General features: G+C 41.8%; 1 protein-coding gene and 1 pseudogene across 2 annotated transcripts; one reads left to right on the top strand and one right to left on the bottom strand.

Annotated features, from left to right (window-relative positions):
• Nucleotides 1-21,528: 21,528 nt before the first annotated feature.
• Nucleotides 21,529-143,968, bottom strand: ALA3 (aminophospholipid ATPase 3). 2 transcript variants are annotated; one of them, XM_086788043.1, is made up of 27 exons: nt 143,468-143,968; nt 114,379-114,444; nt 114,197-114,258; nt 104,023-104,104; nt 103,812-103,922; nt 88,854-88,931; nt 88,654-88,750; nt 88,266-88,372; nt 88,046-88,111; nt 87,787-87,908; nt 67,384-67,468; nt 67,192-67,269; nt 66,961-67,077; nt 66,700-66,849; nt 66,477-66,578; nt 64,999-65,141; nt 64,751-64,852; nt 64,548-64,611; nt 64,021-64,233; nt 24,259-24,424; nt 23,884-23,963; nt 23,323-23,784; nt 23,067-23,234; nt 22,614-22,976; nt 22,425-22,531; nt 21,988-22,292; nt 21,529-21,869 (listed from the first exon to the last, which is right to left on the bottom strand). In XM_086788043.1, the coding sequence occupies exons 1-27, from the start codon at nt 143,612-143,614 to the stop codon at nt 21,865-21,867; spliced, it is 3,648 nt and encodes a 1,215-aa protein (XP_086644169.1). In that variant the 5' UTR covers nt 143,615-143,968; the 3' UTR covers nt 21,529-21,864. The 2 variants fall into 2 exon arrangements, with proteins under 2 accessions (XP_086644169.1, XP_086644168.1); XM_086788042.1 differs by having other exon boundaries at nt 21,747-22,292.
• Nucleotides 56,314-58,712, top strand: LOC147609669 (uncharacterized; annotated as a pseudogene).
• Nucleotides 143,969-257,171: the final 113,203 nt, after the last annotated feature.

Genomic DNA, 257,171 nt, shown 5'->3' with positions numbered 1-257,171 from the left:
TTGCTGAACCACCTGAGCCATTAAGATCTCTTTTGATTGGTAGTGACACTACAAGTAAAAATTTTTGAGAAAACATCAGGGCTTATAATAGTGTGTTGGCTTTTTCATCATTGGGTGCACAAATAGATGACTCTCTCTTTCACAATAGTAATGTCTATACTTTCAAGGTGCATGGGACTGTTTATCATCGGATTGGGTCCTTGGTCCCCAATAATATGTACAATCCTAAGCCACAGTTTGCACAGTTGTATGTGTTTGATACTGAGCACGAATTACAAAATCGACTAGGTGTCATGAATGGATTGGAATCCACAACCCTAGAAGCACTTCAATCGATGATGCACACTTCTAATCCATTTGCACAAGCTTTTAAGTATGTGGGAAGAATGTTGAGTGACAATCCAAGTTTGGATTTGAAAATGACTATATGTGAGACGAAATCCACATCTAGGCAGTACTCAATCCCAACAGCTTTCGAGATTGCTGGTATCATGATTGGTCAAGGTGATGATCATAATGTTGGTCGTCGTGATATTTTATTGCATACTCGAGAAGGCACATGCAAACACATCTCTAATTTGCATAGGTGCTATATGCCTCTTTTGTACGTCATGTTATTTCCAAGAGGGGAGGATGGATGGCACTTGAGAATCCCTTATGCTGATGCACAAGTGAGTGCATTGAGAAATGGTCATTGTGTGACTCAACGACAATACTATGCTTATCGATTGCAAATTCGCCCAGATACAAATGCATGCTTGCTACGTGGTGGAAGGTTGTTGCAACAGTTTATGGTTGATGCCTATTGCAGTGTTGAAGAGTCACGATTATCTTGGCTACGCCATAATCAAAAAAGTTTGCGTTCAGAGGTTTATAGTGGTTTAGCAGACATGCTTCATGTGGAAGGAAGTGGAAGTGGTATTGCAGGAAGGACAGTGGGAAGTAGAATAGTGTTACCTTCCAGTTTTACTGGTGGGCCACGACAAATGTATCAACTTTATCAGGATGCCATGGCAATTGTTCGTTCAAAGGGCAAGCCCGATTTATTCATTACTTTCACCTGTAAATCAAAGTGGCCAGAGGTATTAGATGCTTTACTCCCGGGGCAAAGTGCATGTGACCGCCTGATTTGACTACTAGAGTATTTCACCAAAAACATTCAGATATGATAAAAAATATCGTGAAGAAGGAGCTCTTTGGTAAGGTGATTGGATATGTGAGTGTCATTGAGTTCCAAAAAAGAGGATTGCCTCATTCACACACGTTATTGATCTTGGATAGTGCCCACAAACCTAAGACTCTCCAAGACTATGACAGATTAGTATGTGCCGAATTGCTTGACAAGCAAATGTTTCCTGCTCTGCATGATGTCGTGTTGCATTGCAATATCCATGGGCCCTGTGGGCCATTCAATCCAAGTGCAATTTGTATGGATAAAGGGAAATGCACAAGGAACTATCCACGAGCTTTTGCACAAGAGACTACTGTGGATGAGAGTGGTTACCCCGTCCCGTGTATATGCGTCGAAATGATGGAAGAACTGTGGCATTGAAAAAGTGTAATGTTGATAATAGATGGGTTGTGCCATATAACCCTTATCTTTCAATCACATATAATGCTCATGTAAATGTGGAAATATGCTCAACAATAGCAGCAGTGAAATATCTTTACAAGTACATATACAAGGGGCATGACAGAGCAACAATAAGATTTAGCACTGTACAAGGTGGGGATGTTAATGCTGCTTGCGTAGTCGATGAGATTCAGAGGTATTTGGATGCACGTTATGTCTCTGCATCAGGAGACTCTTTGAGTATAATTTACACAATGAGAAGCCTGATGTGCAACGCTTGCAGGTACACTTAGATGGGGGTCATAATGTTATCTTCAGAGATGATGATAATATTGCAGATGTTTTTCAGAGGGAAAATGTAGGCAAGACTACTATGACTGAATGGTTTACTTGTAATCAACAACATCCTGAAGCAAACAATACATTGTATAGTGATTTCCCTCAACAATGGGTTTGGAACTCCAGGTTGAAGAAATGGACCAAAAGAAAGATTGGAAACACTATAGGGCGCATGTACTTTGTAGCTCCTTTGGCAGGTGAGGCATACTATGTTCGCCTACTTCTTACAATATGTAAAGGATCTAAGTCATTTGAAGATTTGCGTTCGCTCAATGGTCACATCTATCCTTCTTTCAAGGCAGCTTGCATTGCCAGAGGGATACTGGAAGATGATTCTGAATGGGTTGCATGTATGGAGGAAGCATCATCCATGCAAAATGCCTTGCAATTGAGATGTCTTTTTGGTACTATATTGCTATTTTGTGAGCCTTCCTGTCCAGGAATATTGTGGAAGAGATTTCGAGAAGAAATGATAGAAGATTTTCTATACCAGTTATCGAGAAGCAGGGGTCGGTTTATTGGTATTGAACAATTAGCTGAAACTCATGCACTACTACATTTGGAAGAAATTCTTCGTGCTCAGAGACGGACATTGGCAGATTTTAAAGGAATGCCTGAACTAAACAGAACTGATTTGGAAGTCTTGGGTGAAAATACATTGCTTTTGGAAGAGAGATCTTTTGATACTGTGGAACAATATAACCTGTCAAGTGCTATGGAGTCAACATTAACAGATAGCCAGCGTGTTGCTTTCGATGCTGTAATGCATGCAATTGCGACAGATGCAGGTGACATTTTTTTCCTGGATGGTCCGGGGGGATCGGGCAAGACCTATTTGTATAATTGCTTGCTTGCGCGAGTACGTGGACAAGGGTATGTTGCTTTGGCCACTGCATCATCAGGTATTGCTTCTCTACTCTTGGCGAATGGACGTACTACACATTCTAGATTCAAGATACCTCTGGAGCTAAACAATTCTTCAACTTGCAAAATCCCTGTACATGGACAACTTGCTGAGGTTTTGAGAGTTTGTAAGCTCATTATTTGGGATGAGGCTCCAATGATTCATCGTAATGCTTTTGAAGCATTGGATAGGAGCTTACAAGATGTATTATTCTCAGATAAGCCATTTGGTGGAAAGGTTGTATTAATGGGAGGAGATTTTAGACAAATCTTGCCTGTTATTATGAAGGGAAGACGTGAGGATATTGTTAATGCAGCATTGTGTCGTTCCTTTCTATGGAACTCTATCAAAGTTCTAAAGTTAGCTGGAAATATGCGTATTCAATCAAGCAATACTAATGGATGCAATGAGTTTAAACAGTGGGTCATGAATATTGGGAATGGAGTGGATTGTAGCAATGATAATACGATGGTGACACTACCAAGTAATATGGTCTTGCAAAGATCGAGTCTTAAAGACTTGGTACATTGGGTATACTCTGAATTGGCTATCACTACGACATATGCTTCATACTTTAGTGAGCGTGCTATTCTTGCTCCGATAAACAGTCAAGTGGATATTGTGAATAAGACAGCTTTGGATGCAATGCCTGGTGAGCCTAAGCAATATTTCAGTGCAAATTCAATTCTTGAAAATTATGAAAATTCATTCCTATATTCCACAGAATTTTTGAACACAATCGACCTTCGGGGCGGATATCCATCTCACTGCTTGGTTTTAAAGTTAGAAGCTCCTGTTATTTTGCTTCGTAACTTGGATCCAAGACGTGGACTCTGTAATGGTACACGGATGGTATGTAAGGCCTTTCACTCTAAAGTCTTGGAGACTGAAATCATCACTGGTACTAAAGTTGGTGAAAGAGTATTTCTTCCACGGATTACCTTTATATGCAGCGAGGCCCAACTACCATTCACCATGAGGAGGAGACAGTTTCCCGTGCGGCTGGCATTTGGCATGTCAATAAACAAATCACAAGGCCAAACCCTAAATGTCTTGGGGTTGTATTTGGTGACTCCAGTGTTTACTCATGGACAACTGTATGTCGCGTTATCACGAGCACGGTCTCCTCATGCTGTGAAGGTGTTACTTGAGGATAACGCTAATGTGGAGTGTTCATTTGATGATCTTCAAAGTGATACACCTACAACAAACAATATTGTTTATAAGGAGATCTTGATGACTTCAAAGTGACAAGTCAGGTTTCTTATTTAAGTTATGTAATTTGATTAATTTTGTTGTGATTTCTTTTTTTATACATATTTGTCCATGGTAAAAGTACCTATTTTTGTTGTTTATGTTTTGACAGACATGTCTAAGATTACCTTTACATTGGACATGCCTTTGTCGAGGATAGTACGTGAGTTTTTCTCTATATTTGCTTAACTTTTCTTGATTACAAAGTATGGAACATGACATTCTATCCTAATGTCTATCTGTATACAGAGCCACCGCTATGGTCAGCTCCTATTACTGCAGGCCACGTAGCAGGGATTATGATTGATGCTTATAGGGATGGGTAAGTATAAGTGTAATTGTTAGGCATTGTATGAATATTTTTTGAACCTATATATAAATAATTGTATAACCTATTTGTTATGCTTTGATTTTAGGATATTACATGACATTGATACGTTTATGGTAAGAGTTGTCGACGAAGGTATCAAGATGTTAATCATTTGAGGGGTATTCAGTACCCGATGAGTGGTTGTTTCTTACATCCATCATGACCATTGGTATTCGTTATGCGTTTTATACTAGAGCTCCTCATGTACCATCCACTCGATGTTCTATTGTACGAGGTAATTTTGATTATGTTTTTCTATTATAAGATTTTTTTGAGATTTTATTTATCAATGTGTCGTTATGTGCAGATTTGATTTATCATTGTTTCGTTTGTGCAGGTCCTTTGCATTCATCGATAGTAGAGCATGTGCGGGATGGATCACCGCTTTACAATAGAGAGCGTATTGTGATGAGGAGACAATTGAATGATCCTTCTCACAAGAGAAGAATTCAATTTGTTGATTCTGACATTACTGACTGAGAATACGTATTTTGTGGTGCATTTTGAGAATATGTAATATTGGTCCTTTTTTGCATCTTCGTATGCTACATTACTATGATATTTTTGTTTTCGCCATAAATCTACGAGACATCGATGTTATTTTGAGATATGTATATATAAAGTCACTTGAAATAATGTATTGTGTTTGCTTAAAACATGACCTAAATTGGAGAAACTGAGTTTATTTTTTCTAGAACTCTACCCGTGGGCCGCAGCAACGCGCGGGTCCAATACTAGTATCTATCTAAGCACAAGAGTTTGACAAAGTTGGATTGGCCTCCCTAGTCTATTTTACACACTTGGCTTGTTCTTACATTTTCCATCCATCTATGCATGGGGCTTTGACACACTTTGACTAGCCCTACTCTTTCCTTGCCTAGCCTAGAAGGGTGTACACATACCCAAAGTGACAATGACCCCATCAGACATCCTATTGAAACACATCCTATGTAATTCCACAAGATGTTATGGGTGATCATCATCGTCATCTCTCTCTCTCTCTCTCTCTCTTCATAGCAGACCCAGGCATGTTGCATTCTCCTAGTAGTAGAGCTCCATCCCCTCCCCCACTCACTGTACTTATTGCACACCCAGATTCAGCTTTTTAGTTTAGTACTTTTTCATTTTGTTGGGATGACAGAGGATACCCCATACAGGTACACCGATTTGTCTCATAGGCCGAGTTCGGTCTTTTGGAAGATGTTAATAAAATCTTTTCCCTACCACATAATAGCTTCACATATAGGCTAGATATAATTGGGTTGGTTTAACTCTAAAATAATAGCTTCACATATAGGCTAGATATGATTGGGTTGGTTTAACTCTAAAATAATATAAAGAGTAAGGTCATAACCATAGGCGTGCTGCTCTTAAATCCTATTTAAGTTTTGATAGATTAGTCATATTCCATAACCTAGACCGAGCAACATTGATTCATTTTAGTAGCAAACTTAAGAGATGAAGACCAGTTGTATTTGAGATATGTGCATGTGCAATTATAATTACTATGTTAATGTTCATGGTTATGTGTCTACTTCAACAACATTTCACTGTTGGTCTTCTTGTCTTGTAGATTTAATAAAGGCTGGTCAACATACAACTTCCTCCATATGGCATCAACTTATCTTCACTAATAGATTCCAAGGATGGAATCTATAATAACAGGAAGGGGGCTATGTTAAGCACCTTGGTTAACATGGTTTCGAACACCACTCAACAATGACAAACATGTATTATGCTCATGTACATGAAGTTCGACCACCCAATCCGATGGTGTTGCCCAATGCCTGTCTATGGCTGTAAGTGACATGTTTGCTAGAGGCAAGAGCTTCCCAAGGATAAAGAATGAAGAATGTATTATGAGAAGTGTATTTACATATTGTATAAGGCCAAATTATGAGCCAAGCATTGCATATTGCATTGGGCGTCTTGAGTAGACACACTTTGAGTGAGTGTGAACACTATTGCCTTGTATATATACCAAATTTCTATCATAATTGAGGACTCTCCCCATTTTACTGTATTACTTGTGTTGAAGAACCTTTTGTGATTAGCTAATTAGTAAGCTTGTGATTATCTAATTAGTGAGCATGAGAGGTGAGGGAGAGTGATTACCTCAAGACTACCCTTGCTAACGAGACAAGGAGAGGAGAAGGAGCCAAGCTTCCCCTCCAATAGAAGTAGCGACCTATGGTTCCAACTAGTGGCAAGTTCCTGAATGACAAATAAGGTAAGCCCCGAGCACATGGACGAGCCTAAACACACACATGGACGAGCCTAAACACACACATAAGAATCATTCCAATTAGATGATAGAGTGAGGAATTGGGAAGGCAAAATTATTATGTTTCCAAAAGACCATTGTTTGTGGAGGTGCAGAGTGACAAATAAACATGAGCAAGTAAGTTCCATGGATATAGTTAATTCTTTAAGAACAAGTATCATACTTATGTAATATTATGAATATTAACTTTATAAGTTTTACTTTGTAAATTTTTGCTACATACATCCACACAAGGAAGAGATACAATCATTGATGTGTTCACAAGAACAAGAAACATGGTAAAGGCTTATGCAAAATTAGGTAAACATGGGTGTTTCTATAAATAAGGATGATACAATGCTCAATGTATTTTTTAGGCCAAATATGCTTAGAAAGAGAAGTAGAAAAATAAAACTAAGCTTTATCTAAGTTTAAAACATATTTTGAGTGTTATGTATTGAATTTGGAAAATTAGTCAAAAATGACTAGCTTCACCTCGGGCTTCACCCAATGACATCAATTCTCAGACCAACCTAGTGGCGACAATCAGATTAGTTGCCAACATGAGCAGTAAGTCACAAAAAGCTTTCTAGCATCAATCTGACCAATTGTATTGTGCATCTTTCTTTGTAAGCAAGTACATTGGATAAGCCACATAAGCCAAGAGGCCTTAGAATTGGCTATGCCACTTGATATGACCCAAAAATTGGCTAAGATTCCATGGTGCATGCAATGCTATAAATCAACTCCACTTTTTTCGAATCCACAACTATCTTGACGGCAACACCACATGATTTAAGATAATTCCACTTACCTCGGCACCTTTCTAGACATAAGGGCAGACAAAAGAGGTGCTCCACTACTTTGCTAAAAACACTGAAATCATCTAAAAATACACGCACGAATGTTACTAGGTATTCATAAAATATCTCATGAACCATCCTTTGAAATGCTGCATTAGCATTCTTGAGACCAAAGTTTATCACATTAGAAGAAAATACCCCCCCATTTAATGACAAAGGCTATCTTCTCAAGATCCTCTAGAGCCATCATGACCTAATTATACCCACTAAAACCATCCAACAATGAATACATCTCATGGTTTGATACTAGCATGCAGCATAGAATCTATAAATGGGATTGGGAATGGATCCATTTTGGTTGCTACATTAAGCTTCTTATAACCCACACAAATTGATAGCTTCTTGTTCTTCTTTAGAACTATCACTATGGGTGATAGCCAAGTCAAATTATCCCACTGGGTAAATGAACCCTACTTTCAACAATTTATCTATTTCTTCTTCACCTGGTTTTGCACCTGGTTTTGCATAATTTGGGTTCATCCAATAGTGTTGTTGTTGCTTAACTAGAGTTGCATTCTCCTTAAGATTGATATGATGCTGATAAAATTGGGGATCTACCCCTTTCATATCTTTGTAGCTCCATGCAAACACATCCACATATGAGTGTAAGAACTCACGCAATTTCTTCCCGAATTCTGGTTCTAGCTTTGCACTAACTCGGACTATCTTCAAATCATTCTCATCCCGAAGATTCCTATCTTCTAGCTCATCTTCCTTGACTCTTTGGGTGTGCTACATTTCCCTTTTGTGTCCTTTCTTTGGCACAACAACCTTAATATCATATGGCAGGCTTGATTCATTCAAGAGCTAGGACAAAAGTGGTGGTGATGTATGCTTGTCACTTGTTGGGGTATACTGAGACATGATCCAGTCTACATCTACTTCAAACGTCTATTTCTTCTTCACCTGGTTTTGCATAATCTGGGTTCATAATCTAGTAGTGTTGTTGTTGCTTAACTAGAGTTGCATTCTCCTTAAGATTAATATAATGCTGATAAAATTGGGGATCTACCCCTTTCATATCTTTGTAGCTCCATGCAAACACATCCACATATGAGTGTAAGAATTCACGCAGTTTCTTCCCGAATTCTAGTTCTAGCTTTGCACTAACTCGGACTATCTTTAAATCATTCTCATCCCGAAGATTCATATCTTCTAGCTCATCTTCCTTGACTCTTTGGGTGTGCTACATTTCCCTTTTGTGTCCTTTCTTTGGCACAACAACCTTAATATCATATGGCAGGCTTGATTCATTCAAGAGCCAGGACAAAAGTGGTGGTGATGTATGCTTGTCACTTGTTGGGGTATACTGAGACATGATCCAATCTACATCTACTTCAAACGTCTATTTCTTCTTCACCTGGTTTTGCATAAACTAGGTTCATAATCTAGTAGTGTTGTTGTTGCTTAACTAGAGTTGCATTCTCCTTAAGATTAATATGATGCTGATAAAATTGGGGATCTACCCCTTTCATATCTTTGTAGCTCCATGCAAACAAATCCACATATGAGTGTAAGAACTCACGCAATTTCTTCCCGAATTTTGGTTCTAGCTTCGCACTAGCTCGAACTATCTTTAAATCATTCTCATCCCGAAGATTCATATCTTCTAGCTCATCTTCCTTGAATCTTTGGGTGTGCTACATTGCCCTTTTGTGTCCTTTCTTTGGCACAACAACCTTAATATCATCTGGTAGGCTTGATTCATCCAAGAGCTAGGACAAAAGTGCTGGTGACGTATGCTTGTCACTCATTGGGGTATATTGAGACATGATCCAGTCTACTTCAAACATCTATTTCTTCTTCACCTGGTTTTGCATAAACTGGGCTCATCCAGTAGTGTTGTTGTTGCTTAACTAGAGTTGCATTCTCCTTAAGATTAATATGATGCTAATAAAATTGGGGATTTACCCCTTTCATATCTTTGTAGCTCCATGCAAACACATCCACATATGAGTGTAAGAATTTATGCAGTTTCTTCCCAAATTTTGGTTCTAGCTTTGCACTAACTCGAACTATCTTTAAATCATTCTCATCCCAAAGATTCATATCTTCTAGCTCATCTTCCTTGTTTTCCAGAATAGGCTCAATGACCACCATATCAACAGCCACACAGGCTAGGAAGTTTTGACTCCTTATGACTATGGGATCACGTTCTGTGAAACTGCTGCTAGAGCACATAATCTGTCTTCTTCCAGTGACCCATTCCCTTGCAAAAGTAGATAGATCCAAGATACACTCAGACAAGATTGCTGGTGTCACAACCTACTCAAAAGTTTTGTTGGAAATTTCCTTAGAGGCAATATGGTTTGAATCATTTACAGAGGCCCAAACAAACCATTCTGGTAAAAGGTAATCACTACCTTGGATTCAGAGCTTTGCCACATATTCCTCAATTGTCTCAAACTATAAAAGCGGACCAAACATCTTATGGATATGTCTTTATCTCGAAGATTGCTGCCAAACCACTGCTTAAGTCGTAGTTTTTCTACCATCATTCCATAAACTGCATTAAGTTATTATTCCTCTAGTTTTTCAAGGCTAATGTGTTGCTTTGGTAAATTAACTAGAGAGTGGCTAGGTAATTCGTGTCTTAATGTGATTCTAAGGCTTATAACAAGGTATTCCATTGGCATGATTACCTCAAGACCATAAGTGAGCCGAAAGGGTGTGTTGTTAGTGGCCACTTTGTATGCTGCTGTTTCGTAAGCCCAAAGTGTGGATGGTAACTTTTGTTCCCAATCATTCCTTTTAGAAATTACTATCTTAGTCAATATAGCACACAAGATTTTGTTGGTGCTTTTAGCTTGACCGTTTGCTTGTGGGTAGTAAGGAGTTGATTTACGATGTATCACAAGAAATTCTACCATTAGGAAGTCAATAGTCTCATTAATGAAATGGGTTCCTCGGTCCCTCACTATTTCTAGCAGACATCCAAAACGAGTTATGATGTTTTGATATAAAAACTTGGTAGTTGATATAGCATCGGCGGCTTTATGTGTGGCTTTAGCTTCCACCCACTTGGCGCAATAATCCGTTGTTGCAATAATATATTTAGCTTAGGTTCCTCTAGTTGCAAGACAGATGACCATTAAAGTCAATACCCGATTTTTCAAATGACTGCATGGATATAATGGGTGTCAATACCCGATTTTTCAAATGGCTGCATGAATATAATGGGTGTCAATGGCATCCTATCTCTATCTTGCACAATAGCAAAGTGTTGGCATTCATCACAACCTTTGACAAATTGTTACCAAAGGCCTACTTGAAGAACTTTGCGAGCAATAAGCTCACCTGCAAAGTGTCCTCCAATGCTTGAGTGTGCTTGCTCTAGAATAGCTACAAATTGATTTTCATGTACACAACGTTGAAGGATTCCATCTTTTCCCATTCGATAATTAAAGCATACCTGCTATTAATTGATAGGGAGCAACTTTTTTTATCAATCATTTTTTGATTCACTTTTATCTATTTGTGGATCATGTGAAAGACCATTTACAAGGTAGTGAGATGTCTTCGCTCCATTCAGGGACAAGGTCCAATTTAAACAAAGGAGCATCTGGAAGATCATCATCTATGCCGAGCAGGGGTTCTCCATTAGGTATTCTAGACGAATGATTGGCATGTACATGCTTGGAGCCTTTTCTTATAGTGGTAGAGAAATCAAATTCCAAGAGAATAAGCAACCAACGTGTGATGCATCCTGTCATACATGGCTTGTTGACAAGGTAAAGCAAGGCTTGATGATCAAGAAAGAAGAAAAAGGTGTTTGCCATGAGGTAGTGTCTATACTTTTTTACAGCATAGATCATGGCAAGACCTTCTCTTTCTGTTGTGCTATAACTGCGCTCAGCTTCGTTAAGTTTCCAACTAGCAAAACTCACGGGAAAATCCATGTTGTGTTCCCCTAGTTGCACTAGCATGCATCCAATAGCAAATGTCAAGGCGTCAATGTGGATATGAAACACAATGTCCCATTGTGGTGCTCGTAGAATTGGAGCACTAGCTAAAAATTCCTTTAGCTTTTTGTATGCCCAATGGCATTCCTCTATCCATACAAAAATAATTAGTAATCTACATACGGACGAACATAGACTGCATACATGAAGATGAACCTTCCAGTAGTAGCCAACATATCTTATGAAACATTGTACTTCCTTGAAGTTGTTTGGTGGTGGCAATTCTAAAATGAGTTTTATTTTTCCTGCATTTGTGTGGATATTCCATTTTTTGAGACAGTGTTTCCCAAGATCACTCCATGTTTTACCCAAAATTGGCATTTCAGTGGGTTTAAGGATATGTGATATAACCGGCATATTTCAAATACTTTTCTTCGACAAGCCATATGCTCATGCCACATGGATTTGACACACAAATCATCAAGGAATACCTCTCGAAATTTTCGAAGATACTATTTGAATGTGGTGCACATCAATCTTTGGAATGTGGTTGGGGCATTTGTTAGCCCGAATGACAGAACTCAATAGCATAGATTCCTTTCTCAGTAGCAATGCTATCTTATGTTGATCTTTGGGATCAGTTTGTGTTTGGTTATATCTTGAAAATCCATCAAAGAAGTTAAGTTTCTTTTCTTGTGACCCTTTCCAACACATGTTTTGTGCATGGCAATGGGTATCCATCTTTGATAGTAGTAGCATTGACCTTTTTGAGGTCTACACAAACCCTCAATTTTTTTGTTCTTTTGTGGGACAATAACAATCGGCGGTACCCACTCCGTATGCTCAATTTCATAGATGAATCTGGCTTCAATAAGTTTTTTGATTTCTTCCTTGACCAATTGAGCATATTTGGATTCATCGTCGCGAGTAGGGATGTTGATGAACGTCTTGTGTTCTCAACAATAGGTATTGTTTATTTAACTTCTTCCATTGGAATACCTTTCATGCTAGTGTATTTCCATGCAAATATATCCTCAAACCCTCGTATAAGAGTAAGTAATTCCTTTTATTCTTGAGGGGTGAGGTCTTTGGCGATGAATATTGGTCTTGGTTCTTCACCTAGGCCAGCCAAGTTTATTTCCTTAACCTCGGTAGGGCCGTCATATGATGCATTTATTCCTTGAGCCACAGTACACTGGGATTTCTCAAAATGGACCGTGCAATCTCCTATGTCATAGGATTTGAAGTATTTAGGAACATGTTGAAGATATTCGTCTTCTTTTGTGTTTTTAAGCTCTTTCAATTTAGCACGTATTTTAGCATCACCTGCAGCTTTTGCCTTGTTTTTACGTCGCCTTGCAGATCTTGTTGCAGATCTTGAGAGATTTGTTTTGGTGGAGTTATTTGATAGGTTATCTTCTTGCGGTGCCACTAAACTGGCTGGAACAGATATCTAGCTTAGGTCAATTTCCCACTGTTTAGCAAATGAGGTATGGGTTTCAATTACATGAAGGTAACTCAGGCAATGAGAATCTGTTTCCATTGGAAATACTTGGGAAACTTTATTTCTTCTTTGGTTTATCTTACGTTGGCTTCTTTGGTATGTAGTTGGTGATCTTGCGGAATAACCACTATCTATCAATGATTACGTGGAGACATATTCACTTAATGAAACTGTTCCTAAGCCATATAATGAGGTGATTTCTATCCCATCAAGTCAACTAGATCATGTGCCTTATTTTTGAGGTAAAGTAACCATCGTAGTAAGAATATGCATTCAATTTTCTATGCGAGTGACTTGATTGTCCTTAAAGATCACGGGTAGAACGTCATTAGATTCATCTCCCTTGAATTAATGCCCAACCTTATTCATTGGTACCCTAGCAATCTCAGGCTTCGCTTTTGGTAATGTAGATGCTTGTGAACTTGAGTCATCATCAAACTCCTCATGCTCGACTACATGAGCTCGCAATCTTCCTTCCATCTAGTCTCTAAGATCCTCCCACCACAAATGGGTGCTCCCTTGCAATAAGGTTCTAATTGGGACTTGGATATGGTTGGATACAAAAGCTTTTAGGCATGTTATGTCCCTGGTTCTATAATTGTGTTCACTCGACAGGAGATTAGGGCCAGCAATGGTGTACGAAATTTGAATAGGCTCTTTCCTGTGGGAGAAATTTTATAATTTCTTGTGTTTCTATATCATCTAGAAACTCATCCCCGATTACTTGTGAAAATAGGGTGTGTTGGTCCATTGACAACTCGTCATTCTCTTTTTCCTTTTCCTTAGCTTCTGCTCGCACTGACAACATTTGGTGGTGGTTCTAATGGTTCTTGAAATAAATCTGGGAGAAGAGCTTCCTTACTAGAAGACTCTAGAGGAGTGGTAATGTTTGGATTGTGAGTCGAGGTTTGATTGGGATTGGTGAGAGTATGAAAGCAGCGTAATCTTGAACTTGCTCAAGCACTGGTTCCATCTCTTGTTGGAGTTGATGAACAACTCCTTGAGCTTGTTCAATACACTCTTTTTCCACAATGGGATTAGGATAATCAAATTTTCCTTTGAGATTATTTGGGAATGTTCTCTGATCAGGCAAGGCTTTGGCATTTTCTTGAGAAGCTAGAGATATAGCATCAGAGTCTTTTGAGCCACTTTGAATTGAGATGTCTTCTTGGCCCTTCACCTAAGGTTCTAGCTACATGCTTTCGAGCGTTCCTTGTGGTTTTGGGTTTGGTTATGGGGGTAGAGGTTTCTTTGTTTTTGTTATTGGGTTGAGCACCATATTTTGTTAATTTTCCTTCATTTCCCTTATTCTTCACTTGCAGCCTTGTTATTACATTGAGTGGAACCATGTGAATCACGCCATTGCTCACACTTAGCAAGTTCAGGCTAGTGGAGTGGGTTAGCTCACTTGTAAGTATAATAGGTGCCTTGAGTCGGCAATCTTTGAACAAATGAGATACTCCACACTCATTGCAAGTGGCTACAGGTGCTAATGGATTAGATTGTTTAATTTGGGCTTGTGGCGTAGCTCGTTTAACTATTAGCATTCCCTCATTTGGACATTCGGCAATTCTATATGCGGGCCTTGATAATGGTAACATTGAATGGGTTGTCGTCGCACAGGTGCCGTGGTCATTGTTCCTCTTGCTCTAACGGTGGGCCAAATTGATAGTAGACTGGAACAGGTTTAGAATATTCATCTTGTACCCAGTAGGGGCTCAATTTGGGCGGCTATAGGTATTCATCTTCTTCTCCTTCATATTGATTAAAGTCTTGTGCCTCTTCCACTCCAACTTGGCACATAGGGCTCACTCGCAGAATTGGTGGTTGGGGTGGTAAGACAGGTGGAATGGGTGCTTCCGAAAGACAAATCAATCGTCCTTGATGTGGTATTGGTGCTTGTTGGACTTTAAGGCCAATGGTTTTTTGCACTAACTTCTCTGGTTTGTTGTCCTTTATTATTCGATTACAAGCTTGGTACACATTGATTCTTGTAGTCCTAGCCGTAGTATCAGATTCATCCGAAAGAATATTTTTGGCCATTAAGTTTTCCAAGTTCAAAGATCAACTTTGATTGTTTGATCGCCCTTCTGCAAATAGATTTGATTGGTGTCCCAATCATGCACTAAATGCACTTGCATGTAGGGTCGACCGAGGATCATTTCATAAGAACCCGACCTCTCAAATTCATAACCATAAAGGTGTGCATAAAGCTCATATCTAAGGTTTTGATTTTTACATCTTAGAGAGTGCCAATTGGTTTAGCTGTGTTTCCATCTGCTAACTTCACAATCACTTATGTAGTATCAAGAGGTGGTTTTTCCCAAGATTCTCATCATTGTTTAGTGATGATGCTCCTGACACCAGCTCTTTGATAGTAGCAACAAGAAGTGTAGTGGTTACCATACCACTGACAGTGAGCACAATACAATTGTGTTCTAGCTCTAAAATGTGGACACTCTGTGCCTGAATGATTATTCCTGCGAACACCAAACTAATTCTCTTCTAGAATATAAGTGCTGATTTCCCATGGGTTCATGCATATTATTTGCTTTGAATCCTTTTAGCAATGCATTATTAAGCTTATCAACCATTGTTTTACTCACTAGCCTATCGGTGAATATCCTAAGGCCAGTGTCTTTTGATTTATTGGCTTTGGTTGAAATAGAATGAGTAGTGGAATTAGTTCCTTGTTCCTCGGTCTCTTTCATATTATCGTCCATTTTTATTACCAATTTACAGCAATCATCGAAAGTCGAGGGATCCTTTAAGACTAAATAGTCATGAAGTTTTTTGTTCGAATTTCGAGTTGCAATTTAGGCAAAAGTTGATCGTCGCTCAACCATTCACTTGGTGTGCAACGAGAGTTCAAGTGTTTTGTGCACAATACGTAATCTCAAATAGATTCTCCTTTGTTTTGCTGGAGATTACTGAGTTGAATTGCAGCACTCCACTTTGTGCAAATCCGAGAATGAATAGTGTTTTGAGTGTGTTAAAGTCAACCTTCTCCTCGGGTTGTAGCCCACGATACCATTGTCTTGCTCTTTTGTCTAGAGTTAGACTAAAGGCACAAATTATAGTAACATTATCAACTTCCCCGTAGGTTTCATATACTTGCTCGAACATCTCTAGCTATTGTGGATCACCATCCCCTAGAAACTTTATAAACAATTTTGCAATGTGCATGGGCTTAACTTGTATTGCTCTTAGTTCTCTTGCTATTGCAAGCTCTTGTGCAACTCCCCTTCCCATTTCTCTCACCATGCCTAAAAGGTCTGCACACGCACTGTGTCCAATGGTGTAGCTATAGGAGGAGGTGCGTATGGATAGTATCCATCATCAGGAGGGGCAACATATCCAACAGGGTTGTTGACTACTAGTCTAGCATTTGCTCATGGAATTTGTCCTGTTGTTCGTATAATTAGAACAAAGGGTGCGAGAAATGTGAGGTGCTAGTTATCGACCGCCTCTTTCCACATGAGATGGCACAGTGTTTGGGCCTCTAACGACATTTACCATGGGACGTTTCTCACAGGTGCCGATGGTATTGTGAGAGTTGGATTTCCAATTTCTCTCTGCATTTCTTCAGCTTGGATGGCTTGCATGTGGGCATTGACCTCCGCCAAGAATTTCGGGACTTTCATAAACTCTTCACGATCCTTCATTGAAAAGATTGGGCGATTCACATCTTGTTCTTCCCCATCTTGAGGTGGTGGGTCACTGGCCATTGTATGCTCAGGAGAAATGTGGTCTTCGAGTTCTTCTAGGTCTTGAACATGGTCTTCTACTTCTTTCTTGTTTACTGGGGCAAGAGGTGGGACATACGTTTCATTCTCTTGTAGTGAGATTGGGGCAATTGGTACTCCTTCCTGCTCCTGCTCTGCTGGTAGCAGCTGTGCGAGCACCCAATGGTTGTGCCTTGAAGTTCGAATTGATTCCGTAGCATAGATGCGGATGTAGGCATTTCTTCAGCTTGGATGGCTTGCATGTGGGCATTGATCCCCGCTAAGAATTCCGAGACTTTCATAAACTCTTCAAGATCCTTCATTGAAAAGATTGGGCGATTCAAGTCTTGTTCTTCCCCATCTTGAGGTGGTGGGCCATTGGCCGTTGTATGCTCAAGAGAAATGTGGTCTTAGGGTTCTTCTAGGTCTTGAACATGGCCTTCTACTTCTTCCTTGTTTACTGGGGCAAGAGGTGGGATATACGTTTCATTCTCTTGTAGTAAGATTGGGGCAATTGGTACTCCTTCCTGCCGCTGTTGGTAGTAGCTGCGAGCACCCCACGGTTGTGCCTTGAAGTTCGAATTGATTCTGTAGCATGCGGATGTAGGCTCTCTCGGTAAAGAGGAGGGGTTGGGGATTTCTATACTTTGTTGAGCTATATGTGGGGTTCTCTCGATACGAGTGTGAGCGAGCCATTCTCATTCCTATTTGTCGTACTCCTCGTTATAATATGTTTCAGTCACTCTTTTAAAGGAGGGACCGGGGTGTGAATACCCATTGGATTTGCAGTGTTTGGGTCCATATCAAACTGAACCATTCTTATACGTCTGAATGGCAGAAAGGGTGCACCAGTTTCGAGATCAAGAGATCGAGGTATTGTTACAGAATGTATTCCCAAGGTTTGGGGATATTCCATTGTAGCTTCTTCTACCCAAGGTAATCTTCGTTGTAACAAGCCTCTAGCATAGCCTACAACTATGTTCGAATATACTGAGGAGGTACGTGACCCCTCAAGTGCGGTTTCTTCCTGCCTTGGATCCATTGAGTCTTCATCACTATTGATTGTTTTTCAGGTGTCAAAGGTTTACCAATGATGAGTACTCAATTGAATGTCACCGGAACTTCCCAATCCTTGGCTTGGTTGGTAAGAAGACTCGGGGTGGTCTGAGGCACTATTGTCAAGGTATTATTGGTCACTATCCAAAATCCGTCTGTATCTCATGTGCACGAATTTCCTACTGTGGCTAGCTCAACACTAAGAACGTGATGTTATGGCTTTTTCACAACTACCGTGACGTGTAACTGTTCTCAACTTATAGTCTCGCGTGTCCAACCCTTAGGATTTGACCTAATTAAAGTGCACAATGTTTTGTTTTATTGTTGTTTTCCTTTTGTTTTGTTTTGTTTTGTTTTTTTGTTTAATCCACTCAAGAGTACAATTCAACGCATATTAATCACTCAAAAATTTATCACATAAGTGGGATCGTAAAGATGGCGCAAGGCATACAAATTTGTATAAGACAAATGTGCCAACGCTTGCATACGTACACTTGCTCGCGGATTTGTACGTGTGGTGAAGTACAATGTACTAATGCATGCCCCTATTGCCTGTGTGTTGGTGGATACACGGTGCAAGTGAGAGAATGTGTAAAAAAGGTGTGCATATATGCCTATAAGGATGTGTTTGCTTCACGTACACACATCACGGATTCATAAATTTATGTAGGTGCACACGAGGGTACAGTAAAGCCGAATATATATGCAATGACCGTGATATATCAAGAGAGAGTAGAGATGAGGATTTTTTAAATATTATATATATATATATATATAATTCTATTGAGTTTAAAATTTTTAACTTTTTTGTGAGATTTCAAAAATTTTTGATTAACTAAAATTTAGAATTAATTAATTATTTATTTAAGGCTTTAATAAATAATCACTTGTTAAATTTATTATTATTATTATTAGTTTTTCGATCAATAAACTAATAAAATTAGTTAGTTGATCAATAAACTTTGAGTTGATTAATAAATACTAATAAATAAATTAATTAAAATAAGAATTAATTAATTTTAAAATAAATAAATAAAGATATAGTTTATTAGTTATTTACTTATTATTTTTAATTAAATTATATAAATTAATCAATTCCTTAATGAATGAATTAATCAAAAATATTTAATTAATTTATATATTTTAGTAAAATAATCAATTTTTTAATATTAATCAATAATTAATATATTTTTTTATTATTGATCTTAATTAATTATATTGATTAATTAATAAAGTAATCTAAATTAATTAGTAATTATATATGTGTTGGCGTGTGTGTGTATGAAGTACTGATAAGATTGCAAAAACGGTTTCCCAAAATATCTCATGTTGTGATCTTGCCATATGGTCCAGAAAGCCCAATATCTGACCCAGTACAAAAGTAAAGAGTAATGGACCGTGGTTGTAGGGAGTCTGCCAAAAAGCCAAAAGTGTTTCCCAAAAAAAGAGTTAGGGAAACGAAGACGAAGTAACATGAAAATTTTGCGGATGAAGGCCTTGGTGCTAGAGCACGTCCAAAACAAATGAGGCACCGTTTCAGAAGGGGCCATGCATCGAAGACAAGAAGCAGATGCAATCCTTCGTTTAGCAAGAGTGACCCCCACAGATAAGGAACCTGTAAGACAACGCCATAGGAAAAGCTTTTGCTTGAGAGGCAATTTACTCCTCCATAAATTGCCAAGATTCTTTCGCCACCAAGCAAGTGATTTTGTCATATGCCAAAGAGAATTAGCATGTGAATGAATCCATGGTGATGGCTAGAGCTATCAGTATTTTAGATCTCCTTACGACAATCTGTTTATGATGATTGCCACCAAGGAGATCTTCATCAGTCATGCCTGGAAATAGTTTCTCTTTGCTTCTGATTTCCCGTTGAGGCTCTCCGTTTTGGACTCTCATGTAAATTTCATTGATAATATACTGTTCATGGATTTACCCCAAAAAAAAAAGTGTGTGTGTGAAGTAGGTGGACGCGGGGGAGTCTGACGGGCAGCAGCATGGGAAAGAGCTGTGGGCACGGCAAGGAGGTGATGTAGGCAGTGTGTGTGTGTTTTTTGGGGGTTTTACCTGACTAACCTCCTTTTTTAGATTGCATGGTGCAACGTCGCTGAGCGGGAGAGAGAGAGGAGAGGAAAAGGAGGGAGAGAAAGAGAAGGAAAGAGAGAGAGAGAGAGAGAGAGGGGAAAGAATAGAAAAAAAAGTAAGGAAGAAAAAAAAGAGAGGATAGAGAGAAAAAGAAGAGAGAGAGAAAGAGAAAAAGAAAAGAAACGAATTTATAATATAATTTTTTTAAAATTTCAAAATAAAAAGAAAAAAGGGAGGCATCCACACTTGATACACTTGGTCATTCACACCTCAATATGTCGCACACTGTATTTGTCTCTGACAAGGAGTTAGGCCAGTTAAGCAAGGTCCTACAGAATTATTTTCGTAATCAAGCTTGCAAAGTCCAAACTGAAGAGCTCAGGCGGGCAGCAAGTTCAAAACGCAGAGAGTAATTGCCTCAAGCTTTTTACCACTCGCAGGAGAAATTTTGGTTGCACATTTCTATCTGTTATGTACCTTAACTGTCAGTAACGGATCTTTCTTTACTTTCAATGAGAGAAGGTTTCGCGGTTAAAGGACACGAACTCTACTATCGTTATATATATATATATATATATATATATATATATATATATATATATATATATATATTCTTTAGAATCTCATGAGATTCTATGGCATAATCATTGGCTGTTCAGGTAGGTTTTCCATCCTCTACAGATATATACTAGTACCAAGCACGCACTTTATATTATATATATATATATATATTCTTTAGAATCTCATGAGATTCTAAGGCATAATCATTGAGGTTTTCCATCCTCTACAGATATATACTAGTACCAAGCACGCACTTTCTTTCCATACATTCGATCAAGGGAGCACACTCGAAAATCAGATTGAGGCCCAACCACAAGGTACTCGTCTCCCAGAACCCAGGTTTGTGGAACCACGTGGACACATGGAGGGTTCACAATATAGGCCCTCAAGGGGCAAGATATCTGATTGGCTTTGCGACTTCGATCGTTTGACACCCAGTAGGCCTAGTACCTCATATAAAATTTCATTTCCGTGTTGATCTGGGCCTCGTCTATTACACTCCGTACATTTTCAGTCTCATTGGCAATCTTGGACTTTATGGAATCTCTCTCTCGTACCACATGGAACTCTTGTATCACTTTTGGTCTCATAAACTCATTGGGTCTTTTGAAGACTTTCTTTCTCTCTCTCTCTCTCTCAAATGCAGGCCCTTCATAAGAAGTGCTACTCTACTTTTTATTGAAAGCACCTCAAAGAGTAGTCCTTGCAATAAGATTGGCAATAAACCCTTGATAGGGACAAACAGCTTAAGAGACCTAATACCGAAATTCATATAAAATTTTAAATCTCCAATGGCAAAAAACTTTGCCCTGACTTGATACTCTTCTTGAAAAACCAACTAAAAACAGTAGAACTTGTTTTCCCTTACAAGGTACTTGAATGAAACCAATTAGCAGAACCTCAAAGGGCAAAGAAACAGAAGATAAAGAAAAGATATCAACTGGCTACATGCGATGTATGACGTTCAGAGATACCTGAGTGCTTTCTATTGAAAAAAAAAATTATTAGGTTGGTTGATATGTATTAGTGCAATGACGAAATGTTCAGTTCTGCACATAACAGGACTCCCAAAGGACTAGTTTGACAATGGAAAAGATGCACGAGGTATGGCAGAGGTAACTCCACCTTGTCATATAAATAACTGCTTGCATTTCATTCCAGCCAGTAACAATCGTTGAGGGTAAATTTACAGATGTGCATGTAAGGCACTTGACATTACTGTCCAGTACAACTGGACTTCAATTTATCTCTACACAAAAAAAGAAAATGAATACCTTTTTTCTGAGGCCTATTTAGACCCTATCCAAAGTGCTAGCAGTACCAATATGCACATGATAACACTAGGGGGGAAAAAAACTCTTGTAGACTCGTTTAAGAAAAAATGTTGGTGATGTCGACCCCTTTTTTTGCAGAACCATGGCGCTAATAGAGAAAAACCCCTGTTGCAACTGATTATTTTGGTGGGCTAACCTGGGTTTTGACAGAGAGACAGATTACTTACACCTAGCTTCCAAGTGACACATTTACGAAGTCAAACCATAATCCAGATACAAAAATACACATTACAAAGTTGGTTAATTGTACTGACCAGCTTCACTTGTGAGACGCCTGGGTGCTCTCATGCTAGCTCTACGAGCGACATCCCAAGCTCTGTGCGGAGTTGCAACACCCTCCTGAGATGCGAAGAAAGAGTCAAAGCAAGGCGAATCAAAAGCGTACCCAGTATGTCTTGACATCTCATGGGGAAGCTGAGCCAATGCAAAACTCCGCTGCTCGTCTGCTGTAAGATGAGGAGGAGACTCAACCATTGACCACATCTCAACCGGGCCATCCCTATCCTTATCAACCTCTTGAATGATCTGATAATCATAAGGAACAAACCATCTTTGCACCCTGCTCTCAAAGAGAACCATACAGAGAAGTTTCAGTATACCATCAGCATCCAAATAAGAACCAGCATTGCATCATTTAAAACAAGTTGGACACGAGCAACTTTGCACGAGTGAAGGAAGCCCGACGACTTACCCTTGATACAAAAAGTCCGCAAACAATGATGTAATGGGTACCAACACAACCAGAAACCAGAAATACCATGTGGCCATCAAAATAAAGATGACTCGAAACACATTTCCCTGAGTGAGGATAAAGTTTGATCAGAATTGAGCATCTATACTTCGAAATCCCAAAACAAGTCCAGAAAACGAGAGACTTTACCTGTCTATCCAGTTTGTTTCTGATTCCTGAATATAAGAATACAAATATAAACCAGGAGAGAATGCTGCCAAAGATGCTGAATAGATGCCATTTTGTCACAAAATTGGAGGCCATCAGCAGCCGCACATTGACTGTAACAACAATACATGTAAATGCCATAGTGCCCACGTCCCACAGGCCAAGCATTCTACCAGAGCTATTTTTGCCTTCCATTCCAGCTCTTGCCGGAAAGTAAAAAAATATGACAGACTGATAAACAGCAGAGACAGCCCATACGAGTAGGACCCTCCATTTGAAAAAAGCATTCTCTATTCCTGCTTTATATAGTTGAGGATAGTCTCTTGCACGAGATACGTTCACATCCTGAGACCATTCATATTTTTCAAAAAATCAGTACAAAAAGAAAGAAAAGTCTCTGAAAATTATTACCCTTCAGGCACAAGCACTATATACCTTGTCAAAAATTCCTACTATGATCACAGGAAGAGCAGTAAAGACAACGTTATACAGTGACTGAAACCAATCATCATAAAACCGTTGGCCAGAAAAGCCAGTATAGAGGTTGAACCAAAACTGAGTCAATGTGAAGGCGAGGTTCTTGTAGAAGAAATAAGCAACCACCTATCAACCACAAAGATCCCAAAAAGTAAGGACAAGCAGTGTATATAGCATCGTGGAAAGGATAGCAATCTCACGAATTCAATATAACCTTTGAAATTCTTATGTATGACAATCGACCATGAATAAGAAGGAGATCCGTTAAGAATCTGAATTGTGCGATTGCAAAGTCACTAGCCATGACAGCCTGCATGCCTTCCAGTCCACTTATCCCTACACCGATGTGTGCAGCCTGGATCATGCTCACATCATTGGCCCCATCACCTATGCTTAGTGTTATCTTTTTGGCCCCATCCCTAATTAGGTTCGTAACCTGTGCCTTCTGCAATGGGGAAACTCGACAGCATACTACAGCTTTGCACATCATGGATAATTTAAGTAAGGTTCCTCTAAGTTGTGGATCAAGTGCATGCATGAGACACCTTCCGTCTATGACCAATGCAAGGTCCAATCCTGTTTGCATTCGCTCACTGTCTAAGGCTTGGTGTAGAGATTCACTGAGCTTACGTGAAACTGTCTGCTCAATCATCTGAGCTGTCTCTACAGGGTCACCCTGTTGAAAGAAACATAACAATTGTGATACCTAGAAATGTTTAACCAACCAACAAAAAGTATGTAACGACACAAAAATTTCCTAAGCAAAAGAACTCACCCTGTCCTCCACTTCTCTAATTGCCTTTGTATCTGAGTTTATTATAAACTGCTTCATACCATTATTAATAAGACTGCAAGCTGCCCAACCAAATTGGTTAATTATACAGGGCAGCAAGGAGAAAGGAGGGTCTTTTTCTTCTTCTTTCTTTTGTGTGTTTGTGTGTGTGTGTGTTTGGTTGGGGGAGGGGGGTGATCGTGGTGGTTTTGAGAATACTAAAATATCCACTACCATTACTTCACTTAAGATCCATCCTTGATCATCAACTAGCTTTCTCTGAATTCAAGCCTCCCAAGATGCTACTATGACCTAGCACTTCATCTGGTGCTCTTCAAAACTCAAGTGAAGCAATTAAACTCCAGGAAGGGTTTTTACCATAAGCAATATTGATAGCAGTCTCCATCTTGTCGCCAGTGAGGACCCAAATTTTGATTCCTGCCTTCGCAAGGGTCTCTATACATGCAGGCACACCCTCCTGCAATTTATCTTCAATTGCTGTGCAGCCAAGAAGAACCAAATCCCTTTCTATGAGCTCTGCCACCTGCAAATTTTATAAATTAAACCACATTAAAGATACAGCCTGAAAGTAGAAAACAAGCATAAAGATTATACTTAGAAAGCAGCTTTTCAGGAGAGAGACACACATGTTGGCTCCTCTGCAAATCTTGATATTGGTAAGATCCTGATATGGAATGATTTTGAGAACAAGAAATGAATAATTAAATAGAGATCTTTCCAAATGATGAACCCCATACAATTACCTCCATTACCCCTGTGCAGGAATCCCCGTTATAGATTTCAGACGTTGAAAAGCTGGATAACCTCTCTTCCTCCGACCTTCCCATATCAGCCAAACCATTCCCCCTATTCCTTGCATGTAAGTTATCAATCCTCCACGCACATCTTGCTTTCCCTCACTTTTCTCAATCTGTATTTATTAAATGTTTTACTACATACAGTTGTTGGAAAAAAATAGCCTTTGTGGGAATGAAGTACGATCTATCTTGGCCCAACAGTACTGCCACTACCAGTACAAGCGTGTGACCTCTCTAAGTCCTTTGGTACACCACACTAGGGTTTTCAGTGGTCTCCCTGACCTTTTAAAAGCTTATATTAGTCGGCTTGAGCTACTTGACTTAAACACGTGCACTTTTTTTGGGTCATCTTGACCTTCAGAGTCCAACATATGGACAGTCTCAACAAAACTCAAAAACCTAGCTCTCTTTTGCTCTAGGAACATGCCCATAGTCACATGAAAACCCGTTTTTTCTCTACGAAACATGAAACAAACGGAGTGGACGAAAAGTTTTGAAATGAAATGAAACACTCCTCACCGAAACGCCATTTTGCCCAAATTTGATTTAGAAAAGAAACCTTATTCTTCTCCTCTTCTTTCTCTTCCCCTTCACTTTCTTCTCCTCTCCATCTCATTTTTCTTCTTCGTCTTTTTTAATGAGAAAAAGATCCTTCTATTAGTTACTGAAAAAACCAGCCACAATGGGCTAAATACAACTATGAAGGGCTAGATACAAACTCACCACATGTATAGGGCGGGGATCAAATAATCAAAAGGAGAAAGATGCACTCCCCCTCCGGCTGGCCGCTCTATGAGGGGAAGGCTATCTCGTGGGGGGGGAAGGGGAGAAATAACCACATTGGTGGTCTGTCGTGCCAAGTGGGATCGCCACCTCTGTCGGTGAAAAAAGGGCCAGGCCGCCAGAGCCGCCTCAAGAAAGCTTCCTACTGCTTTCACATGCGCTTAGAGTCTCCTTGCAACTTTCCCCACTGACCACGGGTATGAATGATGTCAAGCCAAATGCTCCTGATGGACTCCGCAGGTGGAATGTGGATACCCTCGATGGCTTCGCTGCATCTAGCTCGCTATATGTGCTAGGCTGCGATGTCGTATGCCCTCGATATAGTAGTCCTTGGTGTTTCGAGTGTGTTGTAACATCAAGGTGCTAGTTCCTCTACTATTATAGAAGCCTTTTTGGAGGTGAGAGACTTGAAGGGCTAGTCCCCAACCATCTGTTGGTGTTGGACTCACACACACAAACCTGCACATTAGGGTTAGGTGCAGAGAAGCTCACACACAGAAAATGAGAGGGAGAGAGAGAGAGCCAAAAGTGTGGTAGCCACAAAATGCAAGTCAACCCTTTTATGTGTGCCACATCCATATAATATAGAAGCACAAAATATTATAGTTAGAGTGTCCTTTCACACTTGATATCCGAGGGAAAAAACCACATGGAAAAAAGTGCCCTTGGTTAAGCCCTGTTCACACATAGCACTACCATAAGTGAGCATATGCCTACAAATCCCCCCTATCGTGGAAGTGTGAACCTGTACAAGGTAGCAGATCACTCTCTGTATGAGAGTAAGCCCAAAGCTTTGCGGAAAGCTTCAAACTTTTCTCGAGGTAAAGCCTTTGTGAATAGATCTGCAACATTATCCTGTGTAGGGCAGTAAGATAAACTGATTTCCCCTGCATGTAGCCTCTCTCTGACATAGTGATAATGAATCTCAATGTGCTTGGTATGTGCATGAAATACTGGATTTCGTGCCACGGCCATAGCACTCTGGCTATCAGTGAGAATGGTGGTGGGTGTCTACTGACACTCACGAAGATCAGCCAATAGTCTCCTCAACCATACACAATCTACTGTAGCTGTGAAGATTGCCCTGTACTCAGCCTCACAAGTAGATGTGGCAACAGTGGGTTACTTTTTACTCAACCAAGATATGCATAAACTGCCAAGAAAAACACAATTCCCACTGGTGGATTGCCTGGTATCATAATCACCAGCCCAATCTGAATCACTGTATGCATAAAGCTGCAAGCTTGCCCCCCTGGGATAGAACAAACCAAGATCCAAGGTACCCTGAAGATAACGAAAAATGCGTTTGACTGCTTGCCAATGCTTTGTGCCTGGGCTGTGCATGAATTTGCTCAACAAAGACACCCCAAAACATATGTCTGGCCTCGTGTTACACAAGTAAATGAGACATCCCACTCCCTGGCTGTAAATGCCGGCCTCAAAAAGCTCTCCAATATCATGCATAGTAAACCGTACACCTGGTTCTACCGGAGTAGAAATGGGCTTACATTCATCCATGTGAAACCTTTTTAGCGAACTTTTTATGTACTTAGTTTGCTGCATAACAATGCTATCATCTGTATGCATAAACTGTACCGAGATAGTAGTGTAAAGGCCCCAAATCTGACATATCAAATTCAGCTTTCAAATCAGCTTTGAAATCTAAAATTTGTGCTTTGCTAGTACCTATAATGAGCATGTCATCTGCATACAAGCTGACTATGACAATATCGGCATCGGTTTTCTTCACATACAATGTGCTTTCACATAACCTTGGCTCGTTAGATGAGAAAGTATTTTATCATACCAAGCTCTTGGAGCTTGCTTTAACCCATACAATGCTTTGTGTAACCTGCATACTTTATGTTCCTCACCATGAACTACAAAACCAATGGACTGATCTACATATACTTCCTCCTGTAAATCCCCATTTAAGAATGCAGTTTTGATGTCCAATTGATGCACTTTCCATCCTTTATGTGCAGCCAATGCAATCACTGATCTTATTGTGGTCATTCTCGAAGTAGGAGCAAAAGTCTCTTCATAATCTATTTCCTTTTTTTGGGAGTAGCCTTTAGCCACAAGTCTTGCTTTGTATTTGTCAATAGTACCATCAGACTTTCTTTTGACTTTGTACCCCCACTTTGTTCCAATGACATGCTTGTCTTTAGGTAATTCCACAAGATCCCAAGTATTGTTCTTCATGATAGAAGAGATTTCAGCTTGCATAGCTTGCACCCAATGTTCGTTCTCATGTGCTTCTTCATAAGAAGAAGGCTCTTCTGAATCAAAGAGATTACCCATGGCTAATGGAGACTCCCCACGATGTATATTCAATGCATGGCTGGAACTAGCCCTTGTTCTACCTGTGAGTGGAGCTGCAAGTTTGCTTTCTTGCAAAGTTTTCAATAACCATCTTGGCACTAACTTGGCTGCGTCTATGGCTATTTCCTCTTCCCTGACAAGATCTTCCACTTCTTCCATAGAATGGGGCTGAATGGCTGGTTGTTCCACATGTTCTACATGAGGATTTTCTTGTGTAGGGGCTGGTTGATCTGAATCCCCCCTAATTCCAATGGGTAATAGTCCATCAAACATGTCCTGTATGCCTGTATCATTACTTTTAGCCGTACATGAGCTGTTCTGAATTTTCAGCAAATACCACATCTCTCTTGACAAAAATCCTTCGTGTAGTTGGATTATAAAGACGGTATCCTTTGCTCTCATTGCTGTAGCCCACAAAAATGCATTTCATTGCTTTGTCATCTAGCTTTGTTCGGAGTTGTTCTGGCACATGTGCATATGCCAAACACCCAAATGTACGCATATAATCCACTGTTGGCTTTCGGCTATACCAAGCCTCAAATGGTGTTATGGTTTTCAAAGCTTTTGTTGGACACCTGTTTAACACATGAGTTGCACACATTATAGCTTCCATCCAAAAATTGTGAGGCAACTTTTGTGCTTTCACCATGCATCTTGCCATCTCCATGAGAGATCTATTTTTCCTTTCAGCTACACCATTTTGCTGCGGTGTATAAGGGACAGTACATTGGTGTTTGATGCCCTTTTGAAGCATATAATCCTTGAATGCATTTGACATGTATTCTCCACCTCTGTCTGAACGGAGTGTTTGGACTTTACATCCACACATATTTTCAGCCATTGCTACATAGTGTCGAAAGCATGTAAACACCTCTGTTTTCGCTTTCAAAGGGTAAACCCAAGCAAACCTCGAGTAGTCATCAATGAATGTGACAAAGTAAAGATGCCCCCCTATGGATGGTGTCCGCATTGGACCACATACATCACTATGTATGAGCTGTAATTTACTTTCAGCTCCAACAGCTCCATCTTTGGGGAATGGTTTTCGTTGCATCTTTCCCAAAATACACCCCTCACATACATGTCTTGGTGGATACTCAAGAGGCGACATATTATCAACCATATGATGCTTTTGCAAAAGCATCAAACTCTGAAAATTTACATGCCCAAAATGAGCATGCCAAAGCTCTGCATCATGCATAGCAAGAGTGTGGGCAGCCACTGTATTTGCATCATAAGTACGCTTGTCATAGCTGTCCAGCTTATACAAGCCTTTGTATCGTGTTCCAAAAGTGACTATTTCATAACCCTTTGATGGGTCTTTTACCAAACACTTCCCATCTTCAAATTCAACCTTTAAACCTTGGTCGTTTATGGCTGAGACGGAGAACAGATTTTTCTTTATCCCTGGAACATACAATACATTTTTCATACATATATTGGCACCATTGGCTGTAACAAGTATGACATTGCCAATTCCCTTTACTGGATATGTGGTATGATCTGCACATGATACAATGCGGCCATTTGAAGCATAAACCAAGTGCTGAAATACATCTTTGCATGAAGTAATGTGGCTCGAAGCACCACTATCAAAATACCATGATACATCCTGTCTGTCAGATGCAATGCAAGACATATCAGTGTCTGAAGCACTTGGTGTGTCACTAGTGCATGTGACCAAAAAAGTGTACTCTTCTTGGATTACATTAGCTGATTGCTGTGCTTTGTCATCAGAAGAGTCTGCTGCTGCATTGAATGCTTCTTTCCTTTTCTCTTTTGCAATCCGCTTCCTACATTCACTGATGTAGTGTCCAGGCTTATGGCAGTAGTGACATTTGTCATTAGAAGAGTCTGCTGCTGCTGCATTGCCTGCTTCTTTCCTTTTCTCTTTTGCAATCCGCTTTCTACATTCACTGATGTAGTGTCTAGGCTTATGGCAGTAGTGACATTTGCCCTTCTTTTTGGGCTTGTTTAGATCCCCTTTATCAGACTTTTCACCACCAAAAGAGGGCTGTCCATGACCAGCCTTGCTAGACTCTTGTCATTCATGCTTAGAGCTCTTTGCTTTACCCTTATCCTTGGCTGTAAATGCCTTGTTTCCACCACGGTTGCTTGCTAAGTTTGCTCTTGTTTACTCTTCCTGCAAGAGTAAACCCACCAACTCTTCAAAAGTGACGGGATCACCACCTCCTCTCATTGAGAGGTTGAGAGAGGTGTGAAAGCCCAAGTAGGAAGGTGGTAAAGAATGAAGAGTGTTGGTGACCAGCTGTCTGTCTAGGATAACCTCATCAATGTTGAGCAATTGTTCCTGCAAATCTTTCACTTTGGAGAGATGATCTGCCATCCATAGAAAGAAGATCCAATTGCCTCTTCAAGTAGGCAACTCTTGCCTCGTTGCGTACCTGATACATTGCTTCCAATGTGTCCCATGCAAGCTTTGATGTCTTGCAAGAACGAATGTGCGGAATAATAGTCCTTTTCACTGAAAGGGCTATCAATGACATGGCCTGTGCATCCCTAGAGTCCCATCTCTTCTGCTCTTGTGTGGGAGCAAGTTCTACATCAGGAGCTCTTTGAGCACCTCCCCTTTGAGGCGTGGCTGGCTGTATGGTATGTGGGCGTGTGTCATCACCACACACGATGCCCCAAAGCCCTTTGGCTACCAGCAAATTACGGATCATGAAACTCCAGAGGGAGTAGTTAGATCCATCCAACTTGTCCTCCTGGGTGAGCACACCAATTACATCTGTAGCATTTTGAGCCATGTTAATAAAATATACCTGCAAGCAAACCAAGCACCAATGTGCACTACCAGGCAACCAAATATCCTGTGCAAATGTTTGCCTGCAAACTAAAGCAAGTGTAAACTTGCACCAAATTGTCCAATTACACACAATGTGTATACATACGCGACAAATCACAGCTGTAATGCCCAGTTACATGCTCCAATCCGAAAAGCCCCAATTTTTATGCGCTTTAATGTGCATTTGATTGGCCAATTTTCACAAAAGCCCCAAATTTTTGCAACTAAAAGAGGCTCAATTTGCTGATTTTGACCTCAATTTGAAAAACCTCCAAATTGCAAGCAAAGCAACATGTCCAATTTTTCAATTTGGCCTCAAATTGAGAAATCCCCCAAATTGCCTGAACCGTGTACCACCTGCAATTTTTCTTTGAATCTGACCTGCGCACAAGTGTCTACAAAATTTGTATATTTTAATGCATATTTTTACTCACATGAAAAGTACCTGCAGCAGCAGGCAAGTGCAGTACGGATGGCAGAGACTTGTATTGCAGGCGTTAATCCAGTTGCACGTGTTGGGGTAGACAAGCGCAGGTTGAGGCGGACTGCCAGCGCAGGTTGAGACGGACTGCCAATGGTGGCCTGATGCCAGCTTTGGATTTGTCGGCCGAGTCGGGCGGAGGTGGCGATGGGCGCAGTAGCGCCGTTGGGAGGGGCGGCCGTGCTGAGCGGAGGTGGCCGCTTGCGCAGTCATGCCGCTGAAGGAGCTGGGCGGAGGCAGCCGCCTGCGCACTCGCGCTGCCGAAAGAGCCGAGCGGAGCGGGAGGCAGTCGAGAGCTGGGCCGAGCGGGCGACGGTGGAGAGCTGGCCAGCGACGGACGGAATATGCGTTTTCGATGGAATCTGATACCAATTGCTGGTGTTTGACTCACACACACAAACCTGCACAGTAAGGCTAGGTGCTGGATAGAAAAGCTCACACACAGAAAATGAGGGGGGGGGAGAGCGAGCCAAAAGTGTGGTAGCCACAAAATGCAAGTCAACCCTTGCATGTGTGCCACATCCATATAATATAGAAGTACAAAATATTATAGGTAGAGTGTCCTTTCACACTTGATATCCAAGGGGAGAAACCACATGGGAAAAAGTGCCCTTTGTTAAGCCATGTTCACACATAGCACTACCATAAGTGAGCATATGCCTACACCATCCTCCTTGTAAGCCCTGACCACCTTAGCCTCTGTGGCCCAAGCAACAATGCCCCAAGTAATGATCCAGGTTGAGGCCCTGTCCATCTTGAAGATGCGAATAATCCGCAGCGAAACCTACTAAGCCTTTAGGCAATCCCAAAGACAATGTCGCTGAGACACCGGAGGATAGCTACACCTACGACACGCTACTGGCCAACCTCCAACCGCCAAGCTCCTGTGTGCCATCAACCAAAGATCGTGTGCAGCTCGGTTCTTGCAGGTATCGCATTCGCTCCGCCTTCGCCACAGCTTCAGACTCTGATGGAGGCTCCTCCCGCCCCACCTCAGAGGGACTCTTCTGCAGCCCCCTCGACCGCCCCTGAGGATACCCCCATCACGCTTTCTCTTTCGCCAGAAGAGGAAGCGAGCCTCGCCGCAGAGGTGGAACGCCTCCAGGCACATTCCACCATCTGCCGTATAGTCGGCACTCGCCCCAACAGAGGGGAGATCCGGGATCTTCTTCAGGCCCGCCTTCTTGCAGATGTGGGCAAGATCCTGGACGTACAGCTATTGGGCCGTGGACATTACCAGATCGAGTTCGAGGCCGCCCAGAGTGTTGCCAAAGTCCTTGCCATGAGTCCCCTTGACATCAGGGGTGCTTGGGCTTTCTTCAGACCTTGGCAGCATGGATTTGACCCAGCAGCGGCAGAGCAGGGAGAGCGCCTTTTTCATGTTACAGTTTGCTTCCCTGGACTCCGCCGGGAGTATCTTCCGCTCCTCCCCAGGCTCGGAGCATTGGTGGGCTCGGTACTAGAGACTGGCCCCTCAGCTGCTTCAGTGGTGGCCAGAGCAGCTGGGCTACCTTCGGTCAGAGTGTTGGTGTCTGACATCTCCTCCCTTCCTAAGGTCATTCAGCTACCTAGGATAGGGGGGGGATGGATAGATCAAAGAGTGGAGTTCTCCGGGCTCCCGAATCAGTGCTTCATTTGCAGGCAGGTCGGCCATCTGGCCAAGGCCTGCCCTCGCAGGAGACCCCGACCCTCACCATCAGCAGCAGGCTACTGATGGCCCGCCCACAGATTCGGCTCGGCAGGCAGCCTCCGGGACACCTGCTCAGGCCACAGAGGCCTCGGAGTGGCAGCCTGGACAGGGGCGCTGCCGAGGGAGACAGCCACAACAGCACGCCCAGAGACCGCTGCAGCAGCAGCCACAGTCCCAGTCTCGCTGAGGACATTGAGAGGATCTGGCATGATACTCAGTGCTTTGACCAGGATGCAGCGGGCCAGTGTGCCCAGCGACTCATCGATCTTAGCTCTTTTCTGCACGCTCCAGCTTTGACACGGCTGGGAGAGATTCGCGAGCGGAAGCATCGGCTGAGACGCAGCCTTGCTTCGCTACAGCGCCTTCAGGAGCAGCAGCCTGCATGTGAGTGGGTGGCGTCCCAGCTAAGCCACGCACGCCAGGAGGTTCGAGAGGTAGAGGAGCAGAGACATGAGTTTTACAATCGTCGTCAGGCCTCTCAGTGGACGCAGCTTGGTGATAGAGTGACTGGAGAGTTTTTTGAGATCACTGGGCCCCGTCATGCGCGAGCAGGAGTCCGCCAGCTTGGTAGACCGGATGGATTGGTAGCTACTAAGCTCGGGGAGATCAGAGCCATTGCCACTGCATTCTACAGAGACCTGCTTTCAGCGGAGCCAGCCACTGAGGATCGAGATGTTTGCAGACAGACTGTGTGGGCCCATGTGCAGAGGAGGGTCACAGACCGTATGCGTACAGTTCTAGGTGCGCCTCTGTCAGAGATTGAGCTTGCCGAGGCCTTGAGGGTCCTGCTGCGTCTTTACTTTCTGGGAGGCGACGGCCCGAGCTAGATTTCTTGGCGAGGACTTGGTCGTGATGCTTCTCGATTTTGAGAAGGCATACGATAGAGTTGATTGGGGTTTCTTAGAGGGCACTATGCTTCGCCTGGGCTTTGAGCCAGGATGGATCAGAGGGGTGGCAGCTCTGTATTCCACAGCTCGCAGCCAGGTGTTGATTGCAAGAGGACGGGGGCCGAGTTTTGAGCTGACCAGATCAGTCCGTCAGGGGTGTCCCCTCGCCCCTTTTCTTTTTCTCTTCTTTGCGGAGGCTATGAGCATGTATTTGACAGCAGAGGATGTCGGTTTGAGAGGACTTCAGCTCCCAGTCCGGGGGGAGGACCTGCTTGATGCTGAGTTTCCAGACGACAAGGGCTTATTTTTGCATGGCCAAGAGGCCAATCTTCTTCGGGTAGAGCAGTCGCTCCAGGTTTTTAGTGCAGCTTCGGGAGCATTGATCAATTGGCGCAAGACAGTGGCCTTTTGGATCAGTAGTGCTCCCACTCCGGCATGGAGCCCGGACCCCGGTTTTAGATGGATTCCTCCAAGCACAACAGTGCGGTATTTGGGATGCCAGATTGGCCTAGATTTGTCACCTGAGCAGCAGATTGCCCCGCTTCTTCTGAGCATTCGGAAGAAGCTTTTGTATTGGAGTACATCCTTGGCTGGGAGGGTGGTGGTGGCAAATCAGGTGCTATTAGCGACCATGTGGTACATTGCGTCTTGCTGGATCTTCTCGAGCTCTTGCATCAACCAGGTACAGAGGCTGATCAAGAACTTTCTGTGGTCTGGGCGGGACGGTCAGCCAGCTCGGGCAAAGGTTGCATGGGCAGTTATTACACTTCCGCTGGCTCAGGGAGGTTTGGGCATTATAGATCCAGTCGATCAGAGTAGAGCTTTATTGGGGAAGCTTATCGTTCGGGGGTTGCTTCCAGGCGCTGAGCCTTGGAAAGAGCTCCTCTTGCAGCGGCTGCAGGCTCGGGCGCCCCCAGCAGGGGGCACTTGGGCACCAGAGATTCGCTGGATCCTTATAGAGATGAGGAGGACAGGCCTCAGTAGAGGATGGGAGGACAGATTTGCTTTGAGTATCCTGAGAGCTTGGGAGCTGCTGAGACCGGGGCTCTCTCAGCGACCTCCTTCTTGTGTTGAGGAGCGGGCCAGACAGCCGCTCATCTGGAGCCCAGCGGTTCGCACAGAGCAGGGTCATATGGTGGGTTCTCGGTCTCGGCTAGCCTGGGGGCCTTTAGCGGCAGGCCCAGCTCGTAGTTTTGGAGACTGGCAGGCCTTCTGCAGTCTACCAGAGGAGATCCAGGTGGAGAGGTTGAGTCACTTCAGAGGGGGGTTGATTATGAGGGATGATATTCAGGAGGCACTCACAGAGGAGTGGTTCACACCTCTCGAGCCAGTGGCCCCACGGTGGATGGGAGCCTTTACACAGTTGGAGATCCTGATTGCTGTCAGAGCTTAAACTGAGGATGGCAGTTGCCTCTACTATGAGATTCAGGATGAGGGCAGACTCCAAAGAGTGGAGGTGGAGTAGCCTTTGGTTGCAGAGTGCACCTTTCAGAGGATTCGGGTAGTGGCCGCCGCTTCTCGGAAGTGGCATATTGACCCCGACCCTGCTGATGTGCTCCCGGATTGGCGCATATGGACATATGCAGCGTGCCCCTTGGCCCGGCTACAGTGGGACCCCGGGGAGTACGAGTGGCATGATCCTTATGCATCCCTTGAGGCCACAGAGATCACCTTTTTCCAGTATACTGTTCGGCTGGGGCGGCATATTTTGACGGCGAGGAGGACGGTCTCTCCAGCGGCAGCGGGGCATTGGCGACTACAGGGACTCTCACAAGAGTTCCTGGAGGATTTTTGGGCTCGGCTCTGGGCTAGTCGACAGGCCCGTAAGATCTCGACTTTTCAGTGGCTGGTCGCCCACAGGGGCTCAGCAGTTGGCACTTGGCTTGTTTACAGCGGTCTTCCGGCGGCCTACGTCCGATGCGGCCACCCTATGGAGACACAGAGACATTGCCTTTGGGATTGCCCTCAGGCGCATCAGATTTGGCTGCGGATGCTGCGTATTCTGGCCCCCCTCTCTCCACAGGGTATGTTTACGTGGGGTGCCGCTGCTTGGTCGACTTTGTCAGGGCCTGCTATGGGCTATGAGATGGAGCAGGGCAGTCAAGCCATCAGATTTATCAGGGGCCAGCCTCGCCTGGTTCCGGCACCAGATTTCTCGTCCGCCAGCTGGACACAGGAGAGGGATTTACGATGGGAGCTCCTCAGCAGCCTCACCATCTGGTTCACCTGGAGGGCCCGGTGCTTTACGGCCTTTGAGAGGAGATTGGAGCCACCAGCAGAGACTGTACAGGGGATTTGGCAGGAGTTGATCCACACCCTGCGAGGACAGTACGACCGCATCCGGGGAGACTCGGATGAGGCGATCTTACGGCGCCAGGCCTTTCACACCACTTGGCGCTGTGGCCCTTTCTACACCTTACACACGGGATCCCCCCGTTGGCACTACAGGCCACCTGTTTGGCTCTTCCCCCCCCCTATTGTATGATTTAGCCTCTCAGTTCTTTGTACTGATGCTTGTATTTTGCAGCACCTAGGGAGAGTCTCCCGGGCTACCATGCTGTATTCATTGCTCTGTCTCTCTTATGAGCAGGAGAGATCTTTTGTAGCCCTACGGGCGTTTTTTATATAACTAATGAAAGGATCTTTTCTCGGGAAAAAAAAAGAAAAAGTGAGCAGACCACTTGTCTCATCCGCCCCGTGGACTGGGAGAATAATATCATGCTGAGTAAACACTCTAGCCACAATGGGGGAGATGGGTCTGGGATAGGTGTCAACCACTCCTGCAGAAAAACAAAGTCGATGTCGATGCTGAGCCTGTCTCTACCCCGGATCCCTACCAGACCTCTCTCCTGAACCTTTGCGAGTACCTGCTTGTGTGCAAGCCAATGTCCAAGGGGGCTGCAAATCTGTCCTAAAAAGCAAGGATAAATCAATGGGCTCGCATCTCTATGAAGATCCATCTGGTACTCTGCGGCCAAGGGCCCCTTGGAATTGAGGTGCGGGTTGAAATCTGGGCCAAGAGGAAGTCCTTCCGGGACTCGCCACCGGGAAGAAATCCTCTCACGATCAGCTTGCCCAGCAGGGCGCGGCTCTGAATCGCAAGGTCAATGATGCCTAGCCCCCTCTACGTCACGGCTGAATGATCACTCTCCAAGCCACCTTGGCCTTGGCATGCCTCCCATCACTGCCGGCCCATAAGAAATTCCAGATCAACTGTTGCACCTCACCAATACATGCTTGGGAGAAGGCCAAACAAGAAGTAATGGACCACATGGTGGCAAGAAGAACTTGGTTTGCCACCACCAATCTACTAGCAAGGGAAAGCCTCGCGGAGCTCCAATATAGAAGCTTTTTCTGAATGCTCAGAAGAAGAGGGGCGAGCTGATGCTCCGGAGAAATATCGATGCCCACCTGACATCGAAGATAACGACCTGGAGTGCCCCTCGGGATCCACTGGAAAGACTCAACTGGCGCCAAGTTGGGGTGAGTGTAGAGCCTACCCAGAAGCCACACGACTTGCGCTAGTTGATCTACGCTCTTGATACGTGACAGAATATCTCGATTGCCTCAGCGAATCGATAGAGATTCCCAACATCTCCAGATAGGTAGGCTACTGTATCATCTACAAACTCTGAGTCCAACAGCTCCTCTTGAGTATGGAGGGGGAGATGCAGCCCCCGGAGCCCCATCTCTTGACCTAAGAGAAAACTGCTCATGGCCTTGGCAACGAATGAGAAAAGATCAGGTGCCAGAGGACAGCCTTGTCGGACCGAGCGGGAGAGGGAAAATCTGTCTCCGCGGGCTCCCTAAATGAGAACCTGATTATGAGAGGCTGAGTAGAGTCCTGAAACACCAAAGGTCCACTCCTCGGTGAACCCCATCTAGCTCATCATGCCCTGCAAAAAGCTCTAATCTACCCTATCATAAGCCTTCTCAAAGTCGAGGAGTAGCACTATGAGGTCCTGCTGCCGCATTTTGGCCAAAGCTATCGCTTCACAATAGGTGAAGATGTTGTCCACAATGCTTTGATCTTGAACAAAGCCTGTTTGAGTGTCATGGATCAAGTCAAGGAGAAAAGGCGAAAGTCTCCTATTGATGGCCTTGGCCAAAATCTTGTAGGCGGTCCCAAGAAGGGTGATGTGTCTCCACTGTCGGATCTCCAATTTGTCACCACCCTCCTTAGGAATCAAGTGTATCAAACCCTCTGAAAGCCTCTCTAGCATGGCACCCATGATCATAATCAAGTGTATCAAGCCCTCTAAAAGCCTCTGTAGCATGGCACCTGTGAAGAAAGAAAGAGATTGTAAGCCCGTCCACATCCCCGGGCATTTGCCCCTAGGAAGAGCCGTCAGTGCCTCTGCCAGCTACTCTGCAATGAATGGAGTCAATAAGAAGGATCGAAGAGCGGGGGGGACCACCTCTCGTGTGCCACCATACCCTCTCGCGCGTGTCCATCACATGTGGAGATACTTGGGCACTAGTGAGAAGGGATAGGAAAAAATCTGTGGCGATGGCTCTCACATGGGAGAATCAAAAACAATAGCTCCATCTTGGCTGCGCAACCTACAAATGCCATCTCTCCTCCTGTGGGGGCTAGCTATCTCAAAGATATACCTCGTGACTTTGTTGCCGGCATGGGTCCAAAAGGAAGTTCTGGCATGGTATCTATACTCCACCCACCCTCTTCTCCTCAATGGATCTAATCTTCGTACGGGCGGTAGAGAGCTGACTCTCTATCCAAGGGCTATCTGGAGAGCTCTCCTAGAGCCGCTAAAGAGAAGCCAAACCCCTCCTCAGAGTCCTCTCCTGCTCGCGAAATCCCTCCAGTCTGCAATGGGCTGCCTCCTGCAGAAAGCTGCTGATCTCACCCAGGCCTGCATCCAAGGTGCACATGGCATAGTCTGAAATAAAATCCAGTCCTCCTGCAGAAAGCTGCTGATCTCACCCAGGCCTGCATTCAAGGTGCACATGGCATAGTCTGAAATAAAATCCAGTCCCACCCATATCTGCTCTATCTTGCTGCAGATCTTGGGGTCCTGTATGAGGTTGTCTGGAATCTTGGAGCTCGCGTGCTTGTCTTGCCTCCAAGGGTCCTCTAAGGACAGAATAACCGGCGTGGGATCTAAAAAAGTAGTGCTCGCCAAGATACCAATCATGCTCCCCCGGCCGCAAGCCCACTCATCCACATAGAACCTGTCAAGTCTAGAGAGGTTGGGACTGGTGCTCCTCCTATCAGACCGCGAGATGCACAGGCTCCTAGGACTGCGACCAAACTCCGAAAGATGCCAAGGGTCCTCTCCCTTGAGTGCCACTATCAACTCCTCCCATGCAGAGTACTCTGCGCCTAAAACTGTGGCTATGCCTACTCCGAGTCTATTCTTTGCTACCTCAATCATGTTAAAGTCTCCACCCATGCACCAAAAGTCAGCTTGAGGAAGCACTTGCCGGATTGTGCTCCATAAGATGGCTCTGCTGCCTGCTGCGGTGATAGGGGCATAAACATTGAGGAAGCCCACACAATCCTCTCCAATCATAATGGTCACCCATTGTGCATGCCCAAAGACTCTGACTCCTAAGCGTGTCACTGCCGTAAAAGCTGCTCATCACTGACAGAAATACAGACTACTCCCTGCGTCCCTGAGGGGTCGAAGGAGAGAGACCAAAAAGTGTAACTCCTGCTTGGTAGAATCTTCCTACAGTGGGTGCGCCCATATGAAAGGTGGTGCTCCCGGAGGAAAAGAATGTCGATGGGTCCCCCAACCGTAGCTCTGCGAATCTCTCCTTTGAGGAGGCCTCGTATTTGAAAGCACTGAGGCCCCCCTAAACCCTTAATGTTCCATGAGCCTATCCGCAGATGTATCTCTGTGGGAGGCGGAACTATCGAAACTGCCCTCCACTCGAAGAGTCTTGGGCAAGGGTTCAGACGAGGAATAATCACAATCCGTCTTAGGATGAGGGCGTGTCAAGTGGGCGCGGAACCTGTCGTCAATGTGACTATGACTGAAATATGCAAGAACACAAAAAACAACACCTCCAGCTTGAAGGCCACCATCTCCCTGTCTTGGTTTCAGTGGCTTGAGCCTCCAAACTCTATCTTAGCCAATGGTCATAGATGGGTAAGTACGTCGATCCTATGAAAGTCGTGAAGATGGTGGGAAAACCCAACTGCATGTCCCTGGATGGCGGCAACCATTGACCCACTCCATCCCTAGGGTTGCACTCAAAGGAAAAGTGAAGATCATCCTGCCACTTTCTAGCGTAGAGGGTCTGGAGTGATGAAAAACCACACATATCCAAATAGGGACTACTGTCTCCTCAAAAGTATCTGTCCCTTCCGCCGGAAGACATCGGAAGAAAATATAATCCAAAGGCAGCCCCAAGATCCCGGGGGCCCACCTCGGGACTCTGGCGGGAGAGCCCTCATCGGAGAGGGTTGTAAATCAGCACAGCCAGCCTGTAGATAAGTAGGAGACTCTATTGACCAGCCCTAGAGAGCATGTATGCAACTTGACTGGCTCTCTATAGCGTCTAAGCAACTCGGCCAGCACTAGAGAAGAGAGAAAACACTGTCGGCCAGCCCTGCAGCAAGTGTTTCAGCAGTTAATCAGCCAGATAGTCCATGTTCCGTCGGCCAGCCTCACAACTCTCCTCCCTGCTGTCCACAGCCCATATACTCCCTTCAGAAGTCCCTACAGAAGAAGTGGATCATGCTATCTTGTCCTTCACTCTCACATTTCAGTTCAGCACAGCTCCATTGGGACAAGTCTCCACACACACTCGTTATACCTTTACGAGGGAGACTGACACCGTGTACATGGATGAGATATACAGACGCTTATGTGCTGAGGAGCCGGGACGGCCATTAGATGAGCTCACTCAGATATTGATAGAGACGCTTCATGCTGCAGCATCAGAGGCATATCCCCATAGTCAGCCCACACGGAGACAACCTGGGAACATGCCCCGGAACAGCTGGTATGATGAGGAGTGCAGAGAGATGAGGATCAGATTACAGAGAGAGGTGCTCATGGGTGTTACCACTCAAAGACAGTCACGGATTACCTTCTGGCGCCTAGATGAGGGCTTATCTTGCTCAGTTAGAGAGGGATTTGTATCAGTTATAGATGAGTCACGACTCAGGCGAGGCATGGAGACTATTCCATGAGCATTCATCATCACCAGCCATTACCTCCACAGAGATTTGGGGTGAGTATGCAGCATCCCTGTACACAGCACCAAGACAGCCACCCCTGCCAGACCCATCGGAGCCATGCCCAGAGACATGTGCTTTCTTTTTACTGCTCAGATGGTAAGGAAAGCTCTTGACAGGATGAGGACTGGGAGAGCATATGATCATGATGGTTTGGTAGCAGAGCACTTTATTCATGCCAGAGATATGCTTGCAGAGCTTATTGCTATGATGTTTAACCGAGCCATGTGTGAGGGCTTTCCTGAGACTTGGAATATGTCCACGATTGTGCCTATCTTCAAGTCAGGGGATCCCATGCTTCCTGGGAATTATCGTACCATCATGATTGGTCACACATTGGGTCGATTATATGCATCTATTCTTGAGCAGGAGTTGAGTAGATGGGCAGAGAGAGGGCATACGTGCATCAGGGCAGGCAGGGTTCAAGAGAGGTTTCTCCACTCTTGACCATATCTTGACACTCAGAGCTATTATTGAGGAGGGCAGATTCTATGGCAGAGGATTTATTGTTGCTTTGTGGATTTCCGCAAAGCTTTTGACACAGTACCGAGAGCCAGACTGATGCGCAGACTACAGGAGATGGGAGTGCCCACAGAGCTGATTTGGGGAATCATGGCTTTATACAAGACAGTTGTGGGGCAGGTACGTACTACTCAGGGTATATCTGAGATGGTTCACTCCACTATTGGGGTGAAACAGGGCTGCCCCCTTTCTCCCACCTTATTTGGGATGTATGTGGATGAGGTTTTGGATTATGTAGAGCGGGAGGGTGATAGAGGAGCACAGCTAACAGGGACATGGATTCCGCTGTTATTGTATGCTGATGATATTGTGCTGATCTCGGATTATACTTGCTGGAGCTGCGTAGACATAGAGAGAGAGGGGATCATGGGAGAGACTCTTCCAGCGCCTCTAGTCATTGGGGATCCCATCAGAGATGGTTTGGGGCATCTATGCTTTATATGAGCAGGTCCTCACGCGCATACGATGTCCCAAGGGGCTATCTGATGTTATTGCTAGCACCATAGGTGTGAAGCAAGGATACCCGCTCTCTCCTACACTATTTGGGTTATACATTGATGAGGTGGCTGACTTCATTGTTCACGGTGGTGGGGACAGGGTAGACATCTCAGTTACCACAGTCCACATTATGCTATATGCAGATGATATTATTTTGGTCTCTGAGTCGCAGATGGGACTACAGCATCATCTCCATGCACTCCATGACTTATGCACACAGAGGGGACTTACACTGAACCTTGGGAAAACCAAGGTCATGATTTTCCACACCTTCGGACATGGAGCCAAGGCCCAATACAGTGCACTATCTAGTGGGATCCCTCTCTTGATCCCACTCATTCCAGAGTTTACCATCTCACCTCGCCTCATCGGTGTTGCAGCCAACCATGCATACCTGGCCTTCTCCCTCACATGCCGATACACCACCCAACCACCTGCTTTGCCACATCACCGCCCGAGATACCACTTCACCAGAGAGACCTCTTCCATCTATTCTGATCACGTCTACCGCATCCTCTCCGACCTCGACCCCCACATCCTACTTGATGAGCTTACCACACAACTCGGAGCCACCCTCCATACGTCCGCTGTTGCAGTTGCCTTCCCGCACTCCATAGCCACCCCTACATAACCAACAGGGACTATCCCACAAAATAGCTGGTACAACTAGGAATGTCGTGATACCTGAGCCCCTCTATATCGGGAGTTGGCACTAGGATCCACCAATCACGAGCAGGCACGAGTGATCTTCCGACGTCTCACATGGAGGAAGAAGAGAGACTACCTAGCCAGGCTTGTGCAAGAGCTATACCAGCTATTTCTTGGGAGGGATTGTAAGGAGGCCTAGAGGATCTTCGAGAATCATCCCCTGTCGACTCCGATTACTTCACCCGGCACCTGGCACATTTATGCCACCTCTCTCTACCATGCCCCGAGCAGCCATCTCTCCCCCATCCACCCAAACCTCCTCCCCAACACTCTTCCTTCTTTCACCCGAGCATGGTGAGAGATGCTATTGACAGGATGTAGACTGGAAGAAAACAGGATCATGATGGGACTCCTCACCGAGCATTTCTCTCATGCCAGGGACACGCTAACCCCTTTACTGGTTCACATGTTTAACGAGCTCTATGTGAGGGCTTCCCTGCCAGCTGGTCATCGAATACTATTGTACCCCAAAAAGTACAGGACTATCATGATTGGTCACACCTTGGCCAAGATTTATGGTTCGATTTTAGAGCATGACCTTAGTAGATGGTCCGAGGAACATAGACTCAGAGCACTGGGACAGGCAGGCTTCAAGAGAGAGCCCTCCACACTAGATAATATCTTTATACTACGAGGGATCATTGAGGAGGGGAGAGGTCACAGGCATCAAATATACTGTTGCTTTGTGGATTTCCACAAAGCTTTTGATACCGTCCCACGGGCCAAATTGATGAGGAGACTACAGGATGTGGGGGTGCCAACAGAGATGCTTCGGGGGATCATTACACTCTGAGTCAATCACAGGCAGAGTATGAGCTCCAGCCTCTAGGAGGTGACTCACAGATCATGCATGGCACTATTGAGGTGAAGCAGGGCTGCCCCTTTGTCTCCTACTCGATTTGATCTATGAATTGACAAGATCTCGGATTACATAGACAGAGAGGGAGGACCAAGAGCACATTTAGTAGGAGTCCTGATATCGATCCTCTTGTATGCAGATGATATTGTTCTTGTTTCTGATTCACCAGAGGGGCTGCAAAAGCATTTGGATGCATTACGGGCCTTTTGCGAGGATCGGGACCTCGCTGTGAACCTTGGAAAGACCAAGGTCATGATCTTTAACACCTCCCCACAGAGGATAGACAGATCTGCAGTACAGTTTACATAAACTGGAGAGCTTGTGGAGTATGTTACCTTGTATATATACCTTGGGATCACTTCTGCTGGACCTAGTTCTCGATGCGTAAGGCGGCCGAAGCTAGATTGATGAGGGGATATGCAGCCCTTGGCTCGCTATAGAGGCAATGCTCACAGATACAGTTTCACAAGCCGAGGACGAAGCTTTGGCTATTTGATACTCTAGTTACACACCTGCACTACTATATGGTGCCCCCATCTGGGGTCCCAGCTTATACCACAGGAGGAGACAGAGGAGAGTTCCGGCCGAGTGGAAGCCGATGGAGAGGCCCCTAGTTGCTATGATCTCGTGCATGATTAGGAGTAAGCCATTAGTGCCACATGAGATTGTGCGGGTAGAGATGGGGGCTTCACCAATAGTGACTGAGGCTCTATTCCAGATAGTGACATACTGGCACACGCTATGGGAGCTTCCACTAGATAGATAACCCCAACTAGCCATGGAGTTCTCGAGACAGCTGACACTCGTGGGAGATACAGAGTGCTGGTATGCATAGGTAGGCACTTGGTTTAGCATGCACGGAATGCAGATAGAGGCACTCCCCCCGTTCCACTACAGCATAGAGGCCCTATCATTTGCTCTTAGCCGCACAGAGCCGAACAGGGTTATCAAGAAGAACATGGTCAGACTAGATACTCAGAGGACATGGAGGTCACCTAGTCGTCCACTGGGGACGAAGATGGCCTTCTACAGAGATCACCTCCTATGCTGACATTTATCAATATGCCACTGATTACTTACTTGGATCGTCATAGATGATTAATGTGTGCATTCCATGATCTCTAGAAGACTCTCCCATAGCATGACCAGGATATAGTGTTGAGAATACCAAGGGAGCAGAATCCGAAACTGTGGCTGCAACAATAATGAAATATTCCGAAGTACTGGATTCCGAGGGGATCCGAAGCAATTATGCCAGAGTTGACCGTTTTTATCCGATCGCTACATACATGCACAACAATTTTTCACTATTAAAGGTGCCCTGTGAGTTGATTGGTTTCTAGTTCAAAATGGTATCAATAGCTATAGTAGTCTTTCTCGATTGTCAGTCGTTGATTAATATGGGGAGTGAGGAAAAATGAGAAAACACCTACAATGGGCGGGCACACCCACAACAGAGGCCCTGGTGTCTGGTAAAGACAGGAGATGACTTCTAACATGTGACATGGTGCTCAAGGTGGTAAAACTGAGCCGGCGCGAGGTCGTACGATGATGGGAGATGATGGCCCAGATCCTTTTGTGGTGGCGTGGCCGTGGGCGAGGGCCATGGGATCTGGGGCGTCGAGCTCTGCATAACTCAGTGGCTCTATCGAGTGTCACATCTCTCGGCCGAGCTCCTGCACCAGCCTGTGGTTCAGGTATGGTGTGTGGATCAACCCTCGGAGTGCTGGTATGGAAGAAGTCGGTGAGATCTCTCTGTGCTAGTCCTCGAGCAAGCACAGCTCATCTGGATCTCATTAAGGACTTCCTTTTTCTGAAGAGCTCTAGAAGAAAAATTCCCAGGCATCTCCGATTCGGGAAGTCATGATCTTGGAAAGTGGTTTGAACCCATCTCGGAAGAGGCAGTGGAACCTCCCCCCAATCTCATAGTATACAGGGCATCGGCCTATGTAATGATCCTCTGTCTCGGGCTTTGTATGACAGAGCTAGCATATCTTGTCCTCTGGTGCAGCCGCCCTGGACCCATATCTAGTAGTCTCCACTCTCAGCTGGTTGGACGAGGTGGGGATCGGGCCGATCGCACATCTCACCCCAAAAGATAGGTGTGTGTCCATGTAGTGTGAGCGGATGATGAAACCATCCTCTGTCAGCAACTACTATCACTCCTCCTCGGAAGAAGCTTGACCCTATCGGTAGAAAGAAGACGTGTAGAAGTCCAAGTCTCTGGAATTATTGCACGTAAATCTATCCATGAACCTATGTAAACGGTGTTAAAAGGAGTGAATAGCCGAGTCCCTGTAGGTCGTGGTCAATGGAAACCGATTTTTTCCCATATTTTTTCATTTTTTTGTGGCTTGGGTGGCAGCCGTGAGGTGGCAGGATGTCTTTGCATGTGGCCGACTGCAGCTGTATGCGTTTACTGATGCTGGCCGACTGTGTGGACACTTTCTTGGTGCTAGCCGACTGTACACAGTACTGGCCGACTGGTTTATTACTAGTCGTGGTGGACATGCTCCTGTCGGCTGCCTTTGGAGCAAGCCAACTGCTACTTGGGGGTCATAGAAAATGACCCCACACCCCTTGCCACTTTTGTATCTTGTAATTGTGTATATAGAGCAGAGTTACACGCCTCTCTCTCTCCCTCTCTTGTGCTGTTTTTTTGCACTGTGTTTGCTCGTGTTCCCAGATTTGGTCATCATCTCCGCTGCGTATTCTGACAGTCACAACGGCCCATGAGGGATGTTTTAGGGTGATATGAGAGTTCTCTGCTCATGTACCTAGATCAGATTTTATAGTTCTGGATTTTTGTTATCTTTCTTTATTACTATTTTGCACCAAGGATGATGTACCTCATGGGTATGATGTAAGCTTTTGGTCTCATAGGTCATTTTGGCCATTTGAAGACGTTAATACAGATTGCATGACATTGAGGTACTTGAGGATATGCAGTGGGGGATATATGCTTTGTATGAGTTTGTGACAGGCAGAGTCCGAGCTCCAAGCGGACTATCCGATATGGTGACCAGCACCATAGGGGTTAAGCAGGGACGCCCGTTATCACCCACCCTCTTTGGACTGTACATTGATGTGGTCTCCGATTATGTAGACAGATTGGGAAGCCCAAGGGCATGCCTGGCAGGGGTGTTGATATCCATCTTGTTATATGCTGATGATATTGTTCTGATCTCAAACTCTCTAGAGGGATTACAGAGACATCTGGATGCATTATAGGTATTTTGTGTGGATAGAGATCTGACAGTAACCTTGGGAAAACCGCGTCAGGTCATATGTCTATTTGGGAGTTACTTTCATAGGACCGCGTTTATTCCTGAAGGAGCCAACTGTAGCTAGATTAGCTGGAGGGCATGCAACCTTGGGGCCACTTGAGAGGCAGTGTGCACACATACAGTTTTAGGAGCCGCGCACCAAATTGAGGCTATTTGATACACTTGTCACACCAACCCTCCTATACTGACCTCAGCATACATCATAGATCTCAGAGAGGGACGGATGAGGGATGCAGGCATATGGAGAGACCACTCATTATGATGATTGCCCGCATGATTCCGAGAAAATCATCGGTACCACATGGGGCTAAGCTCCGTGCCGCACCAATAGAGACCGAGACACTATTCTAGGCAGTGGGAGCTCCCTCAACAAAGGTACTCCCGATTGATATTGACCTCATCCATACAGTTGGCAGAGGATGGAGATACTCATTGCTGGTATGCTCAGATGAGATCATGGTTTGACCTACATGATTTGCGGATAGAGGCACTCCCACCCTTTTAGTACAGCCTGGATTGTCCATTTTTGGATCTCAACCGCTCAGAGCAAAACCGCGTGATTAGGACCGTTACGTAGGGTGATGGAGTTTGAGTATCAAAGATGCTTGGGATTGTTCCTACTTGAGCTCAGGAGAGACAGGGAGATCGTCTTCGAAGATAGGAGACCGAGCCATGATTTACCTAGAAAGAGGATCCTGAGACAGATTTCTTCAGCACGAGCACCACTAGCCCAGTCCACAAACCTAATGATAATACCTCCTCTGTTAGACCATTAGGACAGCAACCACGCTCCTAGGGAGTCACCACTAATAGAGCAATGGTCTTATGCCGTGCTCATAGGCCACGCCCACCAGGATCCCAACCGCAGCATCCTCACCATCGCCAGATCAGAGCCATTATTGCTCGGCATCGGATGCGCCTACCTCGCTTCTACGACCTCTCCATTCTAGACAGTCCCATGGCGGAGATGTTTGATCTGAGGAGAGTGCAGCGCTTCAACTGATCAGCATACATGGATCTACTTGATATACATTTTCCGGTATTTTCTACTCAGTATCATCTAGGAGTCTTACTTACAGTTCTTATAACTATAAGATAGTCAGTTTATTGTACTTTTCAGTTTCATTTGGTTGTTCTCTTTGATGAGACACCAACTTCAAATGTACTCTCAGTTTTGGTCTCATAGGCCATTATGGCCTCTTAAAGACGTTAATATATCATTTCATTTCATTTCATCTAGTCTTCCTTTTGTACCCCTCTGCGCCAGTCCTCTCTCCTGCCCTCTCTCCCGCCAGCCCCCCAGCCCCCCACTGTACTCCACTCACCTCCATAGCGTACCCCCCCCTCACTATATTCACACCCTATAAGGGTTTTTGTTTACCTTCCACTTCCAGTTTCATTTTCTAGGTGCCAGTAGTATCATCTTTATTTTTCATTTTCTGGTTTTTTAATCCAGACATTATATCAGATCCACCATGATGTAACTTTTTGGTCTCATAGATCATTATGGCCTTTTGAAGATGTTAATATAACATTTCATTTCATTTCATTTCTCTCCCACCTGCGCATTCTCTCCCACCTACGCATCCCCTCCCACCTCTCTCTCTCTCTCTCTCTCTCTCTCTCTCTCTCCCCCCCCCCGTCGCCTTCGCATCTCTCTCCCCGTCGCCTCTCTCTCTTTCTCTCCCCGGTTGCCTGCGCATCATCTCCCCATCGCTTCGTTTTGGTCGCCGCCTGTGCTGCTGCCGCCGCCATGTGAAGCCCCAACTTAATCCGGATTATGTTCGCTACCCTTTCCTCACCCACCCTTGCTCAAGCCTCCAAGGCAGCAACGTAAGTGTTAGGGTTCTATCTCTCCGAGGTACATCGACATGGCCAGGGGTGCAAGCAAAGAGGAGATAGTCAAAATGGAGGATAAGCTGAACATCTCCATCAAAGAAAACAAGAATACGGCGGACTCCGCCATCAACATCATCAACCGACTTTCCAAAGTCGAGAAGGAGATCGAAGCTTTACAAAAAGAGAAGGAGACTTGGGAGAAGGAGAGGGAGAAAGAGAAGGAAGCAGGGAAGAAGGAGAAAGAAGCATGGAAAGAGGGATGGAAGAAGAAACGGGACACTATGAAGGAGGAAATTGACATCCTCAAAGCAGAGGTGATGTCTCTACGGGACCGACCACCACGAGAGGAGGGGGAGATTGTGGAAGTTGACAAAGAGACCATCAAAGAGGAACTCACGAAGGCAATCACCAAGAGCCTAGAAGGTAAGATGGAGGCAACAAGGGAGGGTTGGGTAGAAGTGGTGAAAAGGAACATCAAAAAGGAAGTGAAAGAGGATGCCCAAAAAGAAGGGCTCCAAATCGTCAACACCACCATTGAGGAGAAGCGGATGCGACATGCTTGTAGACTCAATGTGAGAGTCACGGGGATTCCCGAGGTAGCCGACTCTACCCGAGGGGATGGACGGACACTATGCACACGACTTGGATACTCACATGAGGGACCCCCCAACAGTATTTCCACCTTTTCTCAATCACTCCAACATCCTTACATATTAGTCCCCATCTTTTCTCATCTTAACTCAATTTTTACTTCATCGATCCCTATCACATCACATCATTCCCACATCAATTCACATCCAATCACATCATCCACATGTCAATCCACATTATCCATACATCCATCCACATCAACCCACATCATCCATACATCCATCCACATCAAACCACATCATCCATACATTCATCCACATCAAACCACATTATTCATACCTTCATCTACATCAATCCACATTATTCATACATTCATCTACATCAATCCACATTCATTTCATAAGCATTTTTCATTTTTATCTAATCGCATCTTTTTCTATTTCATCACTTATTTCTTCATTTATCCTCATCAGATCTCATCCACTTGCATCTACCCATACATCTCATCACTTCTCATACATTAACATATATTCACTTTACATTGCATCTTATCACATCCACTTTACATCACATTTCATTTATTCACATCTCAATTCACATGCTAGCACATTCATTCACGTTCCTTATCGTTCATTCACATCCCGATTCACATCAGATCACATCCATTATGATTCATTCACATCCCGATTCATGTATTATCATATTCATTCACATCTTATATCGTTCATATCTATCCAATTTACATCACATCTCATCGCCTCTATTCTCGTTCGTATCCATCACATTCACATCCACAAATATTCTTCCCATACATTCACATGCATACATCTACATCCATTCTTTCACATACATATATCTACATCCATTCTTTCACATACATACATCTCCATCCATTCTTCGCTCATTTTTATCTATCTGATTCATTTCACATCATCATATCTATTTATAGAATACAAGAGAATTCTTATTTTTGATATAAGATTTCTTTACGCATCTATTTATGCATAAATTTTATTTTAAGGAGAATAACACTTTCAAAATAAAAATCAATCTTTTATGGATCTTCCTATGCATAAATTCATTTTAAATGAGAATAACACTTTTGAATTAAAAATCAATCTTTTATGCATCTTGCTATGCATAAAATCAAAATTGATGAAAATAACTCTTTTGAACTAAAAATAGATTTCTTTATGCATCATTCTATGCATAAAATCAAAATTGATAAAAATAACTCTTTTAAAATAAAAATAGAATTCTTTATGCATCTTTCTATACATAAAATCAAAATTGATGAGAATAACACTTTTGGATTAAAATAAATTCTTTATACATCTTTCCATGCATAAATCCAATTTAGTAAGAATTACACTTTTAGAATAAAAGAATTTCGCTTATGCATCTAATTTATGCATAAAATCCATTTATAATAAAAATCACACTTTTAATATAAAAAAAATCTTTTATGCATACAAATCATTTATGATGAAAATCACTCTTTTAATATAAAAGAATTTTTTTATGCATCCATTTATGCATAAAAATCATTAATGATAAAAATCACACTTTTAATATAAAAATTATCTTTTATGCATATGTTTATGCATACAAATCATTTATAATGAAAATCACTCTTTTAATATAAAAGAATTTCTTTTATGCATCCATTTATGAATAAAAATCATTTAGCTTCTACCAAAGTTATTTTAAAGAATCTAAAAGGACCCATTCCTCTAAGCTTGAGTCTCCATTTTTTTTTTCTTGAGGTTATAAAGCAAGACCAAGTCTTTGACCTTAAACCTCTTGGTTTTGATGTTTGAATTTTCTTCTCTTCTTTTCACCATGCATGGCCACCAATGAGTGTAACCTGGCCTCATCTAGTATGAAAATCACACTTTTAATATAAAAATTATCTTTTATGCATATGTTTATGTATACAAATTATTTATGATGAAAATTACTCTTTTAATATAAAAGAATTTTTTTTATGCATCTATTTATGTATAAAAATCATTTATGATGAAAATCACACTTTTAATATAAAAGAATTTCTTTTATGCATCCATTCATGCATAAAAATCATTTATGATGAAAATCACACTTTTAGAATCAAAATAACAATTTCAATATGCCTCCTTCTATGCATAAAATTTAATTCTAAAGAAAGTAACACTTTTTTTATATAATATTTTTAATATGCATCTTTCTATACCTAGGATGAAAAATAACACTTTAAGAATACATATACGATGGGAATTACTCTTTTTGAATTAAAAAAAAAACTTATTTTACACAACTTTAGAAAATTTCGCAGTAACCTCCTTTGTATGACTGACCATTTTTTAATTTTTAACTCTTTAAAATTAATTAAAATTTCACCAAGAGTATTTAAATCATTCTAATGTAAATATTTTCTACTTATTTAAGAGAAACATTATAAAAAACTTGATTTTATCCATTAATCATTCATCTAGGATAAAGAATGGTTGGATTTAGTAAAGAAGAGAGGGGAATGCCTTTTTTCAATGAGACATAACATCATATTCATTTTAGAGAAGACAAAAATCATAAAAACCATAAAATGAACAGAAAAAAAAGGGAGAATTTTCAACTTATGAAGGAATTTGAGAGCTTTCCTTTGGCTTGATGGTTTGAGGGATCTTCTCTTGTTTGAAACAAGAGTGGCCACCAATCTTTAGAAGAGGCAAGGTCAAAAACAAATGAATTATGAGTAAATTCACAGTTTTGGCTCTTAGGGAGTATCGGTGCAAAAAACACTATTAAGCTTCAACAAAGGGGGAGCCTTCTATTTATAAGAAAAAGTGAGCCTCTAACCAAGCAAACTGTGAGTATTTACTAATTTTTGGGGAGATTTTTTTTATTTCTGATGAATCTGATTGGCCCCTCAAAACCTTAATTTAAAATTTTCAGAAAATCTGGACCCCCGGGATAAGGCCTTTTGAATAGATTATAATTTATTTCGAATGCACCTTCTGAAAATCTTTTTGAACTTCTGTTTCGGAGAAACTTAATTAAATATGAAGAGATATTTTTCTATCCAAAAATATCCAAAATCTCAATAATCTCTCTCTAGAATATTTTCTCTCTCTAGGTCTAAACAGGTAGAAACAAGATCTTTTATATTTCTGAAGAGGGATTTGACTACAGGGAAAAATATTGGACATCCTGAGAGGCTGGGGAGGAATCTTACATGACCACTTACTAGAGTTCGGAGCCAGGCATCGTCTCGATATTTATAATGGGATGCTACAGTGACCAGGATCAAGAGGACTGACATGCTTCCCACATGGGGGTCATACAAGGACCAGAGGCACGGTGGTAGACTACATTATGGGGTCTTTGGAGGCATCACAGCTTGTCACCTCATTCTCCATCCCACCTCGCCGTATTGAGGCAAATCATACATACTTGGCATTTTCACTAGCCGGATCACCAGTATCACCAGCCCCCCACATACCGACGCCACACACTACCATCTACTTCACACATGACATGGCAGACATATACACTTCCCAGCCCCTACACAGCAGGAAATTACTCTCCAGAGAGCAGAGACACTCAGAGCCCGCAGGAGACAGAGGACACCTAGCTTTCGGACACCACGCCTCTACCAGAGAGAGATGAGAGAGATCAGAGCTCAGTTTCATAGAGAGGGTGCGGAGCGACTGGCTCGCTTCAGAGCAGGGAGCTGTGGACACCACCTTCATTGATGTATACCATTTTATACCCCCAGTATGGTACAGGATGGAGCTAGCTAGATTGCATATCATGATTGTATACTCCATGCATATAGCTTTGCATTCTCCTAGTAGTAGAGCTCCATCCTCTCCCTCACTCATTGTACTTATTGCACACCCAGATTCAACTTTTTAGTTCAGTACTTTTTCATTTTGTTGGGATGACAGAGGATACCCCACACAGGTACACTGATTTGTCTCATAGGCCGAGTTCGGTCTTTTGGAAGACGTTAATAAACTCTCTCTCTCTCTCTCTCTCTCTCTCTCTCTCTCTCTCAACCCACAAGGATTAACGACAGAAGAAACGTCATGGAGGCACATATGGAAACGCTCGAAAAGATACTGAAGGATTTGAAGAAAACCACGGACAACAACCACAACACTGTCTAGAAGAGCCTCCTCGATCGCATTGCTAAGCTGGAGACTGAGGCAGAAACATGGAAGAAAGAAAAGGAAACAATGCAGGAGGAGATTGCCCAGCTTAAAGGCGAAGTAGCTTCACTGCAAGAACGCCCAGAAGAAGGGGAAATCCTCCAGGCAGACAAAGAAGGCATGAAGGAGGAGCTCACCCAGACGATTACCAAAACCCTGGAGGGCAAGATGGAAGCAGTAAGAGAAGGATGAGTGGAAGTGGTCAAAAAAAACATTAAGAAAGAAGTACAAGAGGACACGCACATGGTCCAATCCACACTAGATGAAGAGAAGATGAGGAGAATCCGTCGCCTGAACATACGCGTGACAGGTATTCCAGAGACAGAGGGGTGCACCCCTGAGGCGGACGGCCGAAACTTATGCATAAAATTAGGCCATGCGGAGGATGCACCACTTCCATTCACCAAGATATGGAGGACAACCCCACCCAAGGACCCCACCCAAAGTAAAGCCCTAGTGCTACAGTTCACAGACGAAGTGAGCAGGCAAACCATAGTCACAAGGAACGGGGGACGGTAACGGGGGACGGGGACGGGGACGGGACGGGGGACGGCCATAAGTAGGGAACGGGGACGGGGGAGGGAACGGCACTCAAAAAAAACTTTTTTTTAAGTTTTTCTACTCTTCCCTTATTCTACTTTGGAAGTACATCAAAATGAGCACAAATTTACATAAAATGGTAAGCTTTTGAGTCGTATTAACACCGGATGGTGGCCGATTGTGGCCAGATAGCATGAGAAGATTCTGGAGAAGGTTGGCACACTGCCAACCAGGCTACATGCATATGTGGTGAGTTATTATACACCTACTGCATATGGGCTGTAAATTTTGGGTCCGTTGCGGCGCGCAGTTTCACACCAGCCTACTTGGGGGAAGGTGCGGAGGGGGGCGTGAGCCCCTCTCTGCAGGGGGTCCGGGCCGTTTACGCTAAACTCCATGTTTGTAGCCTTGTAGCCTTGTTCTTATATAGATATTAGATAGGCAAGAGAGAGGCAAGGGCAAGTGAGAGAGAGAGAGAGGCAAGGGCCAAGCCTCAAGGGCCAAGGCCCAAGGCCCCAAGGCTCAAGCCTAAAGGCCAAACCTCAAGGCAAGAGAGAGGCAAGGCCCAAGGCCCAAGCCTCAAAGGCTCAAGGCTACCCCAAACGGCTAGAAACGGCCCCGCAAAACGGCTAGAAACAGACAAAATAAACCACAGATGGCTCCCTGCCGTCCCCCCACAGGGCCGTCCCCGTTCCTATTGCCGTCCCCTTCACCGTCCCTTGTGAGCGACGCCTCCAGGGGGACGTCCGTCCGTCCCCTGCCGTCCCCGTCCCTGCGCCGTCCCGTTTCGCCGTCCCGGCGTTCCAAGCTTCCGTCCCCTCCGTCCCCTGTGACTATGAGGCAAACTATCATGAGACAGAGAGTTATTTGGAGAAACCTGCCACGGGACCCCATCTACATTGATGACCTAACTTGGATGCAAAGACAACATAGGAAATCATGCATGCCACAAATTAAAGCAGCACATGTTGAAGGGAAAAAGGCACATTACAGAGACGGCCATGTATACATAGAGGGCAAGATGGTGGCATAGCGCCATATGGCCTATGGGACACAGGAAATTATCAAGAAGCACAAGGAGATATATGCAGCAGTTTGGAACTGCAATGGGGCTCTATGGACACATCCAGGCAGACTAGAGGAGGTTATGGAGAACCGGGACATCATGTTTCTGACAGAGACACATGAGAGCCCAGAGAGAGGCCTACCACGGGTAACAGGGTACCAGTGGGAATCAGTGTATAGACAAGGGATGCGACAGGGCACTTCCTGAGTATCAGGTGGGATCGCTATACTATTCAGACGAGCACTACACCAGCGTATCAGGGTGGTGTCGAGAGACCCAAAGGCACGCTACATGTGGATTAGCCTACAGCTCTCAGAGGTGAGAACAGTTTACTTGGCAATATGCTACTTCCCGCCGAAGGGGTCGAGATTCAACACAGGTCACATGGAGGACCAGATTGGAGGAGAGGAGAGAGGGACCCTTCCTAGTGAGTCTCCATACGCCACTCTATCCGCAGATATCCTACACTATTCAACCATGGGGGAGGTTCTCCTGATGGGGGACTTCAATGCACGCACACAGAATCGACAGTGTGAATCATTCGACTTCGCAGATCCCCTCATCCTGCAGGCACTAGACGATGTAGATGCAGGGACCACGAGGATGTCAGAGGACAGTGGGCCAGACAGTACAGGTTATGGGCAACACCTACTAGACCTGGGAGCTAGACACCATCTCGTTATTTATAACGGGATGTCACAATGGCCAGAATCGGGAAGACTCACATGTTTCCCATCATCAGGAGGCAGCAGCACTGTGGACTACATATTGGGCTCGCGGGGGAGCACAGACCTGATAGACTCTTTCACTATCCCTACATGCCCCATTGGTGCGGACCATACTTATTTGGCTTTTTCTCTTAGGAGCTCTCTTGATCTGCCACCCCCGACCACTCAGGCATCTCGTACCATCTTCCACTTTACCCGGGAGCTTGCAGACGTTTATGATTCAAAAGTACATGATGGCCTCTTTGGTATGGACCCTACAGCACCCATCGATGTACTGACGGCCTAGCTTTCACACACACTGCACACAGCAGCTAGCCACAGCTTTCCACACCATCTCCAGACAGGGAAGCCACCTAGATCCAGGGACATGCCCCAGAATAGATGGTATGATAATGAGTGCAGAGAGCTTCATCGACATCTCCGAGCCCAGATAGCGAAAGGGTTACACGCCGAAGCGACGCACATATGAGGAGGCTCGATACTGGGACATCTACCACATGCTCATGAGCAAAGATGCAGCCACTGCTTGGTGACAACTCAGAGAGCCATGCCCCCCCACCCCGATTACTGATCCTCAAGGCTGGCAGAGTTATGCAAAAGGGCTTTATGATGTTCCGCACCAGCCACTCATCCCTCGCCCCACCGAGACTCCACCGACCTCATCGGTTTTCCTTACTACCGATATGGTATCTCGAGCTATACATAGATTCCAACATGGGAGAGCTGAGGATCACACCGGCTTACAGGGTGAGCATTTCATTTATGCAACTGACACACTCTCTCCTTTTATTGCTTACCTCTTTAGCAGGGCTCTGGTAGAAGGTTTCCCGGCTGAGTGGACGATGCAAACTATTGTACCGATCCACAAAGCTGGGGACATGTTGGACCCCGGTAATTACAGGACTATCATGATTGGTCATACCTTGGCCAAACTCTATGGGGCTATCCTGGAGGCAGAATTGAGCACACACGCTGAGAGGGAGGGGCTTCGTGCCCCTGGTCAGGCAGGTTTTCGGCGAGCCTTCTCTACTATTGATCACATTTTCACCCTGAGATGCCTGATTGACCAAACTCGGGCACAGAGACAGAGACTCTATTGCTGTTTTGTGGACTTCCGCAAAGCCTTCGACACAGTCCCGAGAGAGCGCCTCTTCCACCGCTTACAGACACTGGGCATACCCCCCGACATGATGTGGGGGATTTACAGATTATATGAGCAAGTGTTTGGATGAGTTAGATGCCCAAGGGGACTATCAGATATGATTGCCAACACCATTGGTGTGAAGCAGGGCTGCCCTCTCTCCCCGACACTCTTTGGCTTATACATCGACGAGGTAGCATACTACATCATACACGGAGGAGGCTCTGGGATTGACATCTCAGGTACGACTGTACACATTCTATTATATGCTGATGATATCATTCTTGTGTCGGATACTCGGACAGGGCTACAAAGGCATCTACAGGCTCTGGATACTTTCTGTGCGGAGCGAGGACTCACAGTGAACCTTGGGAAAACCACAGTTATGGTCTTTCATACATCAGCAGCAGTCAGATGCCAGACTATCCTTACACTAGCCCGGGGACAGGTAGAGGTGGTGGGCTCATATGTATACCTTGGGGTCACATTTACCAGCTCATCAGGGAGATTCTCTATGGCACAGGCAGCCAGAGACAGAGTGACACGAGGGTACGCAGCACTAGCAATTTTGGAACGCCAGTGTCACCAGGCACACTTCCAGGAGCCCCGTACTAAGGGGTGGCTATTTGATACACTAGTTACTCCAACATTGATGTATGCAGCAACAGTATGGGCACCAGGTTTGGCTACATCCTCATGGACACAGATAGAGCGCCCTCAGATTTTGATGCTCTCACGGATGATCCGCAGCAAACCTTCAGTACCACATGATATCCTTCGAGCGGAGTTTGTTGTACCACCTATGTTAGTAGAGGCCATGTTCCAGACTATATCTTTTATACACAGGATGCGGGAGCTCCCACTAAATCAGGTATCTCGGGCTGCTTTTGAGGCATCCAGACACCTTGCTGAGGAGGGACATACCTGGTCATGGTACTCCCAGGTGGTACAGTGGATATCATCACACAAGATTGATATTGACAGATTACCACCCTTACAGTATGACCTAGCTGCACCACACAAACGCCTCTCTCAGACAGAGAGGAGCAGAGTCATGAGACAAGACATTTGGCAGGGCCACATACAGGAGACTTGGCTATCTCCCAGTCAGCCACTCCCGACGAAGATGCTCTACTACAGAGACCACTTCTTGAGCACCTCCACAGATGGCTTCATCCAGTGACCACGATACTTGGAGGTCCACTCATCACATGGAGCCAGGGTAGCCATTGGGCGACTAAGGGTCTCATCACACCAAATAGAGATCATCGAGACTGGGAGAGCAGCACGCATCCCTCAAGCAGAGCGCATTTGCAGATTATGCCAGACGGGGGTAGAGACAGAGGAGCATTTTGTTTGCCAGTGTGGTGGTTTGCAGGAGATTAGGGCATGCTATCCTGAGGTTTTTAGAGGGACCACATCACTTAGACAGATCTGGGAGAGATCGGACCAGAGAGAGCTAGGCAGACTACTACTAGCACTACAGAGACACAAGGAGATCTTACTTCAGACACCCGCACATCATAGCAGAGGAAGACAGTCCCAGTTGACTGACTTCTTCCAGAGATTGGCACCAATAGCCCACCCACATACATTGGGAGTGACATCTCAGCGAGCGGAAGAGATTCAAGCTAGGCGACGACCCAGACTAGCCGGCTACCAGACACCACGGCTACACCACAGAGAGATCGCGGCCATCCGGTCTCGACACCAGCAGGAGGTCGAGGAGCAGCTGGCACATTTTCGCTCTGATCCATGACGCATGTTCTAGCATTTACGGCATCCTCAGATCGGATGTATGACATATTGTACCCAGACTATGGGACTGGATGGAGTTAGGAGAAGATAACATATCATACTTGTATCACCCCTTCAGCATATAGAGATGCATTAGTAGCCCTAGTACTCCATCCACACCCTCTCGTTTGTACACCACCATTGAGTCCCCTATGGTCGTGTTGTCATACTTGTACATTTCTTTCTCACTCCACATTTTCCCTTTTGATGACTAAAGAAATATCATTGTACTACTTGTTTGTCTCATGGGCCAATTTTGGCCTTTTGCAGACGTTAATCTCTCTCTCTCTCTCTCTCTATATTGAGGAGATCCGCCAGTGTCCGATGCGGCACATACTATGAGATGGAGGCACCTCCATAGTGTACCCCTCCGTCCCACATGATATTGTATCCCTTCACTATATTCCACTCACCTCCATAGCGTACCCCCCCCCCCCCCCTCGCTATATTCCAGTTCCAGTTTCATTTTCTAGGTACCAGTAGTATCATCTTTATTTTTCATTTTTCTGGGTTTTTTTATCCAGACATTGTATCAGATCCACCATGATGTAACTTTTGGTCTCATAGGTCATTATGGCCTTTTGAAGACGTTAATATAACATTTCATTTCGTTTTCATTTCTCTCTCATCTTTATTTTTCATTTTCTGGGGTTTTTTATCCAGACATTGTATCAGATCCACCATGATGTAACTTTTGGTCTCATAGGTCATTATGGCCTTTTGAAGACGTTAATATAACATTTCATTTCATTTCATTTCATTTCATTTCTCTCTCTCTCTCTCTCTCTCTCTCTCTCTCTCTCTCTCTCTCTCTCTCTCTCTCTCTCTCTCTCTCTCTCTCTCTCTCTCTCTCTACACTGATTGATCGGGCTATAGAGCTGGGGCGGTCCAGGCGCCCCAAGATGGGAGGCCCATCTCGACACCGGCGGAGACTACAACAGAGGATCAGGACCACACTAGCACGGCATGGGAGGCGTCCAATCAGAGTACTCACCATGGAGGACATTGAGGATATCCGCCATCGACCGATGAGAGACATCTTTGGATAGTGATGTATATGATGCTTACCTTTGTTGCTGGAGTTTTCCTTCCCACATGTTATCCATTAGGAGCTCCTAGTACCTTACTTTTCCTCATAGTTATTGTTTCAGTTTCAGTTAGTTGTTTAGTTGTTTTAGCTTTTCTTACACAGACATTGTATCAGATCCACCAATTGTTGTAACCTTTTTGGTCTCATAGGTCATTTTGGCCTTTTGAGGGCGTTAATATATCATTTCATTTCTCTCTCTCTCTCTCTCTCTCTCTCTCTCTCCATCCAATATTTTGTATACTATCTATTGGGGGCTGATGCTCCTCTCATGTTCATTGTTCCTGGTATTTCATGATGAGTTTCCATGGACAGTTTTGTATCACCCCAGTGAGATAGCTATGTTTTGTTTTTGTTTTATTTTCCATTGCGAGATATGCCATGGACATTATTGTATCACTTTGGTCTCATAGGCCCATTGGGTCTTTAATAGACGCTTAATATATCTTTGTTTCTTTCTTCTCACACACTTTTTTTCTAGTACTGATATATTACTAGTGGGAAACCTCTGTGTGAGGTGAAAACCCACGAAGGAATATGAATTGTACAATGGTAAGTTCGAAAAGGACCCATGCTAGAGTTCCTCAGAAACAATGAAAGAAAAGTGAGAAAGCCTACAAATCAACATCCTGGCTGGCATAACAACAATGCAGTTTCTGTCGCAAGGAGAGCCTAAAGAAGGAGAAGGTGTCTAACATATGCTGTCAGAACATGAATCAGTTCCAACTCGTCAAAATTGTCCACAGAGCCCAGAACCGTACCCAAGAGAAGAACGCAACATAAGGCCAGGGAACCACTGTCAACACTCCAAATTTCCGTAACTGTTTCTCAAAAAAGTGTGCGGGAAATGTAATGCGCAAGCAAGCTGAAACCCTGTCCAGGAGCAGTCTAGAATGTGGGTAGCTCCAAAAAAGTGCAACACTATCTCGATCTGTGCACCACAACAGCATCATGACGATGCACAGATACACGGTGAGTGCAAAAGCACATCCACTGGGAGAACTCCAAGCATGCATCTCCAGAGAAACAGGCGTTCTTTCAATGGCAAGAAGCTCCTCCAGATGCCTCTTAAACATTTCCTCCACCATAGTAATGGTTTTTGTAAGTGCCACATGTCATTACATACAGGCGTAATCCATGGCGGTGGCTGCAGCCTCACATATAAATTCTTAGCTGATATAATATCCAGAGACACCCCCAAGAATTTCCAGTCAGCCAGGCGGTCATGCATACAAAGCGGCGGCATTGGTGCAAAGGGCGACGACAACTCATACATCTCACGCCACAAAGATTTAAACTGCATACCCAATCCAAAACTACGTCGAGCCATAGGGAAGGACTTAATGTTTCCAGCTTAGTCCACCACATACATCATGGATCTCAATTACTCCCTTTTTTGCCAGGAAGAAAGCTTTCCTTGGCTGTGTGAAAGCCAATGGGCGGGCAAGAGCCACAGTCTAATGTATTCTTTCAACCCTCAGCGAATTCCCTTGCACCATGTCAAGGCCATTCCATGTCACATGCTGTGATACTTTCTTCCAGTCTTAAATAAGGTGCGTGATGTATGTGCACCTGGGTATCTTTCCAAGAAAACGACCAAACACCACCTTCCAGTGTGTAGTAGTCTAGTCACCAAAGCCCAAGGATCTCATTCTAACACACATGGCCGCTAGCATCCATGACCAAGGCTGCCACTGTGCTGCGAAATCTGACAACAGAGTAGCTTTCCGTGCAAGGACATGTATATGTATGTTGAGGATGTTCAGTCCACCATGCATATACATAGCTTTGCCATTGACAATAGCCTGAGTGCTTTCTTATGGTGTTTTGATTTTCAAAAGAACTCTAATATTTCCGACATCCGATCCCTTGGCCAAAATAGAAGAGGTCAAAAGAATTGAATATATGCAATGAGTATGGATTGCACTATTCTCAAGCGCACATGCAAAGGCCAAGTGGAAAGCTTCTAGTAGTACATTTTTCCTTTTATGCGCTGTAATATCCAGTCTGCCTGTGCATTAGCAATAGTGTTCCATGCCAGCGGATATCCACTATTCCATTACAAACTTAAGATCATCCAGATCATTTTTCCTTTTATGCGCTGTAATATCCAGTCTGCCTGTGCATTAGCAGTAGTGTTCCATGCCTGTTTCATTGGCAAGAGTTTGGATTTCCTAAAATTGACTTTGAGGCCTACTGCACATGTGAAGAGGTCAAGTGCTTCCATTACAAACTTACGATCATCCAGATCATTTCGAGGCAGAAAGAAGGAATCGTCTCCATATGCCTGTCCCACAAATTGACCTCATGGCAAAACCAGCCCATACAAAGTATGCGTGGCGAAAAGGTGATCCATATGTAAAAGCAATGGATGTGTGGCAATGGCATATAGTAACACATTCAAGGGGCAGCCTTGGCATACCGATTTACCTAAGCTCCATGCCTTTGTGAGTTCTCCATCCACAATGGCCGATGCTCGGCTATCTTGATAAAGCCAGTAAACAATATTCCTCAACTTGGGACTGAAGCCCACGCGAGAGCCGGTTAACCAGCATTTTTGTAACCAATTTGTATGCCACTAGCATGAGTGTGATGGGTCTCCATTCTGCAAAAGACTCACACAAGCTCTTTTTTGGAAAGAGAACTAACATTCCGTCTTTCCAAGAGGAAGGCAATTCCCAATTTTCCCATGCAAGATTTATCATATATAGCAATGGCACTTTCAATTGGTCCCAAAATTGCACGAAGAATTCCACTGTTAGTCCATCCAATGGGGGGACTTTCCATCTCCCCATGTCATGCAAAGCCTGCTGTAATTTTGCTTCATCAAAGGGCATTTCCATAGTACTCGCATCATCCAAGGACTATTGGATGTACATGAACCAACAAGGCTTCGCTAGCGGCCTGCATTTGCAACGAAGGGGGATGTGGGGCAGCAAAGAATGCTGCAAAGTGAGTTGCATATGCATCTGCAAGTTCTCGTTTTGTGGACGTCCATCTTCCTGTGTCCATTTTAACCTTCTAATGTTATCTTTTTGTCAGGCATGATGAAGCTGTCGGGAGAATTGTTTAGAGGAGAAGCCCTTACCCCACAAGCATTTCTCCCTAGCTCTCACTTTCCATTTTTCTAGTTTTCTCTTGTCATTTGTAGCCAATTGTTCTTTAGCAATACAAAGAGCTTCTTCCTCAGCAAGTTGTAATGGGCGTGCATAAGCCAGTTCTTGCAAGACCTAGCATTTGACTTTGGCTTCTATTACCATTTGCCTTCGTTCATACAAAAAGCTTTTGCCATAATCTTGAATAACAGCTTGCATACGGGTCACAAATCTATACCATGCAACATCTGGATTTCGAAACATCTCAACGGCTAGCAGAGAGATGATATCCTTCACCATTTGTTGAAAGCAGTCATGTAAGAGATGGCTATTGTTTATTTGCAACAGGCGTTTGTTATACAAGGACATATCATCTATTGGCAATCCAAAATAGAGACCCATCCATAGTGGAGCATGATTTGATAGTTACAATGCATAGTCACTCCACATTTTGCAAACAAATTCATCATACTGATTTGCATTTAACAACCTAGCATGGTAAGAAAATATGGCCAAATGCGAGAAAGTGGAACCATGCATCCCTTGTCTGATATGTGGCCATAAATCTAGTGCATGTATCTCATCAACCATGTTTGCCCAAGCAACCTTTTCGAAGGCCAACATATGCAAGTGCCCCGAGGAATTATCTCCCAACGAGGGCGCATTATTGAAATCGCCATAGATAAAGGCATTGCGCAACTATGGATAAGCTCTAATTGCAGCCCATAAGGCAGCCCGCTTGGTTAACGCTATGTGTGCATAGACTGTAGCAAACTCAAAAATTTCCCCGTGCAACAAACATTGTACATCCAACGAGCCTCCAGCTAGATCATTGAATGCAAGAGTTGGGTGTAGTTCATTGTGGACCATGATAAGCACACCAGAGTAGTCCCTTGTGCCTGCATAAAAAATGCTATACCCCGCAAAGTAACCCAATTGAGATCAGTAAATTCATATTGATTGTGCTCTTGGAAAGATATCACATCTGGCTTCATGCTAGTAACATAAGACCATAAAAGTCACCATTTTTCGGGTTTGCACAACTTTCTCTCTCACACAGACACACACACACACACACACGCACATAATGCCATTGTTGTACTGAAAAGTTCAGGTTATATCAAAACATCCATACAAAGAGATTTGGTCGTACATTCAAGAATATGAAACTATCACAAAGAAATAAGCAAACCTCATCCATTTTTTTCTCCCGATCACGCAGCGCTGATTTCGCTTGTATGAATTTTTCGTTCCAAGATTCATACATGCCAGTGTTCAGATCTCTATAAGCTAAACAAAGTGTTCGGAGCCCAGCTGCTCCAAAATATCCCAAATGATTTCGAGTGACCTCTTTGCAAGAATTCCGATTTTCCGCCAATCGCTCATAAATGACAGAATCCGCACCCTACATATGCCCAATTAATCCAGATGAGCAGTCACTTTTTTTCCTTGAATAGTTCCTTCTGTAGTCGCAATTTGGTACCAACCCAAAGGTAGCTTGGTGTTCCTGCCCAAAGGCATTACAACTTGTGACAGCTAAGCGGCCACAATACCAACAGAAGCCTACAGGGACTCGGGACCTCCCCTCCCCAAGTCACGAGCCCACACCACTAGGCTACACGCCCATTGGCAAAAGAGCAGTCACTTTACCACTGCAGGGTAATTAAACCATTTGACTTCTACAGGATACTTAAACCATTACAGGTCTAATGACCATACCTTGCAGTACAGTATTAATCTACCACCCGGAGAACGGCAAATGACAGACTGACGCTTCCTGGTACTGCAAGAAAAAATGCTGACATGTTGTTAGCCCTGTTCAAAACTTCACGAGCACTGTCAGCTAGCTTACTCCAATTTAAACTCCTTCTGGAATAATAAGATGTTGCAGAGGTATTTTAAAAAAGGCCCTTGAAATCTACCTATTAAATTCAAGAACATTCAAAATTTCATACTCCACATCCTGGATGCGTCCAATCTTTTCAATGTGTGATTCACGAACTTTGATGGATGTTGGACTGCGTCTGCCACAGTGTGAAAAACCCTACCCTCTCAGTTTAGAGTTTGATCAAACAAGCCTTATAATAACAGTACCCCTGAAATTCAGAAAATAAAAATTTGACTTTGTCCCGCCTTGACTGGAGAGGTTGAGCAAGGTTCCATACACAACCTGAAAAAAAAGAAGCCAAATTTCTTGGCAGCTGTTACCAGAGCAGCTTCATCAGGTGAAGCAGCCTGATAAGTGATCATTTCAGGCAACTCATCCCCTTCAGGAAGGACAGTATGGCAGATAGCAAGACATCTGAAAAACTCCTGTACAAAAGTCATTTAGCAAGTTTAATATAAACAATCTATGAATTGCAAAACGCTGCAAGCAACACAACCACATGAGACACGGTGCAGTAGACATACCCATTCTCTTAAACGTACAAAATTATCACTTAGGAAATAGAAGACAGATAATGCCATTCACAAAACAGAGTAGGGTTTTACTTATTTGAATAGTAAGACAAACTTTCACCATTTTATAAAAGGCACTAACACACCAGGAAAATTCATGGGATCTTTTGTGTTTAGCATGTACACTAAACCCCTTTGTTTCAGGGTTAGCTCCTAAGCGCTTCACATGCACAACAAAATAAAAACTATTGCTGGCAAGTAAACCCTGAAGTATCCACATACACAAGCACCCCTCAACAACCTGGACTTTCATACAATTACATGTACTATAGGACACTCCAAGCTTATTAGAATCCAGACATATTGTGCTTAAACAAAAAATAAAGACGACTGCTCTTGTTATTGTAGTGCATCCACTAGTATTTTCATACAGCACACCCAGTTACCAGAATGCATGTGTCATCACTACTAAAATTAGGGTTTAGAGTGTTACAGCACACTATGAGCGCTAACGATAAAGAGAAAATCAGCGGAATGTACAGGAGAGAGATTTGTTATGCACTTGTTTGTGAGTGTGTGGGGCAAGGCACAATGGAGCAAATACAACAGCCCAGAAGTAAGAATATCAGAGTAGCCAACAAAAATGGGAGAAGGAACCAGTTTTCAGCCTGTTAACAGCCCAAACAGGGTACCCAGGCTGCAGCCAAGACCTGCACTTTCTCATGTGGTAAAAGGTGTGGCTATCTTTGCTTTGGCTAGCATTCCTGGATATATCATGATGGTGGCTCTCTTCACATTAACCCTGCTCCCCCACTGGGATGTTCACTGCCCCAAAGGCCTCTCCCATTTTTCTCTTGGGTCTTTTCTTCAACTTAACTGAGGCAATGAAACTCGTCTATAGCAGAAAATCCTGATTCACTTAACGTACTGGGTGATGATCTTTTGTGTGTGCATCTAGGTATTGAATCTTCATCTCAAATCTTTTTCAAAACCTTTCTGAATTGAGTGCAAAGCCATGTGTATTATTCAACAAGTGCAAAGTGCCATAAAGTATTATGATGATGTGATTGGGGTGAGTAAGCTTCTAATTCCATAAACACTGAACTGAACTTCTGATACTGTGCTGATACACATCCTGAAGTTTTCATCTACTAGAAAGTATAGTGAGAGATTTCTCCTCTTTGCGCTCTGCTAAAGTCAGCAATGTTTTTTTCTAAAGGAGTATCAGTGTAGGCATATTGAAAACACCTTACACAATTCTGGATTCGGTTCGTGTCTCCATGCTCCCTTCATCAATCTACCATCCTCAAAATTGAAATACTTTTCATGAAGCTCGTTAGACCTCTCCACCTGCAAGAGCAATGCAAAAGTTCAAAATCTGCATATCAAAGTGTACTTTCTGTAGCTTGTATAGGTTGTGTATAGGAAAGCAAATTTCTCCTTAGAGATCTCTGAGAGAAAAATAGACCACCTCTTCAAGACTAGTACCATTCCGACGAGCAGCTGCTTTCTCGATCTCAGTAACTCCAGTGCCATACATAACCCCTCCAATTGAGCACTTGAAGAACTCCATCAGATTTCTTGTAAGAGTTCCCGTCTTATCAGAGAATATGTACTCTATCTGTATCAAATAGGGTCATTACACCAGGACAATGAGACAGCCATTATCTATTACCAAAAATGACAAAAAGCTTTAAATTTTGGAGACATTATACAAAAATATAACCTGTACCTGTCCAAGCTCCTCATTGAGATTTGAGGTGCGTGCAAGAGCAGGAGTATTTGTCTCCTTGTGATACATTCTTATATCCTTGTTGATGAATTGAGTAACCTGAATAAACTTTATCAACTGGCACCAACCCACGTAATGACAGCATCAATTCCCAAAGAAAATAGAAGCCAAAAGCCCTATCTAGCAATTGAACACCCATGTAAGCCCAAGAAACTATGCCCACAGTCTTACCTCTATAGAAACATATAGAGAAATCGGAATAATGGAAGAGAACAGTGTAACAAAAGTGAGGAATGTAAGTGCTGCAACCTGCCCATCCACATTCAAGAAATGGACTTTAGATTCCTCTACATCAGCCTCTCCTCAAGCAAAGAGCGTTCAAACACCAGTCCTGATTTGGGAATTTACAAGCAAGAAGATTACCAGAAATCGATTCCCTGGATTGAACTGCTCCTCTACATCTGAGACAAGCCCCATGTACCAGTACTTGCGATTTATAAAAACTCCACTGTCCTTTGCAGGAAGATAAACTTTAGAAACAGCATTTCGGGCTACAGAGAAGTGATACAATCTGCTACTATAATGTAAAATAAGGGGTTCGGCACAAGTGTTTTGACGGCAAGCAGGTGCAATTTTGGTATAAAGTGACCATACAACCCGTATGCCCTTTCAAGGAAGAGGGCTGAGATAACTGCTGAAATCTGCAAACAGATATCGACTATGTTGCAGGTCAACATGCCACGTGGCAGAAAATCTGCTGACCCCACATTAGAGTATCCATTCCAAGGGTTTTCATGTCTGTTCAAAGTCCTCATGCTGCCCAATGCAGCCTGCAAAACTCCACACGATCCAAATTGACTTTCTCTCGCCTTTTCTTGGGCCAAATCCTGCTGCCAATCTAAGGTGGGAACATAGTTGCAGGAAACACAGCTTGGGAATGGTGACACGCCATTTCAAGACACCAGCATTGGGAAGCAGGAGGGAAGGGCCCAGGGACAGCCATGTGTTTGAAAAAACAGAGTTGGGAGACAACAAGACTTATCACAGATGATATGTGTCCCTCGTTGGATGCCCCTTTTCTAAGGATGAGTTGATACATGCATGACATGCATTGCAGGCTCTTTCAAAAGGAAAATGCCCATGGGATGATGGTCTCTCTCCATCTTCTAAACAGTTTTGGGACCACATTGGGGATGAGATCACTGTTGCTTTACAGAACATGTGGCATACAGGTACGATGCCCCCCTTTCTCACAGAGGGTCTTATCCACCTTATATCAGACGGTGGGGATAAGACCAATATCAACAAGCAGTTGAGGCCCATTACTTTACTTGGATCTGCATATAAACTCTAAGGCATTGAGCATGAGAATACAGCCGGTCTTCAAAGGATTATTCATGACACACAGAATGGGTTCCTCCAAGGGAGGAGTATATTTGATAACATCTTCACATTTTAGGAGGTTGTAGTGTGAGCTAAATCTAGCCAACAACCCTTGCCATCCTCCAACTGGACTTTGAAAAAGCAAATGACAAAGTGGATTGCGACTTCTTGGAAGGCACAATGGCCAGCGGCGATACTTTCAAATTTCCCGGTCAGTGGGCAGGTTCATTCAGTCTACCCACCTCAGATTGCCTCTACATACAGTGAAAGAGTTACTGGACTCAGAGATAGCATATGATACCCTGATGTTTTTGGAGGGGACTTTCTCATGCAGCAAGTTACCAGGTGTACTCCAGTTAGGGGAGGTGACTGGATACATAGCTCACGCTTTATCTTTTCGGAGGCAGAGCATCACCCCCAATCCTTCCCTTTGGTTAGATCCCTTCTTGGGCTTGGGATTGCATGAGGAGGTTCTTAGTTCACATCCTCCGCAGTCAGCTAAGGAAGCTAACAGACCGCCCGTTCTCTGGAATGACTTGATCTTGGATGAGTATGGTAGACCTCTTGGGGCAACAACGCATATTTCGTGGGTTGGCTGGAAGACTCTCTTCCCCAGAGTGCTGGTTTGGAAGAGGCTCAAAAGCCTCACCAAGGATGAGAGAGAGGTGCTTACACCATAGTCACAGGGGACGTGGGGGACGGACCCCTGGGACGGGGGAACGCCGTCCCATAACGCGCGGGAACGGAACCGGACAAGGGACGGCCAGGGGACGTGTGAGCCCGCGCTGCAACAAGGGGACGGCGATTCCAGGACGGCAGGACGGCGGTTCGTGTGGGACGGAGCTGGACGGGACGGTCAGCGGACCGTTGCGCCGTGTGCCGTTGGGCGCCTAGCCGTTGAGCAGCCCTCCCCACTTGGCCCATGGCTATAAGAAGAGCCCCCATTGGCAAGGCTCAAGCAACTTGCAAGGCTCCTCGCGCAAGCTCAAGCCTCAACGCTCCTCAACTTTCAAGGCTCAAGTGGAAAGCTCATTGGCAATTTGGCTCAACACTCCTCAACTTTCAAGGCTCAAGACTCAAGTGGGCATTGGGCAACCCGGCAAGGCTCTAGCTCTCCTCAACCCTCAACTTTCAAGGCTCAAGTGGCATTGGGACCTTGGGTAAGTTGTAATTTCAAGTTCACTTGTAGTCTTGTTGCTCTCCTACACTCACCTCTTGCTCTAACCTCTCCATTGGTAGGCCTCTCCTACTCTGGAGTCTCACCTCCATTGCTCAAGGCTCAAGTGACAAGCCTCTCCTACATCTCTCTCCTACACTCACGGTCTCACCTCCTCTTGCTTTAGACCTCTCCTACATCTCTCTCCTACACTCACCTCTTGCTCTAACCTCTCCATTGGTAGGCCTCTCCTACTCTCGAGTCTCACCTCCATTGCTCTCCTACACTCACCTCTTGCTCTAACCTCCATTGTAGTCTTGTTGCTCTCCTACACTCACCTCTTGCTCTAACCTCTCCATTGGTAGGCCTCTCCTACTCTCGAGTCTCACCTCCATTGCTCAAGGCTCAAGTGACAAGCCTCTCCTACTCTCGAGTCTCACCTCCATTGCTCAAGGCTCAAGTGACAAGCCTCTCCTACATCTCTCTCCTACACTCACGGTCTCACCTCCTCTTGCTTTAGCCTCTCCTACATCTCTCTCCTACTCTCACCTCCATTGCTCAAGGCTCAAGCCTCTCCTACATCTCTCTCCTACACTCACGGTCTCACCTCCTCTTTCTTTAGCCTCTCCTACATCTCTCTCCTACACTCACCTCCATTGCTCAAGCCTCCTTGGCACTTGCCTCCATGGCATCTTCATCGCGACCATCCCCCGCACCTCGTTCCGGCGGCGCCAATACGAATAGAGGAAGGAGGACCGAAGGTTGGTCTTGGTGGGAAGAGGTCAACTCCGATCATGCCGGAAGTGGAGGAGGCTCTCGCCCATGGTCCTGAAAGCTATGTCCATATAGGCGAACGGGTGGGGCGGATAAAGTGAGAGCTCACCTCTTGCATGAGCCCCGTCATGAGGTCCGATTTTGTGATCAGGTCACACCGGAGACGAGAAGGAGGCTTCTTGAACGTGTTGCCGCACATGAGGCCTTGCTTTCAAGGAGGAGAGTGCCGCATGTGGCCGTGGATCCCCAACACTAGTGAGGCCATCCCAAGGTTCGGCATCCACATCGGCATCCCCATGTGCATCCACTTCATCGGCACCCGCGGGCGCATCACCCGCCCCACAAGAACGGGCCCCAACACCATCCTTCTCCATGCCGACCGCATCCACACACTCATGCCAGCAAAGTACTCTTGAGGGTAGTTGGGACGCCAAGAAGAAGGAAGAGGTGGATACGGCCATAGCCCGCTTCTTCTTTCATGACCACATTGCATTCCATGCTGCCAAGTAATCAAGAATTAAGATGTCTAGCTTAAGATCTATCATTTTACAATGTTACTCTTACAAGTTATGTCACAAACCCCTATATTCTAGGGACATGCGGATGCGTGTCAGGTCTAGAAACATGCGGATGCATGTATGTATTATACCTGGGCATGTGTATGGATCATATGAGTGGATGCATATGAGTCCAAGGACATGGCAGGACATTTGTGGACTTTCGGGCGGTGCCCGTGTGGATTCCGGCCATGCACACATGGTGTGTTATGATGGCAGGCGGAATATTTTCAAGTACAAGAATGATGATAGGTGGTTCTCCAAGTTTACATGTGCACAATGCATAAATGATGCATGCCATAACTTTATTTTACTTTGTGTGACATTGTCTTGCTGCCTGGACAATGCTTGTTATTTTGGCTTCTAAAGTCCGAGGGACCGGGGACACCCGGGCACCTTGTGGACACGTGTGTGCACTCCTGTTTGGGCCTAAAACTGTGGGCTTACGGGTTTTGCAAGTGGTAAGTGCGTCCACACTCAATTTACAGCTTACTTCATTTACTACTAAGGTTTATTGGTTTGCAGGTCCACACTCATTAATAAGTGGCCGGACAACTTATAATGCGTTCGCATTTGGTTGGACCAAAATTAATGAAGTCCGGACAGCTTATGGCCATTTCCCATTTGGTTGGACCTAAACTTATAGAAACAGGACAAATGGAGCACTATGGGCTGGACACCTACCTGGACACCTTATGGGGACACATGTCAGCCAGCATGTGTACCCACCAGGCCCCTGAGGTGGCACCTGAAAAAGGCGCCTCCCTCAAGAGGCCCTTTTGGGCTGTTTTACTCATTATTCAACACATTGGAGAGCTGGTTGAAGCTTTGGGAGTTGCTACAGGGCTGGTTGCTTCCTGGACTCACACAAGCTTGGACAACGATCCCCACACTCTTCTAAAGGGCTAGTTGGTAAATTTCAGACCTGCAATTTTGGTTATTGCGAGTTTTGGGCTGGTTACAGGTGTCCAAAGTCAACTTGGACAGTACAAGACAGCTCTAGGGACCTCCACAGGGTTGTAGGACCCTTTACAGGTGGGTTCCTCGTGACAGAAAGTTGCTGTTTTGGACTGGTTATTGCACAAAACAGGCCGAACAGCAATGGAATATGTGAGCATGGATGTGTCTCAAGGATTCCTGGTATAGCAAGTGCTTAGGGCAAGCATTGGGGACACTTGCTCGCGGAGAACACAGGTTTCTGGATCAGTTTCTCGCGTGGAAACAGGGCCTAAAGATCCATTTACATCTTGTGCAGGGCGGAGTACCTGTGAGGATTGTGATACTCTTGTGCAGGGTGGATGTACCTGTGAAGAGGCTTGTGCAGGGCGGATGTACCTGTGTATAGGGCGGATGTACCTACAAATTCTCTTGTTTGAAATGTATTCATTCATAATGTATTTGGAAGAATCAGGTGCAGGTTGGTGGTGAATCCCTAGGCACCCGTAATCTTGTACTTTGCAGACTCTTTTGGTAATATAACCTAAAGGGGGGGGTTAGCCTATCATCGGCCCCTTTATGTGGTGTACTGTCATTTTCAGCTTTGTGGTTGTAATGCTCAAGTGTTAAGTGCTCAGAATCTTGTTCACATTTATACGATTCCAATACACGCGTCCGCCTCCCATTACATTGGTATCAGAGCTCAGTTTTTCCCCTAATTGGAAAACGGTCTGAGGCTTGGAATCATAACTGGTGACCTGATTTGAGTGTCATGGACAGCCACATTTCTGACAGTGTGGAGAACACACAGGACCGTGAATTTCATGGTACAAGGGATGCAAGAGATGCTGCAGGCAATGATGTCTATGGAGATGCAGGTACTCATGACACCATGCATTCTGATTTGGAATCTTTGAGGCGTCAAGTGCGACGCTATAGGGCTGAAACCGAAGAGCTCAGGTCATTGAAAAATGACCCGGATGTACAAAGGGTGTTGGCTGCAAAGGCAAAGGCTCCGGTCCATGAAGTCACTTTTGAAGCAATTGCAAAGGAAATGGATGTTGAGAAACCCCGAGAGCTTGCACTTGCATACCTAATTGTTAAGGGTGATGTATACACCGAAGCAGATGGTAGATTGGCTTTCAAGAAGCCACCCCTCATGGCTGCCCGTGATGGTGCACATGATGCACAACAAGCAGGAAGAGCACAGCAAGTGCCAAATGTTGAAAGGACAAGAGTCCCTGGTGCTAGGCTTGATGCAGATCAAGAGAAGAGTAAGGATGATGGATCCTCTACTCATTCCCGCTTTGCTCCAAGAAGACATATCCGTTCTCGTGTTGAGCTTTCCACTCATTCGGAGAGTGTGGCTCAAGAGAGAACGAAGAGAGATCGTGAATCTTCATCGCGGCATCATCACCATGGAGATGAACAGGATGTACATAGGGATGCACATAGAAGGAAGAAGCCTCGAGAGTTCAAGTCCGGTGACAAGGATGTAAAGTTTGAAAACTAACCATACAAGAGCTTATACACTCGGCCATGATTGCGGAGAACTTGCACATGAAAGCACCCACAAATAAGCCATTTGCAGGTCAAAACAAGAGCAAATTCAGGGCTGGTTATGACCAAAAAAAGGGTGGACAGCCACCTAAGAATGCTCCCAAAGATGGCCGAGATGCAAAGGATGACTCCGAAAAGAAGCCGGGGGGTAAACACCACAATTTTGGGCTCTCAAAACAGCAATTGGAAGAGTATAGGAAGGCTGGAAAATGCTTTAAGTGTGGCAGTAAAGATCATATATATCCTAAATGCCCACAGAATCCTAAGAATGCTGAGCCTAATGTGGAAAAGCCTCTTGTGAATGTTGTACCCGATGTGCAGGGTAATATAGGGCATGAGCCCAAGAGTAGAGTCATATGCAAGGCTTGGGGCAAATTGAAGGATCAACCCGCTTTGTTTCTTTTTGATGATGCTTCCACAGATAACTTTATATCCGTACAGATGGTTGCTGCCATAGGTCTCAATGTGGAAGATATGGGAATGCAAATGAATGCAGATGCCGCCTTTGAGGGCAAACAGGTTGATGTAACTCCGGTCATTGGTAAGCTCCGTGTACATATACAGGACTACCTCGACCATGAGAGCTTCTAAGTGGCTCCTCTTACAGGTTGTGATGTTTTGTTGGGGATGCCTTGGCATCACCGTTTAGAGCCTATTAAGGCTTACAAAGAGAAGAAAATCAGCTTTGTACATAGAGGCCGTGAGCACTCTATAGATGCTGGTACTACTGGAAGTACCATACCTCTTGTAAGCCATGTACAAATTAATAAGGCAATAAAGAAATCAGCTTGTTCTTACTTGGTTTTTGTACGTGATACCATTGAACATTCTAGTGTTGATGTTAGTACATTAGATCAAGACAAGCTTAACTTTTTGAATGAGTTCAAAGATCGTTTTGCGAATGCTTTGCCAGCAAGGTTGCCACCCGAGAGCCCGGAAGATCATTGCATAGATCTAATTCCCAGTAGCTCTCCACCTAATAGGCCACCATACAGGATGAGTGCTAGTCAACAAGAAGAGATTATGGCACAGGTGAATGAACTTTTGGAAAAGGGTTTGATTCGGCCTAGTTCCTCGCCATATTGCTCGCCGGTACTTCTTGTTCAAAAGAAGGATGGTACTTACAGGATGTGTGTTGATTACCGTGCCCTCAATAAGATAACCATCAAGAATCGGTTTCCGATTCCGCGCATTGATGACATCTTGGACAAGCTTGAAGGTTCGGCATGTTTCAGCCGAATAGACCTCAAGAGTGGGTATCATCAAGTGAGAGTGGCACCTCAAGATGTACACAAGACTGCATTTAGGACAGCCTTTGGTCTTTATGAGTTTTTGGTGGTGCCTTTTGGCCTTACAAATGCACCCGCTACCTTCAACAGGATGATGGACAGGGTGTTCAGAAAGCATAGAAAGTTCACGGGTATATTCTTCGATGACATTATTGTATTCTCAAAGAATGAAGCCCAACATCGTGAGCACTTGGCTATTGTGTTTAAAGAGCTTAAGGAAAATCAGCTCTACATAAATGCAAAAAAGAGTGAATCCTTCCTCCCAGAGATTCACTATCTTGGTCACATTGTATCAAAGGATGGTGTGCGCATGGATCGCCATGCAAGAATGGCCAGAGCTGAAATCAGTCCATGAAGTGAGGAGCTTCCTTGGTTTATCTGCTTACTACAGGAGGTTCGTCAAGCATTTTGCTTTCATTGCCGCTCCGTTACATGAGTTAACGAAGAAGAAAGCAATCTTTAAATGAACACAACAAGAGAGAGATGACTTTCAAAAGTTGAAGAGTGCAATCATCTCGGGACCGGTACTCATTATTCCGGATTTGCACAAACCTTTTGTGGTGGAATGTGATGCATGTGGGGACTGCATAGGGGCTGTTTTGAACCAAGAAGGACATGCCATTGCCTATGAGAGCAGACGCTTGCAACATGCAGAGCTTCACTTACAGGTTTATGCGAAGGAGTTGTTGGCTGTAATTCATGCCCTTACTATTTGGAAACACTATCTTTTAGGGGCTGATTTTATGGTCAAAACTGATCATCAAAGTTTGAGATACTTTTTGACTCAAAGTAAGCTCTCTGAGAAGCATATGAGATAGGCAAATTTCCTCTCAATGTTTCATTTTCAGATTTTACACACTCCAGGGAAAAAGAATGTGGTGGCAGATGCCTTATCTAGACGACCACAGGTTCATGCTATTACAGTTGCATACCATGAGGACTTATCGGATATGCGTAATACTTATCATCTGGATGAGGATTTTGCACATGTATGGGCTGATTTGCAAGAGGGTATTGCTGTCCCATCTTATGTCATAAGAGATGGATATCTCATGATGCAAAATCGTATGTGTGGTAAAGAACCTTCGCCATAAGGTTATGGATGAGTGCCATGCTCCTCCATATGCAGGTCATAGAGGCATTTTGGCCATAGCACAAGCTTTGAAGAGGTATTTCTTTTGGCCAGATATTCGCAAGGATATTGAAGCATATGTACGTGAATGTATGGTATGTCAAAGGTCAAGTTTGACCAACATAAAGCACCTGGATTGCTTCAGCCTTTGCCTATACCAAATGAACCATGGAAAAGCATTGTTATGGATTTCATTATGGATTTGCCAAGGACGCCACAAGGAAATGATGCTATTTGGACCATCATTGACAGGTTTAGCCAGCAGGCACATTTCATTCCCGTGCGCAAGACAATAAAGCCAGATCATAGGATGTTTTTGGCACAGATATTCAAACACCATGGCATGCCTAAATCTATTGTGGGGGATAGAGATCCTAGAACCACAAGCTTATTTTGGCGCGCATTGTTTGACAATATGGGTACAAAGCTGAACTTCTCATCAGCTTACCATCCACAGACAGATGGGCAAAGTGAAATAGCAAATTCAGCCGTCCTCGACTTGCTGAAATCTTATGTATTCCGACCGCAAATCGGATTGGGAGAAGTATTTACCACTTGTGGAGTTTGCCTACAACAATACGGTACATACTTCTACACGCAAGGCGCCCTTTGAGATTATGTATGGCAAGGTGGTACTACCACCCATCCTTCGTACAAAGGATGAGATTTTTGCAGCAGATAAGTATGTCAGAGACTTGGATACTGCATTTGCACAGGTACGGAGAGCCATAGAGAGGTCTCAAACCAAGAATAAAAAGGCAGCTGATAAGCATAGAAGGGATGTACAATTCAAACAAGGTGATTGGGTCTTGCTGAAATTTGAAAAGGCACGCCTTCGGAAGAGGCTAGGGAAAGAGGGAAAGTACCCTAAGCTTTCCAACAGGTACTATGGACCTTTTCAGATCTTGGAGAAGATCAATGATGTTGCATTTCGGCTTGTACTCCCAGATCATTGGAACATGCATAATGCTTTTCATGTGAGCCTATTGAGGCCTTATGTGAGACCGACACCGTTTGAGCCGGTTTTGGAAGACCCACCCGAATTGGATGAGCTAGAAGAGATTCTTCAACCTGAACAGATTGTTTTTCACAAGGACAAAAGCTTGCGGGAGGCGAACTTGTTCGTAGGTACCTTGTGAAGTTCAAGAATTATTCAGCTTTGGATGCGAAATGGATGGATGAGGCCTACTTCGACGATTACCCAGATCTTTTGAAGGCCTATCTGGAGGCTTTTCAGTTGCGGTCAACTGATTAGAAGCCGGGGGGAATGTCACAAACCCCTATATTCTAGGGACATGCGGATGCGTGTCAGGTCTAGAAACATGCGGATGCATGTATGTATTATACCTGGGCATGTGTATGGATCATATGAGTGGATGCATATGAGTCCAAGGACATGGCAGGACATTTGTGGACTTTCGGGCGGTGCCCGTGTGGATTCCGACCATGCACACATGGTGTGTTATGATGGTAGGCGGAATATTTTCAAGTACAAGAATGATGATAGGTGGTTCTCCAAGTTTACATGTGCACAATGCATAAATGATGCATGCCATAACTTTATTTTACTTTGTGTGACATTGTCTTGCTGCCTGGACAATGCTTGTTATTTTGGCTTCTGAAGTCCGAGGGACCGGGGACGCCCGGGCACCTTGTGGACACGTCTGTGCACTCCTGTTTGGGCCTAAAACTATGGGCTTATGGGTTTTGCAGGTGGTAAGTGCGTCCACACTCAATTTACAGCTTACTTCATTTACTACTAAGGTTTATTGGTTTGCAGGTCCACACTCATTAATAAGTGGCCGGACAACTTATAATGCGTTCGCATTTGGTTGGACCAAAATTAATGAAGTCCAAACAGCTTATGGCCATTTCCCATTTGGTTGGACCTAAACTTATAGAAACGGGACAAATGGAGCACTATGGGCTGGACACCTACCTGGACACCCCCATCCGCATTCTCAGCCAGGCAGTGAGTTCCTCTTGCCTAGAGCAACTTTGGAGCTCATACAGTCACATTGCATCGAAGAAGAGGAACCGTCTTGGGGTGGAACAGGCAAATGATCTAGTCTTTGTGAGTGCAAACTTGCGAATGCTTTGCAAGAGTGCAACTGCAAAGGCTGATGCATTTACCGAATGGGAGATGTCTCAAGATGATGAGGAGTTGGAGGAGCAAGTGGAGGACATCTCTATGGAGACTGCAGGCATTGCAGGGACCCATGATCGTGAGGCCACCACTTCACATGCCCCTTGAGGCTTTTTGACATATGTACTACTCTAGTGATAGTCTCTTTTTTGTATGCCACTTACGTGGTTAGGGCCTAGGCCTTTGCCCTTGTCTTTTGCTTTAGCCTTTGGCGATTGGGTCCTAGGTGCCCGATCTCCTTTTTTGTAACACCCATTTTTTTGCTAGTATGACTTAATATTGATGCTTTGGAAGTGTAAAGTGACTTTGTTTTAGTATTGTTAAGTTTCTTAAATGAGTGCTTACTTAAAATTGCATATTTTGTATGCCGTCCCCCGTTCCCCGTCCCGGTTCCCAGGAATCCCCGTCCCCATCCCCGTTCCCCGTCCCCGTTCCCGTTCCCCGTTGTTGGGGTAAAGGCGTTATGCCCACCCTTAGTGTGTACTAGCCCATAAGTTATAGTACATAGTACACTTAGTACTTTTAATGTACTAAGTGCACTATGTGTACTAGTGCAATATACATGTGTGATAGGGGAGTCACACACTCATATCTTGATGAGTTGACTTATCCCCACAACTCTCTCTCTCTCTCTCCCTTGTTCTCTCTGTGTATGTCTCCCACATGAATCTCTAACCCTATTCTTCTCCCATTCAATTGGTATCAGAGCTAGTTATTTTTCTAGGGTTTCGTCGCTGCAGAGAACCTGCGTGTGCTGTATGGATCTGCGTGTTACATCATAGCAGGGGTTGGTCGCCTGTGAGTGCTGGTTCTCGTGTGTTGGGCGCAGCCTGTGTGTGAAGAGGCCAGAAGCGACCAGATACAAGCGCAGGCAGCGCAGCAGGTAGCCTACGCTGCCCAGCAGGCAGCAGCCACGCTGCCCAGTAGGCACACTTCAGCGCACCAACATCAGAGCGACTGGAAGCGTTGGTCGACCGTGCTCGCCACCACGCGAATACACGAGCGTGGAGTTCCAGCGCACAGCAGGCGGACACGTAAAAGCAGCGCCATTCAACTATTCGACTGGGTGGCGCACCAGAAAGCGTGTAGAAGCGCTGGCCGCTATCGCTGGACGTAGGCAACTGAGCGTGGAGACGGCGAAGGCTTTGGTCGTCGGCTGGGCGTCATGACATACATCAGAGCTAGACGGCTGCAGGATACGATAGACCACATAACCCTGTTTGGCCTTATAGCCGAGGCGGCGAGCTTTGTCAGGGCGGGTGGGGCGAGTGATGCGAACAATACTAGGTAGCTGCCTGTACTCCCAGCAGCGCACGCGCAGCAGGAAGCGCATCACATCCGACTGCTTCTTCCGCCATAGCTCCTCCAGGTACTTGTAAGCCCCCATGGACTCGCTGCTGCTCAGCTAGACCGCAGCCTTGCTACTCGCTCGCAAAAGAGTACTCCATCAGGGAGTAAGAGCTAGACAGCTGCAGGGTGGCCAGCCATCCGTACACGAACTGCAGCTACAGCAGCATCATCACGACCCCACTGCAATCAGAAATCGCTTGTCATTTTGTCTCCACGATTTCTGCACCAGCACCAAATTCAGCAAACCCCCCTTTCCTGCAACAAAAAAATCAGAAATTACAAGGTATTCTGCTTTATTTTTTTTTTTGGGATTTGCAATTGAGCAGGTACAGGTGCCGAATTGCTCAATTTTGAGCGAAATTGGCAAAATTGGGTGACATTGGTCACAATCAGGATTAATTTGCAGGAAATTGGATGTCGAATTTGGGGCTTTTGATGTATTTGTGCAATTAAGCATTCATACATGCTGTATGATGTGAGAAATCGCACATACGGGCAAAATTGCAGCAAATTGCAGTGCAAATCAAGGGGCTTTTGTGCCGATTGGATTGATTTGCATGCAGGCAATCGCAATTGATGCTTTGGGCAATGTGTTGATGCCTTACAAGCACTCAATGTGCCTATAAATCAAGGGGCTTTCATGTATTGGATGTATATGTGGCCAGGGGGAAGCATCGCGAAGACTCGGATGCCTTCATGTGCGTCAATGTACCATGTATGATCAGCAATTGATCTTAAATCAAGGGGCTTTTCAAGATTTTATGCTTGTTGAGCTTGGCAAAGCAGCAGGCAAGAGATTTATGCCTTGATCCTCAAAAATCAGCTTGCAGTCAAGGGGCTTTTGCCCAATTTCTGTTCGGGACTGTTGTATGCAGTGTTCGGGACTGTAAAAGTCTGATTTTCACTCATTTGGACAGCCAGGAGAGCATTTATTGCCACTGTACCTGCTGGTACAGATTTGGCACAGCTTTGTGCAAGTTTTGGCATGGCTGTACAATGATTTGAGTGAGGAAAAGTTTCAATTTCAGCTGCTGTACTTGCCGGTACAGGTTTGGTACATCATTTGTGAGCAATTGGTACTGTTGTACAGTACTTTGGAAGGGCAACAGAGCACATTTAAGGTGCTGTCCTAAATCTGCAGCAACCAGATTTTGGTGATTTCATCACATAAAGTGGGAGAAAAGTTGCATTTGTGCTTCCGCAGTGGGAGATAAAGTTTGGGAGAACAACTGTGAGCACTTTGTGTGCTTTTGGTGCAGTGTTTGCACATTTTGCAGGGAGTTAGGCATTGACAGGTTGCATATTGCTATGGCAACCACAGGTGAGAGCTCTTCATTGCTTCACATCAAGAAGCTTGAAGGCTCACATAACTATGATATTTGGCAAACCCAGTGCTATAATGTGTTGCTCCAGAAGAAGCAACACAAGCCTATCAAAGAAAGGGGTGTAAAGCCCGCTTCTCTTACTGCTGAAGAGTGGGAAGATATGGATGAGCTGGCAAAATCCACCATCATGTTGTCTGTGTCAGACACTTTACTTTTCAGCATTCGTGAAGAGAAGACAGCTTGGGGAATGTGGCAGAGATTGCAGGACTTGTATGCCCAGCAAAGTGCCTCCAGCAAAGTGTATTGGTTGAAGAAACTCATAGGTCTTCAGATGAAGGAAGGGGCGTCTATGACAGCCCATCTAAATGAGTTTAATGGTATTGTCAGCCAAGTTATAAATCAAAAGTTGGAAATGGACGATGAGTTCAAAGCCACCTTTCTCTTATGCACTTTGCCAGAGAGTTGGGACACATTCAGGACAGCCACTAGCAGTTCGAATGCTATGTTGTCATATGCAGATGTTGAGGGTGCTCTTCTTCAAGAAGAGATGAACAGGAAGAATAACTCTGTTGGAAAGTCCAATGCAATGAATGCACGTGGGAGATCCCAGCAAAGGGGAAAAAGGCAAGAACGGGGAAGGAGCAAGTCTCGCTCCAAAAAGGACTTGGAATGCCATTATTGTGGCAAGAAGAGACACATTAAAAAGCAATGCTACAAATGGAAAAATGATCAAAAAGAAAAGGGAAAAGGCAAAGACAAAGACAAAGATGAAGCCAAAGATGTAAAGCCAAAGGACAAAAGTGGAGTCAAGATTGAAGAAATCAATGTGTCACATGCAGGTGACAGTGAGGATGAGGTCCTATTTACGTCTTCACTTGATGCCCATTCACTTCTTACAGGTGGTCATGGTATGCACTCATGGATCATTGATTCAGGTGCCTCCTTTCATGTCACAGGTTGCAGAGACTTGTTTGTCAGGTATACTGCTGGCAATGAAGGAGTGGTTTATTTGGGTGATAACCATGCATGCAAGATTCTTGGCAGAGGTGATGTGAGGCTTGTGTTTTCAGATGGCTCACAGCTTATGCTCCCTGATGTCAGGCATGTGCCTGAGATCAAGAAGAATCTGCTTTCTACTGGACAGCTTGATGATGCTGATTATGTTACCACATTTGGTTGTGGAAAGTGGAAAATTAGTAAGGGCTCACTGGTTGTTGCCAGAGGCTCTAAAGTGGACACTCTTTACTTTATGCATGCAGGTGTTTGTCACCATGCTAATGTAAATGCAACCGAGCTGCCGGAAATTTCTATGTGGCACAGCCGGTTGGGACACATGAGTGTCAAAGGAATGGAGCAATTGTCTCGTTTGGGTTACTTGCCTTCTCTAAAGTTTTCAAATTTTCAGTTTTAAGAGCATTGTATATATGGCAGGCAACTGCAGTGCCCCCACAAGAAAGCTCTTGGACAGAAAGATGCTCAGTTAGAGCTTGTGCATACAGATGTATGTGAGATGCCTCAGCTTTCTTTGGGAGGGGCAAAATATTTTGTGTCTTTTATTGATGATGCCACACGCAAGGTGTGGGTTTATCCTCTTCGTTTGAAGAGTGATACATTCTCAGTGTTTGAGAAGTTTGTTGCTCTTGTTGAGAATCAAACTGGCAAAACACTGAAGGCTTTGCGTTCCGACAATGGTGGAGAGTATATGTCCAAACAGTTTCAGGACTTTTGTGATGCTAAAGGCATCAAGAGGGAGCTCTCTACTCCTTATGATCCTCCACAAAACGGGACAGCAGAGAGGATGAACAGGACCATTCAGGAGAAGGTCCGTTCTATGTTGTCACATGCTGCATTACCTCATGGTTTTTGGGCTGAAGCTGTTATGACAGCTGTTCACCTTATAAACAGGTCACCTAACACGAGGCTTGGTGGGAAAGTGCCAGAAGAAGTATGGACAGGGAAGCCTCCGTCATACAAGCACTTAAGCACTTGAGAGTGTTTGGTTGCGTTGCGTACGTGCGCATACGCAGGGAAATGCACACCAAACTTGATCCTAAGTCTCACAAATGCATATTCCTAGGATATGGTGACAGAGGTGAAATGGGGTATAGACTTTGGGATCCCCTGAATAGAAAGATTATACGCAGCAATGATGTCATTTTTTATGAAACATGCATGTATAAGGAGCCTGCAAGGCAACAGGAGCCTAGCAGAGTCATCTTTGATGACGATGGACATCATGGACAACAACCAAGGGCTGTAAATCAGCCATTACAGCAGAAAAACCAGCCCTTAAATGGTGCTGAAAATGGTCCAAATGGATAGCCAGAGATGGCAGAAGATATCCCTATGGATATACCACAGTTAGAGGAGATACCGGGCATGATATTTCAGCCTTATGGCATGGAACAGGAGCCACCAATGGGTGATATGCAGGCTGGACAGCAACCTGCAAATGATGGTCATTGGGTACGGAGGTCCACTAGACCCTCCAGAGCCCCTGACAGGTTTGTTCCAGGGGTTGACTACTTGATGCTCACTGACTGTGGGGAGCCCTCATGTTATAAGGAGGCTTTACAGAGGGCAGACAAGGCTCTTTGGGAGCGTGCTATGAAGTCAGAGATGGATTCTCTGCACAAAAATGGAACATGGAAGTTGGTGCATTTGCCTGCAGGCAAGAAGGTTTTGCCATGCAAGTGGGTTTACAGGCTCAAAGTTGCACCAGATGCTAAGCCAAGATACAAAGCCAGGTTAGTGGCTAAGGGCTTCAAGCAAGAATATGGTGTGGACTTTGATGAGATCTTCTCTCCAGTGGTCAAAATGACCACACTTAGAGCTGTGTTAGCTTTGGTTGCACATGATGATCTGGACTTGATTCAGATGGATGTGAAGACTGCTTTTCTTCACGGTGATCTCCATGAGGAGATATATATGCAGCAGCCAGAGGGTTATGCAGTGAGTGGAAAGGAGAAGCTTGTATGCAAGTTGAAAAAGAGTCTTTATGGGCTCAAACAGGCACCAAGAGAATGGTATCATAAATTTGATACATTCATGAAATCCCAGAAATTCAGGAGAAGTGACATAGATCACTACTTATACACCAAGAAAGCTTTGGATGGCAGTCTATTGATCCTCATCTTGTATGTTGATGATATGTTGATTGCCGGGAAATCTCATAAAGAGATGGATGCCTTGAAGAAGAGGCTGCATGAAACCTTTGATATGAAGGATTTGGGTGATGCAAATCACATTTTGGGCATGCGGATACTTCGGGACAGAAATCAGCATGTGTTGTATTTGTCTCAGAAGGAATATATTGGCAAAGTTTTGCAGAGGTTCAATATGGACGGGGGGAAGAAGACTAGTACTCCTTTGCCTCCATATGTGAAACTCAGTGCTATGGACAGCCCACAGTCGGATAGAGATAGGGCTGATATGGCCAAGATTCCGTATGCTTCAGCTTGTGGCAGTCTCATGTATGCCATGGTTGCTACTAGGCCGGACATTGCATTTGCAGTGGGAGTAGTTTCTAGATACATGGCTGAACCTGGCAAGAAGCATTGGTAAGTAGTGAAAGGTGTCATGAGATACCTGAAGGGCACACAGGATATGTGCATATGTTTTGGCAAACAGGATGCATTAGTGCATGGTTACACGGATTCGGATTATGCCGGTCATCCAGATAACCGGAAGTCCACTACCGGTTATGTATTTACATTCACAGGAGGTGCTGTGTCATGGATATCCAGGATGCAGAAGTGCATTGCCTTATCTACTACAGCCACAGAGGCTTGCAAGGAGGCATTATGGCTATCTCGGTTAGTGGTTGATTTGGGCTATACAGGGGATATTCCATTGTTGCATTGTGATAGTCAGAGTGCCATCCAGTTGGCAAAGAACCCTGTCTTTCATGCAAAGACGAAGCATGTGGATGTGAAGTATCACTTCATCAGAGAGGTGATAGAGAACAAGCAAATTCAGCTTGTTAAGATTCATACGGATGACAACCTGGATCTGTTGACGAAGAGTTTGCCTCCGGAGCGGTTTGCTCATTGCAGACACTTGATGGGCATTGGATGAGGCCAGTTTCAGCCTTGATATGGCCTTGTATATTATCATGTACATGCTGATTTTTCTTTTCCTTCATTTAAGGGCACTTTGCCTTTAAGTGGGAGGTTGTTGGGGTAAAGGCGTTATGCCCACCCTTATAGTGTGTACAAGCCCATAAGTTATAGTACATAGTACACTTAGTACTTTTAATGTACTAAGTGCACTATGTGTACTAGTGCAATATACATGTGTGATAGGGGAGTCACACACTCATATCTTGATGAGTTGACTTATCCCCACAACTCTCTCTCTCTCTCTCTCTAGTGTCCGATGCGGCACATATTATGAGATGGAGGTACCTCCATAGTGTACCTTCCAGTTCCAGTTTCATTTTCTAGGTGCCAGTAGTATCATCTTTATTTTTCATTTTCTAGGGTTTTTTTTTCCAGACATTGTATCAGATCCACCATGATGTAACTTTTGGTCTCATAGGTCATTATGGCCTTTTGAAGACGTTAATATAACATTTCATTTCATTTCATTTCTCTTCCTTGTTCTCTCTGTGTATGTCTCCCACATGAATCTCTAACCCTATTCTTCTCCCATTCACCCGTCCCATGTTACTATGGCTTACACAACATCTCAGGGGCACTAGTCAGAGGATTGTGCAGATTGATGCTACCCTCGATCATAGGGACCTTGGAAGGGCTTCATCACTCATGGTTTGGAGTTTTCTCACGGACATGTATACCTCTACAAGTTATGGGCCTCCCCACGCCGAGGGAGGATGAAGCACCAGTCTTTTTATCAAATGGATGGTACTTGGAGAGATGTGATATGCAGGATATCATCGAGGGCCTGGTGGTGTGTCCCGTGAGAGTTTTTGGCAGAGCAGAGAAGTACTTTCATATTTAGCCCTCCTAGGGCTGTTCACATATGCTTGGAGCCTTCGGTTGTACGGCGGATGCCCTAATAGGTATTTGCATTGGGACCCTGGTGAGTAGGAGTGGAGGTATGCCACCAACATGATGAAAAGCATGCCTTTCTTTAGTTATATTGTGCGGAATGCCAGACATGTGGTCCTTGACACATTCAGAGAGTCCCTACTCTTAGACCTCATTGGGAGGCTTATGGTATCACAACTAACATTCAAAGGTCATTTTGGAGGAGGCTGTGGCACTCTTACAGAAGGACCTAGATATCCTCCTTTATTTGGCTTTCTCTAGTTGTCAACGGAGAAGCCATCTTGGCATATTGGGGAATAAAAATCCGATACCAATCGTCCTGGGAATTGTCTCGCTTCCTTTACCCTCTTTGGTTCGCCCATTCCTTTCTCTAGGATTAATTTCATCACCCCCCAAAACCCCGGCAACAGCTGTCAACCATAAGGTGAGCTATCCCATCCCAAGTTGATGAAGTTGTGGTCGGCGCAATCTCCACCACACCACTGCCTAGAGCTTTAGTAAAGTTGTGGTCGGCGCAATCTCTTTTGTTACTGGATCTCAATGTTCTTTACACGAGCATGGAAACCGAGTTTCTTGCGCTTGCCATGCAACACTAGTAGACACACTCCACCTTCATTAGTTTTCTACAAACCTCCCATGTTCTGCGGAATCTACCTCAACCTTATTTGCAAGATGTGGGACACATGGCCTTGTGCTCAGCCTCCAGTAGCAGATACCAGCACTTTGAGCTGCTTCTTGACGTCAAGGTCCATTCAGTAGATGATGCCAAAGCCCTTGTGTGCCCCTCAATCTTCACTACTCCCATGTTCTGCAAAATCTACCTCAACCTTATTTGCAAGATGTGGAACAGGTGGCGTTGTCCTCCGCCTCCAGCAGCAGATACCAGCCCTTTGAGCTGCTTCTTGACGTCAAGGTCCATTCGGTAGATGACGCCAAAGCCCTTATGTGCCCCTCAATCTTAACTCGGATGCAGGCTGAAGGAACTGTCTGACTTCAGCCAGACATCAAACCTGACAAAGTACTGCACAAACCAAAATTTGGCATTCAAACTCTTCCTTTCGTAAGCTCCTCAACTTGTCGGATCTTCTCCGAATATTACCTAGAATGATAAGATTGTTCTGTACAGAAGAAGTGCCATGTACACCCCCCGGGGGCCCCCCCCCACCCACACACACACTCCAACCACCCCTGCTAAAAAAGTAGAGCTTGGCATCAGAGGGCCTACTTAAAGATTGATTCTGATGGAGTACTCACGATTTATCGGTAGCAAGCGTGTGGGACTCATCTGAGCCAACAGTGGGCCGACTTCTTTACCTTGCACGATTGCTTTTTGCGCCTGTTTATCAAGAGCTGTGAAACATGGCAATTGCTCACACACATTGTGCACACTTTTAATAAAGGAAAGTGGACTTCAGGTCCATCTTATTTACCTGCCACCTTGCATAGGCTGCTCACGAGCATAAACCTAAAGATCTCTACAAGTCCCAAATTTAACACACACTACAAAGGGAAAGGGAAAAGGTAAGAAAAGGAAATTGGGGGGGGGGGGTGCCAGTGCGTGTGTGTGCAGGGGACAACAGAGAGAAGACAAATCCCAGTATACAGAATATAGGGTATTTTCTCAGATTTGCATTCTCAGGCAGGACTAGGTTTAATTCTTCATAAAATTTGCAAGTTCTCCAATATTTGAAAGAGGATAAGTGGGAAACTGAGATGTGAGTTACAAGAACATGGCATTTTTTAGTGAGACAGTTCAGTGCAGAAACGCAATCTTTCTTACCAGTGCAGTTAATCAAAAGGTTTACAGAATATAAGGTATTTTCTCAGATTTGCATTCTCAGGCAGGACTAGGTTTAATTCTTCATAAAATTTGCAAGTTCTCCAATATTTGAAAGAGGATAAGTGGGAAACTGAGATGTGAGTCACAAGAACATGGAATTTTTTAGTGAGACAGTTCAGTGCAGAAACACAATCTTCCTCTACCAGTGCAGTCAATCAAAAGGTTTACAGAATATAACGTATTTTCTCAGGCTTAATTCTCCATGAGATTTGCAAGTTCTCCAATATTTGAAAAAGGCCAAGTGGGAAACTGAGATGTGAGTCAGAAGCACAATCTTTCTCTACCATTGCAGTCCATAAAAAATGTGCAAATCAAAAAAAGGAGGAATTAAACATATAGAGCAACAATAGTGAAACTGTTGCCAACCTGCCAATTGCTCCAATAAGACACATTATGAAGAGAACTGAAAACAAAATAAGAATCAATTTATCCAGCCTCCTTTCCAAAGTGCTACGTTTTGATGGAACGTTCATTGCATTCATCATCACCTGGCAATGCAATCCCCCAACAGATAAGAAATACAAATTTGCACGCACACGCACATGTACGCACCCACCAGGCACAGGCTGCTGGTGCAAAGCACGGATGATTCATCAAACATAAAACAAGGCAATTTCAACAATACCTTTGTTTCATGACCAGTGAAAATGACAGCTCCAACTATATATTCAGTGTTACGCAAACTGCAACCCTAATTAAAAGCATATAAAATCTGCTCCATGAGAAGAGAATAGTACACAAGACACACAAGGAGCTAAAAATTAGATATTCCATTCTCTCTGCTAATGAGTGTTGAAAGGACATCATTTTTGGGCAGGGATTGCCGTTGTCACTTAGACACTCACTCGTAGTAGAATTTGATTTGATGTCAGAGGCAAGGTCTGTTTTCCAATAACAAGGTTGCCAATGAAGGTGTAAAGAGAGTTGTTTGGCTGCTCACACTGGATTTCTCCTGGTGCATTGGAATAAAAAGAGACACAATCAGAAATAGAGTCATACATAGAAACAGACCTTCCTGAAGAAGGAAATATATCTCCCTCTCTAAATAGAAGTGTAACTAACAAGAATGCATAGGACACTGAATTGAAGCTTTGTTCATTGACTCCTGAGCTATAAAGAGCACGCGGAAAAAAAGAACTACTGCCTTGGCCTGGCACTTTTTCTCCCAAGCTACATGTGAATCCAATGCTTATTACTGCTGAATCTAGCTCTTCAATTGTGACAACTGCAAACCTGTGAAATCTTTCGCTCGCTCCTCATCAACATAATCCCATGTTCTTTCTAGTGCTTTTCTGATCTTTAGATTGGTCTCCCCATCAAGGTTAGCCGTCTGCACAAGAGCATTACTTGAGACCACGTATTGGCAAACATGTTAATTCATGAACAAAAAGAGAAACAATGAGTTTAGAAGATGTGTCAAAAATCAAAAATACCTCCACATAGCAGATACCATCCTGATTTGTGCTGGCAAGGAATAAGAGATCAGCAGGGAAGAAGGAATCTTGGCTCACCTGCTAGGCATACTCAAGGTTTTAGCGAAAAAAGTCTCATTATGTGTAAGATCCCTCTATACATTAATGTGTAAAATATTGTAAATATGTAAATTCTTTGTAAAAAACTCATAAACAAGTCTTTTTGAGTTAAATTAACAGGGTTCATATGCTTATGGTAATGAGAAAAACCCTTATGTGCACACTTACATTTAGTTTAGCTGAGGGGAAAATGGTAAAATTAATTAGAAAACCAAATAAAAATCAATTGGGTTAGTACCAATATTTAATTTAAAAAATTGATGCTAAAATTGTAAGGGTTCTCATGAAAATAATAATAATAATAACGTCTACTATGTGTGGGTGCACATAATTTAATTTATAAGCTGAAGGGTTAAATTCCCTAAGGTGCATTAGTCTTCCGATTCCCCATCTAATCGTCGTGCATTGAGCTGCCCCCCCTCCCCTCCTCGCTCTCCATCTCTACCGGCACCCCTCCCCTTCCTCGCAACTAACAGGTTGAGTGAAACTCACAACTAACGTCAGATCGTGTCATGCCTGCATTGCGTACGGCCCGGGCCTTCTTGCGTGGTTGCACCACGGCTTCAGGAAGGAATACCTTCCTCTTCTTCCGGTGATTAGTGGAGCCATTGGGAGAGTGATGGAATCCCCACCCACTGCTGCTTCATCCCTCACACGCGTCGCCAGGATTCCCTTCCTCTACCCTCTATCACCTCGCCGGAGACAATGCCACATGTCATATCCATTCCATGCCTTCAAGGAGACCCCATCATTCAACGAGTGGAGTACTCACACCTCCCGACTAGTGTTTCATTTGCAAGCAAATGGGACACCTTGCCAGGGCTTGCCCCATGCGCTAGTCTAGGGGAGCGCCTCTGCTACCTACCCCCCCCCCCCCCAATTCCACGTTCAGAGTCTCACCAGGGGGTAGAGAGTGAGGCAGGCCCTCAAGCAGTCAAGCACTAGGACCCGACCACGAACAACTCTGCTATCGGAGAGTGGCGAACTATTGGCCAAAGTTCCCCCAATGCCCCATGGATTGGGAATCGGCTTGCTGCCGCCTGTACGGAGATCAGATCCATCGAGGAGAGGAGGGTGGAGTACAAGTACCATGCAAGAGCTTCCTTTTGGACTCATGCCGGCGATAGAGTCGCGGGCGACTTCTTTGAGATAGCAGGCCCCCACAGCCGAAGAGATGGTGTTCGCAGGTTGCATGGCCAAGATGGAGCTATTGTTTTTGACCCCCACTCCATGTGAGCTATCACCACTGATTTTTTTCAATCTCTCTTCACGGGTGCCCCATTATCTCCCTAAGTGATGGACGCGCGCAAGAGGATCTAGCGGCACACGAGAAAGGTGGTTCCTCCCGCTCTTCGGTCCTTATTGACTCCCTTCACTGCAGAGGAACTGGTAGAGGCATTGATGGCTCTTCCTAGGGGAAAATGCCCGAGGGAAGACGGGCTTCCGGTTTCTTTCTTTCTTCGCCACCACTAGGACCTCATGGAAGGCGGCCTTCGAGCTGCCTTCAATGAGACTATGACCACAAGTGCCATACCAGAGAGGCTTTTAGAGGGTTTGATACACTTGATTCCTAGGAAAAGTAGTGACAGATTGGAGATCTGACAGTGGAGACCCATCACTCTTCTTGGAACCGCCTACAAGATCTTGGCCAAGGCCATTAGCCGGAGACTTCGGCCTTTCCTCCCTGACTTAATACATGACACTCAAACATGTTTTGTTTAGGATCGGAGCATTATGGACAACATCTTCACCTTCTCAGAGGGGACAGCTTCGTCTAGGATGCGGTAGCAGGACCTCATAGTGCTACTACTAGACTCTGAGAAAGCTTATGATAGGGTTGATTGGAGCTTTCTGGAGGGCACGATGAGCCGGATGGGATTCCCCGTGGAGTGGATCCGGGGTGTTTCAGGAGTTTACTCAGCCTCTCACAGTCAAGTTCTCATTCAAGGAGCCCGCGGGGACAAATTCCCACTTTCCTGCTCCGTCCAACAGGATTGTCCTCCGGCATCTTACCTTTTCCTATTTGTCGTCGAGGCCATGAGCACTTTTCTCTCAGCTCAGGAGATGAGACCCCAAGGATTGCATCTCCCTCTCCGTACTCAGGAGGAGCTGCTAGACTCAGAGTTTGCAGATGACACAATAGCTTACCTTTCAAGAGATGTGGGGAATCTCAAGAGATTCACCGAGGCGATCGAGATCTTTTGTTGCGCACCAGGAGCGCAAATCAACTAGCACACTCGGGCCCCCAACATATGGCCACTCAGTAAACGCATCAAGGGTTCCAAATCAATGACTACAAAAGACGCTCCTCTGAGGCTACCAGAGCTAGCTACCTAAGGGCTGGCCTGAGATGATCCCAAGCTCGGAGTAAGCAAGTTGCAAATCTTCTCTCAAAAGCTGGGCTAAATCCGTAGGCCCGCATCTCTGTGAAGATCCATCTGGTATTCAGCGGCCAGGGGCTCCCTAGACTCGAGGTGCGAGGTCAAATCTGGGCCAAGAGGAAGTCCTTCCAAGGCTCGCCATTGGGATGGAGTCCTCTAACAATCAACTTGCCCAACAGAGCATGGCTCTAAATAGCAGGGTCAATGATGCCTAGGCTCCCTCTGCGTCGTGGCTGAATGATCTCTCTCCATGCCACCTTGGCCTGGGCAAGCCTTCCGCACTACAAGCCCACAAGAAGTTCTGGATCAACTGTTGTACCTGACCAATACATGCTCGGAAGAAGGCCCAACAAGAAGTAATGTACTACATGGTGGCAAGAAAGACCTAGTTCACCACCACCACTCTACTAGCTAGGGAGAGCCTCGTAGAACTCCAGTACAAAAGCTTCTTCCACATGCTTAAAAGAAGAGGGGCGAGCTGCTGCTCCAAAGAGATATCGATGCCCACCTGACATCCAAGATAGCGAACTAGAGCGCCCCTCGGGATCCATTGGAAAGCCTCAACTCAGCACCAAGTCGGGGCGGGTGCAGAGCCTACCCAGAAACCATGATAGATGATACAATCTGCAGCCTCCTCACCCGGGAGAGCAATGACCTGCAGAAGTACGCCTCTCCTAGAAAAAACTCCCAGCCATCTCGGATGATATCTCCATGAAAGGTCCCAAAGAGCCACTCATGCGGTATAGTTGCATCAATCCGATCAATACATATGCAAGAGCCCCTAAGATGCTGAATGGATGCAGCTCTCTGATCCACCGGAAGACTCTCAAAGGTCTTCCAAGCAAGAACAGTATATGCACATCTCTCCCATCCTGACCACTGCATGTAATGAGATGCACCAAGTGGCCGACCGGCCTCATCCCTAATGAACTTGTTCCACATAATAGGTTGTCGATTAGCCTCATCCAAAGACTTGGGAAGCCTTTGTCGCAAGAATGGTCTAATGCTTCTTCATGCTCCAACAATAAGAGGAGAAGATGGTGCCCTAATATCTGCCTCCGTGAACAAAAACCGTGTGCTGGGCAACCAATCTCTCCCAGCACAGGGTGTACATCCGAAAATTTGAGATAAGAAAAAATCCTTCCAAGGCACAGTGCCTTGTATGAAACCCTCTAACCACAAGTTTGCAAAACAATGCCCTACACTGAACATCCGGATCAATAATATTCATCCCTCCCTCTCGTCTGGGCTGAATACCTGGGAGCCAAGCTACTCTGGCACGTGTGTCTATGGTGCCATCCAAACTCGACCAAAGAAAATTGTGGATCAACCTCCACAACTGACCAATACACACACGAGAGAAGCACCAACAAGAGGCAATAAATCAAGCGAAGGCAAGCGATACCTGATTAGCCACCAATGCTCTGGGGGCTAGATCCATTCTCATGGAGCTCCAATGAAGAAGCTTCTTTTGAATACTCATAAGTACCGGAGCAAACTGTTGTGCAAGTGAAATATCAACCCCAACCTCGCATCCCAAATATTTAGTAGTGCATCCTCTACTCATCCACGTAACCAAGCTCTGTACCCCAAGCAACTCTCGGCAAGTCGCTAATCCAAAAACCAACAAATTTGTACCAATTCATGAGGGCCCATGCTGCCAAACAAAACTCTTCCAGTGCCATATGGAAGGAACATTAAACATAGGTGTGAGGCCTCCAAGATCATGGCTGTGTCATTAGCTAACTCAGAATCAACCAGCTCCTCCTAACTTCGAAAAGAAAACCTCAATCCATAAATACCAACAGTGGAATGGAAGAAGATGCTCACGGCCTCTGCCACTATGATATATAATAATGGGGCTAAAGGACATCCTTGCCGTACTGAGCAAGAGATTTGAAACCGCTCACCTCTATCACCGCAAGCGAGCACACTACTGTGGGCATCACGATACATGCATGAAACTCTCCTAATCCATCTTTGAGAGAAACCCATATGGCTAAGAGTGCCCTCAAGGAAGTCCCAATCCACTCTATCATAAGCCTTCTCAAAATCCAAAAGCAGAATGGCTTGACGGGGAGAAAACAGCAATTAGGGTTAGAGTTCATTCATGGGAGACATACACAGAGAAGCAAGGGAGAGAGAGAGAGAGAGAGTTGTGGGAATAAGTCAACTCATGAGGCATGAGTGTGTGACTCCCCTATCACACATGTATATTGCACTAGTACACATAGTGCACTTAGTACATTAAAAGTACTAAGTGTACTATGTACTATAACTTATGGGCTTGTACACACTATAAGGGTGGGCATAACGCCTTTACCCCAACAACCTCCCACTTAAAGGCAAAGTGCCCTTAAGTAAAGGAAAAGAAAAATCAGCATGTACATGATAATATACAAGGCCATATCAAGGCTGAAAATGGCCTCATCCAATGCCCATCAAGTGTCTGCAATGAGCAAACCGCTCCGGAGGCAAACTCTTCGTCAACAGATCAGCCGGGTTGTCATCCGTATGAATCTTAACAAGCTGAATTTGCTTGTTCTCTATCACCTCTCTGATGAAGTGATACTTCACATCCACATGCTTCGTCTTTGCATGAAAGACAGGGTTCTTTGCCAACTGGATGGCACTCTGACTGTCACAATGCAACAATGGAATATCCCCTGTATAGCCCAGATCAACCACTAACCGAGATAGCCATAATGCCTCCTTGCAAGCCTCTGTGGCTGCAATATACTCGGCCTCTGTAGTAGATAAGGCTGTGCACTTCTGCATCCTGGATATCCATGACACAGCACCTCCTGTGAATGTAAACACATAACCGGTAGTAGACTTCCGGTTATCTGGATGACCGGCATAATCCGAATCCGTGTAACCATGCACTAATGCATCCTGTTTGCCAAAGCAAATGCACAAATCCTGTGTGCCCTTCAGGTATCTCATGACACCTTTCACTGCTTCCCAATGCTTCTTGCCAGGGTTGGCCATGTATCTAGAAACCACTCCCACTGCAAATGCAATGTCCGGCCTAGTAGCAACCATGGCATACATGAGACTGCCACAAGCTGAAGCATACGGAATCTTGGCCATATCAGCCCTGTCTCTATCTGACTGTGGGCTGTCCATAGCACTGAGTTTCACATATGGAGGCAAAGGAGTACTAGCTTTCTTCCCCCCGTCCATATTGAACCTCTGCAAAACTTTGCCGATGTATTCCTTCTGAGACAAATACAACACATGCTGATTTCTGTCCCGAAGTATCCGCATACCCAAAATGTGATTTGCATCACCCAAATCCTTCATATCAAAGGTTTCATGCAGCCTCTTCTTCAAGGAATCCATCTCTTTACGAGATTTCCCAGCAATCAACATATCATCAACATACAAGATGAGGATCAATAGACTGCCATCCAAAGCTTTCTTGGTGTACAAGCAGTGATCTATGTCACTTCTCCTGAATTTCTGAGATTTCATGAATGTATCAAATTTATGATACCATTCTCTTGGTGCCTGTTTGAGCCCATAAAGACTCTTTTTCAGCTTGCATACAAGCTTCTCCTTTCCACTCACTGCATAACCCTCTGGCTGCTGCATATATATCTCCTCATGGAGATCACCGTGAAGAAAAGCAGTCTTCACATCCATCTGAATCAAGTCCAGATCATCATGCGCAACCAAAGCCAACACAGCTCTAAGTGTGGTCATTTTGACCACTGGAGAGAAGATCTCATCAAAGTCCACACCATATTCCTGCTTGAAGCCCTTAGCCACTAACCTGGCTTTGTATCTTGGCTTAGCATCTGATGCAACTTTGAGCCTGTATACCCACTTGCATGGCAAAACCTTCTTGCCTGCAGGCAAAGGCACCAACTTCCAAGTTCCATTTTTATGCAGAGAATCCATCTCTGACTTCATGGCACGCTCCCAAAGAGCCTTGTCTGCCCTCTGTAAAGCCTCTTTATAACATGAGGGCTCCCCACAGTCAGTAAGCATCAAGTAGTCAACCCCTGGAACAAACCTCTCAGGGGCTCTGGAGGGTCTAGTGGACCTCCGTACCCAATGACCATCATTTGCAGGTTGCTGTCCAGCCTGCATATCACCCATTGGCGGCTCCTGTTCCATGCCATAAGGCTGAAATATCATGCCCGGTATCTCCTCTAACTGTGGTATATCCATAGGGATATCTTCTGCCATCTCTGGCTATCCATTTGGACCATTTTCAGCACCATTTAAGGGCTGGTTTTCCTGCTGTAATGGCTGATTTACAGCCCTTGGTTGTTGTCCATGATGTCCATCGTCATCAAAGATGACTCTGCTAGGCTCCTGTTGCCTTGCAGGCTCCTTATACATGCATGTTTCATCAAAAATGACATCATTGCTGCGTATGATCTTTCTATTCATGGGATCCCAAAGTCTATACCCCATTTCACCTCTGTCACCATATCCTAGGAATATGCATTTGTGAGACTTTGGATCAAGTTTGGTGCGCATTTCCCTGCGTATGTGCACGTACGCAACGCAACCAAACACTCTCAAGTGCTTGTATGACGGAGGCTTCCCTGTCCATACTTCTTCTGGCACTTTCCCACCAAGCCTCATGTTAGGTGACCTGTTTATAAGGTGAACGGCTGTCATAACAGCTTCAGCCCAAAAACCATGAGGTAATGCAGCATGTGACAACATAGAACGGACCTTCTCCTGAATGGTCCTGTTCATCCTCTCTGCTGTCCCGTTTTGTGGAGGATCATAAGGAGTAGAGAGCTCCCTCTTGATGCCTTTAGCATCACAAAAGTCCTGAAACTGTTTGGACGTATACTCTCCACCATTGTCGGAACGCAAAGCCTTCAGTGTTTTGCCAGTTTGATTCTCAACAAGAGCAACAAACTTCTCAAACACTGAGAATGTATCACTCTTCAAACGAAGAGGATAAACCCACACCTTGCGTGTGGCATCATCTATAAAAGACACAAAATATTTTGCCCCTCCCAAAGAAAGCTGAGGCATCTCACATACATCTGTATGCACAAGCTCTAACTGAGCATCTTTCTGTCCAAGAGCTTTCTTGTGGGGGCACTGTAGTTGCCTACCATATATACAATGCTCACAAAACTGAAAACTTGAAAACTTTAGAGAAGGCAAGTAACCCAAACGAGACAATTGCTCCATTCCCTTGACACTCATGTGTCCCAACCGGCTATGCCACATAGAAATTTCCGGCAGCTCGGTTGCATTTACATTAGCATGGTGACAAACACCTGCATGCATAAAGTAAAGAGTGTCCACCTTAGAGCCTCTGGCAACAACCAGTGAGCCCTTACTAATTTTCCACTTTCCACTACCAAATGTGGTAACATAATCAGCATCATCAAGCTGTCCAGTAGAAAGCAGATTCTTTTTGATCTCAGGCACATGCCTGACATCATGGAGCATAAGCTGTGAGCCATCTGAAAACACAAGCCTCACATCACCTCTGCCAAGAATCTTGCATGCATGGTTATCACCCAAATAAACCACTCCTTCATTGCCAGCAGTATACCTGACAAACAAGTCTCTGCAACCTGTGACATGAAAGGAGGCACCTGAATCAATGATCCATGAGTGCATACCACGACCACCTGTAAGAAGTGAATGGGCATCAAGTGAAGAAGTAAATAGGACCTCATCCTCACTGCCACCTGCATGTGACACATTGATTTCTTCAATCTTGACTCCACTTTTGCCCTTTGGCTTTACATCTTTGGCTTCATCCTTCTCTTTGTCTTTGCCTTTTCCCTTTTCCTTTTGATCATTTTTCCATTTGTAGCATTGCTTTTTAATGTGTCCCTTTTTGCCACAATAATGGCATTCCAAATCCTTTTTGGAGCGAGACTTGCTCCTTCCCCTTTCTTGGCTTTTTCCCCTTTGCTGGGATCTCCCACGTGCATTCATTGCATTGGACTTTCCAACAGAGTTGTTTTTCCTGTTCATCTCTTCTTGAAGAAGAGCACCCTCAACATCTCCATATGACAGCATAGCATTCGAATTGCTAGTGGCCGTCCTGAATGTGTCCCAACTCTCTGGCAAAGTGCATAACAAAAAAGTGGCTTTGAACTCATCGTCCATTGCCAACTTTTGATTAATGACTTGGCTGACAATACCATTAAACTCATTGAGATGGGCTGTCATAGAAGCCCCTTCCTTCATCTGAAGACCTATGAGTTTCTTCAACCAATACACTTTGCTTGAGGCACTTTGTTGGGCATACAAGTCCTGCAATCTCTGCCACATTCCCCAAGCTGTCTTCTCTTCACGAATGCTGAAAAGTAATGAGTCTGACACAGACAACATGATAGTAGATCTTGCCAGCTCATCCATATCTTCCCACTCTTCAGCAGTAAGAGAAGCGGGCATCACACCCCTTTCTTTGATAGGCTTGTGCTGCTTTTTCTGGAGCAACACATTGTAGCACTGGGTTTGCCAAATGTCATAATTCTGCGAGCCTTCAAGCTTCTTGATGTGAAGCAATGAAGATCTCTCACCTGTGGTTGCCATAGCAATATGCAACCTTTAATGCCTGACTCCCTGCAAAATGTGCAAACACTGCACCCAAGATGTGCAAACACTGCACCCAGAGCACACAGAGTGCTCACAAATGTTCTCCCAAGCTTTATCTCCCACTGCGGAAGCAAGAATGCAACTTTTCTCCCACTTTATGTGATGAAAACACCAAAATCTGGTTGCTGCAGATTTTGGACAGCACCTTAAATGTGCTCTTTTGCCCTTCCAAAGTACTGTACAGCAGTACTAAGTGCTCACCTGTAATGTACCAAACCTGTACCGGCAAGTACAGCAGCTGAAATTGAACCTTTTGGTCACTCAAAACAGTGTACAGCCATGCCAAAACATGCACAAAGCTGTGCCAAATCTGTACCAGCAGGTACAATAGCAATAAATGCTCTCCTGGCTGTCCAAATGAGTGAAAATCAAACTTTTACAGTCTCGAACACTGCATGCAACAGTCCCGAACAGAAATTGGGCAAAAGCCCCTTGACTGCAAGCTGATTTTTGAGGATTCAAGGCATAAATGTCTTGCCTGCTGCTTTGCCAAGCTCAACAAGCATACAAACTTGAAAAGCCCCTTGATTTGAGATCAATTTCTGATCATACATGGTACATTGACGCACATGAAGGCATCCAGAGTGTTCACGATGCTTCCCCCTGGCCACAAATACATCAAATACATGAAAGCCCCTTGATTTACAGGCACATTGAGTGCTTGTAAGGCATCAGCACATTTTCCACAGCATCAATAGGTGGGAAGTGTGTAACGCTACACGGCGCTGGCGACTAGGCGATGGCGAATATGTCAGGCGGGCGGCGCTAGGTGACGAAGGCTCTCCTGACGTCGCACACGTTTACGCTGGCAGCTGTGCGCTTCCGCCTTCGCTGTCGACTTCGCAGCCTATTCGCCTAGCGCCTATTGTTGACGCAGCCTCCGCTCACGCTTCGCTCGTTGCCTTCGCTCAACTTACGCCTAGACTTACACTCCTTCCACGCTTACGACCAGTTGATGCTGCGGCTACTCCTCATGGCTGATGGTCGACGGCAGCGGTTGGCTGCACACTTGCGCTGCCATCACATAGTCGCTGCCCAAATTACATACAGACTGCGCCCAGCACGTTGACTCCTTGCACTTCAAAGACCTGCTGTCTCAACGACCACACACAGTGCTCTTCTTGCTTGACTGGAGACTCTGAAGACAACAAGGGACCAGGGGAAGAATCTGCTTGCACCGAATGGCTCTCATACCAGTTGACGGGGAGAAAACAGCAATTAGGGTTAGAGTTCATTCATGGGAGACATACACAGAGAAGCAAGGGAGAGAGAGAGAGAGAGAGAGTTGTGGGGATAAGTCAACTCATGAGAAGCATGAGTGTGTGACTCCCCTATCACACATGTATATTGCACTAGTACACATAGTGCACTTAGTACATTAAAAGTACTAAGTGTACTATGTACTATAACTTATGGGCTTGTACACACTATAAGGGTGGGCATAACGCCTTTACCCCAACATGGCTAAAGGCTGATTACTCGCTTTGGCCCATTCCACAGCCTCCCAAAACGAGAAAATATTGTCAAAGATGCACCTTCCATGTAAGAATTCATTCTGAGTATCATGAATGACATCTTGCAAAATTGGCTGCAATCTAATGCTCAATACCTTAGCAAGAATATTATATGCAGTCCCAAATAAGGTGGTAGGTCTCCAATGTCCAATCAAGGTCTTATCCCCAATCTTAGGGATAAGGAACATAAGCCCCTCAGTGAGATGAAGGCATAGAACCTATGTCCCACATCTCCTGGAGAGCTGATGTGATCTCTGCCCCAATCTCGTCCCAAAAAGTAATGAAAAGAACAGGGCAGAGACCATCCTCTCCATGACACTTACCATGAGGTAAGGCATGAAGAGCATGACTGAACTCCTGCATAGAAAAAGGGGCATCCAGAACGGCACTTATCTCCTCAGTAATCAAATGTGGCAATGCATTCCAAACCTTCCTTTGTGCCGTGTGTCTCAAGTCAGAATGAGGCTTACCGCTAAGAAGCTAGCAATAGAAATCAATGGCTATCTATCGAACCATAAGAAGATCTGAATGAAGAGTGCCATGTGAATCCTGCAGCTGCCTGACACTATCCATGAGATGGGACGTGACTAGAAAAGAAGTGTTTGTTGCATCTGCCACCCATTTGGGTCCAAAGGATTCCTGGGCATGGTCGTGGTACTCCACACGTTGCTCAAGAGAGTGATGAAGCTTTGCCCTAACAATACATAAAGAGTCTACAACCCAGTGAGCATGAGGATGTTTCTCATGCTCTCTCTGTATTAAGACAGCCAGTCTACATCTTATAGCCCTTTCTAAATGCAAGGCCTCTTGCCTCTTAGAAAGGGCACACATGTGATAAAAGTTGCTAATATCAGGCCAATTAAGCTAGAAATTGTGAACTTGAGCTTATGCCTTGGGAAATTTTCGGAGGCCAACCGTAGACTTAAGCCAACCATATATAGGAGCATACTTATATACCCCTAGAGGTTAGGATTAATCCTTGAATTTTGGACAAGGTATGTGTGTATAATTTACAAGGACTTGTGTTACATACGCAAACATGTGTAAATAGAATTCCTTTGAGAGTTGGTGAAAGTTCACCTAAAGAGTTCTAGAGAAAGAAAGCCTTAGAAGGAGAATTCTAGAAATTGAGACAAGAAGTCATAGGATATGTGTGCATACCTTGGGTTGAGGTTTACCTCTTGGTATTGAGAAAAAGGGTTAAAAATTGGTTTGACTAGATGAAAGGTCCTTATGAGGAACTGACATGACCCTGTGAATTTGTGCAACATAAGTGTGAGCATGGTGGTCGGTGAGCAAGATATATGTTTAAGGTTTATAACCTTGTGGACAACCCCATGTGTGGATGTTTATAAGGTTTATAACCTTGTGGACAACCCCATGTGTGGAGGGGACAAAAAGGAATAAAAGTTTAAAGGTTTATAACCTTTATAACAATTTTTTTTATGCATCGTGGCCCCTAGGCTAATTTGGGGGCCTACACTACTTTTGAGAGTGGGGCTAGCACGCTTCCCCTCTCTCACTCTTGCTTTTTGGAAAAGGGGAGCTGGCGGGCTGCACAGGAATACAAAGAGGCGCAGTTGCATATCACCGTGGGTTTGCTTTTTGGAGAGAGAAGGTTGGCCGGCTGCAGTACTACAGTACACACACACAGGCGCCGATTTAATCTCTCTCTCTTCTTGGCTTTTGGAGGGCTGGCTGGCTGCTGAGCTACAGAATATTCAGGCGCCAGCTGAATCTCTCCTTCACCTGTGCTTTTGGCAAGAGGCTGGTTGGCTGCGTTGCTATACATACAGGCAGAACCGGACACTGGCGTGGACTGTAGGAGGGAGTGCAGGTGCACAACAGAAGCATGGGAGATAGGAAAAAATGTCAGGTTTTACACAAACCAGAGAAGAGAGAGAGCTGAGGATTGACAGCAGGTTCCCCCACATGTCTCTCTCTCTCACGCGTTGAATCAGGTGCTGGACTGCAGGCGGCTGCAAGACAAGAGGGCAGGACAGAACAGGGCTTTTCTCACGCCTCCTCTCTCTTGTGAAAAGCGACACAAGGACTATAAGTTTCTCTCTCTTTGTGAGCAGGTGGGACTGCAAGAAGTGTCACACTGAGTCTCTCTTTTCACTGGCTGAGTCGTTTCTCTGGCCCTTTGTGAGAGGAAGGGTTTAGCAGTTTGGAGGGTGGAAACGGGGCACGTTTGTGGACTGATTTGGAAGAGTTTATGGACTGGTTCATGGCTGAGTTTGTGACTATGTGCATGGGCCAGTTAGATGCATATTCAAGGCCTCATGGATGCACTATCTTAGCAGATTAGAGGAGATAACAGTGTGGTGTTTTGAGGACACAAAGTTGTGTGTAACCTCTATGCTAAGAGGTCCAGAGGATGGCAGATTGGACATGCAGACATACAAGCCATGAATGCCCATGTTGTACTCATTTAAACTTTTCCATTGAATTTGAATAAAGAAATACCAAAAGGGGCGCCAAGCTTTGGGGCCAACAGGTGTCAGGTGTCGTTCTTCTTTTCGTGTTGGAGCACTCTAGCTCCCATTTATTTCTTTTATCTGCTGGACTACAATTGGTTTGGGTGACTGCTAGTCTACCGCACTTTGGTTTCTACCAAAGGCCGCTTTCAGGAACCTAGAAAGATTTTAAATAAATGGGGTTATAGACTTACAAATCTTTAATTGATAACGACCCTTAGAAAACTCACCCTAGAAAGCTATGATAAAAAAAACTGGGATGAATCCCAAAGCTGAATCGGGCATATTGAGAAGACCTCACCGGCTTATGTGGCTAGAGGATTTTTCATTCAGAGTCTCGGCCGGAGAACATAAATGTCTCATCGCACTTGCGATCCTTTACACAATCTCGATTGTATGTGTGATGCATTGTTTGCCTGAATTGTCTTTATAATTGTTGGACATTGTATTCATTTAAGTTATGTTTTTTGTGGAGCATGTGAAGATACCACACAAGTTAATGATGTTCCATGCGGATGTCATCCGAGAGGAGTGACACACAAAGACAGTAAGTGATCTGCGGCATTTTGTGATGATGTATCAGGGATAATTCTCAAACTTATGACATTTATTTGGATTATTGTATTGAACAATTAAAAGTATTGCTTTTATTATTCTTTTATTATTATTAGAAAGATTTAACTGCAATGCGTGTGTCATGTGAGCTCTGTATTAAAATGTGTGTGATGAAAAAGAGAACTCTGATTACAGGTGTGTGAGTTCACACCGGCTGCATAGGCCCAGTGGTGGGGCGGAAGGCTAGGCCCATGGGATTGGATGGGGCTAGGCTGAGCTTATGGAACTGGTCTAACTTGTGAAGGATCAAACATTGGAAAGTGGGTGGCAAGATGGACCCAAGAATCCGCATGCTTTCCAAACTGCAACCCAACTTATTTCAACAAAAAATACTTGGAAAAAACAGAAACTAGGCGGATTATGGTAGAATGGTGTCCTTTATAATCGAGGAGTTAGGCCATCGTGTTCAACCTTGAGGAGCCGTTGATGGGTCCCACTTGTAAAAATTATGAAGGGAATACTTACCTCACGGAATCATGTTCAATTCCTTTCATAAGGATTATTCTAGTTCAGCTATACGTGAAAGTTGCTAGATAGCCAAACGTCAAGATATTGATACATGAGGCCCCGAGTGAGATGATCTACCTTTAGATTAGTCTTTCATTGTAGATTTATAGAGTTATTGAGGGATAGGGGTCTCACATTATGTCTTGGCAAGGAAAAACTACTGCAACGTGCACATACATAAAAAGCATTCCCATTTCGTTAAAAACATAAAAGCAAGACATGTAATAATAGTTGAAGCACATGGAATAACTTTTTACATTTTCCTGCTTTCATGCCAACCTGACACTTATTGGTACCCTTCGGCCATATAACGACCAGAGATCATCCTCCTGAACAGAGGGCCCTGGTGCCCTTTCCCGACCATCGAGGCCCTCAGACAGTTTTGTAATTCTCACATGTCACCCCCATACTGCTACTAGTGGGTCATACTATCAGATAATTTTCACTTTCTTTTCATTAATATCTTCTTTTATTTAAGCTTCATTGCCTACTACAATATCATGCATATTTTAATGCCATTGGTCTCATGGGCCATTTCCATTCCCCCCCACACACACACAAGAAAAAAGAAAAAAAAAGAAAATTTCATCTTGCAGCTTACTGCCTTGAAACCACGTAAGCTATGTAGAAGGGATAAAAACATAATGCATACCTGAGAGCGTAAGGAAACAATATCACTTTAGAAGTTAAAAGAATAAATTGTTTTGCCAAAAGAATTTCTCATATGTATGTTTACAATGTTGGAATGATATTGGCAGTGGGTACCTTCACAATATCACCAACCGCTAGTTTCCTCCATGGTAATCTCCTCCAATGACCATCTTTGAGGACCTCGATCAATGTTGAGTTGATTACTTTGTCATTGTTAAACCGTTTCTGCAATCAAAGAATCAGTACACAAGCATGTTAAGATGCACAAACAAAAAACGCCTTGTGTTACATGTCATAAAAACTTGGAATTAAATAAATCACTCACCCAGTCCTCAAAGGCCTCTTTGATAAGCGATGCCGAAAGCACCAAAGTCAACGGAACCACATTCGTTATTGGGTTTACAGGACTGAGGCCAAAAGCAATTGCTGAAGTCAAGTCAAATACAGCCATACAGCAACGCTATGAAGATGAGAAAAAATGCCAATAATGCTTCAGCAAAAGATTACTAAATCTCTGCGGTAACCAGATTGCATCACATAGCTACAGCGTCCTTGTGGCATGAGTTTTGATTAGTTCTGGAGATTAGTGCAATTTGGCACTAACCTTAGGTGCTGGATGGCTTAGCCAAGCTGAACATTGTTATTTTGTTCTATACAAGAAGGCATAATAAAGGTGTGAAAACCATTAAGGCCCCTATGGTTGAAAAAGGCCAAACTTTTGTATATATAGCCAACATTGGAGGCGAGCATACAATTGGCATTGTCTTAGAAACCGAGTGTGTTGCCACAATCAGTCTCTCAGATTACAAAACAGTGTATCAGAGTTGGAAAAAGATCATTGTCCCATTGCTTTGAATGGCTTTTAGTTGGACAACTCTACATCAATTAGATGACACATAAATGATGTCACAAAACATTACTACACAGAACATTTTTCAATAGCATAAGAATCAAAAGACGAGCTTTAGTGCCATGTATGGTTCAAGCCTTAAGGAGGAAAGAATTTAATTAAAGATATTTATTTGCTCATTCAATGTTGCTATTTTCTCATTGTAAATTAAAACTTCTAAATAGTGTCTATTCAAGAGTGCAATCTTCAAGAAAGAACCAAAACAAGGCTGGCAGAAGTTGTGTGCATGTAAAACTATAAATTTTGAACGAGATATGAGCTTCCCCACTAGCATGAGCACCCACATTCAATGACGTATCATCTTTCTCTCTCGCTCATCTACACTGCACACTCTAGCACAATGGGTGTCTTTCATCCACCCTAGCTTCTTCAATAATTGGTATCAAAGCCAACCCACAACCTCCACGACATCGGCGATGCTCGTCTTTTCTCGTTCCCATAGTTGCCAGGTGTTTCATGAAACGCGTTTCATAAACGTTTCTTTGAAATCCCAGACGTTTCAAAAACGTCTCATACAAAAGGGGGGGGGGGGGGGGGGTGTTAACAGGCCCCAAAATTTATATATGAGTTTATAGTATGTAAAAAATGTGTTCCCTTCCCTGCAATACAATATTAAACATGTTAAAACATGTTTACAAGACTCAAGTTAAAACTAAAGAATTGGGTAAAAACGCTTAAATCGTAAGGTTCCCAGGTGGACACGAATGAAACGTGTTTCATTCGTATGAAATGTTTCATTTAATTCAAACTAAATGAAACGCGTTTCATTGCAACTATTCTCGTTCCGGTTGCTTGTTGCCAACTAGTTGTCGCGTTCGCTGTGTTGCTGTTCTGCGCCTCTGTCAGGCCGCCCGTGAACTGCCACTTTCAGCTATTGCTCCACCAAAATGCTGCAAGCTGGGGCAGAGCACATGATAGCCCTTTCGCTTGCTGTTCGCATGCCACTCACTCCTGCTGTTGACCTCTCCTCGCCACCTCTGCCTCTAGTTTCTGCTCAGTGCTGTTAGGTGTATCTACGCCCTGGTCACCGCTCGTGTCCATTGGCGAGACGGCTACTGTCATCGTCACCCCTTTTTTCACCGTGGCTCTCTTTCCCATTGCTACCATTCCGCACTCTTCAATGTGTCACCATTGTTACTGATACTCCACTGATCTACAAAGCCTTTGCTACACAGTTTTTCACATGGACCAGCCCGGCCCACTTCATCCAGTACCTACAATATGGCTTGATTCAGTGGCACTAGCTTCCCGACATGGCAGAGATGTAACTACTGTTTATGAGGGACGGGCTGTGGAACATCGTCAAGGGAGTGCAAAAGAAGCCTCGACGCGAGGAAGGTGCTGAAAAGATTCATCTCTAGGACTCTTACCATTTGGTCCCTTCACCAACTTTGATCAGTGTTTCGGGGCAAGCCCACACACAGAACAGAACCAGGTGAGAACGGGATTTTCCACAAAAGTGTCACAGGATTTTAATCATTCATATGACTTTTAAGGTTTATGAGTCAAATGTGTTCAGACTTCATTAAAAAGTATGTCCGGATATTGGGTGCCTAGGGATGGATCCCTGGACAGAAGCCGCCTAGGGCTGAGGGCTAAAACCGGCATATAAGCTTGGGTAACAAGTTTGGGAAAAGAAAAAAGGGAAAAGCATGGCTAAAAAGAGAGCTGGTCGACTCCATCTTGGGAGGAGGGCTGATTCGTTAAAAAAGGGGAGAAGGGGCTGTCTTTCACAGGCTACAAGCATGTGCATGAAAGCCCAAGCTGGACTGCAACCAATCTCTCTTTCTCTCTTATGCACTTGAGAGCACAGGGTCAACGGCAGTTATTTTGATCTCTTTCTCTCTTATGCGCAGAGGTGTACGAGCCGGAAGCAGCTATTGTTCTCTCTTCTTCCGCCTTTGAGTTGGCCGACAACTGTAAGCTGGTGTTTTTTCTAGTCACCCACAGGTTGGCTGACAGCCACTGTGTGTATTGTCTCTCTCTCTCTCAACAGGCTACTGCAGAAAACTAGCCGTACAGCAGTAGCACTGCCTTCTATCTCTGGCCGCCTGTAAATTGGTCGTACAGCACAGTTGAGTGTTTTCTCCCTTCAGGCGGCTCTCCAAACAGGTCATACAGCTCTGCCTCTCTCTCTCTCTCAATACTAGCCATATAGTAGCGAGCTCTCCTCTGGGTTACCTCGCACGGAACAGGATTGTTTTTGGGGCTGATTTGTGGCACCAACTTTGCATGTCTTTTCTTAAGAGGGATTTGACAAAATCTCTTGTATGCTTTGTGAAAAAAAAAACTAACGAGGACATGTGAGGAAAATCTGGTGCTTTCTGCACCCTCACCTTGGATTCTTTGTAAAGCTTCTAAGTAATAAAGAAGTTCCTAGGGGGGGCAGCCGTTCCGGTTCAGTGTAGTGTTTTTATATTGTTTATGGTTCTTCCGCTGTGTTTCAAAGCTCTGTTTAGTATTTGAAGAGTCTGTCTATCGCTCTGGGTCGCCGATATTAGTTACAGTGGTATCAGAGCGTAGCCTTTCTCGGAAGTAAAGACTTCCTTCCAAAAATGAGGAAGAGAAAAGATCAACAGTGGGGACCACACTCACCAACAATTTTGCTATTGAGCATGCCCAGCTTATTCGCTTATGGAAGCAATCGTGTGTCAAGAGCAGGAGTAGTAGACAGCTTACACTAAGGATTTATGGATTACAGTATTTATTCTCGAAGTATGGAGTTGGCTTTATGTGCCCATGTTCAGCACTTTTTACATATGGAATATTGTGGATTATAAATCAAGCTTATAAGCAAGCTATATGGAGCTATATATCAAGATATCTTATGAGGAGATGGCAAGATGTTTTGTGACTCTATATTCTACTTATTTTCTTTTTGCAGGTATTTAAAGCTACTTATGGATTTATGAATATTTGGGACACGATTGGCTCTTGTGCCTGTGTCTAGATATTATCTGAGTTTCAACTCGGGATTTGGATAAAGTTTCTTTCTTAATACGGTTGGATCTTGTGCCCATATCTGACTTCGGCTCGTGGATCTGGATTTATGGCTTTAATACCGGAACTATGAAATAGTACTGATTGGCAGTGGATCTGCTGTACTTGAAGGATATTTCGGTGGTATCAGGCTTATACAATTGCGGACAACTACTTTATAAGACAGAGAAGATGTCACCATTTGGTCCCTCCACCAACTTTGATCAGTGTTTTGGGGCAAGCCCCCACACACAAAACAGAACCAAGGTGAAAACGGGGATTGTCCACAGAAGGAAGCAAGGTATTCACTGACAAGGATAGGCCCAAAAGATGGGTCATAAAACATGTGTGTCGTGGGATTTTAATCATTCGTATGACTTAAAGGGTTTATGAGTCAAATGTGTTCAGACTTCATTAAAAAGTTTGGCTGGACATTGGGTGTCTGGGCATGGATCCTTGGACAAAAGAAGGCGCCTAGGGCTGAGGGCTAAAACCGGCATACAAGCTTGGGCAACAAGTTTGGGAAAAGCATGGCTAAAAAGAGAGCTAGTCGACGGGAGAAGGGCTGATTCGTTAAAAAAGGGGAGAGGGGCTGTCTTCTATAGGCATGCACATGAGAGCCCAAGTTGGACTCCAACTGATCTATCTTTCTCTCTTATGTGCTTGAGAGCATGGGGTCGACAGCAGTTATTTTGAACTCTCTGTTTTATGTGCACAGGTGTACAGGCTGATAGCAGCCATTGTTCTCTCTTCTTCCGTCTCTGAGTTGGCCGACAACTGTAAGCTGGTGTTTTTGTTGGTCGTCCACAGGTTCGCTGACAGCCACTGTGTGAATTGTCTCTCTCTCTCTCTCAACAGCCTACTGCAGAAGACTGGCCGTACAGCAGTAGCATTGCCTTCTATCTCTGGCTACCCTTAAACTGGTCATACAGCATAGTTGAATGTTTTTCTCCCTACAGGTTGCTCTCCAAATAGGTCGTACAACTGTGCCTCTCTCTCAATACTGGCCGTACAGTAGTGAGCTGTCCTCTAGGTTACCTCGCACGGAACAGGACTGTTTTTGGGGCTGATTTGTGGCACCAACTTTACTCGTCTTTTTTGAAGAGGGCTTTGCCAGAATCTCTTGTATGCTTTGTGAAAAGAAAAACTGACCAAGACATGTGAGGAAAATCTAGTGCTTTTTGCACCCTCACCTTAGATTCTTTGTAAAGCTTCTACGTAATAAAGAAGTTCCTACAGGGGGGTAAGTATTGGTCATAAACTTGGCCTTAGGAGTTAGCACTAATTTATAAGTGAGTGTGTACACACTTCATTAAGTTTTGGGCGACCAAAACTCACTTATAAATTATGACCAGCCCGGTATTCACACACACTGATGTCCCGAGGTGGACATAACCCAATGTCCACCGCCTAGACCTTATCCCCTTTGTACAAAGGGAGTAACCAGCCATGTGTCCACTCTAGCTTGCTCCACAAAGCACCTACCTGCCACCTACACTGAACAACTCACCACCTCTCTCCTCCTCCTCTCTCTAGACATTGGCGCCTCCTTCATGAGGGCTGTTGGGCTGCATTTTCTGCACATTCTCCTTCCCAGCTCCATTTCCAAGCTTGCTAAGGTGATTTTCAAGCTTCCAAGAGTGATTCCGGATGCTAATCACTCTCCTACACAATCCCAATGACTGAAATTCAACAAAACAACTCTCTTTATTGCTGTAATTTTTGGTCTTTTTGCTAAAAACCCTAATTTCAAAGTTGAACCATAGGGGAAGCTTTCCCAAGATTCCCTTCATCCTCTTGAAGACTTTTGTCACTCACGAAGAATTGCGACAAATCGAAGATCTCCACACCAAGGACTTCCATCACGAAGACTTCCGCTGTCAACGACTCTACTTGCAATTGGTAAGCTTTGATGCTTAAATATGGAAGCAGGTAGCAAGAGGGAGGAACCGGATTACAAGATTACATACCCTATGTAGTGTTCTCTTGTCCTACGTACTCTCTTGCAGATTGTTGCTACCATGTGTTGGTGAAACAATAGAGAGCGGATGGTAGGGAACATGGGCACTTGAGAGGATAGTGTGGATTGCAAGTCTACAACGACAACCACTTGTTTGCAATACTGTATTCATACGCATTGGTATGGAAATCTCGTCAGAAATGCCCATGACACTATGTACTTGATTCTCCTAAGATCAATATACTTTATTTGAGAGAGGGGTCGGCCGTTCCGGCTCATTGTGTGTCTCTTGTCAATTCAGCAATTTACTTCTTGTATTTGAGCAAGTGTCCATCAAATCTTAGTGTATTTAAGTGTATTGATTAGCATTGTATTCAACCAAGTTACATGGGGGGGGGGGCGCTTCGGTGGGTAATTGGGAGTCGAGACCCAATACTGTGTCGACTATCTATCTCTAGAGTCTCTCTCTCTTCAAAGTGGAATTGCATAAACTCACGGGTATAAAGAAGGCTTTGTTGCGCGTTACGACAATCAACCTATTGCATGCTACACCTTAGTCTTGGTCTAAATCTATGGAGCTCCCTGCCTGGACCTGCTGCCAATACCAACCAAAATGATTGTCAGTCTCACATAGCTCTCTCAAAGAGTCATAAAGGTTAGCTCTAATCTCGATCAAGCTCAAAGAGTTCACCTCCCCAATTCTACTCAAGGCATCCACCACTCTATTCGGGCTACCCTTCCAATACTTTGTTTCCATATCGAAGTCTTGCATCAACTCGGCCCACCGTGCCTTCCTCCCCCTCAACTCAGGTCTATCACATATGTACTTAATTGACTCATGGTCGGTCAGCACAACAAACTTGGTTCCATAAAGATAATGTCACCAAGTTTTCAAACCGTGTATAACCCCATACAACTCTTTCTCCCAAGTGTACCATCTGACCTTACTATCGTCAAGCTTCTTGCTTTAAATACCACAGGTCACCCATCTTGGAACAATGCCGCGCCTGTCTTATCATGTATGTACTTAATCCACTCATGGTCGACCAGCACAACAAACTTGGCACCATAAAGATAATGTTGCCAATTTTTTAGAGAGATGTATAACCCTATACCTACCTAAGTGTGCCGTCTGACCTGGATATCATCAAGCTTCTTGCTTTCAAACAACACACGTCAGCCATCTTGGAACAATGCTGTTGCGCCTATCGCCACTGACATCTGTCTAGACCACAAATGGTCTACTAGGATCCGACAAGGCCAATACAGATGCTTCCTTCACCTTAAGCTTTAGAGCTCGAAAAGCCTCATCAAGCTTCTCATTCCAAGAGATTGGGCTATTGGACTTATGTCCTCTATCCCTCACGAGGTCCGTGAAAGGTACGATTAACTGTGAATAATCCCTTACCAACTTCTTAAGAAAGATGGTGAATCCCAAAAACGCCGGAAGTTGCCTTACAGTCTAAGGAACTCGCCAATCCAAAACCTTCTATATCCACTCAAGATTTATACTCATCCCATCTCGAGAAATCTGATATCCTAGATATAATATCTAAAAAGATCATTCATGATTTTACCACTATCGGGGAACTCATCCTGTAAGGCACAATGCTCACTTGCTAACACCCTGAAACTAAATCAATCGACCGACTGGACGGAAGACCATGAGGTAACTCAACTCAGAAAACATCGGCAAACTCTTCCCTGATGTTCTCTAAAGCCTGTGTCTCCCACACATCAAGACTAACTGAACATCACATGACATGGTATCTAGACATCTACTCTATCCAGCTTCATAATCATGAAATCTAGTGGCTCCGAGTAGCTCTGTATAGTTATAGGCAACCGAGACACTCTCCAATCCCAAAACTGTGTGCTGGGGGGCATGTCGACACGATACTCATGATCACTTGGCTGCCTCTCCATTCCCAACTTCTGCACAAGCTTGGTATTCATTAAGTTGTGAGTACTTCCATGGTCAAAAAGAATGTGTACGGTTTTCCCCACGACTGACCCATGCATCCGTATTAGGTCCGTAGGATTGAAAACTTTCATCTTAAAGCTAAAACCCTTGCAAGAACTCTGATCTAAAACAATAGTATGTACGGCAGTAATCTTAGCTTTAGCCTCGGCTGCATGGGCTCACTTTGAGTCTGACTTGCCCTTCACCTGCGAACAGTTTGTCCCCATGTGCTCTCGCCGACCAACAGAAGCACCAACCCTCCTTAATGAACTTCGGAGTCTGCTCTGCTTTCTTTGATTTCTTCGAACTGGGGTCACCCGTAGCTTTTGATTGGCTTTGGGCCTCTGTAGGAGTCTGTGAAGTCTTCCCATCCTTAAACTTTCATGTACGCTGGGATCCGGCCTGGTCTCTTACTAAGGGCTGTTGGGGTTTCTTTGACTGTTTCTTCGCCACAATCTCATCAAAAATATTTTCATATCGAACGGCATCATCCAATGTTTTGCTGCGATTATTTCTGATCTAGAGCTGATATCCATCAGGCAATTCATCCACAAAAAATCCCAAAATAGTGATGAAGTCCATGTGAGGTGCTCAAGCCTGAAACTCTCTAAACTTCTACAAATATATGTCGAAAGGCATATTCTTCATTTTCGAGTTTTTAAACTTGGAGACAATGTCGTACTCATCCTCGGCCTACAAGAACTCTTCTCGGGAAAAACTTTCAAAATCTACCCACATCTAGGGCTTCGATCATAACTCTTTCCACCATGTAAGGGCTTTTCCTGTCAGGAATCCCTATACCATCTGTATCTTCTTATCCTCGGGGAAAGGATGGAACTCAAAATGCGTACCCCATTTGTGAAGCCAGAAGTCAACTGTCTCCTCAGTCTTATGTTTCCTCTCTCCCGTATAGGACTCTGGAGTAAAGAGGGTGCAACTAAAGCTATCCCAACTCCCCTTGTTGACACCAAACCCGCCAAAGTTGCTTGCATAACAACAATGGTGCCGGTCACGTTCGCAATATACTACTCAAGCAAGGTCATCCTTGCGTCAAAGTCAACCTTAATGACAAGGTCATTGACCGTCACATCGTCATCCTGATGGTCGTCATCGGGTTGAACATTCACGTCCATCGTTGTGTACTTCATCAGCCATGACAAACCCAAGATAATTTGCTACTGCTCAAAGAAAATTCACATGTCAAGATGAATTGTCACTAAGATCCCGCTCATCCATGAACACAAGTACAAATTCTGGCCGCGTACTTTCATCCCTCTTAAAGAGATTGTCCTCTAAATGTGGAGAACTCATGAGTAAATCCCCCCTTTTATACTAAAAATCAACGAGGGCTTTGGAGTTTTTTCTCAAAAAACTAAAGTGCTTTTCAATTTTAACTAAAAAAACCCACGTGCGTTATTGACTTATCGCTCTCCTCTTGTTTTAACAAAAAAAGCTGTCGCTAAGTTTTAAAACAAAAGCTATCTACTTTTCCTTTTAAAAACCATTCTGCTTTTTCCTCTAAAACTGTCAGCCTGGTTTTTTTTTCCATGTGCGCATGCTTTTTCTGGTTTTCTTATGCGCACTCAGCCCTGGCCCCTGTGCATTCCTGTGCGATCAGCCTGTTGGCCACCCCCGTGCTGTGTGCCACCTGTGGCTACCATGGTAGTGCGGCAACAGGGCACCCTATTGGTGGCTGCCCAGGCTGAGCCGCCTGCCTAAGGCTGGCTAGCCTGGCTAACAGGCTGAGCTGCCTGCCCAGGACTGCCTGGCCTGGTTGGCTGCACACAGCAGTCACCTATTGTGGCCCTCTTTGGCTGCCCTAAGGCTGGCCATCATGCCACTTGCCAACCCCAAACTCCAGCCGCCTCAGGCCTTTGTTGAGTACTCGTTACAGCCTAACACAACATCGAATCAGCAATCCACATCTCTCATCCCCTCTGACACACAACTTCATATACAAACCTTGACACCAACAAAAAACCTTGTGCAACTTCTATAGAGCAATCAATTTGATAGAAAGGGAAAATGATGAGAGGAATACCTGGGAAATCCCACATCTACGATGCCTAGACACACATACCTCTTCAGCCTCTGCGTTAGGGTTGCTCTGATACCAACTCTAAAGTCCATCCCCGAATCTGCCCTGAACACAGCTCAAAACCAAGGTAGTCCTAAACCAAATCATGAGGTAGCAAGCTAGCTCACCTCCCAACCACGACCGGCATCCATCGATCTCCCCCCAGCCAAGACTAGGGCTTCCTCCACAATCCTATAGGCCCATGTATCCCCAATCCCAAGCCCTCTAACTCCTCTAGATTAGGTCCCTAATCCATAGATTAGTGTCTAGGTACGTAACACCTAGCATGGGTGTTGCAAACATTTCAAGAAACTCCTAAGGGCCAAGAATCTCTCTACAATCCCTGTTCCACAATTCGCAGCTAGCTAGCTGCCCCTCTTCACCCCGATTCATCTTCGTCTTCCTCTCACCTACTGACTATTACACCATTGCCCTACTCTCAGCCCCGCAAGAGAACACAGAAAAGAAGAACATAAGCAAGCAACTAAAAGCTCGCCTATTCAGAGTCATGGACAAACTTGACACCATCATAGAGTACAATATTGCCACTCGTCAAAAACTGAAAAAAAAAACCTCAAATGAAGAAAAATAAAAGAGTGCACCCAAAGACCTGATTGGTGTTGCCGACAAAATTGAGATCATCAAAAAATAGAGATTTGCCACCCGTCGAAACTGCAAAAAGGTGCTCAATAAGTTGAGTCTGTACTTAATATTTTGAAAAGAAAAAGTTTTAAAAAAAAAAACCTGCTAAAAAAGTTTGTTCGTGTCAAGTGATTGGAGACACTCAATAACCTGCTCAAACAAGCCTTTCGGAAGGAAAGTCAAAAGATTGTATTTTGTGGTAGATATGGAGTTACCCTGCAGTATAAGCAAAATTCACAAAGCAGCCAGTAATAAATAATTAGAAAAACCAACAGGATTAAGCGCCCCCACGCTCAGCAAAGTTAATGCAATCCTTCCAACTTCTTAAACTATTCATGCATGAGTCATCTAATTCTTATGAAAAAAAAAATACAAGATATGCTTCACAACAAAGTAAGCATGTGAAAAGAAGCCCAGGAATAACTCGTGGCAGCAAAGCTTTTGGTCCCCAATTGTCAACCAATCAAAACTGACACCTAAATAGTTAGGTGCTTTGGATGCAAGCAGAATAAGTCTTGACAATTTTTTGTTGTATTACTAAGATGAATGATTGGTTCTCTCAAAGATGGAGAATTTCAAGATACATAAGTTTTCTAGAAGTTTGAACCAGGGGTATCAGTTTCCATTCCTAAAGTGTAACGGGATTGTTTTTACTAAAATTTAATTGTAGCTACTAAAATTAACTGAAACAGCAACCACAGCAGGAAACAATGCATGAACACTTACAATATAGAATAGAACAGAAGAAAAATGAAAATAAAGGGTTTCTCTTACTCAGTCAGAGGGCACATGTTTAGATCAGCACACGTGTAAGCTAGCTAGCAGAGCTAGAGTGGCTTCTTTGTAAAAGAATGCAAGCTTACAAATGAAGAGTCCAAAATGGAAATGACTGAAGAAATCAATGTTGTTCAGCAGAGACCCTTTTTATGTATACACACAAGTCCTATTGTCTATGGGATAAATGAGCAGCATAAATGACGTGGCATGCTCTCACTACATCCCATAGTCACAAACAAAATACAAAACTACATGAACTGTAAATGATAACTGTTTACAAACTTCCTCCGGGATATTATTGTTTGGGTACGACTAGCCAACGACCAATACATGGGTATACATATATTCATTGGACACACCTCACCAAACGTCCCTCAGCGATGGCAACGAGCTACGCCTTAATCTCCTGGGTCTTATGTGCGACATCTCAAAACCTGGTTGGGATCGAGATTCCCCTGGTCTCATTCCATGGCGAAAAGAATCCTCGGCGTAAAGTTAAGATTAGAAGACAGCAAAAGAAATATACTTGGAAGAGGGTCCAGAGGGTGTAACCCAACAAGGGCAATGGGAGGATGCGGAGAAGCCCAATACTCCAACCATGGACACACCGATAGATTCACTCCCCGATAGGAGGCCATATGTCATGTGCACAGAGTGTATCTACCGTGTGCTACACGCACACAAGACTAGCTTCGAGGCTTGGGGAAGTTTGGAGCTAGGTAGGCCGATTGGTTAGGGATAGACTGATGGATGGGCACCCAAGAATGGACGGGCGGGCACCCAAGTGTGGACGCCCGGAGACCGGCCAAGAGCCTATAAAAGGGTGGCCAAGGTTGTTAGTGGATTCATAGAGTCCCACGAGTCTTTGTGAGAGCTCTATGGTCAGGAGCCTGGATCTAGTGCAGACGTGCACTTGCTTCATGTAGCCAAGGCCGACAGCAGTCTGGAGGCCCGCGAGGGTAGCACCGTGGCGGTATGGGACGGCACGGGGTAGAGATTGGTCGGTACGTATTGCTAGTTAGCTCAGCCCGTGGCTCGGTGGGGACAGCCAAGACTTGTGGGTTTTACCAAGGTTGGGTGGTGAGTCAGGCCTGCACCCCCTTCAGGTTATTTGGCTTTGTTTTGCAGGTTTTGAGTCATGATTTAGGAGCGTTCTACGATGAGATCCTTGGGGTTTTGACAATGGTACCAGAGCATGCCTCGAAGAGCGTGCAAGTTGGTAGGTAGGTAGAGAAGAACAAGGGTAAAGGAAGAGGTATGAGTTCGAGATGATTGCTGTTTTTTCGTATATACTGCTGTTTTTTTTTCAAGAATTCAGCATATAGTATTATGTTTGCATCGATGGAATCCGGGTTGGGTTTTGGTCTTGTAAAGGGTCGATTAGATTGCTTGAGAAGAGCTTTTTGCTTGGCAAGGAGAGAAGCAAGAGTGCAGATGGCTGTGAATCAGCAAGTGAAAGAGAGTAGAAGAGGAGACTACCAGTTGTACGAAACAGTGAGAGAAAGAAAACGAGCAAAGACTGTCGGACTGGTTGGCAATTTTCTTTTGAAGGACGGTGTCGCTACTATGCGAAAAAATCAGGTGTAGCGGCTGTTCGTAGGTGACAGCGAAGTACACCTTGCAGCCGACAAGTGGCGGGCAGCCTTCGTTTTTTTTTTAGCTTTCGTTTTTTTTTTTTTTAAAGCACACGTTGCTTTTCATCTCTTTGCTTTTCGTTTTTTTTTTTCAAAAAAAAACACCTACAGCGTGAGGTTTTAAAAAACAAATCAAAGAGCTGTTTTTTTTTTATATTTATACATAAAACGTGTGGCTTTTATGTGTGGCCTATGTTTTTTTTTTTAAGAGTGCTTTTTACAAGCCTTATGTGTGGCTTTTATAAAAGCCCTCTAGCATGGTTTTTTTTTTTAATTGAAAAAAAAAACACAAAAGCAACACAAAAACACAAGCTTTTGGGGAGACCTATAAAATTCGCCTAAAGTGGGCTTCTTGCCACACATCTCCTCGTACTCTCTAGCACTCTTCCTTGCTTCCAGTCTAGATTTTCTCTCACTTGCCCTCTTCAAGATGTCAACCCAATAATCGAAGATGGAACCCATTCTCGAACGTGAAGACCTGCCGGCTATTGAGGCCGTCGATGGCAATCTTTTCAAAGATTTTGTAACTAAATCTAATTTTCAACAGTTTAAACTTGCTTTAAAAGCTTCTATCTCGAAACGTCAGGCACAAGTCGCCGCGCAGATGCAGGATTTACAGAATTCCATCTCTTTATTGACCACTACCCTGTCTATTCTCTCAGACATGGATACCTTGGCATCTGCTTTAGGCCCCAACATTACTCCGGAACAATTTGGGAGCGAGCGAAAGCAACGTACCAAGGAGATTGTGGACACATGTCTACATAAGTGGCAGGTCCACTTCCAGTTTCATCCATATGATGATGGCAAAAAGATTCAGTTAGCAGCAGGTTTCCTCTCGGGCAAAGCTTTGCTCTGGTGGAAAGAACTCAAACCTAAACCAACAACCTGGGCACAGTTTGAAGAAGTCTTCAAGAAAGAATTCCTCAAGAAGGAGGATGACTACGATATCGTTGCTCAATTTGCTAGTTTGACCATGATCTCACAGAACCTCACTTATGAGGTCTATCTCCAAAAATTTAGAGACTTACAGATAAAAGCTACAAAGATGGATTCTACTACTCTTTTGGGTTTTCTTCGTAGCTGGTTTACCCGACTTGTACCGTTTATAGGTCAAAAACAACAAAAGCAAAACTTTGGACGAGGCCATTTATTTTGCTCGTATTTACGACAATACAATGGTCTCTTCCAAAACCAAACATGTGACCGAGCAAGGGAACAAGCACAAAAGAAAGTTCTCTGCGCCGATAGCTTAGCACGGCAGAAGGAAAGTCTTTGGACCAACCTTCGAAGAATTCTACTTGGACTTCAGCAAAGAAAAACCGTCCTCAAGGCTTTGAAGCTCAAGAAGGAGGGACGTTGCTTCATCTGCGAAGAAAAAGGACATATTCGTAACGAGTGCCCAAAGAAGAAGGGTGCCAAGACCAACGCAGGACCCAAGACGAAGGCAATCAACCAGTTGTCTTTGACAGGTACTTTAGTCAATGAACTTTCTCGCCCTAGTTCATGTTCTAATTGTATGTTCAACTCTAAAGTTTTTGGCTTGCATGATCTTTTCCGAGTTTATGGAAAAGTGAATGGCTATAGAATCCACATTCTTCTGGACCCTGGCCACACAAGTTTGTTAATTACAAACTTGTGCAAAAATTGGGTTTGGACACAACACCTAGCGATCATACCTACGAGGTACGCCTACCTGCGGGTCAGCAAGTATGGGATCGAAAGGTGGAGAAACTACCGATCTGGATTCAGGACTACAAAGATATTCTGGAGTGCTATGTTATGCATCTAGAACATGTAGACTTGTTATTAGGGATTGACTGGTTTAAGACCCAAATAGATTGGTCTAGTCGTAATTTTTCTTTTGAACATAGGAACACCCAGTATTGTATCTTAGGTGATTGTATCCATCCCTCTCAAGGACCTCTTGTAAATAACGTTGATTTTGGAAATATAATGGATTCCTCTTTGTATAATGCTTTCCCATTTCTCATACCTACTATGGATGTCAATGAATTAAGTCTGTTTGAAAGTAAAGAATTAAAGAAGTTACTTGATTCATTTCAAGATGATTTCCTAAGGAGCTACCTTCCGGCTTACCACCCGAAAGGGCAGTGGATCATCGTATTGATATGGTCCTTAGTGCTGAACCTGTTAGCATTCCACCTTATAAGATGAGCCAAGATGAGGAAGATGAGTTGGCCAAACAACTCTAGATTATTTGAGGATGAGCCAAATCCGTCCAAGTAAATCACCTTGGGGTGCACCTGTGTAACTTAGAAGAAAGAAGAACAACACCTCGAAAACGTGTAGATTACAAGAGATTGAACAAACTGACAATCAAGAACCGTTATCCTCTCCCTAGATCAGATGACCTGATTGACTGTTTAGTCGGAACGAATTATTTTACAAAGATAGATTTACGTACTGGCTATCACCAGATACGTATTCATGAAAGGCACCTCGAAAGAACTGCCTTTTGGACTAGGTATGGCCATTACAAGTTTCTCGTATTACCTTTTGGGTTAACCAATGCTCCAGCCACTTTCCAGCAAATGATGAACGATCTTTTTCATGAACATTTGGGAAAATTCGTAGCTGTGTTCCTTGACGATATTTTAGTATATAGTCATACTCTTGAGGATCACATTAGACACCTCACGATTGTCTTGATTAAAGACACAATCGATTGTATGCTAAATTAAGTAAATGTAAGTTTTTCATGACAGAAATCATTTACTTGGGACACAAGATCACAAGAGACCGGTTGAGCATTGACTATGACCGAGTTCAGAAGGTTCTAGCTTGGCCTATACCGCAAACAGTGAGACAACTTCGTTCTTTTCTCAATTTTGTTGTTTTTCTTCGAAAATCTATGCGGGAGTACTCTCAGCTCACACTATCGATGACCAACTTGTTGAAAGGTCGTGCACGTAAGTCGAATCAGCCTCTCTCTTGGAATAATGATTTGGATATGGCCTTCATACTTTTGAAAGATAAAGTCAAGGAAGCACCTACATTAGCACTACCCGATCCTAGTCGGCCTTATGTTCTTGAGACTAACGCGAGTGACTATGTGATCGGGGCTGCTCTATTCCAAGATGGTAGACATGTTACTTTCGAGAGTAGAAAGCTGGACGACACTCAATCTCATTGGTAACCCTTGAGAGGAGCTTTATGCTGTCATTTATGCTCTCAAAGTTTGGAGGCATTATTTATATGGCTCCAAGTTTGTGGTATTGACTGATCATCAGTCAATCAAGTATGTGTGTGATGCCGACAATTTGAGAGGAAGAAAAGCTCGATGGCCTGAGTTAATGCATGATTTTAATTTTGAAATCCGTTATCGAAAGGGGTCCATGAATAGTGTAGCAAATGCGCTTAGTCGGATCAGAGAGGTGAATACTTTGTCGTTCACCGAGATTTCTATTGACTTATTTCAATCATTGAGAGGGCTTTGCAGGACTGATAGTTATTTTGGTCCATACTGACAAAGGATCCAGGACGGGAGCTCATTGATTGACCAAGACTCAGTGATTGAGTGACTGAGCAACCTACCATTCAGGTTGCAGAAGGCCAATGGATGATTCGGAATGGTTTACTATTCCGTAATGACAAAATTTATGTACCACCGATCCCGGACATTAGGTCCAAGACTCCTAAGGAGTGTCACGACGTCCCTTCTGCAGGACACCCCGAGGTACATAGGACATTAGCTTTAGTGAAACACACTTTTCATTGGCCAAACATGAAAGGGTATGTAGAAGATTATGTCCTCAAGTGGCAGGTTTGTCAATCAAATAAAGCTGAACACTTTAGATAGGGTGGGATGTTGCATCCTTTGCAAATTCCCGGTAATAAATGGGAAAGTATTTCCATGGATTTTATTACCAGATTGCCAAGAACACGTCAAGGCCACGTTTCTATTTGGGTTGTGGTGGATTGCTCGACAAAAATGGCTAGATTTTTACCGACACGGAAGACCGTTACAGCTACGCAATTAGCAAGGTAGTTTATCGAGCAATTGTTTAGACTGTACGGGTTACCGCAGGACATAGTCCGTGATAGGGACTCTAAGTTTACAAGTGACTTTTGAAGGCTTGTTTTTGAGAAGTTCAAAACAACTTTGAATTTGAGTTCCTCAGATCATCCTCAATCTGATGGCCAAACTGAAAGAGTGAATCAAATTTTGGAGGATATGCTTCGTGCATATGTCTCCAAAAGACAGAGTTCATGGGAAGATCATCTTCCTATGTTAGAATTTGCATATAACAGTACTAAGCATACGAGTACAGGTTTTAGTCCTTTTATGCTTATGTATAGTTTTCAACCTAGATCACCTGTTACCGTGGGATTTTCAGGACTTCAGCATGATGCAGCACAATTTTTTGCAAGATATGCAAGAAATGTTACAAGTTGCAAAGGAATCTATTAGAAGTTCATCCCGTATTTCATGTCAGGACACTTGAGGAAGTGTTGGGTGGAACAAACCAATTAGTTACTCCTCAAGAAATCATAGATGTCGAGGATATGACATTTGTCCCAGACGAACCGGAAAATATTCTTGGATTTCGTGAAAGACGATTGTGCAATACGCTACTCACGGAATACAAGATCAAGGGAAAGGATCGTGTTGAGGACGACGCTACATGGGAGACATTGACTACCCTTCAGAGGGACTACCCTGGGTTTTTACTGAGCTCAGGAGTGAGCTCTGAAGGGAAGTATGTCATGTGCACAGGGTGTATCTACCATGTGCTACACGCACACAAGACTAGCTTCAAGGCTTGGGGAAGTTTGGAGCTAGGCACGCTGATTAGCGAGCTGGGTTAGGAAGACTGACGGGCGGGCACCCAAGTATGGACGGGCGGGCACCCAAGTGTGGACGCCCGGTGACTGGCCAAGAGCCTATAAAAGGGTGGCCAAGGTTGGTTAGTGGATTCAGAGAGTCTCACAAGTCTTTGTGAGAGCTCTATGGTCAGGAGCCTGGATCTAGTGCAGACATGCACCTGCTTCATGCAGCCGAGGCCAGCAGTAGTCTCGAGGCCCGCGAGGGTAGCTCCGTGGCGGTATAGGACGTCACGGGGTAGAGATTGGTCGGTACGTCTTGCTAGTTAGCTCAGCTCGTGGCTCGGTGGGGACAACCAAGCCTTGTGGGTTTTGCCCACGGCTGTCAAGGTTGGGAGGTGAGTCAGGCCTGCACCCCCTTCAGGTTATTTGGCTTTGTTTTGCAGGTTTCGAGTCATGATTCAGGAGCGTTCTACAAGGAGATCCTTGGGGTTTTGACACCATAGCATCGGATTCCCAATCGGCCCCAAATACACCCGGACAGTCGGACGTGGGAGGAGCCACGCAGGGGATAGATTCAGTCCTGGTCACGATCCAACTCTTACGGACGCACGAAACGAACTCGGCTGTCCAACCAACCCACAAATAGTTTCGAGAGCAAAGCCAAGCCAGGTACGTTGCCATAGTAGATCCAGGGAAGGAAAGCCAAGAGGAACGGACCCACTTCGAGAAACGTGAAGACAAGAAAAAAGGTGGTAGGGCCAGAGAGCCGCCTGACATATTGTGTGCGGAAAAAGAAATGGAAGGTGGTGTATAGAGACAGATAAGGGAGACAAGAAAAGCGGACTTGTTCATTGGCCCTTTCCTTGTGGCCCGGACAGATCCCACCGCTGCTAACCGTAGCAGCTACCCTAGCAGATCATGTACGCAGCTACCTTAGTGAGTACCTTAGTGGATCATCTAAGCTGCTATTTCAACTACACGAACTATGTAGTGGTTATCATTGGTACACATTTGTTAGACAAAACAGAACAACTATATCATTGGTTATCATTGGTAAAGACTCGTTGGCACACAACTACACGAACTATTTCCTTAACAACTACCTACACCATATAACAAACTACGGAGTTGATATAGGTTTTTTAATGGTAGAGACAGGCAGGTGGCCTTGTATTATTATAGAATAATTTTATGTGCCTACGTGCCTTGAGGGTGGGCAGTTCATGTAGGTGCGCCAAGATTCGTTATCTCATAGAGGATTTACGCTTTCATGGGTTTTCCACCATATTGTCGTACAGACCACAAAGGTTTTTATCTAGCACTTAGGTGACTCCAGATTTTTCTTGGTTTCACGCGGAAATGAGAGTGACCTGGGAATTGAGAGGAATAGCTTGGAGCTGCAATCGGCTAGTGAAACAAAGGAAAACGCCCATAGCCACTCTAAGCCTATGGGCTTTCATAAAGACCTCTGCATTACCGGAATCCATGTTTTACCAATTAGCTCGTTGAACTGGTCGCAGAATCGGCCTTTCTCTAATTTATCATAAACAAATGATCGGTATTTGTTTCTACCGCCCACAGCTTATCAACAATGGCCTCCCTAATTTTGGACTCAACCTGTGCAGAAATCTTTGCCAATAGATTTTTAGGACTAGTATTGAGACAAGCGGTAACATCCGATTTGTTGGGAGCATGATTCTATCCCATTTCAAGAAATATCTCGATCGCTCGGGCAGGCTCAACAGAAGCAAAATTCTGTCCGGCCTCTTCTGCGGGGTTGTATGAAGAGAATAATGTTGAGTAAAAGTCACGGTCAAAAGATGCTTTATTCTATGCTGTTTCGGGCTTGGTTGCTAGGGTTGTGATTCCCGTAGAGTCTTCTCGAGCGCCCGATTTGCTAGCATCAACTGTAGCATGATTCTATCCCGTTTCGGGCTCGGTCACTGGGGTTGTGATTCTCGTAGGTTCGGAAAGGAAATTCTAGGAAAAGTCTGAGTCATCATTCTATAAGACTTATTCGCATACAAGCTAAACTAGCTATCCTATCATTTTACTAATGTTACAATCTCCTCCTACTTGGAAGAAATTTGTCCTCAAAATATAAATGGACACTGCAGCAGCAAGCTGGAGATAAGTCCCAGGCAAGTCCATGAGATGGGGAATACTCCTCAAGAAAAGAGGCAGATTGCTAAGTAGCCTCCTCATGTTTTACCGGCATTGCACCCATTCTTTGACATATTGCAATACATCCTTCCATAAGCCCTTTCAATAGAAGCTCTTTTTCATTTTATCATACATTTTTCCCAAACCTATATGTTTTGCCAAGGGGGGATTGTCCTTGTCATGGGCAGATTTGGGCCTGTTTATGGAGCAGATTTTGGAGCTGATTTGAGAGCTCTTTTGGGGCTCCTTTATGGCTCTATTTTGGGGCTGATTTGGCACAGAACTCCGCGCTGTTTTGGGCTCCGTACCGGGCTATTTATGGACAGTTTAAGGGCTGTTTTATGGATAGTTTATGGCCTGATTATGAGCTGGTTATGGGACTATTTTGACAGTCTCCGGATGGTTTTTTGAGTGCTGTGTTTGTATCTTGGCTTCAGGCTGAGATCTGAGCAAGTGTTGTGTTCATGCTTTGTGGAAAATCCAGTGTTGTATGCACCCGCACCTTGTTATCGTGTAAAAGCTTCTATGCGAATGAAGAAGTTCCTAGGGGGGAGTGGCCGATCCGGCTCAGTGCGGTGTTATTGTATTGTTTATGGTTCTTCCGCTATGTTTTTCATACTCTATATCTAGTAATTGAAGTGTTGGTCTATTATTGTTGTTCTGGGTCCCGTCCCCTATCGGTGACAGTGGTATCAGAGATAGGCTTTCTCGGAAGCAAGAGGCTTCCTTCCAGCAATGAGAAAGAGAAAAGATCAGAAGTGGGGACTACACTGACCAATAGTTTTGCTATTGAGCTTATGGAAGTAGTCATGAGCATGAGCAGTAGACAGCTTGATCTAAGGATTTATGGATTCACAAATTTTATCCTCGAAATATGGAGTTGGTTTTATGTGCCCGTGTTCCGCACTCTTTCCATATGGATTATTGTGGATTATAAATCAAGTTTACGAGCAAGCTATATGGAGCTACATCTCAAGATACCTTATGTGTATGCTAAGGAGATATTTATTTTGGCTTCATGACGAACCTGGCAAAGATAAAAGCTAAGTATATACTTTGAGTTTTACAAAGTTGATGCTTTTTGCAATTTATTGCAAGTATTTTTGGACATTTAAACCTTGTATGCCTGTACAAGGAGAATTGTGTGTTGTTTGTTTGCCTTGCGCTGTTTCAGGTAAACATTATGGTTGAAAAGCCTGGTTTACATGGTTTTTCATACGAGCATGACCGAGGATTATGGACTAAGTTTTTGGCTCCTTTTGCTTGGATGGAGTATGTTTTTGGCTCCCTTTATTTGGGATGCAATGGACTTATGGAACTCATGGATATCTCATGAATCGAGGATTTTTCTATGGATTTCTTTTATCGACCGAAATGCCTGTAAAACTATCTGTTGCTGACAAGTTTATGGAGAACCAAGATATTTATGCCTTCGACTCATTCTCATCTTTTGTTCTACACTTGAGCCCACTTCTCCTTTCAGGTCTATGATCAGCATACCACCACGCAATGCACGTGGTAGAGTGAACTTGAGCCCACCTCTCCTCCAAGGGGTGTGGTCAATGTACCAACACGGAGTGCATGTGGTAGAGTGAACATTTGTCCATCTCTCCTCCAAAGTGTATGTTGTAGGTACTGACATGGAGTGCATGTGGTAGAGTGGACATGACACCTTGTTGGTTGGGGACTTATGTCTATGCCAAGGGTCATGTGATCTAGATTCCTCATGGAAGAGTGGTAGCCCTCGTGAGTGATAACATGAACTCATGGATGAGCAAATGTCCAGGTGAGTGAAGCCTCGTGGAAGGGAAACCCTGGCGAGCATGTTCATTCATGGAAGGGTAGTAGCCCTGGTGAGTGAATTCTTTCTGTGAACTCATGGAAGGGTCGAAACCCTAGTGAGTGTTGCATGAACTCATGGAAGGGCAATTGCTCTGGTGACTGTAGCCTCGTGGAAGGGAAAACCCCGCGAGCATGTATTGTTTTATGGAAGGGTCTTGGTGAACCATATGGCTTAGGCATGCGTATGGATCATAGGGGTGGTGCCCTCATGCAGTCCAATGGCATGGCAAGATGTTTTGTGGCTATGTATGCTGCTTCTTTATTTTTGCAAGTACTTAAAGCTACTTCTGGAATTATGGATATTGAGACACATTTGACTCTTTTGCCTGTGTCTATTGATTATCTGGCTTTTGGATTCATGGATATTTGGGACACAGTTGGCTTTTGTGCTTGTATCTAGTTATTATCCAGCTTATGGAATTATAAATTTTTGGGACACAGTTGGCTCTTGTGCCTATGTCTGGTTATTATCAAAGTTGTTGACTGAGGATATGGATAAAGTTTCTTTCTTGATACAGTTGGCTCTTGTGCCCGTATCTAGTGTCGAATCGTGGATCTGGATTTATGGCTTTAATGTCGGAATTATGAAATATCATGGATTGGCAGTGCATCTGCTATACTTGAAGGATATCTCAGTGGTATCAAGTTTATACAGTTGCGGACAACTGGTTTATGAGACGGAGGCAATGTCGCCATTTGCTCCCTCCACCAGTTTTGACACACTCAACAGAACCAAGGTGTGAACGGGGATTTTCCACAGAAGAAAGCTAGGCCATTTTGCTGGCATGGTTTGGCCTAGAAGATGGCCACACAGCATGGCACCATGGGATTTGTATCAATAAAGTGACTTATAAGTCGGTGTGTTCACATATTATTAAGGACGGGCTGGACATATGATATTTTGGACATGGACAGGTGGACAAATGAGGCGCCTAGATGAAACTTGGACATCAAGCCAAGAAAGGCATAAAAGTTGATATTTTTGGCTAAAACTTGGAGTACAAGCCAAGAAAAGCTTTAAAATTGATACATTTGGGCAAGTTCGACTATTTTTGGGCCAACCCAGTTATTTTTGGCACAAAGGGGAAATGCACTTCAAATATAGCTAGTCGACTTCATTAAAAGGAGCTAGGGGCTTCTCTTTTTACCATGCGCATCCCTCTTGGAGTTTTTCTCTCCCCTCTCCTGGCCGACTACAGATTTTCTCTCTCTTCTCTGTTGCGTTGGCCGTACAGTAGCTCTTGGTGATGATCCCTTGCGCTGGCCGTACACAGGCAGCTCTCTCTCTCTCCTCTAGCCTTGTCATGGGCAAATTTGGGCCTGTTCATGGAGCTGATTTGAGAGCTCTTTTGGGGCTCATTTATGGCTCTGTTTTGGGGCTAATTTGGCACGGAACTCGGGGCTGTTTTGGGCACCATACCAGGCTGTTTATGGACAGTTTATGGGCTGATTATGAGCTGGTTATGGGACTGTTTTGAGTCCCCTGTTCCGGCTTAGTGCGGTGTTATTGTATTGTTTATGGTTCTTTCGCTGTGTTTTTCATGCTCTATATCTGGTATTTAAAGTGTTGGTCTATTATTGTTGTTTCGGGTCCCATCCCCTATCGGTGACACCTAGACCTTAATAAGGGCCGTTCACACCTAGGAGGATGCTAAACTACAAACAACCTTTCACACCACTTAGACACTCAAAATTCCAACATTTACCACACAGAATCTATTCCCATGGAAGTCCCCAGTGGAGATCCGATGACATAACAGAAAGCTTGCAATAGAAAAGTGCCCATAAACCCACACGAAGCTAGACCCCTCCATCCTACCATTGAGCTCGTGGCTCGTAGAAAAGGATTTCAGCTGAAGTTACTTGCTTGCAAAGAATGAACATTCTCCCAAGTTACCTTCAAATCCAAATATCTCGCATTCCCAGAGCAACCCATAATGAAGGCAAGAAGCACTTATGGATTCTGCTTGATCTCCAAATGGAAAGCATAAGTAGCCTATCTCAACCAATTGTCACAGACAAATTGGTTCAACCTACTCTTCACCCCACCAAATTAGGTGTGAACTCAAGGCAAGCTTTATTGTCAATAGTTACTAGAATCTCAACAATGCTCGGAGATTCCTCAAGACAATATAACAAGTTCTCGAATTTGAGAGATCCTATCAACCAGCTCTCATAGTTGTCCTATCAAGACACGATTGATTGAATTTCTCAGACTTTCGTAAGCTTTGTCACAAAAGCAAGTTGATTGACTAAAGATTTGGCCTTCAATCTAACCTTGGGACAAGTAACCAACTCTACTCCCAAACCACAACATCATCAGTCTATAGATTTAGAAGGAGACCCTACATGAAATAGGTACTAGTGTCCCATACCACCAGGACATATCCCATGTTAGGTATACAAGTCTAAGGTGGAACGACCAATTTTCCCCTAAGGTTGGACCTTGATGCAACCAAACCTCTACTAACCTTGTATAAAGCCTCTAATTTAGGTCATTTCTTGGGAGAATCTTACAGTAGGTATCACAACGAGTCTAAACACGGAGGCAAAAAAGCAAGGTTTGCATGTCTCACGCATGGTTGCAAGTACGTCAAGAATCCCAGGTATTTTTCTCGTGATATTTGCCACAGAGAGAGAGAGAGAGAGTTGTATTAACATCTTCAAAAGGCCAAAATGACCTGTAAGACCAAAAGGATACATCATATCCATGAGGTTCATCATCCTAGGTACAAAATAGTAATAAAGAAAAATAACAAAAATCTAGAACTATAAAATCTAATCTAGGTACATGAGCAAAGAGCTCTCATATCTCCCTCAAGTGTCAGCTGTCTCGAGGAATAGCCGAGGGTATCTATCTAGTGGAAGCTCCCATAGCCTATGCCAGTATGTCACTGTCCGGAATAGAGCCTCTTGTCACTATTGATGTAGCCCCCATCTTTGCCCGCACAATCTCATGTGGCATTGATGGCTTACTCCTAATCATGCACGAGGGGCCTCTCCATCGGCTTCCACCCATCATATACCTCCTCTGTATCTATCTCGGCCAACTCTCTTCTCTATCTTCTCCTATCGTATAAGCTGGGACCCCAGATACAGTACTGCAAGTGTAACTAGAGTATCAAATAGCCAAAGCTTTGTCCTCAAATCCTGAAACTGTATTTGTGAGCATTGCCTCTCTAGCGAGCTAAGGGCTGCATATCCCCTCATCAATCTAGCTTCGGCCGCCTCCCGCATCGAGAACTGAGGTCCAGCAAAAGTGATCCCAAGGTATATATATGAGGTAACATACTCCACAGGCTCTCCATTGTATGTAAATTGTCCTATCCGTTGTGGGGAGGTGTTAAAGATCATGACCTTGGTCTTTCCAAGGTTCACAGTGAAGTCCCAATACTTGCAAAAGGCCCGTAATGCATCCAAATACACCTGCAGCCTCTCTAGTGAATCAGAAATAAGAACAATATCATCTGCATACAAGAGGATCAGTATCAAGACTCCTACTAAATGTGCTCTTGGTCCTCCCTGTCTGTCTTTGTAATCCGAGATCTCGTCGGTGTATAGACCAAATAGAGTAGGAGACAAGGAGCAGCCCTGCTTCACCCCAATAGTGAAGTGAATGATCTCTAAGTCACCTCTTGGAGCCCGTACTCTGCCTGTGACCGACTCCTAGAGTGTAATGATCCCCCAAAGCATCTCTGTTGGCACCCCCATATCCATCGGTATCCTCATCAGTCTAGCTTGTGGGATGGTATCAAAAGCCTTGCGGAAATCCACAAAGCAACAGTATATCCGATGCCCGTGAGCTCTCCCCTCCTCAACGATCCCCCATAGTGTAAATATATGATCTAGTGTGGAGTGCCCTCTCCTGAAGCCTGCCTTCCCTGGTGCTCTGCTCCTTTGACCATCTACTAAGCTCATGCTCCAAAATCGAACCATAAATCTTGGCCAAGGTGTGACCAATCATGATAGTCTTGTAGTTGCTGGGGTCCATGGGGTCACCCGCTTTCTAGATAAGTACAATAGTATTCGATAACCAACTGAGGGGCTGTCACCAGCCTTGACATTTCCCAGTATGAAAGGGGTCTGGTGGACTCCAGGATGTCTAAATATTTGGAAAGTACAAGCTTTGGGAATGGGGGATTATCCTAGAATACAAAGGACCACACTCCTAAAATTTAGGAGAGTTGCTATTTTTGGCCGACTCTGATGGAAATTATGTTCGCGTCATTACATCTAGAATTGAGCAGATACCAAGAGTTGGCAAAGTGCCTATGACAGAATGTCTACTAGTTGGGATATTTTTAGAGGTAAAGATTGTGGGAGAACCCATCTCTTATTGGGACATGTGGCAAGAAAGTGAATCAAAGTGAGACAAGTGGCCTCACACTTGTCACTCCAGCTATTGTGTGGCTCTCCACTTGTCATTGTAGCCTTCTCTTGCCATTTTAGCTCATGGGAGGCCCAAATCTATAAATTGGAGCCCTCTCTCTTCATTAATAGAGGCTCTCTTGCTACACACTAGCCTCCACCACCATTACAGGCTGCCCTAATGATGGCTACTCTCTTTCTCTCTCTCTTGAAGGCTGCCCATGAAGAATACCGGCTGTTGGGGACTGTTTTGGAGGCTTCCATCGCAAAGAAATACTGAAGGCAAGGGTATTTAATCATTTATTATGATTTCCAGCCCTTGTACTTGCTGTACCAACCACTGTACTGGTTGTACAAGCCCTTGTACCTACTGTACTTACCAGCCATTGTACTTGCTGTACCAGCCATTGTACTTGCTGTACCAGCCACTATACTGGTTGTACAAGCCCTTGTACCTACTGTACTTACCAGCCATTGTACTTGCTGTACCAACCATTATACCGCCTATACCAGCCATTGTACCGGCTGTATCAGCCATTGTACTTGCTGTACCAACCACTATACCTACTGTACCAATCGTTGTACCTGTTGTACCAGCCATTGTACCTACTGTACCAACCATTGTACCTGCTATACCAGCTGAATGGAGAGTTGTACTTGCTATACCAACTCTATCGCATGAAGACCCATGGTTTTTGGGAAAGAATCAATACCCACACAGAGGTATATGGATTATATTGTTGGTTCAGCATTTCTACAGCCTATGTTCCAACTTGGTTGCCTAGTGTATAGAGATGCTGCATAACTACCCCAGACCTCTGTAGAAGTGATGGCCAAAGCAGGGGAGGACTCATGAAACAGACGCCAAGCCTCCCTCGAATCCTGGCTCAAGAACAGCTGGTATAATTCCTGCTCTAGCTGAGCAAGGAAGACCCGCTTCTTCCTTCGCACAAGGCGTCGGAAGGCAATACGTGACTGTCGGTGAGTAGTGACTCCCAAAGCAACCTCCCGCTGCAGTCGGACTCTGGTTTCTTTGCACTCCTCATCATACCAGCTGTTCTGGGGCATACATCCAGAACGTTGTCTCTGTCCAGGCTGAGTATGTGGATATGCCTCTTCTATCTCTAAAGCTGTCCTCAAAGGCACCTACATCAAGTCTGAGGGATCCATTGCAGTTCCAGGCTGCCAGCTTTAATTTGGTCCCATAGGTCTCGCACCGTCATGTAGAGCGTCGCTCCACGATGACCACCCTCCCTTCTCTATAAAATGCCATCTTTCCCTTTTCTCTTGCCGCCCTAATCTCTGGCATGACTTCCTTCATATGTGCAAGCTGTGAAAGAGTAAGATCATCACCAAGAAAAATGCCTGTATTCTTTAAAGTGGGTCGTCTCTTCAAGAACTCCTCCTTCGCCTCAATAGAGGGGAAGCGAAGTATGAGAGCTCTTTGTTGGGGTAAAGGCGTTATGCCCACCCTTATAGTGTGTACAAGCCCATAAGTTATAGTACATAGTACACTTAGTACTTTTAATGTACTAAGTGCACTATGTGTACTAGTGCAATATACATGTGTGATAGGGGAGTCACACACTCATGCCTCATGAGTTGACTTATCCCCACAACTCTCTCTCTCTCTCTCTCTCTCTCTCTCTCTCTCCCTTGCTTCTTCTGTGTATGTCTCCCACATAACCTAACCCTAATTCTCCCATCAACTGGTACCAGAGCTTAGTGATCCCTCCCTCTTCCCTCTTCTCCTTGATAGCTGAACGAGCTGCTTGCTTTGCTGCTGTCATACTACAGGGCATCAACACTCGCAGCAAGGCCTGCAGGGCATCAACACTCGCAGCCATTTCTACGTGTAGCATAAGCCACAAGTCTGCAGTCGTGTCAGCGTTTCGGCAGTACAGGCACGCAGGCGAGTGTGGTAGCTCTACACGGTGAAGCAGCGCTGGCCCTTCAGCGTGAGCAGCGAGTGGATACACAGTCGACTACAAGGCAAGTGTCCATACCCAAGCGGACACGTAGGCAGGTGAGCGAAGGCCTAGCGCTGGGCGTCGGCTGGCGCTAGGCGAAACATAGGCGAAGGCCCTTCAGCGTGGAGCGAAGAAGCGCTAGGCTTGAGCGAAGGCAAACACAAGTGAATTGGCTAACAGGCGTCGAATTGGGCGAAGGCGTATCAACTGGTCTGCTCGACTGCTCGCCCGCTGGTTGGCGATGGAGTGATGACGAGGACAGCGAATCTGAAGATTCCGATGTGAGCTTCGAACGTGGGGTTGGGCTTTTCAATCGCGGGGAGTACTACAAATGCCACGACGTGCTGGAGAACCTCTGGCACAGCTCACAAGAGCCCAAGCGCAGTGTCTTGCATGGCATCCTTCAGTGCTCCGTTGGCCTGTACCACCTCCTCAATCAGAGCACTCTTTCTGCAGCAACATCAGCAAGAATTGCCCCCCTCTCCTGCAACAGCATCTGCAATCAAAATTCAGCCTGCAAACTGAAGAAAAATCAGAAATTACAAGGTATTTTCCTCAATTTTTTTTTGGGACTTGCAATTGAGCAGGTGCAATCATTAATTGAGCAGATACAGGCGCCGAATTGCTCAATTTTTGAGCAAAATTGGCAAAATTGGGTGACATTGGTCACAATCAGGATCAATTTGCAAGAAATTGGTCACAATCAAGGTCAATTTGCAGGAAATTGGATGTCAAAATTTGGGGCTTTTGATGTAATTGTGCAATTAAGCACTCATACATGCTGTATGATGTGAAAAATCGCACATTTGGGCAAAATTGCAGCAAATTGCAGTGCAAATCAAGGGGCTTTTGTGCCGATTTGGTTGATTTGCATGCAGGCAATCGCATTTGATGCTGTGGATAATGTGTTGATGCCTTACAAGCACTCAATGTGCCTGTAAATCAAGGGGCTTTCATGTATTTGATGTATTTGTGGCCAAGGGGAAGCATCGTGAACACTCTGGATGCCTTCATGTGCGTCAATGTACCATGTATGATCAGAAATTGATCTTAATTCAAGGGGATTTTCAAGTTCGTATGCTTGTTGAGCTTGGCAAAGCAGCAGGCGAGACTTTTATGCCTTGAATCCTCAGAAATCAGCTTGCAGTCAAGGGGCTTTTGCCCAATTTCTGTTCGGGACTGTTGTATGCAGTGTTCGGGACTGTAAAAGTCTGATTTTCACTCATTTGGACAGCCAGGAGAGCATTTATTGCTATTGTACCTGCTGGTACAGATTTGGCACAGCTTTGTGCATGTTTTGGCATGGCTGTACACTGTTTTGAGTGACCAAAAGGTTCAATTTCAGCTGCTGAACTTGTCGGTACAGGTTTGGTACATCATTGGTGAGCACTTGGTACTGCTGTACAGTACTTTGGAAGGGCAAAAGAGCACATTTAAGGTGCTGTCCAAAATCTGCAGCAACCAGATTTTGGTGTTTTCATCACATAAAGTGGGAGAAAAGTTGCATTTGTGCTTCCGCAGTTGGAGATAAAGCTTGGGAGAAAAACTGTGAGCCCTTTGTGTGCTTTTGGTGCAGTGTTTGCACATTTTGCAGGGAGTCAGGCATTGACAGGTTGCATATTGCTATGGCAACCACAGGTGAGAGCTCTTCATTGCTTCACATCAAGAAGCTTGAAGGCTCACATAACTATGATATTTGGCAAACCCAGTGCTACAATGTGTTGCTCCAGAAAAAGCAGCACAAGCCTATCAAAGAAAGGGGTGTGATGCCCGCTTCTCTTACTGCTGAAGAGTGGGAAGATATGGATGAGCTGGCAAGATCTACTGTCATGTTGTCTGTGTCAGACTCATTACTTTTCAGCATTCGTGAAGAGAAGACAGCTTGGGGAATGTGGCAGAGATTGCAGGACTTGTATGCCCAACAAAGTGCCTCAAGCAAAGTGTATTGGTTGAAGAAACTCATAGGTCTTCAGATGAAGGAAGGGGCGTCTATGACAGCCCATCTAAATGAATTTAATGGTATAGTCAGCCAGGTCATTAATCAAAAGTTGGCAATGGACGATGAGTTCAAAGCCACTTTTCTGTTATGCACTTTGCCAGAGAGTTGGGACACATTCAGGACAGCCACTAGCAATTCGAATGCTATGCTGTCATATGCAGATGTTGAGGGTGCTCTTCTTCAAGAAGAGATGAACAGGAAAAACAACTCTGTTGGAAAGTCCAATGCAATGAATGCACGTGGGAGATCCCAGCAAAGGGGTAAAAGCCAAGAAAGGGGAAGGAGCAAGTCTCGCTCCAAAAAGGATTTGGAATGCCATTATTGTGGCAAGAAGGGACACATTAAAAAGCAATGCTACAAATGGAAAAATGATCAAAAAGAAAAGGGAAAAGGCAAAGACAAAGAGAAGGATGAAGCCAAAGATGTAAAGCCAAAGGGCAAAAGTGGAGTCAAGATTGAAGAAATCAATGTGTCACATGCAGGTGGCAGTGAGGATGAGGTCCTATTTACTTCTTCACTTGATGCCCATTCACTTCTTACAGGTGGTCATGGTATGCACTCATGGATCATTGATTCAGGTGCCTTCTTTCATGTCACAGGTTGCAGAGACTTGTTTGTCAGGTATACTGCTGGCAATGAAGGAGTGGTTTATTTGGGTGATAACCATGCATGCAAGATTCTTGGCAGAGGTGATGTGAGGCTTGTGTTTTCAGATGGCTCACAGCTTATGCTCCATGATGTCAGGCATGTGCCTGAGATCAAGAAGAACCTGCTTTCTACTGGACAGCTTGATGATGCTGATTATGTTACCACATTTGGTAGTGGAAAGTGGAAAATTAGTAAGGGCTCACTGGTTGTTGCCAGAGGCTCTAAGGTGGACACTCTTTACTTCATGCATGCAAGTGTTTGTCACCATGCTAATGTAAATGCAACCGAGCTGCCGGAAATTTCTATGTGGCATAGCCGGTTGGGACACATGAGTGTCAAGGGAATGGAGCAATTGTCTCGTTTGGGTTACTTGCCTTCTCTAAAGTTTTCAAGTTTTCAGTTTTGTGAGCATTGTATATATGGTAGGCAACTCCAGTGCCCCCACAAGAAAGCTCTTGGACAGAAAGATGCTCAGTTAGAGCTTGTGCATACAGATGTATGTGAGATGCCTCAGCTTTCTTTGGGAGGGGCAAAATATTTTGTGTCTTTTATAGATGATGCCACACGCAAGGTGTGGGTCTATCCTCTTTGTTTGAAGAGTGATACATTCTCAGTGTTTGAGAAGTTTGTTGCTCTTGTTGAGAATCAAACTGGCAAAACACTGAAGGCTTTACGTTCCGACAATGGTGGAGAGTATATGTCCAAACAGTTTCAGGACTTTTGTGATGCTAAAGGCATCAAGAGGGAGCTCTCTACTCCTTATGATCCTCCACAAAACGGGACAGTAGAGAGGATGAACAGGACCATTCAGGAGAAGGTCCGTTCTATGTTGTCACATGCTGCATTACCTCATGGTTTTTGGGCTGAAGCTGTTATGACAGCCGTTCACCTTATAAACAGGTCACCTAACACGAGGCTTGGTGGGAAAGTGCCAGAAGAAGTATGGACAGGGAAGCCTCCGTCATACAAGCACTTGAGAGTGTTTGGTTGCGTTGCGTACGTGCACATACGCAGGGAAATGCGCACCAAACTTGATCCTAAGTCTCACAAATGCATATTCCTAGGATATGGTGACAGAGGTGAAATGGGGTATAGACTTTGGGATCCCATGAATAGAAAGATCATACGCAGCAATGATGTCATTTTTGATGAAACATGCATGCATAAGGAGCCTGCAAGGCAACAGGAGCCTGGCAGAGTCATCTTTGATGATGATGGACATCATGGACAACAACAAAGGGCTGTAAATCAGCCATTACAGCAGGAAAACCAGCCCTTAAATGGTGCTGAAAATGGTCCAAATGGACAGCCAGAGATGGCAGAAGATATCCCTATGGATATACCACAGTTGGAGGAGATACCGGGCATGATTTTTCAGCCTTATGGCATGGAACAGGAGCCACCAATGGGTGATATGCAGGCTGGACAGCAACCTACAAATGATGGTCATTGGGTACGGAGGTCCACTAGACCCTCCAGAGCCCCTGACAGGTTTGTTCCAGGGGTTGACTACTTGATGCTCACTGACTGTGGGGAGCCCTCATGTTATAAAGAGGCTTTACAGAGGGCAGACAAAGCTCTATGGGAGCGTGCCATGAAGTCAGAGATGGATTCTCTGCATAAAAATGGAACATGGTAGTTGGTGCATTTGCCTGCAGGCAAGAAGGTTTTGCCATGCAAGTGGGTATACAGGCTTAAAGTTGCACCAGATGCAAAGCCAGATACAAAGCCAGGTTAGTGGCTAAGGGCTTCAAGGAGGAATATGGTGTGGACTTTGATGAGATCTTCTCTCCAGTGGTCAAAATGACCACACTTAGAGCTGTGTTGGCTTTGGTTGCGTATGATGATCTGGACTTGATTCAGATGGATGTGAAGACTGCTTTTCTTCACGGTGATCTCCATGAGGAGATATATATGCAGCAGCCAGAGGGTTATGCAGTGAGTGGAAAGGAGAAGCTTGTATGCAAGCTGAAAAAGAGTCTTTATGGACTCAAACAGGCACCAAGAGAATGGTATCATAAATTTGATACATTCATGAAATCTCAGAAATTCAAGAGAAGTGACATAGATCACTGCTTGTACACCAAGAAAGCTTCGGATGGCAGTCTATTGATCCTCATCTTGTATGTTGATGATATGTTGATTGCCGGGAAATCTCGTAAAGAGATGGATGCCTTGAAGAAGAGGCTGCATGAAACCTTTGATATGAAGGATTTGGGTGATGCAAATCACATTTTGGGTATGCGGATACTTCGGGACAGAAATCAGCATGTGTTGTATTTGTCTCAGAAGGAATACATTGGCAAAGTCTTGCAGAGGTTCAATATGGACGGGGGGAAGAAGACTAGTACTCCTTTGCCTCCATATGTGAAACTCAGTGCTATGGACAGCCCACAATCGGATAGAGACAGGGCTGATATGGCCAAGATTCCGTATGCTTCAGCTTGTGGCAGTCTCATGTATGCCATGGTTGCTACTAGGCCGGACATTGCATTTGCAGTGGGAGTGGTTTCTAGATACATGGCCAACCCTGGCAAGAAGCATTGGGAAGCAGTGAAAGGTGTCATGAGATACCTGAAGGGCACACAGGATATGTGCATTTGCTTTGGCAAACAGGATGCATTAGTGCATGGTTACACGGATTCGGATTATGCCGGTCATCCAGATAACCGGAAGTCCACTACCGGTTATGTATTTACATTCACAGGAGGTGCTGTGTCATGGATATCCAGGATGCAGAAGTGCATTGCCTTATCTACTACAGCCACAGAGGCTTGCAAGGAGGCATTATGGCTATCTCGGTTAGTGGTTGATTTGGGCTATACAGGGGATATTCCATTGTTGCATTGTGATAGTCAGAGTGCCATCCAGTTGGCAAAGAACCCTGTCTTTCATGCAAAGACGAAGCATGTGGATGTGAAGTATCACTTCATCAGAGAGGTGATAGAGAACAAGCAAATTCAGCTTGTTAAGATTCATACGGATGACAACCTGGATCTGTTGACGAAGAGTTTGCCTCCGGAGCGGTTTGCTCATTGCAGACACTTGATGGGCATTGGATGAGGCCATTTTCAGCCTTGATATGGCCTTGTATATTATCATGTACATGCTGATTTTTTCTTTTCCTTTACTTAAGGGCACTTTGCCTTTAAGTGGGAGGTTGTTGGGGTAAAGGCGTTATGCCCACCCTTATAGTGTGTACAAGCCCATAAGTTATAGTACATAGTACACTTAGTACTTTTAATGTACTAAGTGCACTATGTGTACTAGTGCAATATACATGTGTGATAGGGGAGTCACACACTCATGCCTCATGAGTTGACTTATCCCCACAACTCTCTCTCTCTCTCTCCCTTGCTTCTTCTGTGTATGTCTCCCACATAACCTAACCCTAATTCTCCCATCACTCTTTCCTTTGATGTTTCTCCGTTGCCTCCGCTTTTTTTGCCCACTCTCCAGGCTTTTGCGTGTGCCGGACTGTCAATCCCCATCAACACCATAAGCTCTTTCACCTCCTCTTCAACTTTATCCCCGTCTTTAAGGCCGGTAATCCTCACATGCAAAACACGTGTACGTCTTCGTTGTTCCTCTTCCAAAGTCATGTTAATGATTGTAGGTGTAGGGGTTGTTATCTCCTTACCTTTACCCTTCTTGGCGACCTCTATCCACTTCTCCGCTTCATCCATCTTCTTTTGAGTCTTGGTGATGACTTCCACCCATGAGGAAGTCTTTGCTTCGTGTTGCTTCTCTTCTTCCTTAATTGCCCGTACTTGTTCCTTGATAACCTTGAGCTCTTCTATCATGGATGGCTGAATTTCACCTTCTTCAAGTCCACCATTTGCCTTGGCCTCTGCAAGCTCCCTCTGAAGAGCTGAAATTACGCCTTTGAGTGTGTTGACTTCCCCGTGAAGGTCTCTGACTTCTGCTATGAGGTCCTCCTTCTCCTCTTTCCACCGCTTACCCTCATTGAATACCATTTGGAGAAAGTTGGCTTTCCCCTTCCACCATCCCTCCATCTCTGCCTTCCATTCCTTCATCTCCTTTTCCACATTTGTTATCCTCTTGTTTGTGACCATAAAGGTCGCCTTCGTCGAGTTGCGCAAGGGGGAAGCCATGGAAGAAGCGAGAGAGAGAGAGAGAGAGAGAGAGAGAGAGAGAGAGAGAGAGAGAGAGTTATGTTACTGCCTTGGGGGCCTGAGCAAGGGTGGGTGGGGAAAGGGGGGCACACAGCCTAACGGATAGATAGGCTGGCCAGCATATTGCCAGCAGAACTGTGCGGCGAACACCGAACAAGGCAGCAGGCGGGAGGGGGTGACAGCAAGTTCGAACAGAGAGGGGGCGGCGAGCAGGGCGAACAGCAGGCGGAGGAAGCGAACAGGGCGGCGGCGAGGAGGGCGAACAGCAGGCGGGAGGCAAGGCGACGGAAGCGAACAAGGCGGCGGAAGCGAGCAGGGCGAACAGCAGGCGGCGGAAGCGAGCAAGGCAGCGGCGGCGAGCAGGGGGAACAGCAGGCGGGAGGGGTGGCGGCGAGAGAGAGAGAGAGAGAGAGAGAGAGAGAGAGAGAGAGAGAGAGAGAGAGCATAGAAGGAAGGGTGCTGCGACACACAGCCAGGCAGGCTGCACGAGGGACTCAGGCGGAGAAGGAACAGACGCGCGCGGGGGGGGGGGGGGGGGGGGGGGGGGGGGACAGGCTGCACAAGGACAGAGGTGGAGGGGTCGAGAGAGAAAGGGGGTGGAACACGTCGAGGAAGGGGGCGCTGCGGCAAGGTGGGCACACGAGGGAAGAGATGGGGACCTTAGAGGGGCAAGGAGGGGTGACGGCAAGCTCTAAGGAGGAGGCGGGTGCGAATGGGGTGCAAAGGCAGAAGGAGAGGGGATGATAAGCAAGGAGTCCAGAAGCATGAGGGGGGTAGAGGCGGGGGCGGTAGAGAAGAGGAAGGCGGAGGGGCCTAGGGAGATAAGGAAGGTGAAAAGGCACAGAGAGAGAGAGAGAGAGAGAGAGAGAGAGAGAGAGAGAGAGAAGTTAAGAGGATAATAATGATTTGACAGGGGGAGAGAGAGAGAGAGAGAGAGAGATGAAATGAAATGATATGATATATTAACGTCTCTAAGAGGCCATAGTGGCCTATGAGACCAAAGTTGAGAGTACATCTGAAGTTGGTGTCTCATCAAAGAGAACAACTAAATGAGACTAAAAAGTACAATAAACTGAGTTGTCCTACAGTTATAAGAACAGAACTTTAAGACTCCGAGATGATATTGAGTAGAAAATACTGGAAACTACTGAAAAATGTATATCAGGTAGATCCATGTATGCTGATCAATTGAAGTGTTGCCCTCTCCTTAGATCAAGTATCTCCGTCATGGTGCTGTCTAGAATGGAGAGGTCATAGAAGTGAGAGGTAGGCGCCTCCGATGCCGAAAAATAATGGCTCTGATCTGGCAATGGTGAGGATGCCGTGGTCAGGATCCTGGTGGGCGTGGCCGACAAGCACGACATAAGATAACTGCTCTATCAGTGGTGACTCCCTGGGAGCGTGGTCGGTGCCCTGATGGCCCAATGGAGGAGGTATCAGGAGGGGTGTGGGCTGGGTTGCTCGTGCTGGTGCTGAACAAATCTGTTAGGGTCCTCTGTCTAGGTACATCATGGCTCGGCCTCCTGTCTACCAAGAGGGTCTCTCTGTGTCTCCTGAGCTCAAGTAGAAACAATCACAGGCATCTCTGATCCTCAAACTCCATGACCCTGCGTAACGGTCCAAAACCCTCTCGGAAGAGGCAGTGATATCTCCCTCGGATCTCATAATAGACTGTACATTGGCAAATGTAGTGTTCCTCTGTCTCTACCTCCTGGTTGCATAGCTGACAAATGCGGACATCCAAAATCTGATGCACATATCGCCCTGTCTCAATCCCCACCTGGTGTGATGAGGTCCGGATCTATCCAATGGCACAACGTATCCCATGTGATAGGTGTACATCCATGTACGCCGGGCGGGTGATAAAATCATCCAGTGAGAGGTGTAGAAAATGGCTCTTGTAATGAGCCATTTTCGTGCCCAAGGGCTCAAGGGAGCTATTCCATGTCCTCTCTATGTCCACTCTGATGATATCCATCCTGATCACGCGGTTTTGCTCTGAGCGGGTGTGATCCAAAAATGGACAATCCAGACTGTACTGAAAGGGTGGTAGTGCCTCTATCCGCAAACCATGTAGGTCAAACCATGATCTCATCTGAGCGTACCAACAATGAGTATCTCCATCCTTTGCCAACTGTATGGATGAGGTCAATGCCACCTCTGCTGAGGGAGCTCCCATAGCCGCTGTAAAAAGGTAACCACCTGGTTACTACTGGTGGGGCACCCAGCTCAGCCCGAACAATCTCATGTGGTACTGATGATTTGCTCCGAATCATGCGGGCAATCATCATAATCAGTGGTCTCTCCATTTGCCTCCATCCCTCATCTGTCCCTCTCTGAGATCTGTGATGTATACTGGGCCCCCAAATTGGAGCTCCGTAAAGGAGGGTCGGTGTGACAAGCGTATCAAATAGCCACAATTTGGTGCGTGGCTCCTGAAACTGTATGTGTGCACACTGCCTCTCAAGTGCCCCCAAGGCTGCATGCTCTCGAGCTAATCTAGCTGTTGCTGCCTCCTTCAGGGAGAAACGTGGTCCTGTGAAAGTAACTCCCAAGTAGACGTATGACTTGACGTACTCTACCAGCTCCCCTCGGAAAGTGAACTAAGGCTCTGATCTCGTCACCCATGCCTGTGTGGTGTTAAACACCATAACCTTGGTTTTCCCAAGGTTCACTGTCAGATCTCTATCCGCACAGAAAGCCTGTAATGCATCCAGGTGTCTCTGTAGACCGTAATCCCTCCGGAGAGTCTGAGATTAGAACAATATCATCAGCATATAACAAGATGGGTATCAACACCCCTGCAGGCATGCCCCTGGGCCTCCCAATCTGTCTACATAATCAGAGACCGCATCAATGTACAGTCCAAAGAGGGTGGACGATAGCGAGCATCCTTCCTTCACCCCTATCGTGCTGGTCACCCTATCAGATAGTCCACCTGGAGCTTGGACTCTGCCTGTCACAGACTCATACAAAGCATATATCCCCCACTGTATATCCTCGAGTACCTCAATGTCATGCAATCTGTGCATAAGCCTGGCACGTGGTACGGTATCGAAGGCTTTGCGGAAGTCCACAACACAGCAGTATATCCTTCTCTTCTGTGCCCTGCCCCCTTCAAGTGCCCGAAGTATCAGTGTGTGATCCAAGGTAGTAAATCCTCTCCTGAAGCCAACATGTCCATGTGCTCGATGACCATGCCTCTCCGCCCATCGGCTCAGCTCCGACTCCAATATAGAGCCATATAATTTGGCCAAGTAATGAACAATCATGATCGTCTTGTAGTTGCCTGGTACCATGGGGTCCCCACTCTTAAAGAGTGGTACAATGATATGCTCTATCCAGCTTGTCGGGAAACCCTCACAAATGGCACGATTAAACACATGTACGATGAGCAGAGCCAAAGTGTCTCGTGCATATGAGAAGTGCTCTCCAACTAGCCCATCATGATCTTGTGCCTTTCCATTCTGTATCCTGTCTATCGCATCTAGCACCATCCGCATAGTAAAAAAGGTGCTGCTAGCTGGTCTAGCTCCCAGACACAGAGAGAGAGAGAGAGAGAGAGAGAGAGAGAGAGAGAGAGAGAGGGAGGGTATATGCAAAAAGTGTGAGATTCTTCCATGGTCGTTTTTGCATGTAGAAACCCTAAGAGCAGAAAATCAGTCCTCGTGCGTGTGTGCATAGCCACCATCAGGGAGATCTCATATGGGCTGCAGAAAAGCAGCGCAGCCCCTAGTCCATGCCCATTTGGTCATGTCCAGCCTGATATTGTGTGGGTATGTCACACTGCCCAACTTGTCCTACCTCTTGCCCACCCTGTACAACCTTCCTATATGGGTCCGAATCTTCCCAGACAGCTGCCCACACTCAGTGGCATCTGCACTTGGGTTGTCCAGCAACATGTTTGGCCTTGTAAACTGCCCCCACACGTATGTCTGGCACCTAGCCTTGACCTAATAAGCTACTCCAAGTAGATGACCACATTGTGCAAGGCTTTGCCCTGGTCAACTGACTTACCCACCTACCCTGTCCTACCCTGATGGGAACTAGTCATTGGTCCTTATACTAGGGCTCACAAAATATGCTCAATGCACAACTCTAACCAAAAAGGTGCCTCAAGTCCCTACACTTAAAATAAAAGTATGTCCACATGGCACCTACACTTGACACTCCCTCGCAGTTTCCATCTATTTTATGCTTTGTTTATGCTATGCGTTTCCCACCACAATATTCACAGAATTTGTATCATCATTAGTCTCATGGGCCCCTAAGACTTCTTGCTTTCTCTCAACTTCCATCTTCGTAAAAATCAGGGACTAAAAAACTTGTCTTGAATACACGCCACATGACATGTATGTGACAGTGGACCACGTGTAGTTGTGAGCATCCAATGAGGAGTAACAGCCTCTTGCAACTCCTTTGTCTTATTGCTTGATGCAGCTCCTTGCTTCCACTCTAATAGATTAGGCCATGTTCATCATATTTAAAGTTGCACTTCACCTTTGAATCCCTCCTGCCATGGTTGTATGGCAGCTCTACTCAGTTTTCATCAGCCTCGGTTGTATTTTCATGCAAGAGATGTTGTGCTTTCCTTTAAGACCAGATATCTATGTCCTCTCCTCCACTCCCATCATAAGGTATTGCAATCATCTATGGGTTGTGCCATTAACCATTAAACCCTTTATGCTGTTGAACGATTCACTGAGGTTTTTGAGTGTGGATAGGCTTCCCAGAGAAAAGATTAAGTTCTCAGCTTCAAAAAACTCATATTTCTGATGGAGCAAATAAAAGCAGTAAGATGCATGAACTCAATCCAAATGAATTGAAAGAATTGACGACAGTGCAACCTCCTAGCATGAAAGTGTGATATGTATTAATAGCGGGTGAAGGCGGGATTAGGGTTTGAGGTACCTTAAATTTGAAAGCCTGGTTTTGGAAGGGATCGTTGCAATAGATTGTCCGGTGTCCATGGTGGAGGGCGTCCACCTCCGCGCCATGGTGTTGGTCAAGCCTCTGCATCCCACGGTGGGAGGGTCGCACTCTCTCCCACCCAGACATCTGCAGATCTCAGATGATGCCCGAACCTGCTGCTCGTCCCAGCTGATTTTGATGCCCTGTCCTAAGGCGATGTGCTGTTCTGACGGTTGTGCGTTTCCGATTTGACCCTTCTGATAGCTGCCTGCTCAGTCTCGAAGGCGGACAATCGAATCGAGAGACGAGGTAAAGTTTCAAAAGCGGAATGCGCGTAACCGGCTCCCCCCTGTCTAAGCCGGCACCCACCGGCACTTCCAGTCACCAGTTCCCCAGTGCGCAAATTTATAGTTGTCTCTCAACACGGGGTGGATGGAGTGCTAGTGCGGGGCTACAGATCCTTCCAGCCGCCCATCGACATGGTCGAGTTTACATAAACTCGCGCCACAAACTAAACTTGATCTAATACAAAAGTGAAAATTTCGGGCCGGCGTCACATTTCCGGCCACCAACTAGGCTTGTCAAGTTTACTCGGCCCGTTTTAGTAAACTCGCGCAGATGCCCACCGCTTGTCCGAGATTATTTTAATAAACTCGGGCCACAAAGTAAACTCGGCCCAACACAAAAGTGAAAATTCCGGCCTATCGATGTCACATTTCCAGCCACCAACTCTCCCCGTGTGCGAAATGACTAGTGCGATGACAAAAGATTCGAAACCGCTATGGGAAGCACATGCCTTACCACTAGGCCACCACATTATCCCCGCTATGGGAAGCACATGCCTTACCACTAGGCCATGACATTATCCCTGCTATGGGAAGCACATGCCTTCCCACTTAGGCCACCGGTGACATGCGTCGTGAAGCCATGGTCTTTTTTGTGTAATATGGTGTGCTTTGCCCGTTTTTCAATCGTTGTCTCTCTTTTTCGATGAGATCACCCACCAACTCTCTCATCGAAAATAAAAAGTCATATATATAGTTTAACAGTTTGAATTGAAGTTAAGTTAGGAGAACATATATTTAGAATTTGGATGTCTTTGGAGTATTACCTTCCTCAATCAGGTTGTCTTGCTCTTTGAATGCTACATTCTCCCCCTCAATATATGTGTAATAAAAATGTGGAGCATTTGATGTTACAAAATGCAATCATATGTAAAGGCAAGGACATTTGATGTTATAAAATGCAATTATATGTAAAGGCAAGGAGAGTTATACCATGTTATTAAATTCAATCACATTAAAGGATATGGAATCATTGTTTAATCTCCAACATTGTAAGTCATGAACACTAACATTAAGTCTACAAGCTAAGGAAATTTAGACTCTCGAGGAATAAAGATGGTAGAAAAAAAGTGACATAAATCATTTCCTATATCTTGAAAGCTTTATGATTCCACATGATGTGGTTTTTTATAGTCTTTTTTATGCTTATCAAAATTCCCCAAAATCGGGGCTCTATGTCTATGCTCCCCTATTCCTGTTTTTAGTAATATACATATGTGAAGTGCACAAAAGTCTTTTTTATCCACATCCTAAGTTGTCATAGGATTTGAATACCATGAGAGTGTTGATTGATTGCATGTGTAGGAATTGGAAGACACCTTCCACCCTACTCTCTAAAAGTAAGTGTGTAAAATTTGTTTCCTATGTTATGTAAATGCTTCACTTTTGTGTTTCTACATGCTTGCATAATCTCACAAACTTTCACACGTACCAAATGGGCAATCTCCTTCCACACATAATTTTACTAGGATAGAGCATGAGTAGTTTGGATAGTAAAGTAAACCAAAGAATTCCTTATATTCTTAATGACAACCAAACACATCTTGTTCAACACAAGACATACAAAATAATAATAAAGTTAGTTAGTTGTTAGTTTGATTTGGACATATGGTTCATCCTTTATGCTTCTTAGTCGAGACCTTAGATTGCATACTAAAAGGTAGGATGAAGGTTTGATATTAGTATTAGAAAGAGGACATTGTTAGTTTACTTGTATGATGGTACAAGCTAAGAGGAGCCCCTTACATAGGCCACATGTGATAGTGTGATGTTGCCAGTTTATCAAGCCCAATCAACTTAGAATGCCAACAATCATAAACAATATTATTCATGATGCCTACACATAAAATGTGGCATTTAATCCATCCATAAATATCTCAACATCCTTTTGCAACCTTTGGACGAAGTGTCAAATCACTCCTAGGTTAAGACCATGTTACACTACACAAGTGGCGTCACCTATTTGACCAAGTTTTATTAATCCCAATAAACCAATACCACCATCTATAAATAAATATTATTATTAGTGAGATACCTACACATAGGTGTGGCAATTGACCATATCCAAAACTATATGCACCTCCTTGCCCACCACAAGGTTTCATAAAAATCACTTATAGGTTAAGTTCCACTATGCACACATGTGTGTGCCACCTATTTCAGGGCAATCCCAACCTTCATGAATCCATCACAACCCATTTAGTCTTAAGTAATACCATCAAATGTCCAAACAAGGTTACTTGTGCATGTGGCCTTGTCAAGCACAAGCTATCGGTATGTGTACCATCCATAAAGTGATGAGAGTAGTGCGTAGGGGTTTTAAGAAAAACACAAGTTATCTTATACCCACCCATAAAGTAGTGGGTTGATCTTGATTGCTAACCTCACTCTTGATCCTCCACCCTAATGTGAATAATACACTTGTGGTTCAAATTTGAGCACAAGAAGAAGTTACTGTGCAAACTCTTTCAGGATCTAGCTAATCTTCTTATCTAAGAAAAAGTTATGATGAGAAGAGGGTGGCAAAAACCTTGGCATCCTTTCCCTGAGAAATGAGGTGATGTGAGGTACAAGTGTGTTAACTTGACAAGGGTGTTCTTTTTTATGGTTGAACTATTGCGAAGACAAAAACAATAAAACAAAAGGGTGGTAATAATAAACGAAGTAAATATATCCCCAAGAGATTTGAACTAATCCAAAATGCTAGTTTGAGACCTCTAGGAGGCCATCCTTAATGATTGGATCAATGGAAACCTCCACAGGTACGTCAAAGTACTCACCAAGTCACGATCAAGCTTAAGTTTTCGTTTGGGAAGCTAACAAAGTGCCACAAAAAAAAAGAGACATTACTTCTAGATTGAGGTAATACATGTTACTATGTACAAAGAGAAAAAATCACATCAAACTTAGATGGTGATGCCAGTGTTAGTGTTATCACAAAGGAAACTTGGGGAAAACGCCTTCGAATGAAACACACATAATGATTAAACTTGGGGAAAACGCCTTCGAATGAAACACACATAATGATTAAACTTGATGATGGCATAACTAAACCAATGGGAATCCTACAAGATGTCAAAATCAAAACATATAGGTTGAACATCATACAATCCTTTTTAGTTATGTATTTCCAACAAGAAGGGTCCTACCATGCCATTCTAAAATGTTAATATATGAGAGAATGTAAATGTATATGATTGGGACACCTTTGAGAATGGGACCGAACAATCAAAGTGGATCTTCACATAGGAAAAACACACCCCTTTGGGCCCAAGTTTGACACAACCACATCCCTCTATGGTTGTCAAACTTGTAACAAGCGGCTGGAAAGTCTAATTTGAAAGAAGAAATAGAGACTAGATACACATCTTAGGGGCAAAGGCACTTAGGTCTCTGACTCCAATAGCAACCCCTTTGCATCATTATACACATTAGATGCCCTCCTTACAATAGAACCCTAACACCTCCCTATGAGCCCAACATATTCGAATTTTAGGGTTTGGCTAGACTTTCCATTTGGCCAAAACATGCAAAGAAGGTGAGCACTACTTAGCATAGAGACTAGCCAACATCTTGTCCTAGGAGATGTGGGTATCCCTAGGCCAACCCTCTCTTAGTATCATACACTCTAATGTTTTAATAAGAAAGTTCAAAGCTTAGGGTTTTTTTCACTCAAATGGTTCACCCTCCTTAGTTTATAAGTTTCATGTAATCTCGACGGATTTGATTAAAGAGAAAGTCATCCTCAAAGGAGGCTGGGTAAGCAAAGCCCAATGTATGCGATAGGAAATTGGATCTTGGGGAGACACATCAGTGCTAACTATCAAACCAATCAAGTTACATAGACTTCAATAATTATCTTGAGGAGACACATCAGTGCTAACTATCAAACCGATCAAGTTACATAGACTTCAATAATTATCTTGAGCAAGATAGCATAAAACAAAAATTAAAAATAATCGAGAGAGAGAGAGAGAGAGAGAGAGAGAGAGAGAGAGAGAGAGAGAGAGAGAGAGAGAGAGAGAGAGAGAGAGAGAGAGAGAGAGAGAGAGTATTAAGTGCAATTTATCCCTCCAAGAAGTATCGGCATACTCCCACTTCTTGGGTATTTATGTCTTTATCAACAAAAATAGCCCACATGCCAAACATAGTTGCACGCTCTTGCAAGGGCTTACAAAAAATAGGAGTTGCTTTTACCAAAAGCTTAAATAAATCCTTTCTATCCAAATTACTAAGGAAAAATACATATAAATCCCCAAGGGCTAGTTCACGTGCAACCAAATCAATAGGTCCATGCATGTGCAACCAAATTAATAGGTCCATGCATGTGCATAACAAAAGTGGGCGGCTAACAAAATATAAAAATATCTCGTAGTAAATACCATAACCAAAATACTAAAGTTATTGACTATCCCACCAATGCCAAAATACTAAAAGGAAAACCTTCCCGTTAATTTCTCACGCCAAATCACCACCATCATGTCCCAGCCATACCGGCTTACGAGCACAAAACTCGTCAATCTCACCAACCTACAAGTTTTCCATTCAAACATATTACACATTAGCAACACATGATGCTAAAATAACACATAAGTATTAAATTTTACACTTAGTTCCAGCCATCCCTAAATTCACATGTCCTACACATGGAATATTTAGAATCACCCAAGTGCCATGCTACGAACATAGTGGTAATTAGGCATCCCTAATCAACCACAAAGGGATGGATAAATAAACCATAACATCCCTCCTACCTGGGATAGCAATTGTCCTCAGTTGCGTCAACAACTAGCCTATGTTTGAAAGTAAGATTGGATGAGGTCGGGATAGGCATAAAAAAACCACTCGGGCATCCATCAAGCATTCTCCCTGGGATGATTTTTAAAGGTCAAAAGTGTACAAGTGGTAATGGTTTTGTGGTCAATAATAGCTTCAGGTTGAAGCTCTTCTACTTGGTCAACAAGAATAGGTGCTTCTTCATACATAGGATGTGTAGGAGTGGTCTCTTATAAGGTCTCAAAAGATTGATATGGAAAGAATTGTGAATTCTCCAATGAGAAGGAAGGGAAAGCCGGTCATTGTTTTTTTGAGTAGTTTGGAAAGGACCATAAAAACAAGGAGCTAACTTAACAACAGGGTTAGTGTCAACACTTTTAAGATGTCTCTTTTCAATACGAAGCAAAATATATTGATCTACTTGAAACATGTGCTTTATTTTCTTATTATCTTGTTTAGTGTATTGCTCTTGTGCTTTGGAAATAACATTACGAATATGATCATGAATGGAAGTAAAATCAATGGTGAATTGATCTACAACTTCAATAGCGTGTGACAAATGAGTGATGGGAGTAGATAAAACTTTGTCATAAACAATTGCAAAAGGTGCTTTTTCCAGTGGATCAATGTGGTGCGTTATTGTATGCAAATTGCAAATATATGAAAGGTTGTGATAAAACATACCCATGAAGTAAATCCAATATTGTGCTATTTGTCACTTCAATTTGACCATTAGATTCAGAATGAAATATAGTGGAAAAATCTAATTTAGTGCCTGGATTATCAAACAATGCAATCCAAAAATCACTGCAAAAATTAGAATCTCGATCAGAAACAATAACTTGTGGTAAGCTATGATGTGTGAAAATCTGTTTAACAAACAAGTGTGCAGCTTGATATGCAGCAAGAGTCTTTTTTCAAGGAAGAAAATATGCATGTTTGCTAAATCTATCAACAATAGTCCAAATCATATCATTATGGCTTGCAACCATAGGAAAACTAGTGATAAAATCCATAGAAATATGTTTCCAAGATGTGTTAGGAACTGGAAGAGGCATAAGCAAACCGAATTCCCTTGTAACTTCTCAATTTTTGATAATCATCACATTCAAAAACAAATCTAGCTACATCAAGTTTCATTTTAGGCCAATAGAATTCACTAGATATAGTCTGGAATGTAAATGAAACACCTCGATGCCCCGCATAAGGTGGCTTATGTAACTCCTCTAGAATAGAACATCTAAAGGGTCGAGTAATGTTACCATATTATAGTAGTGATGTGTGTGAACACACTTAGGACCGCCGGGGCACTTTTTCCCTCACTAGGAGGTTTTTTCCCCCGTGCATTGTATATACGCCCATTATCTTCTAGGGCTTGTAATTTTTCATTTTTTGGCACTCATAATACACTACTGTGTTGTGCTCAAGCTTCCTCATCTTCTTGAAGTTGTGTGTGCATTCCTGCAACCCTAATTCCAACAATTGGTATCAGAGCAGGCTTCCTCCTCCCGGGCAGCATCACCGGCACCTGCCGCTTCATCTCCTCCGATTGCGACGAGGTTTCACGAGCGTCTGCAGGTTAGTATATGCCGTGGGAGGGCCCGTAGGGCTAGGTCGTTTCAGAATTTTGATCTGAAGTCATTTCGCCCTCCGTTTTTGCATTCCAAGTACTGCGCAGGCAAAATCGTCCTACTGTGCAGATTTTCTGTCAAGATTAAAATCTGCAGGACAGGTGCCCATTCGTCTGTTTTGGGCTGTGCTACATAGCACAGGTCGATTTTATACAGGTTTACCTCTTACAAACAGCATTTACATCTAGTAGTACAGTCATTGGCCATGGCTGACAACAATGATGTATTCCGCATGTTGGCTGCTGAGGATAAGTTGGATGGCACCAACTATCCATTGTGGGCATATATGATGCGACATGTATTGGTAGCAAAGGGGTTATGGAATATTGTGCAGGGTATTGATGCACGTCCTATTGTGGCTGGGAATGCTGCAAACACATCAGAAACAGGTACTGTTGATGATGGTGCAGGCACAAGTGCTGTAGCAGCTGTTCGAGAACCACCACTTTCAGCAGAGCAGATTCGTTGGGATGGTAGAGATGCGCAGGCTCATGCCTTGATTGCGCTGTCTGTCAAACGTACCATTATCCCACATATTCGCTCCTGCAGGACTTCTAAGGATGCTTGGGATGTACTTGCCACATTGTATCAGGCAAGAAATGAGGCTCGTGTTGCTTATCTCCGAAAACAGTTGGAGAGTGAGCATATGAACGAAGGTGATTCTATGGATAGCTTTTTGACAAAGATCAAGGATTTCAAAGAGCAGCTCATTTCTGCAGATGAAATCCTGTCAGACAGTTCACTTGTGCAGACTGTTTTGAATGGTCTACCAGATTCTTATCAGGGTTTTGCTTCCACTCTTCGCTTGATGATGAAAGGCAATCCCAATGCCTTATCATTTGAGGAGTTAGTTTCTGTTTTGCTGCAAGAAGACCAGTCAAGGCAAAACAGGAATATTATGCGTGTCGCAGATCAAGCTTTCGTTGCTAGTCAGAGAAGCGGGAAAGGTAAAGCTGGCTTTTCTTCTAGTAAGCAGAAATCTGCAAATGCTGCGCAACCAAAGAAGGAAGACAAAGATGAGAAGAAGGGTGACAAACAGAAGACATTTTGCAAGTACTGTAAGGGAAATGATCATGTCATCAAAGCGTGTCCTAAGCTGGCTGCGAAAGAGGCTAAGAAGAAAGAGGCTGGTATGGCTGTTGCAGATGCCTCTCCTTCTAACAATGAATCTGCTAATGTTGTGCTAGATACAGAATGGGCATTCAATGCGCAGTGCAGTTATGACCCATCTTTGCATGACACATGTATGTCTGCAGTAGATTCAGATGTATGGTACTTTGACAGTGGTGCCACTAAGCATATCACCTCGCAGCGCAGTTTATTCACTTTCCTTGAGTCTGCTCCCACAGGGAATACTGTCACTTGTGCCAATAACTCCTCTTATCCCGTTGAAGGAGTTGGACAGATTGTGCTGAATGTTGCAAATGGAAACACCTTTACACTTTTTGATGCATTGTATGTGCCAGGGATCAAAAAGAATCTGCTGTCAGTCTCCGCATTTGCCAAAACAGGTTTGGTTGTAAAATTTGTGGATGACAGATGTACTGTTCATGATCTCTCTTGTGGTGACATCATTGTAGCATCTGGTTCACTATGTCGAGGGCTGTATAAGCTCAATATGGATGGCAAATGTGTAGAGGATTCAGCATGTGCTATTATGGATACGCAGGCTATTTCAAATGCAAAACTGTGGCATGCACGTTTTGGTCATCTGAATTTTGCAAGTTTGCTGCGCCTGCAGAAATCTGAAATGGTGTCTTCTTTGCCTAAGCTTGAGGCACCTGTCAAGCATGTTTGTGAGGGCTGCATATTGGGTAAAATGCAGCGTGCTTCCTTTCCCAAAGATGGATCAGTGAGAGCTGAACGCAGATTGCAGCTTGTTCACAGTGATGTTTGTGGTCCCATGCAAACTCCATCATTTGGAAACTACCTTTACTTCGTGACTTTCATTGATGATTTTACCAGGCATGCATGGGTATATCCTTTGAAGGCAAAGTCCGAAGTGTTTTTGTGCTTCAAACAGTTTTTGGTTATGGCTGAAAATGTGTCAGAAAGTAAGATGGGCACCCTCCGTTCAGATCGAGGGGGGGAGTATATGTCTTTAGAATTTAATGCATTTCTGGCTGAGCGTGGGATAAAACACCAATGTACAGTGCCGTATACACCACAGCAAAATGGTGTGGCTGAGAGAAAAAATAGGTCTCTCATGGAAATGGCAAGATGTATGGTTAAGAGTCAAAGTCTACCACATGGTTTTTGGCTTGAGGCTGTCATGTGTGCCACTTATGTACTAAACAGGTGTCCCACCAAAGCATTACAGGTTGTCACTCCATATGAGGCTTGGCATAGCCGCAAGCCATCTGTTGGCCATTTACGTGTTTTTGGTTGCCTGGCATATGCATTAGTGCCTGTGCAACATCGCAGAAAATTGGATGACAAAGCTGTCAAATGTATTTTTGTTGGATATAGTGCTGAGAGCAAAGGCTATCGTTTGTATCATCCACAGACAAAGCGCATTTTGGTTAGCCGTGATGTTGTATTTGTGGAAGATGCAGTTCAGCCCTTGGTTTCATGTACTAAGGAGATAGATATCAGCTCACGTGATGTCTATGATACATTGTTGCCTCTTTTCAGTGGTGCACAGTCAAGTGCAATACCTCATGAGGCAGTTTTTCAGCCTATGCAGGTTTTAAATGATGGCACAGATCAGCCTATATCTGATGCAGATGTGCATGATGCACTTGAGGATGAGAGACAAGAGATTGAGGGCTCTAGGAACATGCCTAGATGGCTGGTGCAGACTTTGCGTGATAGCAAGTTGGATGCCCCTTTGTCTAGTCGCACTCGTTCTGGCTCTCATGGTGCCTCTTATGCGTCAGATTGTTATGCATTGGCTGTTTCTAGTATGTGCGATGAAAGTGAGCCTGTTTCATTTGATGAGGCACAGAGTTCAGAAAATTGGATGGCTGCTATGCAAGCAGAATACGATGCTATTATGAAGAATGGTACATGGTCTTTATGTGACTTGCCCCCTGGCAAGAAGGCCATTGGCACTAAGTGGGTTTACAAATTGAAGCGTAAGCCTGATGGCACAGTGGATCGCCATAAGGCTAGGCTTGTTGCAAAAGGTTATGCTCAAGAGAAGGGCATTGATTTTGATGAGACTTTTGCTCCCACATGTCGTATGACCACTGTTCGTAGCATCTGTGCATTAGCAGCTCATAATGGTTGGAATGTACATCAGCTGGACATAAAGACTGCGTTCTTAAATGGAGATTTGCATGAGGAGGTGTATGTATCGCAGCCTCGTGGTTTTGTTCAAAGAGGGCAGGAAAACAAAGTGTGCAGGTTAAAAAAGGCTTTATATGGTTTAAAGCAAGCTCCACGAGCTTGGTATGAAAAAATACATGCATATTTGACTGCACATGGGTTTCAGAATAGTCCAACAGAAAGCACTTTGTATGTTAAACGTGTGGATGGTGTACATCTAATCATTGCTCTCTATGTCGATGACATGCTGCTCACAGGACCAAATGAGAGTCATATTGCTGATTTTAAGGCTGATTTGAATGCCTCTTTTGAGATGTCAGATTTGGGGCATTTGCATCATTATTTAGGGATACAATTTAAGCAGTGTGATGGAGGTATTGCTTTGTGTCAGACAAAGTATATTGAAACATTGTTGCGGAGATTTGGCCTTGAAGACTGCAAGCCTATTGCTACTCCAATGGAGACAGGTTTGAAGTTGAGTCTTCATGATGCTGGAGATCACTTTGATGTCACACTCTATCAGACAGCTGTTGGTTGCCTCATTTATGTATGCATTACGAGGCCAGACATTCAGTTTGCAGTCTCACAGGTGAGCAGATTTATGCATAGCCCAGGCATTAAGCATTGGCAGGCAGTGAAGCGTATCTTTCGCTATTTGAGTGGTACTCGGCATCTTGGGTTGTTTTATCCCAAGGGGGGATCATTGCCGCCAGATTTACATGCTTTTTCAGATTCTGACTGGGCTGGTTGTTATGACACACGCGTGTCCACGAGTGGTTTTTGCTTCATGCTTGGAAGCTCATGCATATCATGGTTGAGCAAGAAGCAGCCTACTGTGGCCACTTCTAGTTGTGAAGCTGAGTACAGGGCAGCTTTCACAGCTACGGTTGAGTGTGTGTGGCTCAGACGCCTTATGGCTGATTTGGGTGTTGGGCAGCCATCTGCCACCACCATCTTCACTGACAGTCAGAGCGCATTGGCAGTTGCGCGGAACCCAGTGTTCCATGCTCGTACGAAGCACATTGAGGTGCACTACCATTATGTCAGGGAGAGACTCTCTGCAGGAGAGATCAGTTTGGCTTATGTGCCAACACAGGATAACCTTGCAGACCTTTTCACAAAGGCTCTGCCTCGTGAGAAGTTCGAAGCTTTTCGCAAAGCTTTGGGCTTACTCCCTTTTGTGGATTCGTCCACATAGCTAGACACTTCCCTATACATGAGTGCTAGCTCTTGTTCACCGCATCACTCCAGGGGGGATTTGTTACCATATTATAGTAGTGATGTGTGTGAACACACTTAGGACCGCCGGGGCACTTTTTCCCTCACTAGGAGGTTTTTTCCCCCGTGCATTGTATATACGCCCATTATCTTCTAGGGCTTGTAATTTTTCATTTTTTGGCACTCATAATACACTACTGTGTTGTGCTCAAGCTTCCTCATCTTCTTGAAGTTGTGTGTGCATTCTTGCAACCCTAATTCCAACAAGTAATGCATAATCTTTTCTGAAAGAAAAGATATCCATCATCATCAGCAAAAGGGTTCCAATTATTTTCTCTCAATCTAGACAAAATATGTCACTAAAGTCAGGGTCTTGGTCGTAAGTCTCACACATAAAGTCAAAAGATGTATTCTCTCAATCACATAAATATTTTGAATGGTAGGTCTCCTACTCAAAGCATCAGCAACAACGTTTTCTTTACTAGGTTGGTATTGAATATATTATAGGCAAAGTTTCCCATTTAATATGTCTATCGGTGTTATACTTACTTTCAGCAGGATGAAATTTCATACTGCGTTAACATAGCACTAATGCCCTTACTACTAGCATCGATTACAACCACAAAGAAAGGATGTGAAAAATCAAGTAATTGTAACATAAGTGCATATTTTAATGTAAGAAAAGATTTCTCTTGAAGTTTAGACCATTCATGAGGTTTGGTTTTCTTGATAAGTTCAATAAGATAATGTGCCTTATATGCAAAATTACGGACAAACTTCTACACAACCCAAAAAAAAGATCGTATCTCATGAATACTCTTTTCAAGATTAAGGTAAAGTTCATTTTCCTTGAGCAAATTAAATACAATTTCCAAGTGCTTTTTGTGCTCTTTTTCAGACTTACTAAAAACTAAGATATCATCGAAGAAGACAACCACAAAGTTTTGATGGCCAAGAAAAATCATATTCATCACATGGCTAAAAGTTGCGGGAGCATTAGTAAGACCGAATGGCATCACTAAAAACTCAAAGTGACTAGTCTGAGTTATAGATATCTTGGTCGGCCATTATTACTTAATGATATCCGAATTTAAGGTCGATTTTGCTAAAGACGTTGGCTCCCCTTAATTTGTCGAGTAGATCATCAATTCTAGGAATTGGAAATCTATTCTTGACAGTATTCTTGTTGTTGAGAGCCCTATAGTCTACACACATATGATAAGTACCATTTTTCTTCTTTACAAGAAAGATTGGTGCTCCATATGGTGAACTACTAGGTCTAATACATCCTCGAGAAAGTGAATTCTTGATTTGAGTCTAAATTTCTCTTTGCTCAAGAGGGTTAACTATAAGGTGCTCTACAAGGTGGTGCACTTCAGGAATAATATCTATTTGATGATCCTCAAGATGTGCACTAGATAATCCATGAGGTAACTCATTGAGAAAATAATCAAAAAAAAAAAAAGAAAGAAAGGAATCATGTGAGGTATCCCTAGGAGGTGGTTCTTCAGCACTATGCTTGCATATGCTCATCGTCTTGACATGATTCCTTCTTGTTTTAAAGTAAAGGCTGCTTTTCAAAATCAAAAGTATAATTGCACTAAGAAAGTGAAGAATCTTGCTTTGTCTATTACACAATTTTTTGATGAACGTACTTTCTTAATAACACCCTTGCATGGTATTGACACGATTTTGAGAATGCCTTTATGACATCAGTTTACACCACATATTGATTACGCAAAGCACACAATGCCTTTTATACATCGTGGTAACAATGTTTGTCTACATGGAAATTTTAAAAGCAAGGGTCAACAAATTTTGAGTCATATTCAGGTAAAAAGGACATCGAGGAAGAGGAAGAAAACTTTCTTAGTTTGTTGAGCTTCATAAATTCTTGTAGCTCAATGATATCATCCAGAGATATGTTAGGATATGTACTACCATCGTCATGCAAGATTGTGATTTCTTTATCTTGAATTTTTCCTTTCATTTTAAGTAAAATGTACTACCATCGTCATGCAAGATTGTGATTTCTGTATCTTGAATTTTTCCTTTCATTTTAAGTAAAGTGTGTGGTGAAAAAGAATGAGGATCAAGGTTAGAAGTTGAGTTCAGTTATATCTTATGGAGTTCAGTTATATCTTATGGGGTTATATTAGGATATTTAATATGTTGTTTTTATCAAAATTATAAACCATAGTTGTAAGCATAGACTCCAAATGCTTATGGATATTTTGATAAAGTTTTATAATACCAAAAGGATGATATAAAGTGGATTTTGAAAGATTTAGATGCTGATGGGTATTATATACTTCTATCCAACCATGGCTAATGACCTATTGATAACTTCTTGCAACAACCTTGTAGTTGGCCAGTGTTCTTGGGATATCATCTGGCATAAATAGGTCAAGTTTATCAACACTGTTATCCAAGATGTCTGATTATTGTAGCACCTAACACCAACTACAAACGTTAAGCACTATGGGATGTAAGGGATAGAAAAAGATGTTAGTTAGGTCAGTTGGTACTGTATCTCCTCAAAGGATTCCCATTATGATGGTGGGGTCAGCATCTCTTTCCATATTTTGACGGATGAGTGTAAGGTCTCCTAGATTGAGGTCTTCTGTGAGGTCAATCTCATATTGAAGGAGAGAGAGTGTTAGTGTAGATAAAAACAATGTTAGTGTTTGAGGAGGGGCCCGAGGAGTTACCGACAATGAACCTATCTTCGAGGCTCATTCAATGAGGAGTCGTAATTCATCAGTTGTTTCTATCCTCTGAGTCCTTTGTTGCATGACAAGCTAGTGTTCCAGTTCTTCTATCCTTGAGTTGTTGGTGGAAAGGAGGTCAGAATTGCATCCTCTCGTACCTCTCTAGCAGTGTCCAGCTCATCATATCTTCTTGTGCCCTTCTTGCAGTGGTGGCCTGTGCATGAGCAGCTTCAATCTGCTTGAGTCTTTCAGTTGCCAAACTTTGGCTACTGCTTAGTTGCTGATGTATGTGTTCAAGCACTTGCTGGTGGCTGGCCACAGCATCTGATTAATCTCCACCATCTTTGCTTGGATCACTTCATTTAAGGCTTTAAGTTTGTCAGCCTAGGATTTGTTTATCCGCTCCCTTTTGGTTTGAAGGATGACCACCCTTTGTTCAGTTGGCAGGCTTCATTTAGCTTAGTGATTTGCTCCTTAAATCCTTCTTCCTTGGCTGTGAATATGGCATGGGCATCCTTAAGTTGTTGTGTATGTTGGTCTTCCCTTTCTCTCTCATGTGCCACTTCCTTTTGAAGTTGTTCTTTGGCTTGGTCGACTTGTGCTTTGAGCTCCGTGTTTTCTTTGATCCTCTGAACCATTGTCTTGTTGAGCAGTTTGTCTTTGGCTTGGTCGACTTGTGCTTTGAGCTCCGTGTTTTCTTTGATCCTCTGAACCATTGTCTTGTTGAGCAGTTTGTTGTGCTCCTCTAATGTTTGGAATCTATGTTCCTGTTCTTGTGCTACTTTTAAGCTTTTAAGTATTATGTCTTTGTGTGTTGCGTCTGTTGCAAATAGGGTGGCATTCCTATCATGGAGCATGTGAGTAGCAAGTAATTGGCATCGTTATACCCTTTGTTCTTGTTCCCACATAGAGGAACTTGTGGAAGCCGAGCCTTTTTGTTTCATGAAATTACAAATTTTGCAGTATGCTGTCAAGGCTCTCGATGGTTTCTTGTAGGAATCGATCAGCCTCTAAGTTGTGAAGGAAGGAACTTTCTCTTATTGCGTGCTTGTATCTTCTATTTGCCTCTTCTTTACTGGGGTTTGTCAGCTCTTCTGCTCTCTTTCTCTTTTCAGCTTTGTGGTCTTCCTCTATGGCCTCTGGTTGTGTTGATGTAGCTTCTTCATACCTTGTACTCACATCTGTTTGGGGCACTTGCTGTTTTGGAGCTTGTTCTGCACCAATTTCCGCCGAAGGTGGCTGGTCTGAAATGATCGAGTTGCAGAGTGGTGAGAGGTTTATGAATACTATCTGGGCCGGGCTTAAGGGTGGTGTGGAAAGTGGCAACTCAGGAGCTGCGCTTGCTGGTATGCTTATCCCTTCAGTGCCCCCTGTGCTTCTTGCTGCTCTAGTGCCTGCTTCAATGAAGCTATCTCCTTTGAAACTTATGCATCCAAGCGTTGGGACTCAACTTCAACCTACTAGAGGATCCCCCTCATCTTTTGTTCTTCTTGATTCTCTTGCCCTTCTCCTCCTTAGTTTCTTTTAAGATCGCTTGTCCTTGTTGCAGCTCTTTGGGAATGATAGTAGATGGTTCCAAGGGAGCTTCAGCCCTGGGGCACCTGTGCTCCCTGTGTGCCTTGTGGAAGGTTAGCTGCATGGCTGAGCACTCTAGTAAGGAGATAGGGGTTACACACCTTTGATTGGTGTGACTTGAGATAATCCTACATTTCATGATGTATGTACCATGCCCAGTCATCTTCTTTTTCTTCATGGACCTTGGTGATGCGGTTTAGGGGTACCCTGTTATACCTATCCATAGGTTTTAGCATGGACATGGCTCTGTATGCCTTCCATCTAATTCATCCCTTATATTATCATATTCTACCCCATTGGAGTTACAGTAAATCCTCTTCAGCATGTCTTCCATGGGCATTTGCTCGAAACTGTATATATGTGTTGGATTGCTGGGGGCAACTACAAAGCATCGCATATCAATTCCTATGTGATGAGGACTTCCTTAATGGTGCCATTGGACTCTGTCATTGTACCTCTCTTGGTTGTTTTGTCATATGATTTCAAATACTCTGCACATAAGTTTGTGTTGATAGTGTAGGGGAGGATTTTTGCCATTCGCCCACCTTCTCCAACTTGTTTAGTGGGATGGGCAATAAAGGGTGTGTGTGGGAATGAGTTCTAATTTGTGAAGGTGTAAACCGCGAAATAGCAATGTGTGAGAGCTTAAGCCATGAGAGGCTTAGCACTTGAGATAGCAGTTTAGTAATTCGTGAAACAGCACAGTTGGGTGTGTCATGATTATCAGTGGTGGAGGAGGAGTGTTAGTGATGTATGTGTGGTATGAACAACGAATTTGAAGTGCTCGGTGCAATGTTATTTCACCTGAGGGGTTAGTGTGGACCACGTGAAATAGGAGATTGCTATTTCATGGATTAAGAGTTCATGCCCTTATGAGGCAATTTGGGTGGGAGATGGTACATTCTTACATGCAATAAATTGCTGATTTGGGAAAACAAAAGGGGGAAGTAACAAATGCAATTGATTAAGGAGGTATGAATCGATTAGGAATACACACTGATTTTATTCATACGAATGAAACAAATGAAGGTGGATAACATGCTCCTACCTGATATTGATGGTCGTAAGCAAGGAAGAAGGGACAAACATTAACGCGGGCGCAACCCAACAGGTGATGAAGAGCATGTAGGACAATGAAGATCGAATGCAAGACGATCACACAGAGGAGGTCAAAGAAATATACACAAAAAGGGAAAGAAGAAGTATTTATAATTTAGTCGGGTCCTGCTGCCAGCTTAAATTGGTATGCCAGGTGTCCGCGTGTGATTGGTGGAGGGCTTGTGACCATTTCACGATGTGAACTGATGGAGTTTGTTCACAATGTGAACCATTTTGAAGTGGTTCATGGCGTGAAACATTTCTGAGCGTTTCACGGTGTGAAGTAGCTGGGACCAGTTCATGGCATGAAACTGTTTGATCCCTTTTGGATGTAAATGCCTACAGCTTCCTATATGCTCAAACACTCAAAGCTACACATTATGCATTCAGAGGAGGAGAATACACGTGAAATGAATGAACATGTTTCACGGCATGACAGGCATACTCTTATACTTTGTACTCAATTCTTGGGGATGGGTACCTTTGATGATCCATCTTCATTTATTGCCACGTAAACCAATGGGGTACTTTGGAACCTGTGAGTATTAATTGTTGCAACCACTTTAGTTCAGAGTGAGAACTTTGGATTTTTCCCTCCATCCAGTTGAGGAGTGTGTCCATTGAATCCTGGTGAACTTGTTCTGTTCCTTGTACATGTGGGTGTGCGTGTTCTTTACCCTAGTCCATAATTTAGCTGAGCTCTTTCTCCTTGGTGGATGACATTGATGATGTCGCACTCCCTTGTTTACTTGATTGAATAACTTTCTTTCGTCAGGTTCTTCTTTATCACTTGATTTAGCGGTGGATTGGTTTTGTTTGTGATTATAAGCCTCTTCTGTTGTCCTGAAGGTGCACACATCATTGGATCTTGGATTGGTCTTTGGTACCCATATCATTGCATTCCCTTGATAGTAGCCTTGTGTTGTTAGTAAGTCCTTTCGGACCCACCGCTTTTGAAAGCTGAGTTGAGCGTAGGCTTGCTTGGAATACTGCTTCCTATCCTTGGGGTGCATTCCTAGTCCCTTGCTTGTAGCATGGCTTTTTTTGCTTGATTCCCATGAGGTCTTGTCTCTATATCATAGCACCCTAGGGCTTGAAGTTGGGATTTGGAAATCCACTGTTGACGTACTTGATACTTTTGCTGCTTTGCTTGTGGTTTCCTGGAGATGAGGTTATGACGTGGATGCTCTCTCTTTTATGGCCTCTGCTTTCTTTGGTACTGGTGGCTCCTTGTCACATGTTATTGCCTATTTTCTTTTATTTAATAGACTCCATAATGGCATGGTCATGGTGTCCTTTGCCATCATTGAGGTGTGCTACCCGTTTCTCCCATTAGATTTGTGACAATTATTGGCACAAATCTAGGATCATCCAAGAATCGTCTCTTCCTCCCATGGAACCTGCAGGCATGACAAATACCTTTCCAACCAAGGGATTATTTCTGATAGAAATATTAACATTAAAAAATCCCACGGTTTTTGTAGCTGACAAATGCACATTGTGAACTTGTGCATTAGAGGCCTCAAGGTGAGGTTTGCCTAGAGCTACCCATGTTTCATAGGAGATCAAGTTATGATGATCTCGTATCAATTAATGCAATGCTTTTAGTGTGACTCTCTTTCATAGAAACTTTTACATTGAGACGTGTAAGCTCAATGTCCAGGTCATCCTTATCAAGCACAAGGTGAGTGAAGCCATGTTCACATGTAGCATTTTTCCCTGGAGTCTCTGTTTTGCCTTCGCTTCTTCTATAGCTTGTTTGATTTTTTCTTTGGCTAGCTCCTTCTTTTGTTTTAAAAGATGCTCTTGTACGAGAATTTCTTGGGTTAGGGGTCCGTAATACTTTTTGAGTTTTCTCCCATTGATGTATCCTTCCATTTCTACTCCCTCGATGGTTTCAATTCGGACTGACCCTTGAGGGGTGATTTCAGACACTTTGAAAGGTCCTAGCCCTCTTGAAGAACACTAGCACAAACTTGAATAGAAAAGAAGCCAAAACCCTACTCATAAATGCTTGGAAAGTAACCATAAAGTGAAATAACCCTCTTTTGGTCCTAAATGTTGTCTTCTCTTCATCACCCTTCTTCGTTCTTATTTGATGGTATCCCAATCTTAAATCAATCTTGGTGAAAAATCTTACTTCATTGACCTCAACCAGATCTCCAATGCATGGAATGGGGTACCTATTCTTGATTTTGACTTTGTTTAAGTAACAATAAATCAATGCACATGTGAAAGGACCCATCCTTCTTCTTCACCAATAGAACGAGAGAAGCAAATGGAGATTGTGAGGGCCGAATAAGACCCATGCAAAGCAAATCTCGCACTTACTTTGCCACTTCCTCTTTTCACCTTTGGACAATCAATAGGGAGGCTTGTTGATAGCCTTTACATTTGGTTTAAGTACAATGGCATGATCAATCTCTCTTAGGAGGCCAAAATCTTTGGCTCTTGAAAAATATCTTCAAACTCCTTAAGAAGGGCTACCATATCTTTGTCCATATGCTATCTATTGTTTTCCATCCCTTTTAAGCAAGATGCAACACATAGATAGTGCCAAGAGTCTTGAGTTCCCTCTTAAGTTGGGGTGATCAAAGAGAGCTCTTTTAAGTGATTTCCAGCATGGGTTACTTGTTCCCCATGATGTTTAAAGCTCATAACACCTTGTTGAATGTTTATGTCAAAATCACCCAATGCTGACATCGCACCCTAATATTACATCAATAATAGGACCCATGTGCTTGAGAGAGTTAATGGATTTAGAATTGATAAAGCTATGGGGCTCCTTGAATCCACTAGAATGTGAGCAACTCTCCCATTTGATGGATCCCACCAGCCTTAGGGTGTTTGGACACTTGCATCCCGCCATAAGCTCTTGAGTTATAGAGCATACACAAGCTGAAAATTCTAAATTTTCAAAATTTTTAAGTGTCATATCTCTCACCAATGAATTGCTCATCATTTCCACCACCACGGTCAATTGTCCTCATTTGACTCCTCATCTAGTGTTACTTCATGGCAATCCTTAAACTCTTCAATGTGATGAGACTCCTTGGCATCCTCTCCTTCATCCCATGAGAATCATAGTGCCCACAACCTTCTTAACTCTACACACATGCCCGGGTGACCATCTCTCTTTACACTTGCTTATCATTTCCACCACCGAGGTCAAATGGAAACTCTCTATCCTCTTGTATGAAAGAATTGTCCTCATTTGACTCCTCATCTCGTGTTACTTCATGGAAATCTTCAAACTCTTCGACATCAGGGGACTCCTTATGCATCCTCTCCTTCATCCATGAGAATCTCCCATGAGAATCATATTTCCCACAACCTTTTTAACTTTACACACATGCCCGGGTGACCATCTCTCTTTACACTTGCTTATCATTTCCACCACCGAGGTCAAATGGAAACTCTCTATCCTCTTGTATGAAAGAATTGTCCTCATTTGACTCCTCATCTCGTGTTACTTCATGGAAATCTTCAAACTCTTTGACATCATGAGACTCCCTATGCATCCTCTCCTTCATCCATGAGGATCATAGTGGCCACAACCTTTTTAATGTTACACACATGTCTGGGTGACCATGCCTCTTTGCACTTGAAGCATAAACCTTTGTTTTGACTTTTTCTCCCAAGACAAATAGTGATAGTTTGGTTCACCACTTGTACTCTAAGTTGAGACTTGGTGGTTAAGATATTTGGCAATCGAAGAACACAATGGTGAAGCCAAATTTATGATCCATGACTTGGTTAAAATCCTGTCCAAACATGATATGATTTAGAGAAATGGGCATAACTCCTTAACCCGAAAACTAAACGAGAAGATTGAGGGCTCTATGGGAAGCCCTAAATGTGTGGAATAACACCCAATATTTAATTTAGGTTCAATACAAAAGCCCTCAAACTAAATCACACTTTTTTTAAAACTACAAGTTATATCAAATTTTCAACAAGCAACCAACTTGCGAACCAATGCATGTATGCATTTCGGCATATCTAGAGCATCATAATGCATCCAAATAACATCCATCCAAGGCATTTTGGCCACATTTTGCCAAAAATTTAGCATGAACTTGGTGTATTTATGAGCCAATCTCAATCACTATATCAATACCAATAAGCCCAATAATGCCAACTATGCATCCTTGTAAAATCCCATTTATTATCAATTGTTTTTCAAATCATTATCACTTGTATGCATAAACCCGTATTCCATTTGATTCAATGTAGCAAGTCGATGAAGAGCTTTTGCTTGCCAATCTCATGGCCAAGCTTTCTCACCCCCTTACCAAAGTCTGGAATCTAATGGCAAGGGTTGAGGCCATGTCTTGATCAAGTACCTAATCCCCTTCCTTGCTACTTCTCCAAAAGGACTTACAACAAGGAGAGTTCAAGGCATGGTCCCCCTTGGCCTCTCCACCAATGCCAAGGGTACCCTCTCAACATGCTAGATTCTAGTGTTTTTTTGGAATGAACTTATAAAATTTGATTGAGAATTGAGAAATGTGAAGAGTGTAGAGTTTTTAATGGCTTAAAATTCAAAGCATGTACTCATGCTCATGTATATTACAACTTTAGCATGTACTCATCATGCCTGCATTATGCTCCTTGTACACTTTCTTCATCAAAACTCTTTGCTTCAAGGCTTACAATAGTCATCCAACCAAAGAGAAGTAAACAATTCCCTTACCAAGGCATAATAAATACAAGAAGCATCAATGATTGCATACTCTTCTCCTCGTTCAATTATTGGCTTGTTTGCATGTATAGGGTAAAAGTGATTGGAAAAATGTGTGGAAATGATAAAGAGTAGAGGTTCAAGGCAATGCAAGCAATATGCAAGGGAATGATGAGAATCCCATGACATGCAAGAATTTTTCTTTAAACCTTGTTTTCTTCCAAAACCCTAATGCCCTTAGCCAAATTGATCAAGAAATTCATGATTATGTAGAGGACATCAAAGGAAGAAGGACTATGGATTGAAAACTTAAGAAATCCCACCATAAACCCTAATTTTGAAGGTAATTCCCAAAATCCTATTTCTCTCAAGAAGGATTATGGATTGAGAAAATAAATCCCACCATAAGCCCTAATTTTGAAGGCAATTCCCAAAACCATGTTTCTCTCAAGAAACCCTAAAATTATGATCATTACGTAAATCAATGATATGAGATGGTAGAGGAGAGATAGGGGAAGAGAACTAACACCCTAGATCTCAAAATTTTTAAGTGAAAACCCTAATTTTTGACAAGAAACCCCAAATACCAAAGTAGCCAAGAAACCTTAATTTCTTATATCAAGTATGTGACAAGGGTAGCATATATGGGTAGAGGAGAGTGTGAGGAAGAGCCAAGCAGTGCCAATCTCATGAAAATGTGTGGGAAAACCCTAATTTTCAAGGAAACCCCAAAATTGAAGAAAAAGGTCAGGATACCCTAATCCCATGATTTGAGAGAACCAGTGCATGAGTGAGTAGGGGGAAAAGCATAAAGAAGAAGTTTATGGAATAAATTTGTGAAGAATCCCCAAAAAAGTCCTAATTTCATAGAAAAATCCCAACTCAAGAAAGCTTGATGAAATGAAGCATTGAAGCATTCTTCGTGTAGCTTACACTTGGTTTTGTTGATAGAAGCTTTATTTGCATATTGTGTAGCATGAAGAGCATCACCAACACTCCATATTCTCCATAAAATTTAGTGCAAAACAAATGGCAACCTCACGGCAAAAATTGATGCTCTTCACTCCACAAAATGTATTATATATGTCGCTTAGACCATGCCATAACTTAACCCTAAGAGCTCAAGCACAAGGAGAGAGAAGAGAGAAAACGTGGAGATGTAGAAATTTTTCCCAAATTTGGTCCACAGCTTTCTAAAAATTGGTCCCTGTCCCCAAATTTGGTCTAAAAATTACCAAAAATTGATACAAATCTTGCCCAAATTCTCCAAAACCTTTTGAAAATTGATGAAATTAAGTAGAAATTTATAACTACACTATCTCCCCCATCAACATCAAGAAAATTTAGGAATAAAGTATGCAAGAAATCTAGAAAATTTAGGAATAAAGTATGCAAGAAATCTAGAAAATACCAAAATTACACATAAAAGTCCATTTTCTTGGAAATATCTTCCCATGTTAGCATCAAAATTTACATGTTCAAGATCAAAGCTCTAATACCAACTGAAATAAAAAATTTCTAATGCAAGATTAAGAAGTTAAGATATGGGACAAATCATCATGTAGATTAGCATGCAATTAGAAGGAATCACACATATATCATACATAATGCCTAAGTGGTTTAATCTCCCACCATGAGAATGGAAATAACCTTCCATAAGCCAAATTATGGTAGCTCCAAGATCTAAGGTTCATTCAAATGTCAAATGATTTGAGATCAAGATACCATCAAATAAGAATAAATGAGAGTGATGAAAAGAAGACTGCATTTAGGACCGAAAGGGGTTTTTTTCATTTTATGGTCATGCCCTTTGCCCTAACAAATGCACCGGCCACTTTCCAAGCATTGATAAATAGAGTATTAGCTCCTTTTCTATTCAAGTTTGTGCTAGTATTAGCTCCTTTTCTATTCAAGTTTGTGCTAGTATTCTTAAATGACATATTGATACTACATAGTAAGAACAAGGAGGAGCATTTGTTTCATGTGAAGCAAATGTTTGAGGTGATGAGAAAGCACAAGATTTTTTCAAAAGATAGAAAATGCACATTCATGGCTAATGAAGTGGAGTGTCTTGGACATTTGGTGGCAGAGAATAGCATAAGGGTAGATATATATAAAAAGTGGAATGTGTCAAAGATTGGCCAACACCAAGTAATTCAACTCAAATAAGAGGGTTTTTGGGATTATCTTCTTTCTATAGAAAAGTGGCACATGTCAAAGATTTGTTACCAAAAAGCGATTCAACTCGACTAAGAGGGTTTTTGGGATTATCTTCTTTCGATAGGAGATTTATGGAGCACTATGTATCGGTAGCGGCACCTCTTACCGGTCTTCTCAAGAGATAAGCTTTTTTTTTGGAATTACATTGCTAACAAGATTATATACTCTTGAAGCTACCAAAGAGCCACCACAACACTCTCAAGTGTTCTACCAATCCCAAGTCTGCTCATAGGTACTATGGTCCCCAGCTATTACTCCAAAAGGGTTGGTGATTTGGCTTACAAGCTTACCTTCCTTTTTCTACAAGAATCTATAATATATTCCATGCATCTAATGTCAAGAAGTATGTGATTTCTATATCTCAAGAGGTGGAAGATCTTTCACCTATGGGGATGAAGAGGGGGAAATCATTCATGAGCCAGAGAGGATTATGGGAAGAAGGACAAGAGGGTTGAGGAATAGAAACATAGAAGATTTCCTTATCAAATGAAAGCATTTATCCTTGGATGAAGTTACATGGCAACCACTTTCTTATGTGCAACAACAAGGTCTATCTATGGAGGATGTTTCTTAACCATGTAGCATGATTACCATGGACTTTTTGCCTCTTATATATGGGGAGATACACATTATGTAATTTTCTGGATAGATTTTGTAGAGGCAATTTTGGAAGTCTTTTCTCTATCTTAATATACTTCAATGGCTATCATAATGGAGATTTATGACGAGGAGATGTTTTGACATTGTACATAACTCATTTACAACCCATTTTAATGTGTTTCCATGAAGGAATTGCAAGGGCTTTCAACTATGACATGGATGTCAAGATAGTCTCCTATATATGAGTTGATGTTTATTCTTCATTGGATAGTCAAAGCTTATGGGCTGAAGTTTTCTAAGATTGAACGAAGGCATACTCAAATCATTTCCTTGGAGACTTTATTCATGGGACGATGCGGAAAGACAAAGGACATTTCTTTTCTTATACTTAGAAGATATATTCTACACTGACTATGCTATCGACATGGCTACTTTTGGGATCTTTCCATTTACATTTATGGTTTTATGGGCATGATGGAACCTTCACTTCTCATTGATGCATAATTGTACACATGATAGATTTTGAGGATAAAATCTTTTAGAAGGGATGGTTTATAATGAAGTAGCGATTTCATTGGTTAGAATTAGGGATTATGGCCATAGGCTCAAGTATAAAGGGGGCTCATGGGCCACTTTTGTATCTTTTTAACATTTGATCATTTGGACTCTTAGAGCCTTTGGCTTTCTTACTTTTGCTTATGGAAATCTATTTCCATCCTCTTAGTGTGAGAGGTTAACTCACTTAAGCATCATGAATTTTATATGAGATTATCTCTTTAATCTTGCATTAATCCATGGTGATTGTCTCCATATCTTTTAAGATTAAGCAAGATTAGGAAGCTAAGATATGGAAAATCACCATGGGTTAATGCAAGATTAAAGAGAATCTCATACAAAAGCCATGATGCTTAACTTAAGATTAAGAAAGATTAGAAAGTTAAATATGGAAAATCACCATGGATTAATGTAATATTATGCAAGATTAGGAAGCTAAGATATGAAAAATCACCATGGATTAATGCAAGATTAAAGAGAGAATCTCATACAAAATCCATGATGCTTAAGTTAAGATTAAGAAAGATTAAAAAGTTAAAATATGGAAAATCACCATGGATTAATGCAATATTATGCAAGATTAGGAAGCTAAGATATGGAAAATCACTATGGATTAATGTAAGATTAAAGAGATAATCTCATACAAAAGCCATGATATCTAAGCGAGTTAACCTCTCACCAAGAGGATGGAAATAGCCTTTCATAAGCCAAAGTAAGAAACCCAAATGCTCCAAGAGTCCAAATGATCAAATGTCAAAAAGATACAATAGTGACCTATGTGCCCCATTTTATACTTGAGCCTATGACCATAATCCCTAATTCTAACTAATGAAGTCGCTACTTCATTATAGTTGTCTTGGCAATAGTATGACATTAGGGTTCTTTTTCATAGATAGGATTAGTGAGTTTGCTCCTTGGAGGTCAAGGAAAGAGTCTCAATGGTAGAGGCTTTAGAGTTAAAATTCTTGACAACAGGGTTAATTGATGGTGTTGACATTGAGAGTCCAAATTTCCTTGGTGATGTATATTGAGGTTCTTATGGAAGAGGATTGTCATTAGTGAGGATAGGATGTACTTGAATTGGGGGAAGCTAGTTTAACAGGAGGATCAAGAAGGTAATTTAGGATCGTCACCTCTTTCAAGCTTTAGGGTAGCCATGCATGTTTTCCAATTTTGATGTGGTATTGAGTGCCATCAATCCACTCTCTTTCGAGGATCACTTAGAATCATCACCTCTTTCGAGCTTTAGGATAGCCTTGCATGTTTTCCAATTTATGTAGCATTGAGTGGCATCAATCCACTCTCTTTTGAGGATCACTCAATCTTGGAGTACACCTACATTGATTGCATGAAAACTACACTCTGTACAGTTATTACTAATGTAATATTTTTTATCTTTGTTTCATTGGACATATAATTGGCTTTTCTGTAAGTGTCATTTAGCCTAATGCTTTCCAAGATCCTAGAAACACAATGTTGGGGTAACTCCTTGATGTATGTGGGCTTGCCCCACTGCTACAAGGTATCACTGATTGGGAATTAGGTCATTGTTAATCTTGTTTTGGATTAACAAAAATATTCCTCCAATTGAGGGCATTAATAAGTGTCATGTAAAGGCACACTATAAAAGTTGTATTGAGATACTGGCCACTCAAGGCCTTAGTTAGTAAAAGTTTTGGCATCCAAGTGTGAATAAGAGCTAGTTTTATATAAGGCAATTCTTTGGCCACAGGATTTTTTGGTCTCCAACATGGAAGATGACACGCAATCTATAGTATGGGCCCGTCAACCAATGCAAGGCATGGTCTAAGACCAAAATTACCAACCTAACCTTCTAGCTCTAAGCATACTAACATAATAAGGATCAATGGGATGACCCCAAGGTTAAAAGGGATAAGGAAAGTGCCACCAGGACAAGTCTTCTTCCCTACACCGGCGGAGGAAATAGAAATAGATTTGAAGAGGGTTGAGGCAGAGCGACAATTATGGCTATTGAGCTTAAGAAAACAAGAGCTCGATCTAGAGATGGCACTGATAATATGTGGATGGGAATAACAAAAGAAGCAATACAAACTCTAGAACCCATCAATGAGGAATCAAGGGCGGACAAAGGCCTTGAGACACAAGAAGAGGAGGACAATTTACCTAGGTATCTGTGGAAGGTGAGGATCATCTCTATACAAGAGAGGACATACAAGAAATGACCAATGATCCTACATTCTTACAGGGCATGGAGCTCCTAATCCAACAAAGGTGGGCTGAAGCTACTAGTAATGAACCAGGTGACAAGGAGTTGGCCGGACCTAGCCATAGACCTAAATTAAATAGAAGAACCAATGCAAGAAGAGAAAGAGGTCTAGGTAGGAGGGAAGTAGCTCCTCAAAGACCAATTGTGGATCCAAATGCAGATCTGAATGTAGTCACAAGGGCGGATCTACTAAATATGGCCGTGGAAATTGGCCGAGGTATGGTCAGGGAACTAGGCATCACCTTGGAATCGGACCATCCCAAATGAAGCCACATATCATTTCCGATCTTGTGCAAAAGCTCTTGGGTGATGGGGACCTGATCTATCATATAAAGGTATTTAAGTCAACTTGTGAAACCTATGGGGTGGGGGGCCAGTGAGTGATGTAACTATGATCCATGCTTTTTGTTGACCATAGAAGGAAAGACTCACCAATGGTATCAAACCTTAAAGCCCGAGGATAAAGTCAACTTCACTAGGCTTAAGAATGTGTTCATACTAAGCGTCGCTCGAAGTGGTGACAGATGCAGTCCTGTGGCTCAGCTCCATAATAAGCAGAAAGAAAACGAGTCCATGCGAGATTACATATCTCGGCTCAAGCACTTGAATTCAAGATGCAAGTTGAGGGAAAGGCTAATAAGAGGGGTCCAGGATCATAAGATGCATGATTATCTAGTGTTAGCCCTACTGACTACTCTAGATATGTGTTGTAAGTTGGCAATCAAATATGAGGACAATATGCTTGAGATGCAAGTTGAGGAAAAGGCTGATAAGAGGGGTCCAGGATCATAAGATGCATGATTATCTAGTGTTAGCCCTACTGACTACTCTAGATATGTGCTGTAAGCTGGCAATCAAATATGAGGACAATATGCTTGAGTTGCCTCAACTAGAAGATGCCAAGGTAGCGACAACATCATGAGTCTCAAGTCACTAGGACAGAGGAACCAAGAGCAAGCATGTTGGAAATATGACAATGGAAGAGCTAAGTAATGCCATACTGGAGAAATTGAAGGTCATGGATGGAATAGAAGCATCACGGAATTCTCATTTCTACCCCTGGAGAGAGCTGATTTAGTGCTCAATCTGTAGACAAAATCACACAAGCACCGAATGCCCTCGATTAAGGCTAAGGCAGATACTTTATTATGCTCACTATGTGAGATTAGGGAACCATGACACTGCCATATGTGAGATTAGGGAACCATGACACTGCCATATGAAGATATTTGAGGGTCCAGCCCTTATTAGAACAACTACCGGCACCCAAAGTGCCGCTAGCCTTACCAGCACCACCATGACACTACGTGAGATTGGGGAACCATGACACTGCCATGTGTAGATATCCGAGGGTCCAGCCCTTAGCACAAGTGCTGGCACCTAGAGTGTCTCTAGCCCTTAGCAACACCATTAGTACAAACCACTGCAAGCTGCAGGGTAGCCAAACCCATCCTACTTACTAAGAGGGATATTCCGAATGCAGGACATGCCACCTTTGCTGCCGCCTATTCTACCATCGTAACCACCATAGGCTAAAATCAACTAGGTGTTGATTGAGGAGCCCTTGGACGAGGGGGAAGTCATGCGTGAGGTAGAAATCAATAATGATTACTATGAGGAGCCCGTGGAGATCACACCAAAGTTTTATGTCTTACAGAGAACAACATGCCAGTGCCAGTGTTTTAAACCAGTTTCAAACCACGGTATAATCGAAAGGTAAAGACATAAACTCAACTATGAGAAGGGGGCCAATACAGTGTTTTGGTTGTAATGGACCTCATCAAATAGCAGAGTGTCCTCATAAGAATGCGGCTAATGTGGGCTAAGTCCAACCCTTGGCACAACACCGACCAACATCATGCCGACACTTTCGTGTGTTCAGTGTGCGGTTAATCATTTGATTAAAGACTATCCATATCACGCCAGTGGTTCTACTTCCACTTCTAACTATGCCACTATCAGGACTATAAGTGTGTAGCCTGGGAATATCACGCCATTGAATGTCCTAACATGAGCGCAAGAAAAACAAGTGGGCAAGGGGAAAACCCAATGGATGTTACAACTTCTAACATTGGAAGAAGGAGGAGTAAAGAAAGTGGGCAAGGGTGATACAATAGTCACAATTCAAGATGGATCCAAAGAAGATACCATTGACATCGGATCCACTCAATCAAAGGAAGGCGATGACCAAGTGCCAAAATAGGATGGGCACAACCAAGAAACTACAAAGGAGAGACCAGTAACTCCTAAGGGGATTGGGGAATATCCAAACGCTGATGAAGAAATAAAGAAGCTTGAAGAAGCTAAGACCCTGGTTGAGGAGTGCCACAACGAAATCATGAAGCCAAATTAAGGGCTAACAAGTCTAGGGACACAACGTATCCAAGAAACAAGGTGATAAAGGAAAAGAAATTGGAGGTGCCTACTCTAATTCTAAAAGGATCCGAGGAAGGGAATCATAGCAATGACCTCATGGCAAGAATGTTTGAGGAATCAGAGCAAGATTTGTCCATCCATTCATTCCCTAGGGTTGAGTATACAATAAACACATGGACTAGGCAGCCTCATAGCCATATGTCCACTAACATCAAAATGCCACTGGGACCATTGTTACGTAATACGCTGGCGTTATGGGTAGATATCAAGGACTGGGTAGAGGGAAGATTAAACCCAATGTCCACTGCAGAGGAGAGACCCAATCACCTTTAGCAGAGAAAAACCTAGTGCATGAGGAGGAGGGAACTCCTAGATTCATCAAAATACCTGTCAATCAACTAGGCCGGTATTATGAGAGTGATGATACAAATGCTACGATCCCAATTCACCATAATGGATACCAAGTACTAGCTATCTTGGATAGAGGAGCGGGAGTGAGCATCATTACAAAACGATGTTAGGAAAACTGGGGTAAACCAGAATTGGAAAGAGTAGATCTAATCGTCAAAATGGTAGCAGACAGAACATCCTCAAGACCCATGGGGCTGTTGAAAAACATAAGCCTTAAGGTCTTTTTGTTCCACTACCATCATACATTTGTTATAATGGACTTCCTGTGCCAACCAAATTCATACGACATTATCTTGAGCAGACCTTTCATGGGGGAGGCCAAATTGGTGCATGATTGGGCATTAGATCAAGTGTACGTTCGAAAGAACTCATAGATTCTAAGGATCGATCTACAAACATGGAAGACACACCCAATGGAAGGGAAATTGTTTGGAAATGATTCGATCACCATTGACCCACATCCCTACAAATCTGCCAACTAATGGAAGAGAATTCACGAGAAGAGGAAGAGGTCGTAATGTATGTGTCACTTCCACCCCCAAATTTTAGTGAAAACTAGATGCATATGCTTGCTACTATAGATGTGTTGCCTTCCAGAGGAACCCAGTACGTTAAATCAAGGAACATTCCTACCACCTAAGTGTGCATGTAGATGTGCAACCAAGAGAAGAAGAAATGGAGGATGAAGCCTCCAGCACAGATGGTTCTGGATCACAAGGCCACAATAGTACCTAACGCCTCAGGAGATAGCATAAACAAAAGAGGTATATCGCTCGAAATGCCCTATTATGAAGTAAACCCATAAACTCACAAGGCAGCAGGACAATGAAAACAAAACAAGGCCTTGGCTGAAGCTGAGCATGAGGCTAAGAAGGTGATGGCTTAGATGAAAGATGAGGAGGAGGACATGCCAGACCTACTAGTACTCATTGCCAGACTATTTTAAAGCATACACCATTGACGAACTAAAGGCAATCCAACCAACGGCTAAAAGGGTAAAGGAAGATGAGATGGCCAATCCACGTCTTACGATGGTCCATATGAAGTTAAGAAGGTTGATCTGGGAGAGCCAGGGGAGGATCCCAAACTTGTCTATATTGCTAAGGATTCGACTACAGTTGAAGAAAAAGAACTCATTGCTCTCCTCAAAGAATTCAAAGATTTATTTGCTTGGAAATACATTGAAATCAAGGGTGTACCACCCGAGGTGGTTCAACACATGATAATGATCATGGATTAATCAAGACCATCTAGGCAAAAGCCAATGGACCAGATAAATCCGAAATATGTAGCGATTGTAAAGGAGGAAATTGATAAACTCATATGTGGATTTCATCTATGAGATTGAGCACACAGATTGGTTCTCACCGATTGTGATCATGCCAAAAAAGAATGGGAAATTGGGTGTCTGTGTTGATCTGAAAAAGGTCAATGCAACTCCTAGGAAAGACCACTACCCATTGTCATATACTGAATTAGAATGGGCAGCAGGTGAAGAAGCTTACAGTTTCTTAGATAGTCAGGTGTCCATAGCACTAGAAAACCAGCACAAAATAGCCTTCAATATGATGTGGGGAACATATGCTTATAAAGTTATGCCTTTTGGCCTCACCAATGCCCCAACAACCTTCCAATGATTGATGTGCACGGCCTTCAAGGACTACTTGCAAAAGTGGCTGGAGGTATTCATTGATGATCTATGTGCACACTCACACTAGATTGAACATTTGGCTTGCCTGAGAAAGGTGTTTGAGTGATGTTAATTGTATCATATGTCCTTAAACCCTTTGAAGTGTCAATTCTAGGTCAAGCACGGTGTAATCTTAGGGCACATTGTGTCTAAGAATGGTACTTCCACCACATGAATGAGAGCAAGGTAAAATTTATCTTGTAAACTACAAAGGTGTACAGAGGTTTATGGACCACATTGGGTATTATCATCGTTTCATCCTATTCTATGCTTCCTATTCTATGCTGAAATTGCTAGACCATTGTATAGACTACTTATTGTCTTTGAATGGACTAAGGAATACCAAGAAGCATACAATAAGTTGAAGAAAGCACTGGTAAGTACACCTATTCTAAGGCCACCCAACTGGGATCTTGTATTCCACGTACACATCAATGCATCAAATTTGCGATAGGATGCGAATTGGCATAACCTAGGGAATTTAAATTGAATTACCCAGTTTACTTCACAAGTTGTCAACTAAACAATGCATAGATAAACTACACCACTACATAGTGTAAAGGTTTGGCCACGGTTTATGCTATAAAGAAATATCGACATTACTTTACTCGCCAACAAGTTTGTATTCTTTGTAGACCATCAGGCCCTATTATATTTGGTAAACAAACCTTGCACCATGGGAAGAATCACACACTGGTTACTTCTACTCTTAGAATTCAACTTTACAGTTATAGTACAAAAAGGGACACAACGTGTGTTGGCCGACCATCTATCTAGAATTCTAAACAAAGAATCTACAACTAGCATTGATGATGATGACCTCCCAGATGCTCGTTTGTTCCAACTTAACATGCTGCCTGAGTGGAGTGAGGAGATTTTAGACTATCTAGCTCATGGTTTTCCACAAGATCGACCTTTGAATAACGATAAAATGCATTGGCTTATTAAGCTACCTGCACCTTATCAATTGATTGCTGGAGAATTATATAAGCTAGGAAAGGATGATATCCTAAGAAGATGTGTGCGAGAAGATTAATTTATCATGGTATTATAAGAAGCACACTCTGGAATATTCGGAGGACATTTCACTGGAGAAGCTACAACTCGCAAAGTACTTCAAGCGGGACTATGGTGACCTACGTTATTCGGGGATGCCATAGAGTTTGTGAAAAGATGTGAGGAATGCCAGAGATTTACTATTCCACGACAAAAAGACAAGATTCCACTCACCCCTGTAATTGTAAGACAACTCTTTGAGAAACGGGGAATTAATTTTGTTGGACCCATTAGTCTAGCACCGCATCCATCACACCGATATGTGATCGTGGCCATATATTATTTCACAAAGTGGACAGAGGCGAGGGCCACTAAAGGAGCCGATGTTCAAACCACAGCCAAGTTCTTATACGAACAAATTAATTATAGATTTGGTTTCCCACTTGAATTAGTTAGTGAGACTGGGGTTTACATTTCATTAATGAGGTGATTGAACACTTACTTATTACAGGATTCCTTGTAGTACATCGCAAATCATCACCTTATTATCCACAAGTAAATATGAGAATCCCTTGATATGCAATGCATTTTCTCTAAACCTAGTTTTCTCATAAAACCCTAGTGCCCTTGGTCAAATCGATCAAGCAATACATGATTATGTAGAAGAGATCAAGGGAAGAAGGATTATAGATTGGGAGCTTAAGAAATCCCACTAAAAACCCTAATCGATTTTAAACAGAATTCCTAAAACTCTGTTTCTCCCAAGAAACCTTAAAATGGTATTCATTATTGCAAATTAATTATATGGGAGTGTAGAGGAGAGAGAGGAGAAGATAACTAACACTCTAGATTTCAAAAGTTTTAGGTGAAAACTCTAATTTTGGCTAAGAAGCCCCAAATCTCCAATGTAGCCAAGAAACCCTAATTTCTTATCAAGAATGCAACAAGGGTTTGACATTTATGGGTAAAGGAGAGTGTAGGGTCTTAAGAGCAAGGTAATGCCAATTTCATGAAAATGTGTGAGACAACCCTGATTTTTCATGAAATTTCAAATCTTGAAAAGGCCTTGAAATCTCACCAATGAAAGCTTGTAAACACTTTCAACACTTCCCATGCCTTGATGAGAAGCTTTTTTAGCTTGTTATGGAGCATGGAGAGCAGCCCAATCACACCATCTTCTCCACAAAATGGTGCCAAGAAATCTACAACCTCGCAGGAAAATCAGTGCTTCTCTCTGGCAAGAACGCTACTCTATGTGTAGAACTTGGAACCCATAGCTTCATTGCCCTAAGCTTTTGCAAGCAAAATAGGAAAGAAAGATAACACATGGCTATGGAAAACTCAAGAAAAGGGAGAGAGAAGAAGAGAAAAGTGTCGATGCAAAAAATTTATCCCAATTTTGGTCCATAGCTTCCTAGAAATTAGTCCTTGCCCTAAATTTGCTCCCAAAATTGATTGAAACCTTGCGCAAATGCTCCAAGTTGAGAAGCAAGGGCTTATGTTTTTTGTGCAAAGAGAGGTGGTCACCCGGGCATATATGCAAAACTAAGAAAGTTGTGGCCACTATGATTCTCATGGATGAAGGGGAGGAAGCCAAGAATTCTCATGAGAATGAGGAGTTTGAGGATTGTCATGAAGATACACAAGATGAAGAGTGAAAAGAGGACCATTCATATAGGTCCAACAATACTAGAGACTTCTACAAGGTGACTTTCTTCAATAGTGTTGACCTTCTCTTTCTTCTTGTCATTGAGATAGCATCTTTGTGATGGATGATTTGTCTTTCCATAGTGCACACAAGGGTTGTTGGTGAAGCAATCCTTTGTTTGGTGATTAGTCCTCCCACAAGTTACACATTTTTTCTTATTTGTTGATGGTGGAGATGGCATAGGCATCTTCTTGGAAATCTTTGATTTTTTTTTCTCTTCCTGCAAAGAGTTTATCACACTTTCCAAAGAAGGAATAGGTTCCTTCTCTTTAAGCACTGTGACAAGTTGATCAAATTTTGAAGGCATAGTCTTTAACCGCGAGCGATGTCCCTTGACGACTCCCCGCCAGCTGTGCAACGAGCCTCTTCTTAGTTTAAACATATACCAAATGCTTCCTCCAGCATTCTGGCGTAAAACAGTCCTTTAAAAGAAAACAGAGGTTCTATGCAAGTAAAATTCTCGGTTTGAGATTGGTTTCACAAAACCCTTTTTGCTTAATCCATATTTGAATAATGAGAATCATTGATCTCTCATCAAGGTAATCGACCCATCATTTGACTGGATGTCCAACTAGATTCTTGGTGATTTTGATATAAAGGGAAAACTAGGTTAATTCAACGGTAGTCTATGCTTTGTATTAAGAACTGAAATTGGTTACATGAAGTTTTTGCTTGATTCAGATTGAGAGATGGATAAGTAGTTTACTGACCGTCCCTTTCATATTCGTGATCTAACCAAAATCATTCGGTTTAGTTCTAACAAGGATTTTCTTCAGATAAACATCTACTGAACTTCTTATCGTAAGAAAATTCTAACTTTATGAATTTCATTCCTTCTTAACCATAATAACTTAAGAAATGGTTTTATATGATAATATCGAATTTTAATAAAAATACTCTTCTTCCATTTCATCTAATTTTGGGAAAATATCAATGTGGTGAATTATCCACATAAATATCTAAAGATTCTTTCTACCAATTTAATTTATCAACTCTGATTCTCTAGGTGAAATTATGGTGAAAATTCCTCTTTTGCCACCAAAAATTAATTCAAATCTTTTTCTACTTAAATACCATAAAAATTATTCTTTTAACTAAATACAAATATTCATTTTTTTTGAATAAGCTTAAAATTCTCTTTTTCTCATTTAATGATTGGATTCCAATTGTCATGGGAATTCCTCTTTTTCATAAAATAAATTTATCTAAAATTCTTCTTTAAATTTAAATAAAAATATCATTATTTTAATATATCAAATTCTCTCTTTTTCCTTTTAATTACATGGATCTCAATTATCATGGGAATTCCTATTTTTGCAAAAAAATAAAAATACTAATTTTTTTTTAATTAATTATTTATGCATAAATACTAAGGATTAGTTTTCCATGAATGTGATGAAAATCACTTTTAGTTTTCCATGAATGTGATGAAAATCACTTTTAGCATAGGATGACTAATCCTAGAATATGGTAGGAAGTCCTCTTTTCACATTATGCATAAAAATGAGCTATGTATTAATTTCAAAAAAATTTGCCATAGCTTCGTTGCTATTACTGATAATTTTTTATATTTCTAGAAAGAATAAGACTTTGTTATAAAATTATGATAGAATAACTATCCTTAGACTTAAATCCAATTTATGGAATTAAATCATAAGTTTACCATAATTCTATTAGCTTATATAAAAGCATAAAAAAGCCATTTTCTTAACCTCTAGCTTAACTAGCATAGAGTTTGATTTTTGAATTGAGAATTTATCAATGAGAAGTATCCATTTGAATAAAGAATTAGTCATAGGAATGACTATTCTTTTGGGAGAGAGAGATATACATAAAAAGCATCCTAATTAAGCATAAAGACTAAATTTTTTGTGATTAATCATTATAATTCTTATAGAAAGCTTGATTTGCAATGAAAACAATTAATTTTAAACTTCTCAAGCTTAAGAGGGGTTGAGAAGTGAAATCTTTTGAGAATATTAATGAAAACCATGAAATTACTTCTTACCTCTAGATTTGCCTTGCTTCTTTATCTTAGAAGAAAGCCCCCAACAAATCAATTGGTTGAGAGGAAAGCTCCAAGAATTGTTAAAGAGAGAGAGAGAGAGAGAGAGAGAGAGAGAGAGAGAGAGAAGCTCCAATCTCTCCAAAAGTAGAGGATTTTTAAGGGATAATAGAAAATATGAGTATTTTAATGTAATAGGTATAGTTCACATATGAGAATAAAAAAGAATGAGGGTCTATTTATAGGTGAGGGAGGCCACTAATTGAGTCCAACTGAGTTCTAGAACTTTCGAGCTTCAGTTTGGCTGAATTTGGACAAGATTTGGACCAATTTAGCTTCAGTTTGGTTGAATTTGGACAAGATTTGGACCAATTTAGCTCCCATTTTGATCCAGTTTTTGATCCAGGAGAGAGGAGAGATAAAAATATCTTAATATTTTTGAATTAAAAACCCTCCCACACATGTGAAGGAGGCACCTACCTCAAAGGTCTCCCCTTCCTTACCAAGGTGTCATAAATTCATCATTTCTCCAAAATATCTCATTTTTAAGTAATATCTCTTAATTTTTAACTAATAAACCTTGTACTCAGTCAACTCTTCATCTTATGTGAGCATTTACTCATTTTTGGGTATTTTCTTTTATTCATTAGATTTATCTCATCCCAACACTAGGATTAATCTTATTGGCCCATAGGAACCTTAATTGGACCATAATCCAATTTTTTTTGAAAATCTTGACCCTTAGGCGGCTAAGGTCTTTTAAATCATTTTTAATTGATTTCTAATGCACCTTGGAGAATTTATTTTGAACTTCTATTTCAGAGAAATATATTTTTGATATTTGTAGAATTTTAGTATCAAAAAATATCTCAATTTTTAATTACCTCTCTCTAGAATTTTTTCATCTCTCTAGGCAAAAATAATATTTTTTTGCATTCAAAAATAGGAAATGATTACAGGGGATTGAAGTAAAGCTTATTCATTATTCAGGCTGAAGACGAATCTTACATGCTGACTCAGATCTGACCTTGCTCTTTGACACAGCTGATTCAAATGACTCTGAAGGGACTCAGAGCTCTTCACCCCAGTGTCCTCTAAAACCTCTATTATACTCTTAGACACCTCAGAACTTACCAAGACCCAATAGAACAAACCCACAGCTAACAGCATAGCAACTGATAGCCTTCAGACTCTGAGATGCCTTCAACCCATAACTCTAAACTGACTGCGAACTGCTGACAACCTTGACTATCAGACCAAATCCCAAAAAGGTTCCCCTCAACCAAAAAAGACTAGTTCTCACCTTCTACCCCACAATTGAAAAGATTTGGTCTCTAACTAACTCAGTTTGGCTTTGCAGTTACTCAACTGAGGAGGTGAGTAACTCAACAGTCTATAAACTTGCACTCACAAGTGTTCCTCCTCCTTAATATTAATTAAAAAAAACACAAGTATAGAACCATGGTATAAAATCTCATCAACTTACATAGATTTCAAGCTCCACACACTCTACTCTTCATTCAAACGAAACCAGATAGTCTCAACAACAGCCTTGAGACTTGGGGTCAAAGAACAAAGAACAAAGAAGAAAACACATAAAACTTTTGGGGTCCTCCACATATAGACCTCACTAAGAGCTCTTCATAGCAACATCTTGAGTCACCACTTCAAATCTCTCTGGATACTCTGCCACAAACAACAAGTCTTTCTCACATAGAAACCAAACAGTACTTAGTTGACTATCAGCAAAGCAACAATTAAACAATAATCGCACTGAGACAAGTATCTAATAGAGAAGCTCCATAGAGGTCTTAGGGAACACACCTCCTAGCTGACTCTGGTCTCCAACTCCCTCCATATTGTATTGTCCTTTTCTCTAAAATGGAAAGTCTACGGGACCTCCATCCTGCACACTTTAACAAAAATAACACACCTTCAGGTCACCATTCCACTGCAGTCTGTGACTCCTCATTCCTCTTCCTCTTCTCAAAACTAAATCAAATCCCCCTTTAACCCGTCTCACTGCCTTGTCTTCTTCAAGAACGTTGCGCCACTCGGTTCTTATGTTCTCCCATGCACTTTCTTTTTTCATTCACACACGTGTGTTTATCCTCTTGGCCATGCATTGCCTTTGCCACATAGGACCACTTCGCACTACCACATACACACTATATCTTCCTATACACCATGTTTTAATGGGGCCCGAGATTCTCCTCACATATAGCCCAACTTATCATGAGAATATATTTTAAGTCCTCTTTAAGAATATTATTTTCCCCTCTTAAGTAATTTGGGGACGCCTAGGTTACTCTTGCGTCATGCCGGCTAGGTTAATATCGTGGGGGACACCACTATAAATATTAATACGTGCGGTATATGACATATGCTTGGGGCTGTCTATGATTATTTCAGTTAGGTTTGTATGACAGGGTGATTCCTGGGGTACTTACGCCTGGTAGTCATGAGTTGGTGATGGTTTGTGCCTGTTTAATATTTGTGGGATTAATTTAATTATTAATTAGACTTATATTTTCAGGTGATGAAGATTACAAGGATTGATGAATAATGTCGAGGAGAATGTTTCTTATGCGCATCATATTTAGTAACCTTAGTAGTTGATTTTTCCATTTTGATACATTGGAAAAAATACATTTATAATGTTGAATTTATTAAAGCCTAAAGGCTTTACCCTAGCCCTAATTTTTGGGACACTCTATTTTTGTTGTGGAAGAGTGTCGTGCTCTCTAAAAGTACACTTTGTATATTTTTGGGGGCTATGGCCTATTTTTGGTTGAAATCTAATAAAAATACTCTTGTGTGGGGAAGGCCACACACAAGGGGGGGGGAAGATTGCACCCAGCATGTTTGTCTTGGAGCTAAGTATTATGTTTGCTATGCTTTTGTTCAATTTATTTGATTATGTTGAAACCTGCAAAGCATGTGTTTTCATGGTTGAATTTATGTGTTGAATTTCTCAAGTGTTCCACAAGCTATCCTAGAGAATGATTCCGTTTTCAGTGGTATCAGAGCTTGGGCTAGGAGATTTGTGGAAAGGTGGGAAAGGTCTTCATCAACACAACTCTCAAGAAAGTTGCAGGCTTTTAACCGGTGGGCAAAAGAAGGGTTTGTGGTCTTTAACCAAAAATTCAAAATCTCAAACTAGCTCTACTTCTCAAACCCACTTACCTCTTCCCAAAACCATTCTTCTTCATCAAAAAGTGGTTTTGCTCAAAGCTTCATGAATTTCGGATCTGACCGTACAGATGGATTCCCCATGGCCAAAAACCTCACTTGCCCTACTCAGAATTAGAAGAGGTTCAAGAGGTTCAAGCTGCAAAAATCCTATAATTGACGGTCTGCATGTTTTGTGAGCAACTAGCTTTGTAAATTAATCAAAAAGAAGCCAAAGCGATGCGCCAAACTGCATCCTGACGAGCAAAAATAATCCCCGTGTGCTTTCCAAGCCATAAGCTCACAAAAAGAGCTTAACATAGTTAATTAAGCTAAATTAAAAGCTTAATTAAATTCCACTTTTTTCATTCCCTAGGTGGTCAACATCAACTCTCTCCCTAAGGTTTCACACCATACAAATACAATTTTTGCAAGAAACCAAGGTTTTCAATTTTCAGATTTTGGGGGTGCAGAAATTTGATTTTTCAAGGTTCAAAGAGGCTTAAAAAGACCAAATAAATGCCAGAAAATTCTAAAATAATTTCTAAAAAATTCTAAAAATTCTCAAAAATTATTACAGAGGTTTGGCCAAGTTTTCAGAATTGTTCGAGCAGTGTTCAAGGTGCAAAAAGTTATTTCTTCAACATTTCGACTAGCCCAAATCTCCTAAATCACTCGGAATTGCTCGGGACTTGTGCGAAACGAAGGGGATTCGACCCAACCATTGAACCAAAGTCTTTGTTCAGTTTCAACACAAATTGAATTGTGAGAGAATTGAGATAAGTACAATCATTTTCTTTATTTACATACATCAAATAATATCAATTTTTACTTATTTACATTGTTTGCATGAGCACTATGGAAGATTTACCTCCAGGATTACCTAAGTCTAGGCCTGAAGACCATAGTATTAACTTATTGCCAGGCAACTCTCCACCTTGTAAAGCTCCTTATAGAGTCAACAATTTAGAGCAAAAAGAAATCCAAAAACAAATCGAGGATTTGTTAGAAAGAGGCCTTATTAGACCTAGTAGTTCACCCTTTGGAGCTCCATTCCTTCTTGTTAAGAAGAAGAATGAAACTTCCCGAATGTGTGTTGACTACCGAGCATTGAACAAAATCACTGTCAAGAACAGATACCCTATCCCTAGGGTAGATGACTTACTTGATAAGCTTAGAGGTTCAAAGGTCTTTAGCAAGATTGACTTAAAGTCTGGTTATCATCAAGTACGCATGACTGAGTCAGACTGCACTTAGAACCCAGACTGGCCATTATGAGTTTTTGGTTATGCCATTTTGTTTGACCAATGCTCCAGCTACATTTAGTCGTATGATGAATCGCATTTTCCTAAAGTTTCAAAGCTTTGTTGTGGTCTTCTTTGATGATATTCTTGTTTTCAGCGAGAATCGTCAAGAGCATGAGCAACACTTGGAGCAAGTGTTTAACCTTTTGAGAGAAAATGAATTGTATGTCAATCCTAAAAAGAGTTCTTTCTTTCAAAAAGAGATTGAATACTTAGGCCATATAGTGTCAGCTGAAGGAATCCGTGTGGATCCTAAGAAGATTGAGTGTATAGCCTCTTGGCCTACACCTCGAGACATTCATGACCTTAGATCTTTTCTAGGTCTATGTAGTTACTATAGGAAGTTTGTCAAGAATTTTGCTTATATTGCATATCCTTTGACGGAACTTCTCAAGAAAACTACATTTTTCCATTGGACCGAAAGTCAAGATAAATCTTTTCTAGTACTCAAGGATGCATTAACTCATGCACCAGTTCTTACACTACCTGACTTTCACAGACCATTCTTTGTGGTAGTAACTAATGCTAGTGGCAAAGGTTTTGGTGCTGTGCTTATGCAAGACAATCATCCTATTGCCTATGAAAGTCGAAAGCTAAAACCCGCTGAAACAAATTATAGTACATATGACAAGGAATTAGCAGCAGTTGTGCATGCCTTGAAGATTTGGAAGCATTACCTAATGGGTTCAGAATTTCTTATCAAGACTGATCAACAAAGCATTAGGCATTTGCTTTCGCAACCCCTTATTTCAGATAGGCACATCAAATGGGCATCTTTCATACAAAGTTTCCAACCCATGATTCAATACCAACCTGGAAAGGAAAATGTTGTTGCCGATGCTTTAAGTAGAAGACCACATATCAACAACATTTCTGCTATTGAAAGTGAACCATTTGTACTTATGAAAGAAACTTATGAAGTAGATCCAGATTTTTCTCAAATATGGATCAAATTGCGTGAAAACAATTGGACTCCTCAAGGAAATTATTCTCATAATGATGGCTATCTTTTCTTTGAGAGAAGATTATGTGTTAACCCTATAGACAACTTATCTTGGAAGAGATGCACCAACCACCATTCATGGGACATAGAGGAGTTTCCGCAACACTTCAAGTAGTTTCTCGAGAATTCTTTTGGCCTCATTTGAAAAATGATGTAGCAAAATTTGTAGCTAAGTGTAACATTTGTCAAAGCAATTAAAAGCTACAAAGGCAAATCTTTGGGATTGCTTATGCCTTTACCCATTCCAGACCGACCATGGGAACAAGTGTCTATGGACTTCATTACAGGCTTTCCTACTACTTCCAATCATCATGACATGATTTGGACAATAGTGGACAGGTTTAGTAAGCAATCCTATTTCATTCCATGTAAAAAGACACTGACTTCTCAGCAAGCTGCGACCATATTTTCCAAGCAAATCTTTGTTCATCATGGTCTAGCCAAAGTGATAGTTTCTGATAGAGATTCCAAATTTTGTAGTCACTTTTGGATTGCTCTTTTCTCAAACTTAGGCACTAAGTTAGATTTTTCTACGGCTTTTCATCCTGAATCAAATGGACAGACCGAAGTCACGAATAGCACTATCTTGGATATGCTTAGAGCCTATGTTTCCCAGCAACCTAGTTCATGGGATAAGTACATACATCTACTCCAATTTGCTTATAATAATACTCCTCATTCTGCTACTGGTCGAGCACCATTTGAGATTATCTATGGTAGAGCTTTGCCTATTCCGGCTACTAGACTCTCCCATAAGATTGAAGTTGCTGACCAATATACTCGAGACTTTGATCACATTTTATCTGAAGTGCGTGATTGTATTGCAAGAGCTCAAGAGAAGTATACATTTCAAGCAAATAAGAAGCGTAAAGATTTTTCATTCTAAGAAGGTGATTATGTACTTTTAAGAATTGAGAAGAGACGATTGAAGAGTGTGGAAAAATTCCCTGCAGTTAAACTTGCACCTAGATACTATGGACCATTTAAAATTATTGAAAAGATTAACGATGTGGCCTATAGACTAGAGTTGCCATCTAATTGGAATATCCACAACTCTTTCCATATTCATCTCTTGAAACCCTTTCGAGGAACACTGCCTTCTCACCCAATTTATGAGGAATCACCTCTTGTTGAAAACTTGCATAGAAACCCTGTTTCTTCTTAAAGGACTGTCTTACGCTAGAATGCTGGAGGGAGCATTCATGTGAATCAGATAGATGTGTATGTGAAGAATGGATGTGGATGTGTATGTGAAAGAATGCATGTGGATGTGTATGAGACGAATGGATGTGGATGTGAAGAATGGATGTGTATGTGAAGAATGGATGTGAATGTGTATGAGAAGAATGGATGTGGGTGTGAAGAATGGATGTGGATGTGGATGTGTATGTGAAGAATGGATGTGGGTGTGTATGTGAAGAATGGATGTGGATGTTACCATATTATAGTAGTGATGTGTGTGAACACACTTAGGACCGCCGGGGCACTTTTTCCCTCACTAGGAGGTTTTTTCCCCCGTGCATTGTATATACGCCCATTATCTTCTAGGGCTTGTTATCTTTCATTTTTGGCACTCATAATACACTACTGTGTTGTGCTCAAGCTTCCTCATCTTCTTGAAGTTGTGTGTGCATTCCTGCAACCCTAATTCCAACAATTGGTATCAGAGCAGGCTTCCTCCTCCCGGGCAGCATCACCGGCACCTGCCGCTTCATCTCCTCCGATTGCGACGAGGTTTCACGAGCGTCTGCAGGTTAGTATATGCCGTGAGAAAGCCCGTAGGGCTTGGTCGTTTTAGAATTTTGATCTGAAGTCATTTCGCCCTCCGTTTTTGCATTCCGAGTACTGCGCAGGCAAAATCGTCCTACTGTGCAGATTTTCTGTCAAGATTAAAATCTGCAGGACAGGTGCCCATTCGTCTGTTTTGGGCTGTGCTACATAGCACAGGTCGATTTTATACAGGTTTACCTCTTACAGACAGCATTTACATCTAGTAGTACAGTCATTGGCCATGGCTGACAACAATGATGTATTCCGCATGTTGGCTGCTGAGGATAAGTTGGATGGCACCAACTATCCATTGTGGGCATATATGATGCGACATGTATTGGTAGCAAAGGGGTTATGGAACATTGTGCAGGGTATTGATGCACGTCCTATTGTGGCTGGGAATGCTGCAAACACATCAGAAACAGGTACTGTTGATGATGGTGCAGGCACAAGTGCTGTAGCAGCTGTTCGAGAACCACCACTTTCAGCAGAGCAGATTCGTTGGGATGGTAGAGATGCGCAGGCTCATGCCTTGATTGCGCTGTCTGTCAAACGTACCATTATCCCACATATTCGCTCCTGCAGGACTTCTAAGGATGCTTGGGATGTACTTGCCACATTGTATCAGGCAAGAAATGAGGCTCGTGTTGCTTACCTCCGAAAACAGTTGGAGAGTGAGCATATGAACGAAGGTGATTCTATGGATAGCTTTTTGACAAAGATCAAGGATTTCAAAGAGCAGCTCATTTCTGCAGATGAAATCCTGTCAGACAGTTCACTTGTGCAGACTGTTTTGAATGGTCTACCAGATTCTTATCAGGGTTTTGCTTCCACTCTTCGCTTGATGATGAAAGGCAATCCCAATGCCTTATCATTTGAGGAGTTAGTTTCTGTTTTGCTGCAAGAAGACCAGTCAAGGCAAAACAGGAATATTATGCGTGTCGCAGATCAAGCTTTTGTTGCTAGTCAGAGAAGCGGGAAAGGTAAAGCTGGCTTTTCTTCTAGTAAGCAGAAATCTGCAAATGCTGCGCAACCAAAGAAGGAAGACAAAGATGAGAAGAAGGGTGACAAACAGAAGACATTTTGCAAGTACTGTAAGGGAAATGATCATGTCATCAAAGCGTGTCCTAAGCTGGCTGCGAAAGAGGCTAAGAAGAAAGAGGCTGGTATGGCTGTTGCAGATGCCTCTCCTTCTAACAATGAATCTGCTAATGTTGTTCAAGATACAGAATGGGCATTCAATGCGCAGTGCAGTTATGACCCATCTTTGCATGACACATGTATGTCTGCAGTAGATTCAGATGTATGGTACTTTGACAGTGGTGCCACTAAGCATATCACCTCGCAGCGCAGTTTATTCACTTTCCTTGAGTCTGCTCCCACAGGGAATACTGTCACTTGTGCCAATAACTCCTCTTATCCCGTTTAAGGAGTTGGACAGATTGTGCTGAATGTTGCAAATTGCAACACCTTTACACTTTTTGATGCATTGTATGTGCCAAGGATCAAAAAGAATCTGCTGTCAGTCTCCGCATTTGCCAAAACAGGTTTGGTTGTAAAATTTGTGGATGACAGATGTACTGTTCATGATCTCTCTTGTGGTGACATTATTGTAGCATCTGGTTCACTATGTCGAGGGCTGTATAAGCTCAATATGGATGGCAAATGTGTAGAGGATTCAGCATGTGCTATTATGGATACGCAGGCTATTTCAAATGCAAAACTGTGGCATGCACGTTTTGGTCATCTGAATTTTGCAAGTTTGCTGCGCCTGCAGAAATCTGAAATGGTGTCTTCTTTGCCTAAGCTTGAGGCACCTGTCAAGCATGTTTGTGAGGGCTGCATATTGGGTAAAATGCAGCGTGCTTCCTTTCCCAAAGATGGATCAGTGAGAGCTGAACGCAGATTGCAGCTTGTTCACAGTGATGTTTGTGGTCCCATGCAAACTCCATCATTTGGAAACTACCTTTACTTCGTGACTTTCATTGATGATTTTACCAGGCATGCATGGGTATATCCTTTGAAGGCAAAGTCCGAAGTGTTTTTGTGCTTCAAACAGTTTTTGGTTATGGCTGAAAATGTGTCAGAAAGTAAGATGGGCACCCTCCGTTCAGATCGAGGGGGGGAGTATATGTCTTCAAAATTTAATGCATTTCTGGCTGAGCGTGGGATAAAACACCAATGTACAGTGCCGTATACACCACAGCAAAATGGTGTGGCTGAGAGAAAAAACAGGTCTCTCATGGAAATGGCAAGATGTATGGTTAAGAGTCAAAGTCTACCACATGGTTTTTGGCTTGAGGCTGTCATGTGTGCCACTTATGTACTAAACAGGTGTCCCACCAAAGCATTACAGGTTGTCACTCCATATGAGGCTTGGCATAGCCGCAAGACATCTGTTGGCCATTTACGTGTTTTTGGTTGCCTGGCATATGCATTAGTGCCTGTGCAACATCGCAGAAAATTGGATGACAAAGCTGTCAAATGTATTTTTGTTGGATATAGTGCTGAGAGCAAAGGCTATCGTTTGTATCATCCACAGACAAAGCGCATTTTGGTTAGCCGTGATGTTGTATTTGTGGAAGATGCAGTTCAGCCCTTGGTTTCATGTACTAAGGAGACAGATATCAGCTCACGTGATGTCTATGATACATTGTTGCCTCTTTTCAGTGGTGCACAGTCAAGTGCAATACCTCATGAGGCAGTTTTTTAGCCTATGCAGGTTTTAAATGATGGCACAGATCAGCCTATATCTGATGCAGATGTGCATGATGCACTTGAGGATGAGAGACAAGAGATTGAGGGCTCTAGGAACATGCCTAGATGGCTGGTGCAGACTTTGCGTGACAGCAAGTTGGATGCCCCTTTGTCTAGTCGCACTCGTTCTGGCTCTCATGGTGTCTCTTATGCGTCAGATTGTTATGCATTGGCTGTTTCTAGTATGTGCGATGAAAGTGAGCCTGTTTCATTTGATGAGGCACAAAGTTCAGAAAATTGGATGGCTGCTATGCAAGCAGAATACGATGCTATTATGAAGAATAGTACATGGTCTTTATGTGACTTGCCCCCTGGCAAGAAGGCCATTGGCACTAAGTGGGTATACAAATTGAAGCGTAAGCCTGATGGCACAGTGGATCGCCATAAGGCTAGGCTTGTTGCAAAAGGTTATGCTCAAGAGAAGGGCATTGATTTTGATAAGACTTTTGCTCCCACATGTCGTATGACCACTGTTCGTAGCATCTGTGCATTAGCAGCTCATAATGGTTGGAATGTACATCAGCTGGACATAAAGACTGCGTTCTTAAATGGAGATTTGCATGAGGAGGTGTATGTATCGCAGCCTCGTGGTTTTGTTCAAAGAGGGCAGGAAAACAAAGTGTGCAGGTTAAAAAAGGCTTTATATGGTTTAAAGCAAGCTCCACGAGCTTGGTATGAAAAAATACATGCATATTTGACTGCACATGGGTTTCAGAATAGTCCAACAGAAAGCACTTTGTATGTTAAACGTGTGGATGGTGTACATCTAATCATTGCTCTCTATGTCGATGACATGCTGCTCACAGGACCAAATGAGAGTCATATTGCTGATTTTAAGGCTGATTTGAATGCCTCTTTTGAGATGTCAGATTTGGGGCATTTGCATCATTATTTGGGGATACAATTTAAGCAGTGTGATGGAGGTATTGCTTTGTGTCAGACAAAGTATATTGAAACATTGTTGCGGAGATTTGGCCTTGAAGACTGCAAGCCTATTGCTACTCCAATGGAGACAGGTTTGAAGTTGAGTCTTCATGATGCTGGAGATCACTTTGATGTCACACTCTATCAGACAGCTGTTGGTTGCCTCATTTATGTATGCATTACGAGGCCAGACATTCAGTTTGCAGTCTCACAGGTGAGCAGATTTATGCATAGCCCAGGCATTAAGCATTGGCAGGCAGTGAAGCGTATCTTTCGCTATTTGAGTGGTACTCGGCATCTTGGGTTGTTTTATCCCAAGGGGGGATCATTGCCGCCAGATTTACATGTTTTTTCAGATTCTGACTGGGCTGGTTGTTTTGACACACGCGTGTCCACGAGTGGTTTTTGCTTCATGCTTGGAAGCTCATGCATATCATGGTTGAGCAAGAAGCAGCCTACTGTGGCCACTTCTAGTTGTGAAGCTGAGTACAGGGCAGCTTTCACAGCTACGGTTGAGTGTGTGTGGCTCAGACGCCTTATGGCTGATTTGGGTGTTGGGCAGCCATCTGCCACCACCATCTTCACTGACAGTCAGAGCGCATTGGCAGTTGCGCGGAACCCAGTGTTCCATGCTCGTACGAAGCACATTGAGGTGCACTACCATTATGTCAGGGAGAGACTCTCTGCAGGAGAGATCAGTTTGGCTTATGTGCCAACACAGGATAACCTTGCAGACCTTTTCACAAAGGCTCTGCCTCGTGAGAAGTTCGAAGCTTTTCGCAAAGCTTTGGGCTTACTCCCTTTTGTGGATTCGTCCACATAGCTAGACACTTCCCTATACATGAGTGCTAGCTCTTGTTCACCGCATCACTCCAGGGGGGATTTGTTACCATATTATAGTAGTGATGTGTGTGAACACACTTAGGACCGCCGGGGCACTTTTTCCCTCACTAGGAGGTTTTTTCCCCCGTGCATTGTATATACGCCCATTATCTTCTAGGGCTTGTTATCTTTCATTTTTGGCACTCATAATACACTACTGTGTTGTGCTCAAGCTTCCTCATCTTCTTGAAGTTGTGTGTGCATTCCTGCAACCCTAATTCCAACAGTGGATGTGTGTGTGAGAAGAATGTGGATGTGGATGTATGTAAAGAATGGATGTGGATGTATGTAAAGAATGGATGTGGATGTATGTGAAGGATGGATATGGATGTGTATGTGAAGAATGGATGTGGATGTGTATGTGAAAAATGGATATGAATGTGTATGTGAAGAATGGATATGGATGTGTATGAAAGAATCGATGTGGATATGTATGTGAAGAATGGATGTGAATGTGTATGTGAAGAATGGATGTGGATGTGTATGAGAAGAATGGATGTGGATGTGTATGAGAAGAATGGATGTGGATGTGTATGTGAAGAATGGATGTGGATATGTATGAGAAGAATGGATGTGGATGTATGAGAGAAGAATGGATGTGGATGTGTATGTGAAGAAGAATGGATGTGGATGTATGAGAGAAGAATGGATGTGGATGTGTATGTGAAGAATGGATGTGGATATATGTGAAGAATGGATGTGGATGTGTATGTGAAGAATGAATGTGAGTGTGTATGTGAAGAATGGATGTGGATGTATGTGAAGAATGGATGTGGATGTGTATGAGAAGAATGGATGTGTATGTATGTGAAGAATGGATGTGGATGTGTATGTGAAGAATGGATGTGGATGTATGTGAAAGAATGGATGTGGATGTGTATATGAAAGAATGGATGTGGATGTGTATGTGAAAGAACGTGATGTGATGCAAAGAGTGTGACATGAATATATGTGGATGTGAAGTGTTAGATATGAATGTATGGATAGATGTGGATAGTCGTACATATGAACGATTGGATAGATGTGAATGGATGATATGTGATGTGAATGGATGAGATGTGATGTGATGTGAAACGGGATAGATGTGAATAAATGAGATGTGATGTGAATGGATGAGATATGATGGGATGTGAATTGGGATAGATGTGAATGAATGAGATGTGAGGTGAAATGGATGTGATGAGATATGATGGGATGTGAATCGGGATAGATGTGAATGAATGAGATGTGAGGTGAAATGGATCTGATGTGATGTGGATCGGGGTAGATATGAATGGATGAGATGTGAATAAGCTTTGGGCTTACTCCCTTTTGTGGATTCGTCCACATAGCTAGACACTTCCCTATACATGAGTGCTAGCTCTTGTTCACCGCATCACTCTAGGGGGGATTTGTTACCATATTATAGTAGTGATGTGTGTGAACACACTTAGGACCGCCGGGGCACTTTTTCCCTCACTAGGAGGTTTTTTCCCCCGTGCATTGTATATACGCCCATTATCTTCTAGGGCTTGTTATCTTTCATTTTTGGCACTCATAATACACTACTGTGTTGTGCTCAAGCTTCCTCATCTTCTTGAAGTTGTGTGTGCATTCCTGCAACCCTAATTCCAACAGTGGATGTGTGTGTGAGAAGAATGTGGATGTGGATGTATGTAAAGAATGGATGTGGATGTATGTAAAGAATGGATGTGAATATGTATGTGAAGGATGGATATGGATGTGTATGTGAAGAATGGATGTGGATGTGTATGTGAAAAATGGATATGAATGTGTATGTGAAGAATGGATATGGATGTGTATGAAAGAATCGATGTGGATATGTATGTGAAGAATGGATGTGAATGTGTATGTGAAGAATGGATGTGGATGTGTATGAGAAGAATGGATGTGGATGTGTATGAGAAGAATGGATGTGGATGTGTATGTGAAGAATGGATGTGGATATGTATGAGAAGAATGGATGTGGATGTATGAGAGAAGAATGGATGTGGATGTGTATGTGAAGAAGAATGGATGTGGATGTATGAGAGAAGAATGGATGTGGATGTGTATGTGAAGAATGGATGTGGATATATGTGAAGAATGGATGTATGAGAGAAGAATGGATGTGGATGTGTATGTGAAGAATGGATGTGGATATATGTGAAGAATGGATGTGGATGTGTATGTGAAGAATGAATGTGAGTGTGTATGTGAAGAATGGATGTGGATGTATGTGAAGAATGGATGTGGATGTGTATGAGAAGAATGGATGTGTATGTATGTGAAGAATGGATGTGGATGTGTATGTGAAGAATGGATGTGGATGTATGTGAAAGAATGGATGTGGATGTGTATATGAAAGAATGGATGTGGATGTGTATGTGAAAGAACGTGATGTGATGCAAAGAGTGTGACATGAATATATGTGGATGTGAAGTGTTAGATATGAATGTATGGATAGATGTGGATAGTCGTACATATGAACGATTGGATAGATGTGAATGGATGATATGTGATGTGAATGGATGAGATGTGATGTGATGTGAAACAGGATAGATGTGAATAAATGAGATGTGATGTGAATGGATGAGATATGATGGGATGTGAATTGGGATAGATGTGAATGAATGAGATGTGAGGTGAAATGGATGTGATGAGATATGATGGGATGTGAATCGGGATAGATGTGAATGAATGAGATGTGAGGTGAAATGGATGTGATGTGATGTGGATCGGGGTAGATATGAATGGATGAGATGTGAATGAATGTGATGTGATGAGATGTGGATATGGGTAGATGTGAGTGGATGAGATCTGATGAGGATAAATGAGGAAAGATGTGATAAGATGAAAATGATGTGATTGGATGAGAATGGGAATACATATGAAATGGATGTGGATTGATGTGGAAAGATGAAAGTTCGTTATAGAAACTGTATTTATGACCTATTTTTAAATGACTGTTTTATGTCAAGAATGCTAGGGAAGCATTTTGACTGTCTTGTGAATGAGGTCGTAGGTGGAGACCTAACTGATAAAGTTGCAACAGCTGATGGAGAGTCAATGAAGGATGTCTTGCGTAGTAAGGTCGACCGGTCTTGACCAGCCTCGGTTCGATTTAAATGGTGAGCTTCCGGTACGGTGGATGAGGGACTAAAGAAGTGGCCTATGAGTGAAGCGCTAGGTGACCTGTGAAGGATCCTAGAGGGTGTTGACCATACGGTGCTCGCGCTTTGGGTTGTCGAAGATACCCACACGTGCATTGGGGAAGATATTTGGATCAAGGAGTAAGTTGTTTTCTGAATTCGGGCATGGATCTAGTTGATTGACCTTGTTGGTCCTCAACGGATGAGTCCATGGCTCTTTTATATGGATCTATTGGTTGATCTTGCTGATCTTCAACAGAGATTCCATTTTGATTTTTTAAGTGAATATATTGCGGGGACTATGAGCTAGGAACTATCGAAAAGGCCCCTAAGTGGACAGGTGGTGAGCGTTCTGGTTGATGCCATAGGTACACTAATGAAGGAAAAATTAGAAATTAGGATTCAACCGGATATTTTGGAGGATTATGATCAGTGATACTATAGTTTCATTAAAAGATTGTTTTAAAGGCAGCTGAATATGTAAAAGTTTATTTTAAAGGCAGCTGAATATGTAAAAGTTTGTTTTAAAGGCAGCTGAATATGTAAAGGCAGTTGAATATGTAAAAAAGGCGATTTCATATCGGGTGAGTAAGTGGTGTGACTAGTTTAAGTTTGCATGAATATTTGGCTAGGGGGCATGGGAACTCTTTTCCCTGGTACCCCGGACAAAACCTAACCAAATTCTAAATGGATCCCATCACTATAGTGGTTGGGCGGTTGGCTAACCCACGAGACTGGATGGTAGGCTGGACTGATGGATCCTAAAATGAGACTCAATTCTGTTATGGTACAATAGATGAAGTAAATCCCAGATAAAAATTGCTCTATGGAAAAGAATCAACGGTTGTGCCTCTCAATGAGTAAAAAAGCATTGGTCTCTATGATCCAAATGCAAGTCTTTTCCTTGATCTGACTATGGGACTTACGGGTTCGGTCAGATCAGTTCAGTTAGTTAAGGCTCTTGAATACGTTAGAGTAAAAATATCCTGGAGGAATCGCTCGTGCTTTCTGGGCGAGAAAAGTTTTCCCGGGTTTGGTTTTGGAAGAACCAAGGGATTAGTCTCTTGTCCAGATATACATGGGCGAGGCCCGGAGTGAAGAACCCTGCCCCGTGCAAGAAGTGCTACCTCTGCTAGCACCCCAGGATTCGTTGTGCGAAGGGGACAAGGATCTTTCAAAACTTAGGCAGCCGTGTCATAATTTCTTTAGTCTGCATAGACTTTTCATTCTTTGCACATTTACATGCCCAATTCTCTTATGCCAAATGTTTGTATTTGCAACAACTCTTGAACCATTTGCAAACATTGCAGCACTCACTTCAGACATTTACATTCAATGTAAACATTTTGCCCACTTTGTTTCCTTTTGCCAACCAACCTGCACTTATCTTTAAAATCTTCTACATAGCAACCATCAGGGTTACCGGGGTTAAACCGGACCTACAAACCCTGCTCAATCATCATCTGGCCAATAGAAACAAGATTCTTTGTAATATTTGGAACATGAAGTACATCTGCAAGGTACTTCACCTTACCATCCTGCACATAAATAATGACAAATCTCCAACATGGGCAATTGGATGAGCAGTGTCATCCCCTGTTTCAACAAAACCCGGTCTTTCAAGACTCTTCATTTCCTTGAACCACTCACCATGACTTGTCATGTGGTTCAAAGCCCCTAAATCAACATACCATACATCATCTTTACATGCTGCTACATCATTTCCAGACATAGCATTAACCACATGTTGCATATGAATCAACCTCTCATTATCCTCACTATTTTTGCTAGAGGATGCATAATTATTTTGCTGCACTTTTCCATTTTGCATGTCACACTACTTCTTATAGGAATCTGCCTGCACATGTCCAAGCTTACCATCGTAAAAACACCCTTGTGTATCATTATGTTGCCTTTGCCAATTACCACGACCTCATTGGCTCCCCCTGTCTCTAAACTGGCCTCTTCCACCTGTGTGATGTTGTTGTTGCGAATCCTGGGACTGTTACTGCTGGCTGATCATAATTTTGATTACCTGTTCGGCCACCACCTTGGCCACGTCCATGACATCTACCTCATCCTCTACCTGCACTTGTGTAGAAGGTCTGCTGCTTTGAACTGTTTTTGTTATGTGAAGACTGTTGATCTTCACCCAAATTCTTCTCTTCTATAATCAGCACTGATACCAAATCTGTGAAGTTGGGAATATTCTCCCAAGTCTAAATAGATGTCTTGAACACCTTGTATTGTGGCCCAAGACCACGTATACACACATCCACCTTATCATCATCATCAATAGAAACACCAATTGATGCAAGGGATTCCACAATACCGTTGATCTTCAAGGCATAATCATTCATAGACATATTCTTCTTCTCTACGGTATGAAGCTCATTCTTCAATTGAATTTTTTGTGCCTTGGTCTTAGTTTCATATAGCTTCACCAAGGTGTCCCATGCCTTCTTAGATGCTTTAGCATCATGTATATGCTCAATCATGGTGTCATGTATACTAATAGAAATCCAATACATGACTTTCCTTGCTCCTTGTTTCCAATCCTTGAACTCTTTTACATCTGTAGCAGTTGGGTTAATCTCTGGTATCTTCGTGACTCCTCATGTTCCCCTTCATTGTAGTCCCAATAACCTTTTCCCATCAGGAAATTGATCAATCTAAACCTCCAAGCATGAAAGTTGTTCTTGTCAAGCTTCTCTACAACAATCTGGTTTATTCTATCATTCGACATCTTTTCTGCAACACAATTTTAACAAAAACAGCACTCTTGTTTGACCTACTCAAACTACTGTATTTTCTGCAGCGGTACTATACTGCACCCAAACTATCACAACCAGTGACCTCAACTTGCATACATACACCCAATGATAACTTTGAGACCTCTTTGCCAGCAACCATAGTGTCTACACACAACCAATTTCCCTTCTTGCACAGTTCCAAAAACAGAGTTCTGCAAAGAATCGAAACTTACCCATAGTGCCCGTGAACGCCCTATGAACTGAAAAAACGGAGGTCCAGATGCACCTAAAACACATTTTTGGCTTGAAAAACTCTGTCCCCTGTAGCTCTCCTCCCTCAAAGAAAGCTCCCCATTCAGAGTTTGTTTGCCAGTGCCTCCGGAAGAGCTCCCGACAAGGGTGTAGTAGCCAGCACAAAGGGGGAAGATGAAGATCTTTCCCTTGTAACGCTTCCGATGCTTCTCTTTCTTGCTTCTCAGCCCTTAGCATGAACCAGGCTCTAATAGCATGAAAAGATAAAGGGGACAGGACAGCTTGAGCTATTGCAAGCACACGTGTACACACACACTCACACAATCCCTACAAGAAAACACACAAGGTGAGAGGCTGAAAATTCTTCTTCTTCTTCACACAACAAAAGAGGTCTACAAGGAAGATAAAGTGACTAACACACATAATAGAGTATATACAAGAGGTCCATAATGTGAACACACTAAGAGGAGTGGGTAGATGTGGACTAGTCGTCGATGGAGTTTCTCGTGCATCCATTTTGTATCTTCTTGAGGATGGTTTTTGAATGTCAAAAGATATTTGATGTATTGGTTCCCAGTTCTTGTTGTTGTCGTCTCTTGATCAAATAATAGCATCAGGAACTAAGACTTCTTCCTCTCCTTCAACAAGAGGTGATTCCTTTCAGTTTGATTTTCTTTTGAATACAAGAGTATTTCTTGAATCAGTATCCCCAAAACTTCTTGATCGAAATTCTCACTTTCATACCAGAATTCCTCAAATTCTATAACTTGATCCACAGATCAATTCGAAGGGTCTCAAACTTAGTTTCAGATTTGGCAGGAGTTTTGAGTGTATTTTTCTAAACTGGTCACACCTTCTTTCCTCGAAACTGACGAAAGAGTTTCGTCTTGGTCATAGTCTGATTCAAGGTTCAAGTCGGATAAGATTTTTCCTGATCTATCTTTCTCGAAAAGGTTTGATAATTCAGTTACTATTTTACTGAATTTCTTTCTTTGACTATTCACTTAACCGATTTCTAAATTAGTTACGAATTTCAATGAGGAATAGATTAATCATTTATCGAAATATTTCGATCTCGATAGATTTTCTGATTTTTTTTTATACAGTGCGTGTGAATATAAAACGATAGAAATTTCTCTCTTAGAGTATTTAATTATTCATTTATTAAATACTCATAGAATTTAAACATAGAATTTAAGAGAATTCTAATCTTGATATAAAAATTCTTTATGTATCTATTTATGCATAAAAATCAACTTCAATGGGAATAACACTAAAAAAAATCCTTTTATGCATGTGTTTATGCATAAAATCAAATTTAATAGGAATGACACTTTTAAAATAAAAAGAATTTATTTATGCATCTTTCTATGCATAGAAATAAAAATTTAATAAGAATAACACCTTTGTAATAAAAAAATTTCCATGATGCATCTTTCTATGCATAGAAATAAAATTTAATAAGAATAACACCTTTGTAATAAAAAATTATGCATCTTTCTATGCATAGGAATCAATATTAATAAGAATAACACTTTTGTAATTAAAAAAATTCCTTTATGCATCTTTCTAGGCATAGAAATCAAATTTAATAAGAATAACACTTTTGTAATAAAAAAAATTCCTTTATGCATCTTTCTATGCATAAAAATAAAATTTAATAAGAATAACACTTTTGTAATAAAAAAATTCCATTATGCATCTTTCCATGCATAGAAATCAAATTTAATAAGAATAAAACTTTTGTAATAAAAAAATTCCTTTATGCATCTTTCTATGCATAAAAATCAAATTTAATAAGAATAACACTTTTGTAATAAAAAAATTCCTTTATGCATCTTTCTATGCATAAAAATCAAATTTAATAAGAATAACACTTTTGTAATAAAAAAATTCCATTATGCATCTTTCTATGCATAGAAATAAATTTTAATAAGAATAGCACTTTTATAATAATAAAAATTTCATTATGCATCTTTCTATGCATAAAAATCAAATTTAATAATTAATATCAGTGATATCCATGCATATTCGTAGGTGAAGAGTATGTACATGGAGTAATTAGAATATTTCTTTTAGATGCAAAAATGGTGGGAATTACTCTTTTGGAATAACATAAAAATAAACTTTCTTTTCCATAACATTTTGGAAAATTTTGCCATAACCTCCTTTGTATGGCTGACCATTTCTCATTTTTATCATTCTTTATTTAACTTAAATTAACCCAAATTAGATTTATAGAACTCTAATCTACATAATTTTCTAAATTCAAGAGAGTAAACAATAAGAAGAGTTTAATTAATCCCTTAGTTAATCTTTCTAGGATTGAGAAAGGTTGAAATGTAAAGAGGAGAAGGGGGTGGCCTTTTTATCAAAGGCATAGCATTTTAATTTGATTCAACATTTGCAAAACATAAAAATTAAGAAAACCATAGATTTTTCATTACACAAGTAATAAAATTAGCTTACATGGAGCTTGTAAGCTCTCTTTTGGCTTCAAGGATTGAGGGTTCTACTCTTGTTTGAAGCAAGAGTGGCCACCAATTCACTTTGGAGAGGATTAGGCAAAAAACAATTGAATTATTAAAAAATTCAATGTAGATGGCTCAGGGCAGGAGTAGAGTAACAATGGATAAACACTATTAAGCTTTTACAAAGGGAGAGGCTTCTATTTATAGGAAAAAGTGAGCCTCTAACCAAGCAAATTGATTCTAGAATTTTCCAGATCAGTTTGGTCAATTTTTGACCATTTTTGGGTTAGTTCAGCTTACTTTTTGGATCTAGTTTTGAAATAGGAGAGAGGAGAGATGAAAATATCTCATTTTATTGATTAAAAATTGGGGATAATGATGAGAAAAAGGTGCCTACTTCATGAGGAGAGATCCCCACACTGAGGTGTCAAAATTCAGTTTTTTAATTCTTTTTATGTGAGCATTTACTCATTTTTGGGAGGTTTTTCTTTTATTCTTCAATTTATCTCCTCCCTACATTTGGATTAATCTTATTGGTCCATAGGAACCTTAATTGGACCATAATCTTTTTTTTTTTGAAAATCTGGACCCTAGACTAAGGTCCTTTATACCTATTTTTAATTAATTCCAATTGCACATTGAAAAGTTCTTTTTGAATTTCTGTTTCAGGGGAAACTATTTTAGACACTAGGAGGATTTTTATATAAAAAAATATCTCAATTTTGAATTACCTCCCTCTAGACATTTTCTCTCTCCAGGCCAAAATATAGTAAAACAAGATCTTTCTTTTATTTCAGCGAGGGGAATAATTATAAGATCAGAAGGGAAGGTTCTTACACTTGCACACCTCAAAAGCTGGAGGGAGGAATCTTACAAGTTTAAAGTTGAAGGTATGCAAAAAGCTTGTGAAGCATGTCAATTTGGAAAGCAAACAAAACATGTATTTTCACATGACATAAATGTGAGCAGGAATGTGCTAGATGTTGTGCATTCAAATGTATGGGGTCCTGCAAAGACTATGTCTCTGGGTGGTTGTTGTTGCTGCAGGTACTACATAACATTCATTGACCACACGAGGAAAGTGTGGGTGTATTTCATCATGAAGGAGAAGAGTGAAGTGTTCACTCATTTTCAGAATTTCAGAGTTATGGTTAAAAAACAGACATGAAAGCATGTGAAGTGCCTAAGATTAGATGGAGGGGGAGAATACTTCTCTAATGAGTTCTCTACATTCTTGCAAAATAATAGCATTCAGAGACAATTTATATGTAGATACAGAGTAAAATGGAGTTGCTGAGCAAAAAAACAGGCACATTGCAGCGATAGTACGAGCATTGATGGGACAGAGAAGAATATGTCGCATAGCTATTGAGTTGAGGCTGTGTCTACATAATAGTTTATATCATGAACAAGACTCCTACTGTAGCCATACATTGCAGCCATACATGATGTAACGCTAGAGGAGAAGTTTACTAGAAAGAAACCTGATTCGTCTCACTTGAAAGTTTTTGGATGTATTGTATATGTGCATGTGCCAGATGAGTTGCGTACCAAATGGATCCAAAAGCAAAAAAATGTGTGTTTACAGGGTGTTCCCTTGAGAAAAAGGGATACATATATTATAATCCTGCTACACGTGATTTGAGGGTAAGTAGGGATGACAATATTTAATCAGATGAGTAGCTGGTATGCTGCTGAAAAAGATGCTATTGGGGCTGATGTAAGTGGAAATGTGGTTGCACAGAATGCAAGTCAGCAATCACAGTCATTGAGTGGAGCAGGAGAGTCCTCATCTAGCAGTTGTGTTGATAGACCATGGAGTGGTAGGCTGTTTCATAATACCAGTCATCGTGAAAATGTAGTTGGAACATCACATAAAGACAAAGAGAAAGTGGTTGGGCCCCTTGGTATGCCTGATATTTTTGCAAGGCATTCTCTTGTTGATGGAGATTCTAGTGGCTCGAAGAAGAGCCTTGATGAGGAGCTTGGGATTCCAACAATGAGGACACCTAGTGTGAAGAAGGCTATGGAAGCCATGAATACAAAGTTACGAAGATCTGGAAGAGTCAAAAACCCTGTGCAGAGGTTGATTTATGATGGTTATGTGGCACATCACTATGCTTATATGGCAAAGGTTGTGAAGGTTACAGAACCCACATGTTTTGATGAGGCTATTGGAAATGTGTGTTGGGAGAAAGCTATGGATGAGGAGATGGATGCATTGTATGGAAATGAGACTTGGGATTTGGTGCCACTACCTGAAGGCAAGAAAGCTATTAATTGTAAGTGGTTGTATAACGTGAAACATAATAGTGATGGTAGCATAAGCAGATACAAGGCTAGATTGGTAGCCAAAGGATATGCGCAAACACATGGGATTAATTATGAGGAGACATTTGCCCCAGTTGCAAAGATGGCAATTGTGAGAGTTGCGATGGTTTGCAGCTAAAGGCTGGTTTTTACATCAGATGAATATAAAAAAATGCATTCTTGCATGGTGACTTGCAAGAAGAGGTGTATATGGATTAGCCGCCAGGTTTTGAGGTACAGGTCACCCAGGGTATGTGTGTAAGCTTCGTAAGGCCTTGTATGGGTTGAATCAAGCTCCAAGCATGGCATGAAAAAATTGCTGAGTATCTTGTCACTATTGGTTTTCATATGGCAGATGTAGATCACTCTTTGTATGTGTGCAAGAGTGATAAGGGTATTGTGATCATCACCATATATGTAGATGATCTTATTGTTGGGGGTGACAACTTGGATGAGATTGGGCATGTGAAAAGTCTTCTCAAAAGGAAGTTTGAGATGAAGGATTTATGAGATCTGAACTACTTTTTGGGAATTGAGGTCATTCGCACACCTAAGGGTATTTGGCTATCACAGAGACAGTATGCATTGGACATGTTGTCCCAATTATGGGATGGCTGATTGTAAGCTAATATCGGTGCCATTAGATCAAAATGGCAACCTTAGTGTGGATACAGGTTATGTGTTGGTGGAGGATCCCACTATGTACAGGAAGATTGTGGGGAGTTTGATCTATGTCACGATCAGCAGGCCAGATTTGAGCTACACTATTGGCTTAGAGAGCCAGTTTATGCAGGTTCCGTGCAAACCACATCTTGACAGTGTGAGACACACACTTTGATACTTGAGGGCCATTGTTGATTATACATTGTTTTATGATACAGCAGGTGTACTATTGGAGCTATATGGATACACAGATACAGATTGGGTAGGTAGCATCTCAGATATAGGAGATCTACCATTGGATTTATATTTTCATTGGGGAGTGTTGCTATGACATGGAGCAGTAAGAAGCAGTCCACAGTTGCCTTGTCAAGCACACAGAGGCAGAGTATAGAGGAGCTATTGTGAGACCCTTGCCCCCTTTTCTCATCGAACTTTGGAGTGCTGGCAGCACGCAGGGTAGAGCTTACCACTCGGGGCCTCGCCCAACGAATGTCCGGACAAGAGACCAATCAGGGGGTTCTTCCAAAACCAAACCCCAAAAAAACTTCCCTTGCCTAGAAAGCATAGGCGATTCCTCCAAGAAAATCTTCTAACGGGCTCGGTCCAGCAGCTGCATGAGCCCATGCATTACCTGGTCAGAACCCTCTAGGACCCTCCTTAGGTGTCCTAGTACTTCACTCAGGGGCCGCTTCATCAGCCCTTGCCCATCGTACAACTGGAAGCGCACCATTTTCAACCATATCGAGGCTGGTCAAGACCTTGGCACGCTTTGTCGCAGGAGACGTCCTTCGATGACTCCCTGCCAGCTGTTGCAACATAACCGAGAACATAACTCTCCTTAGATTAAACCATAAGCCAAATGCTTTCTAACTATTTCTAGATGGTTTTGGTCTTAGGGAAGACTTCTCTAAGTCAGCCGGTTATCCATTCTTCGTACTACTGAAGAAATGGAAATGGTCACAAGACTTAGCTTAGTTTTTGATTTAAGATATGGGCAGGCATCTTACTGACCCACCTTTCTCACGCGGTTGTGGTCTAACCCTGAATTACTCGGATTTAATCCTAGATTTATTTCCTAAATATTTTTCTCCTATTTATCTGATAAAATAACTGTGATTTCCAATCGTAAGGGTAAAAATCTAAAATTATGAAAATTCATTCTTTCTTGGACATAATAGAATTATGAATGATTATATTCGTGAATAATGGAATTTAATAAGGATAATTCTTTTTTCAACTGATAAAATATGCTTACATCATTTTATTCTTATATAAATATTCTAAAATATTCCTTTCTCCATTTTGAACCTCGGCATCAACATGCCCTAAATTATCTATGTAAAATATGATGAAACCTTCTCTTTTGACACCAAAATTAATTTATGTATTTTCCTAATTAAAGGTACAATGAAAATTCCTCTTTTTTGATAAATAATACCCATGTATATACATACCATGAATATACCTATTTTGAAATATGACAATTATTTCTCTTTTGATATTTAAAATGTTTGTACTTAGAATATCATGAAAATTTCTCTTTTTGCATTAAAATTTTTATGCATGCACATATAAAAATAATTATAACAAAAATTTCTCTTTTCTCCATTTAAACATTTATGCATAAATACTATAAAAGTATTTTCAAAAAATATAATAAAATCCTTCTTTTAGCATTAAAATGCTTATGCATAGAATATGATGAGAATTCCTCTTTTTGCATTATCAAATTATGCATAGAATTAAATTCATTAAAAAAATTTACCATAGCTTCACTGCATTTTCTGAGAATTCTCAAAATTCTACTTCTAAATATTTATACATAATTATGAAATATGGTGAGACTTCCTCTTTTTAATCTAAAAATTTATTATGCATACCTAAGTATAGTTATAAGCATAATTACATTTAAACCTCTATTCTTAAAAATATCCATTTATCATTCCTATATGAAAATACTTACAAAAATGTTAGCATAACTCTCTTTCAACTTAAATTGAATTAATATGAATTTTTTTAACCCCATAAACGAGCTTAAAGGAATTAATCCTTATTTTTTACTAGATTAAAAATCATAAATATGCTTAATCTTCTTCTCTAGCTTGTCAAGCTTAGAGTTTTGTTTAAGAAAATGAGATTAATACCAAGATCCATCCTTCCAAGAAGGATTCAACCATAAAGATGAGTAATCTTTCTAAAAGAGAGATTTACAATTAAAACATTATATTTAACCATAAAAGATTAGTATTAAACCATTTAAACAATATGAATCACTAGAAGCTTGGCTTTAAGAAAAAAACCATTGATTAAAATGCTTCCCAAGCATTAGAGAGGTTGGGAAGAAGATTACCATTGAGAAAGATAGAAAAACACCATTGATTTAGGCTTACCCTTGGGTTTTGGCTTGATTCTTTAGAGAGAAGTGAAGCCCACAAGAGAAAGCTTGGCCACCAAGATGTAGAGGGTAATCTCCAAGAGAGGATGAAGATTAATGAAGCTCCAAAGCTTCCCAAGAAGAGGTAAAATAGAGGGATAATAAAATTACACGAATTTGAAGATTATATTGGCATGTAAATACAAAAAGATAAAAATAAAAAGGAATGAGGGTCTATTTAAAGGTGAGAGAGGCCACCAACCAAGTCCAACTGGGATCTAGAGGTTTCCAGCTTCAGTTTGATCCATTTTGGACAAGTTTTGGACCAGTTTGGCTCACTTTTTGATCCAGTTTGAAAGAGGAGATAAAATATCTAAATTTTTTTGAATTAAAAATGTGGATTAATGATGTGAAATAGGTGCCTCCTTCATGAGCCCCCTCCCTCCTTATACTGAGGTGTCAAAAATTAAAATTTTAACTAATTAATCTCATTTTTAAACTAAAAATCCTAGTACTTAGTCAACTCTTCATCTTATGTGAGAATTTACTCATTTTTGGGGGATTTTCTTTTATTCTTTGCATTTTTCTTATTGAAACACTTGGATTAATCCTATTGGCCCTTTTGAACACTCTTTGGACCTTAATAAAGAATTTTCAAAAATGTGGACCCTTAGGCTAAGGTCTCTAATACATATATTCAACTAATTTCTAATGCACATTGGAAAATTCTTTTTGAACTTCTGTTTCAGGGAAATTCATCTTAAATAAAAGGGATAACTTTATATCAAAAAATATCTCAAAACTATATTACCTCTCTCTCTAGACCAAAACAAAGGAAAACAATGTTTTCTTGCATTCTGAAATAGGGGATGATTACAGGGGGCTAAGAGGAGAGCTTATACATCTTTTAGGGTTGAGGAGGAACCTTACAGCTGTGGTGGCAACGTGTGAGGTAGCTTGGTCACATAATCTACTAATTTGGGGTTGCATGTGGAGAGAAAGATTGTCATATATTGTGACAATCTCAGTAGTATACAGTTGGCCAGGAACCCAGTTTTCCATGCATGGATTAAACACATTGAGGTACATTACCACTTCATCAGGGAGAGAGTCTTGGCAGCAGGCGACATCGACTTGGCCTACGTTAGCATACATGATCAGGTTGCTGACATCTTCATGAAGGCCTTGGGAGAGCTAAGAAGCTCCACATATATTTGGGGTTGCATGTGGAGAGAAAGGTTGTCATATATTGTGACAATCTCAGTAGTATACAGTTGGCTAGGAACCCAGTTTTCCATGCGCGGATGAAACACATTGAGGTACATTACCACTTCATCAGGGAGAGAGTCTTGGCAGCAGGCGACATCGACTTGGCCTACGTTAGCACACATGATCAGGTTGCTGACATCTTCATGAAGGCCTTGGGAGAGCTGAGAAGCTCCGCATATTTCGAGATATGCTAGGAGTTCATGAGCTGGAGTTGAGCTTGAGGGAGTGTTAAGATGTCAAGCTCAAGAGGAGCTGACACTCATGAGGCGCTTACATGACCGTTCGACATTTACATCACTGTCGGCGGGTTTGGTACGGGTTTGGTAGCTGGCATCGACATATCTTTGCCAGAGATTCTACAGCTGTACTCCACCTACTAGTCCACATCTACCCACTCCTCTTAGTGTGTTCACATTATGGATCGCTTGTATATATACTCTATTATGTGTGTTAGTCACTTTATCTTTCTTTTTGTAGACCTCTTTTGTTGTGTGAAGAAGAAGAAGAATTTTCAGCCTCTCACCTTGTGTGTTCTCTTCTAGGGTTTGTGTGAGTGTGTGTGCTTGCAAGAGCTCGAGATCTCCTCTCCCCTTCATCTTTTCACCAATCACCTACTCTTTTTGCACCTCCAAATCCTCATAAGTAAGTGCTCACACCACCAACACCACTATATGCATTAACAACAAAAACAAAACCTTTATATTTTCTACTGTAACAACACTTGGCAATCCACCATGATGAGCACATGCAAACTCTTCACTTCCGCAAACCACAAAACCTTCCACATAATCTCCAACTAGATCACCACATGAGTCAACCATTATGCCACACACATCCTTGTGCTCAACAAACTCCAAGCAAACACCTTCCATATTCTCTCTTTCAAAGGTATCATCTACCCAACTATCTAATGAAGGCAAATCATCGGTACCACACAAAAAAGGAAAACCCAAATAGCACCTGTTAGCCATGTCCACACTCACATCACTCTCATCACTTTCAACAACTTCAAACACTTCTGTCTCTTCATCCTTGCTGCTTTCCTGTATCTTCTACTTCAAGACCTTAGGCATCTCTTCAAGGCTCTCCACACCTTGCAAAGCATACTCAACCTCATCCAAGCCCTCTTGACCTGACTCCATATTGACACATGCATCTCCTCCCACATCAACTATTAGTTGATCATCATCACTCTCAACCATGCCTTCACACTCAAGCACTGTGCTAGTAGCCACTTCACATCATCAAACTTTAGATCATATCACACTGCATCTAGACTCTCAAAAACATTAGACTTATCATGACCCACCATCGAGTTTTACATTCCAACTTCTTCCTGTACCTGCAAACCTTTTGACTCTAATATTCTATCATAAGTTGCATCTACAAACTTTATATCTTGAATGGCGGATGGGCGGCTCAAACCAGCATAGAAACTCAGCTTCTTCTCCGTGTTGCAAGCAATATCAAGAGCTTCTTTCAAGCTCGAAGGTCTCTTATACTCCAGCTTCTCCCTCAAGATAGGGGGCTCAATTGACTGATCAATGTCTGTGACTTGACCATCTTCATATAAGCACATGCAACTCAAGCAAAAACATCTCTTTAGCATGCATAATTGCTGTATCCCATGAATACGATAATTCATATCATTCATATCTTTAACACGATAATGGTCCATTAGTCTGAAAATTTTCCTTCTGAACATTCCTCCACAGGAATTTTAGTTAAGCAAGTTCTCAATTTGTCATCCCTTAACTTAATCTACCGTCTCAAGTGTTAACAGTAGCAATCTGACAGCACAATCCACTAATCTCATAGTGATTTGCTGAAATCATTATCATCATTCCAGTTATGAATATCATCACTGGGACTTGTCCCATTCATCCTCATTGTGGTTTCGCTCAGCTTATTACATTTCAACTAAATTTCGAAATCGTCATTTTTCAATCAGAATCCAATTCAATTCATCAATTCTCAAACAGAATTAAAAATCATATCAACCACATTCGAAATCATCATCTGGATAGCATTAACGCTTATAATTTCAAGTCTTAGATTTACTCGTATATACTATCGGTAAAGAGCTGCAATTATACCCTTGGTATATACGGATAGTCATGATACTCGAAACTATAAGGTAAATACCATCATGTCTAGGTCTCAAGCAAGTCAGGGTTCCATACAATTGCGGTACTTCCAATTGAAGACCCAATTACTAATTTACGAATTTCAATTTGAATTAACAATTTGTATGAATTATATCAAACAATTACAACCTTTTTGTGCGTCTTGATAAACTTTTGACATAATTTGCTCCTCAGTTGATCTTATTGGAGATCTATGACTTAAGTCTGATAAATAGATTTTTCTTTATCCGATCGTCCGTAAAAAAAACATTTGTATATTTATATACAAGTTGCAATAATTACATAGAGTGGTTCGGCTCCAAAATTCAAAATCTCTTCGAGAGACGTATAAGACGACGGTACTGGGCCATAGTCATGCCCTGTTACACAAGTTCTCTAACTGCGAAGGAAATTATTATTTTCTCCTTAGGGATAAATCGACTAAGGAGTCTATAAATTTGACATGAAAGTCTGAAATTTTGAGGTGTCGAATGATATAGAATGACACCACGCACCATTTTCAGCTTTAACAGGATCATAGTCAATGAGAGATTCTGCCACAGCATTGTACGGCGGTTGCAATGAGCGTGGACATATTGCCCTGCAACCCACTTATGTTGTATTCTCTCCACTGGGGTAGGAAAATATAAATCCTTGAAATGGCGTGCAAGTCTTACTCGGCTTGTTTGAGTTGAAGCGGAAGAGATGAGATGCTCGAATCATATCTTGAGACTGGGTGAGGTCGGGAATACCAGATAAATGTGGAACTTCCATCTATAAAAACAATTTCTTTGATTAAAATTTCTTCATTAAAGAAGCTTACGGGATGAAAATACATTATGAAAATGCTGTTTCTGAATTCTTATTACCAATTTCAGATAAGAATTTAATTATCTTTATTAGCTTTCAAAAGCGGCTCTGATACCAACTGTGAGATCCCTGTTCCCACCAAGCAACGGATTCACGATACTGGCAGCGGAAGTAGCACTCCTCGCGCGGGACAGGGGTCCCACATTCGGGGCCTCGCCCACGGATATCCGGACAAGAGACTAATCCGTCGGTTTGTCCAAAACCAAAACTGGAAAAACTCCCTTTACTCGGAAAGCATGGGCGATTCCACCAGGATAACTCTTTACTCTAACGTAGTCAAGATCATTATGGATCAACTGATCTGACTGCACCTTTAACGGTACTTGGTCAAATCAAGGTAGAAACTTGCACTTGGATCATTGGGATCAACGCTTTTTTCCCCATCAAGAGGCACAGCCGTTGATTCCTATCCATAGAACAATTTCTATCCGGGATTTACTTTATCTATCGTAAAAACAAAGTTGAGTCTCGATTTATGGATCCATCAGTCTAGCCTAACCCCATCCAATCCCATGGGTTAGCCAACCGCCCAACCACTGTAGTGATGGGATCCAATTTGGAATTTGGTTAGGTTTTGTCCCGGGTACCAAGGAAAAGAGTTCCAAGGCCCCCTAGCCGGAATTTCATGCAAACATAAAACTAGCCACACCACTTACACACCCAATATGAAAATTGCCTTTTTCTTAGCATCAGCTAACTTTAAAACAATCCTTTAATGAAACCATAGTACCACTGATCACAATCTCCCAATTTATCCAGTTGATTCATAATTTCCCATCATTCCTTCATCAGAGTATCTATGGCATCATTGGCAACTAGAACGCTCACCACCTGTCCACACAGAGGCCGTTTCCATAGTTCCTAGCCCATAATACTCGGCAATATAATCACTTATCAAGATGGACTCTCGTTGAAGATCAGCAAGATCAACCAACAGATCCATATAAAAGAGCCATGGACTCATCCGTTGAGGACCAGCAAGGTCAGTCAACCAGATCCATGCCCGGTTTCACAAAACAACTCTTACTCCTTGTTCCAATATCTTCCTCGACGCACGCGTGGGTATCCTAGGCGACCCAGAGCCCGAGCACCGTATGGTCAGCACCCTCTAGGATCCTTCGCAGGTGACCTAGCGCTTCACTCATAGGCCGCTTCCTTGGTCCCTCATCCACCGTACCGGAAGCTCACCATTTTAATCGAACCGAGGCTGGTCAAGACCTCGGTCGACCTTGCTACGCGAGACGTCCTCCATTGACTCTCCGTTCCCAGCAGTTGCAACTTTATCAGTTAGGTCTCCACGACCTTAATCACAAGACGGTCAAAATGCTTCCCCAACATTCTTGACATAAAACAGCCATTTACAAACAGCATTTACAAACAGTTTACAAATACAGTTTCTATATTAACTCTCATTTTTCCACATTATCCCTCATTAATCCACATTACTTATTCCACATTCCATGTATATGTGTACTCATCCAATCACCTCCTTTTCCATCTCTTCACTTCAGATTCCTTCACATCACATATCATATATTCACATCCATATCCACATCCATACATCCACATCCACATCCACATTCACATCCATACATCCACATCTACATGCTTATCTCCATTTTCACATCCTCATTTATACATCCACATCCCATATCCACATTCATACTTACACATCCATATATCCACATCTACATCCACATACATACATACATCCACATCCACATTCCACATTCACATCTATACATCCACATCTACATTCACATTCACATACATCCACATCTATACATCCACATTCCACATTCACATCTACATTCACATTCACATACATCCACATCTACATTCACATTCACATACATCCACATCCCCATTCCCATTCACATCTATACATCCACATCTACATCCACATACATACATACATCCACATCCACATTCCACATTCACATCTATACATCCACATCTACATCCACATTCACATACATACATCCATTTTCACATTCCCATTTATATAACCCCATATACTTTCACATCTAATCTTTTACATCACATCCATTCTCGCCCTATCACAACCCATATACATCTTATCCTATCACATACACTTCTTACCTCATCCCCCCATACACATCTTAATTCATAAGCATCTTATCACCTCTTATCACACCTCTTATCACATCCTATCACTTTCCATACGCATCTTATCAATTCTTATCACATCTCATACACCTCTTATCACATCTTATCACATTTCATATCTTTTTTTTTTTATAAAAGAGAATTCTTTTATTTGATATAAGATTTCTCTACACATTTATTTATACATAAATTCCATTTAAGGAGACTAACACTTTCGAAATTAAAATCAATCTTTTATGCATCTTCTTATGCATGATTTCAATTTGGTAGGGAATTATACTTTTAGAATAAAAGAATTTCTCTTATGCATCTAAGTTAAGCATAAAATCCATTTATGAGGAAAATCATACTTTTAGTATAAAAAGAATATCTTTTATGCATACCTATATGCATGAAATCCAATATGATAAAAGTAACACTTTTGATATAAAATTTTTTCCTTTATGCATACTTCTATGCATGAAAATTAAAAATGATAAAAGTAACACTTTTGATATAAAAATTTTCCTTTATGCATACTTCTATGCATGAAAATTAAAAATGATAAAAGTAACACTTTTGATATAAAAATTTTCTTTTATGCATACTTTTATGTATGAAATAAAAATGATAAAAGTAACACTTTTGATATAAAAATTTATCCATTATGCATACTTCTATGCATGAAAATAAAAATGGTAAAAATAACACTTTTGATATAAAAATTTATCCTTTATGCATACTTCTATGCATGAAAGTAAAAATGATAAAAGTAACACTTTTGATATAAAAATTTATCCATTATGCATACTTCTATGTATGAAAATAAAAATGGTAAAAATAACACTTTTGATATAAAAATTTATCCTTTATGCATAATATTAAAATTCAATTTCTCCATGATTATAATGAAATTCTTTCAATTAATCTAGGATGATGATTCCTAGAATATGGTAGGAAGTCCTCTTTTTATGCTTTGAATGAAAATTTTTTATGCATAATTTTTATAAAAATTTTGCCATAGCTCCGCTGCTATGACTGATAAATCTCAATTTTTCTAAGGGATAAAGCTTATCATTAAGGAAATAATTAAAATGATTCTCTAATTGGATCCTCAATCCATAATGGATTGAATCATCAATATACATAAACTAAAAGCATAAGAAAAAGCCATTAATTTGGCCTCAAGCATAGCTTTATCTTGGGTTAAGGAAAAGCTTTATGAAAAGCTTGATTTGGATTGAGAATGGGTCATGAGTATGACCATTTCTTGAGTGAGAGAGAGAATTTACATAAGAATCATTAGAATTTAAACATAAATGAAAATTAACTTCAATAGCATTTATTAAATTATGTAACTCTTCACTACTATTCAAACTTCAATAGCATTTAAAAAAAAACCATACCAATTAAACTTCTCAAGCTTGAGAGGGGTTGAGAAGAGAGAAACATTGAGAAATTATAGAAAGATGAATATTCACTAATTACCTTACAACTTGCTTGATTCTTTGTTCACGGTAGAGGCCCCCAACCAATCAATTGGTTAAGTATGTTGATGGAGCCACTAATGGGGATTGAAGAAAGAGGGAAGCTCCAAAAACTAGTGAATTATTAAATGAATTCACAGTTCTTGGCTTAGGTGGAGTAGAGTAACGATGCATAAACACTATATATTTTTCAACAAGGGTGAGGCTTCTATTTATAGGAAAAATTGAGCTCCTAACCAAACAAACTGATTCTAGAATTTTCTAAATCAGTTTGGTCAATATTTGACCATTTTTAGGTCAGTTAAGCTAACTTTTTGGAACTAGACTTGAATGAGGAGAGAGGAGAGATGAAATATCTCAATTTTTATGAGTTTAAAACTCATTCAAGCATGTGAAATATGCACCTCCTTTAAAGAACTCCCCTTCCTTACATATGTCATATTTTTAATATTGCTCATAGTTTTTTACTAATAAACCTTGTACATTTTCAACTCTTCATCTTATGTGAAATATGCACCTCCTTTAAAGAACTCCCCTTCCTTACATATGTCATACTTTTAATATTGCTCATAATTTTTTATTAATAAACCTTGTACATTTTCAACTCTTCATCTTATGTGAAATATGCACCTCCTTTAAAGAACTCCTCTTCCTTACATATGTCATACTTTTAATATTGCTCATAATTTTTTACTAATAAACCTTGTACATTTTCAACTCTTCATCTTATGTGAAATATGCACCTCCTTTAAAGAACTCCTCTTCCTTACATATGTCATACTTTTAATATTGCTCATAGTTTTTTTACTAATAAACCTTGTACATTTTCAACTCTTCACCTCATGTGAGCATTTACTCATTTTTGGGTATTTTCTTTTTACAAGTTGGATTTATCTCCTCCCTACACATGGATTGATGCTATTGGTCCATAGGAACCTTAATTGGACCATAGTCTAAAGATTTCTGAAAATCTAGACCCTTAGGCTAAGGTTCTTTATAGCTATTTTCAATTAATTCCAATTGCACATTGGAAAATTCTTTTTGAATTTCTGTTTCAGGGGAACTCATCTGAATTAGAAGAGATATTTTTCTATCCAAAAATTTTCAAAATCTGAATATTCTCTCTCTAGAATATTTTTCTCTCTCTAGGCTAAAACAGATAGAAACAAGGTCTTTATATTTCTGAAGAGGGATTGATTACAGGGAAAGATACTAGACATCAAAAAAGGGGGTGGGGGAGGAATCTTACATTCTACCCCACTTAAAAAAATGCGAGATGTCCTCATCTCGCAAACTGGGATAATTTCGCAAGATGCACGAATATGAGACTTAGAGAAAAATTTTAATCAAGATTAACCACCAAGATAAGTCTTAAAGAGAGCAAGATTCAAAATACGAACAAGATTTAAACTTTATTCATTCTCGGAACTTATATAGTAAAGATAGAGGAACTCTTTACACTTCCATAAGCCCGTCCATCATATGGTCACAAAAGCAGTCCTCACAAGCTGCACAAGTATAAGGTAACTCATCTATGGGAATGATTCTGTGGGTTATTGCTGCGCCTATCTCAGTGGTATGAGGTGTTCTAAGAAAAGGACCTCTGAGAGGCAAGCCAAAAACGGGGTAAAGGCATATCTTCTCATGAGGAAGAAAACACGCCAGTAAGAAGACCCGCTCAGAAAACCCAGGATGCCTTGATCTCATGACGCAGTAGTATCGGGGACCCAAACCCAAAGCTTCAATAACCATGGCCAAGCGGACATTGTTACGAAAGTGCTGCTGACCCCAGGGTGTTACCCTAGTTATGTCTTGATAGGTCCGCCATTTTGTCTGCGCTACAGAAGTTCCCAAGTGAGGGAAAAGTGAGCGCTCATACTGCTCTATAAAATCTTTCTTCACAGACTCCCTTGTGTCTTGAAGGTGAGAAATCATCATGGATAAAACTAATTCTTGTTGCCAAGCCATGAAGGAGATTAAGAAAGAAAGGAGATCGATGGAAGTAAGATTACTGTGAACGACAAGTAAAAGTTACGACTTATATAAAGGAAGGAGCTAGCGTAACTTAGAAGCCAACGGTAACTTGCCACTGAAGTTTTACCGTCTTTCCATGATTTGGGTTTGGCACATTTTTCTATAGAAGGCATTCAAACTTTGAGATGAGGAGATAAAAGAAGCTCGTAAGCTAAATCACCTACTTTCTTTGGTCCACAATATCTGGGAGATAACTTCTTCCCAAGAGATAAAGAACTTCTTTTGGGCCGTACTCGAATGAAGACCAAAACCTTGATATCCAAAACATCGATTCTCCTTCTGAACTCATTGTTCTGAATCTTAAAACAGGTGGGACTCTTGAGAAGTATTCAGGAAAAAGGTTCTTCCTTTTTTAAACAGAATCTTTCTTTTATTTTAGAGAGAGAATAATTATAAGATCAGAAAGGGAGATTCTTACTCCTGTATACCTCTAAGGCTGGGGGAGAATCTTACATTCTACCCCACTTGAAAAGTGCGAGATGTCCTCATCTCGCAAGGTAGAGGACAACTCTTTTTCTTAAGATCCAATTTATTCTGGGGTTCCTTATATTCTGGTCAACCCAACAGAATACGGGGATAATTATCCCTTATATAGAACTCATCATTAAATAACAATTCATTCAGATCATATCATTCATATCTTTAACACGATAATGGTCCATTAGTCTGAAAATTTTCCTTCTGAACATTCCTCCACAGGAATTTTAGTTAAGCAAGTTCTCAATTTGTCATCCCTTAACTTAATCTACCGTCTCAAGTGTTAACAGTAGCAATCTGACAGCACAATCCACTAATCTCATAGTGATTTGCTGAAATCATTATCATCATTCCAGTTATGAATATCATCACTGGGACTTGTCCCATTCATCCTCATTGTGGTTTCGCTCAGCTTATTACATTTCAACTAAATTTCGAAATCGTCATTTTTCAATCAGAATCCAATTCAATTCATCAATTCTCAAACAGAATTAAAAATCATATCAACCACATTCGAAATCATCATCTGGATAGCATTAACGCTTATAATTTCAAGTCTTAGATTTACTCGTATATACTATCGGTAAAGAGCTGCAGTTATACCCTTGGTATATACGGATAGTCATGATACTCGAAACTATAAGGTAAATACCATCATGTCTAGGTCTCAAGCAAGTCAGGGTTCCATACAATTGCGGTACTTCCAATTGAAGACCCAATTACTAATTTACGAATTTCAATTTGAATTAACAATTTGTATGAATTATATCAAACAATTACAACCTTTTTGTGCGTCTTGATAAACTTTTGACATAATTTGCTCCTCAGTTGATCTTATTGGAGATCTATGACTTAAGTCTGATAAATAGATTTTTCTTTATCCGATCGTCCGTAAAAAAAACATTTGTATATTTATATACAAGTTGCAATAATTACATAGAGTGGTTCGGCTCCAAAATTCAAAATCTCTTCGAGAGACGTATAAGACGACGGTACTGGGCCATAGTCATGCCCTGTTACACAAGTTCTCTAACTACGAAGGAAATTATTATTTTCTCCTTAGGGATAAATCGACTAAGGAGTCTATAAATTTGACATGAAAGTCTGAAATTTTGAGGTGTCGAATGATATAGAATGACACCACGCACCATTTTCAGCTTTAACAGGATCATAGTCAATGAGAGATTCTGCCACAGCATTGTACGGCGGTTGCAATGAGCGTGGACATATTGCCCTGCAACCCACTTATGTTGTATTCTCTCCACTGGGGTAGGAAAATATAAATCCTTGAAATGGCGTGCAAGTCTTACTCGGCTTGTTTGAGTTGAAGCGGAAGAGATGAGATGCTCGAAGGCAAATGCAATCATATCTTGAGACTGGGTGAGGTCGGGAATACCAGATAAATGTGGAACTTCCATCTATAAAAATAATTTCTTTGATTAAAATTTCTTCATTAAAGAAGCTTACGGGATGAAAATACATTATGAAAATGCTGTTTCTGAATTCTTATTACCAATTTCAGATAAGAATTTAATTATCTTTATTAGCTTTCAAAAGCGGCTCTGATACCAACTGTGAGATCCCTGTTCCCACCGAGCAACGGATTCACGATACTGGCAGCGGAAGTAGCACTCCTCGCGCGGGACAGGGGTCCCACATTCGGGGCCTTGCCCACGGATATCCAGACAAGAGACTAATCCGTCGGTTTGTCCAAAACCAAAACTGGAAAAACTCCCTTTACTCGGAAAGCATGGGCGATTCCACCAGGATAACTCTTTACTCTAACGTAGTCAAGATCATTATGGATCAACTGATCTGACTGCACCTTTAACGGTACTTGGTCAAATCAAGGTAGAAACTTGCACTTGGATCATTGGGATCAACGCTTTTTTCCCCATCAAGAGGCACAGCCGTTGATTCCTATCCATAGAACAATTTCTATCCGGGATTTACTTTATCTATCGTAAAAACAAAGTTGAGTCTCGATTTATGGATCCATCAGTCCAGCCTAACCCCATCCAATCCCATGGGTTAGCCAACCGCCCAACCACTGTAGTGATGGGATCCAATTTGGAATTTGGTTAGGTTTTGTCCCGGGTACCAAGGAAAAGAGTTCCAAGGCCCCCTAGCCGGAATTTCATGCAAACATAAAACTAGCCACACCACTTACACACCCAATATGAAAATTGCCTTTTTCTTAGCATCAGCTAACTTTAAAACAATCCTTTAATGAAACCATAGTACCACTGATCACAATCTCCCAATTTATCCAGTTGATTCATAATTTCCCATCATTCCTTCATCAGAGTATCTATGGCATCATTGGCAACTAGAACGCTCACCACCTGTCCACACAGAGGCCGTTTCCATAGTTCCTAGCCCATAATACTCGGCAATATAATCACTTATCAAGATGGACTCTCGTTGAAGATCAGCAAGATCAACCAACAGATCCATATAAAAGAGCCATGGACTCATCCGTTGAGGACCAGCAAGGTCAGTCAACCAGATCCATGCCCGGTTTCACAAAACAACTCTTACTCCTTGTTCCAATATCTTCCTCGACGCACGCGTGGGTATCCTAGGCGACCCAGAGCCCGAGCACCGTATGGTCAGCACCCTCTAGGATCCTTCGCAGGTGACCTAGCGCTTCACTCATAGGCCGCTTCCTTGGTCCCTCATCCACCGTACCGGAAGCTCACCATTTTAATCGAACCGAGGCTGGTCAAGACCTCGGTCGACCTTGCTACGCGAGACGTCCTCCATTGACTCTCCGTTCCCAGCAGTTGCAACTTTATCAGTTAGGTCTCCACGACCTTAATCACAAGACGGTCAAAATGCTTCCCCAGCATTCTTGACATAAAACAGCCATTTACAAACAGCATTTACAAACAGTTTACAAATACAGTTTCTATATTAACTCTCATTTTTCCACATTATCCCTCATTAATCCACATTACTTATTCCACATTCCATGTATATGTGTACTCATCCAATCACCTCCTTTTCCATCTCTTCACTTCAGATTCCTTCACATCACATATCATATATTCACATCCATATCCACATCCATACATCCACATCCACATCCACATTCACATCCATACATCCACATCTACATGCTTATCTCCATTTTCACATCCTCATTTATACATCCACATCCCATATCCACATTCATACTTACACATCCATATATCCACATCTACATCCACATACATACATACATCCACATCCACATTCCACATTCACATCTATACATCCACATCTACATTCACATTCACATACATCCACATCCACATTCCCATACATCCACATCTATACATCCACATTCCACATTCACATCTACATTCACATTCACATACATCCACATCTACATTCACATTCACATACATCCACATCCCCATTCCCATTCACATCTATACATCCACATCTACATCCACATACATACATACATCCACATCCACATTCCACATTCACATCTATACATCCACATCTACATCCACATTCACATACATACATCCATTTTCACATTCCCATTTATATAACCCCATATACTTTCACATCTAATCTTTTACATCACATCCATTCTCGCCCTATCACAACCCATATACATCTTATCCTATCACATACACTTCTTACCTCATCCCCCCATACACATCTTAATTCATAAGCATCTTATCACCTCTTATCACACCTCTTATCACATCCTATCACTTTCCATACGCATCTTATCAATTCTTATCACATCTCATACACCTCTTATCACATCTTATCACATTTCATATCTTTTTTTTTTTATAAAAGAGAATTCTTTTATTTGATATAAGATTTCTCTACACATTTATTTATACATAAATTCCATTTAAGGAGACTAACACTTTCGAAATTAAAATCAATCTTTTATGCATCTTCTTATGCATGATTTCAATTTGGTAGGGAATTATACTTTTAGAATAAAAGAATTTCTCTTATGCATCTAAGTTAAGCATAAAATCCATTTATGAGGAAAATCATACTTTTAGTATAAAAAGAATATCTTTTATGCATACCTATATGCATGAAATCCAATATGATAAAAGTAACACTTTTGATATAAAATTTTTTCCTTTATGCATACTTCTATGCATGAAAATTAAAAATGATAAAAGTAACACTTTTGATATAAAAATTTTCCTTTATGCATACTTCTATGCATGAAAATTAAAAATGATAAAAGTAACACTTTTGATATAAAAATTTTCTTTTATGCATACTTTTATGTATGAAATAAAAATGATAAAAGTAACACTTTTGATATAAAAATTTATCCATTATGCATACTTCTATGCATGAAAATAAAAATGGTAAAAATAACACTTTTGATATAAAAATTTATCCTTTATGCATACTTCTATGCATGAAAGTAAAAATGATAAAAGTAACACTTTTGATATAAAAATTTATCCATTATGCATACTTCTATGTATGAAAATAAAAATGGTAAAAATAACACTTTTGATATAAAAATTTATCCTTTATGCATAATATTAAAATTCAATTTCTCCATGATTATAATGAAATTCTTTCAATTAATCTAGGATGATGATTCCTAGAATATGGTAGGAAGTCCTCTTTTTATGCTTTGAATGAAAATTTTTTATGCATAATTTTTATAAAAATTTTGCCATAGCTCCGCTGCTATGACTGATAAATCTCAATTTTTCTAAGGGATAAAGCTTATCATTAAGGAAATAATTAAAATGATTCTCTAATTGGATCCTCAATCCATAATGGATTGAATCATCAATATACATAAACTAAAAGCATAAGAAAAAGCCATTAATTTGGCCTCAAGCATAGCTTTATCTTGGGTTAAGGAAAAGCTTTATGAAAAGCTTGATTTGGATTGAGAATGGGTCATGAGTATGACCATTTCTTGAGTGAGAGAGAGAATTTACATAAGAATCATTAGAATTTAAACATAAATGAAAATTAACTTCAATAGCATTTATTAAATTATGTAACTCTTCACTACTATTCAAACTTCAATAGCATTTAAAAAAAAACCATACCAATTAAACTTCTCAAGCTTGAGAGGGGTTGAGAAGAGAGAAACATTGAGAAATTATAGAAAGATGAATATTCACTAATTACCTTACAACTTGCTTGATTCTTTGTTCACGGTAGAGGCCCCCAACCAATCAATTGGTTAAGTATGTTAATGGAGCCACTAATGGGGATTGAAGAAAGAGGGAAGCTCCAAAAACTAGTGAATTATTAAATGAATTCACAGTTCTTGGCTTAGGTGGAGTAGAGTAACGATGCATAAACACTATATATTTTTCAACAAGGGTGAGGCTTCTATTTATAGGAAAAATTGAGCTCCTAACCAAACAAACTGATTCTAGAATTTTCTAAATCAGTTTGGTCAATATTTGACCATTTTTAGGTCAGTTAAGCTAACTTTTTGGAACTAGACTTGAATGAGGAGAGAGGAGAGATGAAATATCTCAATTTTTATGAGTTTAAAACTCATTCAAGCATGTGAAATATGCACCTCCTTTAAAGAACTCCCCTTCCTTACATATGTCATATTTTTAATATTGCTCATAGTTTTTTACTAATAAACCTTGTACATTTTCAACTCTTCATCTTATGTGAAATATGCACCTCCTTTAAAGAACTCCCCTTCCTTACATATGTCATACTTTTAATATTGCTCATAATTTTTTATTAATAAACCTTGTACATTTTCAACTCTTCATCTTATGTGAAATATGCACCTCCTTTAAAGAACTCCTCTTCCTTACATATGTCATACTTTTAATATTGCTCATAATTTTTTACTAATAAACCTTGTACATTTTCAACTCTTCATCTTATGTGAAATATGCACCTCCTTTAAAGAACTCCTCTTCCTTACATATGTCATACTTTTAATATTGCTCATAGTTTTTTTACTAATAAACCTTGTACATTTTCAACTCTTCACCTCATGTGAGCATTTACTCATTTTTGGGTATTTTCTTTTTACAAGTTGGATTTATCTCCTCCCTACACATGGATTGATGCTATTGGTCCATAGGAACCTTAATTGGACCATAGTCTAAAGATTTCTGAAAATCTAGACCCTTAGGCTAAGGTTCTTTATAGCTATTTTCAATTAATTCCAATTGCACATTGGAAAATTCTTTTTGAATTTCTGTTTCAGGGGAACTCATCTGAATTAGAAGAGATATTTTTCTATCCAAAAATTTTCAAAATCTGAATATTCTCTCTCTAGAATATTTTTCTCTCTCTAGGCTAAAACAGATAGAAACAAGGTCTTTATATTTCTGAAGAGGGATTGATTACAGGGAAAGATACTAGACATCAAAAAAGGGGGTGGGGGAGGAATCTTACATTCTACCCCACTTAAAAAAATGCGAGATGTCCTCATCTCGCAAACTGGGATAATTTCGCAAGATGCACGAATATGAGACTTAGAGAAAAATTTTAATCAAGATTAACCACCAAGATAAGTCTTAAAGAGAGCAAGATTCAAAATACGAACAAGATTTAAACTTTATTCATTCTCGGAACTTATATAGTAAAGATAGAGGAACTCTTTACACTTCCATAAGCCCGTCCATCATATGGTCACAAAAGCAGTCCTCACAAGCTGCACAAGTATAAGGTAACTCATCTATGGGAATGATTCTGTGGGTTATTGCTGCGCCTATCTCAGTGGTATGAGGTGTTCTAAGAAAAGGACCTCTGAGAGGCAAGCCAAAAACGGGGTAAAGGCATATCTTCTCATGAGGAAGAAAACACGCCAGTAAGAAGACCCGCTCAGAAAACCCAGGATGCCTTGATCTCATGACGCAGTAGTATCGGGGACCCAAACCCAAAGCTTCAATAACCATGGCCAAGCGGACATTGTTACGAAAGTGCTGCTGACCCCAGGGTGTTACCCTAGTTATGTCTTGATAGGTCCGCCATTTTGTCTGCGCTACAGAAGTTCCCAAGTGAGGGAAAAGTGAGCGCTCATACTGCTCTATAAAATCTTTCTTCACAGACTCCCTTGTGTCTTGAAGGTGAGAAATCATCATGGATAAAACTAATTCTTGTTGCCAAGCCATGAAGGAGATTAAGAAAGAAAGGAGATCGATGGAAGTAAGATTACTGTGAACGACAAGTAAAAGTTACGACTTATATAAAGGAAGGAGCTAGCGTAACTTAGAAGCCAACGGTAACTTGCCACTGAAGTTTTACCGTCTTTCCATGATTTGGGTTTGGCACATTTTTCTATAGAAGGCATTCAAACTTTGAGATGAGGAGATAAAAGAAGCTCGTAAGCTAAATCACCTACTTTCTTTGGTCCACAATATCTGGGAGATAACTTCTTCCCAAGAGATAAAGAACTTCTTTTGGGCCGTACTCGAATGAAGACCAAAACCTTGATATCCAAAACATCGATTCTCCTTCTGAACTCATTGTTCTGAATCTTAAAACAGGTGGGACTCTTGAGAAGTATTCAGGAAAAAGGTTCTTCCTTTTTTAAACAGAATCTTTCTTTTATTTTAGAGAGAGAATAATTATAAGATCAGAAAGGGAGATTCTTACTCCTGTATACCTCTAAGGCTGGGGGAGAATCTTACATTCTACCCCACTTGAAAAGTGCGAGATGTCCTCATCTCGCAAGGTAGAGGACAACTCTTTTTCTTAAGATCCAATTTATTCTGGGGTTCCTTATATTCTGGTCAACCCAACAGAATACGGGGATAATTATCCCTTATATAGAACTCATCATTAAATAACAATTCATTCAGATCATATCATTCATATCTTTAACACGATAATGGTCCATTAGTCTGAAAATTTTCCTTCTGAACATTCCTCCACAGGAATTTTAGTTAAGCAAGTTCTCAATTTGTCATCCCTTAACTTAATCTACCGTCTCAAGTGTTAACAGTAGCAATCTGACAGCACAATCCACTAATCTCATAGTGATTTGCTGAAATCATTATCATCATTCCAGTTATGAATATCATCACTGGGACTTGTCCCATTCATCCTCATTGTGGTTTCGCTCAGCTTATTACATTTCAACTAAATTTCGAAATCGTCATTTTTCAATCAGAATCCAATTCAATTCATCAATTCTCAAACAGAATTAAAAATCATATCAACCACATTCGAAATCATCATCTGGATAGCATTAACGCTTATAATTTCAAGTCTTAGATTTACTCGTATATACTATCGGTAAAGAGCTGCAGTTATACCCTTGGTATATACGGATAGTCATGATACTCGAAACTATAAGGTAAATACCATCATGTCTAGGTCTCAAGCAAGTCAGGGTTCCATACAATTGCGGTACTTCCAATTGAAGACCCAATTACTAATTTACGAATTTCAATTTGAATTAACAATTTGTATGAATTATATCAAACAATTACAACCTTTTTGTGCGTCTTGATAAACTTTTGACATAATTTGCTCCTCAGTTGATCTTATTGGAGATCTATGACTTAAGTCTGATAAATAGATTTTTCTTTATCCGATCGTCCGTAAAAAAAACATTTGTATATTTATATACAAGTTGCAATAATTACATAGAGTGGTTCGGCTCCAAAATTCAAAATCTCTTCGAGAGACGTATAAGACGACGGTACTGGGCCATAGTCATGCCCTGTTACACAAGTTCTCTAACTACGAAGGAAATTATTATTTTCTCCTTAGGGATAAATCGACTAAGGAGTCTATAAATTTGACATGAAAGTCTGAAATTTTGAGGTGTCGAATGATATAGAATGACACCACGCACCATTTTCAGCTTTAACAGGATCATAGTCAATGAGAGATTCTGCCACAGCATTGTACGGCGGTTGCAATGAGCGTGGACATATTGCCCTGCAACCCACTTATGTTGTATTCTCTCCACTGGGGTAGGAAAATATAAATCCTTGAAATGGCGTGCAAGTCTTACTCGGCTTGTTTGAGTTGAAGCGGAAGAGATGAGATGCTCGAAGGCAAATGCAATCATATCTTGAGACTGGGTGAGGTCGGGAATACCAGATAAATGTGGAACTTCCATCTATAAAAATAATTTCTTTGATTAAAATTTCTTCATTAAAGAAGCTTACGGGATGAAAATACATTATGAAAATGCTGTTTCTGAATTCTTATTACCAATTTCAGATAAGAATTTAATTATCTTTATTAGCTTTCAAAAGCGGCTCTGATACCAACTGTGAGATCCCTGTTCCCACCGAGCAACGGATTCACGATACTGGCAGCGGAAGTAGCACTCCTCGCGCGGGACAGGGGTCCCACATTCGGGGCCTTGCCCACGGATATCCAGACAAGAGACTAATCCGTCGGTTTGTCCAAAACCAAAACTGGAAAAACTCCCTTTACTCGGAAAGCATGGGCGATTCCACCAGGATAACTCTTTACTCTAACGTAGTCAAGATCATTATGGATCAACTGATCTGACTGCACCTTTAACGGTACTTGGTCAAATCAAGGTAGAAACTTGCACTTGGATCATTGGGATCAACGCTTTTTTCCCCATCAAGAGGCACAGCCGTTGATTCCTATCCATAGAACAATTTCTATCCGGGATTTACTTTATCTATCGTAAAAACAAAGTTGAGTCTCGATTTATGGATCCATCAGTCCAGCCTAACCCCATCCAATCCCATGGGTTAGCCAACCGCCCAACCACTGTAGTGATGGGATCCAATTTGGAATTTGGTTAGGTTTTGTCCCGGGTACCAAGGAAAAGAGTTCCAAGGCCCCCTAGCCGGAATTTCATGCAAACATAAAACTAGCCACACCACTTACACACCCAATATGAAAATTGCCTTTTTCTTAGCATCAGCTAACTTTAAAACAATCCTTTAATGAAACCATAGTACCACTGATCACAATCTCCCAATTTATCCAGTTGATTCATAATTTCCCATCATTCCTTCATCAGAGTATCTATGGCATCATTGGCAACTAGAACGCTCACCACCTGTCCACACAGAGGCCGTTTCCATAGTTCCTAGCCCATAATACTCGGCAATATAATCACTTATCAAGATGGACTCTCGTTGAAGATCAGCAAGATCAACCAACAGATCCATATAAAAGAGCCATGGACTCATCCGTTGAGGACCAGCAAGGTCAGTCAACCAGATCCATGCCCGGTTTCACAAAACAACTCTTACTCCTTGTTCCAATATCTTCCTCGACGCACGCGTGGGTATCCTAGGCGACCCAGAGCCCGAGCACCGTATGGTCAGCACCCTCTAGGATCCTTCGCAGGTGACCTAGCGCTTCACTCATAGGCCGCTTCCTTGGTCCCTCATCCACCGTACCGGAAGCTCACCATTTTAATCGAACCGAGGCTGGTCAAGACCTCGGTCGACCTTGCTACGCGAGACGTCCTCCATTGACTCTCCGTTCCCAGCAGTTGCAACTTTATCAGTTAGGTCTCCACGACCTTAATCACAAGACGGTCAAAATGCTTCCCCAGCATTCTTGACATAAAACAGCCATTTACAAACAGCATTTACAAACAGTTTACAAATACAGTTTCTATATTAACTCTCATTTTTCCACATTATCCCTCATTAATCCACATTACTTATTCCACATTCCATGTATATGTGTACTCATCCAATCACCTCCTTTTCCATCTCTTCACTTCAGATTCCTTCACATCACATATCATATATTCACATCCATATCCACATCCATACATCCACATCCACATCCACATTCACATCCATACATCCACATCTACATGCTTATCTCCATTTTCACATCCTCATTTATACATCCACATCCCATATCCACATTCATACTTACACATCCATATATCCACATCTACATCCACATACATACATACATCCACATCCACATTCCACATTCACATCTATACATCCACATCTACATTCACATTCACATACATCCACATCCACATTCCCATACATCCACATCTATACATCCACATTCCACATTCACATCTACATTCACATTCACATACATCCACATCTACATTCACATTCACATACATCCACATCCCCATTCCCATTCACATCTATACATCCACATCTACATCCACATACATACATACATCCACATCCACATTCCACATTCACATCTATACATCCACATCTACATCCACATTCACATACATACATCCATTTTCACATTCCCATTTATATAACCCCATATACTTTCACATCTAATCTTTTACATCACATCCATTCTCGCCCTATCACAACCCATATACATCTTATCCTATCACATACACTTCTTACCTCATCCCCCCATACACATCTTAATTCATAAGCATCTTATCACCTCTTATCACACCTCTTATCACATCCTATCACTTTCCATACGCATCTTATCAATTCTTATCACATCTCATACACCTCTTATCACATCTTATCACATTTCATATCTTTTTTTTTTTATAAAAGAGAATTCTTTTATTTGATATAAGATTTCTCTACACATTTATTTATACATAAATTCCATTTAAGGAGACTAACACTTTCGAAATTAAAATCAATCTTTTATGCATCTTCTTATGCATGATTTCAATTTGGTAGGGAATTATACTTTTAGAATAAAAGAATTTCTCTTATGCATCTAAGTTAAGCATAAAATCCATTTATGAGGAAAATCATACTTTTAGTATAAAAAGAATATCTTTTATGCATACCTATATGCATGAAATCCAATATGATAAAAGTAACACTTTTGATATAAAAATTTTTCCTTTATGCATACTTCTATGCATGAAAATTAAAAATGATAAAAGTAACACTTTTGATATAAAAATTTTCCTTTATGCATACTTCTATGCATGAAAATTAAAAATGATAAAAGTAACACTTTTGATATAAAAATTTTCTTTTATGCATACTTTTATGTATGAAATAAAAATGATAAAAGTAACACTTTTGATATAAAAATTTATCCATTATGCATACTTCTATGCATGAAAATAAAAATGGTAAAAATAACACTTTTGATATAAAAATTTATCCTTTATGCATACTTCTATGCATGAAAGTAAAAATGATAAAAGTAACACTTTTGATATAAAAATTTATCCATTATGCATACTTCTATGCATGAAAATAAAAATGGTAAAAATAACACTTTTGATATAAAAATTTATCCTTTATGCATAATATTAAAATTCAATTTCTCCATGATTATAATGAAATTCTTTCAATTAATCTAGGATGATGATTCCTAGAATATGGTAGGAAGTCCTCTTTTTATGCTTTGAATGAAAATTTTTTATGCATAATTTTTATAAAAATTTTGCCATAGCTCCGCTGCTATGACTGATAAATCTCAATTTTTCTAAGGGATAAAGCTTATCATTAAGGAAATAATTAAAATGATTCTCTAATTGGATCCTCAATCCATAATGGATTGAATCATCAATATACATAAACTAAAAGCATAAGAAAAAGCCATTAATTTGGCCTCAAGCATAGCTTTATCTTGGGTTAAGGAAAAGCTTTATGAAAAGCTTGATTTGGATTGAGAATGGGTCATGAGTATGACCATTTCTTGAGTGAGAGAGAAAATTTACATAAGAATCATTAGAATTTAAACATAAATGAAAATTAACTTCAATAGCATTTATTAAATTATGTAACTCTTCACTACTATTCAAACTTCAATAGCATTTAAAAAAAAAACCATACCAATTAAACTTCTCAAGCTTGAGAGGGGTTGAGAAGAGAGAAACATTGAGAAATTATAGAAAGATGAATATTCACTAATTACCTTACAACTTGCTTGATTCTTTGTTCACGGTAGAGGCCCCCAACCAATCAATTGGTTAAGTATGTTGATGGAGCCACTAATGGGGATTGAAGAAAGAGGGAAGCTCCAAAAACTAGTGAATTATTAAATGAATTCACAGTTCTTGGCTTAGGTGGAGTAGAGTAACGATGCATAAACACTATATATTTTTCAACAAGGGTGAGGCTTCTATTTATAGGAAAAATTGAGCTCCTAACCAAACAAACTGATTCTAGAATTTTCTAAATCAGTTTGGTCAATATTTGACCATTTTTAGGTCAGTTAAGCTAACTTTTTGGAACTAGACTTGAATGAGGAGAGAGGAGAGATGAAATATCTCAATTTTTATGAGTTTAAAACTCATTCAAGCATGTGAAATATGCACCTCCTTTAAAGAACTCCCCTTCCTTACATATGTCATATTTTTAATATTGCTCATAGTTTTTTACTAATAAACCTTGTACATTTTCAACTCTTCATCTTATGTGAAATATGCACCTCCTTTAAAGAACTCCCCTTCCTTACATATGTCATACTTTTAATATTGCTCATAATTTTTTATTAATAAACCTTGTACATTTTCAACTCTTCATCTTATGTGAAATATGCACCTCCTTTAAAGAACTCCTCTTCCTTACATATGTCATACTTTTAATATTGCTCATAATTTTTTACTAATAAACCTTGTACATTTTCAACTCTTCATCTTATGTGAAATATGCACCTCCTTTAAAGAACTCCTCTTCCTTACATATGTCATACTTTTAATATTGCTCATAGTTTTTTTACTAATAAACATTGTACATTTTCAACTCTTCACCTCATGTGAGCATTTACTCATTTTTGGGTATTTTCTTTTTACAAGTTGGATTTATCTCCTCCCTACACATGGATTGATGCTATTGGTCCATAGGAACCTTAATTGGACCATAGTCTAAAGATTTCTGAAAATCTAGACCCTTAGGCTAAGGTTCTTTATAGCTATTTTCAATTAATTCCAATTGCACATTGGAAAATTCTTTTTGAATTTCTGTTTCAGGGGAACTCATCTGAATTAGAAGAGATATTTTTCTATCCAAAAATTTTCAAAATCTGAATATTCTCTCTCTAGAATATTTTTCTCTCTCTAGGCTAAAACAGATAGAAACAAGGTCTTTATATTTCTGTAGAGGGATTGATTACAGGGAAAGATACTAGACATCAAAAAAGGGGGTGGGGGAGGAATCTTACAGGTCATGTCAACAGTCAAGAACCAAATGCACATAACTCATAGTTAGTATCGTGTAAAGTTAGATGGGAATCAATACTGTCACCTGATGTATCAACAACCGATGTATCACAACCCGAATCATTCGACGCACGATCTATATCCATGTGTGTATATGCATGACCTAAACTATGTATCACATCCTTATGTGAAAATCCCTCTATATGTGCATGATCCTCTCCTAAGTAAGAATACGATCAATAGGATCATCATGAACATCATCATTGAAGACTGACAACGCATCCACATATAAGTGTGGAATCATCATCCCAAACATCACTAACCCTAAAATCTCCAAAGTCACTAAAGTAATACTCATAGCTATGGTTTATGTCCATTCCATCAATAATAGATCTAAGAAAATATCTAAGTTAAATGTGAAACTCTCTAGATCTACATGAATAATCATGTGTCTCTCCTCTGAGATCTCACCTCGATAAAATCAACACTACCCTCATGCTCAATACCTGACTGCTTAATATATGTACTATACCCACATAAATGCTGCCAGGTAAGCTATGAGAACTATGAGTAATGGTATTGCAAACATCTCCACATGCTAAAGCTCTAGAAGAATAGTCTGATAAATCTAGCAAAACAAACTCAGACCTATGCTCATGTGTATCGCACATGTGAAGTGTCACTAACCTTGTGTGCTCTAATATATGTATTACTAATCGATGCTGACCTATAAGATCATCTAATACCAGAATATGATCCCTAGGAAGGTAGGTAGACCTAGGTGTATGAACACTCATAATGCTCGAAGCCATTCCTTTCCTTGAGATCATGACCATATGATCTAGACAACACACATCACTATCACATACACTAACATCGTGTGCATAGGTGTCCGTGTCATCATGTGCTCATGTAGTATCATCATGTGCACGTGTGTGATACATCGATATCATATATGTATGTGTGTGATACATCATCATGTGTATATAGATGTAGTTGTGATACATCATCATCAGCATCACCATCTGAATTTGTGTTGGTGTAGTCTACATCCTCAAGAACATAATCATGATGACTCAAGAGTGTAGAATACTCAGTCAAGTTGCCAAAAGAAAAATCTTCCTATGCGAACAATACCAAAACATCTGTGCCGACATAGCCAATTAATGAAGTGATGAAGTCATCATGTGTGGACCACTTACACCATCTAGCACATATCTCCTCCTCATCATCAGACAAATGCCCAAAATGACTAGGCATCAAACTCTGAAGCTCGAGCATCCAATACTAGCATGAATATGCCACTTCATCATAGTGAGAAGTCAGCGAGATGAGTGGTGAGGATGTAGAGGTCTAAGTCTTGAAGTGCCAAAGGCATGTGCGAATATGGCAAAAGATATGCCATATGTGACACAAGAAGGCAAATCAAAATAGCAATTGTAGAGCCATGATAATAGTGTATGAGTGGCTCCCCTACAATTACAATTAGAAATGCTATCGATGATGATGTCGATGAAGATGTGAATTCACACCATGGCAATCACATGAAGGATAAAAGTAGTAGCCCATGGTCGTGTGTGAATTGGAATGGAGTGACCATAAGCTGAGATTCGGGATAAATCATTATGTTGATAATGTATAATTAGTAAGAAATCATACATAATGCGCCTAAGTGATTTAACCTTTCACCAAAGGATGGAAATAACCTTTCATAGGAGAAATTATGGTAGCTCTAGGCTCCTATTTACATTCCAAAAGTCATATGATCACTCAAAAGGCACAAATGAAGATTCATGAGCCCCTTTTATAGTTGAGCCCATTCCCATGCCCTAACTAAAGTTTCTACTTTATTACAAACCATTCTTTTCCCAAATATTTTGTCCTCAAAATTTGCTTTATGTATACTTGGGTACATCCTTCAATATGCATCAATGGAGAGGATGGCAATGAGCTCATAATGATAGGCTGCAAACGCATCGATCAAGTAGCCAACATTATTCTTAGTGTATACACTCATCATGGCCATTGAAATCCAATATCAATGCGAAGAAGTCTTCAAATGAACTTTTGTAAAATCTATCCAAGAAATTCCAACATGCATACTTCCTCATGAAGCCCTTGTAAATCCAAAGAGAAGCATGCCACATGGTCAAGAAACACTCTGCATATATAAACCTTGTTGATGCATGTAAGAAAGTGGTTGCCATATAGCCTCATCCAAGGGTAAATGCTTTCATTTGATGAGGAATTCTTCAATGCTCCTATTCCTCAATTCTCATGTTCTCCCTCCAACATTCCTCTCCAGCTCATATATGATCTCGCCTTCTTCATCCATGGGTGGAAGCTCCTCCATCACTTGAGGTATAGGCCCCACAAATTTCTTAAGATTGGATACATGAAATACGTTTGGATTCTTGTAGAAGTGGGCAAATTAAGCTTGTAGGTCATGTCACCAAACCTTCTTGAGCACCAAATATGGCCCAAATATCTATGAGCAAACTTTGGGTTGATGGAGTCTTTGAGAATGCTATGACGACTCTTTAGAAGCTTCAACAATACATAATCACCTCTTGGAACTTCACATTGTGTCTATTATGCTCATATGCATTAGCCTTCATGACATCTTGAACCTTCTTCATGTTGTCCTTACAAAGTTGAAGAAGTTGTCTCATCCTTTCTAACTGATCTTTGGCTAAAGGATTAACCATCTTTTCCTCTTGAAAAGCTATGGATGGCATATGCACTTGATACCCATAAAGAGCCTCAAAAGGAGACATCCCAATTCTTAAATGCTTGCTTGAATTATGATAAAATTTAGCAACATGCAACCATTCATCCAATGAAGTTTGTATATCATGACAATAGTGTCTTAAGTACGTCTCAAGCCACTTGTGAGTACACTTTGTTTGCCCATCCATTTGAGGATGATAGGCTATAGATAGATTGATTTTTATACCCATGTTCTCATATAAAGATCTCCAAAAATCTCCCTAAACATGGTGTCTCCTATCACACACTATGTTGAGTGGCAACCCATGCAACTTGAATACATATGTACTTCATGCATTGTTTGTCAATTTGATATGCTTCATATGTGACCTTGGAAGCAATAAAATGAGCTGATTTGGTAAGCCGATCACCACCACAAATATTTGATCCCACCCATGCTTAGTCTTGGGAAGATCCATAATGATATCTGTTGATATGTGAGTCCATCTCCTATCCGAATCCGAAATGGGTAAAGGATGAAGATTACCTTGTTATAATTTCATGTAAATGTGGGCAGAAACCTTATTTAGGAGGTATTCCTCTTAATTTCCCTTAATCCAATTACTATAAACCTCCATAATCGATGCCATAGTGCAAGCCCACATTCTTGACAATGCATCTGCCACTATATTTTCTTTGCCCGGTGTGTATGATATCTCAAAATCATAACTTTGAAGAGTGGTCAACCACCTCTTTTGCTTAGGAGAGAGAGTCACTTCACCTTGAAGTTGAAACCATACAAGTAATGATGCCACTTCTTAATAGCATGAAGGATAGGAAGCATCTTTTGCTCATAAACATGAAATGCCATCTCCTTTTTAGTAAGATTTTTACTCTCAAAAGCAATGACTCCATGCTCTTAATACAAAAACCCCAAATTCTCTTCCACTTGCATTCACTCTCACATAGAAGGTCTTGAAAAAATTGGGACAAACAAGAATGGGGGCCAAAGTAAACAAGTCTCTGAGCTCATTGAAGCTTTTGTTGGCCATAGAATCCCAAAATAAAGATTCCCTTTTGAGAAGAGTGGTGTGAGTGGTGCAGCTATAGATGCATAATGCTCCATGAATCTTCTAGAGAAAAAAGATAACGCCAAAAATCATCTCAATTGAGTTGAATTACATGGTGTTGGCCAATCTTTTACACATGCCACCTTCTTTGGATCGGCTCTTATGCCATTCTCTCTCACCAAATTCCCAAGAAATTCCACTTCATTAACCATGAAAAAGCATTTTCTCTCATTTTCCAATAGCGTGTGTTCCCTCAGCACTTCAAACACTTGCTTCACATGAGATAAGTGCTCTTCTTTGCTCTTACTATACATCAATGTATCATTGAAGAGAACTTGCACAAACTTGAACAAGAAAGGAGCCAATATCCTATTCAAAGCTGACACATTTGTGAGACCAAAGGGCATAACCATAAAGTGAAGCAAACCTCTTTAGGTCCTAAATGCAGTCTTCTCTTCATCACCCTTCTTCATCCTTAGTTGATGATATCCCGATCTTAAATCAATCTTGGTGAAAAATCTTGTTCCCTTGAGCTCATCCAAAAGATCATCAATGCATGGAATGGGGTACCTATTCTTGATGGCGATTTTGTTCAAGTCATGATATATTAATGCACATGCAAAAGGATACATCCTTCTTCTTCACCAATAGAATGGGAGAAGCAAATGGAGATTGTGAGTATTGAATAAGACCATGGAAAGCAAATCTTGCACTTGCTTTGCCACTTTCTTTCTTTCCACCTTGGACAAGCTTATTAATAGCCTTTGCATTCAATTTAAGAATAATGGCATGATTAATCTCTTTCATAGCAACTCTTTGGCATTTGAAAAATATCCTCAAACTCCTTAAGAAGGGCTGCCATATCTTTGTCCACATGCTATCTAATTTCTATCGCTTCTTGAGCAAGAAGATGCAACACATAAATAGTGCTAAGAGTCTTGAGTTCCCTCTTAAATTGCTTTGGGGTTATCAAAGAGATCTTCTTTGAATGATTTCCAGCCAATAATACTTATTGTCCATGATGCATGAAACTCATAATCCCTTATTGAAGGTTCACGTGGAAATCCCCAAGTGATGATAACCAATCACACCCCAAAAGCACATCAATAGAACCCATCTCCAACACTACCAAGTCACCCTTCCAAGTGTATGACGGAGATAAAATCACATCAATAGAACCGATCTCCAACACTACCAAGTCACCCTTCCAACTGTATGACAGAGATAAAAGCATATCAATAGAAGGACATGCCAAGCTAGTCTTCTCATTTTCTCCATTGGCTACTTGCACTTGAAAGGTTACGGATAGTTGCACCGGAGTGAGCTTGAGAGAGTTAATGGATTTGGAATTGATAAAGATATGGGTACTTCCAAAATCCACTAATATATGGACAACTCTCCCATTAATGGATCTAGCCAAACGTAAGGTGTTTGGGCTCTTGCAACCAGCCAATAGCTCTTGAGAAATAGAGCATACACTTGCTGAAATTTTTGCATTTGCAGATGCAACTTCATCCAACACATTTCCTTTGTCTCCTCCACCGGGATCAAAAGGAAATTCCCCATCTTCTTTTATGAAGAAGTGATCCTCAAGTGACTCATCATGTGCTTCTTCATTGCAATCCTCAAATTCTTTCCCAATCATGAGATTCCTTGGTATCTTCCTCCTCATCCATGAGGATCATAGTGGCCACAACCTTCTTTGATGTGTATTTTAGCCTGGGTGACCACATTTCTTTGCATTTAAAACATAGACCCTTGATCCTCAACTCTTCAATCTTAGGGTCATGTACTCTTTGAGTTTTATTAAAGGATTAGGGAGGCTTCTTCTTAAAGTTATCCCCTTTCTTTGCATCATAATAGGATCCGCTCTTGGGCTGTCCACCTCCATAAACTATAGGAAATCTTGGAATGGATGATTAGGTTGAAGGAAGAGAGCTTTTGCCAAAGTAGGAAGGAGTGATTGTTGGCTTAGAAGATTCCTTTATCGTACCCATACGTTGGAATCTCCTATATTTGGTTGCATAAAACTCCGCCAATCTCATGGCCTCTTTGATAGTACTTGATCTTTGGGCTGAAACATCCACCTTGATGTTGAAATCCAAACCATGCACAAACTTTTTCATCTTCATGTCCTCATTGAATCCTTCCACAAACATTGAAAGCTTCATAAACTTCTTGATGTATTCTCTCACCAACATCACTTTTAGAGATAGCTCATACAACTTCTCATGGTATCTATCACGCACCAATGGCAAAATGAATGCCAAATTCATTTCCCTCTTCAACTCATCCCATCAGAGCAGCATGTTCCCTTGTTTGACCATATGTCTCCACCATTGATGATCATAGTTCTCCATATGCAATGATGCAAATTAAACTTTGTCTTTCTCATCTTTTAGATAGAGATGAAAAAAAATAGTGGAAACTGGATGTGCCCCAATATTCTTTATTTTAGGGTTAACAAGGATATAGCTGAAAATGAAGATTTTCTCTTTAAATCCTCAAAACTTATTGGAATTGAAAGATTATTGGCTCTTTGAGAATGATCTTGGAGTGTAATAAACAATGGTATAAGGAGCTTAACCTAAGTCAATGTGCAACCATTCTCTATTTTGACTTTTAGGTCAAAGTAAATCCTAGATATTTGACCATCCAACTGACATTGGAATTGGGTGTACTTTGGTTTGTTGGAGAGCCCTAAGGTTATACAATCATTCACGATGTCAAATTCCCCAAACAACGTGCTATTTTTTACTAGGCCAAAGATTGTCTTTCGACGAAGTTTGGCAATTTGGAGAGTCGATTTGACAAGTTGATGACTTGATAAGAAGATCTAAGGGAGTACTTTGAGAGGATCTAAATGCCCAAACCTCAATCCAATTGTGCGCAGATTGAATTAGGGCATTCAATTTTTACAAAAATTATCAAAGTGACTCCAAATGGCTTCCAATTGTCTTCCAATTGCGCTAGGTCATTCTCCGTTGCATTATAAGCATAATAAGAATTCTAAAGCACATCATATCACTATACATTCAAGGAAGCACCACTGCCATTCTCCCTTACATTCAAGGAAGAATGGCAGAGGTGCCATTCTCAAAGCTTCCCATCACCTTGAAGGGGAGAATTGGCAGTGGTACCATTCTCCCTTACATTCTAGGAAGAATGGCAATGGTACCATTCTCAAGGCCTCCATCACCTTCATGGGGAGAATGACACCACTGCTATTCTCCCTTACATTCAAGGAAGAATGGCAGTGGTACGATTCTCAAGGCTTCCCATCACCTTGAGGTGGAGAATGGTACCATTGCCATTCTCCCTTACATTCAAGAGAGAATGGCAATGGTGCCATTCTCAAGCCTTCCTATCACCTTGATTAAAGGGGGAATGGCGCCACTGCCATTTTCAGGGCCTCCTAGCACCCTAAAATAGAGAATGGCAGTGGTGCCATTCTCAAGGCCTCCCATCACCTTGAAGAGGGGAATGGCACCATTGCCAGTCTCCCTCACATTCAAGGAAGAATGTCAGTGATGCCATTCTCAAGGCTTGTCATCACCTTAATTGAAGGGGAGAATGACACCATTGCCATTCTTAGGGCCTTCCATCACTAGAAAGGGGAGAATGGCACCACTGCCATTCTCAAGGCTTCCCATCCCATCATGTTGAAGGGTAGAATGGCACTACTACCATCTCCCTTACATTCAAGGAAGAATGGTAGTGGCTGCCATTCTCAAGGCCTCCCATCACCTTGAAGGGGAGAATGGAACCACTGCCATTCTCCCCTTTCATTAAAGAAAGAATGGTAGTGGTGCTATTCTCAAGGCCTCCCATCACCTTGAAGCAGAGAATGACACCATTGCCATTCTACCTTAGATATTCAAGGAAAAATGGCAGTGGTGCCATTCTCAAGCCCTCCCATCACTTTCATTGAAGGGGGGAATGGCACCACTGCAATTCTCAAGGCCTTCCATCAGCCTAAAGGGAAGGACGGCAGTGGTGCCATTCTCAAGGCCTCCCATCCCATCACCTTGAAGGGTAGAATGGCACCACTGCCATTATCCCTTCCTTACATTAAAGGAAGAATGGCAGTGGTGCCATTCTCGAGGCCTCCCATCACCTTGAAGAGGGGAATGGCACAACTAACATTCTCCCTTTCATTCAAGGAATAACTGCCATTCTCAAAGCCTCCCATCACCTTGAGGAGAATGGCACCACTTCCATTCTCAGGGCCTTCCATCACCTGAAAGGGGAGAATGGAACCACAACCATTCTCAAGGCCTACAATCCCATCATCTTGAAGGGTAGAATGGCACCACTGCCATTCTCCCTTACATTCAAGGAAGAATGGCAGTGGCTGCCATTCTCAAGACCTCCCATCACCTGAAGGGGAGAATGGAACCACTTCCATTATCCCCTTTCATTCAAGGAAGAATGGCAACATTGCCATTCTCAAGGCCGCCCATCACCTTCATGGGGAGAACAAAACACTGCCATTCTCCCTTACATTCAAGGAAGAATGGCAGTAGTGCCATTCTCAAGGCCCCCCATCACCTTGAAGTGGAGAGTGGCACCACTACCATTCACCCTTACATTCAAGAAAGAATGGCAGTGGTGCTATTCTCAAGGCCTCCCATCACCTTGATTGAAGGAGGGAATGGCAATGGTGCCATTCTCAAGGCCTCCCATCACCTTGATTGAAGGGGAGAATGGCAGTGGTGCCATTCCTCAAGGCCTCCCATCCAATCACCTTGAAGAAGCGAAGAACGGCACCACTACAATTATCCCTTACATTAAAGGAAGCATGGCAGTGGTGCCATTCTCAAGGCCTCCCACTGAGGCCTCCCATCACCTTGAAGGGGACAATTGCATCACTGCCATTCTCCCCTACATTCGAGGAAGAATGGTAGTGATGCCATTCTCAAAGCCTCCCCTCTCAAGATCATCGAAAAGAGGAGAATGTCACCACTGCCATTCTCAAGGCCTCCTATCCCATCATCTTGAAGGCTAGAATGGCACCACTGCCATTCTTCCTTATGTTCAAGGAAGATAGGCAGTGGATTCCATCCGCAAGGCGAAGCTCCCATCACCTTGAAGGGGATAATGGTACCACTGCCATTCTCCCCTTTCATTCAAAGAAGAATTGCACTAGTGCCATTCTCAAGGCATCCCATCACCTTGAAGGGGAGAGGGGGGAATGGCACCACTGCCTACCTCTCTTACATTCAATGAAGAATGGTACTAGTTCCATTTTCAGGCATCCCATCATTTTGATTGAAGGGGAGAATGGTACCACTGCCAATGGTCTTAGGGCCACCCATCACGTTAAAAGGAAGAATGGCACCATGGCCATTCTCAAGGCCTTCCTCCACATCACCTTGAAGGGGAGAATGGTACCATTGCCATTCTCCCTTAGGTTCTTTGAGGAATGGCAGTGGTGCCATTCACAAGGTCTCCCATCACCTTGAAGAGGAGAATGGAACCACTGCCATTCTCTCTTACATTCAAGGAATAATGGATGTGGTACTATTCTCAAGGCTTTCCATCACCTTTATGGGGAGAATGGGACCATTGCCATTACCTTCATCATCTTCATGGTGGGGAGAATGGGACCACTGCCATTCTCCCTTACATTCAAGGAAGAATGGCAGTGGTGCCATTCTCAAGGCCTCCCACCACCTTGGAGGGGATAATGGCACCACTGCCACCATTACCCCCTTACATTCAAGGAAGAATGTCAGTGGTGTCATTCTTAAGAACTCCCATCACCTTGAAGGGGAGAATGGCACCACTGCTATTCTTAAGAACTCCCATCACCTTGAAGGGGAGAATGGCACCACTGCTATTCTTAAGAAGAATGGTGCCATTCTCAAGGCCTCTCATCACATTGAAGGGGAGAATGGCAATGGTGCCATTCTCCCTTACATTCAAGGAGGAATGGTAGAGTGGTGCCATTCTCAAGGCCTTCCATCACCTTCATGGTAGGAAGAATGGTACCATTGCCATTCTCTCCCATGATGGAATTATGGAGAATAGCAGTAGTGCCATTCTCTCCCATTTTAGATTCTTAATTTTTGAATGTGAATTTGAATTTGAATTTTATCCCCATTATCCCTACTCTCCCTCCTTGTTTTGAATATGAGTACGGCACTAATGTCTATCCATTGAATTTTGAATTTCCCTCGGGATTCAAAAGCCCTAGTTTCAAAATTTCACTCCAAATTTAAATATTGCCTATCAAATATCCCAAACAATTTCCTCCTAGTATTTTCATCATTTTGGGTGTGTAAAGGCAAGTGTGCGTACGCAATCTCGACACTAGTGAAACTACAATCATAGGTACACTTTCTTGTGATTATTATTATTTATGTATGTATGTACATAAATAATTATTATTTATATATGTATGTAAAGGCAAGTGTGCGTACGCAATCGACACTAGTGAAACTACAATCACAGGTACACTTTCTTGTGGATTATTATTATTTATGTATGTATGTACATACGTACATACATACACACAAACATAAATAAAGTTTATAAAATTAGGATCATGCATGTACATTGTACTGGCTAGAAATCCCTCCTCTAGGTGTTACAGTTGCACTTGTCTCCAGCTTGAACCCTGGAATTGTTAACATGTCAACCTCTTCTTGTGTAAGAGTAGTACCTTCAGCTACTTGCCAAACACTTGGTACATTCTCAGGAATAGGGGTGATACTATCATCCACATTCCAAGTGTGTGTACATGTGGTGTTGCAAAACCACATCATTTGTGCAGTAGGCCATCCATAAGGGTGTCTTTTTGTGATGGCAAAGAAACATGGACCAAGTTTTAGAGTTCCATTTTTTGAGAGGAGAGTATTGCACTTCTTTCTATCTAGTGTCCATCCTAGACATTTTACATGCCTCCTTGCATTTGTCCTACAAATTGTCCATAATGCCTCCTTAATCTTCCTTTTAACCACAAATTGATCTTCGTGGATAGGTGATCTGCTTTGGATGGATCAACCTCAACAAACACACGTGGTGGAGGTTGTCTTGTTACTTCATCATCATCAATTAGTATTTTCCTTGGGTGACCTCTCCCTCTTCATGGTTGGTTGACATGGTCATACTCTAGTCTATGACTAGTTCCTTCTTCTAGTGTTGTCACTTCTGTTGCTTTTCTATGCTTTCTAGTAGTCTCATTGTCACCCTCCATGTGGTCTCTTCTTGTGCTCATCGAGGTTCCTACAGTAGATTCCTTGACAATGTGGACAACATGTGATCTGCGTCCTCCTTTACTTTGCAAGGTGCCAACTCTCACACACAACTCCTTATGTTGTGCTTGAAACTCCTTTTCAACGTATGCATGGTTATGCCGATTTAAGCTCTGTTCCCAATGGAATAAACATGACCTCTCCCTACCTTCCATGATATTGTCTGTACCTCCATTGAATACAGTTCGATTAGCATGCCACATCCAGCTAGAGCTTCATTTGCCATAAAACCAAAGAAGTTGGCCTTTCTATGCCCGTGTGCGGACCATTACCTCATTCAAAGTGTTCCAAAATAATATTTGGGCTTGTGTATCTTCCTCTTTCATCTCACATGTGGCTAACGTAGACTGCAATTAAGAGAAAAATTGGCCACATTAAAAACATGCATGCTTACAATTCATTCTCTAAATGAAAGCTCTAAAAAATGATATGAGCCCTACCTTGGATCATAGACATGGCATGCAAAGTTTGTCCACCCCAAAACCCTCTTGGTGTGGTCAAACATCACCCAGCTTGTGCTTAAATCTCCCTTCCCTTCACGGTTCATTCGGTTCACTAGGGCAACCTTGGAGCTGGACCCTTTGTTGACATTTTAAAGATTAAACATCGTCGTCAAATCCTTGGCCCAGGAACTGGCTGGTATGGAAAAAGTCATACATGCATTTCCTTTTTAGCTCCAATATACTATCAAGGCCACACTCTTTAGACTAGAAACAAAGTCAAAAGTAAGGTTACTGCATGTAAAAAAATTATGCACTTAAAGAATATGTAGTAATTACCTTGGTGTCCTTGTAAATGGCTCCAATTCATCTAGCATGTTTAGTAACTCCACATCTCCAAGATGCTCACCATATTTCCTAGAGGAGTTCATCACCATCTCAAATACCAATTTGCATGAAACCTCCATTTGGGCTTATTTTGGGCTAATTTTATGGTTGTGAGGATGATGAACATCCTCCACTACCTGCTTCACCTTCTCTAAGTTTTTCTTTGATGTGCCTTGTTGTACACTATGCATATGGTGGCCAAGGTGCACCATCAACCTACAATACTCATGACAGGCTGGCATTACATATACTAAGTAGAGCAGTCACATTGTGCCACACACATAGCATGATTGATTCTGCTTTATTAAGGAGCCTTTGAAAAGAGAGGAATTTTTGGTATTATTGTTCAGTAGATGTGGACAAGAAGGATTATTACATTCAAATACTCCTACACACAATATGAAATTCGCACAATGCCTTTAAATACTATTCTACTTGTAGTTGGTTTAGTCCAACTGCGTCCATCATACTTTTGCTCCATCCTTTCCATCCCCTGTGTAGTTGGTGATGGTGGCATCTCAAAGATAGTATCTCCATTGTATTCTTGCCTAACCTTACCCACTTGTAACAAAAGCTTTGCACAAGAATACTAGTGGGGTACCTTGTCTTAATGATGGGAATGATGCTGTGATAACTTCTACATGTGATTTCATCAACCTTGGAGTTTGACTTTATGGGAATATGATCTTTAATATCAACAGGTATTTTCTAAGATGACCCGGTGGTGTGAGAGATAGATGGAGTTGATTTGCACCCATCCATAGGAACTCTTTGGCTCTTCAAATTCTTATTTGGAGTGTCTTCTTTACTAGAAACACATAAAACCTCATCACTATTGGTAATACTGAGCTGAACATTGTCTTTTGACATTGATGATACGACTTGCCTCCATGAGCTAGAGTGCTGCTCAATATTTATGCTACTTCTTTGTGATGGTCCTCCAGGTATGAGCTAGAATGCTAATTAGTGATTTTGAAGAGCGTTGAGAAAGGATTTACATGTTGTTACTATGAATATCACTTACTATAACAAGGTATGAGCTTGACAAACCAATATCAAGGTTATAGTGACAAATACCCTCGACATCAAAACGCTCTTGCAATGGAATTTTTGCATCCTTGCCATAGGTGTCTTGAACAACTGCACTTAAACCGACCACTATTTTAGAGGGTGGAAGTTTAGAGGTCAGATATCTATTTCTTACCAAACATTCTCCACCATGAAGAGGAACCTCCAGTGGGTCAAGTTTTTTCCCTTTACTATCTTATCTCTTTTCCTCTTTCTTTCTCTCTTCATCTTTCTTTCTCTTTTCCATTGCAGCATTCTCCACCCTTAGGAAGCAGCATTTTTGTGAGTAGCAGATTTATGGAGATTGAGAAAAATTGTGAAGATTGAGGAGGTAAGCTCATAACTCTCTCTCTCTGGTCATCATATTTTCCCTTTTGCTTCTAGGACGATCGATTTTTTTTCCTATCAAAATGTGCCTTTTTGCCCTGTTTTGGGGTAATTTTCTTGCACATATATAGACAGGCCAGGTCTTTGTAGCACAAAGACCTAGCTTGTTTGCACAGACCAAAGAAGTGCTCGAAAATGCATAGACCCAAAGAAATTTAAGCAAAAATGGGCATATTTGCTTAACTTTGATAAAACTGCCATAACTTTCTTCTGGAGTCTGTTTACAAAGATTTTTTATGGATTTCAAGAACACGAGTAGCTCTATCAAAATGGATTTGGATTGTGGTAAAATCCATATTTTTTGAAATTCTGAGTGAAAGGCTCCTACCTATTCTATGAAGGGCTCTTCTTTTTTTGTCTTGTCCATAGACAAGAGATAGACTTACAAATCAAAACCAAATTTTCAGTGCAGAGAGGGGTTTTGAAGGAAAATTTAGCATTTTTTATTATTGCAACAACCTATGTTTATTTATTTTTTGCAGATGTCTACATCTAGTCGAGGTGGTTGATAACCCCCTCAGCTCCCAATGCAACTCAAAGGTCGGTAAAGCTACAAATCCACCTAATGGGATGGAAGGGATGGAGCAATTAGAGGTCTCAGCTCACACCTCTACCCTACTTCACCCTATCCTCGAAGTGCAAGAAGAACATATGCAAAGGTCTCAAGGAGTACAACAAAGTGTTCTTTATGAATTACCTCCACAAAGTTTGGCATTATTGGGTGAAGCATCAATTAGTCACCAACTCATTGAATGTGAAGATAATACTTCTAGTCTAATCTAAGACTTGAAATTATAAGCATAAATGCTATCCAGATGATGAATTCGAATGTGATTGATATGATTTTTAAATTTTGGTTGAGAACTGATGAGTTGATTTGGATTCTGATTGAAAAATGATGATTCTTGAATTTTGGTTGAAATGTGATAAGCTGAGCAAAACCACAATGAGGATGAATGGGGCGAGTCCCTGTGATGATGTTCATAACTGGAATGATGATAATGACTTCAGCAAATCACTATAAGATTAGTGGATTGTGCTGACAGATTGCTACTGTTAACACTTGACCCAGTGGATCAAGTTAAGGGATGCCAAATTAAAAATTTGTATAATTAAAAGTTCCCATGAAGGATTGTTCAGATAGAATTTTCGATCTAATGGACCATTATTGTGATAAGGATTGAATGATATGATCTGAGTGAATTGTTATCTGAGGATGAGTTCTATATAAGCAATCTTTTATCCCAAGATTTTGTTGGGTTCACCAGACTATAAGGAACCCCAGAATCAGTTGGATCTTAAGGGAAAGAGTTGTCCTCTAATTTTGCAAGATGAGGACATCTCGTATTTTTTTGTGGGGTAGGATGTAAGACTCCTCCCTCTAGATTTTGAGATGTGCAGGTGTAAGAACCTCCCCTTCTGATCTCATAATTATTTCCCTCTCTGAAATAAAAGAAAGATCTTGTTTTACCCTATTTTGGCCTAGAGAGAGAAAATGTCTAGAGAGAGATAATTAAAAATTGAGATATTTTTGGATATAAAAATCCTCCTAGTGTCTAAAATGGTTTTCCCTAAAACAGAAATTCAAAATAAACTTTACAATGTGCAATTGGAATCAATTAAAAATAGGTATAAAGGACCTTAGCCTAAGGGTCCAGATTTTCAGAAATTTTTAGATTATGGTCCAATTAAGGTTCCTATGGACCAATAAGATTAATCCAAACGTAGGGAAGAGATAAATTAAAGAATAAAAGAAAATCCCCCAAAAATGAGTAAATGCTCACATAAGATGAAGAGTTGACTAAGGACAAGGTTTATTAGTTAAAAAAGAAGAGATATTCAGAAGAAATGCATTTTCGACACCTCAGTGTGGGCATCTCCCCTCATGAAGGAGGCGGCTATTTCACATGTGTGGAGGAGTTTTAAACAAAAAAATAATGAGATATTTTCATCTCTCCTCTCTCTCTTTGTTTCAACTAGATCCAAAAAGTAAGCTAAACTGACCCAAAAATGGTCAAAAATTAACCAAATTAATATAGAAAATTCTAGAATCAATTTTCTTGGTTAGAGGCTCACTTTTTACTAAAAATAGAAGCCTCCCCCTTTGTAAAAGGTTAATAGTATTTATGCACTGTTACTCTACTCCTACCTATTATATTGAATTTTCTTGATAATTCAATTGTTTTTGGCTTAATCCTCTCCAAAGTAATTGGTGGCCACTCTTGCTTTAAACAAGAGAAGAACCCTCAATCCCTCAAGCCAAAGGAAATCTTACAACTCCATGTAAGCTAAAATTTTCTTACTTTTTAATTTCAAATCTATGAGTTTCTTGATTTTCTTGTTTTATAGTTGATTAAAACAAATTCTAATGCTATGCCTTGATGAAAAGGCCTCCCCCTTCTCTTCTTTACAATTCAGCCTTTCTTTATCCTAGAATATTTAACAAAAATATTAATTAAACTTTTCTTATTGTTTACTCTCTTAGAAATTAAAAATTGTGTAGATTAGAGTCCTTTACATCTAATTAGGTTAATTTAAATTGAAAATAGAATGTTAAAAATGAGAATTGGTCAGCCATACAAAGGAGGTTATGACAAAATTTTCTAGAATTTTGTGGAAAAGAAAGTTCATTTTTATATTATTCCAAAAGAGCAATTCCCACCATTTATGCTTTCTAAAAGAAATATTCTAATTTACTCCATGTACATACCTATGAATAGGCATAAATATCACTGATATTAATTATTAAAATTAATTTCTATGCATAGAAAGATGCATAATGAATTTTTTTATTATAAAAGTGTTGTTTTCATTGACTTTAATTTCTATGCATAGAAAGATGCATAATGGAAATTTTTATTATAAAAGTGTTGTTTTCATTGAATTTAATTCTATGCATAGAAAGATGCATCATGAAAATTTTTATTATAAAAGTGTTATTCTCATTAAAATTGATTTTATGCAAAGAAAGATGCATAAAGGATTTATTTTATTTCAAAAGTGTTATTCTCATTAAAATTGATTTTATGCATAGAAAGATGCATAAAGGATTTATTTTACTTTTAAAAGTGTTATTCTCATTAAAATTGATTTTATGCATAGAAAGATGCATAAAGGATTTATTTTATTTCAAAAGTGTTACTCATTGAAATTGATTTTATGCATAGAAAGATGCATAACAGATTTATTTTTATTTCAAAAGTGTTATTCTCATTAAAATTGATTTTAAGCATAGAAAGATGCATAAAGGATTTATTTTTATTTCAAAAGTGTGATTCTCATTAAAATTGATTTTTATGCATAAATAAATGCATAGAAGGATTTTATAAAAGTGTTCTTCCCACTGAAGTTGATTTTTATGCATAAGTAGATGTGTAAAGAATCTTTATATCAAAATTAGAATTCTCTTAAATTCTATGTTTAAATTCTATCTAATAGATGTGAATGAATGGATGGATGTGATGTGAATAGAGGTGATGAGATGTGAGGTGAATAGAAGTAATGAGATGTGATAAGAATTAGATAGATGTGAATGAATGGATGGATGGATGTGATGTGATCTGAATAGAGGTGATGAGATGTGAGGTGAATAGAAGTAATGAGATGTGATGAGAATCAGATAGATGTGAATGAATGGATGGATGGATGGATGTGAATAGAGGTGATGAGAATGTGAGGCAAATAAAAGTAATGAGATGTGATGAGAATCAGATAGATGTGAATGAATGGATGGATGGATGTGATGAGAATCAGATAGATGTGAATGAATGGATGGATGGATGTGATAAGAATAGAGGTGATGAGATGTGAGGTGAATAGAAGTAATGAGATGTGATGAGAATCAGATAGATATGAATGAATGGATGGATGGATGGATGTGATGTGAACAGAGGTGATAAGAATGTGAGGTGAATAGATGTGATGTGAATCAGATAGATGCGAATGTGGATGGATGGATGTGATGTGAATAGAGGTGATAAGATGTGAGGTGAATAGAAGTAATGAGATGTGATGAGAATCAGATAGATATGAATGAATGGATGGATTGATGTGATGTGGATAGAGGTGATGAGATGTGAGGTGAATAGAAGTAATGAGATGTGAGGTGAATCAGATAGTTTTGAATGAATGGATGGATGGATGTGATGTGAATAGAGGTGATGAGAATGTGAGGTGAATAGATGTGATGAGAATCAGATAGATGTGAATGAATGGATGGATGGATGTGATGTGAATAGAGGTGATAAGATGTGAGGTGAATAGAAGTAATGAGATGCGATGAGAATCAGATAGATGTGAATGAATGGATGGATGGATATGATGTGAATAGAGGTGATAAGAATGTGAGGTGAATAGATGTGATGAGAATCATATAGATGTGAATGAATGGATGGATGGATGTGATGTGAATAGAGGTGATGAGAATGTGAGGTGATTAGATGTGATGAGATGTGATGTGAATCAGGTAGATGTGAATGAATGGATGGATGGATGTGATGTGAATAGAGGTGATGAGATGTCAGGTGAATAGAAGTAATGAGATGTGATGAGAATCAGATAGATGTGAATGAATGGATGGATGGATGTGATGTGAATAGAGGTAATGAAATGTGAGGTGAATAGAAGTAATGAGATGTGATAAGAATCATATAGATGTGAATGAATGGATGGATGGATGTGATGTGAATAGAGGTGATGAGAATGTGAGGTGAATAGATGTGATGAGATGTGATGTGAATATAATAGATGTGAATGAATGGATGGATGAATGTGATGTGAATAGAGGTGATGAGATGTGAGGTGAATAGAAGTAATGAGATGTGAGGTGAATAGAAGTAATAAGATGTGATGTGAATCAGATAGATGTGAATGAATGGATGGATGGATGTGATGAATGTGATGTGAATAGAAGTAATAAGATGTGATGTGAATCAGATATATGTGAATGAATGGATGGATGAATATGATGTGAGTAGAGGTGATGAGATGCGAGGCGAATAGAAGTAATAAGATGTGATGTGAATGAGATAGATGTGAATTAATGGATGGATGGATGTGATGTGAATAGAGGTGATGAGAATGTGAGGTGAATAGATGTGATATGTGATGTGAATCATATAGATGGAAATGAATGGATGGATGGATGTGATGTGAATAGAGGTGATGAGATGTGATGTAAATCAAATAGATGGGAATGAATGGATGGATGGATGTGATGTGAATAGAGGTGATGAGATGTGATGTGAATCAAATAAATGTGAATGAATGGATGAGATGTGATGTCATGTGAATCAAGATGTAAATGAATGATATGGGATGTGAGTGAATGTATGTGAAGAATTGATAAGAATGTGTATGTGAAGAATGGATGTGAATGAGTATGTGAAAGAATGGATGTGGATGTATGTGAAAGAATAGATATAGATGTGTATATGAAAGAATGTGATGTGATGTAAAGAGATGTGATGTGACATGAATATATGTGGATGTGAAGTGATAGATATGAATGTATAGATAGATGTGAATAGTCATACATGTGAGAAATTAGATGGATGTGGATGAATGAGATGAGATGTGTATGAATGAGATATGATGTGGATAGAAGTAATGTGATATAATGGTGATGAGAATGAATGTGATGGCTATGAATGAATGTGAATGTGTTGGATATGAATGAATGTGATGTGATGTGAATGAATGTGATGGATATGAATGAATGTGATTTGATGGGATGTGAATCGGGATATATGTGAATGAATGCGATGTGAATGAATGCGATGTGATGTGAGTGAATGTGATGTGGTCTGAATGCGATGTGATGTGAGTGAATGTGATGTGGTCTGAATGGATGAGATGTGAATGAATTGTGATGTGATGAGATGTGGATATGGGTAGATGCGAGTGGATGAGATCTGATGAGGATGAATTGAGGAAAGATGTGATGAGATCAAAATGATGTGATTGGATGAGAATAGGAATACTTATGAAATGGTTGTGGAATTAAATAATGTGGATTGATGTGGAACAATGTGGAAAGACGAGAGTTCGTTATAGAAATTATATTTATGACCTGTTTTTAAATGACTGTTTTATGTCAAGAATGTTGGGGAGGCATTTTGACCATCTTGTGAATGAGGTCGTGGAGACCTAATCTGATAAAGTTGCAACAGCTGACGGAGAGTCAATGGAGGACGTCTCACATAGGAAGGTTGGCCGAGGTCTTGACTAGCCTCGGTTCGATTAAAATGGTGAGTTTCCGGTACGGTGGATGAGGGACCAAGGAAGCGGCCTATGAGTGAAGCGCTAGGTCACCTGCGAAGGATCCTAGAGGGTGCTGACCATACGGTACTCCGGCTCTAGGTCACCGACGATACCCATGCGTGCGTTGAGGAAGATATTGGAACAAGAAGTAAGAGTTGTTTTCTGAATTCGGGCATGGATTTGATTGACCTTGCTGGTCCTCAACGAAGATTCCATTTTGGATATGTAAATATATTGCCGAGTACTATGAGCTAGGAACCATCAAAAAGGCCCCTGATTGAGTGGATAGGTGGTGAGCGTTCTGGTTGCCAATGATGCCATAGGTACACCGATGAAGGAATGATTAGAAATTATGATTCAACCAGAGATTTTGAGGATTATGATCAGTGACACTATGATTTTATTAAATGATTGTTTTAAACACAGCGAAATCTGTGAAAAAGGCAATTTCATATTAGGTGTGTAAGTGGTGTGACTAATTTTAAGTTTGCATGAATATCTGGCTAGGGGGCCTAGGAACTCTTTTCCTTGGTACCCGGGACAAAACCTAACCAAATTCCTAATTGGATCCCATCACTACAGTGGGGGTGGTTGGGCGGTTGGCTAACCCATGGGACTGGATGGGGTTAGGCTAGACTGATGGATCCCTAAAATTGAGACTCAATTATGCTATGGTACGATAGATGAAGTAAATCCCAGATAAAAATTATTCTATGGAAAAGAATCAACGGCTATGCCTCTCAATGAGGAAAAAAGCGTTGGTCTCTATGATCTAAGTGCAAGTCTTTTCCTTGATCTGACTATGATACTTATGGGTTCGATCAGATCAGTTCAGTTAGTTAAGGCTTTTGACTACGTTAGAGTAAAATTATCTTGGAGGAATCGCCTGTGCTTTCCGGGCGAGGGAAGTTTTTTCTAGTTTTGGTTTTGGAAGAACCGAGGGATTAGTCTCTTGTCCAGATATCCGTGGGCGAGGCCTCGAGAGTGAGGGACCTTGCCCTGTGCAAGAAGTGCTACTTCTGCTACTAGCACCCCTGAATTCGTTTCGCGGTGGGGACAAGGATGGCTAATGTGGATCAACTGAAAAGCCAAAAATGTCAAAAAAAAATTGAAGTAGCAGTAAAAGGTTGTAATTGTGATGAAATTCATGCAAATTGATATTCAAACTGAAATTCATAAATTTAGTAATTGGGTCTTCAGATGGAAGTACGCAATTGCATGGAATCCCTGACTTGCTTGAGGCCTAGACATGATGGTATTTACCTTATAATTCCAAGGACAGTGACTACCCGTATATACTGAGGGTATAACTGCAGCTCTTTACTGGGTCAGTATGTACGAGTAAATCTAAGACTTGAAATTATAAGCATAAATGCTATCCAGATGATGAATTCGAATGTGGTTGATATGATTTTTAAATTCTGGTTGAGAACTGATGAGTTGATTTGGATTCTGATTGAAAAATGATGATTCCTAAATTTTGGTTGAAATGTAATAAGCTAAGCAAAACCACAATGAGGATGAATGGGGCGAGTCCGTGTGATGATGTTCGTAACTGGAATGACGATAATGACTTCAGCAAATCACTATAAGATTATTGGATTATGCTGACAGATTGCTACTTGTTAACACTTGACCCAGTGGATCAAGTTATAAGGGATGTCAAATTAAAAATCTGTATAATTGAAAGTTTCCATGGAGGACTGTTCACATGGAAATTTTGGTCTTATGGACCATTATTGTGATAAGGATATGAATGATATGATATCTGATGATGAGTTCTATATAAGGGATCTTCTATCCCCCAGGATTCTGTTAGGTTCACCAGACTATAAGGAACCCCAGAATCAGTTGGATCTTAAGGGAAAGAGTTGTCCTCTAATTTTGAGAGATGAGGACATCGCGCGTTTTTTAAGTGGGGTAGGATGTAAGATTCCTCCCTCCAGCTTTTGAGGTGTGCAGGTGTAAGAACCTCCCCTTCTGATCTCATAATTATTCCCCTCTCTAAAATAAAAGAAAGATCTTGTTTTACCCTATTTTGGCCTAGAGAGAGAAAATATCTAGAGAGAGATAAATTGAGATAATTTTGGATATAAAAAATCCTCCTAGTGTCTAAAATGGTTTCCCCTGAAATATAAATTCAAAAAGAACTTTCCAATGTGCAATTGGAATTAATTAAAAATAGGTATAAAGGACCTTAGCCTAAGGGTCCAGTAACAGTGCTTGGTTAGAGGCTCACTTTTTCCTATAAATAGAAACCTCCCTCCTTTGTAAAAAGTTAATAGTGTTTATGCACTGTTACTCTACTCCTACACCCAGAGCCAATTACATTGAATATTCTTGATAATTCAATTGTTTTTGCCTCCTTAATCCTCTCCAAAGTAATTGGTGGCCACTCTTGCTTCAAACAAGAGAAGAACCCTCAATCCCTCAAGCCAAAGGAAAGCTTACAACTCCATGCAAGCTAAATTTTTCTTACTTTTTAATTTCAAATCTATGGTTTTCTTGATTTTCTTATTTTATAGTTGATTAAAGCAAATTCTAATGCTATGCCTTGATGAAAAGGCCTCCCCCTTCTCTTCTTTACAATTTAGCCTTTCTTTATCCTAGAATGTTTAACAAAAAGATTAATTAAACTTTTCTTATTGTTTACTCTCTTGGAAAATTAAAATTGTGTAGATTAGAGTCCTTTACATCTAATTGGGTTAATTTAAATTGAAAATAGAATGTTAAAAATGAGAAATGGTCAGTCATACAAAGGAGGTTATGGAAAAATTTTCTAGAATTTTGTGGAAAAGAAAGTTCATTTTTATATTATTCCAAAAGAGTAATTCCCACCGTTTGTGCTTTCTAAAAGAAATATTCTAATTTACTCCATGTACATATTCACCTATGAATATGCATGGATATCACTGATATTAATTATTAAAATTAATTTCTATGCATAGAAAGATGCATAATGGAAATTTTTATTATAAAAGTGTTGTTTTCATTGAATTTAATTTCTATGCATAGAAAGATGCATAATGGAAATTTTTATTATAAAAGTGTTATTCTCATTAAAATTGATTTTATGCATAGAAAGATGCATAAAGGATTTATTTTATTTCAAAAGTGTTATTCTCATTAAAATTGATTTTATGCATAGAAAGATGCATAAAGGATTTATTTTACTTTCAAAAGTGTTATTCTCATTAAAATTGATTTTATGCATAGAAAGATGCATAAAGGATTTATTTTACTTTCAAAAGTGTTATTCTCATTAAAATTGATTTTATGCATAGAAAGATGCATAAAGGATTTATTTTACTTTCAAAAGTGTTATTCTCATTAAAATTGATTTTATGCATAGAAAGATGCATAAAGGATTTATTTTACTTTCAAAAGTGTTATTCTCATTAAAATTGATTTTATGCATAGAAAGATGCATAAAGGATTTATTTTATTTCAAAAGTGTTATTCTCATTAAAATTGATTTTTCTGCATAAATAAATTCATACAAGGATTTTTGTAAAAGTTTTATTCCCACTGAAGTTGATTTTTATGGATAAATAGATGCGTAAAGAATCTTTATATCAAAATTAGAATTCTCTTAAATTCTATGTTTAAATTCTATATCAAATAAATGTGAATGAATGGATGGATGTGATGTGAATAGAGGTGAATAGAAGTAATGAGATGTGATGAGAATTAGATAGATGTGAATGAATGGATGGATGGATGTGATGTGAATAGAGGTGATGAGATGTGAGGTGAATAGAAGTAATGAGATGTGATGAGAATCAGATAGATGTGAATGAATAGATGGATGGATGTAATGTGAATAGAGGTGATAAGATGTGAGGTAAATAGAAGTAATGAGATGTGATGAGAATCAGATAGATGTGAATGAATGGATGGATGGATGTGATGTGAATAGAGGTGATGAGAATGTGAGGTGAATAGAAGTAATGAGATGTGATGAGGATCAGATAGCTGTGAATGAATGGATGGATGGATGTGATATGAATAGAGGTGATGAGAATGTGAGGTGAATAGATGTGATGAGATGTGATGTGAATTAGATAGATGGGAATGAATGGATGGATGGATGTGATGTGAATAGAGGTGATGAGATGTGAGGTGAATAGAAGTAATGAGATGTGATGAGAATCAGATAGATGTGAATGAATGGATGGATGGATGTGATGTGAATAGAGGTGATGAGATGTGAGGTGAATAGAAGTAATGAGATGTGATGAGAATAAGATAGATGTGAATGAATGGATGGATGGATGGATGTGATGTGAATACAGGTGATGAGAATGTGAGGTGAATAGATGTGATGTGAATCGGATAGATGTGAATGAATGGATGGATGGATGTGATGTGAATAGAGGTGATGAGATGTGAGGTGAATAGAGGTGATGAGATGTGAGGTGAATCAGATAGATGTGAATGAATGGATGGATGGATGGATGTAATGTGAATCAGATAGATGTAAATGAATGGATGGATGGATGTGATGTGAATAGAGGTAATGAGAATGTGAGGTGAATAGATGTGATGAGATGTGATGTGAATCATATAGATGGGAATGAATGGATGGATGGATGTGATGTGAATAGAGGTGATGAGATGTGATGTGAATCAGATAAATGTGAATGAATGGATGAGATGTAATGTCATGTGAATCAGGATGTAAATGAATGATATGGGATGTGAGTGAATTGTTGTGAAGAATGGATAAGAATGTGTATGTGAAGAATGGATGTGAATGAGTATGTGAAAGAATGGATGTGGATGTATGTGAAAGAATTGATATAGATGTGTATGTGAAAGAATGTGATGTGATGTATGTGAAAGAATGGATGTGGATGTATGTGAAAGAATTGATATAGATGTGTATGTGAAAGAATGTGATGTGATGTAAAGAGATGTGATGTGACATGAATATATGTGGTTGTGAAGTGATAGATATGAATGTATGGATAGATGTGAGTAGTCGTACATGTGAACGATTGGATGGATGTGGATGAATGAGATGAGATGTGTATGAATGAGATATGATGTGGATAGAAGTGATGTGATATAATGGTGGGTGATGAGAATGAATGTGATGGATATGAATGAACGTGAATGTGATGGATTTGAATGAATGTGATGTGATGGGATGTGAATCGGGATAGATGTGAATGAATGAGATGTGAGGTAAAATAAATGAGATGTGATGTGAGTGAATGTGATGTGGACTGAATGGATGAGATGTGAATGAAAGTGATGTGATGAGATGTGGATATGGGTAGATGTGCGAGTGGATGAGATCTGATGAGGATAAATTGAGGAAAGATGTGATGAGATAAAAATGATGTGATTGGATGAGAATAGGAATACTTATAAAATGGTTGTGGAATTAAATAATGTGGATTAATGTTGATGAACAATGTGGAAAGACGAGAGTTTGTTATAGAAACTCTATTTATGACGTGTTTTTAAATGACCGTTTTATGTCAAGAATGCTGGGGAAGCATTTTGACCGTCTTGTGAATGAGGTTGTGGAGACCTAATCTGATAAAGTTACAACAGTTGTTTTGCTGACGGAGAGTCAATGGAGGACGTCTCGCGTAGCAAGGTCGGCCGAGGTCTTGAGACCTGAGTTTCCGGTACGTTGGATGAGGGACCAAGGAAGCGGCCTATGAGTGAAACGCTAGGTCACCTGCTCTGCGAAGGATCCTAGAGGGTGCTGACCATACGGTGCTCGGGCTATGGGTCGTCGAGCGACGATACCCACGCGTGCATCGAGGAAGATATTGGAACAAGAAGTAAGAGTTGTTTTCTGAATTCGGGCATGGATCTAGTTGATTGACCTTGCTGGTCCTCTCAAACGGATGAGTCCATGGCTCTTTTATATGGATTCGTTTGGTTGACCTTGCTGATCTTCAACGGAGATTCCATTTTGATATGTGAATATATTACCGAGTACTATGAGCTAGGAACCATTGAAAAGGCCCCTAAGTGGACAGGTGGTGAGCGTTCTTGTTGCCAATGATGACATAGGTACATCGATGAAGGAATGATTGGAAATTAGGATTCAACCGGAGATTTTGAGGATTATGATAAGTGACACTATGATTTCATTAAATGACTGTTTTAAAGACAACGAAATATGTGAAAAAGGCAATTTCATATTAGGTGTGTAAGTGGTGTGACTAATTTTAAGTTTGCATGAATATCCGGCTAGGGAGCCTACGAACTCTTTTCCTTGGTACCCGGGACAAAACCTAACCAAATTCCTAATTGGATCCCATCACTATAGTGGTTGGGCGGTTAGCTAACCCATGGGACTGGATTGGACTGATGGATCCCTAAAATTGAGACTCAATTCTGCTATGGTACGATAGATGAAGTAAATCTCGGATAAAAATTATTCTATGGAAAAGAATCAACGGTTGTGCCTCTCAATGAGGAAAAAAGTGTTGGTCTCTATGATCCAAGTGCAAGTCTTTTCCTTGATCTGACTATGATACTTATGGGTCCGGTCAGATCAGTTCAGTTAGTTAAGGCTTTTGACTACGTTAGAGTAAAATTATCCTAAAGTTTCATGGAACTACCAAAAACCTACACCTTCACGCTGCATAATGGACATGTTCAATTAACACACCTTGTTTATTGCTCCCACCACTAACACACTTCTCATCTCGATTAACCATCTTGCCATTAAAAAAAAAGAAAAAAAAGAAAAGAAAAGAAAAGGAGTGGCACCTTCCCCACTAGTCTGGAGACTGATTTTCTTTCCATGTACAGCTATCGACCTTAAACCACCCTAAAGCCATAGAGACCCTCACAATAATGCAGGCCAGCACTACAAGGTCCCCGATGAAGTCAAAAGAAGAAATCGACGTGGGGACCAAAGATGAGTTACTTGGGCCCATATGCCCAAGCCTTCCATGGGGCCATCATCATCAACAAGGAGATCCATACGGCCCATGGAAAGGTGGCGCTGCATTATCATAGCCCGGAGTGCCTCCAAATCCTGGAAGAGGCAAAAGTAAAAGAAAAGTTGGAGAAAGTGGGCCTAGGCAGAATGGCACAGATTCTTCCCAAGAACATCGACACGGAGCTTTGTGCTGAGTACATTAAAACTTATGATAAAGCTACCAAGCGGGGCACAGTCACGAAGGTCGATGGCAGAATAAAGCAGGTCTTGATCACGGAAGATCTAATCCATGAAGCTCTATAGCTCCCACCACTAGTCAAGGTACACGCCCATGCCTTTGACCAGATGCCCTTGGATGCTATGAAGAATAGCTCATATAACTCCAATGGGACAGAATATGAGAATATTTGGGATGAGGCCACGGAGAAGGCATGCAGAGCAATGTCACTGATCATGCAAGTGAAGCCAGTGGACCGCTACAACAAGGTCCCACTAAACAGAATTGCAAAAGTCCATGAAGAGAAGGAAGAGGACTGGGTATATTATATACACCAGGATATGGAAAACTTTCTCAAGGCCCATCAGTCCAAGTTATGCAACCCCTATCTGCTGACACAAGTCCTAAACCATGTGTCAAAGAGGACTCTTTCAGAACCTAAACCAGCAAAGTAGATGCAATTTAGCACTACTGCTAGAGCAATCAGTGCTGACAGCTATAGAGATGCAAGAGGGCTAAGTTGTCCTCATAAAAACACAAGCCATAATGAAGGAGATAAAGGAAGGGAGGAAAAAGAAAACAGAAAGGAAGATGAGGGGCATCATTCCTGACGTGGCTGAGGAATCACAAAGGATAGTGGTTGGGTTGGCATAAGAGATTAGATCATACCAGGAAGTACTGACACTACAAGGAAGCCACTGTCAGTCACGCCAC

The sequence above is a fragment of the Cibotium barometz genome, chromosome 51 (genome assembly GCF_041138505.1).
Source record: "Cibotium barometz isolate CiBa-2024 chromosome 51, ASM4113850v1, whole genome shotgun sequence".
NCBI lineage: Eukaryota > Viridiplantae > Streptophyta > Polypodiopsida > Cyatheales > Cibotiaceae > Cibotium > Cibotium barometz.
The sequence above is the reverse complement of the archived record's forward strand: the minus strand, read 5'-3'. Positions and strand labels throughout refer to the sequence as shown.

Coding starts and splice junctions, on each gene's coding strand:
- ALA3 (XM_086788042.1), bottom strand. CDS start 143,614: ATGTCTGGGTGGGAGAGAGTGCGACCCTCCCACCGTGGGATGCAGAGG. Junction 64,853..64,998: donor TTTGGCTTCTTTTTTTTCAG/GTTGTGTATGGA, acceptor ACACTGTGGCAG/ACGCAGTCCAACATCCATCA. Junction 64,612..64,750: donor AATGTTCTTGAATTTAATAG/GTAGATTTCAAG, acceptor TTTTTCTTGCAG/TACCAGGAAGCGTCAGTCTG.